The sequence below is a fragment of the Ambystoma mexicanum genome, chromosome 5q (assembly GCF_040938575.1).
Source record: "Ambystoma mexicanum isolate Mex_15411 chromosome 5q, UKY_AmexF1_1, whole genome shotgun sequence".
Classification (NCBI taxonomy): Eukaryota; Metazoa; Chordata; class Amphibia; order Caudata; family Ambystomatidae; genus Ambystoma; species Ambystoma mexicanum.
In genome coordinates, this window is record NC_090933.1 from 219,886,406 (window position 1) to 220,174,763 (window position 288,358).

General features: G+C 45.3%; 1 protein-coding gene across 1 annotated transcript; it reads left to right on the forward strand.

Annotated features, from left to right (window-relative positions):
• The first annotated feature begins 62,456 nt into the window (after positions 1-62,456).
• Positions 62,457-199,144, forward strand: TSHZ1 (teashirt zinc finger homeobox 1). Its single transcript, XM_069620740.1, has 2 exons — positions 62,457-63,590; positions 194,588-199,144. Exons 1-2 carry the CDS (start codon positions 63,506-63,508, stop codon positions 197,770-197,772), a joined length of 3,270 nt encoding a protein of 1,089 aa, XP_069476841.1. The 5' UTR covers positions 62,457-63,505; the 3' UTR covers positions 197,773-199,144.
• Positions 199,145-288,358: the final 89,214 nt, after the last annotated feature.

Here is a 288,358-nt window from a genome sequence, read left to right on the forward strand (position 1 = left end):
TTCCTTCCTACATATGAGCCTGGTGCCAAAGGCACCAGGACTGGCTCCAGGAGCCCTTTTACAGTGGTTTTAAGGCCCTCAGGGTTCTGGTGGGAGCCTGCTTGTGGCACAACTTGTGCCCCCTCACAGTGGTCATGACAGTATCAGAGACACTGGCAATCTGGCCCTCCTTCTCTTTCTAAACCTGTTGGCTGCTTTTGACTTGGACCACGACCTGCTCTGCCAAAACCTCTCCTCTAACTTCCATTTCTCCGCTGAAGCTGTAAACTGGCCAAAATCCTTCCTTAGCAACCGCACATCCAGAGTCTTTATTGAGAACCACTCTGCTAATCCCATACCTGTCCCCATTGGTGTTCTGCAAGGGAACTGTCTCTCAGCCCCCACTCTACAATACCTATACTAAACCCCTTGTTGACATACCTGATGCTCTGGGCAGCACCTGCACCAACTTTTTCAGACAACACGCAAATTCTCATCCCTATTTCGGGCAATCGCACAAGTGACACCAAAACCATCAACACAATCTTCTGCACTATCCAGAGCTGGTTTACCACCTACAATCTTTGTCTCAACAATGAGAAGACTGAGCTACTATTGTGGGCGCCACTTCTCATCTCAAATCTGTTGACTCCCTCCTACTCCTCTTTCGTCATCAATGCCACTGCTTTACCTGTCCTCACCATGCCAAAACTTTAGGAGTTTACATTGACGCTGACCTATCCATGACTAGGCACATCAATGACCTCTCCTACTCTGCAGCCCACACTGCAAAACTTATCTCACTAAGCAGGCAGTTCCTAAGCCTTCGACAACTGTCACACCCTCTCAAGAGCTATCATCCAGAGTAAACTTTACTATTGTAACGTGTTGTTCAAGGGCACACCGCTTACAACCTGGCAAAGCTCCAGTTGCTACAAAACAAAGCCCTCTGCACGGACCCCTTTTCCGCAATTCATTGTGAGGTCCACTGGCTACCAATAAGTGCGTATTGACTTTAAAACATCATCCAGTGCACACCGCTGCATCTACAATGAAGCACCACAATATCTGAACAGTCACATTGCAAGGAATCTTCACTGTCGCTCCCTCCGCTCCTCTAACCATCTCACCCTTACGGTCCCACGTTTCAAACGTGCTGGAGCACGAGGGGTTAGCTTCAGTACCTCTGCCCCTTCTCTTTGGAACTCACTTCCTGTGCACCTAAGAAATGAATTTTCCTACCCAGCATTTTAAAGACTTCTTATAACTTTGCTGTTTAATAAGTATGACTAACCTTACTCTGGATCTACTTTATACATTATGAACTGATTATTGACTATTAACTTACTATCCTGATTGTATTTCTTCTCCCTTATTGACTCCTGTACAAATGCTGTGATACCCGTGGGTCTCGGCATTACACAAATGTTAAAATAAAAAGAATAAAAAAATGTAGACACATTTCTGAAAGTCCTCCATCGTTTCCTTACTGTCAGAACTAGGAATCGATCGGCAGAGAGTGCCCTCAGAACCATCCTCCAATCATGCAGTTAAGTATAACATGAACACAGCAAGAGAATTTGGGAAGTAGTACTGCAGGCTGGGAAGTGCTCTAGAAAAAGAGAGAGCACACTCCGGCTGTAGGCAATAAAGAATCATGTAGAGTCAGCAATTAAAAAAATATATTGCAAAACCTTGATTTCAATCCCACCACTGATTAAAAATATGCTGAGAAAGGGAATTTATGTCTATGTTGGGAAGGAGCATACACATTTAAAAAAAGCAGGAGATTGAGGTAAAAAGAGGAGAGGTGTGGAAAGAGCTGGGAGGGAGTTATGAGGGGGTGAAATCTCATTTTAAAAAGAATTGTCAGCAACCTTTTCTAGAAAAAAGAAATGATGCACCAAATATAGCCCATTCTCAATAAAAGGGCTTCCCAGCGTATAATCCATTAACCATACAAAGAAATGTAAATGCAATTAAAACGTTATATAAAATATGTTAAGTGTATCAGAAAAAAATGTATCTAACTGTAGGGAATCTCTTCAGAAATGGCAACTGAATCAAGGAAGATGGAACTTCTTAACAAATTTAATTAGCATGGAATACTTGTGAACACTGTGGGAAAAGTTAGGAAAAATACTGTTTTGCAAAGCCTGTTATGCAGAAAATGTACATGACTAATGAGTTTAAATACCCAGACAGTTCAAGCCAATGAAGAAGAGCTGTATTTAGAACCACCAGGCCAAGCCAATTGAAGTAGAAAAGCATTGTACCAAACCCTCACTTGAACCCAAGGTACAACCGCTCAAGAAAACTACAATGAAATCAACACCTTTTTAATTGAAAAAATAGACAAAATCGGAAAGACTTTCGAATCAACTTCTTACAGCATTAGTATCCCCTGCACATTGGCACGCACAATGCCCCTCTGGACCAAATCCTTTCCTCTCTTTCACCACATCTCCTAAAAATGATTGCCTCCCTCAAACCTACTTCTTACTCTGACGATATCATTCTGGACTCCATTATTAAAGAATAGACGTCCCGGTGCTCAATGCGCTCCTCAGCATCATGCCTCCCTTGTAGAAGATTCATTCCTGGACACCCTCAAAACTGGTCTCATACAGCCTCTTTTTAGAAAACCAACCATAGATCCAGATGACCTAGCCAACTTATGAACAAGCCGTTTATTGGCAAAATCTTGGATAAAGTCATTGCTACACAACTACTCGCCAGACAACTCCACCTCCTAAATGACTATCAGTCAGGGTTCCACCCCAAGTGTAGCATCGAGACAGCCACCATCCAGGTGGTGGATGATGCACTCCAAATCATAGATAAGGATGACTCGTGCCTCCTCGTCCTCCTTGATCTCTCAGCTGCATTGAATGCCATCAACCACTGCATCCTTCTCTCCCTTCTTGCTGAAAATATGGGATTCTCTGGCACTGTTGTGAATTGGTTTACCACTGTGAGAAACCAGAGGGTGGTTTCACATATAGACCCCAGGGATTCTTTGTTCAGGTGGCCAGGGCACAGCCATCACCTTTGGAACCAGACTCTGAGGGTGTACCAGTGTGGGAGGATCACCTGGACAGGGGGTCCTTCGGGACTGGTGGAGGAATGCCCTCAGGTGAGATGCAGTATTCCCCCGTTTTGTCTGACACGCCCCTACCCGATATCCCCTCGGTCATTGGAGGATATTGTCAGCAGAATCCTCTCGCACCGTAACTCTTTAACTTAGAAAAGGGAGATAGAAAACACAATCGGGAATCAATCTATCTTTTGACCCTTAAATGTAACCTAGTTCCCCCTCTTCTAAACCCAGAGGACATTTAAAACATCCCTCCTTTTCTGACGTGTCTGTACATGAGCTATCTACCGCCACGACAGGAAAATACAATTCCCATAATTCCCTTACCCCACTGAGTTATCCATATACCACAACTAGAAAGAATATCTCTAGTAATATGCAGTGGCTCTGCCCCACTAAACCAAGCAGGGTCTATCACTCAATCATAATCACATCCATTCTGCCTTTAAAGGACACATTTTGCAACACAACTCCCCCTCCCCAATTTCAAAAATCACTTAGAAGAAGAGGAAGTGACTAAGAAGAATAAAGATTACTCAAAACCACACCTAGAGACAGAAGACAGGCTGTTGCATGTTAATACTGGACTGTCCCACTAATAGAGTCAGGCAAGGACAGGCAGAACCAGCCCAGAACTCAGACCTGCAGCCTGTTAAAGAAACCCAGGTGTACAAAAGGTGGAGTTCCTGGCAGAACATATAGAAGCAGTTGGGAGAACTGAAGGGAGGCGGCGTGGCTGAGTCCAGCAGGGGATCCCTTCTCAAGCCCAGCCCCACTTGCTACTTGCGCCTAGGAAAAACGAGAACCCAGAAGGCATACCCAATGTAGCCAGAGGCTTGCAGCTTGAAGAGAGAGCCAAAAAGCAAAAAGAGCTGCTTGCAGTAGGCCAGATACAGGCCAGTGCCGATTTCCCTGGGTGGATGTTGATCCCCAGGGAGACTGAGGGGCAGGTGGTGAGACCCTGACCTCAGATCTGAGAGCGGCGATTCTTTTCCCCACAGCATTGCGTGGCCGGTGAGTTCCTGAGGGAAGGGGAATCTTGCACATGTGTGAGGCTGAAGCGGGAGCTTGTCAGAAATATATGAACATTTCTTGTGAGCATGACATCCACTATTTAATGAGGAAAGGTGCATTATGCAACATGTAGTGAAAATACAAATTCAAAGACATCTGCCCCTTGCCTATAACCTGTGAACTGTGGACAGCGGCTACAGAGTAAAAGAGTGGTCCGGCATAGAGAAAGTGGCCAATCAAACATCTCTGTTTAGATGAACATTTAAGACTGTGAGAAACTGAATTGAAGGGATTGTAAGTTTAGGGGAAGGGGTCCCCTACCAGTGTTGTGATTGCAGGTCCAAGCCCGGCTGAGGGAGACCTGCGTGGAATCAAGTGCTTCTTGTTGAAAGAGGTCCAAGCCGACGGAGGGAGACCTAGAGGAACTTTGAAATCCCTTGTGAAAAGTCCGAGCCCAACTGAGGGAGACCTGTAAATGAACATTGTGTTTAAAAGGGTCAGAGCCCGACCGAGGGAGACCTATTGAGACTTTGGAGGTCATTCCGAGTATGGAGGTAGCCATGCCGCTTTTAGCTGGCTAAGAAGAATAAAGATTACTCAAAACCACACCGAGAGACAGAAGACAGGTTGTCGCATGTTAATACTGGACTGTCCCACTAATAGAGTCAGGCAAGGACAGGCAGACCCAGCCCAGAACTCACGCCTGCGGCCTTTAAAAGAAACCCAGGTGCATAAAAGGTGGAGTTGCTGGCAGAACATGGAGCAGCAGTTGGGAGAACTGAAGGGAGGCGGCGTGGCTGAGTCCAGCAAGGAATCCCTTCGCAATCCCAGCCCCACTTGCTACTTGCGCCTAGGAAAAACGAGAACCCAGAAGGCATACCCAATGTAGCCAGAGGCTTGCAGCTTGAAGAGAGAGCCAAAAAGCAAAAAGAGCTGCTTGCAGTAGGCCAGATACAGGCCAGTGCCGATTTCCCTGGGTGGATGTTGATCCCCAGGGAGACTGAGGGGCAGGTGGTGAGACCCTGACCTCAGATCTGAGAGCGGCGATTCTTTTCCCCACAGCATTGCGTGGCCGGTGAGTTCCTGAGGGAAGGGGAATCTTGCACATGTGTGAGGCTGAAGCGGGAGCTTGTCAGAAATATATGAACATTTCTTGTGAGCATGACATCCACTATTTAATGAGGAAAGGTGCATTATGCAACATGTAGTGAAAATACAAATTCAAAGACATCTGCCCCTTGCCTATAACCTGTGAACTGTGGACAGCGGCTACAGAGTAAAAGAGTGGTCCGGCATAGAGAAAGTGGCCAATCAAACATCTCTGTTTAGATGAACATTTAAGACTGTGAGAAACTGAATTGAAGGGATTGTAAGTTTAGGGGAAGGGGTCCCCTACCAGTGTTGTGATTGCAGGTCCAAGCCCGGCTGAGGGAGACCTGCGTGGAATCAAGTGCTTCTTGTTGAAAGAGGTCCAAGCCGACGGAGGGAGACCTAGAGGAACTTTGAAATCCCTTGTGAAAAGTCCGAGCCCAACTGAGGGAGACCTGTAAATGAACATTGTGTTTAAAAGGGTCAGAGCCCGACCGAGGGAGACCTATTGAGACTTTGGAGGTCATTCCGAGTATGGAGGTAGCCATGCCGCTTTTAGCTGGCTAAGAAGAATAAAGATTACTCAAAACCACACCGAGAGACAGAAGACAGGCTGTCGCATGTTAATACTGGACTGTCCCACTAATAGAGTCAGGCAAGGACAGGCCGACCCAGCCCAGAACTCACGCCTGCGGCCTTTAAAAGAAACCCAGGTGCATAAAAGGTGGAGTTGCTGGTAGAACATGGAGCAGCAGTTGGGAGAACTGAAGGGAGGCGGCGTGGCTGAGTCCAGCAGGGGATCCTTTCTCAATCCCAGCCCCACTTGCTACTTGTGCCTAGGAAAAACGAGAACCCAGAAAGCATACCCAATGTGGCTGGAGGCTTGCAGCTTGAAGAAAGAGCCAAAAAGCAAGAAGAGCTGCTTGCAGTAGGCCAGATAGAGGACAGTGCTGATTTCTCTGCGTGGATATTGATCCCCAGGGAGACAGAGGGGCAGGTGGTGAGACCCTGACCTCAGATCTGAGAGCGGCAATTCTTTTCCCCGCAGCATTGCGTGGCCGATAAGTTGCTGTGGGAGGGGAAATCTGGCACGCGTGTGAGGCTGAAGCGGGAGCCTGTCAGAAATATATTAACATTTCTTGTGAGCATGACATCCACCATTTAATGAGGAAAAGTGCATTATGGGACATGTAGTGCAAATACAACTTCAAAGACATCTGCATCTTGCCTATGACCTGTGAACTGTGGACAGATGCTACAGAGTAAAAGAGGAGTCTGGCATAGTGAAAGTGCCCAATCAAAAGTCTCTGTTTAGATGAACATTTAAGACTGTGAGAAAATATGAATAGAAGGGATTGGAAGTTTAGGGGAAGGAAACCCCTACCAGTGTTGTGATTGCGAGGTCGAAGCCCGGCTGAGGGAGACCTGCATGGAATCAAGTGCTTCTTGTTGAAATAGGTCCAAGCCGACAGAGGGAGACCTAGAGGAACTTTGAAATCCCTTGTGAAAAGTCTGAGCCCAACTGAGGGGGACTTGTAAATGAACATTGTGTTTAAAAGGGTCAGAGCCCAACCGAGGGAGACCTATTGAGACTTTGGAGGTCATTCCGAGTATGGAGGTAGCCATGCCGCTTTTAGCTGGCTAAGAAGAATAAAGATTACTCAAAACCACACCGAGAGACAGAAGACAGGCTGTCGCATGTTAATACTGGACTGTCCCACTAATAGAGTCAGGCAAGGACAGGCAGACCCAGCCCAGAACTCACGCCTGCGTCCTTTAAAAGAAACCCAGGTGCATAAAAGGTGGAGTTGCTGGCAGAACATGGAGCAGCAGTTGGGAAAACTGAAGGGAGGCGGCGTGGCTGAGTCCAGCAAGGAATCCCTTCTCAATCCCAGCCCCACTTGCTACTTGCGCCTAGGAAAAACGAGAACCCAGAAGACATACCCAATGTGGCTGGAGGCTTGCAGCTTGAAGAGAGAGCCAAAAAGCAAGAAGAGCTGCTTGAAGTAGGCCAGATACAGGCCAGTGCTGATTTCCCTGGGTGGATGTTGATCCCCAGGGAAACAGAGAGGCAGGTGGTGAGACCCTGACCTCAGATCTGAGAGCGGCGATTCTTTTCCCCACAGCATTGCGTGGCTGGTGAGTTCCTGAGGGAGGGGGAATCTAGCACGCGTGTGAGGCTGAAGCGGGAGCTTGTCAGAAATATATGAACATATATACCCTCATACCAGGTCCGGATCTGGGTCTGGGTTCCTTTAATGGGGAAATACCGGGCCATTCCAACCTTGGAGGGCCCGGTATTTCCCCATTCAGGGAACCCAGACCCTGTGCATCCCCATTCCCATTCGAGCCCCCATAGGGCTCAATGGGAATGGGGAGCTTGCTAACAACGGGCCCGTTAATGACGGGCCCGTTGTTAGCATGCTGGACCACCCGCGGGACCCGCTAAGGACCCCCGGTTTTACGAGGCGTCCTTATCGGGTCCTGTGAGCGGACCTCGTAATGAGGCGGTATGGGTTAATGGGGCTGGCAGCTCTACCGGCCTCGTTAATCTCTACTGCCAGGGTTGTAATGACCCCCTTTGTCTTTAAAAGGGATCCAAGCCTGACCGAGAGCAACCAAGTATGAACTCTGAACCTGAGCCTTGAGAACTTTGAGATCCTAAAGAGAAGGTACTTTGTTTTGTGTGTGCCCAGGTATTCTGCCAATGAGAGATTTTGTTTTGGAAAGAGACTATGAAAGGGCATGGCTTGTGCCCTGAACTGCATCCTCGAGCTGAAGAAGCCAGAGAGTGTTCCAAAGCCCGAGTGTGTCACCTTGTCCATTGCTGAAAACATGGGGAAGGGAACTCCACTGTTCAGTCATTCTGATACACACTTTCTTGAACACTGTTTTCTTTTGTATAAACCTTTTTCCCGCACACATTTGTTATAGCGTAAGGATTGGCAATAGTTTTAATTTAGTATATGCCATTTTGATTTGTCAAGACACTACTAGGACTGCGTTATTTATTATTTGATGGTCGAGCTTGCTCCCATCCTTAGATATAGTGCTAGATAGGCATTCTGACACCCAATCTTTGCTAAATAAACACCCTTGAACTGTGCCTCATTTGTGGTTGTCTTCATTCATGATACCATGCCTTCCTTACACCTCCTACCTCTCAGGCATACACCAGGCTGTTCAAATTCACTTTTTGCATTCTAACCGACTCCAGGTCTCCTGCAGAGTCCCCCAAGGCTCCATCCTCTCACCAATCCTTTTTAACCTTTACATGGAGCCTTTGGCACTCTCCTAAAAGATCCCAATGTAGCCATCCACCAAACTACTCAGTTGTACATGAGAGTAAATAGCACGCAAGACATCATTCATCTCTGCAATTACCTAGCCATCATCCAGTCCTGGATGTCGACTGCCTGCTTCCAACTAAACCAATCCAAGACTGAATTAGTCCTCATTTGTCCACCCACTAAAATCAACTTGTCCAACAATGGCTCAATGATATGTGCATAGAAGAATTTGATCCACAACTCTTAGACTCAGTAAAATCCTTGGGCTTCACCATTGACAGCTGCCTGTCTTTCCAGAAACTCATAGCCAAGAAGGCACAAATAGCCTGGCTAAGAATCTCTACTCTTCTGAAAATCAAACCCTTCATCCCACCGCAGGACTTCCTGACTCTAGTGCAGGCCCTTGTGGCCTTGTACATTGATGGGGGAAATGCTCTCCTAACAGAGCTTCATCTGCTCACTTGGCTCCCCTAAAAGCAGTCCACTTTGCTGCAGCTTGTTTTATTACAGGAGCACAGAAATTTGACAGAATTACCCCATGCTACGCAAACTACATTAGCTTCCACTCCAAGCCACAATACTATTCAACATGGTGTTAGGAAGGAGGGGCGATCATCCCATACCTGACAGGGCTTTCAGATGAAACAGAGGCCTCTGAATGTGCAGTAGCGGTGGGGGGGGTTGATAAAGGCTACAGTACGGAAAGGAGGGAGCAGGTTCCACCCAAGTATCCTTAGGGTTTCAGACGTCATCTTACATAGTAGTAGCGATATTGGAATCAAGGCCTACTTCTGTTCTGAAGCCATGCCGCAGGCCCAAGCCACACACATATAAATAATGTGTATGCAAGCAGGAATAGTTTGTAGTCCAAGCAACGGTGAGAAAGACCAGAGGCTGCAGAGATTCACAGACCCCTCATTGTCTCGTATCCCAGAAGGAACGCACCCTGCAAGGCCACAAGGGGGCTGAGAGCTCACTGTGAAAAGTGATCCCATGAGAAGGAGGGCATGAGCCTCTGACCCTTCCTGTCCCAGCTCTAAGTAATAGCACCCGAACGCCTCAGCCCCTCGACGCCCAGCATTCTAATATACCAGTCTATCACAGACCACCAATCATAAAACATTTAAACCCCCTATTGATCTGAAAACAGGGATCAGTTTCCTTCACCATAGGTTGCTTGATTTGTGCTGTGAGGGGCCAGGACGGATAAAACAACTTGACTAAAAGGAGGGTGGGGAACCTTGGTTGTGTGCCATTGTGTCTAGAATCAAGTTATAGTTTGTTAGAATCGATGGACTCGAAGTATCCTCTTAGCCCATGTCTGCAGTAACAGGTGCACAGCAGGTTAGAGATAGATCCAGTATTGTTATTTTTTTGTGCCTGATGACGTAGTAGTCCAGTATTGTTACAGTTTTGTGCCTGATGACGTGCAAGGAGGAGCCCACGTGGAAGAAGATGAACAGACAGGGATGGGACCAATGACCTGGCATCCCTTATGGAGCAGGTAGCCCATGTAAAGGGTCTCGACCAACTAGCCATGTGGGCTTGCACACTATGTCATTCATGTCACTGATTGTGCTGTATTTCTTCATGAAGTGTTGTTCGTACTGATTTCGGTAGAATTTTCTGTGGAGCTGAGTCCTAGGAGAGTGCAGGCTGTTGGTGGGACCCTGTGATGGAGGAGCTTGGGTGAACATGCAGACATAAAAGGAAAAAAGGAATGTGGGATGCTCTCTGAGTAAGGGGAGATGGTGGTGCCATTCTTTACTGTGATAAGGAGGATACAAAGGTAGGAGCTTCATATAGTTAGAGGGCTTGGCATCCTGTGCCCAATATATTCTGGGTGGGGGAAAGAAGAAAGGTGGTTGTTGTTTTGGCTTATTATTTTAGTTGATTGTTTTAGTGTATTGAACTGTTATCATTAATTCGGTGGAGGCCAAGGGAGGGCCAGTGAAAATAGTGTGAATGAGCATTGTGATAAGGGCGGGAGTGAGTGAAGAAGGGGGGGGAACAGATGGTTAAAAATAATTTGATCAAGGCGCTCCCGGGCCTTACGTCCGAAGCTGGGAAGTGTACATATGCCTTTGAAAAACAGACAGCGGGGTGGTGGTAGGAGACATGAAAAGTTGTTGCCATTGTGGGGCTCCAAGCCGGAGCCATGTGGGTCAAGCCGGGGTACCCCGGAGTAAAACTAGATCATGATGCGCACAATGGGACCCCTTTCAGCAATATTATGGCACAAGTGGGGGACGCACTGCGACAAGCATACCCTGATACACCTCACTTACAGTCCATAATGCAGTACACTATGGGGGACGATGAAGGTGCTGCTCAATACATTTTAAAAGTGCAGGAGATGTGGCGAACAGAGATGGGTGACCAGTGAGACCAATCAGTTCCTCTTTTCTATTTTTTTATCGAAAGGAGATTGCCCAAGGAAGTTGAGAAAGCGCTTGACAAGATAGTGGGCATAGAGGCGAAGGGGTGGGCCGAGATTCAGACTATAATAATACACCATTGCAAAAGAATTAAAGAATGAGAAAAGGAAACGGCTCAAAGATTGGAGGTGGAGGAAGTGAAACTAGTACAGAAAAAGTTAGCTAAAATAGCAGTAGAATGGGCGGTGACGGCAAACACTGAGGCAAATTCATCAGAGCAGCTTGCAGCCTGCACAGATGTAAGGATAGCAGCGTTATGGCCAGGCGGCGAACAGGGGCAGTGGGATGGTGGACCCCTGCATCAATATCCTGAGTGACATCAAGGAGATCAGAAGCGGGGAAGAGAAGGATTGCTGGGAAGCAGAGGTGGTAGAGGGGATTTTTTGGGATGGGACCTAGAGGTGGTATGGAACAGTTTGAGTGTTGCAGCTGTGGGGAATGGGGGCATTTTGCATGAGAATGCAGAAGAGGCAAGGGGTGGGGTATAATGCATACAATCAACCTTCCTCAGCACTAGCACAGCCGCCCAGGTTCACATCCATACCATATGAAATACATCAGGCCTACACCCAGCTGCAACCAAACCCCCTGCACATGCAGACACAAGCACTGCCTGTTGGGCAGCCGCAAACAATCCAGCAGAACACCTTATACGTAGGCCAGATGCCCACACGTAATACACATATCCTGATTAGGACAGCCCTTAGAAAGCTCTTGCATGCCCCGTCCTGTCCATGACTGCCCACTATGACGAGGAGCCCTTGGTGGGTGCTGAGATAGGTAATAAGCAATTCATCTTTATGGTTGATACAGGTGCCACCAAATCATGCATCAGTGAAGGAAACTTCTCACTATCAGGTGAAACTCTTGACATGCAAGGATTCTCTGGGGCTGTCGCAGTGGTTTCCTACATAGAAAAGGTAGCTATCAAAGTAGGAGGGAAAGTGGTGCATGCACCCTTACTATATTCAGAGGCCTCCCCCATAAATTTGTTGGAACAGGATTTATTGAGCAAGCTGAACATGACCATTTCCTTTACAGACCGCAGGGTGGTATCTGCCATCCCAGGTATGTGTGCCTTAAGGGCAATGGTCATCATTCAGGCTTGGGGAAGAGAGGTGGTGGTCCACGGCATCCCCAGACATGTTTGTAATAACAGTGTTGCTTGATGCGGTGCCCCAGATTGGCAAGGCATATTGGCGGTTACATTCAGATTTTATTTTTCAACCAGTGGTAACCCCAGCACCTGTGGCAGGCACGATACTGTACCTAGATTTGCAGGACCTGGTTGTGTCGGGCCAAAGGATTGTTGTGGTTGGGACAGATACTAATGGGTGAGAGTGGCAGAGAGTGCTGTGCATTAACCCAGCTGTGCCCATCAAGGAAGTGACAGATGCAGAGTTGTTTGAGGACAGGGATGATGATGGAGAAATTGTGTTAGCAATTTGTATCCCATGTGATATTATTGTACAATACTGGAATGTACAATGTTCCTTGATGGCCCTTGTTACTCCACCCCCATTTACTGAGAATGTCTTGGAGCAAGTACCAGAAAGGTTATGGACAGCCAGCACCGACGATGATGTAGGACTTTTACAGGGGTTAGTGCCAGTTAGGATAACACTGAAGCAAGGTGCAGTGCTGCCCTGAGTTAAAGAGAACCCGCTGTCCAAAGAACCTGAGGAGGGCACATGGGATACCATTCTGGCACTCCTGAAACAAGGAATAATAATGCCCTCAACCACCCCATGTAACACAGCGATCTATCAGATAAAAAAGGCAAAAGGGGGGAGTTGGAGGATGATCCAGGACCTTCGCCTTCTGAACGATATTGTCCAGACAGAATTTTCTGTAGTTCCAAACCCTGCAACAATACTGTGCAGCATCCCTAAGTAGGCGACCCATTTCACTATGGTAGACCTTAAAAACGCCTTCTTCTCCATACCCCTGCACCCTAATTTGCACGCATGTTTACGCATGGGGAATGCGCTTCGAGCACACAAGATTGCCTCAGGGATACTGTGTGTCCCCGAGCATCTTCAACGGGATATTACATGCTGACTTATGGAACATCCAAGAGCCCAGTACCATCATTCAGTATGCTGACGATTTGATGGTGTGTAGTGGCATGAACAGCAGTGCAGGAAGGATTCCATCAGCCTCCTGCAGCTACTGGCGTACAAAGTGTACAAGCTAGATAAGGCGAATTTGCAATATTGTCTCCAAAAAGTGCTCTACTTTGGCCAACTAATATCTGTAGATGGGAAGAGAATTATACCTGATTTTGCACTTCAGTGCGCAGCACTGCTCAGCCCAATACTGTCAAAGAGATGCAAATATTTTTGGGGTTATGTAATTACTGTAGGGCATGGATTTTAAATTATGAGGTGTACATCAGGCCCCTGATACAGGGCCTTAAAGAAGACCAAAAGAATGACCATAAGATTGTCTGGACGGAGGACATGCTCACCAATTTTATTGCTGTAAAACAAATGATCTCCACAGCCCCAGTGCTGGCCACCCCTGATTACATGTAAGAGTTCTATTTCTTTTCCACTTCAAATGGCCAATTGATGACTGCAGTACTGACACAAATGAGTATGATGGGCCACAAGCCATTGGCCTACTACAGCAGACTGCTAGATTGTGTAATACAGGTCCAATTCCCATGCAAACAGGCACATGATGCAGTTGCATTTGCAATTGAAAAGAGCGCCACAATTGTTATGGGGTGCTTTGTAACCCTGTACGTGGAGCACACAATGTTTACCATCTTGGAGTGCTCCAAATCAACTCTGAGCACGCAACAGGCATCCACGTATGAAATCATCCTATCCAGCCCTAACTTTCATATTTTGAGGTGTAAAACGGTGAATCCTGCCACCTTTCTAACAGAGCAGTGCACTGAGGAAGCTCTGGTAGCGCATGATTGTGTGTCATTTGAGTGGGAGGAGAATGATATCCCGAAGGCTATGCAGAGCCCCCTTGAAGGGGAGGGGAGTGTTTTTTGTTGATGGGTCAGCAACGATCGAGAAGAGTTCAGGGTTGAGGCATACTGGGGCAGCAGTGTTACATCTGGTGGATGGAATATATGAGGCATTGGTGCAGGAAAGATTACCAACGCACTATGCGGCCTAAGCAGCTGAACTTAAAGCACTCATTGGAGGCTCTTAGCGTCTCAAGTGTGCCATGTCACCATCTATTTTGATTCAGTTTATGTCACCACCAAAGTGCATGCAGGATTGGCACGGTGGAAGAGGAAGGGGTTTAGGAGAGCTGAGGGGTCCCCATTACAACATGCAGCACTGCTAGACAAACTATTTGACATTCTATCCCAACCATCCTTGACAGTGGTTGTGAAAGGCACTGCCCACACTAACGATACAGATGAGGTCTCACTCTGTAACAATGGCGCGACACAGCGGCCAAGTAAGCAGCATATTAACGGGTGCCAAGTGTCCTTTAGTACCCAGTAGTAGCAGAGAGCAGGGAGCAATTGCCAGGCTGCTACAAATCCTTACCGATTGTGCAACTAATAGAATTCCAGGGACGAGCTCCACAGGAAGAGAAAGAATTGTGGTTAAAAAGAGGATGTAAGCAATCCCCCACCGATTTATTGTGGCAACAAGAACAATCGGGCAAAGCATTTATGCCATATTAGTTGCTGCTGGTTGCGTTCGACCAACTGCATCACCCCTCTCATGTATCCAAGCAACACATCGCCGCAGTTATACAGGAAGACTTGTTTGTCCCCAATCTGCAGGAGGCAATAACTAAAATGGTCATCAACTGCACTGCGTATCAGAGTTACAATACTAGACTCACTTTACGAATGATCAGAGGTACCCTGCCCCACCCTACTGGGCCATTCTGCAAGTTGCATATCGACTACGCAGACATAGGCAAAAGGTGTAAAGGATCCTGCTACCTGATAGAGGTTGTGTGTCCTTTCTCACAGTGGGTGGAGGCTGTTCCTTGTGTACATCCCGATGCAAAATGTGTAGCCACATTTTTAGTGAGAGGTATTTCCTCAATGGGGCGTGTGTGAAATTTTAAGGACTGATAACGGCATGCATTTCTTCAATTAGCTTTTCAATTATGTTACCGTATTATTGGGCATCAAGCATCAGGTGTGTACAATTTACCACCCCCAGGCCAACAGAGTTGTGGAGAGGATCAATGGTCTTCTCAAGAGTAAACTTTCAAAGCTTTGCACCACCTTAAAAAATAATTGGGTGCAATACTAGCCTCTTGCTTTATTCAGCATGCGCACGCAGCCCTCTAAGGATCATCATTTATCACCCCACAGGGTGGTAACTGTGCACCGCATGCACATGCCTCTGTCTCCAATCAGGAGATCATCTGATGCTCACAGGGCTGCGTCCATTGTAGGGGACAAATTTCATAGCTACTTGAGTGATCTAAACAAAGCCATAACATTTATCTCGCAACGGATTGCGCCGCCAAAGACTGAAGAAACAACCAGCACTGCATCAGATAGTCCACCCACATTGCCTCCTCTTCAACCTTTCCCTGGCAACCACATCTTTATTAAAAATGTCAGCTGGTGGAACACACCCAGATATAAATGCCCTCTTGAGGTGGTGTAAACTACCCCTCTTGCAGTAAAGATTTGTGAATTACGCAACTGAGTGCATTTATCAGATGTTTGCAATGCACCCCAGGCTGCACCCCCCACCCATACTCAATAAAGTACTGAACTGTGTGTGTTAAGCCTGCCAAATAATACCTCACCCTTAGCTGAAAAATACTATAAAATAACAGTTAACTGCAAATTGACAGCTGGTGTCTCCCCAAACTTCCTTAAACATTTTCATTTTTAAATATACCATAACAACACTACCTATGTGATAAATAAAAATTCTACTATAAATGATTTGCACTGAGAGCACTCTCTCTCTCTCTCTCACTCTCTCTCTTTCTCTCTCGCTCTATTTTTTCCCTCTCTATTGTTTCATCTCCAGGTATTTACCTTGCAAAGGATTTTCATGCGTCCAACGCTTTCATTTTCAGCAACTGTGTTTTCCCCCACGTATATATGTGTAATGCATTCGGTAGCTAGTGTATTTGCTGTTTATATTTTTGGATTGTGAATATATTTAGGATGTAGTTTTATATGGAGTAGTGATATGAAAGGGGGATGGGAAATGCAACTAGTATTAACGGATCGCTTACTAAAGGCGCTGTGGGTAAGCAATGACATGACGATGATGCAACTGCCATTGCAAATACAACTGATACAAATAATACTGCGGCCAGAGTCCATGATAGAGAGTTTGATGAATCTCTAAATAATACTCTTGTAAACCAACAACATATGGGGAGGGTTGCAAATCTGCTAATAGTATCATTATTTCCTAATGTGTCCTCTAACATACTTGTGAATTACACTTTCATTTCTAGTGGATCAAAACATCTTAAAAGACAAATTAGAAGGGTTAAATATGATCAATACCAAGGACTTGGGTTAGATACAATAGAAGATGTGCACCACACAGAGTAAGTAATAGTTGGTTTGCAGACATAAGCTCAGTGGTGAAAGCAAAAGTTAATGGAAGCTGTAACCTGTGTTCCTTGAATGCACACACGTCGGGTGCCCCAAATGTGTTAATGCCACAGTAAATTCCGATTGCGGAGGCCCAATGCTTACTGCATCTGACATTGTGCAGGCTGCAAAGTCCTTTCCAGGCACGAAGCATATGACTAGAAGTGGTGGATACTGATCAACTGAAATGTGCCCAAAACCACAACAGTGTGCAGTGTTTGCAAAGGCCATATCTAAAACTGCAAGGTGTCAGGTACGTGGCAAATGGATGGCAAGAAACCACAATAAGCCGCATGGGAGGAGGACTATTAGGGTTCAGAGAATAAGTGATAGACAAAGTGAGCAGTGTGTGCAGCAAATACTGGAATGAATAAGTGGCAAAACACACATGGTCCAAGGCAATGGAAAACCAGGTTAAAGTGCAAAAGCAGGAAGAATATGAACTGTGCTTTTACAACGAAGGGAGCATTTTCATGGGGGGCAATTGTAGGTGAAAGAAGACTTTATACATTCCAGATCTCAAAAACGTAACAGCTGCCATCATGGATAACTACTGGGTTTTTGCACCTTCCGCCATCATAGAGAGGCACCTGCTTGCTGGCCTCATTGTACTCAGTGATCTTGGTGGTGCCTGGAAAACACTTAATAGTGGAGCCAGGGGGTTTGTTGGCTGCAACAACCACACCAAGGTCCGGCAATCCCACCACATTGCCACTGCAGAAGCCAATCTTATGTACCCTGCTAGAAAAGGAGAAAAGAGAAAAACTGCAGAGGAAGAGATGATCAAATTATCTATCACAAAATTCCTCACAATTGTTAAAAGAAATACCAGACCAATACCGGCTGTACAGCAAAGACATTTTTTTTTTGCACTGTTGCTGCTACCTTGGGTGCAGACCGCTGCGAATGACAAATGTGGCTTCAGAGGCAAATGACACAGAGCAAGGCCTAAATGCAACCAAGATGGAAATGCGTGCAATAAGGCTGATGGCGTTGCAGAATAGATACGTGCTGGACCACTTCACTGCTATGAAGGTAGGGTCTGCAAAAAGATTGGCGCTTCATGTTGTACCTACCTATCCCCTAACAATGTGGAAAATTGGTCTCTTACCAATATATTGGAGGCCCTAAATGTTCTCAGCACTCATATGCAAACAGAACCATGCATACAAGAGACTGATTGGTTTGACAAACTTTTTACATTTGCACCATCTTGGATGGAGGCGATTGTGAAGATGTTGGTTCTCATGGTTGTGTTCACATTGGTAATATCCTGCACCTGCCAGCTGGTACTTTGGTGCTGTGCTAAAGCAATGCCTAGTAGTGCAATGATCGTTTCAATTGGGGTACAAGAGGCACCTCAGGGTACAAAAGATAGCGCAGTTCAGACTAGTGATCCAAATAAACCACGCATGGTTGCGATAGAGCAGTGACCTCACCCCCCAGGCACCACCACAGTTCCCTTACCTGGCCCTGAGAACTACAGAGAATACTGGGTAGATTTAGCAGAGGATGGAGGATTTATATATATATATGAGATGTACTCTTGAACAATATGTGAAGGCGGGAGAAAATTTACAGTCCGTATGTAAAACATGGTTTCCCAAGGAAGGGACACCCCCATATTTGGAAGCTGAAAGGTTGGAAAGAGAAAGAAGGGGCAAAAAGGACAGGGGGCTTATATGGGAGTTTGATAATGTAGTTTTATTAAAAGGGGGGAATGTTAGGAAGGAGGGACAATCATCTCTTATGTTGCCAACATCTCGTATCCCAGAAGTAATGTGCCCTGTAAGGCCACGAGGGGGTTGAGAGCTCACTGTGAAAAACGATCCCATGAGAAGGTGGGCACGAGCCTCTGACCTTTCCTGTCCCAGCTCTAAGTAATAGCACCCAAAAGCCTCAGCCCCACGACCCCCAGCATTGCAAGATACCAGTTAGTCCCAGACCACCAACAATAAAACTGTTAAACCCCCAATTGATCAGAAAACATCTGAAAACAGGGAGCAGTTGCCTTCACCACAGGTCAAGTGATTTGTGCTGGGAGGTGCCAGAAGGGATAAAACAACATAGCTAAAACGAGGGTGGGGAAACATGATTGGGTACCAATGTGTCTGGAACCGAGTTATAGTTTGTTAGAAGCCATGGCCTCGAAGTATCCTCTCAGCCAATGGTGCAATACCTGGTGCACATCAGGTCAGAGATAGAGCCAGTATTGTTATTTTTCACATAATTGCCAATTAGCTGCTGTTTCTTGCCTGATGAGGTACAAGGAGGAGCCTACGTGGAACAAGATAGACAGACAGGGCTGGGACCAATGGCTTGACATCCCTTATGGAGCAAGTAGCCTTTGTATAGGGTCTCAACCAACCAGCCACGTGGGCTTGCACCCTATGTCATTCACGTCACTGATGACACTGTATGCCTCCATAAAGTGTTGTTCGTACTGATTTTGGTAGAACGTTCCATGACAGCAGAGTCCCTTGCAGATGCATTCTATTTTTGTGGAAATAAAACTTTGTTCTCCCAGCAAGAGGTGTGATGGGTCTTTTTCCCTATTGGGTTGTATTTTATCTGGTGTGAACATTGAGGGGCTTCTCTACAATGGAATGTATCATCTTCAAAGCATTCACCAGTAGCACACCAGCATACCTGGCGGCTAAGCTCTTCAAATCTGGTGGCACATCTTCTTTGCGCAGTAAATCGACAAACCGGCTTGAATCACAACTTGTCTACAAAGAGAGGACCTGCAAGCAATCCTTCTCTTGTCGTGCACCCACCCGCTGGAACTCGATTCCGGGGTCAGCTTGGAATGCCCCCACAATGCTCCAATTCCACAAATCTCTCAAAACATGGCTCTTTCAGCAACACCTGGCCAATGACTAATTCCAATAGATGCACATACCGACACACAGACGTTACAATACTGCACTACTGTTAAAAGATGTAAAAACCACACTAGTTGGTTGTATGGGTACCCTTCTGCACTTCATTCATTTAACATGATTTGTATTCTTGTCCTACCTCCTCTGAGGGAGTCCCACTTGCCCAGACCCCTAGGGAGGGTCTTGCAGAGCGGGTTCACCTCCCTAGCCTCAAAGTAGGTGGCTCCCCATTGGGGAGAAGGGACAAATACTCCTGATTCATCACATGAGATAGGAAACCAAGTGGAGCATCATCTTCCAATGTATGGGCTTACATGCCAGTAACTCAGGCTGTGTGACCATTATCAAATTCTGGGTAATTTAGTTTCCTCTGATGCAAACAACCCAGATCCCCGTAGTGGGCCAAAGACAGTGCTATACTTCTACAGACAGGAAAGGAGACCCAATCTCAGTCATGGCACTGCAATAGGGCAGTTGTGCAAAACCACTGCATGGCAACAAGCATCTGGGCACTGTCACTGCGCGGAACCCACAGAGAAAGGGGAATGCTCTGGTGGCACATGCTGTCCCACGGAGCCAACTCAAACTGGAATAGTGCAGAAGTAGTAGACCAAAATACGGAGTAGTGGGTTTGTAAAACGTGTCTAACAACTGAATCTAAAAGTAACGCTGTTAAGTTCTTCTATCTGGGTTGTGAACAGGCAAGTTTGTAGTTCCTGATAACTACATGTATGGGTAGGTTATACACATTTCAACAAACTGCATTTTATGTGCTGTGTGACAGGGTCAGGGGCTTGACCCTGTCCGGGGGAACAGGGACACCTTCCAACATGGGGTAGTCTGCCTACCAACGGTTCCATGTGTTAATATCCCCGCAGAAATATTGCCATAGAAAAATATCGCCATATTTTTCCGGCGATATTAAGGCATGGAACCTGTGGGGGACACCCCCGCAACCTCTGTATTATTTTAAAAGGAGCGGGGGTCACCCCTGCAACCTCTTCTCCTAATATTATGCCCACCAAAAATATCGCTTATGGCCGTTCCTGACGGCAATATATACTGCAATATCTTTGGTGGGGATAATATTACCTGATACCCTACCAACACATATACCAGAGCCAGTCCTACCCCAGAGGTGGTGGGAGGGAGCAGAAAGGGGCCCAGTCCCTAAACCCTCTCGGACTGCCTGGAATGCTTTTCACATTCCAATGTATCCAACTGACCGCTTGCGCCAATACCACAAACCTTATCACTCAAGCATAGTAACTCATAGTAGCTAAAAAATTAGATTTCATGAATGTGTAACTAAGTGCTATTTATTAAAGCATTTTGTACTTAGTACAGCCTACAGCCAACACGTGTTCCAACCTTGCACAGGTTTTCCTCAGGGCTAGTTGTTCTTATTCTTCTGGTTGAATTCCTATGTTTGAAAGATAGCACTATATGCTCCTGTTCCATTACAACCTCATTGTCAGAATTGTCCTTCTTCACACGTTTTTCAACATTTCACAGGTTTTCCTCAGGGCTGTATAATGATATTTTTAAAGTTGCATTGATAATTATATTACATCATCCATAACATTACATGATTGTCACATATCCCAAACATGATGTACATTTAATCAGTTTACCCAAAAAACACAAAAATAAATAAATCACCTCTTATTGACACATTTAATACAGTATTTTGTGCCAAAATGTCACCTCTCTTTTAATTGCTCAGCTCATTGTGCTATTACTTATTGTCCTTTGCCAATGAAGTCTGTGCCGTTTTACTACCATCACCAGTTTGTGTGTTACTAGCAAAATGACTACTTAATCACCTTCCCACACCATAAATGTCAAGGGAATGGTTACAATACAGTTACCTAGTTGTTCTTATTCTTCTCATTGCATTCTTATGTTTGAAAGCTAGCATTAAATGATCCTCGCCCATTACAGCCTAATTAGAGACAGGATCAATAACAAATTACATGTGGTGCAGTCTACCTCCATTTTTGATACACTTTGAAATTGTATAATTTCTTATCACTACTTTAGATAACATACCTCATTGCAACCTACTACTTTTGTGCTTTTCACATTGTTATCACTGTCTCTTACACTGTCCCTTCTGCATCTTTCCTGTCAATAGTGGTGTTTGTCTAGTTACAGGTCCACTTGTTACAGTATCCAGTCCTGCAGTACCGGAGCACACTGCGAGAGAAAGCCAGAATGCCAAACTCAATTCTCACTCTCCAGATGCCCTCCAGGCTACCAGCAGGGACACCAGCTTCTGCAGTTTGCAGGAGGAAGACGTGTAATGGGGACGCCAATCCCACGAACACCAGTGAGATGGAACGGGGCAGGCCAATCAGGGGTTTTCAAAGTTTTTTGCCAGTGCAACCCAGCTCCTGTGGAAAGCATAGCAATAGACTGGCCAGAACACAAAGGTATTGTATTGTAGTCGTCATTTATATAGCAACATTTCCCCATTTGTATGACCTCAATGTGCTTTGTGGTTGGAGCACCCTTGGGGACCGAATCCCAGGTATGTGAACATTTGAAGAGTTTACTTTAAGATGTGTGTATGCATTCTGCAGGAATTAGAACTTAGGAGGGCTGGCTAGACTCCAGTAAGCATCCCACAGATCAGGCACGTGGGCTGGTGCTGCCGGTGGTTAAGACAGAGTGCTATTGCAGGAGACTCGATGTGTGCCCAGCTAAACCGTAATTTGTCATAGCTTGTCAGTGTATACTAATGGCAGAGGTGTTGAGGCACGTCAGGGGTTTCATTGTGGACGGCCATGCGGGCAGCTGGACCGAATTTGACATAGCTGTAGCTGCATTCTAAAGTGCATGGAAGGGGAGCCATGCCTGCCGCATGTGTCCACAGACATGGTGCGATTTATACATACCTTAAGCTCGGACTGAGTTTATCTTCGATGTCGTTTTCCTAGGTCTCCCAAGGCGATAGGCTGGTCGCTCGATTGCATCTTCTGGTGGGGTTAGCATACTACCATAGGGAAGGACCTGGCTGGTCGCATTCTTTGAGTGGCAGTATGGACCAATGGGAAGGGGGAGGAAGCCAAAAGGAATGAGGGCACAGATGTAAAAGGGCCACGCTCACAAGTAGAGATGATGGGTTTTTGGGTTAGGGTGGGAGGAGAGTTTGTGGATCAAGTGACCAGGCGGAGGAAAAATGTTGAAAAAAAGTGCTGAAAATTGGATTGGTTGGAGGCTGTGGAAAATGGTGCAGGTGAGGTAGTGTGTGTGTGTGTTTGAGGGAGTGTGCAGTGACTGGATGAGAGTGTGTGTTAGGACGTTTGATAGTACAGAGAGAGGGTGTGCTGACAGGAGAGAGTGAGAGTAGAGGGATATTAGAAGGCAAGAGTGGGAGTTAAAGAGAGTGGAGGTGAAAGTGAAAGCGAGAGAGGTGTAGAGTGGGAGGTTAGGCAATATGAGGGATAGGCAGGAGGGGGAGAGAGAAAGAAGGGAGGTGAGTGTGAAAGAATGGATGGACAGAGATTCTTTACTATACTTAAGTGGCACCCATGCTTTACCACTGTTTCCTAATAATGTTTGACGTTTTGAGCATTCCATTTTCTAAAGTGTTTTTAACTTTAGCTTGGCGTGAGTGTGATTTAACACTCCTTAACCACTTGCTGTCTTGTTTAACCATTTGTATCATTTATGCTTTGTGCATGTTGGAGCACCCCCAACTTTCCATTTCCTCACTGTTTTGTGTTTATTAGCACCAAAGTTCCTTCTTACATCCAGCTGCTGTCGCATCTCCCAGACAACCAGTCTGGGACCCAAGGTGCCGCCGCTTGGCGACTCCTCCCGCGACGATGCAGCCTCATACCCCCCTATATTTCACATTTTACTTTATTATCCCCCCCCTGCCTTTTTTGGTCCTTTCTACTATCTTTTTTCTGTTTCACTTCAATTTTTTCTGTCCGTATAGGATTTCCTCTATTTCCATGTTTTATTTCCTATTTTCAATTTTTCCGTGGGTCTCCATGTTAATTCATGATATTACCTCAGGATGCCTCATAATTGTTTAGACAATCATATCTCTACCCGATACTTTCCCTAACAGAGTTTGCAGAATCTCAGCGACTCGCGCCTGCTTTAGATGCGAGACGATCACGTGGTACTTAAGAGTACCGTTACCGTAGCAACGCTCTAACGTGGCTACACGGCAGACAGAGGCTTCGCTCGTCTGCGCTTACATCGAGTCACGACCACCCGTGCAGTCCAGGGTATGTCGTCTGCTCATTCAGGATCTTTGCGATCACTACCACACGTAGAATCTTTATAACCAGTGCTTTACCTTACCTTTAGCTTTAGCTGCGCAACTACACGAACGCCATTATTGGCATCCAGCACTTCAGCAACACCGCTTTGCTTTCTATTGAAACCTGCCACACCACACAGGTAAAGGACTTTACCTGCTTCACCTTCTGCCACACACGCTGTGTGTTTACTTTAAACATTCATTTTCTTTTATTTTGTCTTTTTATTCCCTACACTTTTCGGCACTCTTCCCATTATTGTAACCTCAATTGGATGGTATGTTCTCTCCTTCTTTTATTTATTATTCACACACATTATAATGGCCTGTCACCTTTTGTAATATGTTACTTTGGTTATTGTTTTTAACAATAGACTAGCCCTGATGAAGGAAATAAGTTTCCGAAATGCATTGGCATATTAAGTCTGTTTCACTTACAAGCTGTGACAGCTGCTTCCTCACTAGGAATCTGTTATTGACAGTTCTATTTTGAGATTGTTTTAGTTAAATTACTATTTGTGCAACACAACAACGACTGATTTATTGGAAGACTTGGATCAAATTTTGATTACTTTATTTAATTTTTCTGAACTCGGATTAACTTTATAACCCAGGTTGGGAGAAACGTGGAGTGGCCGTGTGACTTGGTATTTTTACCCGGTCTTTTGCTGCACATATATTTGGAGTCAGGGTGTCTCCAGACTCTTCACAGCCAGCTCCTGCATAACTTTTTTAGAACTACATATATTTATAAAACCTGAGCATGATTGAACTTCAAATTTTATTTCTACTAAGTGGTGCCCACTCATTTTTCTCTTAGACACATGCTTATGACCCACTTAGATAGAGGACAGGCACACCCTGCTATGCAGAAACTGCAAGTTGCCCAAGAATATGTATGAACTGTTTTCTGATGCTAAACACGGCTAACATGGGTGGCCATGTAAATCAAGATGGAAGCCGGAATTACAATAAAGTGAATGGGAAGAACAGAAAGGACTCGAGAATACAGAGACAGGCTGACAGGCTGAACACGCCGAGACGTTCAGACCAGACTTCCAGTGCAGCCATTGTGCACAGCCTTGCCAAGGACACCAAGAAACGGGAAGTTTCAAGTTAACAGAGGAGATTGGACACCTGCAAGAAAACAAGCTGTAAATCCCCATAAATGCAAGCATGAGAAAACAAATTTGTGGTCATTACACACGTGATCTGAACCTGCAAGAGAGAGCATATTCATTGGAGCCAGACTAAGGTAGCTGTACTCATCCAACTGAAGGCAGGATGATACAAAATGAATACCAGGTTCAAAGCCTAATGTTCTGTTTCAAGGCCTATGAGATCGGAGATGGTAACTTGTTGAGAACACGCTGCACCTTTGGGGATGTTCTCACCACCTTGAATAGTTACACTTGGTCTGGTAACTTTCCAAAGCTCCAAGGCTGAGAAGACCCTCTTTGCCCAATTCCTATGCACCTTCCATGTTAAGTCTACACTTTGTTGCATCACTCAATCACAGAATACTAACCTGATATGTTTGTAATTGCAAAATTTAGGAGGTGGTTCAGGAGGAGCCACCAGACATATTTTATCCAATTAATGTACTAATCCCCTATGCAATTTATATGTAGTATACCTTTATTTTATTTTTATTTATTGGATATTTATAATGCACTTATACAGAAAATGGTGTTTCAAGGTGCAACAAGGCAAAAGAAAAACAAAAATGGTCCTACTAGGCCTTGTGCCATTAGGATGGTGAAAGTGCTGTAACACGAAGTGCAGGGGAGAGTGGAGGGGGGATGTGCCGTTCAGAGTTACCTTACTAACCAATCCTGATCCCCGTTTGGTTTTTATGGTGTATCTTCATTTTTGTGATGTCACACAGCATCAAAACTGATGACAGGCTCAAGGTCGATGAGAGAGTATTGGAGAATGGTGTATTGTCCATGTCTCAATACCTGTTGTTGATGTGTGAATAAAACAGTAAACCTTTTGTCGCATGGCTGGACTCTTCTGTTTTTGATGCATGGGATTTCCTCGGCCCAGTTCCTCTTGCTTGTAATTGGGGAGCTTAATAATAATTTCCCTGCCTTAATTCAGGTGGTAGCAGAGGACGGTCGCTAAAACACCCAAAAATTAATCCAGTTTGTTCCAGCCAAATGCCCGAACGAATGTATTGCAACCCGCGAGGACCAGATTGAAAACCATGGACACTGAGAAGGTCATCAGGAGCCACCTTGGAGAAATTCCTGCCTGCTCTCTGTGGGACGCCAAGCAGATCAGACGATGGAGTGGCAGATTGTGCGTGTGATTGTGCCCGAGGCCTTCAGCGGATCCACAGAGTGTAAATATAGATCAAGCCGTTTCAAAGATATTGGGGAGGGAAATTGTTGCTTTGTGATTTGTATTTGTGTTATTTATAGAAGTATGCTTCATTAGCTAGGTTACGGATGTTGAAGTTTACCTGTTTCTAGGTGCTGGCTTAGTTTACCAATGAATTATGTATGGATACCTGTTTCTAGGCGGTCAGCTTAGTTTACGGATGAAGAGATGTATACCTGTGTCTAGGTGCTAGCTTAGGTCGCGCAAAGGTGGTTTCTTAGCAAATCCTTATAGATGTATTCCTTTGCTCTGGTATAGGAGAAGGACACATGTTTTTAAGAGTTGGTTTCCCCTGTGATTTGAAAAGCAGGATGACGGCTGTGGGTTATTTGTGTTGTTGTGTCTTGGGGTATTGTGGGAATTAAGAGTCCATTCAAAGTATTGTTTTTTTCATAAGGGCTTGTGACATCACTCAAAAGGTTGCTAATAGGACATAACACATTGAGGCGAGGGTGAAGGCCTGCAGTGGGGCTTGGAATTGTTGGCAACATAAAAAGAAAAAAATGGGAAAGATGGTGGTTTATAACAAGATGTGGTGATGTTGAACTTTTAGAGGAGTGTTGTACCATTTGGGTTGGGCTCGAGGAGCACATGGAAGAATTGTGAGTTGGCCTTTGCGGGCAAAGACTAGAGTGTGGGTGGTGCTTGGGGCATGCTCCTGTTGGTGTTGGTAAGCCAGAGAGCCTGATGGAATACATTGGGAGTTGTTGTGGTTTTGAAGAAATTGATTGAGAATTGACGATAATTGTGACAGTTAATTTGACAATCTTTGAAATTTGTAAAAATTCCTGACTCGAGGTCAAGTAAGTATTGGCAGTCTAGAAGTGACTTGCCATCATGGGGGATACACCCCTTAAGCACTTGTGCAAGTCCCTTCCATGGTATCAGTACATTATAATGAAGTATTTGTGAGAAACCTTAAGGTGTCTCCCTGTCTGAAACCTGAGGACTCATTATCCAGGGGACCAGGACGCAGCCATCAATATTGGATCCAGTTCCTGAGGGTGGACCAGTGAGGGAGGATCACCTCGAGAGGGGGTCCTTGAGGGGTAGGAGTGGGCGACTGACGGGTGAGACGCGGTATCCCATTTCCTTTGACACCTTTTCTGCATTCTCTCATGTATGACATTCAAAGACACTGCCCCCCACCACTTTTGCAAGCACCAACACCTTTGCACCACACAATAGACAACGGACTAAGGTTCAGGCACAGTCAGGCAATTGACTTAAATCACATACACCTGATGGCCCTTCCTTTTCCCCACAAGGATAAAAGGTGTAGCAAGAGAGTGCAGTGTCGGGTGCATTTAAGGCCCTAAACGGATATCCCCTTCACCTGATACATTGCATTTAAACCCTGCACCCAAAAACGGCCGTGCATGAGTAGCAAGCAGTTGAACACTGCAACCCAAAACGGCCCTGCATGCTTTTGTTTTACCTAAACGGCATGAGGTTTTGCACTGCAACCCAAAAAACGACCCTGCATGCTTTTGTCTCATCTAAATAACATGAAGTTATGCACTGCATCCCAAAAAAGGCCCTGCGTTGCTTGTGTTACATCTGAATGACAAAGAGTTATGCACTGCATCCAAAAACTGCCTTGTTTTACTTTTAATTCACATGACACATCTTTTGCTTTCCATTTCATTTGAACAGCAGCCCTTGAAACACTGCAAACAACAAAAAAAATGGCTTGCACACGTGTGAAAAAGAAAAATGACTTTAAAAAGCCACTGTGATATGCTGATATGCCAATATGCTGTGGGGGGGGATTGACTAAGCAATGTACATTATGTTTCTACCCACAAGACATCAATCACCTTGGAAGAGGCTCATTATACCGAAAAAAAACAGTTTGTGGCTCAGACAGGAAACTTCTCAATTGAAAGTCACACTTTCCACTGGAAGTCACACCTATTAGTGAATCATCCCACAATGACCTGTGATGTAATGTCAGAAATCAGGGGTTGTGGTGCAGGAGAAGACGTGTATCACCTAGATAGGGGAAAACACTACAATTCCCAGCAGGAATGGGGAATGGATGTAGTTTTCTGAAGCGCACTGTTAACCAGCTGCAGGCACTTTGCATTAGGAGAATGTGCCGCCCGCCCATGCTCAGGTGCTGATGATTGATGTTGGAGAGCACGGGCGGTGGCAGCAGCAGCAGCGGAGCAGCAAAGTGAGAGGCGGAGGCGGGCAATGGAAGGACTAACGCTGACCATGCGTGGCGGCCTTCGCATCTCCCGAGTTGCGGCGGTGAACGCTGGTTAATGTGTGATTCGCTCTTTTCCGTCAGGTCCGGGGCAGCCACAGGAGGTGCCCGGACACTCACTTAAGTGTTTATGTGTATTCTGTGTCCTCCTGAGCCGGGCGGTGACATATATTGAGCAAATCTTCACTCGTTGATGTCCGGACGTTTTGAGGAAACATCCGGAACATTAGTTAAGTGTGCTTCCTTGAAGGGTGCCCTATTAATAGTATTTCTTGTGCTACTTGCTACTATGAAGCCTATGTTTTGATGCTACGCTCTGAATTACGGCATGGATATGATTGCAAACCAGAAACTACCAAACGTCTGCTAAAATCTGCTTTCCTCAGTCACCTTGTTTTCTCCACAAGGGGAAAGCGTCATGCTATGTACAAGAGTTTGTAACTAGGGCATATTGTTGTCTCAGTGTCATTGCTTATTATATGTTTGATGGAGCTTTAAGTCATTGCTTTGTAAATCATGGTCACTAACATTCGAAAGGTCATGTATATTGCCCCATGTGTTTTGTGAAAACTTATGTTATGTCCTACTAGTTTATGTAGAGAGAGTCAGGTTAGGTTTCCAGGGTGTTACAGTATCAAGTCAGGAATTGTATGTGATTTTGCTGTTTTATGTCTAGTTGTTTTCCCTTCCTTACCTTTATTAGTCCATCCCTTTTCCCTAACTCCTTCTTCCCCCCATTGGCTGCCACGTGGCTACCTGTCCTTCAAAAATCCAGGCGCCCGTGCCAACCACGGTGGGATGGTCGATCCATTCGGCTTCTGTTGTTCGGGAGAGGGGATTGATATCCTCCTCCCTTAGTTCTAATTTGTGACATGTAATGAGGGCGTTATAATTCCCTGCTCTGCCAGACTTGAAGGCAGGGGCTCAGGGATTTCCAGGAAATCAAGTGTGGTTAAAACTTGACGGGGAGTTGTGAGTTCCTCCTGAACCCACTACCAATAACAAACTGACAACTTCAAAGGGGGGCATCAAAATCTCTGGTCACCGGCTGTGCAGGATAAAGCACCCCTCCCACAGTGGGGGAAATATCCTCCCAATTGACATTAAAGGACTGATTCAATTTTTAGGCATTTTTGCAGTAAGAATGAGAAATAATTTTGTTTTATGTAATTTCCAGGTGGTTTTTAAGAGCTAAAGTTCATTTTCCTAAGACTTTGGGGACAGAAATGCCCAGTTAAGACTAGTTTCTGCCTACTCGGAAGATGTGACAATTATGTGATTTGATGGAAAGATGGAAGGTGAAATTAGGATCATGCTTGATCATTTGCAGAGTCATAACTGTTATACATTTTATGAAAATGACAAAAATGTGCCAAAGGGCCATGCTACCTCATACAGAGTTGGCGATCAGCGTACCTAATTCCCTGTGACCCACTAAACCCACATATCTAGTTCATATTGCAGGGGCTAGTACAATTATGAAGTTATGGGACATAATTGTTTTTGTCAAAAAGTGGCCAAGAGAACAAAGAAGGAAAATAAAGGCAAATAGACAGATGGTGCTCTCTTCCCTTGAACCAATCAGGTCAGGGGGTAGAGAGAGGAATGGCAAACTGCCCTATCCGAGAGGTAGGGGTAATTATAGAGTACTCCCCCTAGATTGTAAAGTGAGTAATGTCATTTGGGCTATATAAGGGGGACTGTACTAAGTCAGGGGACACACAAAAATCCAGGGAGACAGGAGAAGGAGGACGGAGAGGAGGCGACTGAACCATACCTTCTTTGAGAGTGCAGTGACCAGACCCCTTGCCTAGCTGTCCAGAGTGTGCTGAGATCCAGCTGGCTTTTAAGAATCCCAAACCAAGGCTTACTTTGTAAGTAGCAAATAACCCCAGCCCTAAATTGCATAAGCCCTTCCTTTTTGTAGTATTGCACCCATTGAAAACCTAATTGAAAACCCAATTGAAAACCCCACATTTCTTGTGTAATTCAATCACCTTCCCATAGAAGAATCTGTGTTTAGCCTGTGTATGTTAGCATATTCCCGTTGGTAAACCTCTCAGTGTCTTTGTAAATCCTTAGCATATTTTTAAGCAAATCAATTAATTTCCCCATTGAAATTCACAGTGCAAGTGGGTTAAAATTTGAAATGAACCCCCTTGTCCCTGGTGTCTTTCTTTAATAATTATAGTCATTAAAGTGTTGCCTCAAAATAATTAGTCTCCTTGTAACTTAAAACGAAATTTGCACTTGTATTGTGTGCATGACCCCACAAATTCCGATTTGCATCTGTCCTATTAAAACCCCAAACCGTAGTCCCATTGAGAGCAATCCCTTTTGCCGACAAGTCTATCTGTTATGTGTCTCTGTCCATGTCAATGAAAACAGATTTTCCTATTTTGAGCTATACCCCTTCCCTGAGCTGCCTGTCCTTGTAATCCTGTGTAAAATGAATTTCCATTTGCCATTGCATCTTTCCTTTTGCATTTGCTTCCTTCCAAAACCCGATTTTCCTACTTTATTTCTATTGTTGCCCTGGTGTGCTGAATAGTAGTCTCTAAGCTTCCCTATATCTTCAAGTGTAGCAACACAAATTTCCTTTCATTCTGTCCCATAGTAGTTGTGATTAATAATCAAAATCCCATTCTGCCATTTTGCTCCAAAAACAGATTTTCACTTTCTTTGCTGACTTCCCATATGGGGGTGGTGGGCTGTACTCCAAATCCAATTTTCTCGCTCTATCCCTACTCTTTGTCACTGCCTTCCATTCAAAGGAATCAAGTTAGCTAATGTTTGGGTGGGGGGGGTGAGTGTTGCAGGGGGGGAGTGCTAAACTGTTGGTGTTATCTCTTTCTAAAATTGTTCTTTTTCTGTTGCCTTTAAAGATTGTGAGAATTTTAATAGTATATCTTGATCTAATTGTTTTATAGAGATTAGTGCATTGTGTTACCACAACATTAGTGGCTGTGAAATTGTTTGATTTTCTTTTTTTCATTAAATAAATTAATAATTATGTTCTTGATACACACCGACCTGATTCCTGGTCCATTGTGACACCGCATGTGTTTGTGGAGGTTGTTTGCGAGACGGGTTGGAGGCCTACTGAAACAGAAAAGAACCTGTGCTTTGTTAAAAATAAAAAGCGCTTTATTGTACGCCACATTCATTGTCGAGGAAGGAGTCCATGACTGGAGTGTGCCGTGTAATAAAACCGTGACAGCAGTACGAGGAAGACGAGTACAGTAGACAGCACGATGAAACGGCTATGGCTCAGCAGTTCAAGAGAAGGAGAAAGGCAGCAGGAATCAAGAGGGTTGCAAGGAAAGAAGTAACATTGCCCTTTTCATCCCAGGCCAGTGGAACCTTCATGGAAGAGAGTCTAAGACCACAAACAATATCTCAAGCGTCCTGCAGCAGATGTCAACGGTACACAGGGTAAGCCTATGCCGATAAGCAGGAGCAAGGGAAGCTCTCGAGCTTATGGTACCTGCCTTGATTCCAAGAAAGACGAAAGCCAAGTTGTGCAACACAGCCTGTGAGTTGAGAGGAGAATCGATAAGCACCGGGCTGAGTTGAAGGAAAATAGCAGAGTGGCAAGTTTTACCATATTTCATTGAACTGTGATTAAACGATAAAAGGTGGTTAAGGGGAGACCAGCTGAAGAGGGAAACTGGCACCACGTGGCTGCCCACTCAAGAGACTCAGGTCTAGCCCCATATTGAGAAACTATAGAAACCAGAAGGCCATAGGAAGGCCACCAAAGGAATTCAAAGTGGTCATACGTGAGGGTCGAGCTAAAGCCCCGTACAATCGAAAGACTTTGATCTTGGCTAAAAGTAAGGGAAATTAATCCTGCATGGTGAATGGAAGTAAGGGATGTGAATCCTGTGAACAATTGAATTAATTTAGAAAGCCATTGTGAACCCAGAGGAGGGAGGCAAAGAACAGGGGGATCGGAGCCCAGAAGAGGGAGATCTGGGGTGAAGCTAAACTCAAACACTGGCAGTCGCAAAAGGTCCGAGCCTGACAGAGGGAGATCCAGGGGTGAAGCCGTCACCCATGCGCTGGCAGTTGATAGAGGTCTGAGCCCGAACGAGAGCGGTCCGAGGAGTTAAGCTATTCCTCAAAGTTTACTATTAAGAAAGGTTCAGCCCAGAAGCGGGAAGACCCAGGAGGTGAAGCCTCACCCTATCTGAAACTTTGGGTTACAATTGACAAGGGCCAGCCCAGAAGAGGGGCATCCAGGGGTGAAGCCATCACCCTATCTGAAACTTTGGGTTACAATTGACAAGGGTCAGCCCAGAAGAGGGGGACCCAGGGGTGAACACATCACCCATGGAATATTGGAAACAAACTTTCATTTGTTAAAGGATTTTTTTGTTGTTTGAACACATCAGGCCCCAAAGGCAAGCTACTTTCAAAAGGAAATGAAAACTGCCATTGGAACTGTCAACTCATGCTGGAGAAGCCCCGTGCTCCAAGCTCGCACCTTACCCCATGTGCTAAACGTGGGGAAGGAAGGCCCAGGCTACCGTATCCTGTCCTATCATTTGAGAACTCTTCTTTCTTTATGGAAACCCTATTCTACACTTTTTCTTTAATTAGCTTAAGGATTGGCAATAGGTTTTTTTTTTCTTAGTATAGGCCCTTTTATTTGATACAAAGCTACTAGGACTGCCTCATTTTTCATTTAATGGTTGACGCTTAGATATAGGTTTAGAATAGGCATTTTAATAACCTGCATACAACTTTAATTGTTCAATAAACACCCTTGAACTATAAGCACTTGTGTCTGACTTACTTGTTGTCACCATGAGTTTCTCACATATAGCACAGAATGGACTTGTGATACAGAGGGCAAAATGGCAATCTTTCCAAATGTGTGCTGCAACACATGACCCCGTATATACATGCTGCAAATAGAGAGAACACATTGAGTAACTATATTGGAGCTATAGAAAATGTTTGAGGACAAGGAAGAGGGCCCATCCAAGAAAGAGTGGATGCTGAGCCAGCATGATGTGGGGTGCAATGCGCCCACGGCTCCTTCTCTTCCTCCTCCTCCTCCTCAAACCACAGATCCTCTAACAGAAGGCCAGGATTTTACCCCTTGAAGGAACTAAAAGCAGCTGCCGGGTATACCAACCTTGTTTATGCACCACCGTGTATGGAAGTGAAGACACAGTCAGCGGCGTGAAGCTGGTGAATAAGAAAACGGGGACTATAACTGATGAATGCAAGGAGCACAGCAATCTGCAAGCGAAGTTGAAAGGAGGCGACATGGTGGCTCAGGGACACAGTGGGAACAATGAGATGATAATTCCACCAAACAAGTGGGTGGGAGGACAGATACTGCTCAAACTAGACAGAAGGACTACAGTAGAGCTTAGAAACGTTGAGCAGGAGGATTAGAGACAAAAGGAGAAAGAGGAAGAGGAGAGATAATGGAGGAAGTGAGGAGAAGAGAGAGGGAAGAGGAGGAGGAACAGGAACAAGAGGCAGAACGAATTAGAGGAGAAAGCAATGAGAAAGGCTGAGGAAGAAAAGGAGAGGCAGTTGCAAGTGAAGAGAGAGAAGAGAAAAATGGAAATTGAAAGTCTTGTTAAAGATCATCGACATAGAGAAGAAGAGGAAATACTTAGAAGACAGGAGCAGGAAAGAGAGAGGAGATGAGAGACGACTCAAGGAGGTAGAAGCCATTTTGACAGGACCAAAGCGTCTAAACGACGATGAGGAAGAGGGAATACGGAGGATAATAGGGATACTGTGTAGGAGTAGGAGGGATAGCGCTTCTGCCTCTAAGGCATGCAGCGGGGTCCCCAACGAGCGGAGAGAGCCACTCACCAGACAGAGCAATGGGGATAATAGGGGAAACGCATGTGTAGAGGCTAATTTTAATGGCGAAGAGGGTGAGAACACTGATGACCGCATTGGAACCCTGGGGTCAGACGAGGATCTAGGGGAAAGTGATTACGGGGGGAGGAGGCCATGCTGCCCCTCCAGGGAAGTAAGCCCAAAGCGGCAGACACTATGGGGCAGAGAGGAGGATATTGAAAGGGGAAAGCTAGAACCCAAGGGACACCTCGAGCACTCCAAAGGTCGATCACATAGTGCAGATGAACTTACTCCATATGTGCAGAGGTTGAGAGCATTACCGGGATGAAGGAGAGCCATCATGCCAAGAGCATTTACAACCACAAAAGATGCAGGGAAATATGACAGAGGTGTGGTGCTGACACAGTTTCCGTTGCTAAAAAAGGACAGCAGATGACCATAATATATACCGTGGCAACAGATAGTCAAGGACAATTTGAGGTGTAAGTTACCCTCACTGACTGAAGGAGCGGGGAAATGAATTCATGAGTTAGAAAGACTGACAGCAGGGACAACATTAGCAGTGGGTGACATGAAGAGCTTACTTTCAGTCATCCTTGGGGAGATAGCTGACGATGTTTGGAAATGGGCAGTATGTCCCGGAGTAACAGCACAGAACACAGCACATGCGGGAGTGCCGTTCAATAACTGCAGAGCGGCGTATGGCAGGCTGTGAGAGTACAGTACCCAGACACATCTGACATAAGTGTGATTTTGGCACACTTACTGAAGAGCTTACTTTCTGCCATTAGGAGGAACCACGTGTATGGGTAATCATAGGTGAGAAGACTTTCTCTTTTTTTGTGGATACAGGGGTGACCAGATGCTGTATTAGGGAGGGGAGATAGCCAATGTCAGGCATTAGCATGAATCTACACGGATTCTCTGGGGCTATGGATTTGGTTCCTTTTACTGACCAACTTCCAATATCTATAGGGGAGCATGACCTTACCATGTTGCTGTTGTATTCCCAACAGACACCAGTTAACATAATAGGAAGGGATATGATGAACAGACTTAACATGACCACTTCGTTCACTGCGCAGGGGATAGTGTGTTCTACTTCAAGAATTCACCATATGAATGTACTAGAATGTATTCATGCATTCTGTGGTCAGACCATATAGAGAGAGGGCTGCCTGTAGGCACCAAGTTATTTCAACATGGAGTGGAAGTACTATTAGCATGGCTTCCAGGATTACAGGGCAAACTGCTTCAATTGCCCAACATGTTTTTGTTCAGATCAGAGATTGCCTTTGACGAGGAGAAGGACAGGTGTTTCTACTGGAATTGAGGACAGTTTTAGTGAGAGACAACAGGATAGTGCTACACGGGACTGATCACACAGGATGAGCATGGAGAGCAGTGATTGTGGAAGGGGAGGGGCACAGACTGACTGACCTGATGGACAAAGAATTGTTTTGAGATGACTATTAGGACCTGGATACAGTGTTCTATATGAGCATTACTTATTGAGTAAGAATTCATTACAGGGAAGTACCACAGAGAGTGGCCCTACTGAAAAAGGCACCAGCATTGTTTTGTGAGGAAGTCTTAGCGTAGGTACTAAGCATTTTATGGACCAATGACCCCTATGACTTTGACTTGTTGCGAGGGGTGGGAGCTGTCAAAATTAAGCTCAAGCCAGCGGCAATTTTACAGAGGGCAAAACAATATCCTTTATCCAGGGAGGCAGACTAAGTCATTTTTGAGACAATTTCTGCGTTAGCGCAGCAAGGAATTTCGGTGCCATCAAAATCACAGTGTAACACGCTGCATTTTATACACGATTTGCACCCTTTGAACAAAATTGTTGAATCAGAGTTCCTGTTAGTTGCCAATCCAATGACAATATTGTGCAGCATTCCTCTGGAATCTTCTAATTACACGGTGATAGATTTGAAGAAAGATTTCTTCTCTATCCCACTTCATGAGGAGTCACAGGATCTGGCGTCATTTCTATATAGAAATAAAAAGTGGAAACATCCAAGTCTTCCTACAGGGTACTGCAAGTCCCCTTCCATATTCAAGAAGGTCCTTCAAATGGACCTAGGGAGCATACATTTGGACAGCACGGTCATTCAGTATGTAGACAACATTTTGATATGAAGCAGGTCAGAAGGGCAGTGTCAGAAGAACTTGATACATTTGCTGACAGTGCTAGCAGAAAAGGTTTACAAGGTGAAGATACAATATTACCAGAGTGCAGTTTTATAAATTGGACCATTAATATCGCAGAAAGGCAGGAAGGTAACCCTGAAAGAGCAGAGGCAATTTTGAAAACACCATCACCAAAGACTGAGAAAAATGCGCCTATTTTTGTCTCTGTGTAATTACTGCAGGACCTCGGTGTTTGATTACAGCACATACACTAGACCTCTATTAAGCAGGTTCACGGAGGTCCAGAGGGGGGATGTTAAATGGACATGGCCAAGGGAGATGACTGAAACATTCAAATAACTGAAAGGAGCAATATGCACAGCTCCAGTGTTTGGGATCCCAGACTACAATGCAGAATTGTACTTGTTCTCACACTCCAACAGAGTGGTGATGACAGAGATGCTCACACAGACAATGACCCTAGGGCATAAACCATGAACTTTCTATGGTGGCCATTTAGATCCAGTAATGAAAGGTCATTATTCTTGCGAACAAGCATTGGCTGCTGCTGCCTTTGCAGTACAGAAGTTAACAAATGTCACAATGGGCTGTGGCATCACTCTGTACGTGGAGCATGCCCTTTTTGCCATTCTTGAAAAGCTCACAGGCACATTTACCACGCAAAGAGTGTCTGGGTATGAGGTAATTATCTCGAATACAGTGATAAAGTTAGTAATGTTTAGAGCTGTAAACCCGGCAACAATTATAGCAGAGCCAGTAGAAGAAGGATATAATATACATGACTGCACCACGTACACAGAACATTATGACAACATCCTTAGAGCAAGGGATAATGCCCTTGGGGAGGGGAGGTACTCTTTATTGATGGGTCCTCGACCATTGACCAGACGACAGGAGAGAGGCATACTGGAACACCAATAGTAAAGCTAAAACCGAGTGGGACAGTGAAGCAGTAGCTCTAACCAAGTGGCAGAATTAGTAGCTCTAATAATGGATTTAGAAGCATATGAGGATGGGGAGATCACAGCGTACTATGATTCCGCCTACGTGGCAGGTCACAGCTCATTGTTCCTGCAGGAGTAGATGATACTAGCCCTCCAGACCCCCCATACCGGGTGTCCAGCAATCCTTGAATTTGAAATTGCGGAATTAGCAAACCCGAGGGGAAAGGGGAAGTGGATAAAATAACGAAAGACAGGTCTTGTCTTGCTTGAAGCCCTCGCTATTTGGTTTCTCTTCTGAGAACTACATCTGAAGTGACCTAAAAGGAAAGATATAGAATGTTATAAAATCACTGCTCTATGGTTCACTATTCACCAACTTGTAACCTTCCCAAGGAATTTACCATCTACCTATTTGCCTTTGCTGAATTGCTGAAAGGCTTTTTCTGTTGATGCTGAAAATGACCCTCTTCCTTTAATCACTCATGTAAAATCCTTTTCTGTCTTACTAATCATATTTTTATTTTGTTGCTGCCTTGCAGTTCATAAACAGAAAGCTATGAAGTTCAAATCAAGGTCTCTTTCCAGGCGTCTGGACATCTTCCCATTCCTTTGTTGTAGACAAAGAAAACCGCTGTGTATTTACTAAGTGAGTGAATGTGTTGAGTTCAGGAATTGCTGTGTTGCAGCCTTGTAAATATACTCATGCGTCGTTCATTTTCCTCAGATTGACTTCCTGCTTTTGGATGCTACGTGCACAGATGTCATTAGGTCCTTTCCTTGAAAGGCCTAATGAAAACCTGTATGCGCTGCTGGGAGCTGCAATGCTCCTTCTGAAAATCACTCACGCACTTGTTAAAATTCAACGTGAGAAAAATATGCATTGGTAGTACCTGCCGGCACCTCACACAAAGGCTAGCCAATATTACTTTCATTAGACTACACTGCAATTTCTTTTGAATGTGCGCATAAATCAATGAAAACACACCGGTATCACACACAGAGGTTAGTGAATATTACTGGGATCAGACTCCACTGCAACGTCTTTTGATCGCGCACATAAATTCAACACGCCGGTATCACACGCAATGGTTTAGTAGGTTAACACATTAACACGCACGTTAGTAACTGACGCACAAAAATGCTTTCTTTCAACATTAAACATGTTGCTATATTAAGATTACTTCTCCAAACATTGAAAACTGCATTTTCCTTTTAATTTAAACCAGTTTATTCTCCAACTAAGCATTTAACAACTGGTCTTCATATTAGTCAATTGACAGAAAATTGTTGTCCTTACTTCACTGAATCTTTAGCTAAAAGTTCACTTATCTCAATCTTCTGCTGAAGTGCCCTTGTCGTCTTACTGGTTCTCAAGCTTCTCTGGTTTTCAAACAGGTTTCACTGTTAATTCTTCTTTAATATTTCCTGGAGCTTTGATTGATGTGACCTGCTCTGGCTGTAGTCTGAATGAAAGGCAGTTTAGAATCTTTTTCGCAAGATTCCAAACTGCATCCCCGCAATTTCCCAGCCAATCAATGCGCATACTGCTTGCTCCATCTTGGACTGAGGAGCCACCAGCTTCCTGGACTTAGGTTAAGGAATTATACCAACCCAGAAAGATCACACTTACCACACAGACCCAAATGCCAAAACCACCCCTGTGTCTTGAGCCTGCCTTGAATCTGTTGACCCTTCTCTTACTTATAATGCATTGTGAAAACCTGACAGTACCTCCCCATAATGCCCTGTTCCAGGGTCTGGCTTCTCAGGTTGAAAGACGATGAAAACATCTTAACAATATGGGGGCACACACATCATGCACACTTTCCCAGATCTTTCTTCCGGGCCATAACCCTTCCAATCCACTAAATACTGTAAATTCCATCTGACTAATCTGGAATCAAGGATTGCCTATACCTCATATTCATTCTCCATGTTATCAGACAGCACTGGACCACAAACTCCCCACAACCTCGTGTCCCTCCTACAAGATTTCAAAAGACTCACATGGAATGTGGGGTGCACCTTTAATCCCTGCAGCAATTTCTGTTTAACAGAAACTATAGAGAGAACTTGTTCAATTTCAAAGGGTCCAATGAAATGTGGACTAAACGTATTCTTGGATTTGAGGCCGATATTCTTAGTGGACACCCAAACTAACTCCCCAACCCGATCCTCTTGTGCTTTTCTACGCTTTCGGTCTGCAAACTTGTCAGAACTCACCTTACTCTTTTGCAATACCTGAACCGCCCTGTTAAAATTCTGACCCATACCGAATAGTCTGCCTTCTATGTCTGGAACTCCCACTTCTTCTAAGATCACGCCTCTCAAAATTCAAGGATGAAAACCTTGATTAACAAAAATAGGGAAAATTAGGTGAACTCCTTAGGTATATTGCTGTAGCAGAATTCTGCCAACCAAAGTAAATCCTGCTATCCCTCACCTGACTCCAAGTAACATTGCAAGTACTTCTCCAGCTCCTGGTCAACTCTCCTGATCTGACCAATGCCCTCTGCATGATAACTTGTGGTTAAATGTATCTTCATATTCAACTCCTTGCAAAAAAGCTTGCCAAAACTTAGAAATGTACTGGGAACCCCGGTCAGAAATCACTATGCTAGGTAAATCATGACGTTTTACAACATTCCGTAGAAAAGCTTGCGCCAAAGAACTAGCAGTTGCTGCACCTTTGATTGGAATAAAATGGCCAGCTTTAGACAAAACATCCACTACCACTAATATAGTTGAGCAACCCTTGTCTGGAGGTAGTTCCGCGATAAAATCCATTGAAACCGTGGGCCACGGACGAGAAGGAATTGGCAACGGGACCAATAATTCATCCAGTTTTTGATTATCTGACTTTGCTCTGGCACACACTTCACAGGTCTTGACGTAGTTCAAAGAATCTTCCCTCATACCTTTTCACCAAAACTCCCTTCTTATAAAATCTAGGGTTTTTCTAAACCCTGGATGACCTGCCAAAGGAGAATCATGGCAGGACCTCAAAGATTTTTGACACAAATCCTCAGAGGGCAAAAATAATCTTGTATCTACATATGGCAATCCTTCTTTAATTTGGCGAACTGGATCCACCTTCCTCCATTCCAGAAGTTGCTTCAGAGACATTTGTTGCCAAATGTATTCTCGAAAATACTTAGCATTGTGTACTTCTCCAATGACAATGTTTTTCCCTCTAATAGGGGTGTGGGTATGCAAACGTCATTCTTATAACTTCCTAACGAGGCATCCGCTTTTCTGTTTTGTCTTCCTGGTTTAAAAGTGATTACGAACTCGTACTCAGCAAAAAACAAAGACCAACATAGTTGCCTTGGTGTCAAGGTCTTGGCAGAGCGTAAAAATTTTACATTTCTATGATCCCTTAGCACGGTTACTCGATGCCTAGCTTCCAGAAGATAACGGGGCCCATTACAAGTCCGGCGGTAACCATGCCAGTGATACCGGCGGGTTGCTGCCGGACCCGTAATTATTACCGGCACCCACCTTCCCGGTAACACTGAGGGATTACAACCCTGGCAGACCGGAAAGTCAGGTAATGGTAAATTGTAAGTCCCCATTCCCATAGAGTCACATAGGACACTATGGGAGTGGGTACCATGGAAGCACTGGCACCATTGTTAACGGGAAAGGTGCTTCCGTGAAGGTCTTCCTACCGTAGCCACTGTGCCCGGCAGGGGCAGAGCTGTCGGGCACATCAGCTCCAGCAGGCAGACCCGTAATATGCTGGTCCAGAAAAAACGATGCTGGTAAGCTTACCGGCACCATTGTTTCCAGACCGGCAGGCCCAGAATGAGGCCCTTTGTCTCCATTCTCCAAACACACTCTTGATCGCTAACATTTCTCTATCGCAAATGGTGTCATTCTTTTGGGCAGAAGAGAACTGTTTAGAAAAGAATACTACAGGATGAAGTTGACCTGTCTCTCTATGTCTTTGAGACAACACCGTCCCCCTGCCTACATTGGAAGCATCTGCCTCTACAAAAAATGGTTGTTCTATGTCAGGATGAAGCAACATTGGTCCACTGATGAATTTCTCCTTGAGGAAATTGAAGGCCTTCTCAGCTTCATCACTCCACACGAACTTCACTCCCTTCTTCAACAGTCTGGTGATAGGAACTACTATCTGCGAGAAGACGCGGATAAAAAGACAGTAGAAATGTGCAAATCCAATGAAACTTTGGATCTCCTTCACATTTGTCGGTGTCAGCCAATCTCTCACCACCGTAATCTTGCTCGAATCCATTTCTAGTCCTTCAGGAGAGAGAACAAATCCCAAAAACTCAACTCTAGGCATATGAAATTGCCCTTTCTCTAGTTTTGCAAACAAACAGTTTTCTCAACTTAGTTAGCACCTTCTGGACACGTTCCTTGTCTTCTCCCGTCGCCTTCGAAATCATCAAGATGTATTCACGGAGGACTTCTTTGATGAAATACTGAAAAGCTGCCGGTGCGTTGCATAGGCCAAATGTCATCACCTGATACTTGAACAACCTAAAGCAGGTCGCTGCCTTCCATTCGTCTCCCTCCCTGATCCTCACTAGATGATATGCTCCTCGAAGATCTAGTTTCGTAAACAACTTTGCCCCTTGAATTCTGTCTAGCATCACCAATATCATTGGAAGGGGATAACAATTTTTTATCATGATCTTTTTTAAGGCTCAATTATCTATGCATGTTCTTAGTAATTTATCTTTCTTGGGCACAAAAAATAAGGAAGAAGCTGCCGGGGATTGAGAGCGATGAATAAAACCTTTGGACAAGTTGTCTTCAATATATTCTTTCCAATGCTCTTTTTCTCTCTCTGTTAGTGCATAAACTTTGCCGCAAGGAATTGGTGCCCCATCCTCCAGATCTATTTTACAGTCATATCGACGATGCAGTGGAAGTTCACTACCCTCGTGCTCACTAAAGACGTCTTCAAAACCCTGATAACATTCTGGCAAAACTCCTACAATGGCTCCCACCATAAGCTCCACCACTGCCCCATCTGCCAGACACACGCCCAACTCATTAGCTTCTTGCTTAGAACATTCCCAGCCTTCTGCTTCACAAGACTCTCTAAGGAACCCTGACTTAAAATCTACTGTGCTCCACCCCCACTCCATAGTGGGATTATGTAAAGTCAACCATGGAATTCCCAGAATTATCTTTGAGGTGCATCTATCAGTTCAAAGACTATTTCCTCGCAATGCCTCTCAGCTAGCCTCATTCCCAGTTGTTTTGTAGTATGTGTGGTGGTCCAGACGGACAATGTGTGCCACCCATGGCCCTGACTTATTTGGGAATCGCCTTATCCACTACTGGAACCCCAAGACAACTAGCTATGGCTCTGTCCATAAAGTTCCCTGTTGCTCCAGAATCCAACATGCATGGCCCACCACACCTAAGCTGTCCTTCCCAATATAAGGATACATTGAGTGCTATGTGTGGCACAGCCGAATGAATCATTTTAGCCACCACTTGACTTCTTCCGGCAATAACTGGAAATCTTCTTGGCGTTCATGGACATCTACCCGCAAAGTGAGTACTATCTCCACAATATAAGCAGAGATTCTCCTTGTGTCTCCTTTCCTTTTCTTCTTTGGTGAATGGTGGCCTAGTCTGACTTTCCCTCGAGGGCCCCCTGTTTTCGTTAGAGACTCTCTCCACCTTAGGTTTCTCACTTCTACTGCAAGTCCTACTCTCTGGGAAATTCCTCTTTTTCTCAGATCTCCTTTCCAGTAACCTGGTGTCTCATCTCATTACTAAAGAAATCAATTCCTCACTCGATGTGGGTCTGTCCACCATCACCGGTAAGGCATCCTTCAGCCCTTCACATAAACCTTGATAAAACAAAGAAACTCTCTTCTCTTCCGGCCACCCACTTCCAAGAACCAAGGCTCTAAACTGAGTTATGTAAGCCACTAATTATCTGCTGCCCTGCCTCAACTCCAACAATTCTCCATCTACGCTCTGTGAATGAGAGCGTCTATCAAACATTTTGCCAAACTCAAGCTTAAACTGGTTCAAATCATGCAGCTCCAATGATCCCCAGTCTACCAATGGAATGGACCAAGAAGCTGCTTCTCCAGTTAAATAGAAAACCACAAATGCCACCCTAGATGTTCCAGAAGGGAAAGATTCTGGATGGCACATAAAATGTAATTCGCACTGCATTAAGAAGGATCTATATTTGTGTAAATCCCCAATAAATCTCTCTGGTGCTGCTAGAGGTGTCATTATTAAAGATATTCCTGGTGTTAGACTAACCCCTTTGTCAACTACTGGATCACTTTTCTCTATTCCCCCCCGCCCCCTCCAGCTCGGGATACAAGACTGGGGGTTCCTCCTCTTCCTTCTCAATCAGGGTTGACGGTCCAGTTAACTTCTCTGCACCCTGCTAGTTAGTTCTTCCATCCTAATACCCAAAGACAAGGTTTCTCTTCTTGTATTCTGCATTTCTTTTCTCATTTCTATTAACAGATTCCCCAAACTGCTCAAACTAAACTCAGTCTCTGACTCCATCATCACCCAGGCAGGACTAACAACATGGGCCTTTCATTCTGTCAGGTCCCAGCTTATTGTTCCTGCGGGAGTAGATGATGCTAGCCCTCCAGACATCCCAGACTTGCCCGTCCAACAATCCTTGAATTTAAAATTGCTGAACAAGCAAACCTGAGGGGAAAGGGGAAGTGGATGAAATAACAAAAGACAGGTTTTGTCTTGCTTGAAGCCCTCGTGTCAGGATCGGCAGGTGGAGACTTTGGAAGGGTTGGAGGCAGTGACCTTTTCAGAGTAGCGTTCTAGTCCTCATTCAAGATGGCAGCACGCACTATATCTTCCGGCTCCGCCCCCCCAGCCAGTGCGTTGTATCTGTTTACCTCTTGTTACTGCGCTCTGCTTTTCTGAATCCTACTCCCGTGATTTCTACAGTATCCGTTGATAACTGCCCTTTCTAACACTACGGCTACACGCCGCATTTTTCCTTGCTACTCTACTTCAGTTTGTCTGTTTGTTTTCCTCTTTCCGCTAGCTTAGACTCCTTTTCTCTTTTCACGGCGCCTGCCGTTCTGCACGACTTTTTCTCATCGTTTCACACGCGAGCTGCTCTCGCGACTTCATTTCTCCTTCTTACCTTCACGGCGCCTGCCGTTCCGCACTGCCTCCTTTCCTCGTTCTACACGCGAGCTGCTCTCGCGACTTCATTCTCCTTCCTACCTTCACGGCGCCTGCCGTTCCCCACTGCCTCCTTTCCTCGTTCTACACGCGAGCTGCTCTCGCGACTTCATTTTCCTTCCTACCTTCACGGCGCCTACCGTTCCGCACTGCCTCCTTTCCTCGTTCTACACACGAGCTGCTCTCGCGACTTCATTCTCCTTCCTACCTTCACGGCGCCTGCCGTTCCGCACTACTTCCTTTCCTCGTTCTACACGCGAGCTGCTCTCGCGACCCCCTTTTCTGCTCCGTACATTCGTGGAGCTTGCCTATTCTGCTTAGCAGATTTCTTCTTACATACAAGTTTACTTGTGTTTGTGTACTTTCATTGTGAATCTCAGTATAGGCTCACGGCGCCTGTCCGTTCTCTCTTATTTCTGTTTATGATCCCATCAGCATAGGTTTTCAGTATCCTTAGCGATTCCCTTTCTGGGTCTAGTGCTATCTCTCTGTATTTTTGCCCTTCTCATCCAGTTGGATAACAGTCATCTCAGGACTTGAGTCTTTGGAAACTTAACTTTCTCCACATCTACAAAACACCAGAACCAGGGTTTTTTCTGCCGTCCGGCTTTTTCCCTGGGGCGAGGCTGGCCCTCCTGGAGGTCCCTTTGAGCAGGTTCTCATCTTTGTCACGGTGGCCTCTGGAGGGGCCAGACCTTATTTACACAAAAGAAAGGGACGGAAACTAAAGGAGGGTCCGCCCAAAGAAAGAAAGAAGGCCAAGAAGAAGCCTGAAACAGCACTTAAGGAAAGTACATCAGAGTATTCAGGTGAGGAGAAGGGGGAACTGGAACCGGATCTTGACAGAATACAACGCCCTACTCACACGATGGCTTCCTTGGAGCAATACCAAGAACTGGTAGCTGCGATGCAGAATCTAACAGCGGAGGTGCAAGCCCTGAGAACGGAGAATGTTGCACTCCGACAACAGGTCGTTTTACGCCGTGATGACTATGGAGACCTGCCAACTTTGCCACTCTCTTTCGGAAAGTATGATGGGTATCCTGGTGGTCTAAAGGACTTTCTTGATGCCTGTAAGGTGTACTTTGCCTTCAGGCCCCATGCATATGATACGGCCAGATCAAGGGTCGGGTTCATCATCGCTAACCTCTCTGGAAACGCATTATCTTGGGTAACGCCGTTCGTTACAAGCAATGACCCGTCCTTAAATGATTACGACCGTTTTTTGGAGCTGTTTAAGGAAAGGTTTGACAGACCGGAAGTACTCTATTCTTCTTTGGAAGCCATTCTGGACGTTCGCCAAGGAAACACGGATTTGCAAACCTACATCTCCCGTTTCCAGAGATTAGCAGCCAAGACGGACTGGCCAGATTCGGCCCAACACACCATTTTCAGACGAGGCCTTCATGATGAAATTAAGGATGAGCTGGCTAGAGTAGCCCGACCCGCTTCTTTCAGGGATCTGATAACTCTGTCTCTCCAGATTGAATTTCATCTACAGGAAAGGCGACAAGAAAGAAGACGACCTAGAGGGACCTCTCAGGCATTAGGTTTCCCTTCCCCTTCTCCTCTCACAAGACCCTCAACCATAGCAGAAGAACCCATGCAGATCGGAGCCACCCGGGGCCCCCTGACTCCAGAGGAAAGAAAGAGAAGACGGAACTCCGGGTTATGCATGTACTGTGGTTCCTCCAAACACCTACTGAGAGACTGCCCGGAGGTACCTCCTCGACGGAAGGAAAACTTCAGCCCCCGCTCTGCTGCAAGGGAAGTGTCGGGGGAATTGACAAGCACCCTTGCATCAACACAAGCACCTTGAACAACCCGGAAGAAACCAGTCTGATGGTGTTCAAGGTTAAACTCTGGTTGTCTGGTTCTGCCCCCACTGACGTATTAGCTATGTTGGACTGTGGAGCAGCGGGAAATTTCATGGACCTAAGATGGGCAACCGAACACCAGGTGGCTGCCAGACTCAAGTCTGCTCCCATTCCAGTTGGGGGTGTAGACAGCAGATCTTTATCATCTGGACCCATTATCTCCGAAACATTCCCGCTCAAGATGATGATGGGCCACCATGAAGAGATTCTGGTATTTGACCAGATCAGAGCAGCTCATTTTCCCTTGATAATAGGGATTCCATGGTTAGGAAAGCATAACCCACACATCAACTGGACAGATAACAAGGTGAACTTTGACTCACAGTTCTGTAAGACCCACTGTATGGGACTTTCCATTGCCGGGACCACTGATGTCGGAGCTGAAACAGGAAGACCAATCCACAATCCAGTGATCGTTTCTTCTATCCCTCTACAATATCAAGCATTTGCCGAGGTGTTTATGAATGCTATACCCAAGAAGCTGCCCCCGCATAGACCTGAGGACTGCAGCATCAACTTGATACCAGAAGCCGTGGTTCCTTTCGGGCGTATGTATCCCTTATCGCTCCCTGAACGGACTGCCCTTCGAAACTATCTGGATGAAAATCTTCAGAACGGACTTATTCAAGAATCCAGATCCTCCTGTGGGGCCTCTTTGTTCTTTATCCCCAAGAAGGAGTCCAAGGAGTTACGTCCGTGTATTGATTACCGAGGCTTGAATAAGGTTACCATCCGTGACAGATATCCCATGCCATTGATTCGGGACATATTAGAAGCGGTACAAGGAGCCGTCTACTTCACGAAGCTTGACCTAAGAGGTGCCTATCACCTGCTGCGTATAAGAAAGGGGGACGAGTGGAAGACTGCATTCCGCACCCCCTTTGTCTTATATGAATACCGGGTGATGCCATTTGGCCTGGTAAACGCCCCAGCTGTATTCCAAAGGTATATGGATAAGGTGTTTTCCGACATGTTGTTCATAATGGTGGTGGTATACCTAGATGACATCTTAATCTTTTCCAAAACCCTTGCCGAGCATAGAAGACTTGTCATACAGGTATTGCAGCGTCTTCAGTCCCACCGGCTACTGATCAAACCGGAAAAGTGTCAATTTGAGGTTACGTCAGTGTCCTACTTAGGATTTATCCTGTCTAAGCAAGGGATAGAGATGGATCCGACCAAGATAAGGGCAATCAGAGACTGGAAAGAACCTGCTAATGTAAAGGAGCTACAGAGTTTCCTGGGTTTAGCAAACTTTTATCGAAGATTCATACCCAATTTTTCAAACATCGTGCTTCCTCTAACTTCCTTGTTGAAGAAGGGCGTAAGGTTCGCCTTTTGTGAAGAGCCCAGAGGAGCGTTTATCGCCCTTAAGGGATACTTTTCTAAGGCACCCATACTGGTCCAACCGGATCAGGCTAAACCATACATTCTGGAAACCGATGCTTCTTTGGGTGCAGTCGGGGCAATCCTACTACAGAAACTAGAAGATGGTGTAGAACATCCTGTGGCCTACTATTCCACGACCCTGACTACAAGTGAGCGCAATTATTCTGTAATTGAAAGGGAACTTTTAGCAATCAAGCTAGCATGCCAGGAGTGGCGTCATTTATTGCAAGGAGCCGCCCACAGCTTTGACATCAGAACCGACCATCGTAACCTTCGAGTCCTACAACAGATGGAATGCACTAACGCACACCACGCCCGGTGGGCATATTTTTTCCTGCAGTTTGATTTTAACATCACCTATATTCCCGGCACAGAGAATATGAAGGCTGATGCCTTGTCTCGCAGTCTAGGGGAATGCTCAGGTATCTACACGGGACATGAATTGGTCTTCCCAGGACGCAGGATGATTGCATCCTCTCTTTCTTTTCTTCAAGATCTAATACCTGAGTATCAAACAGGCTCTGAACTCCCTTCCTCGGTCGTTCTTGGTAAGGACGGATTGTATTATCAGGGAGAAGCACTGTTCATTCCCACCAAGAGACTCCAGACACTTGTCCTCTCTTGGTGCCACGACACCCCACTAACAGGTCATCCAGGAGTCAGAAAGACTTACAACCTACTACGCAGGGGCTTTTGGTGGCCAACTCTTCGGAATGATGTGGATCGATATGTTTCTACGTGTTCAGTTTGTGCCTCCAACAAACTTCGAACTGGAAAACCGCTAGGCTTATTGCAGCAACCCTCCTTGCCTGAACGTCCCTGGGAACATATTTCCACAGATTTTATTGTGGATCTTCCCCCATCCGAAAACATGACTGTGATCATGGTGACTGTCGATTTTTTCAGCAAGTTGGCTCACTTCTCCGCCTTCAAACACATTCCTTCAGCCTCTGAAACAGCGGCAGTATTCCTCCGAGATATAGTGCGCCTACATGGGTTACCTCGGACAGTGATTTCAGATAGAGGATCTCAATTCACTTCTAAGTTTTGGGCTTCTCTTTGCCAGACTCTGGGGATTCACAGGGCTCTCTCTTCGGGTTATCACCCTCAGAGTAATGGACAGACCGAGAGATTAAACGCCAGTCTGGAACAGTACCTAAGGTGTTTTTGTAGCCCGCAGCAGGGGAATTGGTTTCGCTTCCTTCCGCAAGCAGAGTTTGCCTACAATAATGCTCTGCATACTACCATCCAGATGAGTCCTTTTTTTTGTACTTATGGGTACAATCCCCAACATTTGCCCTGGCTCAGCACCCCTTCCACCAAGATTCCGGCTGTGGCTGAGGTACTGAAGGACTTACAAGAAGTACATGAGCTAGCTCAGAAAGCACACCTGAGCAGTCAACAAGCACAAAAGAGATGGGCAGACAAGGGCAGAAGCCTCAATCCTACATGGCAGGTTGGACAAATGGTCTGGTTGTCTACCCGTTTCTTGCCTAGGTGGGTACATTCTGGCAAATTCTCCTCACGGTTCCTGGGGCCCCATAGTACAACGGATTAACCCGATGGCCTTTAAGCTTAGACTCCCTGATTACCTCAAGAGGGTACATCCAGTCTTTCATGTCTCCTTACTCAAGGAATACAAGGAAGATCCTTTCCAAAGACCAGTCCACAGGGTACGTGCGCAAGTGAACCCAACACCAGAAGAATACGAAGTGGCCTACTTGGTTGATTCTCTGTACCGCAAGGGTAGGTTACAATACCTGGTACATTGGAAGGGTTACCCGTTGGAAGAGAGGTCTTGGGAACCGGTGAGCCATATTCATGCCCCCAGACTGATAAGGAGATTTCACCACTTTCACCCGGACAAGCCCGGGGGACCCCCGATGAGAAGGGGGTATACTGTCAGGATCGGCAGGTGGAGACTTTGGAAGGGTTGGAGGCAGTGACCTTTTCAGAGTAGCGTTCTAGTCCTCATTCAAGATGGCAGCACGCACTATATCTTCCGGCTCCGCCCCCCCAGCCAGTGCGTTGTATCTGTTTACCTCTTGTTACTGCGCTCCGCTTTTCTGAATCCTACTCCCGTGATTTCTACAGTATCCGTTGATAACTGCCCTTTCTAACTCTACAGCTACACGCCGCATTTTTCCTTGCTACTCTACTTCAGTTTGTCTGTTTGTTTTCCTCTTTCCGCTAGCTTAGACTCCTTTTCTCTTTTCACGGCGCCTGCCGTTCTGCGCGACTTTTTCTCATCGTTCTACACGCGAGCTGCTCTCGCGACTTCATTTCTCCTTCTTACCTTCACGGCGCCTGCCGTTCCGCACTGCCTCCTTTCCTCGTTCTACACGCGAGCTGCTGTCGCGACTTCATTCTCCTTCCTACCTTCACGACGCCTGCCATTCCGCACTGCCTCCTTTCCTCGTTCTACACGCGAGCTGCTCTCGCGACTTCATTCTCCTTCCTACCTTCACGGCGCCTGCCGTTCCGCACTGCCTCCTTTCCTCGTTCTACACGCGAGCTGCTCTCACGACTTCATTCTCCTTCCTATCTTCACGGCGCCTGCCGTTCCGCACTACTTCCTTTCCTCGTTCTACACGCGAGCTGCTCTCGCGACCCCCTTTTCTGCTCCGTACATTCGTGGAGCTTGCCTATTCTGCTTAGCAGATTTCTTCTTACATACAAGTTTACTTGTGTTTGTGTACTTTCATTGTGAATCTCAGTATAGGCTCACGGCGCCTGTCCGTTCTCTCTTATTTCTGTTTATGATCCCATCAGCATAGGTTTTCAGTATCCTTAGCGATTCCCTTTCTGGGTCTAGTGCTATCTCTCTGTATTTTTGCCCTTCTCATCCAGTTGGATAACAGTCATCTCAGGACTTGGGTCTTTGGAAACTCAACTTTCTCCACATCTACAAAACACCAGAACCAGGGTTTTATCTGCCGTCTGGCTTTTTCCCTGGGGCGAGGCTGGCCCTCCTGGAGGTCCCTTTGAGCAGGTTCTCATCTCTGTCACGGTGGCCTCTGGAGGGGCCAGACCTTATTTACACGAAAGAAAGGGACGGAAACTAAAGGAGGGTCCGCTCAAAGAAAGAAAGAAGGACAAGAAGAAGCCTGAAACAGCACTTAAGGAAAGTACATCAGAGTATTCAGGTGAGGAGAAGGGGGAACTGGAACTGGATCTTGACACCTAGCCATTTGATTTCTCTTCTGAAAACTGCAGCTGAAGTGACTTAAAAAGAAACATATACACTGTTATAAACTCTCTGCTCTATGGTTCACTATTCACCAGCTTGTAACCGTCCCAAGGATTTTCCCATCTACCTGTTTGCCTTTGCTGAATTCCTGAAAGGCTTTTTCTGTTGATGCTGAAAATGACTCTCTTCCTTTAATCACTCATGTTAAATCCTTTTCTGTCTTGCTAATCATATTTTAACTTGTTGCTGCCTTGCAGTTCATAAACAGAAGGCTATGAAGTTCAAATATCAAAGTCTTTTACCAGGTGTCTGGGTATATTCCCATTCCTTTGTTCTAGCCAAAGAAATCCGCTGTGTATTTACTCAGTGAGTAAACGTGGTGAGTTCAGGAAATGCTGTGTTGCATAAATAAATGCATGTGACGTTCGTTCTCCTCAGATTGACTTCATGCTTTTGGATGCTATGCACACGGATATTATTAGGTCATTTCCTTGAAAGGCCTAATGAAACTCTTTCTGCACTGCTGGGAGCAGCGATGCTCCTTCCGATAATCACTTGTGCACTTGTTAAAATTCACTGCGAAAAAAATATGTATTGGTAGTATCCGCTGGCAGCTCACGCAAAGGTTAGTGAATATTACTTGCATTAGACTCCACTGCAATTTCTTTTGAATGCGCACATAAGTAAATGAAAACACGCCGGTGTCACGCGCAGAGGTTAGTGAATATTACTGGCATCAGACTCCACTGCAAAGTCTTTTCATCTCAGGAATAAATAATTTCAACACGCCGGTAGCACACACAATGGTTTAGTAGGTTAACATGTTACAAGCGCCTTAGTATCTGACACGAAAAAATGCATTATTTCAACTTTAAACAACTTGCTATATTAAGATTACTTCTTCTGCAAAGATTGAAAAAATGCATTCTCCTTTTAACTTAAACCAGCTTCTTCTCAAACTAAGCATTTAACAACTGATCTTCCTATTAGTCAATTGACAGACAATTGTCTTCCTTACTTCACTGAATCTTTAGCTAAATGTTCACTTATCTCAATCTTCTGCTGAAGTGCCCTTGTATCCTTAATGGTTCTCAAACTTCTCTGGTTTTCAAACTGGTTTCACTGTTAATTCTTCTTTAATTTTTCCTGGAGCTTTGATTTCTGTGACCTGCTCTGGCTGTAGTCTGAAAGAAAGGCGATTTAGAATCTTTTGCAAGATTCCAAACTGCATCACAGCAATTTCCCAGCCAATCAATGCGACATACTGCTTGCACCATCTTCGACTTGGGAGAACCCACCTTCCTAGAATTAGCTTAAGGAACAATACCAGCCCAGAAAGCTCACACTAACCACTCAGGCTCAAATGACAAATCAATCCCTCTGCCTTGACCTGCCTTTAATCTGTTGACCCTTCTCTTACTTATAATGGATTGTGAAAACCTGACAGTGCCCCCACCGCTGAAGTAGTAGCAAGCGCAAGATTACCCCCGCATTTTTCACAGTACAAGTCGCAGAATTAGTAGCTCTTATAACAGCATTAAAAGCGCATAAGGACGAAGAGATCATAGCGTACTATAACTCTGCCTATGTGACATCAACAGTACATGCAGGACTGTCACATTGGAAAAAGTGGGGCTATCGGCGTGCTGGTGGCACGTCAGTGCAGCACACGCCCCTATTGGCTAGACTCATAGGTGCGCTGCAACTCCCATCAGCCATAGAGGTTATAAAGTGCCAAGATGATATGAAGTGGGGATGACGTGATCTCCCACTGCAGCAAAGCTGCAGACACGGAAGCAAAGTGACCAGCATACTTTACGGAAATAAATGAGTTTGACACCCCACCTAATAAACACATATGCACACTCAGCATGATACTGCGAGAGGGATATAGTTCATTACCTGTTACCCAAATAGTGGAATTTCAGGGGAAAATGCCAGCAAATGCCAGAGAATTGTGGATGAAGAGAGGGTGTTCAATATCTCCCACGGATGCACTGTGGCGACAGGAAAGCACCAGAAAGCCTGTGATTAATGCAGCTTACGCAGCTGCACTATCTGAACCATCTTAGTACTGATGTTCTTGCAGCACATATAGGGGAAGTCTGGTTCTGTCCCAAATTGGCAGAGTATATCGGCACTTTTATGCACAACTGTGTAATTTGCCAGAAATTCTACTCGGCTCACACGTTGCACGTAGTGCGATGAGCAATACCATGCCCTAATGACCCCTTCCAACATCTCCACATAGATTACACAGATGTGGAAGATTCCCTTCCGCTAGGCTTTCTTTCACTTTGTGGGTCCAGACCCAGGCTTCCCCTTCTCTCAGCTAGGGCATACTTGGTTCACTCTCCTGCCAAGTACTGCCATGAAAAAGAGTGTCTTTCTCTCTTGCTTTCTTTTGTCGGGGGTCCCAGACCGTTCTCTGGTGGCTGTTTCCTCAATACTACTGTGTCGAGGGAGTTTCCCTCTAAGGCTTTTGTTTTTGAACTTCTCTGGTGGCTAATGGGTTTCTCATTCCCACCCTGCTGAGAGAGATTGCCTCTAACGCTTATTTCTTGAAACTTCAGGCTCCAGGCCCCTGTTAAGTGTTTTCTTTGTGACCACTGTGCCAAGGAAGATTCTCTCTGATGCTTCCCCATTTCTGTTGTGGGTCTCTGAAGCTGTGGGACCTTTGTTTAGCCTACCCGGTGCCTTGGGTTAATGAAGGAGAGCTTGTGGTGTTCCACTGTCCTTGCCAACCTACCCGTGCTCCCCATTACTTTCTGGCACCTTCATTCATGGTTATGGCTCTTGCCAGGACTGGTGCCGGCCTTCTGCACTCCGTCGGTGTCCGTCTGCTTCCTCTGCTTCTCTTCGGCAGCTCTGCCGATGCTAGCACTCCGCAGTAGTGACACAGCTTAAAGACCACATGGTCCACCTCCCCTTGGAGGTCCTGTCACTGTGTCGCCGTGGTCTGTCTGGACTTGCTGGCCGTGGAAATCCCAGGAACGCTTCCAGATTGCGTCTCCGGTTGTTGGGTTTCCACTTGTTCAAAGCTCCCATGTCTGACAGTTTCTTCGCTTGCACTGGTTCAATAATTTCTGCAGTCCTTCTTTGGTTTTTATGTCTATCGCTGTTTTGTAACCACTAGAATGATCACCTTTAGTTCTTGCCACATTCTGCATGGTGCTGCACCTCCTCCTTGCCTCAGTACTAGTACTACCAGCCTAGTACTACCAACCTCCAGTCCGTATCCTGTACTCTTCTTCGTCTTGTGGGATATATTGACTGTTGGGTGTCTTGGCCCACGTTCAAGTTATTATGCTGCAACACTTGGTGCTGTGGGCTTAGGAAATCCAAGAGGGCGGAAAAGCCCACATTTGCGTCAGAATCCTGGAGAACCGCGCAGTTTTGCGCACAGAAAAATGGTCCCCTGCCCTGCCACCCACCAGTGCGAGCGTGAGGGGCCAGGAGTGCCATGAGTGAAATGTTTGCCTAAGGAAAAACAGCAGTGCCGGTGGCTAAAATAAAAAAGCGCGTTGAAATCACCTTTGTTTCTCTGAAATGCAAGCTAAAAATGCCTATTTTAAACATCGCAGGATATTCAAAAATCTCAATGAACACCAGCAGACATTTGGCAGAATGTATTCTTGTGTGCATACTAAATCTGGAAAGAGAAAGAGCCCAAAACAATGTTTATAACAAAATTGGCTGAGCTGTGGATGTCAGCAGGTTAAGTTAAACTGGACCCAAAGCCACTAAAATCTAAATGTTTAAAATAAATGAGTGACCTATTGTTGAGTGTCACGTAGTTTGCAACTGTGGAAATGCCATAGTTTGAACTTAGAATCAGCGTTCTAGCTGCATGTGTAAAAATTGTTAGTTTGATTTGAATGTAGAAAACTGGGTACCAAAGTGACATTTAGCTGAAGCCTGGCTTGAAGAGAGTGAATTCTGCCCGGCAACTACTCCCGACAGGAGTGAAACTTGCTCAGCCACTCTTCCCAGGCCTGGCTGTATTCTGCTGCCCCTGCCAAAAGGAGATGACACCTCTCTGATTGAATTAGGGGAGGAGCACCTGGGGACTACAGGAAACTAAACAAAGCACTGTCCTTGGCCCAGGCAAATGTTAAATTAGGGGGGGTCGTAAAGGGCTTCCTCTTGGAAACGGGGAGGGGCACTGCATCTGTGAGCAAGCTGAGCTCGGGGGGGGGGAGTGGATAAACCAGAAATTCCACCATGTGCTTTGGAAAACCACACCCCTTTGGGGCCAGAGCATAATTTTAAAAAGATGGATAATTCATAGTGCGGACTTGTAAAAATGACATAAATAACATAATCATTCTTGTGATTTTTCTGTGCACATTTTAAGAGGTGTTAGGACCCTGTGGTATGTTCTTGGGGATAGTAGCGGAAAAAAGGTTGTTACTCCAAATGTATGCATGTTAAAAATCTGACACTTTATCATCTGAAACCCATATCCCTGGTGCACATTTGTGTAAAATCTGGAAAGGTTTAGAGGTAGTTATCTGGATGAAAAGGGGAGAATTCTGTCATAAGTGGACACGACATCTTACAAAGACAGTGATCGGATGGTTTGGTGCTACAGAAAATATGCTAACTGGACGTATAATATTAGAAAAATGGTACATAGATACATATGTATTTGTATCAGAAATAGATTTGTGTGCAATTTGACAAGGGGAGGATCCTCTGACCATAAACCTACCTCATCACTCTGACTCACAACCCAGTTTCCCCAATCAAGGGAGAGAGGAGGAACTGGCCAATGATATGTTGAGAGGGTTGGGCATAGAAGATGAGCCGACCCTCCCACTTTCTAAACACATAAAAGGAGACTGTGCAGGACAGGTAGGGACATTCACTTCCCACTTCAAGCTGATTTCTTGCGGAGCGTTTTGCCAGAAGACACCAGATCCAGCACTTAGACTTCAAATCCAGACAGAGACCAGAACTTTGAATTCAGACTTCAGAATTTGTCAGCAGGCCTCAAAATCTTTTGCAAACTGATTCACCCCAGACTTCCAAGGGGCACATCAGAGTAAAACAGCCAGGCTGAGCTGTTTGATTCTGGCCTAAAACCCTGTGCCAGAAACACCCAGAAAGCAGATCTGTACCCGGAACTAGAGACCAGACCGCCGTGCAGTGCCAAGAACTTTTGCCAGAACCAGAGATCCAGACCGCTGTGCAGTGCTACTAGCAGAGCTGACCCAGATCGTTGTGAGCAGAACCAGGCAGAGACGTCCGTAGCGAGGGAACCGCAGTCCAATCCTGACCCGATCCGTGGCGAAGTCGCATTCCTGTCCAAAATATAGTGCGAGTACCGCCAGAACTGTGCAAAACCCAATCTCTTAGTTTAAAATAATCTAATTCAAACTATTTTAACCTATTGAGAACTGCATCCTAGAAATCTTGTGTTCCTTCTGTGATCTCAAACCTGAAAACTGTCATCTGTCATTCTGAGCTTGACTTTTCTTTTGAAAATCTACCTCCACAAAATCGTCCGTATCTCTTCAACCGTCTGTGATAGTTATTGTAAAGCTGAGATTCTAAGCTTTCCAACAAGCTCTAAACTGACTTGCTACTCCTTATACTTCCTCCGTAATTGCGCTCGACGCACGCGACTAAATTGCTGCGATTTGACATTTTGCTTCATTTCAGCCACGTGTAAAAATATTTGTCCTTGCTTTCCTTTGCTGAAATTCGTTTGCAACCTGACAATCATTCATAGAGCATTGCTAAAGTGATCCTGAACTAATTTAAAGTAGCTATCACTCACCCTGACCCTCCTATAGGGAATTAAAAGCAATTTGAGTATATTTTCACTTAATTGCCACCACCTTTAAAAGGATTTTGCCTGTGTTTAAAATCATCCCTGTTGATCTAAGCTTGCTACGGAGGAACTGAATTCGGATTGTACGGTAATTGTATTCCTGAAGAGTGTGTGTCACTTCCACCTCCTAACATTGCATAGAGGGGGGGGTGAATTGCCAAAAGGGGAAAAGTGATTATATTATGTGTTGCTGAAATCATATCAAGTTTATTCCTGTGTTGCTTTTATTCATCTTTGCATCTCCTTGAAACCATAAAGCATTCTCTGATACCTTATTCCCCTGTTCCTAGTCATAAATCACCAGAACTGTGCTATTGTAGGATTACCTATTGCTGATTACTGCTCATATTCACAAGTGTGATATCAGTTATTAATTTATTATAAAAGTGCGATATATATATATATATTGTTTAATTCTCAAATAAACCTTTTACATTTGCAAAACAAACTTTCTTCTTGGCTCAGTGGGGTCAGGGGGATTCTAAGAGAGGGGTGTTATATAAGGGTTGTCATCCAGAGTACACGAACTGGACATAAAAAATATATAAATAAGGGCTTCCCTTGAGCAATCCCAGACAAGGCTCTGACTTAGTGGGACTGCTTGATTGGAGTCTTTAACATGACCCACTCAACGCATTGCCCCACATCACTGAGCTGCATTTTCGCTAGAGACAGCAACTTGGCTGCACTGGATCCTGTGCGCACCAGGGCCTCAAAACTGAGTTTTGGCAGCAACAGAAAAATGGCCGCATCATAATGCCACCCACATTTCAGGCGGGGTGGAACCAGGGACACACTGCAGGAGCATGCCAGTGTGTTCTGAGACATATCTATGGAATCAAGGGAACCGGCAGCAATGCATTGCTGCAAAAGCCAAAAATTCCCCTTCAAGATGAAACATTTTCACCCTTTCAAAATGCTGCTTTGGTGCCAATTCCACCTGTCATTCTGAAACCACTGTGAGTAAAAAGGCCCAATCAAACCAACTCTCAGAGAAATCAAACGCAACTTCATGTTTCCCTCGCACAGGAACACATGTTTATTTCTTGACAAAATTATCCAGGTGCAGCAGTTCAAAGAGACTTTTTACTCTCTGAGCCAGGTCAAGGATAAATGCATCTATACTTTAGTTAAGAGTCCTGCTGCAAGGAAAATGACTAGAGCTGCCAAGACAGTGGCAATCTGAGGAGCTGTGAACCGAATTAAAGAAATAAATAATAGCAGGGTTTAATACATGTGGAAAAATGGGCTGTGCTGACTGAAGAGAAAATAAATCAACCCATTTAAAACTCAATTGTTAATGAAAGCCTGCTTACTTGGCAATGCAAAGGAATTATGTTAGTGGTGACAATATACACATAAGATATCTTCTGTCATAGGTTGGTTTAATTCAAGACCCAAAGTAAGAAATTAAACAGTTTAAAACACATAGGCTAGAGTTGCAAACTCTCAGGAAAACCTGCTACTCCAGTTGCCGGCCCTGAAACTCCTCCAAGGAAGGGAGATACACCCTAAATCCAGGACACGTAGGTGCAAAGTGCGAGCTTGAAAAACTTTGAATGGGATAGGACAATGGAAGTTCACATGCTCATCAGACATTCATCTGTGCTCCAGGCTGGGACAATAGCAGTCCTGGGACACTCACCTGTCAAGTGTGAAGGGACCATAATACCTTCAATTAAGACTAGAACCCCCCCTTGCCTGGGAGGAAATGACAGCTGCTTTCGGTTGAAGGAAGAAAAAAACCCAGGATCAAGTAACAAAGGGACTGCCTTTTGGTCGCAGAGACTATGTTATAAAGAAACTCTAAAGACTCTTATTTCTGTAGCAAGAATTAGCAGAAATGTAAATGTTTGCAGTGTTAAATCTAATTCTGCGGGTCATCTTTTAAAACTTGGTAGAACTCATTGCTGCATGGGGAACAGAAGTTATGAAATATGACCAATTCCAAGGAAAGTATTAATGTGGTAAACATAAGATTTTGTACATACATCCCTGGGGACAATTCACATTTGTGTATAAAATTGTGGTATTTTTGGCCAAGTCTTTAATGTGTAAAATTACCAAAATGTGTCAGAAAATCGAAACAAGGTCGCACAGACCTGAGGATTGGATGGAACTGCGATGCACATAATATGTAACCTGTGTGTATAATTTGCCAAGAGATTACAAGTGAAGAAATGCAGGTTTTTGGCAAAATTGGATATTAAGTAAAGTAAATGTGGGAGTGTTGGGCAATGTAAACCTCACCTCATATACCTGACATCATTCCCTTAGAAATCCAACCAGCAGAGAGCAAGGCAGAGATTACTACCCTTGCCCAATCCTATTGTTAAGGGTGTGTGTAGTAAAGCCTGCCCCTGTCACATACTGTGATGATGTCACCTGGCATTATAAATAAGAGCCCCTGACAACACACAGACACACCGATTCCTGACTTCCTACGCTAGCGTCCTGTTCCTGTCTGTTCCTGTCTTCATCTTGCATTTATCCATCTAAACTCCAGATCCCAACCGCAAGGCCAAGCATTGCTGATCTTGCATCAGCTAGGCCTCAATTCTAAATTAATTTCAATAACCAAGGGAAACAGAGTGGTGTTTTGGGAAGCATCCTGTAAGGGATTTCAATCAGGTACACACCCAAGTCTCGCCTAGCATGTAGCTCGCAAATGAGACCCTTATTTATTTTTGTCTATAAGTTCAATATTCTGAATGATGTACCACTCATATCACACCCTTCTCAAAATACCCCCAGGTTACACTGAACCAGGAATCAGGCTAGTTTGCAAAGGTAAATATTTATTTATTTATTTTAATATTCAAATCACACATAGGTTTACTATAGATATGCATATGGGGCAGCAATTTCCCAAAAGGTGACAATACAATTCAGAAACATAAGTCAAGCAATTGAATTCACTTATAAGGTGACAAAATAGAAAACACAGGGAAAAAGAACAGTCTTGTTTTGCACACAGATAGCGATAGCGTTTAGGTTAATGTTCCCCCTGAAAAGTTGTGTTTAAATACAAATGAGCAATCCTACACCAACGTGAGTAATCTACAGGTTTTCAGGGATGAAATACAATGTCTAGAGTTATAGGCAATCCTCCCTCCCACACAAGAGAGAAAACCTTATTTTGGCAAATGACACTTTGAATGACAGGTGAAATGGCGTGGGGAAATACTGCAAAATGGTCAAAATACTAATATGGAGACAAGAAAGCAACACTAATCAGGTCCTAACATGCATAGGCTATAATATGAACCACAAGATATACTTCAGATCAGGACGGGATGGAAAAATCACTTTGAAATGGGCAAAAGATACGTGTACTTTGGCTGAAAATGCAAATTCGCAGCAAAATTTTATTATGCAATATTGAAGAAAAACCGGTCAAATACACTGTTCAGCTAGGCCTAACTGCAAGTCAGGGGGCAAGCTTGTCATTTTGACTTCAGCCAATGGCCTTAGGGGACGATCAGTGACTGGCATAATGTATTGGCCCAAGATTATGTGTCCTTGTCCTTCCTGACTCTGTTTCTCTGCAAATTGTAAGAGGAGATCCCTGGTCGAGAACTCTATAGGCATTGACATTAATTCACTTCCCCTCTCTCAGCACCAGTCTGATAGCATTATTTAGGGTAACTTTGGTGGGAGGGAGTGTTGTTTTACCTTGGTGATCTAGCAACATGTTGCTGTAGCAGAGCCTCTCTGGTATGAGTGCCTGGGCGGTCACGGCAAAGGGAGGATCTCCCAGAAATGACTAAAAACCCTCTTAAGCAAAAAGGGGTGGTAGTTCTCACTGCCTGCGCCACCTTGTCGTGTGTAGGCAAAGAGAGCCTTTGAGTCGAAATTCATGTGAACAAGATTTTGACGCACTTTTCTTTGGTTCCAACTTCCACGTTTAGTTCCCCATGCCATGTAGTTTATATTTATTAGACATTCATGTTTAGGGCGGAGAATGTTTCCGGAACTGGTATCACATCCATGAGTCAGCTTGAGATGCAGGCTTTAGGTGTTTTCGCGCATAGGCCACCAGTATCTTTGTCTTTATGATGATGTAATGAGATCCTATTTAAAGAATTGAAGATAAGGTTGGCTGAGTAGGTGCTAAAAGCATCTCCTGGCCCCGGGCATCTCCCAGAAAGTAGGAGCCACCTATGGTAAGAGAGCAGTTAGTACATTTTGTGATACAAATGTATTTACCTTAACCTTAAAATGGAAACTTGCCTGTCCTTCTGTATGACCAATTCAGCTTTACATGCCTTCTGGTTGTCTTCCAAAGGTCCTAAACACATTCCTAAAACACACACAGTGAATGTCACACAGGTATGTATGTATGCCATCATTTGGTCTGTGGTTTCAAAAGTACCTCCAAGTATTTTTTGTGTCCAAGCTAGCCAGGCTTTTCTAAGTGACGAACAGGAGCTAGATCACTCCCAGAAATGTTGATCTGCTGTATGTTGGGAGTCGCTTTCCCATGTTGTTCCTGTTATAGACAGAATTACATAGAAGTTAGTTCTGACCATAGGAGTACTGAAAAACTGATATTGGGTTGGAAGGTCACAACATCTGGGCCCAAATTTACTTGTTTGATTTGTATCTGGAAGGAATGAATTAAGCCTGGTTTATGACCACAGTATGTTCAATAGCGCTCCTTCTTGATCAACATTGTTAAAAGTTATGGAGCGATCTAGGGGTGCCAGAAGTCAGGAGTGGCGCTCCCTGCTGAGAGACAGCAGACCATGAACAATTTCTGGTATAGTGAGCCCTGTGAGAGCATATCCTTTTGGGAGGAAGGATAGCTCCAGGGCAACTAGTTTCTCTTAGAAGCAAGTCAACGGAGGGCAACACAGGTTAGAATCTAGCGCTTAGAAACCACTCATTAGTATTAAGTGCTGTGCATTATAAAAGAACAATTATAATTATAGTAGATGGTGTTTAAGAATCCTCGTCTTCATGCATGACATAATGCTTTGTTAAACGCACCCCGAGTGTAATCCTAAATAGGGCAATGGGTAGGAATCCACTACCCTGGTCGTCGAGGAACTCCTTCGTATGCATACTTATAATGAGCGCCGGATTTTTGTCTGCTGCACGTTAATGGAATATAACATGCTTACTGACTAGAACATGAATAAGTATTAATGGCGTACGTGAATGATGGGCTGAATTTTGAGGTACCGCATCTCTGCAAGAAAAATGTACTTCACAGACCCCCTCGAGAGGCTAAAATCCCTATCAAATAATGTTCTTGTATAGGTTGCCCAACATGTTCTGCCAACAAGAAAACGCGCGCTTGGCTTTAAAGTTAGCTGGCACACCTGTCTGATATTTCTCTCAAAAGCGATAGCTCTCTTGTGGGAACTAAAGTTGCCCACGTCTCCTGCGTGGTTCCTCTCGGCTGCACTGTGTGCGGTGTACTGCAATAGGGCGTACACGTTTGCCCCACAGTTGAACTTTCCAGGTAGGCTTCGAGCACACAATTAAACCCACTCACACGCAGACTGCACATGCTCCTTCAAAGTGTGCCTGCAAAGACATCGAGGGAACAAAACAAAAAAAAGCCCGTGTCTGTGCCTTAAAAGTGCAATCCTGTATGAAGACCTTTTCTCTGGCACATTATTTAGCCCTGACAAGAAAAGAGAGGGGTGGGGGGGAGAAAGAAATGAAAACAAAGCAATTAAAAAGATTGACAGGCATGGGGGTTTGTGTGAGACCTATTTGTAATTGTCAGGGTGACGTTGTTAGGGGAGGAGGAGTGAGCAGGAAACGCAGCTCGATGTGTCTGTCTATCAGTTGAGGCTGTCTGAAAGCCCTGGGATCTCAGTGTGTGCATGTTATATTTCACCGAAAGCCAGGAGAGAGGAGAGACTCGTGCTTTACCTCCTCTCCCACTAGTTTCTTTCAAGCGAGGAAACAGCCCAGGTTCATCCTCGGGCAGGGGCAGCTGTATTCGCACCCACAGTCCTGGCTTTTTGTGTTATTATTCTTATTTCCGCTCGTTGTTCATTTATTTTTTTTCATTTTATTTTTTATTCTTCGTGCATTGATCCCTCAAGGTGGACAGAAGGCAGGACTCCACGGAAGAACATCCAGCGTCGTGTGCGGGTGCCTGAAGACGCTGCAGCCTCGGATGGAGGAGGGGGGTGGGAGAAGGGGAAGCAGAAGTGGCTGTGCCCAGCAGACTGTTTGATCTGTGACTAGGAGGCGGAGGAGGAGTGACTGACATTAACCATCCGGTGTGTGTGTCTCCTCACTCCCTCTCTCTCTCTTTTTTTTTTATTTGCATTCTTGCTGCCAGGCTGAGTGAAGGGAGGAGGAAGAAGAAGGCTCCGATCGACATCGTTTTTGCTACGTGGAAAAGAAGAAAAAACAACCAAAAAGAAGCAGGCTGTGATCGGTGCAATAAAGGGGCGGAAAGTTGCTGCTTTTCGAGGACTCTTTTGATCTCCGGGAGCGACTTGGGAGTGAAGCACCTCGTCACCAGCTCCGGGGAAAGGGATCAAGCGGGAGGCAGGAGAAGAGACTGGGGACATGGATCCGGCCGGACGCTGACAGCGATCGCCGCTGCTTTCCTTGAGGCGGGCGTGTGTGTGTGTGTGTGTGTGCGCGGCAGCAGGAAGGGCAGCCGCGGGAACTTGACATGCGAGGCGCCCCTCCATGCCCACAGACCCGGAGCCGAGGAGGCGCAGCGGCGGGCGGCTACTGAGCCCGCAGCCCTCGGGGGCGCCGCCACATCCAACTCGCACCGTGGACCTCGCCCGCTGAAAAGCCGAGCTTCCCGCCGCCCCCCCAAACCCCCCACCGGAGACTGCACCCCCGTTTTCTTTCATATTTTACGCCCCCCACCCGCCTTCCTGCATGAAAAGAAGAGGGATCGAAGAGGTCCTGAGGAAACTCTCCAGGATGCCGAGGAGGAAGCAGCAGGCGCCCCGGCGCTCCGCAGGTACGGTGCTGCCCCCTCCCGCCGCTGTGTGCTTGGCCTCTGTAAAATGGCCCCCGTGCCTTGTCCCCGCTCTGAACTTTACACCGGGTTGGCACCGGTGTGGGGTAAAACTCGGTCAGCGGGAGCCGTCCGGGCCCTTTCAACTTCCAAGGCTCATGCCAGCCCCCCACGTGTGAGTGCGTGCCTCCCCAAACCCCCCTCTCACACCCCTTTTCCTCCCCTTCCTTCCCGACCCGGAATTACTCGTCTGCAGCCGGTGCCAACCTCAGAAAGTTCAGCTCAGGGGCACAGGCGGGGCGGGCTCGAGGTACCTCACGCGAGTACTGTTTTTTTAGCTCTCAGCTGGCGAGAAAGGCAGGGAAACACGAAATGGTTATTCTCATTTCCAGGTTGCCATTTGCTCAAAAAGAGAGCGCCACTTGCAAAGGAATATGGGAGGTTGGGAAGGCAGGATGAGGGCACAGAGCGCCACCCGTGCCTTCCTGTTAATTTGCTTAATATATGTCTAGTGGTGTGCCAGGTGCCGATGAAAGCGGCTTGCCTTGGGGGGGTTGTGACAGTACAGGAACACAGTACTCGCAGGTACACCATGCAAATGTGCCTGATATAAATCCAACTAACGTAACATGACAACATGCCCTGCATGTGCAGGACAGCATCCCACCATGGAGTATGCTGCACCTTGTTGACATGCGTGTTCTTGATCTCTGGTATCCTTGCATGAGTCTGCCTTTTGTGGTAGCCTGAGGGCACTGATAGCGATGATGTCTTGAACCCGGAAATATAGCTCGGTTTGGATATTGTTGTGGAGAGATGAGCGTGAGCAAATCTTAGGTTTAGCGAGGCTCTGGTGTTCCTATTCGGCCACCGGCGCCAAATCAAGTTTTCCTGCATTTAGAAGTAGAGTTCGTTAATATATAAGGAGGGGTTGGCAAGCGTTTTGGGGCCCCACGTGTCTGTGCCCCCTGTAGAAGTTCCAGTTGAGCCCTTTGTCAATGGTTTCCATTGAAATCAGTGATATGACTTGCACAATAGTGCAGCTAGCTGACACATCCAACTCCAAAGACACAGGTCACTTAAAACCGTACGGACAAGCCAAAAGGCACCGATAAAAATACGCTTTGCGAACCACATTTAAGATGCAGCTGTGAGCCGTTGGGTTTCCCACCATTGAGATCAAGGTAGAGGGCTAGCTCGGTGCTTTATTGCAATCAATGCATTTTTGAGGGGGCTCGCGGCGATGAGAGGTGAGCGCATTCAACACAGGTCTGGCTGAGCGTAGTGGCTCTTGTGTTTGTGGCCTGTCTTCATTCCTTTTTGGAGGCAGAGTAAGCCACGGGTCCGCCTGCTCAGTTTACACACGGCAATTAAAAAAAATGCCCTTCCTGTACAGATTGCATGTCACGTTGAAAGGTGCTTCGTGGCCACGGCTACCTTTGATCTCGTACAGACGAAGGGGGGTGGGAGGCGTGTAGCCTGCATCCCGGGGACCATAAAAGTTCACTGCCTCCCGATCTCCTTCCCTTGAATCCAGAAGGGGGGCGAGGGGTGAAACCTGGCAGCAGTGGTTTCCTTGTTTTCTGTTTTATTAGAGGATTGCCAGCCTTGGTTTGATGCCTGATTGATCGCCTGTCATCCGGGCAGCCTTTGATCTATTCATTCCCGATAAACATCAATAAATCACTCACCATGGAAACACACATGCTCCCGACAGCTCAGCCACTAGCAAGGGAACTTTTTTCCTTTTTTTCCTCCATTTGAATTCCCCCTCTGAAGTTTTAGAGCCGCATCATCCCTCAGACCTAGAAACACCTACTAAACGGTGTTTTTTTTCTTCTGCACGTGAAATTGCTGGCCTGCCAGCTGCAGTGCCTTTCAAGGCTTTCCTTTAGCACGGTCTAGCGGTTCCTCATACTGTAAAATACCTTGCTTCTCTGAGAACTACAGCGAGCCCTCCACGTTGCCTTGCGTGCACTGCTTACGGAGGTAGGCTATGTTCAAGGGGTGGTCAGAAGAGACTTCAATGCTACATTGAATGTAGACGTACATTGAGTCCAGTGTCTCGGATTTCTCTACAGACGGCAGCGTGGTTGTTCAAAGCCAGGCTTGTTACGGCCAGTAACGCACACATAGCAAGGACATACACAATGCTGACTTTGGTTGATTTCAAAGTCCCCCTTCCCCTGCAAAGCACCCAGCCATACGCCCACACGCTCCTATCAGTTCAGACCTTCCCTTGGCTTGCGACCTCCAAATCTTTAGAAAATGCCGCATTCGACAAGCAGCTTGCCGGGCCTTCACGCACGACGTTCATTTTCTACAATATCGCAAGTGCGTACGTATTGTCGACAACTTCCGACCCTTGTAGTTAAAATGGGGTCCCTTTCGGGCAAGCATTGGCGCCGAAGAGCAGGCGTAGCACGGCTCCTTTGATGTCGAGGATTATCTACAGGGAGTGAAACCGAAGACAGCATATTTAATTCTGCTCAGGCTTTGCAATGCTGCTTTGGACTGGGGGGATCTGTGCTTTAAAAAAAAATGTTGTCACATATGGTACGGACTGTGAGGAGCAGCATGCAGTCAAAACCAAAAGGTGGATTTTGTATTGCTAAATAAAAGCACATTCATTTTGCTACATTTAGGCAGGATTCTGGGTATACTTGAGTGCCCATACATCTCTTTATGGTATGGCTTTGTTCATGCCCTGTGTTCTTTCCTCCACAGTATCATCTTATTAGGACGGTCATCGTCCCAGGCCCCCTTGCGACTTTTTGCACACCGCGTTTGCCCGCTGAACCCCCTTCAGAGGGCAGATGCGGAGTACTTGATATATACTGCATCGTGAAATGCGCCCCCCCCCCCTAAGTGAAAGGTTTCAAAGTTGACAAGGGCATGATGGCGCATGGGTAATCCATCCTGGCAGCTCTTACATAAAAACAAGCCGTCAAGGAGACTTTTTTCCAATATTGATTTAATTGTCTGTCTTTTGACAGGCACATATATCATTGGCTTTAATGGTCAATCAAAAGTTGGCAGGCTTAGTGTTTCCATTCTTTCCTCTACACGACATTTGGCATACTTAATCAAAAATGCTGCAAAGTGATGGCTCTGAAGAGTTGATGACTGAGTCATCTGCTAGCACAGGAACTCGAGAGGAGAGGAGGAGGGGGGAGGGTCTGAAAAGTGGAGCCAAATATACATTTTAGTGGAGTGGAAATTTAAAATGGCACACGCTTTGGGGGATAAGGTCTAGTGCTGTCGAAGCAAGGTCTCAAATACGGCGGTCGGGCTGGGCGTGGGCCGTCTGGGTTTTATAACTTTGCATATTAGGTGTCCTTGTGATTTGGATGGCTGTAGGGCCTGGCATTTGTTAAACACATCTTCAGCGATACCCCTACCAACCCTGTACCCCAATGGCATCCATATGTCCTCGGTAGTCCCATCTGATTGGCTCACGCCATCAGATTTTTAAGCCATTGCTTAGGATGTTGGTGGAGGGGTTAGATATGGGGACAAGTTTTACACATTTTAGACTGTTAGGGTTAAGTAACCCAAATTTCAAAACACCACTGCAATGGATGCTAGCCAAACAGCCCCTCGCAAACGTTCAGTTTTTGTATAGCCTTTATTGTTGATGTTAATTTCTTGCTAACAACGCTATGTTTTGGTAAATTTATGAGTGATCACCCCAGAAACACAGCGTTTGGTCAAGTGTTGGAGCAATGCTTGTATTTAAGGACTCCAGCTTCCACAGTCTGCAAATTAGCCACTAGACCGCCTTCAAGCTTGCCCATTGGTAAGTGGCATGACCACTGCTATGTTCCGTAAGATGTTTTTTTCTAAATCCAATGCTTTGCAAGGCTGATTTGTCGGCCCTTTTCTCCATAATCTAGTCATAACTGATGGAATTTTTCCAGAGTCTGTTTTAGTGGGACAACATTGATTGTAAGGTAGGCAGGGAGATGTGGGGGGCTGACAGGCACAAAGTACCAATACCTCATAGTGATTGGATGGGAAAGGCAACTTATCTAAATAAATACATCTTCGGACACATGCAAACAAATCGAAAATGGCTTCCTCGTGATGAAGCTTCTTGGTAATTATCAAAAAAGGTAAGGTTGTTTAGCCAGCTTCATTAGCAGGCTCCTAATTATCTGTAAACCTGATGGATTTGTGGCAGGCTTAACAATTAATGCCGACAAATTCAGTGAGGTGTCAACTTTGCAGGCAGTTTGATGTAATCAAGTTGATATTATGCAGTCCCCACAGCCTGCAGTGCAGTATTAACTCAATTTGCTGGTTCAGGTGACAAATGGACTTTGTTACCTGACTAATCATGTCAGAGAGACAATGCTTCTTAATGACCTCAGTAATCCTTGCTTTTAAACCGTGCAATAAAACCAACAGATAACCTCCCCACTCAGCAGTTTTTTTCTCATTCCTTCCAATTTGAAGATAAAGCACAGTTGTTACACTAGGGATGCTTGTGGAACAGATCAAAATTCGAATTTGAATTTAAAAAAATCTTTTGGCACACTGAAGTTGTTGAAAACTATTGTATTAATTCCTCAGACTGCAATTCGACAATGGCTCGTTACTTGAGAAGGAGGGATGAAAAAAAACCAGCTTCAGAGTGTCATGAACTGGCACAAAAGACTACCACTACCGTCTGCAAATTGTACGTCGACGACATTGGGGAATCTTAGGTCATTCTCTTTTTGACAGACCAGTCTAAGCGCTACTATAAATGCATTATCATCATACTTTGACAAGAGAAACGACTAGCTCCATTGCCGCCAGTCATACATTTACAATTTGACATTCTCCTTAGAAATTCAGCAAAAAGTGCAGATAAAATTTTACGATCAACAAAAGTAGTTTGGTTTTCTCACGGGGGGGGGGGGAATAATAGCCGTGTGATTGCAACAGATAAATTGCTGAACATCCTGATTCCTTTTGTGGATTGATAGAACAGTTGTTCAGAGATGCTGCTGGGGTCAACACATAACCGAATGTCAAAGTGACCGAATGAGTAAAGACGGTACGGGCACCCAAATGGTTGAATATTGATGAGAGCAACGGGATAAACCAGTGAGTGGTACCAAATGAGTGTATCTCGCACAGAGCAACAAACAACCCAGGGATGATTATTGAATGGTAAAACGTTGAAGAAAGCATCGAGAATATGTGAGCGGGGTCCTAAATAAGTGTATGTCATAGAGGGACAGACTATACCAGCGAGAGCCGCGAAATGGGTGATTGTCATAGAGACAGACTGAGCAAACGTGTGAGTGGGTGGTTGGACATGAGCCAGAAAAACAGAGTGAGCAAACAGTTGCAAAACTGAGAGAGTTGATAAATGTGTGAGTTAGCAAGATCTTAAGCGAGTGCGTAGAACGGAAAAGTGAGTAGCAGCGGGAGAGAACACAAGCGAGTGAGATGATAATAGTAAGCACTTAGATGGGTCAAACCACAAACACGATTGGGGCTTGCCCCTTCAGTAATATGTGGCGTTATTGCCCAACTAAATGGTACTTGTTTTATTGACCCCAAAGGACGACAAGTGGCTGAGTCGGCCCTTCTGCGATTGGGACATGTGAGCTGCAAGCTGTACCGATATCTCTGCAACAGATGCATCCACTTAGTGGGCCATCTTGGATAGGAAACGGATGGGAAATCTTTTAAGTTGGAGCCTGTGCTGAAAAGAAAGTCTGGGCCTAGAAAAGATGGAAGGGTTATTCAAACAAATCTCCTGATGACGGATTACATTGCAAAGCAAACCTTTTTGTGTCCCACAATTTCCCGCTAACCCGATCAAAGTGTGCATACCAGAGAACTGCACCTTGAAAACATGTGTAGTGCCTGCATAAACAATTATCTTGGTGCACAGCACTAATCACCGGCCTCTAACCCCATCCATGCGGGTTGAAGTCCCAGTGGGAGAGTAGATGGCATGTATTTACATGTGTTCCTTTGTTAGTGTTTTGTCAGCAGTTTAAAGCTGCAGTGCTCTGTTGAATTGAGCTTTTTTTTGGTCAGGTCCATTCAAAGAAAGGTAATCGGCCATCACCCGTCTATGTTGCTATAATTATTAGTTCTCTTTTTATAATTATTATTTATTGAAAATAAATGTTTGAATGTTACTGTGAATGGATGAAAACAGTATCACTTTTAAATAAAAGAAGCAGCGTCTAATTTCCTATTGAAATTACAAGTGTCCTTAAAAAAAATAAACAGCTCACCTCTTTAGCATAGCTGTTAGCAAACAGTGAATCATTTTCTTTCTTTGCTTGTTATGCTAATTAAATGATAATTTATTAAAAACACAGTTGTTAGGTACACTTCAAAATTATCCTTTAAAAGGGCTTAAAAAGGAATGAGCAAGCTCAAGCTGCTGTTTGTTCCCCAATTTCAGATGTTAGTGTGGAAGTGACAGAGAAATAAGATGTTGCACTATCAGGAATGTTTGCGGAGCTCTAACAGTGTCTCTTCTACGATCTTGCACCAGTTCAGCTTTTAGTGAACTCTGTCTGATTCGTGATCATATTTTCAACAAATTCAAGGGTGCCATAGTCCAGCAATTTGAGGAGCATTTATTTTTATTTACTGCCCATCTAGCAATGTGTATTTTTTAACATTTGGAATAGATATTAATAACTTCCACTGGGGCCTATTTTTTTTATTTAAAAAAAATCAATTCAATAGGTCCAATGTATCCGTGTTTTGCACAGGGGCTTGACACTTTTGATGATTTACCTGCAAGACAAATGTCCAGTGGTCGAACTGGAAATATCCAAGTTCAACTCCGTGGGAACTTTTAAGAAAAGAAGGGTGGTCTAGAATAGTACGGGCGGGGGGATGGACTTGTGGGCCACCCATTGGAGCTATAAATCACAGGATGAAATAGAAAGCCTTGTATCCAGAAATCGCTTTCCTTTATGGCCATTAGCCCTGTCATCAGAGGTGGGAAAGAGGGAAAGGGTTAATTGAGAAGGGGCCAGAAAATCGGTATGGTGTAAATTTTGATAATCTGAATGCGTCACTCCATGGTTGGCGTATCGTTGGATATAAATGTTCTTTATTTCTTCTCTGGTGTGGATCACCTTGCAAAATTGGGTCTGAATGGCACAGTTGTATTTGGTTTCCAGGAGCCGGGATGTCTACATGCCTCTGAGCCTGTCCTTGTGCATATACGAGGGTTTGTAGCATACAACAGTTTTTGTGAACACAAGAAATGGGGATAGCAGTTGTCGAATTTCAGTCCTGGACTACCCACACCCCAGTCATGCCGCCTGCCTCTATTTGTGCTAAAGAAAGATGGCTGATTAAAGCATCAGCTTGTATTCTGACCCACAACTGATTAGGACTTCCATTTGAACACTGTTCTAAAGGAGAAATGTACGTGTCTGTAGGCCTGGTCAGTTATACAATTTTATTTTCCTTTTTCGTTTGAGATTGTGTGTGTGTTTATATTTAGTTTGTCATCTTGTATACAATGAGCACTACCAATTTGGAATTCAGAAACACAGTTTAATTGAAATCTATCTTTCAAACGTGTCCCTTTATGTATGTGTACATGTATACATATACACCGTTGACCACTCACGCATCTGGAAAATACTGAACACTGTACAGAACCAACACACATACACACAAAACCTGTTTCCCTAATGCATAAGGCCACCCATACTTATGATTTACTCAGTATTGTCATGATACACACGTTTTCTTTCTCTCAAATATTAAACATAATAATAGGGACTTTTGTGAAAATATCTGACACACAACAAATCATTCACAATCGCCTTCCCATACACAATAACCTGTACACTCATTAAAACACTACACACACTTGCAACCTAGACCACAATCACATTGCGCTGGGTCGAAAGGCTGGAAACCACACATGGACCCGCAACTCCTACTTTGGAGAAAGAAAAAAAAAACATAAACCACATATACCCCCCCACCTCCCTCACACGTCTGTAAATGCTCCAAGAAATATAAACATTTAAAAAAATATATACACCAAACACATGCACGACCAAACAGGCACACTGTATGCCAATCATGCACAGCGCATCTGCACACTGACACGCATTCTTTACCACTGAAGAGTTGTTGACCACTCTAAAGGAAATGTTGATGAAAAGGTGGCATACGATGGCCGTCGGTGGTTAAACGTAAGCGTGATCAACATTAGCATGTGATGAGGAACGTCTTCACACATGTTTCGGCTTCAGCTTTTTTGTTCACGGTAATGGGCCGCATACCTCTGTATTTATAGAAAATGAGAAGACATTCCCCCGCTGTTTCAGAGGAGCTCGTGTGCTCATCCTTGACCCATGCGTTACCTGTGCAGGTGACCCATGCGCTACCTGTGCAGGTGAACCATGCAGTACCTGTGCAGGTAAGCCGAGCGCTTCTGATGAAGCACTACATAACTGCAGGAGTGGGACCTTGGACAATATGCAGATAGGTGTACAGCTAACTGTATGCATGTATGTGAGAGTCCATGTGCACTTGCATTACAGAGTAAGTGTTGGATTCACATGTGTTGCCTCTTCAAGTACAACACACAACATGTAGACATCTGAACGTTAATACCGTTTCTGTAAAAAGAAAAACAGCAAGTGGCTGTCCCTTTTCACGTCCTTCTACATACAGAACCGCACATTTCACATTTAATCAAATCTGAGAAAGATTGTTGAATCAGAAATGGGTCAGGCATTAGAAAAGGATTAGCTGCTGCCAAAAATCCAGGTTGAAACAAAAAGCAAGACAATTTAGGTAGATTAGAGCAAAGGGAAAAATATGTGCATAGGAAGGGTATTAAAGCTGACAGATGAACAGGGCGAGGGACACATTCTCTTGCAGCAGCTGTGACTGCCGCCATTATCTTGACAGGTGTCAATTAAGAATTACTGCCTGCTGGAGTCATTTTTCCAGCCCAGCTGTCTGCGTGCGAAAGAAATAACACTTTACCCTTGTCACTTTGTTAGTTCTTAGCTATAGCCTCAAAATGAGTGTTGGTGTGCTAATCGATAACTAGTGTATTAGCAATTATTTTGCACATTGATTTATGAAGGGAGCAGCTCCTCCTGTACAGTTATTAGCTGCTGATTAAATGTGCCTATGCCCAGCTCAGGGTGAATGTATGTTTCCCAGCGAGGCCAGGTCTAGAACAATCTTCCGCGAGACTATGGTTCAAAACACTTTCATCATTGTAAGTCGTTAACAAGACAAGCTCCACTTAGTCAAAGGGCAGGAACTGCACCTGTACAACATAGCGCGCTTCTTGGCTCTTGGCTCCTCTGCTTCTAGTCTAATACTCTTGTCTGGCCGTGTGTGTGTGTGTTGTGTGCATGCATGATTAGAGATGAAAAAAAAACACACACACACAGTTCTAATTTGACCACAGGGCCCACGGGCATTTTCAGCATAGAATGTTCCCAGGATTTTTGGAAGGAAAGCCATTTTGTGGGATTTGAGGGCATTACTGTGTAAGAGCTTGCACCTACTGTTTGAGGACATGCACGGGTAATTCCCCGCGTAAATTGGTCTGGGGAAGGCACAGCGTGAGGCCAGCATAAGAGCCCGGGCTAGCAAGAATGCAGTCGCGTAAAGAAAGAAGCGCTCACATTTTTGGGAATTTTACCTCTGTGAGGCCAGGAAACCTGCCCAAGTGCATGTGTTTGTCACACGCTGGCATATTTTATTCTGTGTGGGGCGCTAATAACAGCGGTAGGTGAATTATAGGGCCTTCTTACGGCTCTCCCCCATACTCCTAGATTCAATTATAAGGAATCATAGTGCAATTTCTTTCGAAAAAAATGTAATTATGACTGTAAGTCAGTAAAAACAGGAGCTTATTACGTGTAGTGCACAGTGTTTATGGTACTCGAGCATCTATTTATGTTTCTGTCATTGAGATTGTATAATACACAGGGAAAGGCCGTCTTGGAATGTTATCGCGCCTTATGCAGTTCCTAACTGACAGTCCTGTAATCGAGCTACAGCAGTACAGGAATGAACAACCAGACAAGGACATTGGTGGTGTCTAAACTCCACGGTCCCTGTCAGGTCATCCGAGGAATGCAACCCCCGAACGGGCAAATACGCAAGCCATAGGCAGCCATCTTAAAGCACAATTCTGCGGCTCTGCCAAAGATGTGCCCATACCATCAAATAATATTAACTGTTTCAAATGTGGAAATCCTTGTTTCTTTTTAATGTCATGCGGTTTGTTGCAGTGACAAACCTCCCATTGGAATGTTCACATCCTGCTAACATAGGTTGTCCTGAGACAAACTAAGCTCTGTTGATGCGCATGGGATGGACAGGAGCAAAGGTTACGTCTTCCAAGTTATTCTCTGCCCTGAAATTATTGCTTTCATTTGCACATATCCTTATGCTTTTAATGCAGCAGCCCCACCACACACAAGTACCCACAACAGCAGCCAATCTGTGTTGTTTTGGGTTTGATGGCACGTGTGGTGAATGCATTGTATTTATTTCCCACATATGATTTGAATCTATTTTCCAAATTCATATGGCTGTACCAATAGCTAGTGCATGACACACAGAGGTTCATGCCCGTGGGCCACGTTTATCCAGGAATAAACACGTGTGTAAATGTTTTGTGTATGTTTATAGATATACTGTGTATTGATTGGGCATGTTTACTATGCGTGCGTTCATTGTTACACCATGGCTGACTTGTGTGTCTTTTCATGTGCACCCACGCTGCCTTCTTTCCCTCTTCCCCCTGTTCTATTTCTTTTCTCTGGCACTCCACGCTCTCCCGCCCTGTACATATTTATCATATTTGCTTCTTTTGCTCACTTTATGTTTACAGACATGACAAACACACTTTTTGCAGATTCGGGATCTATATCTGAAGCCAACGATTTTGGAATTACACGTCAAAGATTGATTTACGCCGACACCCTTTTGTTTATCCTAAGCGAAGATGTTCCCTTAGACCAGGGCCCAGCGGCAGATCCTGGGATTGCACGAGTCCTTTCGAATTCCAGAGCAGGTGTGAAAGTCAGAGAGAGAAGATTAAAAACTCAACAGCGGGGAGTTGAAATGCACACGTTTAGGTAACGGTTGTGATAAGTGAGGATTGTGTGTTTGTAAGCAAACATGCTACTGCACATCTTGACTTCGCAAATTAAGTGCCCACACGAGCATCATTTTGTGAGGCTTCATTGTACGTAGAGGCGTGTAGGTTCAGACAGCACATTACTCTCTTCTAAAGCGTACCACAATTGATGGTAGCAGTCTTTGTCATTCATCCAGTTGTTTAATTGTCAATTGGTTGGAGTTTGTGCTCTTTGGAATAATACTCTTTTGCTTGAAAACCGGCACACCAACCAAAATTATGATGTTGTCAACATATTGTTATTCATTAAAAAGTAAGGTTGATTGGGGTAAAACCCTATTTGTGTTATTAAATAAATGCAACTTAAATTGATAGCAGGTTCCGCAGTTGCAAAAGTAAGTTGACCTGCAATCAGATTGCTTAAGGTCGACCAGGTTAGCGGTTGACTAGACAAAACCTTTTAACGTCTCTATAGGGGACAGGGTAAGCATAAGAGAAAAAGGGTAAGGGCAAACAGTCAGGAGAAATACCCTTATTAATAAATAGAAAATTAACAGAGAGAAACGAAGGGAAACCGGGTAGTAAGCAAGAAGGAAAGGAGGGTATGTGTGATCCAAAGAAGTGAACATTATCAAAGACCTCAGGAATAACACAGTTGAAAACACTAGCTGTATCCAGTGCATCATCCTATACTCACTGTGTCTCTCTATGTCTCACTCGAAAAGATCATCCAACAAAATCTTCTTCAAGAATAGCAGACCAGTTTCCCGAAAAAGATGCAGCACCAAGACCCCCATCCAAGTCATCAACGAGGCACTCCTCATCATGGACAAGGGCGACCAATGCCTCTTGGTTCTGCTCAGCCTCTCTGCGCTACCCAACACTCTTTTCTCTCACATGGGATTCGATCCCATAGTCCTTCTATGGTTTGACTCAACATATACCAGCTCATCCATATGGGCATAGACAGATTCCAACAATGCCCAGTGACTCGTGGAGCCCCACAAGGCGTTGTCCTTTTCCGTGTCATCTTCAACCTATACCTGGAGCCACTGGGGGTACTCTTTGCCAAAATCAACACCTAAATCCACCAATATGCTGATGACCACAATTAAACCTGAAAGTCAACTGCCTCAACAACATTCAACAATTGACATGCTGCTTCACCACTATTCATGCCTGGATGTCAAGTGCCTACCTAAATCTCAACCCTACCAAAACAGAGTTCCTCCTCCTTGGGGCGCCAATAAATGCGCCCAAGTTGATAACTGGCTGACATAGATGGGTCTTAATGGCTTCTCCCTCCAATTCATCACTAATGCAAAGTCCCTCAGCTTTTCCATAAGTTGTGACCTCTCCTACAATGCACACCTCCTCAAGAAGACCCAAACATTATGGTACCAGCTCGCACTACTGTGCCAAATCAAATCCTTCTTCCCTGCCTTGGACTGCAGATCCGTTGTCTAGGCCACAATGCTCTTCCACCTCGATGCTAAGAGCAGGTTTCCGAACCTTTACTCTGGCTCCTCAGAAAGCTGTCCAGCATGGGTCTATGAAGAAATTCAACCACATTTCCCTGATTCTTAAGACACAACATTAGTTACCCATCCAAGACAGCATCACCATCAAGACATCCTGCATCACCAACAGAGCTATAATGCCCGAGACACCACCATACTTTGATGAAAATATCACATTCTCAGAAGATCAACTGAACACCGGGAAACCGGAAAACAAGCCTTCTCCTGCGATGCTCCAACATTCTGGCACAACCTTCCTGTTAATATTATGCTGGCTTTCTCCCTCATGTGATCCAGGAAAGCTCTGAAGACCCGGCTCTTCAAATAACGGCTGACTGACTATTGAGGACCGTAGGCTGACAAGGCGATCCAAACTCTTTTTGTACAGTGCTGTGTTACTTTCTAGCTTGGTTCGCTCTACATAAATAGCCTAGGTCCATGCACACTTACACACGTTTCTGTTTCCTTGTGGGTGAGGCCATTTTGTCTGGTGCAAGTTTGCTAGAGCCACCCTAGCCATATCTGGCCACTGTGCAGACTGAGGGAAAAACAGATGTCTTGAGGCTGGGATTCTTTGTGTGCAAAACCAGCTGCTAAAAATAAAAAAGGACATTCTGCAATTGGTGAACATTGTAATCTAGCCCCTTTTTTAAAAAATTCACAATGTACATTTCTAAGGGTGGCTTTAGTATATGGATTTCAGTCGTAATAAGTATGATATACTGAAATCTGGGAGCCCCTTGACTGAGAACAGCCATGACTAAATAACCTGTTCTATGGGTTGGTTCCCACTCATGAGGGTCTACATCCTTGTTTTAGCACACTCTTTCACAGAGGGGAAATATCCTTTTGCCTTTCAGGCCAGCCCCGCTGATAAGGACTGAAATGCGAGGCATGTTTCCTATGAACAAGAGTAGCAACATCAATCCCAAACGTGTGTTCTAGCCTATGCTTAGAGAGGCTCTCTGTGCTTAGAGAAGCATGTCTTCACCTCACTTGTGATGCCTAACAAGGCTGCAACACGTCACTGAGGTTGTGGGTCTTTTTTCAGAGGAGAATAGCTTAGCATTTCGGTAATGATTTGTGTTGTGGGTGGTCCAAAAAACTCTCCCCCCAATACTCTTCGTTCATGATCGAAGGTATTAAAATCCCGCCTGCAGCTTCAGTGAAAACCATGGGAGTCCACTTATATTCCACTCTCTCCTTCACAAAACAAGTCAATGCAATCGACCTCTTCAGCAGCATACACGGCCAAACTACTTAACGGAGACAGACAATTTCTTACACTGTCCAGATGCCTTACCATAGCAGGTTCTATAACTGGAGCAAGACATGACTACTGCAATGCCCTCTCGGCAGGCACATCCAAGAAAAATATCTGTAAAATGCAGGTAATCCAAAATACTGCACTTCGCTCTGCACTTAACATCTCCAAAAGTGATCATAACTTCACTGCTAGAAAGAAGGTACACTGGCCCGCCAATCCAGGAATGGATTAATTTCAAAATCCTTACCATCACTCCCAAATTCCTGCTGAACACAGCACCCAAATATCTGGGCCTGAAAATCATCAGAACAAACCATATTAAGCAGGTAAGGTCTACCGACCTACGCCACATCGCACAGCCGAAGTTCACACACATCAGAGGAGGAGGTGCCAGTTTCCCGGTCATAGTAGCATCTCACTGGAATTCCCTCCCACCATCTCTAAGAGCAGTAACCCAAACTCTCATGGGGCATTCAGGAAAGCCCTTAAACCTTGTCTCTTCACCTAATCTCTGCCTGACCTCTGTCATTGGGAGAGAAGATACTGATACTTTCTTTATTTCTTTGATTGCCGTTTGTCATTTTCCACAAGATATGTTCTGTCTAACTGGTTCGCAACAGCGCCTTGATGCCTCTGGGCTTAGGCACTTTACAAATGCTTATAAATAAATAAATACAAATATTTCTCCCTGTGAAAGGTATAGTGAGCTAAAATGTGGTTGGAGACCCTCCTTAGTGGGAACCAACCCATAGAAGTTATTTGTGCAAGCTAGTTCTCAGATTAGGGGCTCCCACATTTCTGTATATAATGAGAATTGATTACTTGTTTTACTGTGTAAAGCAGATGATCAAAGCCTAGAAGCAACGTATAAATGATTTTCTGATTGTTGGTAATCATTACAAGATGGACAGTCTTTTACACTTACATTTTGGGAATATACAAATGACTACATGTCTTTACATTTAATAAATATGTTCGATGAAAGATTTATAGGCTTGAATCACTAAGTACATAATGCACACTAGACTTGATGCTTATTTAATTTATCACCGCTCTCACCTTAAAATTAAAATGTTTGAGGTCCATGGGTGGGGTCCGGTGGTAATGTTCCCTTCGCCTCTGTAGAATTTTAGCCATGTCCGTGGGTGAGGATGGCTGTGCTCATGCTTAGTTCCCAATGCTCAGTCATTCTAAGACAAATATAGAGGAAAGGAAGTTGACCTTTTCGAAGGTCAACTTTTCAAAGTCTCATTTTAGGTCGTCTTAGACTTGGAGCCCAAACTCCTTTCCTAGGGGTTCCTGCACACTTCCAGAAACAAGTGTTTGTGGTGATTCTTCAGGCAACTACTTGTTGGAGGCTCCTTTAACTTTTGCAATGAATCAACCCTTGTCCCCAGATGAACTTTAAACCAAAAACTGGCACCCAAAAATGTAATTGAGGAAAGATTTTAGTTGTAGATTTCGAATATTCTGTCTAAGCGGTTGCTCCCATTTTCTTTAAGAGGTGGAAACTCATCACGATTGTGGTAGCGGAGGAACATCTAGTCTAAATTAGGACCTTTATCAAATCGTTGTTTTGCTACTTTGGTGGTATAACATGTGTCTAGTAGTTACTTGAAATATTATGTTATCCACTGCGCCCATCACCACCATAGTGGTCTGATGGCACAACGTGGCGCAGGTCTTCAAACAAAACAGAGTCCTTAACAAATCGGCTGATAACTTAATTTATATTTTAAATTTGGCTATTATTTCACAAACCACAGCGGTATTAAAACCCTTAATTGCACAGAATTCTGTAAAATCCAGGAGCCGTGGACTGTAATTGATAAAAGTGATGCAATTCCTGTAAATTGTGAATGTTCAACCAATTGGAAGCCCAAATAAATTGCATATAACATTTTTCTTTTAAAACACAACCAACAAAGTAAGTTTGTTAGAGCACCATAATGACATGCCAAATTTTTGAATTTTTGGTCATATGACCAGAACCCCTCAACAGTGTTTTAGGACGATAATACACACATATGTATCTTCTATATTTACATGCCATCATAGTCATGCCGGCGTTTGTGTGTGTATAACATAATGTGTCTCCCAGTATATGTTCAAATATAAACAAAGTGCACTTATTAACAGCTTGTTATGCTGTTTACAATAATCCGTGCATTCAGCAGGAGACTGGGGAATATCTCATATCACTTTTACAATAAGGAGTTGTGTTAAGCGTTCATGGTTGCACCGAGGTGGCCGTCTACCTGAGCAGGTAAATCACTTCGGTAGCCCAAGCAGCTCCCTAGCAGCTACATAATTCGCTTCCATTGTCACTTCTGTGTTAAATGCAAAATTCCAGTTGGCATATCTATTTGAAATTATCACAACCTTGTCCTTTGTGGCAATCCATTTGTGTGCAGTAAATTGGGTGTTGGTTTGCCCAGTGATTTATCATTTTGAAGAGTTGATTGGCTGAAATAATTGTGGAACTCATTGATTCAGAAAAATTTGCACCAATTCCACAGATATTTCACAGGAAAATTGCCATTTGGCAAAATGGTGTGTAGAGATCGGGCTGTGTCTGAGATAATAATTTCAAAATATCATTATTTCTAAAAAGCATAGTAGCTTTTTTGCATCATTATCCCCTTTTGTATGTGCTTTTCTAAAATTCATCCACAAACCGTGAAGTGCATTATACTCAGCCTGTAAAAACCTTGCATCTTGACACCAGGATTCAAATAGCAGTCACGTAAATAGAAAATTAAGATCTTGAATTCCCCATCTCGTCAGCATGCAATGAAGACAACTGATGCACATTTTCTTCGGCAACCTTCAAAAAGATTGGGCAGGGGAAAGGTTGCAAACGTAACCTTACTCCACTTAAGAATGTATACTAGCTTCCTCTGACTTCAAATTAGGAATGTTTCAGGTATAACGCAACACATTTTGAGTCAGTGGAGAGGTTGCATTTAACAACTTGTAAATCTGATTCGCGGGATCCTTTAGGAGTTAAATAATCATGAAAGGTCCTTTAAAAATGGCACCACAGGCATTCGTTTTTCTTTGGCATAGGGACCAGTTTAGGTATTGGATTTGGGAGGAGAGAGAATTATCTCAACCATCTTGCAAGTCCTTTCTGCACAATGTAACGCTCATTACCATTCTTGCACAGTGATTTCTGCAATGAATGAAAAGTGAAGGAAGCATTCATATTTACATCATAACTATATTTCTTTTTTTCTGTGTGTGCCTGTTGCATCGAGAGAGGAAGACAGACAGGAACAGTAAAAGTTCAGGTAGGAGATGGGGAGACAGTAAAGGTAATTAGTAGGCATTGGATGGAATTTTTCATGCACTCTGCCTTTTCATTAAAATATAGCAAATTCAATGCAACTACTATTCTAATGCCATTGTTAAAGCAGTATTTCGCTTTACGTTCAGGAGTTTGGTGTGCTGTGTTGGGATGAAGACTGGCGAAAAAAAGCCTCTAGCCATAGGCCATTTTTTAATTGCAAAATTTCACTTTGCTAAACAAAAGAAAAGTATAGTTCATTAAAAAACTGCAGTTAAAGTCACATTATGTTTAAGGGCCTAATTCACAGAAGTGTTTTATAATGGCAAAACCCCATTGGAAAACGCTCCATCAATTAGAAACGATGACTGAAAAACAAACATATTCTAAAACTATGCTCAGTAAGCCATCATCACAGTGACCTTCACTTTTTTCATTCAAGTAACCACTAGATGCCAGGCATACAATCTCTGTAATTTAACAAGTTGTATATAGAATTTGGGGATTTTTTGTAGCAGTTTCAAAATGTGTGCTCATCACCAGCCATTGGCTAGTGATTATTGACTCTTGGTGCACTCTGTGTATGTGCAGATCGGTGGTGGCAAGTAACTTTTTATATCTGGCTAGTAGCTTGTATCTTGACATTTTTACCCTTGCTAGTAGTTCTTGCTCAGTCCACATCATAAGACTGGACTAAGAAAGTAGATAATAAGAGTTTGGGAAAGGAAAGGACAGGACCAAGTGTTTGCCAACTGGTATTGAGTCACTTCAGGGTGCAAAATGTACACTCGCCATTAACCTGTGGCTAGTGATATTTGACTCTTAGCGAGTAAGAAATGGTGTGCTGTGTGCATGGATAGAATTGAGGTGACCTTTATGGCTGTCTAGTGAATGTTTGCCCCGGTAATACTAATCTTTATAATATTAAACATTTACAGCATGTAAAACTATTACAAGTTGCACAGAAGTCTAGTGTACTGCAAATACAACGTGGACGTTGATTTACAGAAAGTTGGACTTGATGCACAAAGATATGCACCTGAGCAAACTGGGCAATGCCTATGAGCATCTTGCATTGGCACCTGCTGCCTTACCAGCTTCCCAAAGCCTAAAACTGGAGGACTCCTGGGGATGCGTGGTGCACCTCTAAGCTGCCCTACAGCAAATCTTTGTGAATCACATTTGTGCATGCCATGAGCATCTCAGAGATGCACCAGACATCTCGGATTTGATTCAGTTCTATGCTTTGTGACTCAGGCATAATAAAACGGGTGCAAATATGGCATGCTATTGTGCACCTGCAGGTTTGCTCTGGTGCAAATCTTTGTCAATAAGGCCCAGTGTGTGTATCCTGTTGCAGGCTGCTCTTGTGGAATCGTTATATAATGCGACATGTGAAAACGCACAATTGTCTGTGGCATTACACCCACTTTTTCGAAGGAGTTGTTTTCAGAAAAAGGTACTGAGCTAAGTTTTAACTTGCTTCTTAAGAGGCTATTTTTCAGGGAGATTTGTGTGATCGAAATTAGGATTTTATGAGCAGGAGCTAAAAGCAGCTTCTGGTTATTGGGAATTTCTAAGTAGGTAGGAGCTACCCCTGGGGTACCTGGAGCTAGTATATAGTGCACAGCAACTCCAACTTGTCTGCGAGGTGTAAACTTTTTGTCCAATTTATGTTGTCCGTTATGCTTTAAATGTTCCTTAGGTATGTTCTTTATTCTCCTTTTAGACACATTCTCAAACATATACAATTAATATCACATAGTTGTGTTTGTATGAGGTCACTTACTCTGGGGAGACACGAGTAGCTTCTGGTAGCTGTTAGTTTTAAGCTAACGATGCTCTCCTAAGATACAAGCAGGAGCTAAATAGGTCCTAGCTCCTGTCAATTTCGAACCCTGGAATTGTAAAAGAAGTGCTTATGCAGTATTGGCGAGTGCATGTTTCCCCAAGAAATTGTGCTGTTCTGCCATGATTTATTGTGCATGGAAGTGTTTTGGCAATGTAGAAATCAAGTGGAAATGGAAACCTGACCACTGTTTTTTTTCCAAAACATGTAGTGCATACAAAAAGGACGTATTTTTAGTTTTATTAATTAGTCGTTTTATTTATTAGGCCATGAAGGTACTCTCACAATTCTGACTCATGTACAGATGTTTATTAAATGTAAAAACATTGAACAAGAATTCAGTACGTAAAACATGTAGCACATTGAATAAAGTATGAGCACCAATATAGAAACTTTTGCCAGAATGTGCAATGTCACGTGCTCATTGAGAGGGAGTGCTGGGTGACTCGGCCGAAGCTGCGCCACTTGGAAGTCAGGACTTACCCTTCCCTCAGCAGTGAGATACATGAAATGGTGTAACTTTCTGGTAGTGGACATGTATAAGAATGTAGATGGGTAACTATCAACTAACTACATGGATATAGTCCACCGAGGGGTTCCAAGTAACATCTGATATACAACAAATGCTTCGCTCGGGCTGCCTAAACCAAGATGCAGTGTATTCTCTAGTAAGAAACCAACCTTCTAGAAGGGTATGCTGTTTAGGGGTCTACCCTGTGTCCTTTTACACTCTGTGTGCATTGCAGGGCACGTAGAGGGGACGCAGGATGGCAGAATATATAACATACAAAACAAATTTCTCTCTCCCTCACTCACCCCACACCAAACCAAAAAGGAGAAACAAAGGCCACACAGAGAAAATGCCTCATCCTCCTGCAGTGATGTCACAGCAGTGGACTATGAACTCCATAATCCTCGGCCATGGTAGTCACAGTAGGTGACTGCAGCATTCAGAAAAGGAAATAATCAACTGGAATGCTGTGATCACCTGTCACTAAACACTGCACACACACACATCTGTTTGAAAGTATGTGTGTAGGGTATTTGATCATTTTGTATGTGACCAGGGCCAGTTTTGAGGGCGTATACATTACTTTATGCTTTTGACCGACTAGAGAGCTTTCTCATGAGCCTTTACCCTCCTTGAAAATTCGATTTCCACATGGGGTTAAGTTTGTGTTTGGAATTTAAATATTCAAAGGGGACTCAGGAGTGCATTTTTCTCATCTCTTTGGAGTGGGTTGCTATCACATTGCACGAGGCAGACAGACCTCATTGACCACTTTTTTAAAAGCTTTTTTTCCATTTCACTGCTAGCTAGACACATGCTTTTTGTTTGTCACTTTTTTGATAATTTAGCACATTTTGTGGTTTGTCTACCTTATTTTTTTATTTAACAAGCAAGTAAGCTCTGACTAGGCCGAGGCGGCATCACAGCTGTCTGCATTTGTTTTAACAGGAATTAGAGGGAATAAATTATATCTGGAGGTGGCGATAGCGTGCACATGCTTTTACTCGCATGCACCTCATCACCACTAAAAATATCATGCCACAGCAATTTTTAATATCCATGCGTACATTTATTAGCTAGTCTGTGTGTGTGAATACCCCCAAGCTCTCTAACATTGTTCCTGGGCCACATGTCAGGACTATACAAAGCAAGTAAGAAAATACATGAAGACAGGACCATTTGAGCTGAAAAGTCAATTTGGAAAGAAAAATTGATCTGCATTTTATTTTTTATTTTTTTATTTATAGCAAATTACATGTCCAATACATTTGAGGAATAACATTAACTACAAGTCAAATAATCTCAGAACTTTTATAATACAACATTACTAAAGCTAATAAATAATAAGAATAACCAAAAAGCAGTAAGTTGACATTTTTGAACCCCAGTTCCTCAATTCAGCTATATGTATAACAAATTCCCTACGGACAGACACTATACAAACAAAGGATACACACACAAACAAAACAAAAATGGGTCTGCATTTTATATGTGTGTGTGTGTGTATGTGTGGGATTGAGCTTGTTGCAAAGTGTGCTAGTTTTTGCTGGTTTGCTCTCTATTTTTGGGTCACTGGTGAGTGAGCTATTCAATCGGCGGGGGAGTAAGTGGATCTTTCAGTTTCGTAGAATTAGCATTGGTTGACTTCTGGCTTCGTCGTCAGATATGGTTTTTGACATTGTTCCCCCACCGAGAAATAGCGAATTGCTCAAGCTGAAGTTAGCACAACAAAAAGAATGAGTTTGGCATGCACAAGTCTCGCCACTGAGGGAGGAACAATAGGAAATTAAGGGGGATGCTGGAATAGCAGAGCAGAGACTCTCAAGATCGAAGAGAACAGATGCAAGCAGAAAGGATCCGGACCGTGCATGATTTTATTTTCCCGTTATTGTTACGATTCCCAGGGCTGAGAACCCCACCATGGAACGTTAATTCAGTCATCGAACGAAAATGAGTGGAATAACCATCCTTTTCAGCACCCACTGTCTATTATACACAACCATTATGCGATTTCGAGTAGCAATAAGGGATTGATCAAGAAGGTCGGCCGGTACTGATGAGTCGTAATGATCATCTCGCCTCATTGGCAAAGCCTTTGCACATCAACAATCTGCAGTCTCTCCCACTTTCACGAATAAACGCAATGTACACTATTGGAGCTAATGTTCATGTTCCTGTTCGGTCAGTCACCTTGGTGGGATTGCTGGGTATGATTACGGTGGGCTTGCATCTCAGTGTATGGTGTGCAGATGTTGGGGCTCCTGGGTTTTTCCTCTTTCCATTGGGCGCATATACTGAGGATGTTTTTTGTTTGTTTGATCTGCCTTTTGCAGAAAGTTGTGTGAAGAGACTGGCGGAGTCAACCAACTTCCACTGGTAGGCCCACTTCCAAGGGCAGTTCCATCTAGGGCTTGAGCGGCCTACAGTAAAGCATGTAGATACCACCTGTGGTAATAGAAATTATATAGCTATATACTGCATGCTGTAAGTACATTTTCAGGGACACAGTGGCAAAGCGCTTTTTGGGGGGTTGGGGCTAAAGTGGTGGACAAACCACGAGTAGAGCGGTATGAATGCCTCAACACTACTTCTAGCATAAGAATGCAGCTACCCACCACAAAGTGTTGGCCTAGCTGCTCACATACGGAGTGCACACACACACACACACTACTTACCACCCTATTTTTCTATCGACCTGGACTACGTCCCCGAGAGGCCGTTCATCCCACCATGGCTTGGGATCATGCCACTGGTGAAAGGCGCTATACAAATGCTCAATAACATAACATAGCACTAGCATGGGGCAGGTGAATAGTTTGCTATTAGGTGGGTCGAAAGGTGTCATGAAACCTATTAACTGATATAAATTGCTACGGCTGTTTCGACCCATTCTCTTCTTCATGCCAACCAACTCATTTTACAGTTAGTTAGGACGACAGGTTCCATTTTGTGGATTTTTCAGGGATTGCCTTGCGTGCAATTATTATTGAATGGACCTTGCCACTCTCTCTTTGGGGGGAATCTCTTCCTGTTGTGTGCCAGGAAGTGTTGTGGGTTGCAACCTGTGCACATTATTCCGACACCTAGCGCTCGTGTTTGCAGGTCTGCAGATCCCACTTTCCCCATTTGGTTTGCAGGGAGCTTGCATTGTGTCTTTGCCTATCACCCACTTGTATTCTTCCCGCTCTGGTGTTTTGATGGCTGGTTCTGCTAGGTGTCGAATTCAGACGTGAAACTCAAGTACTCTCAAAATCCTTTTGTTATCATGAAGTCGTGCAGCGCCTTTGAAAAGCTGTTAGAAAAATCTTTTCCATTGTAAAAAGGATAGGATCTGGCTGGCTTTTGTGCTACAAAGCATTTCGTTTTTTATGTAGGACAGGAAAATGAAGAATAATGTGGCAATCTAGACTGATAGAGCTAAAGTTAAGTACAATTTAAAGCATGTGTTGTCCTTCTACACCGCATACCATGGAATGTACTGCCTCATTGCGCCAGTCCAGGAAGACTTCTGTTCTATGACGTATTTGATCAAAACAGTAGGAGCATGTGTGTGGCAACATTTAAAGAAGAACATGTTGGGTAACACGGAATATGTATATTTAATAGTCGTAGGCCTGCAATCACCCATACCCCTGCCACCAACGAGGCTCAAGGTGCCGAACTGTAGTATTTAGTTGAGCTCGTTGGAGGAAGGAATCTGCTCTTTCCATAACTGCCTAGTACTATAGTTCAGTGGCAACGTGCTCTTCTTGAAAGCAAGACGACTCTGAGCAACGCAGGTTCGAATCTCGTGGCCATGCTTAGAAACCTCTTTGGTATTAAGTGCGTCTTAATGGCAACACACGTTTTCTCTGCTTTTCTGAAATTGAGGACAACCTGGTAGCTTTACTTCCGGTTGAGACATTCCCCTGTAGCCTATACTAAAGTCAATTGGTCCCTTTCGCGGCTTGCAACTTCTCAAAATAAGAGCTCTGCTTGTGGGCTTTTCAAGCATGCTCTTCGTATGGTAACCAGCTTAAGCACTTAAGCACAACCCTGAACTTGTCCAATTACATGTGATGTAATGCTTTTGGGTCTGCCATATTGCGACTCTTGCCATTTGGGTGGGCATGGCCCTTATGGGCCACTGTAGGCTTGGTACTGTGTGTCTTATTTGTATTTTTTGTCCGAATTTTGCAGTGCACTCGTTTACTGGGATCCGGTTACCTCAAACATCCAACTTGTTTGGTCCCACCGCCCATCCGATCAGGCCGCCAGCAAGAGTGTCCGGGGTTCTAGCTCTGATGGTGATTTTCAGTAAACTGGTGCCACCGCCCAATGGAATTTGGTCATTGGGAAAACGGGCAGATTTCATGGCAACTGCCAGTAGGGTTTGGGAGTCTTGCTCAGTGGTAGATCCATTTCCATACTCTCCCCAATTAAACCAAAGCTAGGGATTGGCACAGGGCTTGGGTGTCTACTCTTAGTTCACAGTTCCCTTATGACCTGACTTTCCTTCTGTTTGAAAACACCTGAGGAATTGCGTGGTATTAAGTATAGGAATTAATTTAATGAAGTAACACCATGCACAAAAGTTGCCTTGATCGCATGCCCCCTTATGAAATGGACTTAAGCGTAGGTAATTTCTGATCTTGCTTGCAGTTCGTCTGGTTGAACCTCTGCTGGCTGTTCAGAGATCAAAATTAAGATTTGATAAGCGGGAGCTAAAAGCAGCTCCTGTGTATCCAGAAATAACCAGTGACCAGGAGCTACCACAGAGGAACCAGGATTTACTGCATAGCGAACTTCCACATAAGATGCAAACATATCACTTTGCCCATTAATGTTGTATAGCAGTGTCCTAATGCGTATTTGCAGATTGTCATAAATGCACAGTTAAATCCACATGGGTGTGTTTGTTCGGTATCAGTTGGCCTGGGGAGCCAAAAGTAGCTCCTCGTAGCTGATGGTGTCAAGCTAACCAGGCTGGTTTGGGCCACAAGCAGGAGCTAAATAGCTCCCAGCCCACCTCAATTTCAAACCCTGCTGTACTTGTGCTGCAATCCTTTAGGGGTAGACACGTCTGGTGGTGTGGGTAATGCCCACTTGGCTCACTCCCAAGTACTAGTTTTTGGGCCTTTTTTTTCCCATCTTTGGTCAGTTCAAAACGGTTGACACCGTTTTTTTCACAGACTGCCTTTAGAACTTTGTTGTGCAAACAGCTTGAAAGTCAACATTCCCCAGGCACCATTGATATGAAGAAGAAGCAGTTGAACAACTTAGCTAACTAGGCCATCGTGTAGCCCCTCACGCCACCTGACTGGCTAGATGCCGCCTGCCCTTCTCCCCCATGCACCTGGTACTGCTGTACCCCTCCTCATCCTACCCCCGCTGTATATTCACTGTTATGTATCGGTATTGTTGTATAGCTCTGCAAAGCGCACTGTGGCTTTTCAAAGCTAGATCCGTCCTAAATAAATACCACAATTATAATAAATAATAATTCATATTTTCGCAGTGGAATTGCATTGTGATTACTGGCCAGACCATGACACCACAAAATGGAAGGACACAAGATAGATTGTGATTGCGGTCTAGTCTAGTGGCAACTTGTGGAGGCAGGCGACTTTGGGCCCAATTCTGGCTTCACCTAGACTACATTTTGTGATTTTGGGCAGATTCATAGCCCTCAACGTATAAGGCTTGGCCGTGAGTGAGCTAATTACATGGCGGCTGACACCCACCACAAACAAGCGTGTGTGTTGAGAGGCATGGCAAATCATTCCAATAACCCTGAACTAATTTTCATATCTGCCAATCGGGAAGCGGTCATAAGTTATTTTTTTAGCACCCTAAATTGTTCTTTTCCTTTTACACCCCATCTCCTGTCTCCCTCCTTTTCTCCCGGTTTGTGTTGCTAGCCCTGCACAACTGGCACGTACAGAAAAGCAGCAAGACGGAATCCATGTTGTTGTCCCCCTCCTGGCGCAGCTCTCTCCCTCTTGTGCGTGCCTGCCTCTCGCCGGCATTTCAGGCCCTGACACGCCGCCGCAGCAGCACTGCAGCCACCGTACATGTACCGCGCAGGGGGCCATAAAAAAGGCAGCACCGATCAATCTTCCCGCTAGGAGCAATGAGCATTAGAAGGCCACTATCCTGTGACTAAACACACCCCTTTTATGGAGTGTTGGTGCTAATAAAGGACAGCTTATTACTGAGGCAGAGACCAAAGCTTGGGGTGAGGTCAACCATGACTGGCAGTCATCAGTCATTCTTAATGATACTTTTTCCTGTGCTTTCTATGGGATTTCTGAGCAGAGTGCAAATCACTCGGGGTCATCCGTAGTTCATGTACCCACAGATGGCAAGCTTTAAAAGACTTCAGTTTAAACTTGTAAAATTGTTTTTTCCCCCCTACTTTTCAGGAGATGGGAATGCAACACACACACAAACACACTGAGAGAGCCGGTGTGCCCCTCACAACCCCCCCCCCGCTCCCACCCACAACACATTTATATTTGATGTTGCCTGTCGCCTTTAATTATTACCTTTTGATGTCTGATGGGGACTGCGCAGCTTAACAGGATTTCTGTCCCCCTTCTTAAATTTCTCAGTGAAACCCAGCCGGCGCCCCTGACAGATGTCTGTTCTTCACCTTCAGGATTATTATATAAATCCCTTTCTGATGAGCGGAAGTGTCACATCAAGGACAGGCCATGAAGCAAGAGTGCAACCTTTTGAAAAGTGGTAGACCTTGGTGCCGTGAAAGACGATGCCGTGCACCATTTAAAAATCTAGGAGTGCTGGAGGAAATACTATTTTTCAAACTCAAACATGAACCCAAAAAAAGTTTCAAACATGTTTAAAGATTATTTTCCTTTTGTTCTTTTTCTGACAATGATTTTACTGTGCGTTTGCCGCAAAGAGCAGCTGACCTGTTGTGCTCAAAAGGACCATGGGCTGTCTTTCTGTGGGAAAGGGATGGAGTAATTGTACACCGCGTAGGCCTGAGCTATTCTTTTGTCATGCTCGCCTTTTTTAATTGTTCCCCTTGCTTTTGCCAACGGTGGATATGTACACGTGTAAAGCATCGGTCTCTGACATGAGAGGGCAGCCTGCACTTTGCAAGTTTGAATCTGCGGCAGGTCCGAATTAGCCGTTCACCCTTCTGAGGTCGATAAATCCAGTACCATTCCAAAGGGGGTAATAGTAACTGTTGTTGATACAGCGCTTAGAAGCTGGAGGAGTCATGCATGAACCACTATGCAAGAACCCAATCTTATTTATTTTTGACACCTAGATTGCCTTTAATGCTGTTCGACTAAAATCTTGAAGTGCAGGTTCTTATTCTGTTTTTCTCACCTTTTTAAAATGTTTCCCTTGCTTTTGCCAAGGGTGGGATATGTACACGAGTAAAGCACTGGTCCGGCACTTTGCACGTTTTAATCTGCAGAATGGCCGAATTAGCCTTTCACCCTTCTGAGGTCGATAAATCAAGTACCATTCCAAATGGGGTAATATTAACTCTTGTTATTGCAGCGCCTAGAAGCTAGAGGTGTCTGGCAGGAACCGCTATATAAGAAGACAATAATATTCTTATTCTTATTGTTCATTTTTGGCATGTTGTTGTCTTCATATTGATTAGGGGCATTCAGTTCTGCTGCCGCTCCTATACATGATATCTATGCGTGTAGTTTGAAGCAGGCGTGTGTGTATGTGCACATAGGGCCTGATTCTCGGGCGCATTTTATAATGGCGCAATCCCATAGGAAAACGTTCTGTGAATCAGTCCCATAGTTTAATTAGAAAGCCTTATCTGAAATATGCCTCAATGGTCAATGTTCCCGGCCCTGTTAGCCCAAATTACCAGTTGAATGCCCAAGGCATGCACAAATCGACCCCTCCTGCTTTGGAGAGCAGAGCGGGATGCCTGTGCCAAACCTAGACACCAATGCGACAGTAACACAACAGGCCTCGGTGCAGCAGGTGGCATTTCGCCAAAGAAGAGAGTCCTACATGTATGCCACGGTGATCCGTGCTATGGGTAATCAATTTCTGTAGGGCAACGTCTTGGTTAGAATGGGTGGTAATACCAGCAACATGGATAAACAGGTGTCTGTCCCTCCTCTCTGTCAATATCAATGGCCCAAGCGTGAACCGCGCAGGTTCCACCACCCACAAGGCCATTGTGATCCGCAATAGGGTGGCATTCATTTTGATGTTGAGCCTCTGCCCTCTAGCAGTTATGGAAACCAGCAAAGGGATGAAACCGAGTGGGGGAGGAGGGGGGTCGGAATGTCTGCCGCCACCATATTCTGCCACAAAATGAGTACTTCTGATGACTTACTAGTCACCACAGCTCACCGGATGGCTAGAAGGTCATTGTCTCATTGGAAGCCACAGGTTCTTGGGGTTGCCTCAAAAGGGCCACGTGGCCTTCCATGGTCACTGAAATGGAAATGTACGGACGTCAATGAAGGGGAAACCAAAATACAGCATCAACCTTTTTTTTGGGTCAGAAAGGCATTGTGAATGTTTTAAAGTTATGCAAGGGGATGGATTTTCATGAAGCAGATGGTGGACACGAGTGGGCATTGGCTATAGTATTGTTTGCAGTGAAACCCAACAAGGGGGCATTGCATGGAACCCCACCCGACTTGCTTATGTCCTCACAACTCTTGCAACGTCTCAAAGCATGACATGTGAAACAAGATAGCTCAAGCGTGATCGGAGATGCTTCAAGCTGTCAATCAGAAGTGAAACACCTGCATGAAGGTTCATTACAGATATGCATAGCCCCCACCCACCCCCTCCCGCCTAACCCCACGGCAGTTCCCGGACAACAGCGGCCCAACACGAATGTTTTCTTTCAGATTACTACAAATATGTTCTGCAACTTTTCAAATGTGTTGCAGGTGTTGGGTAGCATGATGCAAGAAAGTATTCCCCTCTGACCCCAGGCAAAGCAAAGGGAGGCAGCCTCGTGATGGCTTGGGAAATACATTGTGCTCGCCGTGGAAGATGTGCGTACCAATGCGGTCTAGAAAGTAGCCTGTGCCTGCGGGGGCATGTTTGCCTCTCGGTGTCACGCCGGTATGATAAACCATTTTATTCGCATTTCAGCTAGAACACGGGTGGCAGGTGTGTAGGAAATGCGGTGCAGTGTTTTATCCAGAGTACTTTGAGCGTCCCCAAGGCACCGTTTCCCGCCTCCAGGACTTCTGCATCACCCCCCCACCCCCCCTGTTTAAACCACCGGGCCTTTGATTTCTCCCCGATTGCCCTGTGCAGGGCATCTATCAAACATTGTCTTATCTGTTTGTAAGGCAGCGCAGGACTCCGATCTAAGACGCGGGCTTTGGCTGCAAGTTGCAGTGTGATTAATAATTGACTAATGTAGCTTTTATTTATCACAGGCGAGCACATTTCACCATTACCCAGTTAATTTATGTTAAGTGTAGGCTGTCGTTCAATCTGTTTTTCAACTTAAAAAAAAAAAAAAAAACTAAATCTATCTTTCGACTTTTTTTGTGTGGAAACAACATCCTTATACAGGGCACAGTCTCACTCGGCGCCAAAAAGTTGATTTCCTTTTCAGAGGAGCCGTTCATCAGCGGCCCTCCCAGCTGCAGTGTCAGGCACTGACAGAATGACATGTGTCATTTATCAAAGGGGCCAGGCCGGGCCTTGGGAAAGGCTGAAGACAAAGCCTGGGAGAGTTCATTCCGCAGTCCCCTCCTACCCTCTGCGAGCCTCTTGCCAGGAAAGGCTGTGTGTGATGTTTCTGTCTTCACTGTGTTACTGTAAGTCCTTTAACCTTCACGGCGTTAACCCTCACCGCAACGCTGGTAGCCCCCCACCCTCCGCCCAACCCCCGCCATGCCCACCGCAGCACGGATACAAGCAGCAGCCACCGAACGCACCTACAGTTTCCAGGCCGCCATGTTAACTCTCGCCGCTCGCCATGTGTTCCCCGCAGGAAAGATAACAATTTTAAAAAAACGCGCAAATTGCTTGTAGAGCCGGACTCGTGTGAGGTACTTAGTACACCGAGAGGGCGTTATCAGAGAGTGGAAGAGCGCAGCCACCTAAGGGTGGGGAGCCGGCGGGAAGGGGTGGGCGGGCACGGGCCCTCTCACAGGTGGTACATCTCATTCACAGGCGGCTCTCGCGGTATTGAAAGAGAAGGGCGTGCTGCTGCCCAGGCCCAATGATTTACCGAACCGCCCCTCGGTACTAAAACTCGCAGCTTTGGAACCAAAATATCGTAGGTTATTGCGAACGTCCAGAGGGCAGATCGAATGAATAGCTGATCGGGAGATAATATCATAGATACGTGTGTACGTAGCTTAGAGGCCGGTTAAGAGAAACAGTGTTTTGTAGTTGTAGTTTAACCTTCCTAACAAAATACAATATTACGAGAATCTGTTGTTAAAGAGAGCCAAGAGGCTTTGCCAAAATGACATGCAGTGTGCTTTTTTGATTGAAAAGCAAAAGTATGCTCAATGATTTTAGAAGTTTATAATATAATAATTGTTATTTATAACGCACTTAATATCCAGAGGTTTCTAAGCACGGACCTAGGGATCGGATCTGTGTTGCTCCATATCGCCTTGCTTCCAAGGCGAGCTCGTTGCCCCTGAGCTATCCTCCCAGTTGGGGAACTTTTCTGTCTACTATTATTTTTCTTCATAGCATTTGATTTGTATAGTATTGTATTTACATCGCACAGTTCTATGAAGTTGGTCAGCTTTTCTCTTTCATCAAAGGCAGACTGGCTTCGCGTGCTGTGGAGTCCCTTCTTACACCCCATCTCCCTCCCAGCCAACAAGGCAATTCAGATGAAGCCCGAAAAGAAGTTTGTGTCCTTTCTCGCAAATCACTGGGAAGAGATTTTCCACAGAGCAGGGACATGCGTTCGCATGCGTTGTAAAGCCCCGCCCAACTCTGGTAATATGTTGAGGCTTGGGGACACATAAAAAGTGGAGCAGAGCACAATGACATCTCTAGCACCTAACACTCAATAATTTCATGTCAGTAGCTGGGTGTCATTCATATTCCTATTCATAGGCATGTGCCAGAGAAGTTTCTGAAGGTCACCATGTTACATGCGTGTTACCTGCAGATCTGATTAGTCGCTTTATGTTGAGCCTTTTCCTGGAGGTAATGTGATCTTATGCCAGGTGAAGGACAATGGCCTAGTCGAGATTGGCATTAAAAAAAAGTCCCCACGAAAAGTGTGATCTTTTCTCGGGCCAATGGAATAAAGGGACAATGGGCGAGGGAGGCGATAGTGACAAGAGACAAACATTGAGCAGATGTAGGGAGAAACCGAACTAACAGGGTGAAAGAATATACACTTTCTTGGTTACAATAGCTGATGATTGGTCACAGTTGAAATAAGAGACAGGGTCTTAAGTAGGTCCTGGGGTGAAGGATGAACATTTCTGTCTTGGAGCTGTTAAGCTTCAAAATTCTAGAAACTAAGATTTCATTTTATAGAGGCACCGCTCAAAGCTAAGTATTGTTCTTATATGTTAATGTTTTAAGTTTGTATACTGTTCACATCACCGCCATAGTGGTCTTACCATGTTAAGGCTTGCCTGGATCGTGACAAATTGTTCCCCGAAGCCTTGGAGAACTAAATGGTGCTCTGTTGTAGAAAGAAAATGGGGAAAGACTGAGAGGATTATGGAAGCTGGAGGATGATAGAAACAAACAGACAAACACTTGCAAAAGTAGACGGGAATTGATGGGCAGGGTGTGTAAGGATTGGTTGTGGTTCAAATTAATGTTGATCAGAAAGAAAAGGAGCAAAACACTCCAGCGTTGACAAGCTATTTTCTTGTGAGGGCAGTTTCTAATACATGACAGACGTGTGCAATTAAAGACTTTTACACTGGCGTAAGAGTGATACTTTTGAGTGAGTTGTGTGCTGAAAGGACAGACATACCATGGGTACTGTCTATTAAAAGAGTACAAAAGAGATTTAGCCTCCACACGATGAGGGCCAGATTTATACCCAACTACTTATCGCTGGATGCACCAAAATGTTCACCTGCAGCCACATTGGGCCATGTGTTGAAATACTTTGCTAGTTCTTTCTGTGACCACTCCCCTTCAGCCTAGACTCCTCTGAAGATGCGAAACCTCCTCAACCTGTAGCTTTTCATGTACATGGCTGGGGCCTAGACCCAGCAATTCTGTTTTAGTCCACGTAAACTTTTGTGGTTTGCCTGGTTGCCCCTTCCTCCCCCACCTTTAACTACGATACTAAGAGGTACCTGCAATACAAGGACGGGGTTTGGAAAGGGTCGTATGTTTGCATATGATTCCCAGAAAAGCCCAGTACTGGCTTGAGTGTCCCCGTCTTCACATCACTGTTGGAGCCACACAATTGAAATTGGCAGGAGGGTAGGATGCTTGGAGAGCAGGCATTGCACTCATTTGGGAACTTCAAAATTGAAGACCGCCCTGACTTAAAGACGTCTTAGGGGCTACCCAGCCACACTGGCTAAAGAACACAGCCTTCTGTGGTTTTTGGGGTCTCCAAGGGCTTTGGGCATCCTTAGGGTAGAGCAGCTGCCCAGCACAGAGCCTGAGGTACACCAGTAGTATTTCTACTGGGAATGGCTGGAGCTTGCCTCTCTTTTTCTGCATTAGCACGTTCTGCAGCATCTCAGTGTGCTCACAACCAGGCAGTAGGGAACATGTCAATGGTATTCAAAATGACAAAACAATCAATCAAGCAAGGTTCTTGGCATTACAATTCTGTAAAATTCTTTTGTGGAAATAATCGGGGTGGCGGCAGAGCCCCAGGAATTATTTCACATTCCTCAACTGCATTATGCACATTTTGCCTAGTCCCAATTGCAAGAGATCCCCCTTCACCCATATACCTTTGCCCAATTTCTTCCCGTTGTAGTGCGTGGAGTAGGGTGTGCAGGTGCATTCACATAAAGGTGAGCAGATTTGCAGCCGCCCTATCATGCTCGCCATTTATCAGTCTCTCCATTGAGGTGCACACCACAGTCTCGCAGCAAAGTGCCATTTCAGTCCCGGTTGAACTACCATGGCTCCTTGGAATAACGAGCCTCTTAAGCGCAACCCGGCTTGTGATTCCCGACCAGCATTTTCCTAAGCCGCGGTGGATGGCTATCTGGAACAGGGTAACCAATTACCCTGCATCGGCATATTTAAAGCCAGCCAATATGGGATCATTTTCCCACCGTCAGGACCTGGAGAACTGGTGTACATTTTTGGGGGTAAGATAGTAACGGAAAAACTGCATAAAGTCTGATCTCGTTAGATAAAGCAATAGTGGGTGTGTTTGCCCTTCAGTGTAGCAATTCACTGAAAATATTTTGGTATAAGTCAATGGAATAAAGTGGAGCCAGCTACGTGTGTTGAAGAGAAAAAAAAGTTGAGGCACAACTTTGTACTTGAATCTGTTATCGGGTATCAGATTTGACCCAAAATTGTGTTCTCTGTACCAGACTACAACTTCTGGTAGCAAATCCGGCCACAAAATATGTAATCAAGTGTGCAAAACACCATAGTAAACTCCCTCTGTTATTTGCTAGCATTGCCTGCATCTACAGAACTGACCTGGGAAGGTAGTTTGCAAGATTTGACCCAAAATTGTGTTCTCTGTACCAGACTACAACTTCTGGTAGCAAATCCGGCCACAAAATATGTAATCAAGTGTGCAAAACACCATAGTAAACTCCCTCTGTTATTTGCTAGCATTGCCTGCATCTACAGAACTGACCTGGGAAGGTAGTTTGCAAGATTTGAAGACACAAACATAGCACCATGGTGCAAACTGCATGCAGGTGTGAGGCATCACCAGCCCCTATTGCCACTCTATGTCATCTTACTTTCGTGAACCTGCCAAAGACAGACAATTCTTTCATCCTTCAGCCTGGGTGCAAGATCGCAGCAGCCTTTAACTCAAAATCCAACATCCTTTCCAGACTTGCACATCAGTCCATCAACGCTTTCCTGATTCCAACACTAGAGGACCGGAAAAGCGTAATCCGTCATTTTGGGTTGGAGGAGGTAAACAGAAGTGTTTGGAGAAAATTGTCTGCTGTCATTAGATGCCTCCTCTTCTTTCGGGGTATTTTATTTGCACACAGTAAACATGGTGGTGGTCATGAGCACGTTGAAGCACAGGAACTCCGGTTTCCCTGTTACAGAATTTCACTGTGTGCCACCTGAAAAAATAAGGCACGCTCCTAAGTGCACGTGCTCTTGCGGCAGCAGGGGTTCAGGAAGCAATTTAAACACATACTCCAAATGTGATTCACCTCTTAGTGCTGCGTTCCCCTCTCACCTGCCAAGAAAAGAAATTCATAAAATGCGTTTTTGTTCCCACATCTTTGTGATTCTGTCTGCTGGTTTGTTTACCTTCTGCTAACAGGACGTGTTATGTACATGTCAAAGCGCCCCGTTTAAGAAAGGCTCTCTCATGGGTAGTAAAATGAATGCAAAAAAGACTTCTTTTAGCATGTTATGTTAACTGGGATTTATATTGCGCACCACCGCCATGTGCAGGGTGTTCAGCCGTTCTGGCAGATCTAGAAAAGGGCAGGGGAGTGTTGGTTAGGTTACGCGAGAGAGGGCAACATGCAACACAGCTTTGCGCCTGTGTTGATTGGCAAAGTTCTGGAGTACCCGGGTACTGTGGCAGGCCTTTTTCTAGATGGTCTGTGTCTCGGCCATAGAGACATTTCTTGTTCAGATAGAAGTCTTGTGTGCCCGTGGCGCTAGGGTGCATTGACCGGGGCAATTGTATATAAGTTAGATGTGGAGATGTCGAAATATGTTGTATGATGTCCGTAGAGAGGAATTTTAAATCACTGTGTGCAAGTTTCATAGTTGGTCTGCATCTAGTTTGCTTGGCCATGAAGAAGAGTGTTCGTTTTGGAGCAAAAACAGGTCATACCCAGGGCAAATCATCTCGGATGCTAATAAGTGATAAAGAGTGGATCAACAATCAAGCTAGGTCAAACAATACAACTAAAACACATGCTCAAACACTGCTACGGAGCATGAAAACACCAGAACCCGAGGGTTATAATGTCACGAAAAAGTAAGGCCTGAATAAGGTGTGAAGACATTCTTTTGAAGGAATATCATCTCAATGCAATAAAATGGAAGTTTGGAAACGGAAATTAGGGGCTGAGAAAACAGGAAATTAATTGAACAATGAACAACAATTTATTGATTGTAATCAACTGTGAAATTTGTTTAGGAGAATACAGCAAGTAGACACAAGTCCACCAAATTGAGCCTGAGTATTGTTTATATGTGTACATGTGTAATAGAATATCACAAGCCTCGAAGAAGTTCACTTAAAGGCGTGTAAAGAAAATAAGGGCTTAGTAGTGAAACACATGTAGGCTGTTGTAGAAGTGTCAAGACAGAATATTGATTGTCTAGCGGCAGGAATATATTTTCTTCTTTGGAAAATAACTTCAATGTGATGTACATTTTGTTGAATGAATTTGGACTCGTTATTTTTGAGGACTGAACTGATATTGAAATGCAGTTTTCAATAAATATTATTTAAATAATTTAAATAAAATACACTCAGCACATTTGGGCAATTCTTATTAGATGTCATAATTATAGAAACATGCAGGCGGAGTGTCTGAATATGCCCCATGCAGCAGAGTAGTTGATTTATATTCAGCAATGTACATAACTCCATCTATTTTTTGAAAGAGTGGCACCGCAAGGATTAACATAGGCACCTGTGTGATATATATATATATATACAGAAAACAGAAGTAGGGCAAACAGTTCATACAGTTTGGCAGTGGTTACTTTGTGATGCTAAGGAGCAAAATACAGGAGGCAACAATTAACTAAGCAAAACAATGTATACAAACATTAAAAAAAGATACGGTAATGACCTAAATACAGTAAATTATAAAAACTTTGAAATGGCAATGTTCAAATTTGGCCTACTGAAAACGTAAAACGCTCATAAAAAAAAGTTGAAAACAAAAAGTGCTGTTTGTATGTTGAAAAGCATGTTGGGGTAAAGATGCTGGTTTCTCGCCTTTTTTATTTTCTCCTTAAGTGTCCCTTGCTCCTATACAAATCAATAACTTCCAGGTGATCTCCCGCTATAGTGTTCACAAATGTTCCCACAAAGGGCGGTGTCACCAGCTTTGTAAAAAATGTCTGCACCTCCATTGATGGTCCACCATGTACAGTAATTGGCATACCAAGGTTTCTTTTTTCTAAGTATTCAAGTGATCTGATGCTAATTATAATGTATACCGCGTTGCATTGGGGAAGGCTATGCCCCCCAGAGGCTTGATGTGAAGTGTCTCAATGGGGATAATCGCAAGAAGAAGACACTTCATATATGATAACTGCTTGGATGTGCATTGGCAACTTAGGTAGGCACCAAAACCTCAGATGAACTGGTACATTTGACTCTGCTCCAGGTTATCCATGAAGGACAAGAACCATTAAGTGATCTGATCACAAGCTTGGGTCACTTGGAAGCACATGACCATGGTCCTAGGGCGTGGCCCGGATTGCCCATCTGAGGCCAAGTCTGATAGGAGAAATGTCCCATTTCCTACTTCTGACGCCCAGGCAGGCTGCATTATTGTTTATCTTGTGAATTTAGAAAAGACGTGTGTTAACTGGAATCCTTACACACCGAACATTATGCACGGGTATCTTCGATCTAATTGTGCCTCATAGTACTTTACATGCATGGTTTGTCTGCCGGCATATTCAGCACTGCACTATCACATTTATGCAGAAGAAAATAGATTTTTTTCACCCCACTACCATTGCTTGCTTAGACCGAATTCTTAAGCTAGTATTGTGTTTGGTCAGAGGTGAGGGTGAAATCATAGGAGCTTCATTGACGCTGAGTGAAAATGTGTTTGGACCCTGGCGAGCATGTCTCTCACTCGATGCTTGATCACTTGATGCACACGTCTCTGCTTTATTTCAGACAAGCACCACCTCTGCCGATCTCCACCTCAGCAGGGAACTAGTAGAAACCCGTCACCTGGGCACCCGCTTAGAGCTTTCTCTGGTTTTCCCTCCTGGGTTGACATTCAAAAACCTGCAGCATTGTTTGACGAGCGGAGTAGGTTAGTGCATGCTTAGGAGTCGTGAAATTCTACCAGACCATCCGCTGTTAGGCTATGAAGTCAGCATGCACTGGTATAGGCCCATGATTTTTGAAAGCCATATTGAAATGTTGATATGGCAGAAGGTTTTAAAAAGCATGTCGACCATCTAGAAAGGATCAAGGACTAAGGATGCTGTTGAGGCACTGGAAAAACACTAGTAAATTTGTAATAGGCTTCACAGACTAACAGGAACAACACTCATCGCCTATGATTCTCCTATGGCCCTTATTCTGCCACCGTCTGCAATCACAAGTTCTTCTTTACATCATCTTACCTGAAGTACGACCACATTCTTGGCACATTCAACTCTATGTCCACTACTTTTCCACTAAAGTTGTGGGCACGACATTACTCATGTATTTATTTATTTATTTTATTTGTTTATTGCATTTGTTATACGCCCAAACCCTGAGGTATCACAGCGTAGGTTACAGTAAACTTGATTCTCTGGTTACAGTGGGGAAAACGTGGCTAATATACATACATAGATAGCTCAGACATCATGGATTGCACATTTAGGTACGTAGTTAACAATGATATGGTTACACGTATGGGCAGGCCCTTTCTCCAAAGTCAAGATAGTAAAACTCAAGAAAGCATAGTTGGTTTGTTCAACTCTCTTGTTGTTAGGTCAATTTTTATGTATTCCAAACGCATAGTTTGCTTTGCTCTTTTTGTTGTCTCTGTGTGTCCACAAATTCCATTACAAATTTTGTAATTTAAAGTGATGCTCTCAGTAGCACCTAGAATATGTACCTGTACTCTTAATTCACTCTTCATCTGAGGATGGGTGCTTGTAATCACCTACTAACATCAGGGGGGATACAATAGGGCTGCATTCAGCATCTGTTCCGATGTAATGTGCCTGCAAGCATTGCCTGACAACGCGGGAAGTACGCTATAAGAATCACAAATGTGTTCTTCCACTCCAGCTTCGAGTCGTGCAATATAACAATACACATACATATACTTTTCTGAGATTTTGGCTCATCCAAGGTTGCCGTAAGCTTACACTTTTTAAAATGACCTTGATGAGCTCTTAAGTTATACATGAAATTGAAAAGCTGAACCCAGACTGGCCCGTATCCAGTTTAGGATACCCATGTCCCGCCTGTATGGTCGATTACTCTGTGCATGTATGATTGGAGAAATGTCCTGCTGTTGCCATTTACTTCGCAGTTCTTTGCTGGTATTAGTGTCTGTTGGTAAGAGGGTCGGTGAATTGCTGCTGTATTTGCAACCTCTGGGTTCCGGCATCGTGTTTTAATGATTACTGCGCTTGTTTGATTCACAGCCACCACCCTCCACAAAAAATGGCACATTAGCGCACCTCTTTAGGTGGTCAAATAATAATGTAATATTGGAAATCACAATAGGAAAAGAGTGTACTGTGTGGTGCATATCTTCTGTAACTAAGACAACCCTGCCCACCATTCTCCTTTAAATGCATTCTTTAAGTCTGCCCTGCCTTGCCACCTCAAAGGACCAGCCTTTATGGTCGTTATTGCTTTCCTGCGGCTAGTCTCAGATTTATATAGGACTCGCAGCTTTTTTTGCAGTCACACTATTCGTTTCTCTTAGTCAGACATGGGACAGAGCCAGCGCCGGCTCATGGTGCGCACAGGGGGTGCAGCCGTACAAGGGCGCCTCCGGCGCAGCAAATTAAGGGCACCTTGCCTCCAGCTCAGTGTCATGTAAACTTCAGTGTCTATTAACAAATCACGCCGCGCTGGGTCCCACAACAAACAACAGAACTGTTCCCCTTGCTGTTCTGCATTTGTGGTGGGTTGGGGCGTGAACAATCTCAACAGTGCCGACCTGGGGCCGGCACTGGACAGTGCGTACCCCTCTGCCCCTCAGTAACAGCGATTAATCACAGACTCCGGCACACCCACTTCGTGTTTGGAGGCATTCTGAGCTACGGGGTTGACTTGCGTCTTCTCCATTACTGCTATTCCTCCATGGTTGCTGAAAATGTTACAGGCACTCACACTTGAAGAGAGGCAGCAGCTGCAAGCCTGTGGTTGTCAAGTGGGCGCCCGACCACAGACTTTTGAGGGACCAAGGGTCTTCACAAACTTCTACAAAGCTCATAAATGAGACCTAGACCACTCAGCCAATACCAGTAAAATACATTTCCGTGGATTCTATTGTTTTTGGCAGATGCCCTTTGCCCTCAAAGCTCTGCAGCACCTTCTACAGTCCTGTGGAGATTGTGCAAAGGAATTAAAAATAACCTCCCATTTTTGTAATGTGTTCTAAAATTGTGCCGTGGTAAGCCCTCATTAATGCCGAGCTGTTTTAGCTTGATTTATGCGAATGAGCCTAGAGCGTACCATTTCCGTAAAACATAGTGTTAGGACACATAAGAATCAACTTCATACATGAGGATTTATTTTTTAGTTGTTCAGCCCGACTGTTGTCTTTCCTGCCAGCAGTCTCTTTGCCAGATCTTCTTGGCCTCCCTATGCCCAAACACGCTGAGCCATATTTTCTCTAAATCTGTTGTTTTTGCAGTCATAGTCAGTACAGTTTAATGCTTGCCTGTATGATTATTTTTACCCCAGGTCTCTGTAGCTGTTACTTTTTTGGTTCATTTTGTTTTTTATCCTATCTTGGGGTGATTGCAATGCCTTTTAGTTTTGGCTACATAGTGGCACGTCAGCGCAACCTTTAAGCCAAAACCATTGCGTTCAGTTATATTATTTATTTTGACATTTGTAGAGCGCACCAATCCTGGAGGCAACTGGCCGCTGAAAGTGTAAAGATGGGATGTGAGGAGTAACACACTTCCTTTGTAGTTGTTTGGGTTTCCCCCACTAACTGAATGCCCATGGGCAAGCTAACCCCTATGGCAATTCCCACCCGCTACCTACCCCTCTTGGCCCAAAACACCCCACATTGATGTCTTTGAGCTAACTCTATCTTTCAGCAACATCAAGCTTTGTTCTGTATAGAGGCTGCAGTGCTATTTTAGCAGAAAGACTTCTGATGGTTGATGGCTTTATTGCAGATGAAAACAGCCTTCAGCCACTTCCATTATATGCAAGGTGTGTGTTTTTGCACTAAAGGCCTGTTTTCACATGTCCAGGTACTGACCCTTTTTTCCTGCTGTTGTCATTTTATGGATAGGTAGTACATGATGGCAGTGCCTGGTGAATGCTTACCCGTGCCCAGTGCCTAATGTGCCAAAAAATAAGTGCCAGGGCCTAAATATTTTCGAGTGCGCCTCTGACAAATTGGAGCGGGTAGCTCTCCACCCACTGTTGACTCCACTCACGGCTGCACCCTACACTGTCAACATATTTGAGGTTAAAGCTGCAACACACAACCGCTCATTGAGGGTAACAGAAGCGCTGATTATGGCAGCTGTGCAATTTACAGATACCAATCAACACAACATAACATTCTATTTGTGTCTCGAAATAAGAGAAATGTTTTAGCGTTCCGTTGGACACATCATGTTTGTTACAGCCCTCAAGTTGCACCAATGTCATGCAGGCTGACTAGAGCAGTCTGTAGGCCTGGCCTGTATTAGTAGCAGGCATTGTTACTTTACAACTCGTTGTTCTCCACTAGTCTTGCTCTGCCCACCTTGGTCATCACAATTATATATATATAACAATTGGCCATCCCAGGATGCAGAAACCCAGGACAGTGCATACTATTGTTTCTTGCTGTGTGACTATGACTGATTGCCTACACAAAGTCTGTTGGTTTGCCCATGGCTGTTTTCGTATGTTGTACTCCCGATTCACTCCTCTACTCCAGAGCGTAGCCAATCAATGCGGTGCGCAGTTGTGCATGTAGCCGGACTGACTGAGAAACGCACCAGTACTTATCCCATATCAGCGCATTACATATTAATGCCACATGAATAAGGTGCGACCGCACTGTCTCGGTTCTTCATTCTGTTAATACAGTATGACAGCAACGCTACAACTAATGTCCATATATCCATCCACCTAATGACGTTTGAAGATATTGATTGGCTATCAAGCAGACACTTTGTGGTTTTACATGTGGCTCCTTGTGCATCAAAGGAAACCTCGTGATATTTAGCTTTGGCTGTAGTTAGCATGTTTTTAACGGTACTGTTTGCAGCCATGGACACAGAGAAAGGGGTGGGGGCGGCGGGGCTTGAGGGTACCTAAGCCACAAAGGAACTTTCCAGAAAGGCAGGCCTATAAATTAGCTGTTGCTCAGGCTCGTCTGTTTCCCAGCCAGGGCTGGCCCTTTCATTCGCCTGCATGAAGCTCGTTTATATTTTTTGCAGCCAGATGTGGTCTGACAGCCATCACTCAGGGCTTCCTTCCCCACCGTTAGGAGGTCGAGGGAAAACCAGTCACGTTCGCCATTTTACAGAATCCACATCAACATTATTGAAGATGGATGTGCCTTTAAAGCAAAGATTGATTGTGGAGATCGGAGTTATGGCGTCGTTTATCATGGTGAATATTATTTAGACTTGGATTGTACAAGGCTGTAACTTGAGACACAGCCGGGGGAGGGACAATCTCGAAACGAGGATCCATGAACTTTAATGGATGGAGGATTTTTTTTCTTTCTTGCAGAGCTCAACTCCACTATGCCATGTTTTACCTCCCTCGCCTGCAGAAGCTGAGCTGGCTGATTTAAAGGGCCAGCCTACCTGCTCTGCCCTCTCCAGAAGAGGCTGCAAATGTAGAGAGCCAGGGCCGGAGAGACCGCAAGGTAAATTTAGGAGCTTGTCTAGACTGCCACCAGGGGGAGCTGGAGGGAACCTGCAAACATCCAATCTGGCAGCACTGCAAAAGAAGTGGGGTCGACAAAATGGAACTTAAGCTGAGTGTGCACCAGCCTTGCAGGGCAAGCACTGGGACCTGGAGCCGAGGCTTACATCGATCCAATGGCTGCTTAATGTGCAGTTAAATGGCTGTTGACAATATGCAGAGACGAAGCCGTATATCAACATACTTCCATCTTTTCATAATAGGTCTGGCCAACAATTGTTTGGCTTCTGTCAACTTACTCAGTCAAATTGTTGTTTTTATAAAGAGTGCCATGATCTATAATTCACGTGAATCATGAGATTGTGGCAGTCTTGTGGAACTGGTAGAGGGTCCCTGCAGTATTCATTTGTGAACAGTTGGATCCCACCTCATTAATGTTTAAAAGGCATTATTAAAATACACACTTTGATGTAATCTCAGCACTTTAGGTCGACTGAGTCTGGACAGTGCAGCAAGCCCTTTTTTCAGGGTTCAACTCCAGGCGTTGGAACATAACGGAAAGTATATAGCAGGTGGATTTTAAAGCCTATTTGTCAACAAAATAAGATTAGAAGAATCATTTACTGGGGCATTGACAGCGTAATTCCCAGGGTTCGAATTTGAGGGTAGCTGGGAGCTATTTAGATTCTGCTTGTAGCCTAGAAGAGCATTGTTAGCTTGACATGAACAGTTAGTTACCAGGAGCTACTTTTGGCTCTCCAAGACAACCCATGACTAACCAACATACCTATGTGACATTAACTGTGTGTGTTTGGGACAATCAGTAAATAAGCTTTAGGACACATCTGTATGCCATGCGAAGCCTAAGAGGCATAAATAATGGACAACATGTTAAGATGGCAACTTCTGTTAAAGTTACATTTGCAGAATACTATGTACTAGCTCCTCGTTCCCCAGCGTTGCCTTGCTCCTGCTCACTGATTAATGCTGGCTACCCAGGAGTTGCTTTTAGATCCTGCTTATCCAATCTTAATTTCGATCCCTGCATTCCTGATGTGAAAGGATGTGTGGCAGACCCCCCAAAGCATCAGATCCAGTTTAAAACCATAGCCGTATGGCAGCTTTAGCATTGTATGGGAGATTGTTGCAAGCTCCACTCCCATTTGCTCTGAATAAGCTCTTTCCTCTGACATCTCCACCTGTCCCCTTGAATACATGGGAGTAACCCATCTTATCTGCTGGTATCCTTTTTAGGAATGGATCCTGCTAATACTGCATGGGAAGCGCTGGGCACTGTCCAGTTATTGTTTAGTCCCTGACCATACAGAGGCTGTCCAAAATACTGGGGTGCAGTGCTGTGCGTCAGAAGGGGAGTGAGCAGTCCACTCCAAGAGCCTCCGAACATACCAATACCAGCCTGATGGAAACTTAGCAACCTTTAGCAACTCAACTCTGTTGCCATGGGAGTTCCATTACAACGAGGCCAAATGTGCTCTAATGGGGTTTCGCCTATTGGGATAAATGCTGATGAGAGAGCATTTTCTATCTGGTTGTAGTTTTTTTAGAGTGAAGTGGGGCAAAATGGGTGTATCATTTTTAGACTTTGCGTGCCTCCTTCCTGCCCTTCTTTCCTGTTTCCTTTTCCTCCACACACGACAGTCTTGATGCCCCCAGCAGGGGGCACAAAACGTCAACAACCAAACAAGCCTTGGTGCTGGGAGCCAGTGGTGATCTTGCACAGTCTAAGACATTGTAACCTTACATCCTGCAACCTATACTCCCTCCATGATTTTGCTCTACATCCAGTTTTCCAGATGTGTACAGCAAGTGCTGGGATCTTCTGACTAACAACCGTGTGTGCCAGTGGCCAGGACAGAGGCTGCCGCATTGCCCCTTTCAGTAGCTACTTTAGGTTCTAGATCTATTGGCGGGATCTGAGGCATTGAGTTAGTTGTTGTGTGTGAATTATAGCATAAATATCTCTGAAACAATATTTGATGTGTCTTGTATGCTCTTTTTCTTGAAATAAACTCTGCTGCAGTTTTACAAAGGCTTTACAAATAGGGTTCGGTTTTGGTACATAACGATTCCTATTTCTCACCATGGTCAAACACCTTTTACTGCCTGTCTTTAGGACCTGGACGTTACTCACTGTGTGCTTTCTCATGCTAGCAGAGGGCACTTTTAAACGACTTGTTTAAATTCAGGCCTCAAAATGTACACTCGGCACTAGTATTTCTCCCGTGAAAATGGACTCTTGGAGATTAAGAAATGGTGTGCTGTGTCTATTTGTAGGATTCAGGGGCCGAGCAACTTGAAATATGTTTGTACCTTTTAAAATGATCTCACTATCCTTGCACAATTGCCCAAAGGGTTTTACAATTGTCTAAAGTATAAGGAAACCCTGAGCAAAATAGCAATTATGATATTTATGTCGCACAACGCACAACTGCAACCATGGTTTTAACCAAAATATGAGGAGTTTAAAAAAAAAATAAGATTGACTCTAGTTGTGCAACATTTGCGAATCATTGTGCATATTAGGAATGGAAAATAACACACACAGAAATACTGTAGCAGCTGGAATAAAGCCCATGAGAAGTAGGTCAGATAGCGCTCCCCATTATTTATGTCCTGGGCTTTGTAGGTATTAGAATGTTGTAAACTAAAGCTTTACTTCCTGCATAATGGGGAAAATGTGCACCCATGACAATAGTCTGTCTTAAAATAATGGGCATATGAATAATGTGCTGAATATTAGTAATGCGATGAATATTACTACGGCCTATCGGGACACTGTGGCAGTGCAGTATGCCTGTGTGAATACTGTGGCAGAAGTCAGTCCCAACCTGAATATTGTGCCAGAGCCTCACGCCTGCCTGCATACTATGCCCGGGAGCAATGACTGTCGGGGTGCAGTGGAATTCGTAATAGTGTGACTGAGTAATACCCCTCACTTTTGACCCAAAAGAACAGGCTTCAAATAGTGTGTTGGAGAATAGTTCCAATTGTAGTATAATATTTACTGGAATAACATGAAGGGAACTAATGAGCATCAGAATGTTGCCTCAATGCAACATGCGCGTGCAAATTGTGCACGAGAATAATGGTTGTTCTGGGTGTGTAACAGAGGTTATTGACCAGCAAAACATTGTTCCAGAAAGGGTCTTCATGAATTATGTGACATAATTGCACTAGAGATCTCCAGAGTTGTCCGCTCTATGGAAGTCTCCTCTAAACAGGTGCTCCCCTATTCCTCCAGAACCATCAAGGACACATTGCCTCTCTCACCCCAGCCTTGGCTAACATCTGCAACAACTCATTTGCCACTGGCTCCTTCCATCAACCCCTTAAGCACTCGCTTGTGCACCCTCTACTAAAAAAAGCCCTCTGCTGACCCTTCTTGCCCGGCTATCGCCCTATCCCTGTCACTGATTATTTTGGGCAATCAACCTCTGCTTGGGTCCACGCCCCTCATCCACTTGTGAGGCAAAAAAACCTTGGGATCATCTTTGACCCCTCTCCCTCCTTCTCTCCCCACTCCATGGACCTTGCCAAGAAGTCCAACTTTCAGCTGCACCGCCTCAGAGGCATTCTACCTTTCCTCACCTTCCCCCAGAAGCTCAATGTCTCCAGAGCCCTGGTTCTCTCTAGGCTGGACTACTGCAACAGCCTCTTCCTCGAGCTGCCTCTTTTCTCCCGTCGCTCCCTTCAACTAATCCAGAATAGGACTGCAAGACTTATCCTTGGCCTCAAGCCCAGCCCAGGGACCGTATCTCTGCTGACCTAAATTCTCTCTACTGGCTCCCGGTGTCTACAAGGATCAAATTCAAGACCCTTTGCATCTGGGGCCTGGGGCCTCCCTACATTCAGCTTTCTTTCCCTAAATATCTCCGAGCCAGAGTTCTTCAGTCCTCTGGCTCCAACACTTTGCAGGCCAACTGTTTCTCCAAGCAGAGAGTGGGAGGTACCTCCCTTTCCTCGGCTGGCTCCTCCCTTTGGAACAGCTTGCCTCCTCCCCTCAGACTTGAGCTGGACCTTCTTAAGTTCCAGAAACCTCTCACGACTCTCCTTTTCTCCTCTTCTTTCCCTCTGGCCCTCCCGCACAGAAAGCCAAATGGAGCCAGGAGAGAATTCAAGTGAGTTGGAGATGGGGGATTAGGGGACAAAAAAATGAGCTGTATGAGAAATTCTGGGCAATTCTGGCTCTTATAACCTGGAGATGTTACAATAGGAGAGCGCCATGAAGATTCCAAGAATCATAATTAAGCCTTCTAGACCTAGCTCAAGGGCCACACTGGCAGTTTTGAGCCCCGGAAACCAAGTTAAAGGCCAGAGTGCAGCAAGGGTGTTTTAATGAGGTGAACCGCCCATAAATCCCTACATGATCCGAGGGAGTGGTCTATAAGGCTATTAGTGCACCCATTATTGTTCACATTTTTAAAAAGTAATATTTCCACCGGCTGGTCAAAGCCTGAAATGTAGATCTTAAAAAAAATAACGATCTAATTGAGCATTGCTTTTTATTGTATTTTGGCAAGCAGGGATCACGTGCTAATGAGCATGTACTTGCTGAAGGAGGAGGAGGGGGCAAGTTTCCAACACAGCCGGGACACGTCTGCTGCGTGTGCGGCCTGACTATGTAATGGAAAATATTCTTGATAGCATGTCTACAAAAAGAAAAGGAAATGAGAACAACTCCTGCAATATCATAGTAGTCAAGAAATATTACTTGATTGGGACGACAGTTTTTTTTTGGTGTATAGGATCAAATGGTTTACCATTGGGTGGCAACTGCCAGGTACTGATTTCAAGGTGCGATGACTGGCGTTCCTCCTTTGACTAATTAGCTATGGTTTAAAATAACACGGCAGTGTGGCCCCACAATTAAAATGGGAGGAGCTAGGACATAGTGGTACAAGTCGTGTGGAGGAGCTGGACAGCGGTGTCCTTCCCAGTAAAGAAGTTAAAGCCCTGAAGGTGGGCTGGCAGGACTCCTTATTCCTGATGGCATGTACTATAGTACGATGCCCTTGATCTCATCACATCCACCCCATACTCACACACATTCATTCAAGGCTTCGGATTATATTTTGAAATAGAAGTATTGTACCCCCTATTTCTTTTAACTTTCGAGTAAAAATGTCATTCCCATTCCCAGTTTGTTTTGACAAGTAAATATATATTTTTAATCTAAAAGAAATATGTTTTTGTAACCCATACATCTTTAGACCTAGTAATTCAGGCAAAGGGCACAGTTCTGTTTTGTATCCTAAGGGTTCTTCTTCAGATCAGGCAGTAATAATATTAGGGTTCCTTTCTCTAACCATGCCATGCTGGTACCATTGAGCCAACATATCCGTGGAGCTGTGTGAATGGAACCAGGGGCTTGCTCCTACGTGCCCATTGATTCCTATATGTTGTTATGAGTATTTTTATGCTCCCTAGTTTTTGTGGAAGTGTGTATTCGCTTTCTTTAGGGAGTAAAGGTGGACACTATGCCACTAGTCTATGTTGCTGACTGAAAGTACTTGCCTTCTCCAAAATCAGGGCAATCACTGCTCTGAATTGCTGCAACTATCCAGCGTTGTACCAGCCACATTTCTGGTGTAGTGCTTAGCAATATCCTAATGCTTAATGGGGTGCTCACTTAAAGTTTTTTCACACTGGTGCAGTGTCTTCTTTAGAAATCCAGCACACATTTTGCAGCATCCTGTGGACTTTCGGGGAAGTGTGATTGCAATTGTGGTGTGACGGTGCAATAGGCCATCATAATATTTGGTTGATGTTGTTTTAATGAACCCTTCACAGTAAGTGCATTTACACATTGCTGTGCCACGCATGTTCCCGGGCGTCTGTTGCGACATCGGGCCAGTGGACATTTTGGGGAGTTGAAGCAGTTTATACTACTCACCTCTGGAAAGTTATTTTTCCATCACCTGCAGTTTGATGCAGTTTTCAATAGGAAAAGTTGCATCATTCAAGCCCACGCCTTATGTTTAATATGGGGGGAGCGGCCTGATGCTGGTCTTCAATATGGTGTCTCCGTCAGGCAACAAGTCCGAGCTGCAAATTGCTTTGCTGCCTTGAAGCTGCCAATGATTCTCAAACACCTTTGGATGGGCCCGAAAATGTGGGAGGTGCTAGAAGTTTGAATAGCTAGCTATTCTCTATATGCAGTTCTTATGTTGGCTACTAATCTGTGTGAGCCTGCTCTGTGAGCACCACAGCTCCTCCACTTTAAGGCGCAGCACAAACCATTCCTTTCTCAGAAGTTATGTTAATAACAATCCTGTCAGTTTCGTGCCTGACTGGGGGAGCCTTCAATGATTTCCTGTGAAAGTTGGGCCGAAAATATACACCCTCAGTATTAAGGGGTATGATCCAGCAGCATCAGCTCTAGCCAGAAAAGTTAATAATGAGGAGTTGTAGTCAAAAACATTTGGAGGGCCAAAGGTTGAAGACCCCTGAGGAGGTATAGGGAGAAGGTCGCCTGTGGGTTCTACCCTCGGGAACTTCGCTCTAGACATTAGACACTGCAGCAGCTGTACTAAGTTTTGGGGTGCTGAGGTCTCCTGGGTATTCAAAATTCTGAGAATTCTGCTGCTTTCTCACCACGGATAATTTGCCGATTGAGCAGTGTAATTAATCCCATTGATATTAGGGTGGGGGATACAAAATTGCTCAGGGTAACGTATTGGGCCTTAGAGTGTTTGTGATGACGTAGCAAAACCCATGTACAAATCAAACACGGGACCGCAAACGTGTATGCCGCTTCCAGACAAAGAGGCCCGCGTTGAACAGCGCCTGGGATTTATATCTCAATCTGCCACTTCATCAAAAGTAAGAAATGCTTGAAAAAAAACCAAGTAATGCCGCTTTAAAATCCATGTCAAAGCGATGTGACTGCAAAAACAGAACAGTTTATCAGACTCACGTCAATCACTGACGCCGTAATGTTGACACGGGTCGAATCATTACACTAAAATATACTGTAGCCGTTATTAATATATGCAGACCAGTGCCACGGATGTGATGTAAGACTGCTATTTCCTGATTAAAAGCTCTCGGTCTTGTCGGCATTCGACTCGGCTCTTCCCCGCCCTGGTGACTGACAGGGGGGGCCTGGTGCTATTACCCAGCACACCTTACAAAAGGGGGCTGTGGAGGGTGGCGAGGGAGCCGGCTCCGAGAAGTGCAGGTCGGCTTTGCAAAACAAGAGTGTCTAATTTCAGCAGCCACAACCGTGCATCCAGAAGGAGGGCAGATTTATCATGGCGCATTACCGAGAGCAGCAAATGTCATGAAAACCATTGTTTTTGAATCTTTCCCCCCTCTCCCTGAGAGTCTAAATGAGGTGATTTATGATAGTTATCCGTCTTTAGGGTCATCCATCAACTTTTAGTTGCTAGGCAATCAAAGCAGCAGCTGTTTGCTTTGAATCTAGCTGAAACGCTGTCAGTCATCACATGCAGGTATGACCTTTTGTGGTAAAAACATTATCTTGCCGGCAGAGTTAAAGGGGAAGGCGCCATTTTTGTGGGCCTGTACATTGTTCGTCCTGCGAAGAGGCGAACAAATTGTAAAGTAAACATTTCCTTTGCGTTTTTGACCTGCTTAGCGAAATGCCCTCGGGACTGTACTCACAGAGAGGCCTGTAAGATGATCTGTGCGGTGGTACATTTCAGAGAAATAAATCTGTGTAAGGTTAATCCGGGTAGCTAACATACGCTGCCTCGTGAACTTGTGTAATGGCGGGCCAATGTCTTCCTCACATGCTTGTGCTCCGAAATGAGAGTAAGGTGGGCGCATGGCGTCCTTTCTTCCCAGCTCCGGGAAGAAGGGAGCACTGGCAAACAAACGCACACGACCATCAGCAGGATGTGTGTGTTGGAGCATCAGAAGACGATATATGTGAAATGACACACTTGTATGTCTTCGTCAGCGTGACTTTTCCTGCACTCCGTTTGCTAATAGTCGGTGTTCCGGGCACGCACCTATTATTATTACACGAAAGTTGCGCGTGGGCCCCTTCTTGCATTATTTAAAGGTGAATGGAGGGCCAATGCATGTTCCACTCTATTGTGTAATGTCAAAAACGTGCAATAACTTGCTGCAGACTTTTCAAGGGAAGTAAAACCAAGACAAACATCCAAAGCAACCTATGGGCTTTAAGTAAAGGATGGAAGCGCACGTGCTGCATTATACACACGTGTCACGTGGGCAGCAGATCCTAAAGTGGCTACAGGAGTCAATTAGGGGAAAAGGTGATTGAAACATGTCGCTCAGTTGATGACACATAACAAAAAGCGGCTATCGAACTGAACCTGTTCGACTAACTTTCGTAAATGTATGATGAGGTGTTTTCTAATCTGCAAACCAAGTTATGATGTTGTTTCATTTCTAATTGTGTGTGGTGTTCTCGGTAAGCTTGGGCTATCTTCAAAAGAACATGGCCAGAGGGATCCTTTTTGGGAAGCTAGCCGAAGAATTGCTGTCTGCTTTTTGATTCGACCCCTTGTGGTTTAACACACCATATTTACTGATCTAATAAAAGTAGGTAAGTCTTTCGCTTTTGATAGTTTTAGTAGCTGGTTGTTTTTCCCCTGATATCGACGGCTGCCCGTTTACTTGAGGCAGCTTGCTTACAGAAAAAAGGGATAGGAACTGATCCTAGAGAGAAACGGTTGTGTGATGTCACTTCCTGTGATCTCTTCAGAGGGGTGAAGGGGGAGGGCATGAAATCGCTTGGAGCGTCACGTACATTTACGCCAGTGGACTATAGCATTGCATGTGCTGTGTAGGGGTCACATGCAATTCATTCACTGCACACATTCTTGTTAACCACAGTTTGCTCCTAAACTCTGTACGGCTTTCAAAGCCATCCACGCGTGTTAAGTAGCTTCACCAGTGTCTGTTACAGTCGTCCTTACCTCCCTTTTATAATACTGAAGTGTGCCATATAAGCTCCTCTTTCCACCTAATTAATAGCACATACATAGCACAACTATTGTTAGAGTGTATATCTAGCAAAGTACTGTTGTGTTCATTTCTTACACGTTTCCTTGCCGTTGCCCAACAATCTCTAAATGGACTTATTTAATATAGAAGAGCTGAACTAAACAAACGAACCTGGCCATTTAAAATTTGAATTATTGGAGTTTAGTTATGGATGGTGCAGATGAGGGAAATAGTGTAGGGAATCGGTCCCTGCTGTGGCTGCATTGTGATTCTGGTGCATGCATGTTTATTACCTGACCATGCAGGCATTCCCGGTCAGTAACGGCCTGCAGACCAAGTTAGAGGACCTGTGGGAAGGAAGAGCCATTGACGAGTTCCCAGGCACTCCTACTGCCTTACTGATTTGTGGACTCTAAGGCCTAAGGGCGCGTGGCGCTTTCCAAACATCAAAATAAATAAACAAATAAAGCTTGCATTGGAGGAAATCAGAGATAATAATATACAGACATTACGTCCGGAATGCTTAAAATATTGTGTTTTTTTACATTGAGAGAAGGCTCACACCGAAGGCGCCAGACGTTTCTCATGTAAACAAAAAAACAATGAAAGATGGCCACCATGAAAATGACAAAGTGAACTCGCAGAGTCCCTCCTCAGTGTTCATGAGCAGCCAGTGTGCAGTAGGGCAGTGAGGGAGATGGGCCAGGATAGCAATGAGAAGGTAAGTCCGTGTGGATGGGGAGGACCGTCGAGCAGCCGCACAGGGTGAGGTGTGGGTCATGCAGAGGCATAGCCAGGATTGGCTAACAAGTGGGGCCTGAAGCTAATGTAGTTGGGGCCACCGCAGTGACATTAACATCTGTAAATGACCACACAGCACTGCTGAGTGTGCATTTACAATTTTTGGGTGGGCCTTGCCCGCTCAGACCCCACCCTGTCTGCACGTCTGGGGTCATGTGGCGTGCCGAACGAGGCTGCGGGGCACTGCTGATGATAAAGAAGCGGCTCCTACCCTGCTAGAGTTCTGACTCTGTGTAACGGCCTTGTCTTTCGATGTCATGCTGTCTTCATTTTGCTCCGGGATATAGCTGCTGTTGCCTGATTTTGTACGGGGACGCCTCCTGTCCTATGCATGCACACATACTCTTACCAGGTCTTCTTACCACATGGTTCTCCCACCCTAATTTTGAAAGGGCCATGCTATTGGCGTGTAAACATCTAGTACGTCCATACCAAAGGGAATAAAAGCAGGCTGCAATATAACATCTATCTGTTATGTGACTATAAAGAAGGTATTTTTTTCTCCACTTTTTTATTTAATAAGATAAAAAGTTGGGCACATGTCAAAAAAGAAGTACATTTTTGAGTGCGTTAACATGTGATTAAGAGATTTTTTTTAAAACAAAGGTAGACTTGGTCAGGGTCTCCAGGTCAGACTACAGTTTCCTCTGCAGATGAATCTGGGTGCTTTAAAAAAAATGAAAATTCGAGTCTACTGGGGTGTTTGCCCACCCCCAAATCGTGTTCCTCTCCTCTGCTTTTCCCGGCAAAGCAGTAACTGTATAAGCCTCCACAGATCCTCCCACACGGTCTCTGTTATGTCTGAAAGAGACCTCCCGATCTCACCATCTCCTCGCTCGAACCTCACCCATCGCTCAATGCTTCCAGAACCATGCACCGAGGGGCTGTTCTCCTGTACAAGACCAGACTAGTTAAGATCCTGTCTTCGTCTTCCCGGCGTTGGCCCTCACAGTGCTCTCTGGTGGGACATCAGACCACCCTACCGCTTGCTCGTGTGTTCTCACGCGTTCGTGCAGTACAAATGCACAAGTTCGGAGAAAGGCAGCTTTCGTAAATAAGTAGCCTCGGCTGATGTTGTATTAACAGGGCGTCCCCCTGGAATACCAAGTAAAGGAGTAAAAACCTCATAAATGAATAAAAACCAACATAAACCCGGCCGTAAAAAAAGAATGATCATCATTCCTAGTGCCTGTAAATGGCTAAACCGGCTGAAATAAATAGCCCTGCACCGGTTTGCTGTCGACTATTGCAAAATGTCTCTCGAACACATGGAGGAGAAATAGAAAGATAATATATTATTGATGGTAATAATAATACCAATAGTAAGAGGCTTGTTGTCCCCAGGGTGCCTGCTTTGTAGCCTGCTAGTTGCAACCATGTCATGCAAAGTGTGCCGGGAACACCGGAGTGCCGGGCGGGGAGAAGCGTAAAGAATAGGTTTTCTGTGCTGTAGACCTAATGTGTGTGACTACATTAGCAACACCAGGAGAGCTGGCGGTGGCAGAGTGCCTTAACCTCTTTCTTGCGCATGATTGCCTTGTTTGTGAAGTATGAGTTGAATGGCTTTTCCCCAGGAGCCGCAGTCTGTTTTTTGCTTTTGTCACTTGTGGTAGGTTGCTAGCCTTCTGATATAGTAGTGCTCGTTTGTTAGGGGAATTGTACCCTAAAAATAGCACTTTCTCGGAATCCACTGTTGGCTTATTTGTTCTTTTGTGGCGTGTTAGGCTGCACATCCCACATGCAGGCCACTTCAGAACCTCATGTGAGATTAAAGCAAAATCTTTTGCACATTTGCATCCCCGTATTATTTAGTTTCTCATTCATAGTGGCCCTTTCTGTACTCGTGCAATGTTCCTCTTCTGACCTTTAATGTTATTTTTCTTTTCAACCTATTTCATACCATAACGGACTTTTTTTTTCTTCTTCTCGAACTTTTATCTGTATAGTAGGAGGACTAGCATGTGGGTTTTATCCCCGTGCCCCCTTTTCGCTTCTAGTTTCAGAGGCACTGATCTAACACATCTAATGTGCCATTCTCGGTAAATGCTATGGTTGAAGACTGGACTCCATGTAGTTTCAGTAGATTGGCAAGCATAAAACAATAGTTTCAATAAAGCCCACGCATCCATTTCATGGGAAAGTGACCAGTTGTAGGATTCTCAAGAAATCCAAAGTGAGCAAGTCTTGCTTGAATCCTCGGAAGGAGACCAGACCTCAATTTGCAACAGTGGAACACCATGGTCAATTGGTTGCAACACTCCAGACTTCCCTATAGAGATTTCATCAAAGGGTGTAGTTACCATGAGCCTCATCCCTCTTCGGCATCCAGGATGCTTCTCACCAAAGTGATTCCACCAATGAGGATATTCTAGGGCACGACTCCAGTTGTGTGAGGCATCCCCATTCCCAGCACAGCAGTCTTTAATTGAATGGGAAGCAATGCCAATGAAGCACCGTCCGATTTTCCCCCTAGTTAGGTTCCTTGGATTTCAAGTCTGCACTCTTAGTATAAAGTCAATGGTAAAACTGGAACGTGGTCCTCGTGGAAACCTGCATTCTTTCCCTATTAAGCTTTACCGGCTACCACCATGCTCGCTACCGGCACCGGCTCCCGCGATTGGGCAATAGCCGGCCCATTACGAGATGAACAGCAGAACTCGTAATGCGGCGGGACGGTATGAACGGTGCCGGTGCCTTACCCGTCAGCGCCAGGGTCATAATGAGGCCCATTCACTTCCTATTTGTTTTGCTTTTTTGTTTCCTGCCATACATTTTGTGCTGTGCTTCTTTTTCTTTTCTGACTGCTAAAATGTCAGAATGGAATGGGAACTGTCACAGTATGGCAGAGTCTGATTGGCTGCTTTTTATTCACTCCTTGTCAGTTGCGAGGAGACTAAGACATGTTATTGGCGGTAGAGCCGCTCAGTTTGAGAACACTGCGGTTGGATTTAGTGTGATCCGAGTCTTCAAGGTTTAAGTACATATGTGGAGAGATGGTGCTGGGCTTCGTCTGTAGGGATTTCTTGAGTGCAGTCACAGAACTTTCCTTCAGACATTTTTTATGTTTCCAGGCCTGTCAATTTTTCAGTCCTATACTAAATGAAAGTCTGTAGACTGAGAATCCTTTGCCGTAAGATCCATACGTGAATTCCAAACCTGATAAAGTAATGAGAATAGAAGGTGAAAACCCCACAAAATGCATTGGGGTTCGAATAAAAATAAAATCAGTTGTAGTTTCTAATGTCACAGTTGACATTGTTCACCTACAAGTTGTTCAAAAGGTAGGGCGAATGGTATGTCTAAGACTTTTTCTCTGCGATTTGCAGCCTTGATGACATTGATGACATCACAGTGTTTTTACGCCTGACCGTCATCATGGGACAGCATATTATTCCGGTCCATAGATGGCACTGCCCCCACACACAAGCGGAGCACCGCCATCCGAATGCTGAGATACGACCTCTCCTAATAAAGTAAGACTGCACCAGGCCCACTCATTGATATATATAAAAATAAGGTGAATGCAACTGTGCCCTAATAGGACTCTAGTAACAATAATTATTCTCCCTTTAGGAGTTATATGCATACATACAATCAAGTTATGCACCTTAGCCTGCTGCTCATAACTAAGCACTTAACATATAATGCCAATGGAAGGATATACCTCCATAATTCATATTAACTGTTTCCACCGACCCAATCCTATGCAGTATGACGAACACATGGGCAATGATAATAGGACTTGAACTGTACAGAGATGTACATGAGAATTCTCCAGGTATTAGTCAACATCATGTTTTGCATGGGTCATGTGATACTTTTCTCAGCATGCTACCAGCAGGGCACCTACCACTTCAAGGATTTCCACCCAGTTAGTTCACCCCTGTACTACTAGCTGCCTCAAAAGTTTTGACCACTTGATACGCCCAACCACTATGGGACCCATTGCTTTGTAACTAGCCAGGGGACATTGCTCACCATTATACACGGCTGAGAGACTTCCACCTACGTATAGATTGTTCACTCACGGATACTATTACTCTGAACTTGGTTGGCGAGACAATTGCTTGGTCACCACAGTACCCCCATTTAAAATCTATATCGAATATAACAAAACACTCCCCCACACTCCTCTTCATTCTTTTCTTCTTTCCTCCTCTATCTCTACTCCTACAGGATTATTTATGATGTGGCCTATGGCCAACTGTGAATGTGAACTAGAACCTATCTTATGGAATAACAACTAACTAGTGTAATAACACAACGTCAATGGGATACTAATGCATGATATTAATGCAGGAAAACGTTTGCAATGTGGCAAAGATTCTGATTAACCAAGGTTGCTAATATCGTAAAATTGTGAATTAACAGTATCAGGATACTTAGACAACTATTGGAATGTTATACACAATGTTACTAACACACGATTGCCTGTAATTTAGAACAGGGTATTTTGTAATAATTGCTGTATATTTACTACTACGCCTTGACAAAGTCCTACCAGGGTGAAACATTATCACGGGCCACCATTTGGTTAATGTTGGCTTAGGAAGTTTAGACATAACCTAGGACGTCCTAGGTTTGTACTGAAGGGCAAAACGTTTTTTTTAAATAAGAATAAAACATCTATTCAATAATATGAACTTGTTTGGATTCCATGTGTCGTGGCACAGAACCTTGCCTAACTAACTCACAATCTAATTTTTACTGACAAATTGTGACTTTTAAGGAAGGAAAAGACACATTTTTGTAACAAATCGACCAAGTGTAGGGTGAGGCAGATGGCCCTTCACACGTTAGATATCACGGAGATGTTGTTCTGTCACAGGCAAAAAGATAGGAAAGCACTATGGGCCTCATTACACGGAAGGCGGTAAGGGTTTACCGGTACCGGTAAACCCTTACCGCCTTACTACGAGGTCCCTTTGCGGGTCCTCCCTTAACGCCTGGTTTTTACAGGCGTTAAGTACGGGACCCCCAAAGGGACCTTGGTGCTAATTACGGCACCGCAATTTGCGGTACCGTAATTAGCACCTTCACCATTAACATGGAGCCCTATGGGGCTGACTGGCAATGATGAAGGGGCAATGGTGGATAGCGGAATTAGCGCCCCCACACACCTTGGAATATGGCGCTAATTCCGCCATCCACCAAGGCGGACCCGGTAAGGTACCGGCGGCAGCCATGGCGCTAATAGCGCCATGTCTTACCGCCTTCCGTGTAATGAGGCCCTATTATTTTGTGTTGACCTCAAGTCGTTTTTTTGAATGTTTCATTTGCATGGAATTACCATGTAAAATGTGGTCTATTGGTCAATGCTTGCCTAACCCTATTGTGCTAGGTCACACCTGCAACTATATAAATGGGCAGTAGAACAGTAACACACAGATAATGATGACTTGTTTCGTGGTTCTACATGAAGAAGAAAGGCTGTGTGTGCTGTTTAGGAGATCAATAATTGGTTGGTATTGACCATTTTCTTGTGGTGGTTAATTGAGTGTGATAGGTTAATCAGTGGCAAAGGGGTGTGGAAGGGTTCCAATGATGCCTAGATGTCCTGTGTGGCATTGTGGATCATTAACCTCCTATCATCATCATCTGCCATCAGCTGTGGTGCCAGATCCCCGAAAGATTATGCGTTAGCTCCCTCGTCCCTTCATTCACTAGGTGTATATTCTCATTTCTTCCACCAGCAAATGAATTTCCACTAGTATGTCATCAGAAGGTACAGTCTTAATTTCTTATTGCCTGAGACATCTTTAACATTGAAAAATAGAGATACTTGCCACTTCGGTTATAAATTGAACAACCTGCATAATTGCCGGCATGTACGGTGACCTTCTTTCGGATGAATGCGCCAAGAATGTTTGCAGGCTGAAAACATGTGCAATGCTTGGACTGAATCTCTTCTCGAATTTGTGAATATTGGGATAATATTGCTTACAGTATATCATTTTGCTTCGCATTTTTGTTATAAAGAAGTAAATAACAGTCCCCTAATTGATGTTAGATAAAATACCACAGAGTTTAGGCCATCACAACAACTCTTTTAGGGAATAGCCCAGTCTAACGTTGGGGCATCTGTAGAGGGTATTATCTTGAAAATCAAAAACCCGATTGCATTTAACATTGTTGGGCTAGCTTGGGTGGATCTTCTAGATCAGGGGTCTGCAAGTCGAGGCTCTCCAGAGGTCTTGGGCTACGACTCCCGTGGTCTCTTGCCACTGAGTATGCTGATTAGTGTAGATGGGAGGTGGTGTTCAATGGAGCCGAGCATTCAATCATTGCAATTGGGCAGGGAGGATAGCTCAGGGGCTACGCTTTTGTCTTGGAAGCAAGACAACGCATAGCAAAAGGTATGAATCCTGGTCTTGCGCTTAGAAACCGGTCTCCGGTATTAAACGTGTTATAAAAGAACAATGATAATTATAATAATCCATGCTCTCGATCACCGGCAGCACATCCAGCCTTTCATTGAGTGCAAGAAAGTGTTCTGGTTGCTTTCGGTTCCACTTTCAATTGAAATGAAACTATATATTGGGCTAAAAAACTCAGCGATAGAGTATCAGAGACATGGATTCTAGTGACCCATCCTTTAAGGTCTATATTTGTTTCAATCATTGCACTTATTAATAATATATTTTTATAGTGCAAACTTAGCTCGGGAGCAACAAAGCGCACCAACGGCCATGGAGCAAAGAATTGGTAACAAAAATGTAACAAGTTATCAAGTAATAATGATAACACTACAATATAAGGATGAGGGAGTGCACACTAGAGCCGGTATCTAGTTTACTGCATGCATTGTTGGAAGAGCCAGGTCTTCAGTTATTTTCGAAACTAAAGGAGTCTTTGAGCAGTCCAGATTGCCACCGGGATGCAGTTGCAGAGGACCGTGGAGTAGCATGTGGAGAACTGCATCCTATTTTCTCCTTGCAAGCTGGTCTAGTTCCCAGTCTCATGATGGCCATACTGCGAGATAATCGTGTGCTGCTCTTTTGTTTAGTTTGGAGTATAGGGTGGCGCTAAAGGAGCACCTAGAAGACAAAAAGATTGCATTAGAGTACAGGTAGGGAGAAATGGTTTATGAGGAGGGACACAAAGATTGCAGGTGTTGTTGGGTTAATTATCCACCCATTGACTGTTAGTTGCCATTCTAATCACTATGGCCATTCCCGTCCACTTCCTGTCCCTCCCCACCCAAAACACCCCCTCATGGGAACTCTTTGAGCTAGCTTTATCAGGCCTTACCATCAACCCTTGTACTTGAGCTGCCTGCCAGTGTTTTTTTCAAACAGTCTTCTAAGAATTAGCTGCTTATTGGAGCTGCAAATACGCATATGGTGTAATACAAATGTCTTAACCAGGTCTGCCTTCTGCCACTCAATTTATAAGCACTATGACTGTCCTTCAATGAAGTCCTGTTGAAAAAAAGAAGCAGTGGCAAAGCCAACAGCTTTATGTTGTATACATATTAGGCATTTGCCAGGCACTGCTATTATGTGCCCAGGTACTCGCACGATTTTGCAACTGCTACCATCAATGGTCCGTTAATACCACTATGGCAGTGCCTTACACATAACCTTACATAACACATGCCTTTCCTGTGCCTACACAAAATCCCAAACAGTTGGCATTGCCAGTGCTTTAAGGTTGCCCATTAGGTCGGCTGGTGTAGGTGAGGCCTGCGGATTTGAACCACATCCTAGCCGGCTTGAGGAGTCAGTGTAATTCGCATAAACTTAGGGTGATGTGGTCCCATTTCCTAGAGACAGTGATTTGTCGAACAGGTCCATGCGACGTTGAGTTTTCCAAATATACTGTGGTTTTGCCCTCATGTGTTGCGGAGCTAATGCTTTGCAAGAAGGTTAACGGGACTGCCTTTCCTCCCTTATTCTTTCGTTTGTAATCGGGCACTCGCACCTCTTTAAGCCTGCGAACAACAGTTCGCAGAGGTTTGTTTTCCAATCGGATGGATCTGAACCGGACAGTCCAGTCTTTCTATTTGTTTACATAGTTAACGTAGAAAAAACAGATAAATCCACATAACTGATATGTGAAACCTGGGGTTTAATTGAGCGAGAAAGCATTTTGGTTTTGCAGAACTTTCCGTGGTGTTTTTGCAGTTTGGATGTTTTTGGTGCCTTCACCAGGACTGCTCAAAAATGAAATGTAGTCTACAGCTCATTGTGTGCCTCCAAGCAGAATGCAACTGCAGCAAAGGTGTAACCCGTTAACCTCTACAGAATTCTCTAGAGGTCATGCATTTTAAGAACTACAGGGAGCCATTTTTAGATCGGATTTGGTATCCTGCTTTGCGTGGTCAGAGTTTAGAAAAAACAGCACCAGTTTGCAGTGTAGGTCCTTCAGAATCACACGAATACCTAACAACTTGCCCACTACCTCATTCTAATGCACGCCACAGTAATGCACCTTATAAGGGGCGTGCCGCGAGTGGCTATAAAGCATCCTGCCTGGTACGATAGTAACTCGAAAAGACCAGCATGTGTAAATAACACCATTACGTGAGTATAGCAAACCAGATCTTTATTTTCTGAAGTTCAACGTGTCACATGACCTTACATGTGTTTTCGTGTTTCAGCTAGTGAAGGCCTGCAGGGAAGAAGTCTGCCTTTCAGCAAGCATGGAGACTCTTCACTAGGGCCACAACAGCTTTTTTAATGCTATTATTCACTTATGCCAAGTGAAAGCAGGTCCCTTCCACTACTTTTCAAGTGAATGGGCTGATTTTAAATCTAGAGCTCTGTTTCTTAATCTGTTGATACAGGTTTAGAACAAAACCCACAGCAGGGTCCAAAAGTGGTTCTGGAGGATTTAAGCTTGCGGTTGCCTCTTGTAGGACACTAAAGGTGGTTGGAACAGGACTTGAGAGGTGGAATGCTGGGCTAATAAGTGAGTCCAAATTCTCTTTTGACCTCCGGGACAGTGGAACGGCGGCTAAGATGTTGCCTTCTGGGGCTGGGGTACTCTGCTCCAGCTTGGCCTCCCCACTTGACCCACCTGTTTTTTTTCTGGCATTTCGTTACCTCTGTCTGCTGCATTTCTCGTATGTGCAGATATTGAGGGCTTGTGGACCCCCTCGCCCGCCTGCTAGGTCTACCCAGAATTGAGCAGTATATGAAAGGAAACTATGCAAGACCAGAAGTAGTTGCCCACTTTCGAGTGTTGATGCTTGACGTTTAACCCGTGTCACCAGGTTCAACACATGAGTTGGCGTTAGTTTGTGCCTACTACGTTTTTGCTCTGATCCTGATGCTTGGGCATCCAGCTTGTTGGTCAGTGGCAATCTGTTTTCAAGGCAACGCAGGGCATGATGAAGCATCATCCTTCGGGCTGTTTTCATTTTAATTTTAGTACATGCTTTGTTGAGTGGGGCTAATTGTGGACCCTGTGGAGCAATGAATGCCGTCTGGCATGGTTTACTATAGATGTTGTGGAGAATCAGTCTGCTTTTGCAGAGGCAATACCACAGAGCGGTTACTACTGATAAAGGTTAGAAATAAAGTTTGACTAAGCAGCAGCGAAAAACTGCTTATGTGTATCTTGCAGCAAACAGTGGGTAGGTGCCACCAGTGGAGAATGAGTCGCTAATACGTCTGCAAATTTAATTTCCCAGTGAGATGCAAGCGATATATCTGAGTCAATTATATATGACCCATTATGCTTCAAAAGTCTTCTAGAGCTTTCCTAATGCACCTTCATGCAAAGGCCCAAAGAAGCATAATTATTGTCACATAGGTATGTTTGAATGGTACAAGCTGGGTCGGAGAGTTAAAAGCAGACCTTACTGGCAGTTTGTGTCCAGTTAACTAGGCTTGTCGAGCCTACAACCAGGAGCTTAAATAGCTGCCAGATATTTTGAGTCCTGTGATTTCTGACAGCGAATAGGGAATTCTGTTAGACAAGATATTTGAGGAATAAGGAACCATTTATTTCCCCCATATGAACTAACCGGGTTAGTGGCATTACTCTTTACACTAGTAGAAAAAACTGTAACAAAAGTTTGCTCACTTGTTTCATTCAACCTGACATTCAAAGGTAAGCAACCCCGTCTCAGTAGATAGCCGTGTGTTTCCAGCCCTCTTGATGCACTTGTGGTAACTAGAGTTGCTCAGAGATGTCAATCTATTGGTGGTAGCGCGACTGCGCATTTTTGTCTTCTGTTGATCTTTTCTGCCCTCATCGATATAGGATCAATTGATGCTGGCTAGACAGTCATAGCTCAAATTGAAAAGCTCATCAATGATTCATAACAGTAGAGAAATTCATAACAATCGAATGTTGAACTTGCTGGTGCCTGAAATGTTCTGTAACATAAATATTCTGGTTAATCGTAAATCTTGACCCAGCTTCACGGGATCGTATTCAGATGATGTCACGATTGTTCCCCAAAGGATATAATAATTGCAAACATGAATTTTGCAAGTAGTAAAGATTTTGACTTCTCGCTTCTCAGGACAGCACAAACAACAAATGACATTAGCAGCAGGGTGTGATAGTTTGATTTAGCTGAGGTTTCATCCAACTCACCATCCTGTAGTACATTCCTTACCCTGCAAGGTGGAAGTGCTTAATGTATAGGAGGCTTCCTCAATCAATTATGAGAGAGTTCCATTATGTATCTTTCCCATAGCCTCGCCTTATTGTTCTGAGGAGTGTTTTTGATTTAGCACAGCCTGTGGGATTTAAGGGTGTTCTAAACGAAATCCTGATTGACCTTGTGTATTCCACTAACACTTTTTTCCACTTATTGAAACAACAACAAAAGTATTCTCACTGTGCCCCCTGTTTACTCACCATTGGTATACATAGTGGGAACAGCGCCCTTGTGCAATGTGTACGTATTATATTGAACAAAGGTAGCAGGCACCCCTCTCTCGGAAGAACAATGCATGATAACCTGTTCAGTGGTTGTTAACCACATTGAGAGTTCGTAGCCATCTGCTTTTTGCTCACTGTACCTTTCACAGATGGGAAATATCCATTTGCATATCAGTCTTTGTCCCGCCCACATGGGCAGTCCAGCACCGAAATGCTATGGCAAGTCCAGAGGCTGAGACTGCCAACAGCACATCACTGCTATCTTGCACTTTTCCAGCTCATTCCCACTAACTCACCCCCACCGCCCCCTCTTTCAGAGCCGCCAGAGAGCCAGGGGACCACTCCGGTGGTGATAGTGCGCGGTACAAATATCCTTTAACATTAACATTAACATTCCTCTCTGAACAATAGTACCAACAGCAACCCCATACACATGTTTCAGCCTTGTTGGGCATCATCAGTGAGGTGAAGCTGAGCCTCTCTAAGCACAGTGAGCAGGGAGTCCACGTCTGGTTGCACCCAGGTAACCTAGGGTGACCAACCTCAAGTTCCTTCAAAGAATACAACAAAGGTAGCAGGCGCCCCTCTCTCGGAAGAACAAGGCATGATAACCTGTTCAGTGGTTGTTAACCACATTGAGAGTTCGCAGCCGTCTGCTTTTTGCTCACTGTACCTTTCACAGATGGGAAATATCCATTTGCATATATGTCTTTGTCCCGCCCACATGGGCAGTCCAGCACTGAAATACTATGGCAATTCCTCTCTGAACAAGAGTACCAACAGTATTTTATCCCCCCCCCCCTCCGTTAACTGACAATTTCACACTTCCCTCGAAATCTGGGCAAACTTTCATTGATAAGCGATTCTGTCAGGGCAACCTATGCATCCTCTAGAGTGTGGACAGGCTTGGGCAACTTGACCCCTGGTCATTTCCATGCCAACCTCATATAATGATAAACACTGTAGCATTTGACTTTAGGAAATGTTTTGAGTGTGTCACTTTTCATATTTTATGTTTTTATTGAGATTTTTCGATACATATAACAATCCTCATGTGCTACATGCAGCTGTTAAGGATTTGAGTTGGGTGAAGATGGCAGTCTCTAAGTTGTGCAATTTACAAATGGTCTTATGGTTTCTCCTGTGACTTTGATGTTCACCGAAAATGGAGACAGGTTATTTGTATAGCGCTTTCCTTTCTTGCGCTTGCATTTTCGACTGCCCCTGTTCTCAGCATAGCAGTTAGCATTATTGTTTACCACCCAGTTCCTAAGGAAATGGGGTTTCATTACATTTTGTAGTGGAGTAAAATTGTGTAGCTTTTCATGTATTCGAATACTGATTTTCATTTTAAAGGCTTTGCATGCAGCAGCATCCTTTTGGGGTTGGTAGTATGTGGGGGTGCAGAGAGACTTTTTTTTTCCTAGCATCAGGGGGCATTTGATGATAGAGTCGATGTTTGTTCAGGCAACCATGTTTTTAAAATGCCGGTCTGGATGTTTATCATTTCTGTAACTACCTCTATTTTTCTTAAATTACAGATTTGTATGGCAATAAACTCGACTTTTTTTTCATCTCACCTGCTGAGCCATTACCACTTAAATGGCTGCATTAAAACAAGGTGTAATGTCCGACTGTGGTGTACACGTAAAACTGTTGCTACGCAAACAGTTAGTTGCACGGTGCACCTTAAAGATGGACATTAAAAAAAGGTTAATTTTTTATCGTAAAACCATATTTTTCGAAATGGTCAACTACCAAAAAAGTGTTTAATAGCAGGTGCTAGGAGTGCTTGCAATTATCATAACATTTTTCAGGCACCCGGTCATCCGCACTGTCGCGCCACCTCTCCGAAAGTCAGTGGCTAACCTGGTCTGCAGAGCTGCCATTCAATAGATCTACAGCTCCCCTTTTGAACAAAACACATACCCAAGTATCACTGCCACAAACCACTGGCCCTCAGGACTCTGGCACTTCCAGCGTCATACACCAACCTCTCAGGTTTCATATCTGCCCCACCCTCTAGTCCACTAACACACTATCCCCTCCTCTTTTCTCGCACAGCCATGCACCACAGGACCACCACAGTGGCAGCGGTGCCTTTTACAAGACCAACTCAAAACCTACATGCTTTCACGTAATAGCACACTTCTGAACATGGTGTTGTCCTTTGGTAAGATATTTAAGGGAGAAACATCATTTTTTTGGGACTCATCAGTGTGATGATGTTCATTAAAAAGTAAGAACAGGGGTCAAGTCCTAAAAAAAAGGGGAGGAGGTCATTAACATACACAATGGGATGTGACATCACCAGAAATGATCTTCCAAGGCGAAGTATTCAAGCGTCATTCAATTTGCTTTGCATAATTATACAAATTGCACATGACAAATATTTGCCTTTCATAAAATCAACATACACAAAAATCTAAGAAAGGATATTTTCTTCTGATGGCGTTTGGAAATGATAAAACGTGTGCACGTTTTAAACCCCAAGAATCAGTGCCAATGTTTTCCCTGAAGAATGCAGTCCCAAAATGAGACATTTCACCTTTACTGGTTCGTTATTTTTCACCATATAATATGTGGTGCAGTGCTCGATCTGTGAACCTAGCTCCCCAGGTCGTGTTTCAAATTGTAATTTTGAAAAAGACAGTCAAAGTGTCCTGTTTTACACACGCCTCTAAAATACCTTGGTGGACATCGTCGGCCCTCAGAAAAAAGTAGTTGGGGGACGCCAACCACGCGCGCGCTCGACTTCGGCCCTGGCTACGAGAGACTTTGTAGTACACTTTTCAGTGGTGATGGATGTGGTCCGAGCACAGTGCCTTGAGGCCTGGTCTTGGTAGGGAGGGTTTCACTCCTCTAAGATGGCGGCATGTGATGCAGCGAGCATGCCACTGACAGGGTCCACCTTGCATGGCTCCCTTGCTGACCTTTGGGAACCGAGAAGCAGTGTCTGTGTTCTCTGTGGAGCCAACCTGGGTTAATTTTAAAGAGTGGCCTGCCTTGCTGCTGCTTCTGTAAAAGGACCCCAGAAGCCAGCAAGTGTTTAATCCCCTTCCCAAAAGAGAGGATTTTGCACTGGTTGGCATAACGCTGCAGGAACGACCCAGTCTGGCAGCTGTAAGTTTGTCATTATCAGTTGCCTGAGACAGCAGAGGCATCACGTCCGGCTCGGCATGGCCTAACAGAGGAGTGGGGCCCTAATCTGCATAGAGCAGTGACCTCTGATTGGAGGTTTACAATGCATTTCGTATTCAAAATATGGCCCTGCAAACGATGCATGCAGTTCCAAATTTGGACCGCCTGGTGACCCGTAGTTGCAGTTTAGAGATCAGTCAAGGCGCGGAGTTTAGAGCATCAACAACTTTTCGACGACCACTTTCACTGCTTTAGACTGTGGTTACTTTTTGGACGCAACAGCACCAAGGCACGTTTGGAAGATCACTTCCTCCTTCTCATTGGATGAGTTTAACAAATAGGCTCATGGTAAAGTATATTCTTAACATTACATTTTTGCATAGCACGTCATGCCATATTCCAGGTGGTGTTCTATTTGTTGTCCCCCAATGTAATGGTAGGATTCGAATAAGCAACCTGCAGGATTGCCCCATGTCTGAAGCCAGCGCTTACTTTGCCGAGCACTGCACCCGCTAAGAAGGAAGCCCATCCAGGCAGACTATGTGGGCAGGCAACTCTGAAGAGAAAAGGATGCAGGTTTTGGAATAAATTAGGATCGTAGGCATTGCTCTGGCACCCCTTCACATGTAAGTCAGGCTTTGTTCCACCCTAATCTGCTCAGTCACATCCCTTGCACAAGACTGCAAGCAACCCCAGATCTCTGAGCGTCTGTGAGGTGCGACTCGCGGCTGTAGGCCCACCAGCTCGGGACTCAACCAGTTTCTTTTTCACTTTTAAAAAATCTTTCTTACGGACACTGTCTACGATTCCAGGTTTGGCAATTGCCGTACCAAGTACATACCCTCAGTTCTTGAAGAATGTGATAGCAGGATAACATTCAGATCCAAGCGTGGGACCTTTAACTTATCGTGTGTGACTCCCCTGACAAGGGCGCTGTATTATTTTGAGTGTGATTTCTTTTTTTTTCTTTTTACACCATTATCTGGGAATTAAGCTGCTAAGAGGCTTAAGGGTAGGAATACTTAGGCTGTTCATGAAAACTGCATGTACTTTCATGGCTGGACGTTTGGTTAAAATATAAACACAAATGGCAATTTTTAAAGGTTCTGCAATTTGGAAGCTCCTACGTTACTGCCTCAAGGGACAGGGCTATGTGAAGAGTCTACTGCTAACTTTGAGCCTTAGCGATTGATGTCTCCCTGTAAATGCATCACACAAGCACTGTTACTGTTAGGAGTCAGAAAAGGCGTGCTGTGTGTATGTGGAGAATTGAATGGGCGAGTCACTTTTTATGCCTAGCTAGTAGTTTGCAACTTGCAATTGTAAGAATTGTGTCCAGTACTTGCCAACACAGTAGAGACTCAAACTGAACCCCGTTTGTGTGCATTTGTGGCCACCAGATTTTCTGTCTGCCTCGTATATTTTAAGACACTCTTTGAACCTGGGTGCAAGGTTCTTCACCCTAGGTCACGACAATGAGACTGCCAGCTTCCAATGTGATCTGCATTTTTTATTTCCAGTGTTCCTTCTAAAAGGAAGAGAAATGCAGTGGGCCAAAAGCAGGGACAGCAGAAGGAGTTCTTCAGAGCACAAACAAAAGTATGCATGGTGAGAACGTGTCTTGTCCACTGAGTGCATTGCGGTCACATTTCAGCCAACACTCAGGATGGTGTGCTGACGACACCACAGATGGATGGATAGTGCCTTACGCTAGGGGCCGCTGCACTGTGTCTTGACTTAGACACTTTTGCTAATCTCCACGGGAAAACGTGCAGCTGATCTCCTTAAGGAGACTTGTGAACGATTCAGCATTACACGGTAGAAATCAAATTCCTTTCAGTTAGATCCGCAGTAACACTATTGTGTGCTTCTCTATTGTACTATTGTGAGTACTGGGATTATAGTGTCAGTGAAAATGGGCCAACCGTGTGGTCCACAAAAGGTAGTGTGTATTGCTGAAGGGGCAATAGTTGTTGTCGTTTTTCACATGTATCAACTGCGTGTGCTTCATTAAGCACCCAATGACTCCGGGAATTGACTAATTGATCAGTAGTTGTCATTGCCATCTGCTAATATCACAGCTACTTCCTCGATCGAGCCTCCACCGCTGATAGTCTGCGGCGACATTCATGGATGCCGCCCGGAGACACCAAGATGGTGCTCGCCCCTACCAAGCGCACAGGCACAGCCAAGATCAAGACCAGTCTCTCTCCAAATGGGTCAGTTGATTCGTATACTTGCATAATGTAAATGAGTATAATCTGAATTCAATGTGAGCAGGCACACTGCTGCTGTCAAGTTTCATGCCCTGCTCTCTTGGCCAGGTGCTGGACAACATTTGCATGGACAGCCCGTTAACGTGGATGATCGCTACAGAAACCATAAAAAGCAACAGAACAAGCGTTTCATAGATGTGTCAATAGTTGTATTGAACGTTATGCAAAGCATTAAAGACACAGCAGTGTTACACTTCTGTGATCCACACATACATATCATTGGCAATTTCCGGCGCCTCATGAGGTTTGCACAAGTGGAAAGATGGTTCAATTATACATTCATCAGTGAGAGTGTACAGTCGATGGCAAAGCGGCAAGGATTGAAAAGGGGAGCCCATGGGATCCTCCTCGCAGGCGTGGTCAGCACGTGGAAGCCCAGCACACTGATTTAGCAGTGAGACACTGTTAGGATTTTGGTACACTCGCACAAAATCTCAGTCAGTAGATGAATTCTGCGGAGGCCCTGCAGCTTTATTTATTTTTTTCAGCACTCAAATGACGAGAGGCATGTCAGTCAAACCTCCACTTTTAGGTTCAAGAACCTAAAATGTAAGGATGATGTGTGTTTCCTAGCTGTGTACCGTGCAGGACAGTGGAACAGCCACTTTTGCGCACAAAATTCAGGTTTTGGGAGGAAGCGACATTAAAGCACTGCACACCCATCCAGGATTATTCTACTGTGGATTTGCTCAGCACCGTCCAGGGTGATACCGCGATTTGCCAGCAACATATGTTATGAGAGAACTCCTCATTAGACCTGTGTGTTCATATTTATGTATTGAGCACCTGTGCATGGGTCATAACAACGATAAGGATAGAGCGACCCATGGCGTTGGAAGCCAGTGGGTGGGAGAGCACGCGGCGAGTGAGGGGACAGATGAGTGTGGTACAAGATGCGTAGTCGGTGTCTGAAAGTTTCAGTTGAGCAGCCAGTGTGTGCTGTGTCACTGCTGCATGGGGGATTGGTTTTGAAGGAAGCTGGTGCAAGTCAGAGGCCATGCTGGATGATAGTCCCATGGTGGCCAAGTGGCCCCATGTCATGCGTGATGCCTTAAACCAGTCCCTGTTTTGCACACTGCAGACTCGACCCTGCAGGCCTATATTTTAAATGGGAGATCTTAAACTACAAGTCCCAGCCTGCAGTGTGTGAAATAAGCACTGGCTAAAGGAGTCACGCGGGACATGAGGCAGCTTTGGCGCGACACTCACCAAACATACAGATTTCAGAAACGTGTAATGCAGACGAAATACATTCCGACATTAGATACTTAGCTGGGGTGGGGGTCCCCTTTTAAGGTCCCATGACAAAGATGACGTACATATTTGAGGTTTTCTATGTATAACGTAATTGAGCAAGAGGAGGGTTCTTCCTGCCAAATGACTGTGATTAAATGACAATTAGTTTAGATACATTTTGTTTTCCCGCTCAGACAATTTAAGGGCACATATTTTAGATAGAGCCATCTGCCCCATCCAAGTCCTCCTTGCTGCCAATGTTCCTGTTAAAATGAACATGTTAGAACAACAACTGGTGTCAGATCAATGCAGCATGCCCCGCTTTACACTTAAGAAATACCCCAAAAGACCGACCACCCATGAGAACGCTAATCTTCTCCATGACTTCTATCCACGTTTCCTTGGTAACGTTGTTGGGAATCAATCCGTAGTTTCCTCTTTCAATCGTAATGGCAGACAAGATAACCCATTTATGGAGCTGGTGATAGGAATTTGCCAAGCAGATAATCTTCTTCCGGTGATTACCTGCACCGGAAGGTGGCAAAATGAAGTGTGCCTGATGGGGCAGTGGGTGGTGAGATGCCATCTTGTGGCTGATAAAGGCAGCCCTGCCCTTTCCTGGCCCGCAGACACATTCATCTCTCTAGGATGCCTCCTACACCACCACACATATGCAGCCATGTGGGGAAATCTCCAGCGGGTCCCTGGGGCAGCGCAGTGGCGGGGGGTGCACAGGGGTAAAATGCAGGATAGTATGGGGTTACCACCAACCCTGCGCTGCTGGTGGCATTGTTGCTGCCAGCTCCATCGACCCACCTCGACATCGCATGCCAATTGGTGCCGCTAAATATATAAGGGACACTGGGGGATTGGGGCACAGGCAAATCTGAAGGCGCTTCTGTCTCTAAATTCAAGTGTAGCCCTGGACTGCGGACACAGAAAGTAGAAGACTCCTTGCACTGCTGTATACACCCTGGCCTGAGGCTGAGGACACAGCTACACCCGGTTACGTTTCTTTCTTGCGTCATGAACCCATCAGCCAGTGTAGGTGAAAAGACAACTATGTCATCAGCAGGTGGTGGCTTGCAGGGTTCTTTGTTGTCAGAAACACATTTCATTTCGTTTATAGAAATCTGCATTATATCACATTTCGCATGACGAAAAGGGGTTTGCTGCTTTAGTGGGACGTAGATTCTTTAAACACTCCATGATGTACATCAGCCATGGCACACCATTTTACAACCAGGCTTTCCATTTTAAATACCTTTCCAAACTCATATTGTAGAAACATGGTTTCTTTAATGGAGTATCTGCTTATTCTCTGCTTCTCTGTACTTGGGAGTGAGCCAAATGGTGGCATCTGCCACAATCAGCGAGGCAGTCCCCACTGCTGCGGAAGCCACGTGCCCGGCGCCTGACCTACACAAATTACTGTGTCTGTGTGTTGAGTTGATCAAAGTTTGAGAAAGTATTGCCTGGGTTAGCATTCGAAGTCATGCACATGATTGCCCATGCAGTAGCCATGTGTAGCCAAGTCATAATTGTCAGTAAGGGTCAAATTCCAGCTGTACCCTTTTCACTTATTAAGCTTTAGCAGCAGCACAACTTTGTTGCCTAGAGAATGCTCATGACAAGAAATTCTCCGTTGTATGGGCCTACAAATATACATTCTTATGCATCTTACCATGCTTGTTTGTGGATAGCCTCAAAACTGACTGGATTTGATCATTTGGCAGGTCAGAGAGACTAGCCCTGGTAAGATGCTCTTCTCGTGTTTGTTTTTTGTTGAGCAGTGCACTGGGATGGACACCTCCCCCTTTTGGAGTGTCCCACGCGGGCAACAGCCAAAGTAACAAATTAGCGTGGTAGGCAGAGGCACCAGAGGAGCTCAATTTCTAATGCTGTCAGGTGGCGGAGGGCCCACACATGCCCGAGAGGAGGTTCTTGCATCGCCGGCCTGCAAACCTTTGCGAGAGGAGATATATCGATAGCGAGACAGTGGAAGGACACGCTGTTATCACCGGGAACGTTTGGCAGAAGCTTCTGTCGTAATTCCTGCAAGGCAGCCTCCTTTGACGCTTTCTTCAGAGGAAGCATTGGAAAGCCCTGTAATAAATTGACCGATCTTGCCTTTTTCGGTTTGTTAGAGTTTGTGTGGATTTAGCACCCACAAAAAGGTATTTTTATTAGCAGGGGGCTCGGAATACCTGCAGCTAGCTAGTTAAACTAGTTATGAACACAGTACACCAGTGGATATTAAGGCTCAGGAAGTCTACCCGGCTCCCTGAGTGCCTCTGGGTCGCCTTTGTCTAGGGGTCGTGAATTTCCTGTAGTTTCCATCCTCCATTCAGCTGTTACATGATTTCACTTATCTGGACACCTGCTCAACAAGATGGAGGCTCGAAGCTCATTTAACAAAGTAGCGGGCAATGATAGAGCCGCCAGGCAGCAGCGGCGATAGATCATGGCCCAGCCAGACCCTCCACAAATACACCGCATTTACACGGACAGCATGCAAACTGATAAGATAGCTCATTGGTGGCTCGCCCTTCAGGCCAGGGGTTTCGGAGCCCTCTCAAGAAGCACTATTTGCTCTTTTAATGGCAACACCTGTTATTTGCACTACTTGGAAAACTGCAAGGCTGGCAGTTAACACCACATCAAACACTCTCTGAGGAGGTTAAGCCATCATCTTTGAAAGGCCCTGTGCTGCTAAAACCCGTGCTGCTGTACTGATGCCCAGCCAGCGACTGTCCACGCGGGTTCAATGGCCTAATGATGCTTTCTGAGGCGGCCAATTTCAAAATGGTGCTCAAGTGCCTGTCGCCTTTCAGTTCTCCTTGGAGTAGAATGTTTTCTGCTGTGGTCTGTATATCAGGTGTAATGCGTGTTTGTTGTGCACCACGCTTCTTCCTGCCTGCAAAGGCCACAGTGTGGGAGTAAGTATCACAGCAGCAGAGTTGCGTTTGTTTTTTTAGGCATCATGGGAGTATAAAGTGGTGGTCCATTGCTTGGGGGGGGGGGATCTCTGCTCTGGTGGTGCCAGGACATAGAATTTGGAATATCTCCTGAAAAACACGTGAAAAATGCCAACTGACACCGAAGGTATATGCAGAATCAGGGGCAAAAATTAAAGTTGCGAGCTAGTCAGCCATAAAAAAAAGTCACTAGCCACCCCAATTCTACACATACACACAGCTCACCATGTCTTACTCGCCAGACCTCAAATATCACTAGCAAATGGCTAGAGATGAGTGCAAATGTTGCACCCAGGCATAATGAAAGAGCTTTTTTTCTGCACTGTGTTACAACGAACCCAGAATGCACCCTGTGCTGTATTTTTGTCATGCCTTTTCTGCTTAGAACGTAAAAAGGATGAAGTGGGCAAGCTGGTGGCAATAAATAAATACAAACTAATACCGCCCCTTGTCTTCTCATCCCTGCCATTGAAAACCACAACAATAGTGGGGGGTGACTTTAAAAATGAGCCAATCATTACGTTGCATATGCATCGCCTCTTTCTTTCATCAAATGCGTGCTGTTATAAGCAGGATTTGGTTAAATAGCTCAGTATAAGCTATGTAGGCAACCAAAGCAAACACTTGGCTGGAAGGAAATACATTGGTCTCAATTCACAAAAACAGTCTTCTTCAGCTTTCTCGGGAGAGAAAGTGCTTTTTGTGTTTGCAGCGTAATTTCAAATTTGCCCGTTTCTCGCAGGAAACTGTAAGGAATCTTAGTTTGAAGAGAGCCCACTTGAACATTTGAGAGGTTTCCCTTGCAATTTCTGCAGATTATCACAGAAGAAGGGTATTTCAAAGGAGAAAGGGTTACGGTTCAGGAATGAGAAGGTCTCCCTCGGCAGGGTTTCGCTCCTCGTTCGTGTATGAACACAGCAGGTAGAAGTCCGGGTGGCGGGGTCTTCACTATTTATCCGGTAAGTTTGCACGCCATGCAGGTAGACTAGGCAGACTTATCAACTCGTGGAAGCTAACAACCGATCTGGTAGAGGCCTCATGGAAACAGAAAGCGCATAGTTCTCTGAATTCGACCTCTATGCGTCAGTGGCATTCCTTGCTCTATAGTTTGACGCTTGTGCTAAGAAGTAGTTGTAGCAGCTAGGAAGCAGTTGTAGCAGCTGAGAAGCTGAGGCCTATGGTGTGGATGCCTTTCCATCAGACCACACAATGTGCGCAAAGGAAAATTCAACATTGGTGCCTCAGTGCCATATTCTAGAGCTCAGGTGCCCCGCTACCCGCTAGGCCATGCCTCATTTTCCCGCTCGTCCGTCTGTTGTTTGATTACAGCGTTACTGTACCCATGGTTTGTGTGAAGTGCAAGTCGTTGGTGTACTGTTAATTCCCAGATAATTGCACATTATGAGCTGCTTGCCGTTAAAGTGATCTGGCTACAATATGAAAAAGGCGTCCGTGGCCACCTCCCCCACCTCTAGACCTGTAGCGCTAATTAGAACGCGTAAGTGCTTGCCATTGTTTTTAGGTGGAAAAATAAAATAAAATTGCCAAATTAATCTCCAATCAAAAGTTCATTAATTAGGCAGCCTGCTGTACGGTTAGACAGCTCTCTGAAGGACCCACTTAAGTCAATTCCCAGTGGCCACTGTCACACAAGAAAGAAGAGCTTGATTTGTTGTTGTTGTTCCAGTACACCCTCTGCACGGTTACCTCGACTAGGTGTTCACAGTGGATGCTGAAGTCTTTCTGAAAGGATGGTTCCGGTCCCAAAGTGCTTGGCCCCCTATCCCTGCCCCTCGTCCCTGGTAGATTTAACCTTGCGGCAACATTGGAGGGAGATCAGGGCCTTGCGATACCAACAAGCCTGCTGTCAGTGTAGGGCGTTACATAAGGCGACAGCCAACCGTCTAGTGTAGTCCTGCTCTACCTATAGAGTCCTGCAGGAAATTGACCTTCGAACCCCACGCGGTCCATGATGAGATCAATACGGTGGAACAGCCTTCCCACAGCTCTACACGACGACACCAGTGGATCTCTACACATGAGTAGACTCGAATGCACCTAATACATCTATAGATTGCTGAACTGATGACTTAGCTGGCGATAAACGGACCCAGCCATCTTGCTCTATGCAGATCCAAAAGCTTTCTTGCTTTGTGCGTCCACATTTAATACACAAGGTGCAAACCCCAAATTGGCCTCCTATCCTCGGTGGTGTTTTCAGGCAATGGTTCACTGTCTAGACCTTTTTATTTTCACTTGCGCTTTATTGTGCATGAATGCATTTATTTACACCGTCCGCAAAAAGCACCCCAAGAGGAGCCTACCATTTTTTTCCTGCTGCTTCCGGCTTCCGTGTTTGTTGTGCTTGCATAAGTGATTTAATCAAATGCGTACCCTCGGATTTACCAAATAACGAAATCGCGGGCTGGTAAACATTACTCTCATTAGAATTCTTCTGAGCTCAAATGCTCGGAAGCAAAATGATTGGGCCGCTTTTTTTTTTTAATTAAAGGCATTTATTTACAAGGAGGTATTTTTTTTCCTCTTTCGACGCAAGCAATCGTGCTCATATGCATAATCTGCAGTTGCAATTGAGGACCCGAGATGAATGCAAAGGTGCTGCAAGCTGTTTGGCTGGGAGCAAAATTAAATGTTCAGTTTTAGTGGTGGGGAGTGATAATCCGACACACCCAAAGGGATCTATGTGATGATACCGAATTGAAATTTCAGAGAATACTTTTTTACCGAACCTTTTTTACAAACCCCCTGTTTTCCTGTGCTTCTAAACCCTCCCCAATCCCCTCCCTCTTTTACCCCACCCCCATATACATTTTAATAAAAAATGCGAGATTTTTTCGGTATTTCCGTTTCGGTAAAAAAAAGTTATTCTCTGTTTTCTATTCTGTATCATCAATGGATTCCAGCCGCAACCTTCCGTGGACGGTCTTGCTTAGAGTTAGAGCCCATACATTGGCCAATCGCAGCCAAACACTGATAATATGCAGCCCTTTATTGGCTGGGTATTGCACAGCATCCGCTGGATTGGTGATCCAGGCTGCCATCCATCTGCTGAGACGAAGCAATGGGAAATACTTTCCAAATGTTGTTTGTGTATGTTAATTTCACAACTGTTAGCTACGCAAGTACAATATTTATTGAATTTTATACTTGATCAGTTAAGGAACATGTAGGCTGGAGCAGTCGCATGCCAGGAGACGGTAACCTTGCCCAGTGCGGATGCATTTATTATCGCCATATTGCCAATTAAACCGTGAAGATGGTGTTTTGTGTTAGTCATGGTGTTTATATCCGCATCCGATACAGATGCCGTAATTCGCTGTGAAGGAAGATCAGTGTTTTTGTGCGCTTTATTTGCATATGCATGTCAAATCTAACCATACTGTTTTTTTAATGGTAGCTAAGAAAACAGAATGACCTTTTCCCAAGTAAAAAAAAAAAGAAGCTTGCATGCTTTTCATGTTTTCAGTTTTCAAGAATAAGGAGAGTGTGGTGGCAGGAAGGAAACTGGTTTGGATTTCTCGGATGGTCAGCCTGCACCAGTCTGGAGTAGCTAGTGCATTGCTCTAGCTACTCCAGACTAGTTCTTTTCTTGCTGTTGTTGTGGTGGTCTTTGTGCTTCAGCCTAGAGTGGCTAGGCACCATTGAACCCCTTTATTCACCCGGTTCCATTATAACATGGAACGTACAAGCTGAACCTGACCATTTCCACACATTCCTCTCTGCCGCCTGTTAAACGAAAATAATAGAATAGGATTATGGTACTTGGTGTGCCCACATGTGTGTGTGGGTATGTATGTGTGTACGAGGGAGCGATCACGCATAAAGGGTAAGGGCCTCTTATGGTAGTATACTGACCTAGTGGGGCTTTAATGAAATAATAACATGAAGCTGAAGAAACACAAGACCGCATTATTGGACCGGAATACACATAGGGCCCGATTCATGCAATTCTTTGCACGGTGCAAAGTGAGTTTGCGCTGCTGAACTGTGCAGAGTATATTTTTGCAGTGCAAAGTCCATGCCAGGTCATTTTGTACTGCAAAAATGACTATGCACTGAGTTGACTTTGCGCTGCACTTTGCACAGTTCCATGAATCGGGGTTTGTGTCGTGAGTGCAAAGTCAGTTTGAACCATGCAAAAAATTAAATGAATCGGGCCCATAGTTCTCGTTATGTATTTTCGTATTTCATATAGAAAGGCTTTTGATAGATTGAAATGGGCTATTCCCCAATATTGTGCATTTATCTCAAGTATTGAAAATAATTCCATGTGTCTGTGCTGTGTGTTTGTATCTATGTCTATAACAGACACGCACATGTAAACAGAAAATCCTCAATGATATGGCAATTAAGATAAGCGGGCAACCGCAGCACAGCCCTTTATCGAAAACGACTGCACACACAACTGCACAATGAACCTTTTCAAAAGCTACAAAAGTGGTTGTTGACTATATACATAACCGTTTCTGCTTGTGCATTGATTCTAGGGTGAAGGGGCGAAATCCTTCCATAACCCACAGGCTTGTATGTAGATTGTACAGCAGAATGTACTGTTTATACTATTCACACACATTGTCTTATTTGTTACTTTAATTGCGCACACACACACACACATCCCAAAACCCGATTTCCTCCTACAAGCAGATGTCTTTTTTTTCTAACAAGAAGAACTTGTTTTGACCCCTGCTACTTCCTGGATGTGACAGCTTACTTACTTATGTTATATCGGATCCCTTGCAAGCTTTTGGCTGTCAATGCCTACAGTATGAATGGGCCTTTGGGGTGTTTGTCAGCTAGAAGCCTATTTCCGTGCTTTTTCCACTGACATCCTAGAGAACACACTCAGCTTTGCAGAGCCCAGAGACTTTTATGTCACCTGAAATATATGTTTGTTTCTCTCCTGCACCATAGGCATGGCTGCTTACGCCTGCATCTTACGCCCTGTACTTATGGAATCCTCAGCTGTACAGCTATTCAGGAACTATCAAAGGAAGGACCAGAGGGTGGGGTGGCGGTTTTACAATAAACATGGACATAAGCCTCCTTTGTGACCGCCAGGCATGATATTCCATTAGGACCAGGGCGTTAGCTGCAACCAATCAGGTTGCTCGAAACAAGGGCTGAAACTACCGATCTAAGCCTGCGTTCCGAGCAACCTGATGGCTGCTTCTCCCAACATCTTCCCTCCACCCTCCTTCTTTTAATCCCCCACTTAAGTGATTTCTGCGGCAACAGCACCCACCGCTGGTGCCTCCTCCCATTGTCTGCGCTAACCGCCACAGAAATGAAGAGGGGCTCCGTATGGAGCCCTGTCTTCCAGCTCCGTGGCAGCCATCTTGCTAAAGTATTTTGTTTGAATGAACGCGTCTCATTCATTCAAGCAAAATACAATGCTCTCAGCACCCCCAGGTTACAAGATTGGCAACTTGTAGTGCAAATAGCATCCATGCCCTCTCCGGCGTGTCGGATCAGGTGTAATTGGCCTGGTGACCAATAATCTTGGTTGCTGCGTTCTACCTGTCATAATGAGGGATTCTGTTGTACACTATGCATAGCTGATTCACACTGCATCTTGTTTTGTTAGAGAGATCAAATATATGGATTGTTGCTTGTGGGATGGGCTGTGTGGGTGAAAGGGCTTGGAATTCCATTAATTGGAAATTTGACCGGCTCAAAAAGGTCAGATTGTTTACTTTGTTTTCCCAGATCAGGATGTGCCATGAACATGCAGTATGCTCAAGCCCCCGGATTCATATGCTAGCACTTTATTTCTCATTATAAAATGTTCAATTAAGTCTTATTTTTTTAACGGAAAATGGGAGAGGATAAAATGTGCATGTGGGAAGAAATGATTGTAAAAGGGCCGTGGTTAACCCGTTCAGTGCCCTATGAACACACTCAAATCCCAATGGGGCAGGCGGGAGGCAGAAAAATCTGTGTACGACTCCTCGAATACCAGGGCAAAGCTTTTTCTTAAAACCCGTGCCCTGGTCCCCTGGCATTGGCCAAAAGATTAAATAGTAACAGAGGAAGGGAGTCCGGTGAGGTCCCAGCATGGTATATCGCGTATCACCATCCCCACAGTGTCTGCTTGTTGCCCTGTCCAACACTGTGTTGAGGCATTCTTTTCTAGATAAACACAAAGAAAGACTTGTGGCTTTGCAACCATTTTCTTTTCAAACTTGCCGTTGTTGAGACCATGGGGCCTAATTGGAAGCAACAATATATAAAAAAGGCCATGTATTGCTTCTTGGAGGTCTTTTACATAATGGTCAGGAAATAATAATTTCTTGGGAATCAATAGCGCCTGTCATGCTGCGACTGTTGAAGTTTGGCTGTCAAAGTATGTTTCCTAAAAATTCTGGTGTTAAACTAATGATGCTCATTGGTCTTGAAACAAAAAGGTACCCTTTTTTGCGAGCTGTGTTTCATGTTAACAATCATGTTCATAGACATCAATTTGAGGTCGCTTTTGGTAATTGGCATGTCGGGTTTTACATGCCGGTTCCTCGAAATGCTTATCCATGCCCAATTTCTGCACACAATATTTATTTCTTTATAGCAAGTAAGATGGCTCAGTGGGTTAAACACTCATTGCTGTGATCTGTGTTTAATCTGCAGGTCGCAGGTTCTAATCCCGGAAAGACCAGCTCAGCCTTTCACCCTTGCAATATGTTTTATGAAAGGCGCTTGAGATGAAAGCGCTATGCAAAGAAACCCAATTATTATTATTCGCCATCCTTCCAGGAACTTCATTGCCAATTTAGTAAATATTCTTGCAGTGGGCTGCCCGAAATTCAGTTTAAAAAAATGTGCAACCGTACAATCAGCCCCCCTTCCATTCTCCTACATCATAAGGTTGGTTGTGCTCAATGCACTGCCCGACCCTTTAAGCAACCTAAATGTTGTTTTGGTCTACGGCCACCATGATACTGGGAGTTTAGGCTAAGACAACTGCAAGGCAACCCTCTGCCTACTGCTGCTGTAGGTTTTACTTGATAACACGTAGATGAGGTCTACTTTATATCCTTTTTGAAGAACATTTACCCTTTTATCATTATAGTAATTGTTTACCAGAAATAAGGGTCAGAGAACTGATTTAAAGCGCACGACATGCCAGGTAAAGTGCTTTATGACTTATTTATTGTAGGCCATAGGTAACAACCCCCAGCACAGCCTCCTCCTTCCACCACAGGCTCTTCTACAGACTTGCTGGGAACGCCGAGGTACCCTCCACCATACACATTCCATCCCATCCTTCCAAGTGGCCTCAAAAGCATAAGGTTACGTCATAACAAGAACACATAGCCTTGTTCTCCAAAAATTACAGAGAACTTTTGTCTGACTTATGAATTGTTCCTTTGCAGATGGGTTTTTTCGTCTGAGGTCGTTTTATTGACACCATGTCCATGCGTCTAGGTTCTTAATAAGCCTCACTTTGCTGTCGTTGACTTGGAGAACTGTTCATTTTCAAACGCCCTGCTTTTGTTCAGAGAGTTTCGGAAAGGTTTTGCTGTCTAGGTGAAAGTATCGTTGCTGCACTGTCTGATTCCCTTATTGCTGGTTGTCCGCTGCGGTTGTAGACATTGGGCCAATGGCTACGCCTTCTTCTTGCTTGTGAATGTAAGCAGGGACCTTGCGTGCTCTTGGTTGTTGCGTGCTGTGGACTACGTTGGAGAAGGTAGCCACAAATGTGGCCAGGCTGAAAGGAAGCAACCCATCATCGATATAACAATGTCATCTCATTTTTGTATCAACTGTATCTGTCGACAGAAGTCCTTATCTTTCATTTTTGTGCAAATACTAGGCCACCAAGTGAGATGGATATGCATGTGGAACTTGTTTCCTTAAATTTGTTGATAATGCACCATGGACCTTGCAAGCTAGTAGCCAGCCATAAAAAGTCACTTGCCACCTCACTTCTACACGTGCACTCCATTTCTTACTAGCTAAGAGCCCATTAACACTAGCCGATGGCTAGTAGCTAATGCCAATTTCGAGTCCTAAAATGCATCCATAGGCGAAGATGTGATTTTTGGAGTCGTATGCTTTGCCCACATATGTGATTTGTGGGTGCCTCTCCTGAGGCAAGTCCATTTTCTCTCATTCAGTGCAGGATCTTTTTAACCGTAAAAGGCAAATGTTCTGGTAGATTCTTTTGGTGGTTATGTGTTGGTTAGGGATGAAAAGAGAAAGAACTCTGAACCTGGAGATAGTACAAGGTTCGGGTCCAATCTGGAACTTTGAGTCCTTTTTCACTCCCGAATGACAAAGCGAGTTATCCTTGCCCATGCCCATGACTGTGCAATGTCCTTAACCTAGTTATTGTTCCCAATCCCCTCTCCCCCGATGCCTTATAAGCCTCACCAAGCGGCAGAAGAGTGTTCTTGAAGCTTTTATCGAAGCATGCCTAATGGCTGGTGGGTTCGATTGATGGCCCTGACTCAACTACTGCCTCTAGAATTCAACACAGTTCATGTATTGATACATTGAGTAATGGATTGACAATTTTTTTATCTGGCCTAAATGCTCAGGAGTATTTTCTGGCCTTCCCTCTTGGTTCTGCACTCTTTATATTGGCGAATGTTGTCCCCTCCGCATTCTTTTGCGCCTTCCAGGGAGATGACGCAGTTTGGACAGCATGCATGGTGCCCTATTGTGGATTTGTAAGCCCATCCCTTTCATTTGGTAATGTTCAGTATGACGCGAAGGCCTGCACTAACAAGAAGTCTGATTGCTCTTTGGTTGAGAAAACATGAATGCTGGTAAGGTACCCAGCCGCTTCTTGCTTAAGTCATATATAAGCGATACACAGATTTAAATAGTAGGATGGCAGGTGTAACCTATATCTTTTAAAGTTGGTAAATCGAGTGCCATTGAGTTGGTGTATAAAAACATCTATTATAAAAGCGCTTAGAAAACGGAGCCTGGTACGGACATATATACAGATGTGATATTATTGGTATTAGTCTTTAAGGAGTATCAGCCAGGCAGTAGAAACAAATCAACCCAGGCATTTAAAAGGCATCTCCACCCTTGGATGACTTTTCCGCTGTATAATGGAGAAGGCGCCCTGACCTCAGCCTGTATTTCTTAAAAATAAAAAGCAGCCAAGCTGTATTTTTAGCTTTGAACTGAATTTTGGTGAGAAAAGGAGCATTGGGTCTTTTCTCTGGGCACACCATTTCCCCGCTTGAAGCATTTTATTTACTTATTTTGCCAACAATATAACGTGGTTAAAAACACTGCTGGCTGCACCCACTACCACGTGGTAGACCTATAAAAGGCACGCGTGTAATCACCTGTAAAAAAAATAAAACATCAAAATGAGACTACCACCAATTGCCTTTTTTACTGCCAGCAAAATAACAGAGATGCCATTTAAACAGATGTCAAAATATTCAACTTCCATGGGTGGGGTGTGGCTGTTCACTGAAAATGAACGCGCATTAGTTCCTAAATTGTAAATATTTTTAATTGACCTTGCTTATAAACTGCACGCGATATTACTCCATACCTCTACCTCTCTCCCCGAGGTGTTGGAATCAAAACCCGAATAATGGAAAGCGGCCTAGGATACAAACCTTCGGAGCGGAAGTCAAGTTGAGGACCACGTGCCGCCTGTGCATCCACAATGCACATGGAATCGGGAAGACTGGAGGGTCCTGTTGACTGGCTACACAAGGAGCATAGTTGTCATCCAAGAACCCATTTGCCTATAACATTTGAAATACATTTCAAAAGAGTGCTCAGTCACGTAGAAATAATATAGGTGAGTGGTCTATTTACAAAAGTGAGCCACCCCAGTCAAGGCTTAGAGCAGCATGGACAGCGAATAAACACAGACATATTGAAGGGCCTGGGGAGGAGGGGGTGCTGTTTTTTGTTTGCAAAAGAAGCTATTAAAGAAGTTGTGTTTAATTGTACTAGCAAGATTAAAGGACTCTTCTAAAATTATACAATGTTCATTTCTAATTATCACTTCCAGTATACATTTTAGCCATAACAAAAACATTACATTTGTGCTACTGAGCAAACAATACTATCAAAACCTAGAATAAGCATATAAATAATGTTCTGATATAAGATATCATTTAAATATGATCAGTGTGGTATATTCCTATTGTACTTTTCAAATTACTCTTATGAGACAGGGTAAGGGGATACAAAGCATCAAGGAGGGGCCTTGGCTAATTTGCATAAATTAAACAGCATTTTGGGAACATAATAATGACCACAGCTCCCTATAGTTCATGAACATGGCGGTGACAAAAGGGTTGTATGCTTGAATCACTTATTAAATAATGCGCACTCTGCTTGGTGCTTATGTCATTTACCACAACACTGACCATAACAATTATGTTTGTAACCATCTGTCATTCCATTGGAGTCCTGGGCTGTCTTGCTTCTTATTTCATTCTGTAAGTCCCAATGCAGAGATAAAATTAGAGATTTGAAAAAACATACATATACATATTGATAGATAGATAGAGATGTGATGTTTAACATTGCACAGGGTGAATGGGTGTAGGCGTGCTGGAACATGACAGTGTTGCACCAGGAGAGAGAGCACTGCTGGGCATACTGAATAGTATGCCACGTGAGAAAGGACTTCTCTGTATCGTTCTGCTATTTTACATTTCTATACATTGTCTAATTGACCGTCCCATGGTAACTCAAGATGTGTCTGATATCGATAACGCCACTGACGTTATGTTAGAATACACATGGTAAATAAAAAGTATCCCATAGCTGGGCAAGGATGAGGATGCTATGTGCTGGTCCAATAGGAGCAACGAGTAAGATGGTGGGTGCAGTCCATTCCCCCCGATCTCCCAGACTTTGTTTCCGTTCAATTCAGTAAGGTAACACATCTTAGCTCTGCTTATAGCAAGAAGGAGAACTGAACTGAGATGGCAGGTGGGCTCTTCCTGAGTAATGGGCAGTAGTTGCACCACCTCGCCTTCTGGCGTAAAATGGAAGATATGCAGCATAGTGACAGCTGGGTTGAATTGAGATACTTTCTTGTGCCAAGAAGCACCATTTCCACTGAAGGCAGGGGACATTTTTTAGTAATGTAATGGGCAGGGCCAGCCTTAGTGCCATGGGCGGCAAAACAAAAATGTGGCGCTGCCCCCCCCCCCTCCCTCAAGTGCACCCCTGGCCACCAAATTTTTCAGTAAGGGCTGATGCTTTGCATCAGCTCCCTACTGTTATTGAATGCGCTCCGCTCACGTGAGCAGATCACATTTAAATTCAATAGGGCGACTGCCACGCATTCTCCCACCATGGCAGCTCGGGGGAGACCTTGAAAGACTCCCCGAAGCTGGCGTGTTGGGGGCTAATGGCAGGGCACCTCGGGCGGTCACCCGGGTGTCCCACCCCTAAGGCAGGCCCTGCTAATGGGCATTTGTATAACGCCTTTCACCATTGGTATGGTCTCGCGCTGTGATGAGTGAGGCGTTGTCCTGGCACACTTGTAAACATCCTATCCTGGATAAACTGTAGCCGTGATCAATGCTTCTAGAAACTCTGCCTGCCTTCTACAGAAGGCATGAACAGCTGATCTTTGTATATACCTCATATAAATAACCTTTACAAATATTACTGGTTTGATACTTTTGGTTCTTGTCTGTGCCCAAATTCGGTTATTAGAAGTCTTTCTTCATAAAATTGTTAATACATAACATAATGTGGTTTATAAGGTACCCCAATATCAGTGATGACCAGCCCTTTAAGGCAGGGGTAGCACTGTGCCCTACCTTATTCTAGCCCTGCCAAGAAGGTGAGAGGCCTAGAACAGTATTACTGGGTCTGCCTTACTGCTGCCATGCCGTGGGTCAGTGGGCCGGACCCATTAGGCGTATGTCGTGATTATTGTTTGCTGGTAAGTGGATTTATAATGTTTGCTGGTAAGTGGTTTTATAATGTGCAGGATGAGGGGTAGCCAGCCAGGGCAGAAGAGCTACACACTGGGATCATGAAAACGTCTTTTACAGTATAATATTGACATAGTTCTTTTGATAGCATAGAAATGTGTTTTACAGAACATAATGGGGGCTTTTTGGAGTCACTTGATCATGAAAAAGTGTTTTAAAGAGCATCACTCGCATCTTTTAGGGAAGCATTTTCAGAGCAATACTGGCATTATGTAGTTGAATCAGCATCAAAATTTCCTTGGGGATGAGTAGCATAAAAGCAGCATGTGTTTTATAGTAGCAATGCTGGCATATATTGTTGAGACCAGCCTCGTCATTGGTCACTGCAGGGTTCAAAATTGGGATTTGTTGACCAGGAGCAAAAAGCAAATGCTGGGATTCAGGTATAACCATTTAGGCAGGAGCAACCTCTGCGGAACCAGGTTCTAGTACAGAGTGTGCAGCAAATCTAACTTTGTGCAAGATACAAACTCAAACTTTTTGTCCATTTCATGTTATCCAATATGCTCTAAAAGTCCCCTAAGTGTATTCTGTAGCATCCTTTATATACATTCCAAAACATATATAGTTAAAATTTCATACCTTGATCTGTATGGCACCTCTTACCCTAGGAGTCAAAAGTAGCTCCTGGTGGGTGTTGGTTTCATTCTGACCAGGCTCCCCCTGGCTACAACCAGGAACTAAATAGCTTGCCGCCCCTGGCAATTTCGAACCTTGTCACTGCCAACATGAAGGGGAGGCAACAGTTGCATAAATTGTTGGGACAGGCCTTGTGACTTTCCTCCTAGAGAAGCCTGCATGACAATGTGTTGTAAAACTCTACTGCATACCGTTGTTGTCACATGTAGTTTTTCATGTGTTTCCCTGCAGAATCAAAAGTAAATTCCATGTTTTTTTATACGGATTGTTTCTCAAAATTGGGCCTGAGAATACATAATTTCACTCATTATTGCATGTTCTCTCGGGTGAACCTCTTCAATCCCCCCCCCCTAATTTGGTTTAGGGTCTCTCACTGCCCGCACTCGAGCCAAATTAGGAGCCGGGGGAGGGGGGGCGTTCACCCCTCCAGGTAAAAAAAATGTACCTGCTGACAATCCCTAAAACGTGCAGTGTGGATGTTGATTTAACCTTTAATTTTAAATGACTTCTGCGCTTCCTTTTAAATAGTTGTTCTATTCCAGTTGCAAAGTAATGGCTTTTGACTCTGAATATTTAAAGGCGTGTTACGAGAAGAACATATATACGTGATTGTTAAATGGGCTTCAAACCTGCCCGGGATCCTCGTCTCGTGCTTCTAAAATGCCTTCTTGAAACCAACGGGTTTAACAGTTAATCTGTCTTTTCTCTCACAAAAGCACCCATTCTGTAAATCAAAGTGCACTTGCAGAGATTGGCTTCCCAGTGCCGCGATTAGGAATTTGCATCAAGGCACACACGCTGCTTTTCTTTCTCTGTGTATCTGCATTTGACACTTAAAATTATAACCCCCTCCCCTTAACTTGTCTCTATTTTGGAAGTGCAACCATGTGAAGCGGTTTTGGAGAAGCCTCCTCAACTTTCTCAGGAAGCAATCAGCTTCGCTTCTCTGAAAGGTTTTTTCAGTTGTGTAACTGCGTGGCAACAAAAAATTTTAAAAAAACCCGGCCCTTAGCATGTTTCCTGTCCCTGTACAACTGAAGCATGCACCTCAGATGTATACTTAATACTAGCGGCCTGCTTTATAGCTCTTGCTGCCGCAGCCATTGCCGTTTCATAGCTCTGTTAATGTTGACAGTTATTATTGGCCCAGTTTAATGGTACTCAGCTTATTGACTTCGGAGGTATGAAGGTGGGACCCGAACCTGTAACCGTGGCAGTGAATGGTGATGTCAACAGTGCACACTTGATTCCCTGAGCTATTACCTCCATACCAATGGCAGACTGGGAGACCACCAGCAGCCCGGGCAGTATGGAACACAAGCCCAGTTCAAAATGGTTGAAAATAGTCTCCTCCGTGCACCACTGACAACACCCCCACGCTTAGAAGCACTGTCTTTCACACACACATAAGCCTTCTAAACCCAGAGCTAACATAGCTGTATCGCCAGGTAATGAAGTGATGCTCTCTCTCAAACACTTTGCTCTGAGACAGTATATAAAAGCAGGATGCACAGGCCAGAGTCAAAATAAACAGAGCTGATCATCGTTTGTTCAAGGGTCGAAATTGGAATTTGTGGAGCAGGAGCTGTAAGTAGGTCTGGAATGTCAGGAGTTTCCTCCAACCATACTCATCGTGGCCTAGGAGATATTCATGTCTCATAAATTCGTTTTCAGGACGAGGAAAGCTGAATTGATAACTTAGGAAGAAATAAGTGCATAAAAAGACTAAAGGAAATGCAGAGATTGAAAAAAAATGTATGTATAGCGATGTAACATTGTGATGCACAGATGCCAGAATAGCCGATACAAAACCCCTCCTACCATTGCTACGTCACTCTGTCATTTTCTGTTGCTGTTTCCGTTGATTTTCTGCCTCTTGCCATTCCTCTTTGCGTTGCTTTCTCTTTGTTTTTATTTTACATGTCTGTGCTTCTACCTCTCGTTTAGTCATTAGCTACCTTTGCAGGTGCATCCACAGCCCTGCCACTAGATCTGTTTCTGTTACTGCATCAATAACTGTTGTGGTTTCTTTATTGCCACAACGCTTTCATCTCTGGCCATTTCTTTTCTGTGACACCGCCTTGCCCATTCGTCTCTCCTTCTCTCAGCTGCTCCAACAGAATGAGGAAGGAGCTAGTACATAGCGGGCCACAAATCTAACTTTCATATGCCAACTGTAGCCCATCATGCTTCCAATGTCTTTTAGAGGTTTCCTAATTCCAGACAGAGAGTGCATGTCAGATGGGTATGGTTGTGGGGCACCAGTCACCGGGAGCCAAAGGGCGCTCCTGGTAGCTGGTTATGTCAACCTAAGCAGGCTCTCCTAGGCCATAGCCAGGAGCTAAATCGCTCCCAGCAATTTCAAACCATGTTTGTTGCATGTAGTGCTTCTTCGTATTCTTCAGAGCACTGATTTTAATACACATTGTTACTTTGCCCCTGGGATTTGATGTTATCTATACTGTGAGCAGAGAACTATTCAGCATGCACCTAACACAGTTTGCTATCTGTCCTGCAGGCACACGTGAGCTGTGTGGATGTGGTTGACTAGTGGCCAGCCCTCTGTTTACAGCAGTGACCATAGTAGGATGGTGTTGCTGCTGAAGCTCTTACAGGCCCTTTAGTTATGCCAATGTGTCTTTTAATTGGTTTGTCTCTGTTGAGGGCTGCTTTGGCTTTAGTGGCATGCATGTAGCTAACCTGAAATCATCACGGACATGGAAGAAGCCCTAGAGTCTTCGATCACATGCATGGAAGAAGCACAAAATCGTCAAGGGGCCAGGCCTGGAGTCTTCGATCACGTGCATGGAAGAAGTCGAAATCGTCAAGGGGCCAGCCCTGGAGTCTTCGATCACATGCATGGAAGAAGCCCAAAATCATTGCGTGGCCAGCCCTGGAGTCTTCGATCACATGCATGGAAGATGCATGAAACAAGGGGCCAGGCCTGGAGTATTCGATCACGTGCAAAGAAGAAGCCCAAAATCGTCAAGGGGCCAGGCCTGGAGTCTTCGATCACGTGCAAGGAAGAAGCCCAAAATCGTTGAATGGCCAGCCCTGGAGTCTTCGATTACGTGCAAGGAAGAAGCTCAAAGTCGTCAAGTGGCCAGCCAAGTGGCCGTCAAGTGGCAGCCATCACGTGCATGGGAGAAACGTGAAATCATCAAGCTGCCAGCCCTGGAGTCATTGATGCTTCTGGTACATCAGGCGAACGCGCGACCTGTTTATGTCTTGTCTAGTCTGCCCCTGCCCCTCAGTCTCCACAACTATTTGAGTGCACTACACATATTACATTGTATCTTCAGTAATAGATGACACAGTCATACTGAATTTTTCGAACCTCTGGAATGCAGATGACATGCAAGGCATGACAGCATTCACTCAACCCACTAAGCTCTCCTAGCAGCATGTGCACCTACTGACAGGATACCGGATGGTCCGCCTTGAGGGTTGTGCAGCGCACCACATTCCATATCTGGTGCAGCGGGAGGGCGGGGGGGGGGACGGCGGGCGGATGTTCGGCCCTAAACAGCCTTATTGCCGTGCTCGTGGAATTGGCAGGGCTCCTGGTAGGAATGCGAACATTGTAATCTAATCGCAGGCCAAACATGTTTGCAGTTGGGTGCTCGGAGTACCTAAACAGAATTACTTGTCCCTGTGTAGGCTGTATTTGTTTAAACAGAAACATATTTTTACGCATTACCATAATTGCTCAGAAAATGTTAAGCTCCTGCTCGGATGTGCCATCCCGCACATATTCATGATTTCCCTAGGCGCTAATTACAGCTCGGCATATAGGCACCTCCATACCCGACCTCCTCATTAGGACGGCGCAGATAACACTCAAACCTTTTACAAACAGAAGATGCAGATTCTGCAGCACTTGCTCTTAATACCGAAGTATCGGCTTCTACATTGCTCGTTAAAAAAAAAATGAATATGCAGCCCGCCCGGAAACATGCAAACCATTGGCGGGCAGAGCCCTGTTTACTTTTTCGTAAAGTGTAATTTTTCTTTCTCATTAATAACGTCTCCATTAGAACGCGTTGAATCCTTTGTGGTGCAGCAGCCCCAGGGGGGAATAGCACGCCGCGTGGCAGGCGTTCTTTCTCACTTGAGACGCCTTTGCTTTAAAGATTCCCCACAGAAATGAGGCGTCCGATGCGTTTGCGCGGAGATGCGGTGTTCCGGCGTCGCCGTAATTGTGCCCCGTCGTGCCCGGGGCCCTTCGGCTCCCGCTGCAAAGGTGCTTCCCGTGTGGCGGGTGCAAGAAATCCACCGCTTCGCTGGTGTTATTCACGTTCCCAACTTTCACAAACAGCGTCAACCGCGACGTCATTTGAGCTGCGCCTGCACGTCAAGGCGCCAGACCCCGACTGCTGCGAGAAGGGCTTGGATCATAGGAGCAGAACAGCATTTCATTCCGCTGTTTTTTTGGGCGGGTTTCGTTCATGTTGCGTCTGTCCGTCTTCTCTGAGTGCAGGGTGTCTAATGGTTGTTAGGGAGCCCCTGCACGTCTTTCTGACGTGAAATACTCCACTCATAAATAAACACTGATAAACAGGATAGTTTTGACCTCAGTTGATGGATGGAGGGGCAGCAGGAGACAACTGTTCTGCAGGGCTGGAGGACACATTAAAGGGCCTGATGCACTGAAGCGTTTAATAATGGCGCAATCCCGTTGAAAAACGTTCTGTGAATCAGGCCCAATGGCCTGATTGGCTAGATCAATGAGCTGTCCTTACCTACAACAAGTCCAGTGCTTGTTCATGAGGCAATAAATGCACAATTTAAAAAAAGACTGACCACCCTTTGGCAAATGTGCAATGAATGAATGAAAACCAGGCACGGCTTTGAGGGCATGTTCTGTAGTGTGTAATTTCCTTCAGGTGTGTATGATTTCAGCTAAGCCCCGCTAAAGGTAAATCAGGCTCAAAATACAATTCCATCTCAAGGATCCCACCAGTGCTTTGTTCCTGGTAGATCCAACGGCTGATGAGCACCCTGCTAAGCCACTCCTTCAGATTCATGCCTCCTTTGATGTACAGGTTGTTTTGAAGAGTGTTCAAGTCTTGCGCAGTCCTTTGCAATAGTTGATCAGGACTCGGGACAAAATTGCACAAAAGCGCCACCATCCTTCTTAGGAAAAAGAGGCCCAAGGAGAAGACGTAAGCTTCCTCCTGGGACCTTTAGAAACTCCTACCTTATTAATGGGACAGACTCCCTGTGTTTCTAAGATGAGAGGGGTTGCACCACTGTGCCCTCTCACTAGTACAGGGGCACAGCATTGATTCCTAGTGGAACAGGTCCCTCGGGTAACGTGAGTGGAAGACCGGTTTTGCCTCAATAGGTAGAGCTATAGTTTCTGTTATCTATTCGCAAAAAAAGTTCCCAAGGTAGCAAAGTTAAAGTTCTCTGCGAAGCTCAAGGTGAGCGGGAAGTATTGGTCTTCAAAGGACAAACACCAGGAAAATCTCGCTTTTTCCTCTGCAAGAAATATTTCTAAGAAAATGGGACCCCCCCAATCTAGTACGTTTCATATGGGTACCTTTGGGATGCATAGATTTAGGCAGCGGTCTTGGAGCCACATTGCTCTCCTTTTCTATGCGCGTCCTTATAGCCTGGTCACCACGTTCTGATGTAACTCCCCTGGAAAGGCTGCAGACCGCCCCTGTGTGCAAGGGGGAGCCCCCATCATGCACCCCTTCCATTTGCTAACAGGTGATTTCTCCCCACTCTGCGCCCCATCAGGGTTACATGAGCCTTCCAATTTTCAGCCTCCTGCTGGCAGCGAATAATGAGACCCACTGGCGGGCTGGGAGTGTTGTAGACATGGATTAAGAGCCACCCCTTTTGTTTTCACTGTACAGTTGTTCTTTGTACACTTGATCGTCATCTGCACTGGATTCCCGTTTGACCTAGAGCTCATTCTCTTTGTCTATTTTACAAGGCCACATGCATAACCCTTTTCATAAGCTCAATTTATTAATTTATTTATTTATACATTTGTATAGCGCACTTCACCCTTGGGGGTATAGGCATTGGTTACAGCTTAGTATGTTACAAACAGTTAGCAGGATAAGGGCTGCTAATGAAATTGGTAGATTTTCAGTTTCTTTCGGGAACACAGTGTAGGAGGTCTCCGATCTCATGGCAGGATTTCTTAAATGTCATTTGTGTTAGAAGAGGGAGGCAGAGCAAGAGTGAAAATGTGTGTGTGCGTGTGTGTGTGTGTGTGTGTGTGGCTTCCTCTCAATGGGTGAAGACCTCTGTTTCAAAATGTTTATTTCTGAGTGTTTGTTGGCTTCTTGCACGTAAAGAGAACCTATCCGGTGCGTCTCTTTTAGGCCTGATGCAATAAGGCAACATCACCCACATACAGAGGTGAGTGAATCTCGGTATAGCCTAAATTCAGCAGAAAAACACTTCTTATCCAGCCAAACATAGAGTCAGATCTGCAAGAACCATGAGGAAGTTTTGGTGCATGGCCTTTGCATTAAAGAGTCTGCCCAATTGGTGTCCTTATTTTCCCACCTGACTCCATCCTCAAGGGAGCCTCTGTGCAGAGAAAGATAATGGAAGTATTGCTATTGAGTACTTATTTCCTGCGCTGCCTTTCCCCCCTCCTCCCCCACAGCATAAGTGTAATTTTAGGGGGGACAAGCCCCCCTGCACACTTTTATGGCAACCATTCTGCCCCACTCAATTGGCCGTGCCCCCTTTCATTTAAATGTCGTGCCCCTCACTCCCCAACATTGTCAGCAAAGTTACTCCACTGACCCACAGCCTTCTAAGTATCACACTTTGTAAACAAATATTAGTGGGTAAAAAAATGGATCCATTTGGAGCCATTGTTTCCAAGGTCTGCCTGTAAGGTACAGCTGAAACCAACCCCCCAAATCTGATCATAAAATAAAATGAGCAGAACTGTTCCTTTGCTTTAAACTTTCTAATATCAGGATTAGCCTGTAGCCAGGGGGTGCCTCTCCATGAATTTATTCATGCACTGGCACAATCTCAGTGCCCAACCAGGTTGTGGGCTGTTTCAAAGATCCTGCAAGGGAGACAGCAGCCTGGATAGAGAGAACAGAAGAAAAATTACTGCTTCCCTGATGTCTGCGCGGGGTCCCTTTGTTTAGTGAGATGTGTACACATTGTTGCAAAAAACGACGGAAAAAATAAACAAAATCCAGACAAGTAAACATGACCTGCACATATGCTTCAAATGGAAATCCAATGCTCTATACAACCACAATGCACAAATAGAGAGCACTTATGGAATTAAATAACCATTTTTTTGCTTATCAATTATTTATTATAAATATTATTTTTATAGCACTGCAGGACTTTATACCAGCTTCCTCCAGCTTCTAAGTGCTTTACCGGGGGTTTGGACCCATGTTGCACGGCGTTGTCCTGTCACCAAGATTAGCGCATTGTCTCAGAGCGATCCTTCCGGCTGTCCATTGAGTGGGGAAGAAGTCCCATCACCAGCAGTCTGCCGGTCCTCAGACATGCTTGCAAAGTTTTAAATTGGGTCTGTTTTTTTTCCAGAAAAGGAATTGTAACGCTCCATTCCAACAGGCCACCAATGAAGGCCACTCATTTATTCCAGAAATCCACTGTCTGATGACTCTGGTTTCCACGTGCGGCCTCCTGGTGTTGTTGGAAGCTGCAACCGTTCAGGTTGATAAAGACTAGTATGAATAGGGGTGTATTGCCAAAATCAAAGTTTTAAGATCGTTCTTGAAATTCATGAAGTTAGGGTTTATTTTTAAGATTCCTGAGAGTGGAGTCCCACACATGGGGGACTATATAAATACAAGCTCTGCCTCCCATTTCTAATTTATGAGATGCTGGCTTGGCCCTGAGAATGATTGCGAGGAGGAATAATGCCTGAGCTGATCACGAATGACCATAGGGCCTCGATCAAAACGTGCCTTGTAGGCAATGCAGAGAAGCTTAAATGCTAATCGTGCTGAGAATCAGAGCCAGTGTAGGGATCTAAAGACAAGAGCCATAGATAGTCCAGCCTTTGGTTTATCATTATAAATGCCTCAACATAAAAAGGAAAAAGTCTTGATGGAAGACAGTGATCCCTTAGTTGTACTTACTCTTTGATGTACACTACCTGTATGTTAATAATAGCAAAGAGTTATAAGTCAGTTGTGTTGTTGATTTCTCCTCAGGTAAACATTTTGCTGTCTTTATAGATTAAACACATGAAAGGCTTACATGCATCCCCTTATATGTTCATTATGTAATCTAATCTGCTGCACAAACCTGGGGCAACTTGGACCTATATCAGGTTGTTAATATGCACATTGAGACTTCTAAGAATATCGACACCTCAGAACCAAACTTAGGCCAAATTGTGACTAAGAGCTATGCTGCGTCGAGGAAGAAAAGGATGCTTCATGGTACTTAAGAAATGATCAGCATCCAATCCTCACAGTCTTTGTATTGGTCATTCTGTCTATGCATTTTGAGGACTCTTGGACCCCTTTCCATGATAGACATTTACCTAATTTCACGACCATATGAGATGCCAACTACAACTCCATCTTGCAGTTTCACGCTCTGAAACACTTGTGTACGAGCGCGATACAAATCAAATATCATATCATACAAGGGTGTGGCGGTCTGAGTCTCAGATGGTCCACTTCATCCTCCTGCATATGGAAGTCCCATTTTGTTTCAGCATATCTGTGTGCAAGGTAACGCCTGCCTAACTTATTTTCCAGTTAGGCATGCTGGGACCGCAATAGCGGGGGAAGAGGCAGGAACTTTCACTGGAGAATCCTGAAAAACATTGGCTGATGAAGAGAAGACAGTTACATTTCATGGATCGATTTGACGATGGAAGAGTTCCCTTTCAATTATTTGCATGCATTCACTTGATCGATTTTTCATATAAAACTGCGGATATTAAAAATAGCCATGTGAATTGCATACATACTATAATATGTGAAGGTGTAGTTTAAACCTTCTTGTAACTATTCAGTTTGTGGTGTCTGATTACTGTTTGGTTAACAAGTAAAGCTTGTCTTGCGGGGCACTAACCATTGACAATAGGCAGCAATTCATTGGCACTCCCTTCCTGACTTTTTACCCCTAATGTTAATCTTTTGTCCCCTCTCCATACTTTTTTCCCTACTCTCACCTGCCTCTCATGGCTCATGAAATGTACAGAATCGGAGATACTGACTCCGAAGCTATGCTTAAATTGTACTCCATATCGAAAGACCACTTTTTCAGATGCCGAGAACGAGGTTAAAATGTTGTAACCTGCTAGCCAGGCATAAAATATACTCACATCAGCATGAATGAAGCAATACAACCCGAATAGGGAGTATTACCTGTCTGGAATTGCCCCTGGGGTGATAGTTACAAACCCTCTGAGGGTTCTATTGCTATTAGTACCCTGACACATCGTACCGGGATACTAATAGCATTTCTTTCTCGAGTTGTGAAAAGTCAGGGAAATGGTTTTGCAACTTGAGAAAAAAAGAAAGAAAATGGCTGACATGCCACATAGTCCCTTCTCCCTTTCCATGGCGGCCAGAGGAAGAAAGAAAAGGAACTTGGAGGGACACGGTGCTTTGAGCACCCATTGCAGGTGAGTCTTTCTCAGGCTGGTAAGGTCTAGGCCAGGGCTAATTAGATTGTTTGTAACAATCTTATTGACCCTCGCTTGGTACTAATGTCAGTTCTCCATGTGCACATAGAACACCCTTTCTTAAGACGCCAAGAATGCATTATATTTCGGCAATAGCTAGTTGCAATTGCAAATTTTGAGGCCGCTAATAACGTAGGCACGGTTGACGAAATGGCACAAAATCTTCACAAATAAAAAGTGCAACCAGCTCTCCATTTTCATGAAAAATGTAGTGAATTTGCATATCTGATGCAAACTCCAGTAGGGAATTCTTGCTCTCGCCTATTCCTGGACAGAATTACACCCTATCAGCTCGAGAAGCTGGCCTCTGGTCTAACTCGCAATGTTTTTTTGATATGGTGAATGTCCCTTCAACAGTTTTTATAAAAAGCAAATCAAGCAAAATGAAATGATAGATTTGTCGAACTTTCAGTTTAGTCCACAGATACACATGCCTCTAACGCGGATCCTGATTGGTTGAATCAAGTCCACAGATCAGTCCATGGAAACAGAGTATTCAGATTGAATTGGATTGGTTAATGAAAGCGAGGAAGCAATTCTTATTGGTTAGAGAAGCACATAATATTTTAATTGGTTGGGGAAGCACAGGATCATTTTCTATCTAGTGGCCATCTTGATCCACAGACTCTTGAGGCTATGCATATTCTGTGCTGCACAAAAAAGGGAAAAGGGGTATATTGTGGCACTTTGGGACTAGAGGGTTGAAAATCTGCTTTCTTTTAACCAAATAAGAGTGGCATATTTGTCGACAAAGGGTTTAGAATTAGCATAGGTCCTCAGGCACGCATATGATAGAAAAAGGGTAGAACAATGGCATACGCAGAATGGTAGGATATATTTTGAAGTGAAGTGAAGGGTAGGCAAGGAAATGAGTTAGAAGTGTGGAATATGGTGTGGAGTAGCCATACAAAGAAAGAGATGTCTGCATTATGGAATCCACATAAACCAACTCCAAATCCTCAGATCTTGTGTAAAAGATCTGTGAATCCAGATCTGGATTCAGCATTTCCATTGTGTCAGGCACAGTGTCCACTGGTCATGTTCACAGGCCCTGTGTGTGACTTAGATGTGCACAGCTCAAGGACAAAGGCCATGCCCTTTGCACAGCATCTACTGGGCGCCTACGGGCATAGCAAAAGGCCATGCTTAAGGCACAGTGTCAATAGACCATTTCAAGGGGGCACTGTGGATGTGTTCAATGCACCTAGAGACTCTGTGGGTCCGTATGAGGGTCCTGTGGCATGACCAAAGGCCATTCCTTGAGCATAGTGTCCATTAGGCATAGGCTGGTCCTGGGGGCATGTTCACTCGCCATGCCTAGAGGCCTTGTTCAATAGGCACGTTGGGCCTTTTTGCAGTGCCATGCCTATAGCCAAATGATACAAAAATGCTCTAAAGTGCCTGCATAGAGACTCTTAGGCACTTATACAAAACATCAAAACCATTCATGTAAAGGGACCTAAATAACTAAATGTTCAACCGTTCTATATTTAAAGCATTCTCAAATCTGCTTTAGGTCATTGACAAATGCTGCACTTATTTTGTTTTCTCTCCCCTTTACATTGAAACATATCGCCCTGTACCCTAATTGACAGAGGCAGCGAAGTTGATTAGGGAAGACAGTGTTGGCCATTTTTTGCTTTCCAATATTACACGTGGTCCCGATGCCTGGTTAGTATCCAAACTCTTTGGAGAAGAGGGAAGTTTTGTTTGCATGTTCACTGGGGTTTAGCTCTTACCCAAAACAGAGGCCTGACGCATTGCACCTGGTGTTCGCCCGCCTCTTTGTTGTGCCTCACTACAGGCAAACATTGCGTCCCGGCCAGTTTTCAAAGTTGTTTTAAAGCCCCGCATGTTCCTCATGCCAGCGTGGATATGCCGACTGCCACCCCAAAGACGGACGTGTGTCTGCTGAAGCCATGATAGCCCCGCCCCCTCTTGCTCACTCGTCACTGCTGGAGCGCCGAGGGCTTTCTTTCTGATTCAGACGTCATCTGCTGCCCTGGCTAAACCAGAGAGCGAGCGCTCATTAAACGTGTGACTTCCGGGAAGTCTGTTAGGTCCTTTCAGCTATGTTAATCACAACGTTTTCAGACCATGTATTATACTAACTGCAAATATCATACAAAGTTGCAACAACGCATGAGCTTTCACAGTCAACAAGATCTTTTTCATCTGTGGCAAAAAGCAAAAGTGATGTTAAGTTAATTATTATTTTTTTATTTTTTATTAGTACTTTGGTTTATTACAAACCTTTTACTTAATCTCATTTTCACAATTTCTTGGTTTAGTACAAAAAAAATTTCACATCATGAAAAAAACGTATCGCTCAGAAATTCTGTAAGATATAATTATTGCATTTAGAAAACGGCATGTTCCCATTGTTTCTGCAACTGCAGGGCAACAATCAACGGCATCAATCAAAAAACAACATTCCCTCCACCCTACCAACTATGTAGTTAGGGACGGTGACATTTGGGATTCGGGATTCTTGTCATCGGGCCAGCACGCGGTGCTTTGTTTTCAATTCCTTCGTGGATTCTTGATTACACTGTTCTCCAGAGAGAGAGAGGTTGTAGCAGCTGAGCAGCACCACCTAGAATCGAGTATGAAAACACTGCGCCACAAAATGCTCTGCTGCGCGGGTGGATATAATGTGCGATGGTGGTGAACAAGACGAACCTGGACAAGACTGGCGGCGCCCCAGATTCATGGGATGTGACACTTGGAGACGCGCGTCTGGGACCTGCTGTTGGTGCTGCATATCAAGGGCTCACGCCACCTGTGCCTCTTTCACACAATTCCACTGGATGCAGAACCAGGCGTTTGGGGGTGAGACGAGGACTTGCGTTCACTATCGGTGGTAGGTGGTAAGTACCCAAGCAGTCTCCACTACTTATAGGCAGCAGTCTGACCCCAATCAGACCTCTACGAAAGAGACAGCGGACTGGACAAGGAAGCAATCCTCAACTTCCAGAAGTTTTTTTTGTTTTTAATCAAGCTCATGCTTTGACTTTAGGAACTGATAATGCTGAGAAATGTTGTTGGGGTGTGTTATGTGGGATTTCGGGGACATTTCCTGTGGATTGCCCTAAGAGATGACGTGTGATGTAATGGAAATGTTACACCAGTGACACTGTATGAACTTGGTTTGACCAATGAATGTGGCCAGAATTGCCTTGACATTGCACCATTTAGCTTGGTCTGCAATAAGACTTTGACCCATTCCATCTCACGAGGTGGGTCAGAGTTCAAGTGGAACCTGTTTTGTTTTGATAAATTAACTAAGGCAATCGGATGACGATTTTTACCAGTCAGTTGTGAGGAACTCGTAAAGGTCCGTTTACAGTGTGATTTTTTTTTTGTAGCTGAAAACCTGTGGGAAAGTAGCTTTAAAGTGAATCGTACCTCTTTGGCAAAATTGTGTAGGGGAAGCACCTGGGATATTTTTCTTTTCTTCTATTTCTAAAAAACAAGTCTTGTTTTGACCAATAAGGGATTTGGAACACACTCGTGGTGCTGGGGTGGCACTAACATGGGAGCAAAGGGCGCCATATGTTTTTTTCCGAGCCCCACAAAGGACTTTCTTCTCCGTTCCCCTCCTTTAGACGCAGTCAGGATGGCGCACCCTAGCTCCTATTGCTGAAGTAGAGTATCTCGACTATGGCGTTGGACAACAATAAAAATCAAGGTCATGTTGTGCTTGTTCTGATGAGTGTTTTTGGGATCCAGGTAGAACCAATAACTTGGTTGAAAATTATGTGTATGATGGTCTTGGGCTTAAGTATTTGGTTGAATAAATAAATGCATGTGACTGAATCAGTGTCGTCAGCGAGTTCAAATTGCATGCCTGTTGCATAGTCATGGTGCATCAGTGTTCCTACATGTGCATGTTATTAGCTGCGTCTTTAACAGAGATGACATCTTTGAATGGGTCGTAGGCCACCCACTCTCACATTAAACTCAAGCCGGAATAAGCTGAGACATGCAAGTGGTAGTGTTAAACCATTCCAGCATGAGGGTGGCCTCGCTTACCAGCGAAAGACCTCAGAAGAGGAGGCATGTTACTGGGTAGAGCAATAAGAATAGGGCAAAAACATCAGCAAACCTAGGGAGCAAAGAGGCAGCTGACATTAGGAACTCACAGCAGCATTGTTAATGGAAGGGAGAATGATCGTCCCGGGGGACAGCGCAGCGGCAACGTGCTCGCCTTGGAAACAAGACACGAAGCAACACAGGTACGATCCCCGGGTCCGCACTTAGAAACCTCTGTGTATTAAGCGTGTTATAAATACGCATATTCCTGTAACAGCGCCTTGATCCCCCCGAGCAGTGTGAGCGCTTTAAGAATGCAAAAATAAAAAATAAACTAAAATTACAAAGGGTGGGGGGGAGGACCTGAAGGACTGGCAGAGGAAAATCCAATAATAGAAATGGGCCAGCTGATACATGTATACAGTCTCGAAGAAACAGATGCAATGCGCAGGGAACAAATGAATGTGGCGATTTCTCTATCACCTCCTCCTCAACGACGTTGAATGGGAAATTGTGTGGGGATAAACAATCCTACCTTCTCTCTGCGTGACCTTTGGGGATTGCTTTTCTAGTTGGAGGGGCCAAGGAATATGGCCTCAGTCTAATCATCTTTGTTTCCAACCATTTTCCTCCATCCTGAAAAACGTCAGCTGGGAAGGTGGACGATCTTTGATGGAGGACATTGCTATGGGTGAAAAGGAGTGCTCCACACAGCACACATCTACACTCTGTGCGCTGCCCCTGCCTCAACAACATCTAGGGGCTTCTCCCATCAATGCAGATGTTGCTCGGATGGAGGAGGACGCTCTCAGCAGCGGGCAAAGTTACGTACAAGCCCTGTGCCCCAACAACTGTAAATGTGAGGAGCTCCTCACCAGCCCTCAGAGAAAAAGTACACTTGCGTTTGGTTGGTAAGACGCATGGGGGTAGCGTTGTACTCGAGGTGTCTCTGGAGAATAGCTCAGGGGCAACGCGCTCACCTTGGAAACAAGTTGGCGTGGAGTGACACAGTTTCGATTCCTGGGTCCGCGCTTAGAAACCTCTGGGTATTAGGCGTGTTATAAATAACTAATTATAATGTAATAACATCTTTTCAAACAACCATTAGGTATTTCCCTTCCTGTCCTGGACGATAGGTAATATGCAACGAAATATGGAGTTGAAAATAGAGCCATGTCCTGCTGATTTCCAGGAAAGTCATGGGGATGTTATTTGTTCTGTGCTGAGATGTTTTAAGAATGGATTCAAGAAACAGGCGGAGCTAGAAGGTAGAACCTCCAGAATTCAGTAAGCTACCCAGTGAGGACCGCCTGCTCTTTCCGGTCTTAGCCCGTGCTGCCAGGAAGCACCATTTTGTGTTCTCTCAGGAGAGTGAAAAATAGTATCCAAGAGATGGCGATGGCACATGGAGAGCAGCGTGGCGATCATACGCCTTAGATCTGTTGTCTCACTGCCCAGGCCAGGTAGGCCACCTGTGCTAAAAAATGATTTGTTTATCAGAGTTGCCGGCCTCGTCACAAAGGCTAGCATTGAGGGAAATCTCAAAACCTTTCCGGCCCTTTTACACCAATTTGTGCTAACCCATATTCTCTCTGTCTTAACTTTTAATATGTAAAATAAAGAAAATGCCTTCCATTTGGCTCCACTGTTGCCTATCTAACCACTGATGCTGTTTTCGACAAGAACGTGATTTGTGAAGGCTTGCTGTTTCCTTTAGATAAAATAATAAACCTACTCCATGCATATATGTTGTCCATGTTTTGATTCGCAAATCACCTTCCAGAATGCCTCTATGCAGCGGGCATTGCTCAAAGCCCTTCTCTTGACTCCCCAGCCTGATTCAAGGCCCCCAGCGGTGCGCAGGCGCAGGGCAGCAAACCTTCTATAGGGAAAATGCGAGCTCCTTTGTCTTAATGGCTGAACCAATCTGCAGAAAAGTCATTTTGCACTGCGAACCTGCTAATTGGTTAGCCGCCAACTACACCGGGCCAGGATTGGCAAATGTTTACCAGAGTTAAGTACAGCTGTGGAAGTTAATCTATAATGCGGGTTATGTCCAAACCTGAAGCGGTGGGCTCACCAGCGAGAGCTCCCACGATCGTAAGCTCGGTTTGCTGTGTGTTATTTGGAATCATCAACTAAGAGAAAGAAAAGACGGCAGATTGACAGCTCCGAGAGCCTGTCGTTACCCAGTAATCTTCACAGCAGGTCAGACACGGAATTGCCGCAGGGCGCAAGGCCTTGCTGTTCTCCCGCGCGATCACATCTAGAGGGTCAAAAGGTCCTTCTCTCTCATTCGTTATTCAGGCTTTTTGACCCTTTCGTTCAGCCGGTTTCAGTGTGCTCCGGCTGCGAGGGTCGCTCCTGAGAGGTAAACACCTGTTCCTGGAGCCAGCCCATTTCGGAGGTCACCGATCGGTCACCGCAAGGCAGACGCCCGACCACCAGTGACCTCGCCTGGTTTTGAACTCTTGACCTTGGTTCCCCGACTACGTTCGATGTAGCTTTTTTCCAAATACACTCCCCACCTTGGTTTTAATACAGGGTTTCTTCAGAGGCGAGGGGCGTCTTATTGAAGATTTCGGTTAAAAAACCGAGAGGGTGAATACTAAGAAAGCACAATAGATTCTGGGGTAAACATCAATTCTGCAGTTCCCTTCGCAATACGCACACACATTTCAGACAACGCCACAAACAGAACATTGGGAACCCAACTCAGTTATTATTGTATTTTGACATCGAGAGTAAAATCATGTAAAAAGGGGACCAAAAAAGCAGTTTTTGCCACACACGTATCCATTCTATTGTTGCCTCTGATAGCAGTAGCAGCAGTCGTTGCCTAATGGAACCTACGCAGCAGTCGTTGCCTAATGGAACCTACGCAGCAGTCGTTGCCTAAGGGAACCTACGCAGCAGTCGTTGCCTAAGGGAACCTACGCAGCAGTCGTTGCCTAAGGGAACCTACACAGCAGTCGTTGCCTAAGGGAACAGTTAACAGAACTGCGTCACAAGACACATGCACAATTAAGAACATCAAATAACGATTCTACTTATTCAGCTGTGTATTGTCAAATCATTTTTTTCTGCTGCCTTATTTTCAGTTATATGTTCTGCTCCTTCCTGTGAGGCTAAGACCCTTGGTGTCATCTTCGACTCCACCCTCTCCTCACATCTCTGATGTCTCTAAGAAGTCACACTTTCAGCTGCACTTCCTCAGACATATTCATCCTTTCCTCTCCTTCCCCCAGAAGCTCACTGTCTGCAGAGCCCTGGTCCTCTCTAGGCTGGACTATTGCAACATCCTCTGTCTAAATCTGCCTGCTTCTACTCTCTGCCCTCTGCAACTAATCCAGAACAAGAATGCAAGACTTGTCCTTGGCCTCAAGCCCAGGGATCGTATCTCTTCAGCTCTGAAATCTCTTCACTGGCTCCCCGTGGCTGCAAGGATTAACTTCAAGAACCTCTGCATCCTCCACAACACTTTCTGGGGCCTGGGACTGCTCCACCTCCAACTTTGTCTTCCAAAACATCTTTCTTCTCGAGCTCTATGCTCATCCACCTCCGACTCCCTGAGGGTGAGACGCTTCTCCAAGCAGAGAATTGGGGGCATATTTATCTCCTTGGCTGCAGCCTCCCTCTCGAACAGCCTCCTTGCCTCTCTCAAACTTGAGCAGAACCACCTCTGGTTCCGGAAGCAACTCAAGACCTTCCTTTTTGCTTCTGCTTTCTATCTTCCTCTCCTCTACTGATGCACCTGACTGCTCTGCGCACTTGTCACCTGGTCACCCTCTGTTCTCAGGCCCAGGTTCCTGCATGTCCAGTTGCCCTTGCACTGCTTGCGGGCTCTCCAGCACATACGGGTCTGTATCTGCAACCCTACTGTCCCTTCTCTCTTCACTTATTTGCCACCCGCTGGCTGCACTTGTTAGTTAACTGCACTTCCCCCTTCCCCTACACCCTGGCACTTCTCCCCTTCCACCTTCCCCACACTTGCATGATCTGAATGACACAAGGCCTAGTAAGATAATTATTTTGTCCTCACTTTGTTTCCCCCTCCTTGTCTTGTCGCGCCTAGAAACACTTGTGTACAGGCGTGTTATAAATGCCACATCATATCATATAATTGTTCACCACTATTGGGTCTATGTCCTTCTGGGGACTGAAGATTCACTTCACCACACTCTGAACCAACACAGCAGCAAAGGCCATGCAGGTGGTAGCATATCACCCTCTAACAACACTTAAGACGTCTGCTCACTGGAGGAATTGGGCTGAGCATCGCACTGGCAAAAATCGTCTTGCTGGAGCGCTGTTACGTGTAGACCAAACTCAATAGAAGCACCACGGGTCTACTCTTTGAAAACATACAAACAACGTAACAGCACACTCCAATGAGACTCTCAAGCACACAACACTGTGCCAGAGCTCATAGGCAATGTATTGCTCTCAAACACCATTGACTTAAAAATAGACAGCGTCATTGGCATGTGTAACACAAGGTCTATCAGACCGCATGGTGCCAATCATGTCTCGTTGACCTTAACAGATTGCCCTAAACCCGGGTTAAGCAACATATTGTTCTCTAGATGTTTGGGACTACAACTCCAATCAGCCATAGTCTGCATAGTGAATGGTGTGGGATCATTGGGGCTGTAGTTCAAAATATCTGTAGAGATGCAGGTTGACTACAAAGCACACTTCATAGTACCAGCATCACCCCAGGAATTATGGACGCCTCATAACATATATTGGGCACTAAAAAGCAACTTACTATCAAAGAACATGGAACCAACCTGACCCATGCGCTGGCTGCTTCTCTGATAATGCACAATTTATCCCAGTTTTTACTTATCGGGCAGTCAAAATACAACAGTGCACCACAAACACCTAGTGGACAGCAAGCCTATGAAAGCAGACAAACTTCACACTTTTCACCACTCGTGGGCCACATTTATTTTGTCTCATGTTAGGAATCTTTTATACTGTGCCCCATCACCATCATCGTGGTCTCAAAGCACTGGGTTCCTGAAACACAGAACACCAAACATCTGCCAACAGCACTCATCGAACTGCACATCTCTTTCCAGGCCTTAGACTTCTGTGAAGAGCCAAAACCCTGCACAAATGCATTTTCCAAACAGCCCCCAACTCTTTGAAGCCATGCCAGTTGCAGATGTGTGCTTCGGAAGTGATGCTGGTGGTCACCTAGGATAATATTGAGTGGAGCGGGCCCTGCAACCTTTTATACAATTGTATGTAAATGTGTTCACGCATAAAACAACAGCCCGCCTCGAGCACACCCTTATGTCATGTAACTCAATTCCTGCACCCTTGAATTTCATTCTCTTGCTAGTGAAATATTATCTCACTGCTAACTCCTGCTCTTCTCCCAAATAGTTAATTTATCATGGCTTTCTATTTTTGGTTCTAAGTGTTTTTTCCAACTTGATATCCAGAGCATTCCCTGAGTTGGTTAGATTTCTGCTCTTACAGATGAAGAACTCCTGACATATTTTAGTTGTCACGTTTTCTGTTGTTACTTGAGGTCAAACCATAGAGCCCGGAACCCTGTGAAGCTGATGCCTCCATTTTCATTAGACTTTCAAAATGGCTGCCTGAATTGCCAGTGGGCTAATTGCACGTCCATACCCCTCCTTCTGAATCGTTATTGCATATGGTATCTAGCATGCATTACCCATGAGGGTGTGCGGCAGCTGTAACACCCAGGCACACCAGCCCTCTGTTAATGTTTGCCTCGTTATCTTATTGAGGACGGGATAATGGAAATAATGAGATGGCCAGTGGTAGTCTGTGTCTGCTGAACCCCTTATCAAAACGAATGTGCTACCTCCACCTGTCCAAGATTGCAAAGGGGATGGACGCGGCTACTGGCCTGTAGATGTACAATGGCCGCTCTCCTCTGTCCTTACCTCAGGCCTCTGCCTCTATACTCAGCCCTAGAACAAAAAGGTGGGTTTGGGCACCAGGAGAGGTTAGCTTACCAAAAGACAGTTTGCAATCTCTGGAGCCATTCGGAGGCTGTCTGCAAAGTGGCAGAAAAAAAGAGAGGGAGAATACACTTGCTAAAAGAGTGGGAGAAAACACTTGCTAAAAAAACAATGTGAATACATCTTTTCTTGAAATCGTTCTTGCAACTCTGCTAAAACCTTGCAATTCGGTTTGACTAAGATTGCTTCTCTGTGGCGCAGAAACCACCAGGTTTTCACGCCTAGCCTCTGCATGTGTGAAGCATAGTGATATACAAAAAAACAACTTACAACCCCCCCACCCACCCCCGCCCTGCTGTGCTCAGCCCCCCAACCCTCCACAGTAGTAGGTTTAAAGAGTGAGCCCTTGATCATGTTTAGTAGGAAAATCCAAATGGGGATATCAAAATACCGACAGGAAACATCATCAGAAACACCAGTTCTCTATTCTATGGCCCAGTGGAGAGAGTTAATTGAAAAATATGATGGGGTTCAGACCAAACATCGAGTAAGGTCTTTCTGCGGGGTACATTAGATGCATTGTGCTTTATATACGCAGGCCAGCATCCCGTAGCCGGCCATTATCCACGTGGAAACCCAAGCACGTCCGCTCCACACAGGCCCACGTCAGCCGGGTGGCGGCAGAGCGCACAGGCACGGCTCTCTCCCACCCAGGAATACATTCCCGGAGAAATGTCACCTTTCTGACTGTGCGGAACTTTTAAGTGGCTTTCAGGCACAAGGTCAAGATCGCCGCTCTCTTGCACGAAGCCTGCTTTTTTTTTCTTGTGAGCTGAAAAAAAAATGCAGTGGGTACTAAAGCGTTAGTAGGACTATAAATTGTCTTTGTGTCTGTCAAACACAGAGGATCGCAGGACACGATACAGCCTCCCAGCAATAGATTATAAATCATTCAAGATTAAATTACGAGATAATTTGGAAATTTAACAGTTTGCATTTTGCACTTCCATTTGTTTTGCTGACTTGCACTTTTTATGCCCTGCCCTGGATTTTTTTTTGTATTAACTGTCTCCGAGGCATCCATCACCTCTTCCCTCTCTCTGTTTTCCAGTGGGCACATTTTCACAGGAAGCATAGCTGCAACACTGAGGCCTGCATTAGCTGCTCCAAAGAGATTGCTGTATTCCCATTGACATGCAGCGCATTACCATAATTGGCTTTTCTACATGATAGGACAGAGGAAATAATAATGTCATTTTATTTACAGCCCAGAGTGTCCCTTTATGAGACTTCTCCAAGTTTCTGCCATGCTGTGTAGGTCAAATGACATCTTTTGATCAGGCCTGTCCAAAGGCATCAAAGCTGAGTGGCATGTAATGGAGACCCAGTGACAAACCAAATCTAGGAAAGAAATAAGACTGCCAGTTTCCCATTAAACAGCCTGCTAAACAGCACAGCATCCCTATGTCGGCGGCGGAACTCTCTGACCACCTAAATCAGGAGAATGAAGGGAGGCTGAATTGGACATTAGTACCGCAAATGACTGCCGTGATTGCCACGATTTCTCACCTCCCCAAATAAAAAATAAAGGGAAGGTGGGGAGGCGAGAAGGAAAGAAAATCAGCAAGCCAGCCATGCGGTTTGCACTGAGGCTCGTCTCTCCCTGGCCGCTTGCGCTCTGCCACTTGCTGGTTTTTCGGTTCGGGTTTACTTAGGTTTGACATCGGCCAAGTGGCACGGCAGGATATCTCTGACAGATATTCTTACTGATTTAACAAGGAGCAGACCCCAGGAAGGAGGCGGGATCCTACGGCGGCGGGCCGGTAATCAGTGCGCATGAAAACTTTTGGCACCCTCGGGTGGTGCATAGTTGCAATAGCGATGGGTAATACATATGGTATGCCGCTTCCGGTGGACTAGGGGAGTGCTTAGTGTCCAAACAATCTTTTTTGCCCGTCTGTCACAGCATGATGAAATAGAATAGGGACATAACACATACACACCAAAGGCGAAATCCACAGCACACCAATTTCCATTCTGCCTATCCTTTCTTTGCCCAGCACTATGCCTCCTAGGCTTTTCCCGCCTTCCTCTGGGTAAGGCCAGGATATGGACTTTGCCTTTGCCTGAAAATCCTTTGTTTCATCAGCTGTGCGTGCGGCCTTGACTCATCAAATTCCGCCCCTTGGTGATCTGATTTATTTCCTAGAAGCCGAGGCTGAGGCCTGCTGACCAAAGGGAAGATTCGCAGATTTGTGGGGGCGCAGAGACTTGACTCGTGAATGCTTCTCGCCAAGGCAGCTGATCAGGCAATTACTGCGACTGGAAAACTCATTGCTGGCGAAATGATTAACCAGGGTCATGCAAATAGGTAGCAAAGCGCTACACAGTTGCACTTTGGTAATTGATTACCTTAGATGATTGCCAGCAGTGAAAGGACACAATAAACGAGGGGTACACATGCTCTAAAGCCCAGGATTGCAGGGCAGATTGTGGCGCTCCCCTTCGGACGCTTGCTTGCAGCTTTCTTGCTTTGCGGGATTCAAGGGGAGGAGAGGAGGAGGGCCAAACATCTGTGGAACCCCTGCCTGCACCCCAGTGCTCTTCGCCACATACCACATTAGCATGGAATTTCAAGGTCCATTTTCCTTTTGTTTAGAGGATGAAACTGCTGTTATAGCCTCCCGAAAGCGTCGCATTTGGACGAGTGTAAATGCAAACTGATCGAGTAGTTATAGCCGAGGTGTGAGAAACCGGGTTTTTATTTGGGGGATGGAGGCAGTTGCAGGAAACATTTTCCTTTGAGTGATTTTCGGGAATATTAATTAAGTTGTGCACACTATTCAGGTGCTGCTGCATTTTCCAGAATGAACCTTTTAGTTTGATAACAGAAATGTGACAAAGGTACAGGAGCCTGGGAAGAGCCATGTTTACAGGCAATTATTTTCCTACACATAAGTGCTTTGTAGCTAGTATGGTGATATAGTACATTCTCTACTGCTCACCATTAGTTTATGAGCATGTTTTTTCACCTTCTAGTATTTTACGTGTGTGTATGTGTGGGTGGGGAACCGGGGGGGGGGGGGCGGGGGAGGGGTGAGAGGTGGCCCCACAGCGGATTGAATTATAGCAAACTGCTGGAGGTAGCAAACCTCTACTGCCCTTTGTCTTCTGCAAAGTTTGGCACAAGGGTCAGTGGTGAGTGAAGAGCATAGTGTTGAGTGCCCCTCCGACGCAAGCTTGCATACCACTGTGGTACCCTCAGTAGCATGGCAACTCGAATGCATCATTGCCTGAACCATGCACATGCTGTGCCCCAGATCAGGTGACACGCTTTGCCAGAGGATGGAGCTAGTGGAAGCTTATCACCATCCTTGGGGCCAGCCACACACTGAGATTAAATCTGGTGCAGTCCTGTGGCCGTCTGTGCTATTCCAATGTGCCTGGGGTTAGCCGGCACTATCGGTGCAGGCCACACCAGCCATCACCATGCGGAAGCAAGCGGAGCACTACAGTTGTAAAACGGGCTCATTATGAAGTGTTTTTCCATTCAGGAATACCATTCAGGGGGTTATTCCCTTGACATTTTTCCGGCAACTACAGAACCCAGCATGTTCTGTAATGGCTCTAGGCAAGAGTCCAAGGAGTGTGAAATGACCATACTTTTCAGAAAGGTTCTAAAAATATGATTCTTGTTCATCGCTTTGACCTTCCTTCCGCTCAATCCAGAATTTCTCAAACATTACACGTTGAGTCTTTTCCTCTCGGAGTTCCGCTCTTTTTCACCTGCAGATCTCTGTGTTAAGTTACGTTAAAGGTTCTTGTACTTCCCACTGTGGCCACCTGCATGGTCTCTTGACACTCTGGATCTGTAATGCAAGGACGGTGGCAGGGTTGGACTGAGCGGGAGAAGAGCAAGAAAGCTGTGATGTGCGGTTGGCAGCTAGAGTTCGGAGAAACCGGAAGGTGCGTTTTTTGGTTGGTAGGCGTCATGTGATGTTGGGGTGAGATTGTATAAGGTTTGTTTCGTTGTCAAAGTTCTGAAGTGTGTGCGGTTTGTGGTGCTGTAGAGGTATGTTTGTGTTTAGTTCAGAGTTTCAGAAGGTGTGTGTGCACCACTTGATAACAAAGAGGCTGATTCAGTGACATCCCGCCACCTGGCACTGCTGCTCATGCCTGCGTTCTCACCACGGAGAGCTCGGCATAGGGTGTACACCTTTTTTGCCTGTCTCCTGTTAAAAAGATGACCTTGGAAAGTGCTCTGGCCATTGCTTTCAGTTCACCAAAACACAATGGTGCTTTCCTTTGGCAGTAAAAATGTGGTCAGTTCAACTGCAGGGTAAACAAGAGAAGGATGCCAGACTGCGGCCGTGTTAGGGAGCTGTTGGAGGGGGCGGAGTACGGGGGTGGGGGGCATTCTTCATTAACATGTTGAAGTCCTCATTTAACAGGCAGCTATTTTTATCCTGTTGTAATGAGTTTCCATGTTTTTTCAAAGTGTTTTGTTTCGACTTTGCTCCGACTAATGCATTCTTCGTACCCCATTTCCTGCTATTGTTGGTGGTATTTTGGGCTTCATATTTTGGCAACTCCCCTTTCTCCCAATGTAGTGATGAACTGTTGAGCGATCCCCCTGCCTTCGATTACAGTCATAGATGCACCAATAATCTCCTCTGTTTCTGTGGACTTCACTATCCCAGGACTGGGCCCGTTTACACGTTAGTTCAGATTTACACATGAGAGCGCGTGCATCCATTCCATTCTGGGGCTCGCTTCACTTCACTCCCCCCTCACATCCAGGGTGTGACTGAGCAATACAATTGCCTCGGACACCAATGAAAAAGTGGCTCACAGTTGCAAATGGCAATTCATTCCTTTTGTGACGGACTGTTTGAATAGTATCAAAGGGGGAGTTTTTAGATAAAATGTGATGCAAATTCTGCAATTTAAAGAATATGTATTCAGCACCACGGGTCAAAACTACCAGCCGCAGAGTGAAGTAACTCATCAAACTGGCCCACACTGACCCAAAATGTGGCTCGCTTTGACCCAAAAAACAGACCCACACCAGCATTTTGCGCTTTTGGTTCTGGCATTGCACTGTTGCACTCTAGACCACTCGGAGCATGCAGATCATCCCTCAACGTCAGCATTAGAGAACGTATTCATTACAGCCAGGTGAACCCCAGATCAATAGGTCCATTACAAAAATAATCATTGAGCAGAGGAAGGAAGATGGAGGAGGGAGGCAGACAATTGCTTGCTGCATGCTGCACAGTTATGATATGATATAAGTCATTAATAACGCGACTGTACACAAGTGTTTCTAAGCGCGACAAGACAAGGGAGGGAAGACAAAGGGATGACAAGACAAACTATCTTACTAGGCCTTGTGTCATTCAGATTGTGCAAGTGCGAGAATGAGTAGTGCAAGGGGAAAGGGAGGGGGGAGTGCAAGGGAGAGGAGAGGGGAGAACCGGGCAGCAATGCTCTGAGTAAGTGCAGCCAGGGCAGCACGGCTCTGGCCAGTGCAAGGAGGACAAGGGACTGTAGGGTTACAGTTACAGCCCCTAAGTGCGTGGTAGGCCCGGAGGCAGTGCAAGGGTGTCTGATCAAGAAAGAGACTGGTATGCAGTGAGACTCTGAAGGTAGCCAAGCAACCAGTCAGTACAGCAGGTAGGTCAGCAGGGGAGGGAGAGAGAAAGCAGAGGAGAAGAGGAAACTTCAGGTGGTTAGTTCAAGTTTTAGAAGTGCAGGGAGTCCATTACAGAGGGAGGCACCTGCAGAGGGGAGAGATCTACCCCCCTCCCCACTCTGCCTGCAGAAGTGGCTAACCCTTAGAGAGTTGGAGGTAACTGATCGAAGGGTTTGAGAAGGAAGGTATTTTGGAAGAGAGCGTTGGATGTAGTGCGGGCTCTGGCCCCAGAAAGCCTTGTGGAAAATACAAAGGGTCTTGGACTTGATCCTTGCAGCCACCAGGAGCCCATGGAGAGATTTCCAGGCTGGAGAGATAGGGGCCCTGGCCTAGAGGCCAAGGATAAATCGCACAAGGGTAACTTCAGCTTTTTACATCAATTAATGATGCGTTTAACATGGCAATTAATCTATTCATATATGGCACAATAATTCACATCCCTGCTCATTCCATGACATTGGGTACCCTCAGGGCTGTAAGTGAGATGGAGCTCAGCCCTGACAGTGCCCAAAAAAACACATACATGATCTCCAACTGGAGATCTGCCAGGGCTGCCTGAATGGACTTTGCCAACTTGATTTCCTAGCACCCTTAAGTAAAGGTAAAGATGATGAGTGGCAATACTTTCCATACGAGATGTCACTAGCAGCATATTTGAAAATACATGATTTTTTCTACACAGGCGAAAGGAAAGGTATAGTATAGCGAACAGTTGTTTGATCTTTTCAATGCATTATACTGACGTCTTGTCATTAGATGAATTTAATCAAATTAATATGTAAGAATCTTGAGTTTCCATCTAAATAACCGAGGGAATGGAACTTGACTTATTTTGATTTTATTTCGATTTCATATTTGAACATCTTTATCCTAGTCAATTGTGATGCACATTATATTTTAAATCCCTTTTACGAACAGATTTTACTCCCTTTGATTCCATGTACAAAAACTTGACTGCTTCTGCGCGTGGCTACTCCTTTAAGTAGGGAGCCCGTGTCTTTTAGGGTTTCCTTGCCTCCTCAGGATTCGGGGGCCGCACTGTTCGCTTCTTAGGCCTGCATACAAATACTGCTCTTCAGTGCCTTAGGGCCCCCGTGATTTCTTAGTGCACTTAAAGTGCTGGGTACTCCACAGAGAAATACTGTGGGGCGCACGGCCCAAGGCACGGGGCGCTCCTGCTTAATCTGTAATTCCAACCCGTTGAAAAGGAATGTTACGGCCTCTGCACTGTGCTTTGGTGTTCACTGCATGCTGCAACACGGGGCACATTGCAGATTAGGCCAAGGCACACACGAATCTGTGCACTGAATACTATCTTTACCACTTTGCAGCTCATTCGGAGTATGTTGGTAATAGTAAAAGCAAGTGGCACTTTAAATACCACTTTTTTAAAATAACATCTAGTTTTCAGTTGACATCATATAGATATTTACCATATGATTTAAACACACAATACAGTGTGGGCTAAATCTGGGTTATTTGCCCCAAGCACTGTTTGCTCTGTAACTCACACAGCAAGAATCGCAGTCGAAAGTGAAGATTAGGTGGTAGATTTTCATAATGAGGCCCTTTATACCACTGGGTCATGCTTAAGTGTTGTTTGGTGCTTAGGGACCTGTAAGTAAAAAGGTGAGGCAATGGGTGGGCTATTGGAGCAAAGCAGAGGTTTCTGTCACGTCTAATACACGTGGCAAGCCATTTTGTACCATTGCCTACACGTTGATGTGTGCATGCTCTGTGTGTGAGCCTGCAATTGGGCCCAGCACTGTTGGGGCATTACAATGGTGGCTGGCGAAGTATAAAAACATGGTAACGTAACATACGTGTAAAGAATTGTTTGTGATGCTGTTCAGCAGGCTGGAGCCAATCACTTGGGAGCGTTTTACTGGAGGGCTATGGTGAGGTGGCAAGAGTAGGTGATAGAGTTGGGAACTCCAGCGAGTGCTTTGTGTGGTACATGCTGTGTGAAGACAGACATTCAGATGGAGGGTGCTATTGTGCCATTGCATGGTGATTGGTGTAGATAGCAGATGGTGTTGATGTAGAGAGTGGATGGTGTTGGTGTAGACAATAGATGGTGTTGGTGTAGACAGTGGATGGTGTTGGTGTAGACAGCAGATGGTGTTGGTGTAGACAGTGGATGGTTTTGGTGTAGACAGTAGATGGTGTAGACAGTGGATGGTATTGGTGTAGACAGTGGATGGTGTTGGTGTAGAGTAGACAGTGGATGGTGTTGGTGTAGACAGTAGATGGTGTTGGTGAAGCAAAGCAGAGGTTTCTGTCACGTCTAATACACGTGGCAAGCCATTTTGTACCATTGCCTACACGTTGATGTGTGCATGCTCTGTGTGTGAGCCTGCAATTGGGCCCAGCAATGTTGGGGCATTACAATGGTGGCTGGCGAAGTATAAAAACATGGTAACGTAACATACGTGTAAAGAATTGTTTGTGATGCTGTTCAGCAGGCTGGAGCCAATCACTTGGGAGCGTTTTACTGGAGGGCTATGGTGAGGTGACAAGAGTAGGTGATAGAGTTGGGAACTCCAGCGAGTGCTTTGTGTGGTACATGCTGTGTGAAGACAGACATTCAGATGGAGGGTGCTATTGTGCCATTGCATGGTGATTGGTGTAGATAGCAGATGGTGTTGATGTAGAGAGTGGATGGTGTTGGTGTAGACAGTAGATGGTGTTGGTGTAGACAGTGGATGGTGTTGGTGTAGACAGCAGATGGTGTTGGTGTAGACAGTGGATGGTTTTGATGTAGACAGTAGATGGTGTTGGTGTAGACAGTGGATGGTATTGGTGTAGACAGTGGATGGTGTTGGTGTAGAGTAGACAGTGGATGGTGTTGGTGTAGACAGTAGATGGTGTTGGTGAAGACAGTGGATTGTGTTGGTGTAGAGTAGACAGTGGATGGTGTTGGTGTAGACAGTAGATGGTGTTGGTGAAGACAATGGATGGTGTTGGTGTAGACAGGGGGTGTTAGTTGCAGATTACAGTTGCTCATCGCTCCTAACACAGCATGGATTGCTTCCATTGTGCCAATCCTCAATGTTGAGTCTCTTCAGGTTTCGAAATGACCTGCAGCTGGGAGATACTTGGCTCCTTTTTAGCGCCTAGAAGATCCTGAGTATCTTGACACCAGAAGCTACAGGGGGCTACATTTGACACCACTGACGAACTGGTGCCACAGAAACCTTTGTGAGATTGACTGTGGGTGTTTAGGAGTGTATCTAGTGGAGCACTTGGACTCCAATGACACCGTAATGGACGAAAGGTTATAGCTTGCCTCTCACGTGGAAGTTGGATCTGCAAATCTATATGTACTAGACCCTTGTTCTTGAAAGATAGAGCCCTCTTATGGGGCAATGCCTGAGACACAGGAGCTGCATTTAGCTCTTGTCCAACAAACCCTTCTTTTAATCCCTGGAGCGCTCACTTCCGCAACAAACATGTTAATTGCAGCATAGCATGACGCAGCACATACATGTGGAATGCGACATAGCACTTTTATGGCATCGTGGCATGAATTAGAGTGTGGAACAGCATTGTCGGGCATATCATGATGAGGAAAGTGACGGGGATCATGTTGGCACAACCTCACAGCTGTATAGAGGATCATACCGCAACACGGGCATCTAAAATCGCATTGAATTGCGAGACATGGTTCCCCTTTCACAGCGGGTCGCAGTACAGTAGTTGCAGAAGGACAGTTTGGGTTCTTGCCGGCATGGCCTTTATCGGGTGTTGGCACACCATGATATGGTGTTTGAAAAGCGTCATGCCTGATCTTGCCGAAGCCTAATATTGAATGAAGCAGAGGACGCTATAGAAATGCTCTGTCTGCTTGTATAAGCGAGTACTGAGTGCAGGGTGGACTTGGCGCTTTTGGGACAGGTGAGTGGTGACGAAGCGGCAGTTTTATCACTTGAGGAATTTAGTCCACTCCACAAACTCTTATACCTTGCATGGTAGGTCTTCGTAGTTCTAGACATAACTTAATATTTTATATTGCTCTGAAGAATGTGGGGCAGGGTTGAACCTACTGTGCCTTGAACCTTTGACTTGTAGTCTGCTCGCTGGTCTATGCATATCCCCCTCCCCCCAGCCCCCCTCGACCACAACCCTGCAGACCTTTTAATAGCAGCTCGCACGCCCCCTAGGCAAGTCCTAAAACTAAGTGAGACCTCAGTCATGCCGGAATGTTATGCTGCTGCGGCTGCAGCTGCAGCAGCGCAGGTTGCTGCCACACTGCCTTGTCTAGCGCACACATGCAGTCCTTGCAGTTCTGCGTGCACTCACTTAGTGACCCCCCCTGCTGAATCTAATAGGGTTACCCCCCCTCCCCCCCACTGGTCGATAATCGAGCACCATGACATTGGTTAATAATAACTTGCTCTGTACTTCTCCTAGAAGCGGTGGAGGGGACCTGGCAAGCAGCTTGACACAAGCGGATATCATTGTGCTTATTTTAAAGGTCGTTTTAGTGAAATGGACCCCAGCAATTAGCCTCGGAAATCTTGTTTTAGGAGCCGGATCTGAAAAGGCGGCCTGGAGGCCAAATGGTGCTCCAGTGGTTTACATCACTAGCCCGGAATCCAGTCCGATTTTCTAGCTCAACAGCATCGAGCGAATGCGAACTTCGCTTTTCTCTTCCAAGGAGCCACTGGGGGGTTTAATCTCTGGCACACAGGGCCCTGGATGCATGGCTATTGTTCCCTGAGGAGACCGCCCTGGCCAACCTGTTCTCCTGCTTTCCTTGTGTGATCCAGTTGGATCCGGGAGGTCATCCGACGAGCATATCCTCACCAGCGACCCATCAGAGTAAACCTTTCAAAGAGTTCAATGGCTTCCATTTATGAGATTGCAGAACACGATATGCACATTAAAAACCTCCTAAAAATACCAGCTAATATGCAGCAGCTGTTTTGAGAGAATTGACTGAAGGAAGTTACAGGTCATTTTACGGGTTATTTCCGAAGCACTTGACAGAGAAGTCACACTGGGAGGAGTAAATTATGCATTTTTTTTACAGCTTGTGGAGTTAACCAATACCATTTAAATATTTTAAAGGGACGATTTTGTAAACTAGAGTTACATCCCCAGGGCATCCTGATAACTGCCCCAATATCCCTATCGGGTTATCGACTTAACAAACTCCAAAGAGTCCAAAACCTTTTTTGGTGCCGCATAGCATTTGCCACGGCTACCCCAGACATCCCTGGAGAAGCTCACCCACGGGAAAGCCACGCGGCAAAGAAGAGTGGCAGGGTTGACAGTCACATTTGTAGCAATTATCTTGCTTGAGATGAGGAAAAAATATTGCCGATAAGGGGTATGTTGGAATTTTTTGGGGATGGCATCTGGTAGGAAACAAAAAATGCTGACAGTGGTGCACACCTGGTAACATTTGATATAGAAATTCAAATCGTCATTATACGTACAGAAGAGCTGATTTAAGAATTTTAAGGTGCAGGGGAGGAAACAAGGCCTTGGCACAAAGCCTAAATCAGAAAAGAGAAAATAGAAGAGGGCCCAAAAGGTGGGGCCCTCCCGTCCCCTGCACACTATTTACTGATGCCACATAGGGCCTTCAAATATATAGATATAAATCTATCAATGTATAAATATATAACAGCAGTTTTGTTAGTTGAGCATATAACGATTTATTTGGCAAAGAAGAAAACAAAATAAAATTTGCCAAAAAGCACAATCTGTTATACAAAGTAATTCATGACGTATGACATATTAAAACAAATTGCGATGAAGCAATAAATGATGAAGAGATGATGCTGTCCAATTGTGGGGTGGCCGACGCGTTTCGAGGGTAACCTCTTCTTCATAAGGGCCCAATTGAAAGGTCTGGTCATTCCATAATCCAGTCATATGTTACGTAAACCAGTTTGGAAGTTCTTTTAAAATTGAGCAACCATTTGCCATCAGTCAGAAGATGCTTGAGCACGGGATATATGGGGAGCGACTCCCTGAACCACAGCCGCCTCTGGTCCCCGGGCCCAGCCGGCGTCCTTCCCGGGCTCCTCTATTACTACGGGCAACTCCTCCTGCCGATGCAGCTCGGCTCCATCACTGGCATCTGGTAGGGGCATTCCTCCATGAACTCCTTTTTCCCAGACGGTCGTGGGGAGAATGTGGGGTGAACTTAAACTCCCCGATCCTTCACATGCTGTTGAAGGCTTTGCAATACCCTTTTCCTTTCAAACCATAATGGCTGAATGCAATGATATGCTCTCTGACCATCTTCTCCAAATATACTCCCGCCCAGGCTAGGCAAATTACAGTCTGTGATTGGATTGTGGATTCAATGTCCAAGAATGCTGTGAGGAATGGGGAGAAGCAAACAGCTTGGGTTTGTTCAGTGCCTTTGATTAGCTGAGCCTTATACATTGTCAGGAGGCATGGTTGCTTTTGTGATGGAAACCAATCAGTGACGGTTGATGCTCCTCAAACCACCAGGCGAGGGAGGTTTCGCAAATTGAGATAAGACTGGGGGGAGGAGGAAGCAAACAGGTAGGCAGGCAGTGTCTTGCTCAGGTGAACTGTGCATGTAATCCATACTGCTTTAGAGTGGTTATGTGTTGAACCTTCAAGCACTTGAAAAGTCTATCATTTACATGGCCACTGTATATGAAAGTAACTTCCACTGATCGCAAACAGTTTCTTACTTTCACAGTAGAACCCTGGCCACAGTCTGACATGAACTATTCCACGAGCTATCCAATTATCGAGGGTGATCACACAGTTTGCATTCCATAGCACATTATAGTTTTCAGTTTATTCCAGTCGATAAGTGTTGGCCTGGGCGCAATGTTGTGCCTGGCACTACTGGTATCCTTAAACCCGCTCGTTGCCCACTGCTCCCCTTGCTGTCTCGTGCCTACATACATTTTATAGTCATGCTCTTTTCAAGTAATTACTCTGCTCCTTGTCTACCTCTCTGGTCCAGCGTGTCTCCCGGCTTTTTGAACATTATTGCTTTGTCCTTCCACTTTAAAAAAACATTACCTAAGCCCCAATCCTGGCCCCTTTCAGCAGTCTCCCTACTCTAGCAGCCTTCAGCCTGACTGAGGAGAGATTATGTGGGATCTGGAGTTTCTGGTGGGAGGAGCCTCAACTGGTCTTTAGGACCATGAATGCTCAATAAACTCAGAGCACTTTGTATCCTTTTTTTAAATTTGTTTTGTTGGTTTTCTGGTGCATAGTAAAATAGATTACATTATGATGTAAGTTGAAGTTCTTTAGATACCCTTACCCGCCCTTCCCTCAATACCTCCGTAACCCCAACTTTTTAACAAAACTTGGTCACAGGGTATTGCCGTGCACTTTGTATCCTTAATACAGGTTGAGGTTGACCAAAATGACCCAAAGTGTCTGCAAAATGGGTGCACATTATAAAGTATAGATTGTCAATGTATAAGACGCCCTATTAACACGGACCACTTAAGCTCCACATACAAGGGCCCTCTGAGAGAATTTCTGTTCCCATTTGAGGGCACTTGGGTAAAAGACAGAGTGAGGACTTCTGGTCTTTTGATCTGTGCCCTGCGTTCCCACACCAATGTCTGCAGCAAGTGTGCATCCCTTTGAGGTCTACCACTGCAAACACGCCTGCCCTGCCCCGCAGCAGAGAACTGTGCCAGAAAAGATACCCAAGAAGTGCCTGAAATGAAATTACACGTGGAAGCAACAATAATGAAAACAACCTTCCTTCTCTCAACCACCAGGGGGCGTTTTGTTCAAGTTTCCGAGAGCCTCTGGTGAAGGCGCTTGCTGCCGTAGTTCTCCTTGCAGCCACGTATCCTCACAGACGCCCACCCTCCATCCTGAGTGGCATAGTTCCGGATTCAGGAAACGGCCCAGTGCAGAAAGGGGCAGGCAGAGGCCAGCCCAAACTGGAAAGTGGGGCCATCTTCCCCGGCCACTTCTCCTGGAATCTTGGGCTAATCTAGTGTCCTCCAGAATAGTGGAGTGTCTGGTTGCTGGACATACTCAAATGGTAACTGTATTCCTTGCTTTTTTGCTGAAAGTACCGCATCCTCGGCACTTTTAAAACAGAAGCAAAGTGTCCTGTGCAGGGAGAACTGTGTGGACGAGGCAGGGACCCTTTTTAAGGGAATTCCCCTTTTTAAGATCAGAAAACAAAGTGCATATTGTGTAGATTTGCAATTCTTTAAAAATGTTACTGTAGATTACCGATGTTATTACTAACTCCCTGTTACGAGGATGATTGGTGATAATAGGAGACGATTTTCGTCTTCCCCTCGTACTATTTTTGAGCAGGCCCGGCCTTGCTCCGGCAGCCCTCACATGTTGCTGTGCTTCACTCCCTGGGTGATGGAAACGGAGGCTGAAATGCACGCGCCTTCTCGGCTCCCCCCTCCAGCAGCCCCAGGCCGGCTGGGCCCCCCACAGTCATTGTCAGCGTGATCTCTGGTGCGGTCAATAATGTGGCAAGTCCGAGCTCCACCAAATAGTCACCCGTCTCGGCGACTCGTGCCAGTCCACATTCGAAGTGACAAGCACCTTCGAAGACCAGCTTGCGCGCCGCCCTCGCCCTCATCACCCACATTAGAAAGATAACATTTTCGACAAGGAGATGTACGTTTTGCCCTCCCCCTCCTCACTTCCTCTGTTCCCATCCGCGTAGCACCTTGTGGCCGTGACCTTCCTGCCCAGTAGGAGAGGAGCGTTTCTGTGTGCAACATGACATCGTTATGAAAAGCAATATGTCTGGATGCAGAAGAAATGGAATTGATCAGGCTCGGCTCTTCACTCCTCTTCATCATCACCACCTGATAGCCCACCCTTAAGGTGCAAAGGCCTTTCGGTGCCGTGCGCTTTCAGACTGCACCACTCCCTTCTCGTCGGTATTAATAAACAAAGCAAGCATGTGTGCACTTACTTGCACTGTGTCAGAATATACTACAGCGGGTCAACTCGGATTTAGAGACGGTGGAATTCTAGAAGAAACATGGGAGGGAGGAAGGATGGGGAAAGCGAATCGCCACTAGCAAGTTCGGCACTTATACAAGAACAGCAAAGGGACATAATATTTATAGGTCATGGAAGCACCTTACCAACCCATGTCCAGGAGAGAAGAGGGAGGAGAGCGCTCAGCAACCGCGCTGTGATGATGCAAGTGCCTTACTATGAATTATTTGCATCAAGGTTCACACATACAACGGAAACCAGAGGGTCGTTTTTAGTCGCCTACGATGCTTTGTGTTTGGGGCAATAGTATTTAACTTCTCAAATTTCTTGCAGAGTAATGAAGAAGAGGTGATCAATGCAGTGGTTAATATTGAGTTTCACACTCATCCCTTGTACTCACTGCTCACTTGCGCAAGTAATTCCTAGGGCTGCGCAAAATTGTTAAATTCCGTTCAGCCAGCCGCGGAAGCGAAATCTGTAAGATTTTTGATCAGTTTCGCCTTAATCTGCGTATCAAAGAGCGGTGCAAGGTTTCTTGTGTCATAGCGTGAATCGAAAGGAACCGCTCAAAGTATCTTGTGCTGCTGCTTGAATCTAGCCCGGATCAAAAAACGTGGCACTACGTTTCTCGTGCTGCTATGTGAAACTAGCATGATTCGGACAAAAAGCTACGTGAAGCTTCTCCTGCCGCCGCACACATCTAGCACAAATCAAAAAGAGCGGCACGATATTTCTCGTGTCGCTGTGCAAACCTAGCACAAATCGAACAAAAAGCTATGCAAAGTTTCTCGTGCCGCTGCGCGAACCTAGCATGGTTAAAAATAAAGCATGCAAAATTTGTCACTCCACAATGCTAAACTAGTACAGATCCAAAACAGTGTCTCGTGTTGCTGTGCAAATCTAGCCTGGATCCGAAAAAACTGAGCAAAGTTTCTCGTGGCAATGCACGTAACTAGCATGGATCGAAAAAAAAAAAAAATGTGTGATGTTTCTCGTCATGACACATGAAACCAGCATGGGAACAAAACACCACCCTCCGCTTGAAACCGGGTGAAATTTCAGTGGCACCATAATGCTGATTTCACCATAATGCTGATTTCTCAGAACTGGCCTAAGCGGATTTCAGTGCAAATTCAGTTTGCGGGCAGAATTTTCACTCACCCTTAGTAATTCGTGCTAGTGAGGTGATGGTATCCGTGGCAGATGCCAAAGAGAACTTACAGAAAGGATTGACTCCCCACTGTGGTACAATACAGCACACGTGCACTTCACCCGGTGGATTGTAGGGGGCGTGGGACCCATTCATCCTTTGCCGTTTGATCCCTCCTGCCTCTGGTTGGACCAGACATTGGCAGTGTACTGCAGACCCCCACATTAGTGTTACCAATTGAAAAGCAGTCTACTTTAGAAGGATCGTAACATCATCCCTCAAGGGTTCCTTTGGGCTTTGGTAAGCAGTGCAAGCCGGCTTTTTGCCTGCCAAGGGGAGAGCATCATTCCTGGTGTTCATTCTGGAGGAAGTCAAGTCATGCCACTCATAATATTAGGATACTGTCAAAAACAGCATCCTCCTGACTCAGCCCACCCACGCAGAGTTGGCTTGAAGTGGACTCGGTGGTCTCTAAGATCATACCTGTGCCCCCACTCGTCCGTCTTTTCTGTTCACAGAGGTTGACAGTAACATGCCCCATTCCACAGGGTTTCTTGCTACGCCTCTCGTTTTGACGTCTACCAGTGTACAGTGCCCTTGTACACGGGACACAGTGCAGGTTTTCCTTCACACAGGAATTATGCAATTTGTCCACAGCTTCCGGCATTGCTGATGTTGATATCGGTTGCATTTGAAATGTTTCTACAAATAATTTTCACTCGAGCCAACAGTACACAAAACTGTGATTCTTCTTTATTCTTTGCTTGCAGGATCCAAGTTCACATGTAAGACAATTCCTAAGTACCTGAGAGACACACACACACATACATTGGGGCGCCCAGCAGACCATGTGCTCTTCATCAGGCATCTCCTAACTGAGATCGTGAGGACAGGCATCCATAACATGCATGCAGCATTCCCGTGACCTGCAAATACAGGCTAGCATGTGTTCAACATTCATCCAACCAAGAACCACAACACCATACTAACCCTTTCTTCTGGCATCATAATGTGGACTAGCCACTGGCGAGTGGTCAGTGAAATGGTGCGTGTGTGATAACCGTGGGGCAATTAACTAGGTATGCCAGGCTAGAAGCTTGAAACGTGAAAATGAGACTCCTGCCTTCTTTATAATACAACAACAGACACATTACACAGCACAAGATAGGACGCGCCTCCCAACTTTACAATATTACTCACAGCTCAATAAACATCTTCCACTACAGATATTGGTGCCGGCAAAGGAAATGCACCCACTTATTTTACAACCTCAGACATACAAATATACCACAACTAGCACAGGAACTGGACTAGGACATACACACCAGCTTCACATCACAAACATAACACAACCAGTTCAATAAATGGTGTGGAAAATACACCAATCTACTCTGCTATGCAGTCTTCTGTGCACCCCACAATAACCCAACCAGCACAGGAATTGGCAGAGGGCGTACACACCAGCTTCACATCACAAACATAACACAACCAGTCCAATACCTGGTGTGGAAAAGGCACCAATCTGCTATGCAGCGTTCCATACACACAAAATAACCCAACGAGCACAGGAACTGGAAGAGGACATGCACATCAGCTTCTCATCACAAACATAATACAATCAGTCCAATACCTGGTGTGGAAAATGCACCAATCTGCTATACAGCCTTCCATGCACCCCCACAATAATCCAACCAGCATAGGAACTGTCAGAGGACAGAGACGCCAGCTTCTCATCACAACCAGTCCAATACCTGGTGTGGAAAATGCACCAATCTGCTATGTAGCGTTGCATAATCCCCACAATAACCCAACCAGCACAGGAACTGGCAGAAGACATACACGCCAGATTCTCATCACAACCAGTCCAATACTTGGTGTGGACAATGCACCAAAGTGTTATGCACCCTTTCATGCACCCCACAATAACCCAACCAGCACAGGAACTGGCAGAGGACATACACACCAGCTTCTCATCACAAACATAACACAGCCAGTCCAATACCTGGTGTGGAAAATGACCAAAGTCCTATGCAGCCTTCCATGCACCCCACAATAACCCAACCAGCACAGGAACTGGCAGACGGCATACACACCAAATTCTCATCACAACCAGTCCAATACCTGGTGTGGAACATGCACCAATCTGCCATGCAGCCTTTCATGCACCCCACAGTACCCCAACCAGCACAGGAACTGGCAGAGGACATACCTGTCAGATTCTCATAACAACCAGTCCAATACCTGGTGTGGACAATGCATTAAAGTGTTATGCAGCCTTCCATGCACCACACAATAACCTAACCAGCACAGGAACTGGCAGAGGGCATACACACCAGCTTCTCGTCACAAACATAACACAACCAGTCCAATACCTGGTGTGGAAAATGCACCAAAGTGTTATGCAGCCTTCTATGCACCCCACAATAACCCAACCAGAACAGGAACTGGCAGATAGCATAACACCAGCTTCTCATCACAAACATAACACAACCAGTCCAATACCTGGTGTGGAAAATACACCAGCCTGCTAAGCATCCTTCCATACACCCCACAATAACCCAACCTACACAGGAACTGGCACAGGACATACAAACCAGCTTCACATCACAAACATAACACAACCAGTTCAATAAATGGTGTGGAAAATGCACCAATCTACTCTGCTATGCAGTCTTCTGTGCACCCCACAATAACCCAACCAGCACAGGAACTGACAGAGGGCGTACACACCAGCTTCTCATTACAAACATAACACAACCAGTCGAATACCTGGTGTGGAAAAGGCACCAATCTGCTATGCAGCCTTCCATACACACAAAATAACCCAACGAGCACAGGAACTGGCACAGGACATGCACACCAGCTTCTCATCACAAACATAACACAATCAGTCCAATACCTTGTGTGGAAAATACACCAATCTGCTATACAACCTTCCATGCACCCCCACAATAACCCAACAAGCACAAGAACTGTCAGAGGACATACACGCCAGCTTCTCATCACAAACATAACACAATCAGTCCAATACCTTGTGTGGAAAATGCACCAAAGTGCTATGCAGCGTTCCATGCACCCCACAATAACCCAACCAGCACAGGAACTGGCAGAGGACATACACACCAGATTCTCATCACAACCAGTCCAATACCTGGTGTGGAAAATGCACCAATCTGCTATGCAGCGTTGGATATGCCCCACAATAACCCAGCCAGCACAGGAACTGGCAGAGGACATACACGCCAGATTCTCATCACAACCAGTCCAATACTTCTTGTGGACAATGCACCAAAGTGTTATGCAGCCTTCCATGCACCCCACAATAACCGAACCAGCACAGGAACTGGCAGAGGGCATACACACCAGCTTCTCATCACAAACATAACACAGCCAGTCCAATACCTGGTGTGGAAAATGCACCAAAGTGCTATGCAGCATTCCATGCACCCCACAATAACCCAACCAGCACAGGAACTGGCATAGGACATACACACCAGCTTCACGTCACAAACATAACACAACCAGTCCAATACCTGGTGTGGAAAATGCACCAATCTGCTATGCAGCCTCCCATGCACCCCACAATAACCCAACCAGCACAGGAACTGGCAGAGGGCATACACACCAGCTTCTCGTCACAAACATAACACAGCCAGTCCAATACCTGGTGTGGAACATGCACCAAAGTGCCATGCAGCCTTCCATGCACCCCACAATAACCCAGCCAGCACAGCAACTGGCAGACGGCATCCACACCACCTTCTCATCACAAACATAACACAGCCAGTCCAATACCTGGTGTGGAACATGCACCAATCTGCCATGCAGCCTTCCATGCACCCCACAATAACCCAACCAGCACAGGAACTGGCATAGGACATACACACCAGCTTCACGTCACAAACATAACACAACCAGTCCAATACCTGGTGTGGAAAATGCACCAATCTGCTATGCAGCCTCCCATGCACCCCACAATAACCCAACCAGCACAGGAACTGGCAGAGGGCATACACACCAGCTTCTCGTCACAAACATAACACAGCCAGTCCAATACCTGGTGTGGAACATGCACCAAAGTGCCATGCAGCCTTCCATGCACCCCACAATAACCCAGCCAGCACAGCAACTGGCAGACGGCATCCACACCAGCTTCTCATCACAAACATAACACAGCCAGTCCAATACCTGGTGTGGAACATGCACCAATCTGCCATGCAGCCTTCCATGCACCCCACAATAACCCAACCAGCACAGGAACTGGCAGACGGCATGCAGTTTTCTAGGCAGCTTTTCAGTTTTCACATGGAAACATTGAGGGCCACAGAACTGTGAGATTGTGCATATCTTAGAATTCTGACAGACTATGCATATTTACATATGTGAGAACACAAAATTAACTTTAGTTTTCGAAGAAACTAATTAGAAACCCCGTTGTTCATTTTATATACAGTTTATTTGATTTCCATGGTAAAATTAAAAACGGCGTTTTTCTATTCAGTTTAAAATAATATCTCAGGATATCATTTTTTCCTTGGAAATTATATTTTACAATGACAGAGTTTCATATGAGATACAAAGGCAGACATAAAATACATTGAGCTCCTACTTAATAGTGGACGATATTTATTTGTTTATACCAGTACGGAAATTGCAATACATTAGCTGAGTGCCTTTTCTTCAGGCTCCCCAAAGTCTAAATACACTGGGAGCCTTTTCCCTTTAAGTCCGTAACACGCATTGCCGCAAACTTAAATAGAGTGCCCGATGCCCACTTAAATTAGAATAAACAGTATTTAAGATTGTTCAGAGATGACAGCACATCTGTCTCATCAGAACAGAGTCTCCTTGGCACCCAGGAGGCACATCGTGTGGGCAAATATACAGCAAGGCTTTGGAAAAACATGACTCTATAACCCCCCCCCCTTCTCTCTCTCTCTCTCTCTCTCTCTCTCCCTCTCACTCTCTCCCCCTATCTCTTTCTTTCTCTCTACCCCTCTCCCTCTTTCTCTCTCTCTCTCTCTCTGTCTACCCCCCCTCTCTCTCTCTCTGTCTCTCTCTCTATCTCTTTGTCTCTCTCTACCTCTCCCTCTCGCTCTATCGCTCTCTACCCCTCTCTTTCTTCCTCTCTCTCTACCCCTCTCTCTCTCTTTCTCTCTTTCTCTACCCTTCTCTCTCTCTTTCACTCGTTCTCTCTCTCTCTCTCTCTCTCTCTCTCTCTCTCTGTGTCTGTCTCTCTACCTCTCCCTCTCTCTATCTCTCTACCCCCTTCTCCCCCTCTCTTTCTTTCTCTCGCTTTCTCTCTCTCTCTCTCTCTCTCTCTCTATCACTCTCCCTCTATCTCTCGCGCTCTCTCTCTACCTCTCCCTCTCTATCGCTCTCTAGCCTTCTCTTTCTTTCTCTCTCTCTATCCCTCTCTCTTCTCTCTCTTTCTCTACCTCTCTCTCTCTTTCTCTACCCTTCTCTCTCTCTTTCTCTCTTTCACTCTTGCTCTCTCTTTCTCTCTCTCTCTGTCTCTCTCTCTACCTCTCCCTCTCTGTCTATCTCTCTCTACCCCCTCTCTCTCTCTTTCTCTCTCTCCCTCTCTCTCTCTCTCACCCACCCTCTATCTCTCTCTCTCTGTCTCTCTCTCTCTACCTCTCCCTCTCTATCTCTCTCTAGCCCTCTCTGTCTTTCTTTCTCTCTACCCCTCTCTCTTCTCTCTTTCTCTACCTCTCTCATTCTCTACCCTTCTCTCTCTTTCTCTCTCTCTATCTCTCTCTCTCTCTCTCTCTCTCTCTCCATTTTGTTGTGAAGCGGACCCTGTGTGCCGACTTCTGAATGTATGTGGCGACGTGTCTGTCCCCTTCTGAAGCGTCTTGTTAAGATCATCTCCGTGTACGGGGGAGGCAATGGGAGCTGTTTTGACACAGGGGGAAACAGGAGAACTCATGATTGGAGTCTTTGTTTGATTTGATGAAGGGAAATGTCATTTATCTATTTAAATAATCGGAGGGTGGGGGAGGCTGTGTTGGGCTGCATTTAAAATTCCACAGCTCAATCATTCATCAGATTTCCCTGAGGGAGAATGCTTCAACGAATAATGAAAACGAAAATGTCTTTAACCTTTTCTGGATAGTTTCTCCCAACAACGAAAACAGCCGATGCTCTGAATTGCATCTAACCTTGTAAAATAAATAGAATAATAATAAAACAAGGCAGCATTGATGCAGCCGGCTAATAACTCCGGGGCCGTAATTCTGCTGAGCATTTGCCCAAACAATAGCCAGGCTCTCTGTCCATAAAGGAATCATGACACATTGTTGATGACATAGTTATAAAACTGTTCTCCAGGAAGTTGTGCTGTTGTTGCAAACTGTGCATTGATTGAACTTGGACAGAGTCATCTGGGCTGAAAGCAGCACAAACTAAAAGCATTTGGTGCTCTGCAATTAATTTGTAAGCTCCATGAAAGACCTTACTAGAAGTGGTCTTGTCTTTTCAAGTTGTGCGCTTTTGTCATTTGTTCATTTGCTTTGGTATGCTTTCCATCCAGAGCCTGTTACCTCACCACCGATGTATGTGGAGATAGCGATAGCTTTGGTGACGTGGTGTGAGTGTGTCATTATGTTTCATAGGGGGGAGGACACAGTAAAGGGAGCAGGGAGTTACCAACAATGGGGGTTGGGGCAGGGAAGCAATTTGACATCAAGGCTTCTCTAAGCCAGTGATCGGAGTGAGCGGGAACGGTCGGGAGCAGAGTTCCAGTACTTTTATTTATTTTTCTGTTTACCATTCCTCTACTTTTTACGACCATATTCAACATTCTCTATAGAGGATTTGGCCAGTCATGCCCCTGTGCAAGTGTAAAGTTGTAATAGGAGCCTAAATTACTAATCACTTAGACTATTGCAATGCCCCGGCTGCAACACCTTGTCATATGTTGCAGTACGCCTCCACTAACCCTCTCCTCTGCCGAGACCACAGTTCCACTACTTTTTCCAGTACACTTCTACTACTGCTCTAAGAAACCTGAGGAGGAAACAGCGGGGATAATAAGGTCACCCAGTCTCAGGTGTTGTGGCGAGAGGAGGGGCGTGTGGTCCTCGGTGTTAGGGAGGGTCTTATTTCTGTCTTTATTTCCGTTGGTGTTCAAAGTTTCCCACGTTTCCACTCTTAAGGTGACGGCATTTCCACCAGTGGCATTCTCATATCACTCAACTGGCAAGATAGTGACATCACTGCTCTGTAAATGAGTGGGAAGCTATACAGGGTCCTCCAAGTCCAGAACATGAAAGAAATTGCTTGATTTTTGTAATACACCTAAATAACACTTTCTTCTGCATCTATTTCATGCAAAGAAATGGGGGAGGGAGTTGCTAATTCTCCCACTGGCATCCAAAAAGAAAACAGAGGGGTTCTTATCGAGTTGAAGAGTGTATTTTCAGTAAAGACTGGATTTTTGTATTGGATCCAACGAGTGCTTCAGGTGACACAAGAACTCCAAGGGAGGACCTAATGAGTCGTGAAACAATCTGTGGGGGCGGGCCCTAGGCGTGCCTTGACACAGCCCAAAAATCGCAAGAAACCGTTAAAAGACACGTGGCCTGCGGAACTACAGGAATGGCCTGGCGGATGTGGTGCATTTTTCATACCTGCTATGAAAGGGAGTACAATCTGAAAGGTGTAACAATATAATGAATCATTAGTCAAAAAGTCACTGAAATAACAAAATTCAAATGTAAAAACAAGATCAAACCAAAATAGATCAATGCAGGGTTCAACCCCTCAGCTCTTTGGAATGAAATCCAAGATGTATATGTGTTCATTAATGCTAATCATTCTAATATTAAGACTTCCATATGATATGTTTATTCTGTGTATCCTTTCCCTTGAGAGTATTACAAAACAAATAGGTGAACTCGAAAAATCTGAACCTGAAGATGTGATTCTAAGCAAGCGTCATACTGACACCTATCAGGAAGTAGCTGTATTGTTTGCCATCGTCTTTGTTACCGACCTTTCACACTGAAAAATCAGGCCAGGGCACCCCGTCAGAGCCCTGGGTGGAGGGGGGCTGTAGAGGGCTTCCTGGGACACTAAAAACCCCAAAGCCAAGACTAAATTGTACCACTGATTATAAACAACACCTGTGGGCCGAGGTCAGGGCTCTTTCCATGTCTCTAAAAAGTCTGATAAAGTGGTGTAGGTCTCACTGGCAATCTCCTGGGGATCTAAGGAAGGGGTCCACCACATCTAACTCTCCAGATGTTTTAGACTACGACTCCCATGAATCCCCCACCATTGAATATGCTGGCTAGGATTGGTGGGACTTGTAGTAGATATCACCTGGAGAGCCAAAGGTTTCAGACCCCTGATCAAAGGCATCAAGGGACAATCGTTAGTTACCATGGCCTTACCCAAAGCCAGCGCGGCAGGGCATTCATTCATTCATTCATTCATTCATTCATTCATTCATTCATTCATATAACATGCATGGAATTAGACTGCTGAAGCGCTTTTGCATTCTTCACCTCTTGAAACTAGGTGACATGAAAGCACTATTTTAATTCAATATCCGCTTCAAAATCCGTGTGTGTTCACGGTAAAAGAATATGCTTTTTGACTGGCAGATGGAACAAATGAAGGCTCACCAATACAATTTTTACCGAACTTCTTAGGCAAATTTTCAACGTTGACCATGATCTAGAGTAATAGTGCCTGAGCCGGTTCCCATTAAGAAATCGTGCAAGCCTAGTTTACTCGCAGTTTGTCTTGTTCGAATGAAATGTATCTGGGGGGTCCCACGCATGACCAATGTTCGCTTCTACTATGGGGAATAGGACAGCTCTTTCCCTTAATGACTGCCCTTGTATACGCACATGGCAGGTGCTCTGTCCCATAGACAAGGGGCCTGATTCATGGAATATTTTGCACCATGCAAAGTACTTTTTACTGGTGCAAAGTGACTTGGCACTGCCAACAAAGACCCTGATTCATGGAACAGTGCAAGTGTATTTTTGCCGTGCAAAGTCACTTTGCACGGCAAAAAGACACTTTGCACTGTTTCATGAATCAGGGTGGAGCAGTGCAAAGTGTATTTTTGCCGTGCAAACTGACATTGCACAGCAAAAAGACACTGCACTGTTTCATGAATCAGGGTGGAGCAGTGCAAAGTGTATTTTTGCCGTGCAAACTGACATTGCACAGCAAAAAGACACTTTGCACTGTTTCATGAATCAGGGTGGAGCAGTGCAAAGTGTATTTTTGCCGTGCAAACTGACATTGCACAGCAAAAAGATACTTTGCACTGTTCCATGAATCAGGGTGTTTGTCACTTTGCACCAGTGAAAAGTACGTTGCACCGTGCAAAATATTCCATGAACCAGGCCCAATATGTATTTGTTTGGAAGATATCCGTCTGACTGGCCGAAGGCTACTCCAGTAGCTCCTAAACCATGAGCTCTGTGAGCATTGAGGATACTGCGAAAAAGTGATGCAGCAGAATGGGAAATAAACAGTTCTGATATAAGTCCTTTTGCTGATGTTGACCGTCTTTCTGCTTCCATCATTTCTACTGCTCCCCAGCGCTGGTGGAAACCAATCTGGCATTCTGTTGCTGGCCTTGGTCCCCATACCGTGTGCAGTAATCCATGCACGGACAAGGTCCACTTTACCTTCGCTGGAAATACCTTCCCAAGTTCTCCAATGGATGCACATTTCACGCACCATCCTTTATAACACACTGGGCCTCAATACGAGGAGGGCAGTAAGGGGTTAACGGCACCGGTAAATGTGCCGGAGCTGTTAACCCCCGTACTGCCCTATTTCGAGGGCCCCTCGTGGGACCCGCTCTGGACGTCTGGTTTTACCAGACGTCCTTTGCGGGTCCCGCGAGGCGACAAGCATGCTAACAACGGGCCCGTCATTAACGGGCCCGTTGTTAGCATGCTCCCCATTCCCATTGAGCCCTATGGAGGCTCAAATGGAAATGGGGATGGTCTGGGTCTGGGTTCCCTTAATGGGGAAATACCGGGCCCTCCAAAGTCGGAATGGCCCAGTATTTCCCCATTCAGGGACACGGACCCGAGATTGGAGGCAGCCATGCCCTTATTAAGGGCATGGCTGCCTCCAAACTCGTAATGAGGCCCACTACCTTCGTATGGCAAATTAGGAAGACCTGTTTTTTGTGGTGGCAATAGTGGGGCTGATGGGAGCAAAATCGATTGACAATAGCCACTTCTCAAACATTGCCTTAATTGGGATCATAGCTGAAATGCTGTAATTTAAACTTTTATGGAAAACAAAAATCAATGGACCTCATGCCAAGTTTACCGGTCCGGAAATAAGGGTGCCGGTAAGCTCTGCCGCACCCTTGTTTCCGGACCGGCAAACTACGGGTTTGCCTGCCGGAGCTGCTGTGCCCTACAGGGCTGACCGTGCCAGGCACAGCGGTCATGGTAAGTGAAACCGTCACGGAAGCACCGGCACCGTTAACAATGGTGCCAGTGCTTCCGTGTCCCCACTCCCATGGGAGTGGGGACACGGAATTACCGGCGCCTGACTTCCCAGCCGCTGGACTTGTAATAGCCCAGTGGCACCGGGAAGTCAGGCGCCAGTAATCTTTTACGTGTCCGGCAGCAACCCGCCCAATGTCTTTCAAATTCCTTGAATTTTCTGAACCCCCCCCCCACCCGCTTTTGAATGAGATGGAGAGCCTTTAACATGGATTAGCCTAGCTCCCAAACTCTTTTTGATCGTCTCCTTGAGATTTCTCATAATCCCGTTCAACATGTTTAGCACTGTTGGAATAAAGGCGCGTGCTCCTCGAGCAGGCCTGCATGCGCCTGATGTCACCCAGGGGAGCACAATTGGTGGACAGTGAGCCGGCTGTGGGGAGCTTCCCTTCACCAACAAACATGGCTGCCGCTCAGCCGTGCTTGACGGGGATTCCAAACCTGCTTGTCTTTTTCCCCAGTAGCTCTGGCATTTCAGCAATAGTTCCTTACTTGTCTGTGTGTGGGAAAGACGTGTGTTTTTCGCTTTAAAGTGTGCCCTTATGACTTGTCCATCTTTTCATGTGATGTTTTCTAAAATATTCACGAGAAGGAAAAGATATTCAGAATGGTTTTACACAAATATGGATTTCTAAAGCTCTGTTGCACTTTTGGTGTGGGAGTCCATGGAGAGCTTATCTACAAAAATACTGCACCAGAGTTGATCGTAATATTTAATGAATAGACTATGCCGTGCCTTTTACTGTTTACAAAAAAAAAAAAAATAAGAACGCTCTCATTAACATACGTTTGTAATTTCTTTTCAGCGTATGTCCCGGAGGAAGAATTGAAGGCGGCAGAATTGGATGAAGACCCTGTGGAAGACGACGGGCTGTCCCTGGATGTCCAGGAAAATGAATATTTGTGCAATGAAGAACCGGAGAGCAAAGAGGCTCAGAGCTACCAGAACTCTCCGGGCAGCACTGCGACAAACCAGGATGCCGGCTACGGATCGCCATTCAGTGAGAACAGCGACCAGCTGGCTGACTTCAAAAGTACCTCGTCCAAGGACGGCCAAGAGAAAGAGGATGCTCCTTGTGCAGACCATGCTTCCTATCCGCAGGACAGCTTGGCACAAATCAAAGCTGTCTATGCAAACTTGCTGTCCGAATCCTGCTGGTCAACTCTTGCATTGGACTTAAAGAAGTGCGGCCCTAGCACCAGAAACAGCGAAAGCAGCCAGAATGAGCATTCAGAAACAAATTCCCATGCCAACGCCACAACTAACGCCCACATTGCCACAAGTAACAGTAATCACATTAGTCACAGTACCAGTAGCAACAGCACCAGTAACAGCTGTGGCTCGGGTTATGACTGGCATCAAGCTGCACTGGCAAAAACTCTGCAACAGACTTCTTACGGGCTCCTACCAGAGCCAAGTCTCTTTAGCACTGTGCAGCTTTACCGGCAAAACAATAAGCTTTACGGGTCCGTGTTCACTGGTGCAAGCAAGTTTCGCTGCAAAGACTGTAGTGCGGCATATGACACCCTGGTTGAGCTTACCGTGCACATGAACGAGACTGGACATTATAGGGATGACAACCGTGATCGAGAATCTGAGCGAACCAAGCGGTGGTCAAAGCCGAGAAAGCGCTCCCTCATGGAAATGGAAGGCAAGGAGGACGCACAGAAAGTGTTAAAGTGCATGTACTGTGGACATTCCTTTGAATCTTTGCAGGATCTGAGTGTGCATATGATAAAAACAAAGCATTACCAGAAAGTGCCTCTGAAGGAGCCGGTGCCAGCCATCACCAAGCTTGTCCCTTCCACCAAAAAGCGGGCACTTCAGGACTTGGTCTCTCCTTGTTCACCCGAGCCAGCAGGGGCCACACCAGGAACACCAACAAGCGACTCCTCAAAGGATCCGAAGTCTGCTAACCCATATGTCACTCCAAACAACCGGTATGGGTATCAGAACGGTGCTAGCTACACTTGGCAGTTTGAGGCCAGAAAAGCTCAAATATTGAAATGCATGGAGTGTGGCAGTTCCCATGACACATTACAGCAGCTGACTGCGCATATGATGGTCACCGGACATTTTCTGAAAGTGACAAACTCTGCCTCCAAAAAGGGAAAGCAGTTAGTGTTAGATGCAGTGGTGGAGGAAAAGATTCAGTCCATACCTTTGCCTCCCACGACCCATTCCCGGCTACCGGCATCTAATATTAAAAAGCAGCCAGACTCTCCCACCGGATCCACACATTCTGAAGAGAAGAGGGAGCCTGAAAGGGAAAAGGTTTTAGTACCCGAGCCAGAAAAAAAGATCAAAGAAGAGGTTGAGGACTCCACCGAAAAGTTTGAACCAACAACTGTGTATCAGTACCTCAGAGAAGAGGATCTGGATGACAGCCCTAAAGGAGGACTAGATATTTTAAAATCTCTAGAAAATACAGTCACAAGTGCAATCAGCAAGGCTCAGAATGGGGCTCCTTCCTGGGGTGGTTATCCCAGCATCCATGCAGCCTATCAGTTGCCAGGGTCACTGAAATGCCTTCAGTCCACCGTGCAGAGTGTTCAGATGCAGCCCTCGTACGCCAGCAGCGTCAAGTCACTGTCTTCCGACCATAATGCACTAATCCATTCTCCCGGCAGCCCAACACCCCCACCTCACAAAAGCAATGTCTCAGCTATGGAAGAGCTGGTGGAAAAGGTCACTGGCAAAATAAATGTGAAGAAAGAAGAGAAATCTGTGGAGAAGGAAAGGAGTGTTCCAGTCAAAGTAATGTCTCCAGAAGCTAAAGAGAATAAAGACTTTCCAAAATCCGACCAAGGTAACAGCCAACCAATAGTTACAAAAATCCCTGATGTTGAAGCTCAGAAGGCTAAGAAGGACAGTCAAGCAGAGCTTCTCCATACACCAAATGGCACAGAACCCCTCAGAATTAAAGTCACCAATGGCTGCAATAATTTAGGGATCATCACTGACCATTCACCAGAGCCCCCGTTCATTAATCCATTGAGTGCTTTGCAATCGATTATGAACACCCATCTAGGCAAAGTCTCAAAGCCAATAAGTCCCTCCTTGGACCCTTTAGCCATGTTGTACAAGATAAGCAATAGCATGCTGGATAAGCCCATTTATCCCACGACACCTGTCAAGCAGGCGGATGCCATTGATCGGTACTACTATGAGAACAGTGATCAGCCAATTGATTTAACCAAATCCAAAAACAAGCCTCTCATTTCCAGCATGACAGATTCAGTATCCTCTCCTCTGAGAGAAAGTGCACTGATGGATATTTCTGATATGGTCAAAAACCTGACTGGACGTTTGACGCCCAAGTCTTCGACTCCCTCTACTGTGTCAGAGAAATCTGATGCTGATGGAAGCAGCTTCGAGGAAGCTTTGGATGAGCTTTCACCAGTACACAAAAGGAAAGGCAGGCAATCCAACTGGAACCCACAGCATCTACTTATCCTTCAGGCCCAGTTTGCCTCCAGCTTGCGCGAAACGGCTGAAGGCAAGTATATAATGTCGGACCTTGGCCCTCAGGAGCGGGTGCATATCTCTAAGTTTACTGGTCTTTCCATGACCACCATTAGCCATTGGCTGGCCAATGTGAAGTACCAGTTGAGGCGGACAGGTGGAACAAAGTTTTTAAAGAACTTGGACACGGGACACCCTGTGTTCTTTTGCAATGATTGTGCCTCTCAGTTTAGGACTGCGTCTACTTACATTGGGCACTTAGAGACGCATTTAGGCTTCTGTCTGAAGGATCTTTCTAAGCTATCTCTGAACCAGATGCAAGAGCAGAATGTTTCCAAAGTCCTTGCCAATAAGACGTTAAGCTCGCTGGGACTTCCCGAGGAGGACTCGGGCTCCACATTCCAGTGTAAGCTGTGTAACCGAACTTTTGCAAGCAAGCACGCAGTCAAACTGCACCTTAGTAAAACACACGGCAAGTCCCCGGAGGACCACCTGATCTATGTGACCGAGTTAGAAAAACAATAGTGTCCAGGTATGCAGTCAGGCATGCAAGTGACCACAGGAACATTGCACTAAACGTATTCATAGTACTGCACTAGGCCTGACCTGAGCCTCTGAAATCAGTCTTACTTTTGTTGCTGAACTGCCTAGCTGGACCTGTTTTTTTCTTACATATATTTTATAGTTCTATTTATATGCTCTGTCTGATCTGTGCATGTTCTTTTTTTTTTGTGAGTCCAAGTCTGACCTTTTATTTTCAACATCTTTCTTGATGTCAAGCTATCTTTTGTAGAAAATAGTGGGAGACACTATTGAGAGACATTATTTTAGCTGCAAAGAGGAAAAAAAAGACACCAAGAACAATGACAAACAGAACATCGTAAAATTGCAATGTTGCCATGACAATAAAGGTCAGAGACAGTAGCGTCAGGTTAACCCTTTGAGAACTGTAAAAGCATTAATGTGCCTTTCCCCTAAAAAAAGGCTGAAGGCATTTCACTCAAAGCAAGTCTGTGTCAGACAAAAAACATATTTTAAAACAAAATATAATAACATGCTTTTTTTTTTAATAAAGAACTGGTTTGTAACATGCATGCATCTCCGTGAAGGATGGAGATCTGTCTAGTACTCAATGGGTTCTGAAGTCCACAAATGTTAATATTTATATCGATTTTATATCTGTCAAAATAGAGATGGGTATAGAACCATACAGACATCAAATTAACTCGCCACTATGCCCATACCCTCTGGATGCTAAAAGAAATGCCATTTTTGGCAAAAAGTATGCAAGCTTCTATTTAAATACATGTACAATTTTATTTCTTTCTTTTTCTGTACAGTAAGTGCTGGAGTTTATAGTTATTTACAAATGCAAGCTTTGGTATAAGCTTATCTTTCTATTGTGTGAAACATTGGTTAATTAAAATACAAATCAAACATGGAGCAAATACTGAACTATGTTCCTTGTAAATGGCCAGCATCAGCTTAAATTCTATTCTACATATCTTAACATGTTAAAGTGTTCTAACTTTCTTTATACCTTCTGGCTGTATGCTTTCTCTTTGAACTTTTTTATAATGTCATTTTATATTCGATCTCTGTGTACATAGTGTAAAACCACAATTTTTGGAAAAGAAATCTAGTTCCTGCAACTTGATTTAAATAGGGAATCATTTTACTGGCACCTGCATCAGTTCAGATGCATGTACTAAAGGAACTAACAGACATTAAAAAAAAAACCTGAATTAAAATAAAGTCAAAATAAAGCAAGCAATGCACTACGAATTATACATTTTAATGTTCTATCATTAATATTGTACAGTACATTTTTGGTTCACACAATTAAACCCACTGTTTTCTCAAGTGTAAAATAAACCCACAAGCAGTTCTTGATTTATGTGCCCTGTCATGTCGTCATTACTTTGCCTTTGAGGCGCTATTTCAGCAGCAAGTGGCATCACCAATGCAATCATCCAAGAAATCTCTATTCAGGATCATCTATCCAGGATCTGTAGCCTGGCGTGCTTCATTCAAACCCATAGGCATTCGCGTCACGAGAAGGAGTCACCATAATCTTAATCAGCGACGCGTTTAGGATCGCTGCCGCTTCAATAATTAGTGTTGGGTGTATCATTTCTAGATCTTACGGTGTAAGATGGGCTTAGACGTTTGGTCAAAGGATTCTTCCTGCACTGTGTGAATGTACGCATACTGTTGCGTGTATGCATCAACTCACTTCTAGTATTTATGATGTTTCAACTATCTTTTATATTGTATATAGTTTAGCCTAAGAGGAAAGTTCCACTCCAGGGCTTCTTAAGATCCGCCCAATTGTAGCAAACAAAACATGCTGAATTCTGCACAGAGCATGGGTGCCAGGCCCCTACGTGGCTCTTTACTACAAGGGTGAAAATAAACCACATGACTGGCACCATGCAGCAGAGATCCAGTTCCATTCATCTAGGACATTCACTTCTACAATTCCAATAGATGTTCTTGTGGAGTGAATGGAGGTACCTCTTGGAAATGGAACATTGTTTGTGGTAGGCATTGTTCTGCACAATGTAGGGATTTCATAACTTAATGTGTTGAAGAAGCCGTGATTTCATTAGAAGTAAACTCCATCTCTGCTGAAGAGATGGAAGAAAAATAATGTTCATCATATATCAGCCAATCACAGTATAGAACCTAAAAGTGTGAGCTGCAACCGTAATCTTTCCTTCCTGTGTCTGCTGTAAACTCAAACATAAACCTCTGGATAGAATGAAGAAACAAGAAACCGCATGCAGCTGAAGATGCGAGTGACCAAGAAAGAGCTCCATGGAACTGAGGCCTGGATCTCTCCAACTGGGCACCCAAAACCAGAATTCAAGAATGGATTTCTAGCAGGGATGTGGCATATCTAGCAGGAAAGATTCCGGCCTAAGTGGACCTTACCTCTTTTGTAGAGACAATGTTGGGTACAGACGCTCGAGAGTATGAAATGGAACACACCTCTTTATATTGGAGCCGGTACTTCACAGATCAGGGGATACATGGATGGTTACCTGCAGAGCCAAGACTCTCTTGACCTGGCATCTCTTAGATAAAGCACTATTCTTTCACAAATAGACAAGGCACTGTGATTATTAACCTATTAACATTTATTATGTCGCAAAAGAGAAACAAAACTAACGTGACATGGGTGCCAATAAATATGAGCTAAGGATAAAAAGGTTGCATAAACACACTGGCTAGATTGAAGCACAACCTCCCCCTCCCGAGAGTGCACTTAGTCACAAAGGCGAGTTGGCTCAAGACCAGTCAGATTTTTTAGCAAAAGATAATTGAGACTTTTATTTTGGGAATTCAACTAAGGGGTTAGGTTCATCACACACTTTCTATATTCTTTACCCTTGCCTGCGCTTTTGCCTTAAATAACAACTTAGAAATTTAACAATGGCTATCGTTTTCCAAAACTCCAGCAAAAAAAGTCTAAACTCTGGTTTCAATTCAGTCTCTAAATTCAACAAAGTCGTTTGGGTTTCCAGTTCTCAGTCTTAAAATGTGAGCAAGGGCACTCTTTCCCAGCAAGTCTGTCAGATGCTCGATGGGGCACCAGTGTTGCCCCCAAAGATGAACGGTGAACAGTACACAGGAGACATGAATGAAAGCGGTTTTGTAGACAAAAAAAAAGATAGACTATAACTATAGGCAAGCAACAAAGACAATGAGCAGAAAAGGGCAGGGAATACAACTAAGACAAGCATTCTTGGTTCCCAATGCGGTGTTCACAGAATGGGGCCAGGATTTCCTACAGTCTTGGGAGACAATAGCCTTCTAGGTGATTGTTGTTACAGTGCTCCCACTCTGAATGCTCATGGAAAGGAGCGGCAGGAGTGGGCTTCTGTGTCTGGACCCTAGTCCACACATATGGAAACAATGCTCAGAAGACCAAACCTGCATAAGTCCTGCAGGAATAGAACAGTTGCTGCTTTCTCTAACAGGAACCAGCGCACAGTTAACAAATACAGCACGAAAGACAATACTGAGGCTCAAAAAAGGAAAGGTACAGAGACAGCGTGCTGGAAATCCCACCACCCAAACCCTGGACAAAGGAATTAAGTGAGGGCAAGAACAGTAACACAAACCTTCAAAGAAATATCCAGGGAAGAACAGGAAGTCAAAGTAAGCACGTTTTAAGACTGAGAACAGGACATAAGAGCATAAGAAAAATAAAACAGGACAAAAAGCACAAGAATACAGAAAACTCGAAAAGTCAGACTGGAAACTATGAACTGGTATTAAGGAACTGGAGACAAACTGCAGACTAGGAACAAGATAAATCAAATAGAAACTGTGAGCTAAGATAACAGGGAAATGAGCAGCAGCAGAGTGGTACTAGGTATTAGCAACTAAGCACTATCTGTGTACTTGAATCTAGGATTGAACTGCAGACTGGAAACAAGGAAACTACAAACTGTAACTCTGTAATGAAACTTCGGGCAAATATCAAGGAGTAAGGGCACCAAGAAAAGAACAGCAGGCAAGAAACAAGGGAACGGTGGCAGAGAGCAAGGTCCTGAAGGCACGGTAATAGGGAGATTGCAGACAGAGGAGGGGGAAAGCTTTAGGGCAGAGGAAAATGGGCTGCAGGCCAGAGCAAAAGGCACTGGAGCAGGAGCAGGTTCTAGCAACTGCATAGACAGCAAAACAGCTGTGTTGGCAGTAATAGTTGAAAGCAAGAAGGTCTGGAAACATGCTCAATGCAAGAACAATGTGCTCCTGCTGGCATCTGCCTAAATACTGGCACACCCTAAACAGAAGCAGGCATGTTAGCAGCACCTGGAGGTATCCTGCCTCCTGTACCTGGGAAAGTGAAAGTAGTACTGATCTATAGGCCCTCAGGGGATTGTAGTTCTCAGACTGCCAACGCGTGCATTATGTGTAAGGCATTTTCGTCTGTATCCAGATTTATTTTTTGGTGCATTTAGCAGTATTTATTGTGACATGGCCCATAAAACGGCCTTGTCAAATGAGAAATGGACCCCTTTTTACAGGAGGTTGGAAGGGTAGGAAGGAATCCAGAGCCATCCCTAGCCTTGAGAGCAAGCTCAGCAAAGAGGGCCCCAATTCCAGTACCCCACCTGCTGTCGAAATAGTTGCCCACAGGCCACTGCTAACTCATGCCATGACTCTGCAAGAAACATTGCGCCTGTATTAGAATGTGAGAGAAACCAGCAAGATGTATTCTAGGGAAAAGAGACAGAGAGTCCTAGGAGGCAGCAGAGGGTGAGAACAGTGCTTTGGGGAGAAACTAAAACTAAGGCCCTACCGGCACACCCCCCAAACTCACCAGAGGAAGGGAGAGATAGAGAGAGAGAGAGAGAGAGAGAGAGAGAGAGAGAGAGAGAGAGAGAGAGAGAGACTCCGGAACCATACACAGCACCGCTAGGAAGCTCCCTAACACTGAAGAGGTACACCAATCCAGAGGTCCCCTAGACCACCAAGAGACATGTAGGGGAGAAGGGGAGAAGGACCAACCCTCCCTGAATGGATAAATGGGGCAACCCCCTGGAAACGGGTTCCAGAACACTAACATAAACATTGGTCTGCCAGGGCCTCAATCTTTCATAGACTGCAACCCTGCGTGACAACAATGAGCAGGTTTAGCCCACTTCTTATGACTTTTTGATACACATTTCTCCTGGGCCATCCAATCCTGAGAGAGACGGGGAATCTAACTTGGAACAGAAAGCAAGAAGTGTTGGTTTTTCAAGTGAGGTCAGAGGGGTAGGACGGCCAAGAGACCAGCAGGAGGGAGGAAGTAGCGGTAGACTGCACATGGATTGTGTTGCAGTTGAGGTATTGGTTAAGGAGTGAAAGTGGTTCTGCAGTGTGAGTGTGTGTAGTTGTGTGGCAAATGGGTAGACAAGGTAGTGTAGAGAGTGATTGGGGAGTGCATATGTAGCTGTTTGGAGGGTGGAGTAGTGGTTTGGAGCGAGGAGAAGTAGTTTGCAGGGAAAAGCAGTATTATTGTAGGAGTAGTGTGGAGGAGGCTGCAGAGCAGAGAAGGGAGTGGTAGTAGTGTAAGGAGGAGTGTAACATCGAAGGTACAGAAGAACAGTGGGAGGAGTTAAAGGGTGGGGACAAGAGGAAATAGTAGTAAACCCAAAGGTGAGAGTGAGCATGTTAGACAAAGCCTGAATCAAGCCGACTACTCTTAAGGCCCCCATCCGAAACCCCATTAGATCACTATCAAATGGATGGAGTACAGACAGTTTGTAAATCGCTGATAGAGCCTAGACAGATGATTTTTACATCATCACATTTAGTTCAAGTCAGTTGCAGGCAGCAGGGGTCAACCTTCAGTAGCACTAAGTGTCGTTACAGACGCTTTGCTTAGGGCAGAGGTTTGATATTAGAGGAGAGAGCGAGGGACAGCCATAGTCCCCACAAAAGTTCTAAAAAAATCCCTTGAACTGCCTCTGAGACTGAGAAGGATTATTGAGCTGTCTGTTACATAATCTGCATTTATTTTTGCATTTATTTACATGAAAAAGAAGCATTAGCATTTCTATGCCTTAATGGGAAGCTCATGGAGTGGGGTCCTTGCGCAATAAGTGAAGGTCTACGTATCTGCAGCCAAATGTAGCAACTTAAAAGGGAATTGCACTCCTTTTGCAACCTCTCTATTATACTTTGCACAGCCAGCCTAAGGAACCAAGACTCAAGTATGTCCGTTTTCTTTCTCCCTTTTTTTACAAATAAATACTGAAAGGAAAAAGAGTGATGGTAATCTGTATTTATGTGTAACAATCAGTAAAAATTAAAAACAGGGAGCCTTAAATATGCAATATCTATCCTGTGCAAAGTAATAGTGAATTTCAATAATTTCCAAAGGGTAGGTAAAGTCAGAAATGTGATAAATCTAGTTCAGGATGAATTTTAATAATGGATTTTGAGACCCAGCTAGTCCACAGAGGGCTCCCGCCTGGTGTTCAGGTGGCAGAACCGTGACATTTACCCATCCGCAAGCCATGTGTATGTATAGCAAATAAAAACCACGCTCAAGGCTTTCCTCTTAACAGTATGCTCTCATGCCATAATAGCACCACAAGATAGTCCAAAACCTGTTCAAGGCTTCGAGTGACAGTCTTAAGCAGAGGTAAGCCTGACATATTTTATAACCTGGGTGTCTGAATTTATTAAGGCAGGATCAACCATAATAGAGTAGTGCTGTTTCATAATGACCACTTGATTATAAAGATTTTCCAGAATGACTTTTTAGAAAGTCTTCATTCTATTAAAGACAAGGAGGCAAGCATTATGCTTCTCTTTCTTTATTAAATTCAAATAGAAAGAGCTCAGCAGCAAGTTTTAATGCACCCAAACTGATGGTATTTTCTATACATAACAAGGGTGCAGAAAAAATATTCATGAAATAACTTTAAACCCGAAGAAAAGATAACTTCCAGTCCGTAATAAACAGTCACTGAAGATAGGGAACTCCGTTTCCCAGAAGGCTTAGCCCAAGTTCATGACAGGTCACTGAACATGTGACTGTAATTCTCCAATAACGTAGACAAACGCTTCCAAATAGGGACCAATAGTGCATCACTCCCTCTTTCGAGGCTGCCAATCATGGAAAAAACCAAAATGAAGAAATAGATGTAGCTGGGGTTGTAAGGCTGCGGACGTCCGTGGAAATCCAGAGCAGGTCTGGATTGCTTGTCCGAAGTCACTATGAGAAGAAAGAAAAAATCAAGGGTTACCTGATGTATATAATAACCCTATTCAGTGTGCAAGGGCGGGTAGAGAAATTAGCACTTTATTATGCAATCTTGAACAGGACATTGATCAACTGTACGTAAGCGTGATAAGCGCCCTTTATTCCTCTAGTCGGGCAGGATAATGCTTGCCTCCGTGTCTTTAATAGAATTAAGACTTTCTAAAAAGTTATTCTGGAAAATCTTTATTGTATGTCAAGACCAGAGGCTCACATTATGCTGGTTTAAAGCTTACTTAGCACTAAGGATGCGGGTTGCTCTACCGGCTTCAGGTAGAATTGTTTAAAAATAGACTTGCCTATCCAGTCGGCCATCCTCATGATCTCCTCTAAACGGACTCCAACCTGAACGGCTTTGGAGGCCACAGCACCTCTCACTGAGTGAGCACAGAAGAGATTAGTATTGATTCCTGCTTGGGAGAGAGTCCAGTGTACTCAGCGTGCCAATGTTGGTGGGGAAACCACCTTACGTGGGTTGCAAAGTGCTATTAACTGTTGCCCCTTAGGAGAGGTCCTAAGTGGCGCGGTCACCTCTTCGTAGACCTTTAAGCACTTGGCTAGACATAGCTTTGGCTGTTCTCTAAAGGCAGGATATGATATAACTCTCGAGTTGCATTTGGTTCTCCTGGATATCTGGAATACTATGCCATCTGGAGAAAAGGACCTGCCTGCTAAATCGACCGCTCTGACATCTGAGACTCTCCTGCCGGAGACCAAGCATAACAGTGTAGTGAGCTTAACGGAGAGGGCTGTGCGAGATAACTCCTCATTATGAGGTCAGGAGAGGAAAAGATTAAGCACCCTGTTAACGTCCCATAGTTTGTTGTATGGGGATGAGAAGGTACTGTTAGGCGAATGCCCTTAAGTAATTGCATACCAGGTGATGTTCTCCTGCTGGGAGGCCCTCCACACGATCGTGGCCGGCTGAAATTGCAGAGCGTTAACCGTCCTGTAAGTGAGACCTCGCTCTACTAACGAGGCTAGAAAGTTCAAAATGTCCTCTATAGGTGCTGAAACTGGATGGAGCCCTCGATCCAAACACCAGCGTGTCCAGGCGCTCCAAGAGTTAGAGTACCTCTTGTAGGTAGCAGGGGCCCAGCTTTGCTCGATAAGACTGACCGCTTTGAGTGAGATGCCTGGGACCCTCCATCTTGACCTGAAATCCACCAGGCCGCCAGAGTCAATGACTCGCTGAGGAGAAGGGGGTGGCGTTAACCTGACAGACCCGTTAGCAGATCTGGAGATTGGGGTAGAAGGATTGGAAAATCCAAGGAAAATTCCAGAAGAACCAGATACCAGGTCTGAGATGTCCAGACCAGAGCTATGAGGACAAGCTTTGTTTGTTCCTGACGGACCTTCGCCAGGGTCCTCGCTATCATGGTGAAGGGGGGAAAGGCATGATAATTCCCCCGGTCCACTGCTGCAGAAATGCATCCGTCGCTGCGGCTGCTGGATCCGGTCTCCAGCTGTAAAACTCTGGGAGCTGGGTGTTGAGGTGGGTGGCAAACAGATCCCTGGTCATGGGGCCCCATACCTGTTGGAGGTGGCAGAAAATCTCTCAGTTGAGCAACCAATCGCTGTAGTCGGAATGGCGGGAGTGCCAGTCCGTGATTACGTTTCTGAGCCCTGGGAGATATTCTGCCGTGACCGAGATGTGGTGTTCCAGGCAGATATGCCAAAAGTCCTTGCTAAGTTCCGCTAGGGGTCTTGATCTGGTGCCACCCAGATGATTGATGTATCTCACTGCTGAAATGTTGTCCATTTTCAGTAAAATACAACAGCTCACTCTGCCTCTGGCAAATGATCGCACAGCGAAAGAACCAGCTAGGAGCTCCAGGCAATCTATGTGCATCTCCAGTTCCTGAGGAGACCAAGTTCCCCCCGCATCTTGCTCCCCAACCTGAGCGGCAGGCGTCCGACTCGTCCGGGCTGACCCAAAAATTGCCCTGCCGTTCCAGGCTTCCATATGCATGATCCACCAGATGAGCTCCATCCTTGCCTGAGATGATAGAGTTAGATGTTGAGAGTAGGAAAGACTGTGTCTCAGATGTTGCCCTTTCAGTCCCTGCAATTCCCAGTAGTGAAGGGGGCCAGGAAATATTGCTTGAATGGATGAGGACAATATACCTATTACCCTCGCTAACTCCCGGAAGGAGATGGCATTCCTCAGTAGAAGCGTGCAAATCTCCAAACTCGCGGAGTGTATCTTGGAAGTAGGCTGGCAGAGTTGCGAGTTTTGTGTGTCCACAAGGAATCCCAGGAATTCTAGGTTTGTGGAGGGGCAAAGAACTGATTTCTCCCAATTGATGAGAAAGCTGAGACCGTTTAAGAGATCTATGGCGAGTCGGGCTTGTTGTTCTACCAGAGCCTGGGATTGAGCCATGAAAATGATGTAATCCAAGTATATAATGAGTGTGACGCCTTTTTCTCTGAGATGAGCCATGACTGGCTTCAGGAGCTTGGTGACGGGCCGCTTGTGGATGTATTCTCCATGCAATAAACAAATTCCTGTTAGGGACCTGCTTCCTGCCACCACTTACCTGCGGTCTGGCGGTTAGGAGACTCACTCCAGACCCGATAATACCTCATGACCTTCTGGACCCATTAGGACCCAACCAGAGACTACACGTTGAATATATTTTGAAACATGAGCACATCCAGTCCTGAAGATGGATTAATGTAATCCGAAACGCGTTGACACCCAACACCACCTAGGAGTGCTTATTCTATGTTGAAAACTTGAAAAGATTGATGTGGGAAGTTCTAAAAGTTATCATCAATGATGTAATTGTGATACAACTTGTAACACCCATTGGATTGACCTGACCTTATTTTGGTTTACACAATCTTTTACAGCTCAAACTGTACCATTGTTGTTGTTTTTTGAATCACTGTCTTGTGACAATTTTTTACTATATTCTACTGTTTATACACTGCACTGTGGAAATTAACAGTGCAACGCACAGAGACTTTTAAATATAAACATTTGAAGCTTTCTGTTGAACCTGCCTTGAGTTAGTCTGGTTGTATTCCTTTCTCTACTCTAGCAGACAGACAGAAATATTGAAAGAAGTGTATACTTGAATGGCTATAAGATTTTGTTAAATTGTGGAGGACCTTGACATGGTACTCGCCACGAAAATTGCAACTTTATCGCCTCAACTATTGTGGATAACTGACTCAGTTGAGTCTTCTTTCCTGCTCTAGTTGAGCTAACTGACCTGGGATACTATCCCGTTAGGAGTGTGGCATTGAGCACCTGGGCAGCAACGTCCAGGGTGTGTTTTGTGCCTTTGTATTTTGGATCTCGAGTGGCCTCGAGATTTTCCCGGCTGCACCTGAAATACTATTTTACTTTATTAAACACATCAGTGTACCACTCCATACATCCACACAGTTGTTCCATTGAACATGTATTTGTAACAAATAGCAGTGCCTCCATTCCCCCCCTATTTTCACCCTTCCAAGAAAACCCTCAGGTAGCTTACGTGTGCCTGATGAATGGGCACTGCCAGATAGGCGTCCTTGAGGTCCAGGCAATAAGCCAGTCGCCTAGTCTTAGAAAGTCTCTGAGTATGTGTATCCCCTCCATCTTGACATGGCGGTATATTATGAGTCGTTCAAAGCTCTGAGATTTATTACTGGACGTACCTTTTGTTTCCTGCGAACCAAAAATATAGGTCTGAAAAAACCACCCTGACTCGAGCACGGGCGCATGACCTACTTTTAGTGAAGATAGTGTACCTCGCTGTCTAGCGCTGCTGCGTTTGCCTCAGACATGACTATCTGTGTGGGGCGATTCGCTTGGAAAGGCTGAGCAAAGAACTCTAGACGCAAGCCTCGAGTTGTTTTCCGGATCCAGGCATCCCCTGATAAGGAGTCCCAGGCTTGCACAAATAGAGCTATCCCACCTCCTATGGGTGTTTGCGGCGCAGGCACTGGTATGGTTACACTGACCTGTTGCCTATTGTTCTGGATATTTTGCCGCTCTTCTCCAGCAGCGTCCTCTTCCTCACCCTCTGGATGGGAAGAAGGTGTCTGAACGGTCTTGCCAGGAATTGTGCTGGTCCCTTGAATGTTGAGGTCTTCTGCCAAAAGAGTATCGGCTGGAGGAGCGACCCCTACCTCGTCCGGTCCGGTAAAAAATCTTTGAGGAAAATACTCTTTTAATAGAGGCTTGAGCCTTGTCCAAGGCAGTGAAGGTGCCAATGAACTTAGGCATTTCTTTCACAAAGGGGTCTCTGAATAAAAGACATTGAGCTGCTGCTCCAGACTCAGTGTCTGCCAATTGTCTCAATTTGGGGTCCATTTTTAAAAGAATGCCCTTGCTGTGTTCTGTACAGATGGCACAGTTGGTGTTCCCGAGCAAGCAGAGTGCTCTTTGGGACCAACCCGATCGGATAGCAGGGTCAATTGGTTTGCCCGCGTCAACGGCCTCTTCGGCCAGGTCCATTATCTTTACCAGGGGCCCTGTGATGTCAAGTACCGTATCTTGACAGGATCTCCAGGCACGGTCAATGCCTTTCTTGGGATCCGTAATGTTCTTCCTTAGGAAGGTGCTCATCTTTGTATCGAGTTCAGGGGTCAGAGCTACCTTCCCTGGAATCTCTGGGGAGGACATTCCAATCGGAGCTTGCCCCTGACTTCTTTTTCCCGGCGCTGGCGCAGTCTGGCTTTAATATACTCTGCTGCTCTTGGTGACGGTTCCCAGTCTGTCGACCTGGGATGGATCAGATCTTCCGGTGTGAAGGGTAAAATGTTTTCCGGATGTTTGCCTGGGAATGGGGGCTGCCACATTTCCCGAGGTAGAGGGCTTCGACCCTACAGTTTGCTCGTCCTCCTTTGAGGATAGGGGGGTCTGGTCGTCATTCTGGCACTCCCCCTTATCACAGTCGTCATCTGTGCCCTGCTGGTACTCCGGGCTGGAGGGTCCAACACCGCATTGTCTTCCTCTGGGTGAGAGGGTCTGTTGTCGGAAAGGGGTCTCCTTCCTAGTCAGAAAGGCTTTCTTAAGCCTGGAGGAGGCGTCTGAAATGGCAGTTGTGGCTTGTTCTGGCTGGCTAGCATGGGGTCAAAGAGTACTTACTCTTGCGAGCCGGTGTACTTCCCCCATCAGAAAGTTGTTTTCTTTTCTGTGCTCTCTTTTTTCCCAGTGGAGGCGCTGTATGCATGTGTTCCTCCATGCTGTCCAAACGCTGTTGGATGGGGAAAAGTATTTCAGTGACAGCCTTTTTAATGGTGGTTTCCTCTGAGGATCCCAACACCCTCTTAAGACTGTCTGCCATGGCCACCTCGTCAATCTCATATGCTCCCTCCTCATCCTCTGACCGTTCTTGATCAGCTTGAGGGGAGTATTGAGCTGCCTTACTAGTGAATGAAAATTTCTGCACACATCTTTTTATTTTGTTTTTTTTTTTGTTCCGTGGGTAATCAGACTTCTCCTTCTCTCCAACCCACTGTTTGTTGATAGGAAATAATCCTTCTTTTCTTTTTCTTTTTAAAATGTAATGTAACCAAATATACACTTGATTAGCTGTAGAATCTTGACTCCAGCGCTCGCGCTCGTAAAATTTGTTGGAAAAGCAGCAGAAATACGCAACGCGAGTGCGTGATTAGAGAACAGCACCAAAAGAAAGACAAGGGCCCTCATTACAAGTCAGGCGTTAAGGGTTTAACGGCGCCGTCGGCGCCGTTAACCCTTAACGCCTGATTCACACTTTAACACCTGCTTTTTGCAGGCGTTTAAGTCCAAGGCGCTAAGCGACCTTGGTGCTAATTACGGCACCATAATTTACGGTGCCGTAATTAGCGCCTTCCCCATCCCCATTATGCCCTATGGGGCAAAAATGGGAATGGTGAAGGGCAAATGGTGAATGGGGAATTACCACCCACTCACCTTGGAATGGGGCGGTAATTCCGCCATCCACCATGCCGGACTCTGGCATGGACCATGGTGCTAATAGCTAATAGCACCATGGTCCAGCGCCGGAGTCGTAATGAGGCCCAATGTCTCCCCTAGCGGTGTCAGGCATCACCGCGCCTGAAGAAATATGCTCTGTGAGGCCTGCCTGTTCCTAACGGAACGTTGTGATAAGACAGGGGAGACACGCTCGAACGTTCAGAGGGGAACGAGAAGGGAAACAGGTAAGGGGGCGATCGCGGAATGCGAGGCTCCGATGCTGCCAATGTTCTCAGATGCCAGCGAGGAACAGCTGGCGTCGCAGACAAGCAGAATGACAATGCCAATAGGCGCGGTCTACGCGACCGGCGCTTCACTAATGTAAACAATTAAGAAAACAAATGACAAACGTAACGCAACGTTGCAGACGAGTGCGTGGCAGCACTTGATATTATAGGAACAGCAGAATTAAATATTAAGTATGCTGATTTGATCAAAATGTGAGCAGCAAAGAAAGAGGGGGTGATGCATTATTGGTCCCTATTTGGAGGGGTTTGCCTACTGTTATTGGAGGATTACAGTCACATGTTCGGTGACCTGTCATGAAAATGGGCTAACCCTTCTGGGAAATGGAGTTCCCTGTCTTCAGTGACTGTTTATTACAGACTGGAAGTTATCTTTACTTCAGGTTTAATGTTATTTCATGAATATTTTTTCTGCACCCTTGTTATGTATAGAAAATACCATCAGTTTGGGTGCATCAAAATGTGCTGCTGAGCTCTTTCTATTTGAATTTAATAAAAAAAGAGAAGCATAATGTGAGCCTCCGGTCTTGACATAGAATCTGAAGTTGTCAAAAGGCTGAGAGTTTGGCCAGGCGTCCCAATGTCTGGGGACCACTCTGGTGCAAAACCTCAAAGTGTGCTCTTCAACTGCAACACTCTGAAATGTTATTGCATCCTCCACTGGCTCTACTTTATAGAAGGCAGGTGTTTTCTGTATAACTGGAAATGCCCCATTACTGGATGGTAGGATACAGGCCTTGGCAGCATGGGTACAGAAAGAGCTTTGAAATTCTCAACAGTATCGGTAGTTTGTGCAGGTTTGTCATTGGAAAACCAGTCAGGCAAGGTAGGAATTGCATCATAGAGTAGGTATGCCTACAGAAGAAACCGGTATCAAAGTTTCATAGTTAATTGGTTCATCTTTACTCACATACACATATTCATCTTTGAACCCCTCAAGGCCAGCAAGTTTCAGAGATATCAGAGTAGCCTGACATCGTAGATTCGTGCTGGCCTTAAGAGGTTCATTAAAGCAGCAGAATTAACTATGCTGTCACTTGCCTTGGTAGATGCAACATGAACTACCTCCAGTAATTGCTTTAAGCGATGCATATCAGGATCCGTGTGAACAACGTAGGTCATGGACAACTTGGCTCAGGTTTGCATCTTCCCTGTTGGCTAGGTAATTATCAGACAAAATCAGGTTTGCAGGTTGCTGGACTTCTGTAATTTGGTCACATAGGGGAAATTGACTAGAGTTAAATCTGAACTGCATGCTGACGCTGGGTTCAGTTCATGTTTGAACTCAATGCCGGACTCATTTGCTGTTGCTGGAACATCTTCAGAGGAAGAAGGAATGTCATGTTTGGTAACATCAGCAGAAGCACTGTGTGTTTGAGAGAAAAACTGGCATCCTGGGCAGGAACAGGAGTATCCGCGGAAGAGGCATCATCTGGACTCTGATCAGGAATAAGGTCAGTCATTGTTTCTGGCAGAACATCAGCTTGGACACTATTGCCAATAGAAGGAGTGAATTCTACACTCCAGGCTGAGCTAACTTCGCTAGTATGAGAAGTTGTATGAGAAGCTGGGTCTGTTTTAAGCTTTAACTGGTAAACATATTCTAAGAAGCCTGCTATTGTATCTGGGTTTCTAATCCAGGCAGTATGGTGCTATTGTTTATTAAAATAATGTCAGGTTCTGGGGACATTGAGACATGGCCTAGGGAAATACCACCTTTTGCAAGAATGTTGTCAATGCAAGTAGGCTTACTCATACAGATCTTCAGTTTGTTTTCTCATGCAGAATAACCATTCCTGTTTCTCTGTTGCCATACTAGTTCCCTTGCCCAACAGGTCAGTCCCTGGTTTAGCCTAGGTACAGGATGTTGCAATAAGGAAGCAAACCTTTGAATTAACATGGGCAATAGGAATTGGGGTGGAGCAATTAAATCCTGAAGTCAGTTTTGGTTCTAGGAACAGCCACATTAACCTCAGGTTTGTACTGTAGTTGAAGCATCAGTAGCAAACTTGGGGGACTGTGCAGACAGCCAAGCAGAATTATATCAATTTTCCGACCACCCCAAACCAGGTACCCACAATTCAGCTATTTTGAATAAAGTTCTTTTAATGAATTGGGACCCCCAATTTAATAGAAATTATTCCTTACAGCTTCCCTCCCCTTTCGGGACAAGAAACACACAGGTTTGCACAGAAGTTCTATATATTAGCAAAACAGAAATGATCAAATCAGATTAAAGCAAACCAAGAGTTTCAAAGGCCAATGATGAAAAAAAAATAATGAACACACTAGTCAATTCAATTTTCAATGCCACTGATATGGAAATAGATACTTTAATAACACATGCTTCACCATCGGTATCTAGGCATTTAATTCACCCTGAGCACACAGGCACCATGGATTAAATGCTGGAGAGCCCAGGAGGAATCTGTCATTTGTGCAAAACAACACATTTGTTAAAAGATCCCTGCCTGTGCATTTCTCGCTACTTCCCCTTTATTCAAAATACCACCCCGTTACTCGATAAACATGTCAGATTTTCCACAGCTTTTTAAACTTCATGGCAACAAACTACTGGACCTTTGGGTATGTGAATGGCATATAGAAAAGAAAATGCCTGTTTAGCAGAAGTTTGGCAAATGTCCCTTCATTGATGTTGCTATTCAATTACTGTGTAAAACGTACATTTCTCTCTTTAAATGGGCACTTTGAACAGGGGAAAGAAATGCAGAGCAAATAATCACCCTCTCCCATTTATCTTGAGCAACTTAGCTTTAACAACAGTATTCTACTCGATGTTGTATCCAGAAAGTGACTTTAATTACCTTATATGTCTAGGTATGCACACAGTGAGATGACCTATGCTCTTCTGGGATTGTGCAATTCCCAGAGAAGAAATCAGGGGATCGCACTATGTACACACCATGGATCTAGGCTATAAATGATATATGTTTTCACAGAAGCACATACACTTCTGAACTGTTACCTAACTTCACAGGATGCACAATTAATGTACCTATTCCGACTCCTCTGAACACAAGGTCCTTAATCAGTAACATGCCATGCAAAGGATGGGATGCAGAATAACCTTTACACCAAAAAATCAGAACGACTCAGGAAGTTGGCAAAGTCCCACTCGACTGTTTTAATATCGATTGTCTAAAACAGGGAGTTACAATCGACATAAACAGACATTCGTTCTAGCTCTCAAAACATTTATCATAAAAACACACTTATATACAAAAAATTCATCATAAGTGACGGATTGTGGTTGGCTCAAGGGGAACATCCAAGTATGCTTTCTATACGGGGTCGGGTTGTGATAGGACATCTACTGTCAGGTGGACAACTTAAGCCTGCCTCTAGTGCAAGTCATCCTCAACACTTATTAAGTAGACAAAATACTATTGGCTCTTAAACTACAAGGCCCTTCGTTAATACGGCCTGCTATCCCATCTCTGGAACATTCAGCTCCTTAGCAGCACGTAAGCTGCAGGTGCTGGGAGGTTGACATGACTTTGCTTTCCCACCTAATTAGCCCAACATCTGTCATCGCCAATACCTTCTGCCATGAAGATTTACCTTTGAACTTCGCCTTGCAATATATTCTCGTCTCTGGGAATATAAGGGAGTACGGGCACACGCTTATCACCGTTCTGGTCTGCATGCCCAACTCATATTTCCATCCTTGGCTCACGTGACATGAGACCGCAATTTGGCCCATTTTGCGGCAATTAATTGTCTTAAATTAATAAACTTGCCACTCATGGTGTTCTTTCTCTGCACCTTAACAAGGGATGATTCCGCGTCTCACAGTTTCTGTTCTTCATGGATAGATAACCGGCCTTGGCTTGCTCCAACTTTGCTACCAGGCCAAACAGCTTCACCCATCAAGTCTGTGATCTCCAGCTACTTCTTTGGTGCGACACACACAGCTCTCACTTCTTCTTTCTACGTGGGTTTGAACTTATTAAAATGTATGACACCAATGTCCAGACACTATACAATAGTGGCTTCGCCTGCAGCCTATTCACTACATATAGCTAGCTTTTATGATCACTTAGCCTGCTTGCCTTGCTGCATCTGTACATTCATTGAATTGTTTTGCATTTTCTGCAGTGCTTCACAAACATGCGATCTTCTTTTTCGCATAGGAATGTTCACTCGATTCCTTATTTCATCATCATTTTCTATAACGTCCATACATCTTCTTTTTCTTCTTAGTGCATCACTCTCACTTCTTGTGACATCACCAGCTTTTCTTTCTCTCATTTTCATATTCCTTCGGGGGCCTCTTCAAGGAGATTGTCATTTCTTTGTGCGTACATCTGGCATGGCTTTCTTAACTTTTACCTTTTCTCAAACACTCATCGCGGTATGATTACAACTACTTGTGTCAAGCATGGTGCATTTTCAGGCTTCCAATATACAGGTAGTAGAGGGGTGGGACTTCCTGCAGATGCATTAGGCCTTGGTCAAGTCCCTTTGCTCAAGTCATCAACCACACCTTCATTAGTCTCCACATCTTGGTACCTTCTTTTGAAGAAGTGCTTCTTCGGGGACCAAATCTTCATTAATCCCTTCAGGAAACTGGCTGATTTGACATGTTCATCCACACTCCAGGTCATGTAACTGCACTGTCCTTTTGGGTTACAATAGACCCATCGTCCCACATACTTCTGTGATTTCTTTGGATACAGGAAATTCATTCCCTCAGGTACTATGATGCTGGCCTTTATGTATCCTCTGATTTCTTCATCATTCAATTCCTTGGGTCCAAATCCTGATTCAACATCAATCACAATCCTCATTCTCACTGCTTTCTTGGCTGTTTTCTTACAATGGAAAATGATCCTGATCACACAGAATCCAAACATCACGATCACCAATATTGCCCCACAAAGCTTGAAGATATTTCCCATCCACTGTGGAACCCATGAGAAGATAAATGCAAACCAACTGTCGTCTGCTACATCCTCTGTCTGTTACTCCTGCAATTGTTATACTTGTTCAATAATTGCGATTAGCAATCTTCTAATCACTGGCCAATTTTTAGGATCCTGTAAAAAAGTGCAAACATCAATGTCTCTTCTGACAAGAGCAGGATAAGCTTGAAGGATAAATACAAAAACAGCAAGCACAAGATGATGTACATCCCCGTCGGTTAGAACCATAAGGCTAACCGAATAGATACTCAGTGAGAAACGAGTCGGGTATTGCTCTTGTTTCCAATCTTCGAACTTGAAATCAAGATCAGGCTATTTGTGATACATCAGTATTTTCTATCGTTCATTTTCAGAATTCCTGTGACTAATATCAAAGAATTGCATGCCTGCTATAATATCTATAAGGAGTGGCCAAGGTGAGTCACAGTCCAAATGCAAATCTGCATTAATCAGCTAGTTGATGTATTGTCCTTCTTCTTCATCATCGATCGAGTCTGCACATGCTGAAATTCTTCTTTTTGCCTTGCTTCTGGATTGGCAACGGTGGGAGGTATGGTCTGGCCACTGTATGGTTTAGTGTCACTTAAATGAAGCCAAGCTCGCCTGCCTTGAACTTTTACTACTGAGGGGATTATGTTTTCAATGATAAAAGGGCCATAGAAATGTGGCTCGTGCCACTTACAGCTGAAATTTCTAATTAATTCGGCGTCGCCAATAAATAGCTTAGGTGTCGATAATAGTTCGATTGATCTGGTTGCGAAATGGTTTTCATCTGTATTCTGAGACTGACCCCATTGGCCCTTGAGTTGATCTGCAACGAGAGAGATGTCAAACATTCATGTAATTCATTTCCTAACATTTTTGCTGTGCTCTGGGCATCCTTCTACTCCTCGATGGAGGTATAAGAGGCATTCTCATTTGCCTCCCTGTTTTTAGTTCGTGGGGGGTGAGGTGGTGGTCTGAACCAGGCTGATTGTGAAGGGCATATAAAGCTAAGGGCAGACAATATAGCCATCCCCTTTTCAGTGTCAGTCTTATCTTGGCTATCCTTTCCTTAAGTAGTCCATTGAGTCTCACATATCCCATTTGCTTGTGGGTGATAAGCAGAAGAAAACGTATGCTTAATGTTCAATAAAAGCGCTATCTGGTCAAATACTTCATTGACAAAATGTGTTCCATTATCAGAAGTCAGCGCTTCACACACTGGCCATCTTGGAAAGACTTTGCGCACTAGAAACTTCACTGCGCAAGTGGCATCAGGGTGTGTACACAGACCTGCCTCGATCCAACTGGAGAAGGGACACACCCCCACTATCACTACACACCTGCAGCATATCAACATAGTCAATGGGCCTCATTACGAGGTAGGAGGTATTAGCACCATGGCTACTCCCTTACCACATTCCGGGTTCTCGAAATAGGGACTTACCGGGTCATTCCAACCTTGGAGGACCCGGTAAATCCCCATTCCGAGAACCATTCCCCATTCCCATTCGAGCCCCCATAGGGCTCAATGGGAATGGGGATGAAGCTAATAGCGGGCCCGCTAATAGCGGGCCCGTTATTAGCTCCCTGGTCCCTTAGCGGCTCCCGCTAAGGGACCCCGGAATAGGGCAGTAAGGGTTTACCAGCACCGGTCTCCTCACCGGTGCCCGTCAACCCTTACCGCCCACCTCGTAATGAGGCCCAATATGTAAATGCTGAAAAGGACCATTCGGTCGTGGAATTACTCCTCTAATCATTCTCAGTGTATGCCCAGCAGTAAACCTTTACCATACAATGCAGTTTACTATATAAAATGTGACGTGTTCTAACAAATTTGGAATAAACCAGTCTTCGTTGCAGCAAGACTTTCCTTAGTTACATTTGCGGGGTAATGCAGCTGTTCAAGTGCGACCTTTAATAATGCTACTGGCATCACCAGCTTTCCAGTGCTGTCCTGTTGCCATAATGCTTCTGTGGGGGATAAAGAACACCCCCTTCACTTCCATAATTCCTGCTCTTCCTGTGGTGCACTCCCTTTAATTTCCATTAGTTGAGTCAATTGAGATTTATTAAACCCTTCTTGCATCACCATAACTGTGACTACTTTCTCTTTGACATTTGGTGTAAACTTTAAATATCTGGTAAATATGCAACCCTCTTAGCTTCTATGTCTGTGGCTTCGTTCCCACAAGAAATAAAGTCTGTTTGCTTAGTGTGAGCTGTGCACTTAACAACCACTATGGCTACTGGGAGTTGTAGTGCTTTAATAAGCTTGTCCAATAAAGTTGCCTGCAACACTGGAGTGCCATCCGCACGGAGGTAGCCCCTCCTTTTCCAATGCACTAACCCTGCATGTACAGTTGACCTCATGTAGGCGGAGTCACTGTACACGTCACTTCCTGCCCCTCGTGTTTCTCAAGAGCGACAATGAGTGCTACCAATTCTGCTGCTTGCGCCGAAAAGTGAGACGGTAGTCTTGCACTTGCTACCACTTCAAATCCCCCATTCAGTCTATCGCAGATTTAGGGTGTCGAGCCAATGTAGGACGTGACGGTGTGGTTCAGATGTAGGATGTCGAGCGGATGTAAGGTGCGGTGGCGGGAGAAATAATAACCAGCAGACTCAAACAAAAGATCCAAATGACACCTGCCCAACATGTGCGCACCCCCTGTATGGTGTTGAGCGGATGTAAAGTATGGTGCGGGCGTGGAGCAGGTGTAGAGTGCGGAGCGGGTGTAGAGAGCAGAGCGGGTGCAGAGTGCGGAGCGGGCGTAGAGTCCGGAGTAGTTGTAGAACATGGAGCGGGTGTCGAGTTGTGGAGCAATCGGGTGATGTATGTGCGGCATGGAATGTTTGGAATGCATGGAATGTTTGAAAAAACATGGAAGTGATCGGTTTTGAATGCGTGAAACTGTCGTAATGCATGGAACAGTCAGAGTACATCGAACAGATGGAGTACATGGAACTACTGGAATGGGCCCGATCTCAAACACCTAGGCTAAACCACCATATCACATCTCCATGCTTACTCTCTTCTTTACACTACCACTCAACTAGAACACAGCGATACTATGGCACCATTCGGTATAGCTGTTATCATACCATTGTCTGCCTCATACTCCTATCACCCTTATTACACACTGCTGACTACACACCCTCCAGCCTAGGCATTTCTCCTCAGGCCTAACACAGCCAGAATTGGTCTGGATAAAACCTGCCAGAACAAACACATTCAAGGGGATTGGGTCCTCCGATGTATTCCATATCTATGACAGTAATCACCACAGCTGTGCTGCTTCGGAAAATCTTTGGCGTCTGCGTCCTGTGTCGATGACGTCAATACGCCGCCCTCGAGGACCTCCTCTGATGGCCGACGCCACTGGATGTTATAAGTAGGACGCACAACGCCCGTAGCCTCAGTTCTGTTTTTTCCGCGAACGTGTTCGCTTCGGGAATCTCGGCGCACCTCGACTCTTTGGAGTGTCTGTTGTTTCTCGGTTCTTCGAACCTGTTTGGTGTTTGTGAAGTATTTCTTCGTGAAGATGTCTACCTCTTCTTCCACACCGCGTCCGGGCTTTAAGAAGTGCGGGGACTGTTGGTCCAAGATGTCGGTTATGGACTCGCACGATGCCTGCCTCTGGTGCCTTGGGGAGTCCCATGACACGGATGACTGTGTCAACTGCCAGTCGCTCACGTCGAAAGCCTTGCGGGAGCGCAAGAAGTTATCGGTAGGTAAGGTGTCCAACCCCTGGAAGTCGAGGTCTGCGGGGCTTTCGACGGGTGACTCGAGGGGCGACTCTCTGCGTTGTTGTCGGAAGTCCAGTGGGTCTCGGTCCCGGAGTCAGTCTCGCCACTCCTCTGCCTCTTCGAGGCACTCCCAGAAGCGCCGTCATCGGTTGCCTTCCACGTCCTCATCCGAGGACTCCGCCCGTCAGCGGGTCGTTTACCCCACCAAGCATGCAACACCGGAGGAATGGGCTTCCTTCGCGAAGAAAATGTTGGCGATTCTCGAATCGCAGGGCACTGGTCTGTCCGCGCCTCAGAGTGGGGTCGGTCGTGATCAGCCGAGAGACACCGCTCGCATGCCTTCGGGCTCGGGTGGTCGTCACGATTCGCGGGAAAGGTCCCACTCGGACAAGGGGAATCGTTCTCGGCATGCCCGGTCCAGGTCCCGGTCCTCGACACGCTCGAGACCGTGTGAACCTGTAGTGTAGTGTCTTCACGGAAGACGTCGACACCGGTTGCGCCAAGGTTATCGACAGACTCTTTCGAGGGCTTGCCTTCGAAGAAGTCGTCGACGCCATCGGCGTCCCGGCCGTCAAGGGACACGCTCGGGGCCCCGGCCTCGAGGACTGTGTCGGCGCCGTTGATGCTGTGGACGCCGCGCTGGGCATCAATGCCGATTCACTCGATGCCCTAGACGCCTTTCGAGGCTGTGTCGACGGGGGTACCTCTTGGCTCAGGGGAACCACCTAGAAAGGCTCTGGCCAAGGTCAAGCATGGCTTTGGTTCAAGTTCTGTGCCTTCTTACCACCATCTGGAGTTCATTTCAGAGGTGGATGAGGGCTCTGATGATGGCATGGTGACTGACACGGTGCCAGACGAGATTCTCTCGGGCCATAGCCAGTTTGAGGTCTTGAGGCAGACCTTGCATGATGCTAGTGGGCTGGACCCCTCTCCGGAGGTGGAGTTTTGTAGGCCTGAGCCTGGCACCTATGCCGATTCTTCGTACAGGTGCCTTATGTCAAGGGTCACCGAGTACTTAGGATGGTCTGCTCCCCCGAGGGAGTTTGTTCAGGATGACCTTACGGATATCCTCGACATTGGTCCACCAACTGACCTGGTACTGCCGTTTCATATGGCTCTACAGAGGAGGGTGGCGGCGGCGGGCAAGTCTTTGCCACGAAAATACCGCCAAGCCATTAGTGACCCCTGCTTCTTGTCCAAGCACCCTACTCCAGAGAGCTTGGTGGTGCAGGCGGCTACTGCCCCGGCAAAGCAGGCGTCATACCCTACCATCCCTCCTGATAGGGACGACAAGTGTTTTGACGGCTGGGCGAAGAAAGTGTTTTCTGCAGGGGGTATGGCGCTTCAGGCGGCCAACTCCATATGTGCCTTGTCACGTTTCACGCACACTCTGTGGAACTGTGTTTCCTTGGCGGCTGAACATATTCCCGGAGGGGACGAATGGGATGGTTTCCTTGCCATGGTTCAGGATGGCAAGGATGCCATGTGTGAGGCCGTTCAGTCGGGTTTGGACATGGCAGATTGCGTCAGCCGGTCCATGGCGGCGAGCACCGTGATATGTAGGTTTGCGTGGTTGCGGAAGTTGGGGTTTGCTCCTGATGTGCAGGCCTGGCTCCTCAACATGCCCTTTGACGGGGAACATCTTTTTGGCAGCAAGGCTGACAAGAGCTTTGAGAGGTTGCAGACCTCAAAGGCTGCAGCGAAGTCGTTGGGCGCTGCAGTTCGACAACCTACGCCTTTTCGTCCTAGGGGACAGCAATGGAGGGGAGGTTCCTTTCGTTATTACTCATCCTTTAGTAAAGCGAGAGGAGCTGCCAGTCAAAGGAGCCACAGTAGGAGTGCCATAGGTGGAAAACAAGGTACTCGAGGTGCCAAGGCCGCTCGGGCTGTTGCCTCTTTGCCCTCAGGTAACGCCGCAGCCGCTTCAGCTCAGTCATGAGGCCATGTCCCATGGTTCGCCGGTTGGGGGAAGGCTCGTGCAGCATCTTGCAGAGTGGCACACCATTACTTCAGATGTGTGGGTTCTGGAGATCATAACCCACGGCTACTGTCTTCCTTTCCGGCATAGGCCTCAAGACAATCCACCGGGAATCTCTCTTTGAAGAGTCCAGATCCGCTCCTTGCACAGGAAATTCAATCCCTGCTGGAGAAAGGCGCCATAGAACTGGTGCCTGTAGCGGAGAGGGATGGTATTCCCCTTATTTTTTTATTTCCAAGAAAGATGGGGGATTGAGACCCATCATGGACTTGCGCGGTTTGAACCGACTCCTCAGGAAGGACAAGTTCAAGATGGTTCCTCTCTCAAGTCCTCCAGGCCCTTCAACTTCAGGACTGGTTGGTGTCTGTCGACTGCAAGGATGCTTATTTTCATGTGCCGATACATCCAAAGCACAAGAAGTACCTGAGGTTCGCGGTTGGCGACTCGCACTTTCAGTTTTGGGTCCTGCCGTTCGGATTGACCTCCGCCCAGAGGGTTTTCAACAAGCTCATGGTAGTGGTGGCAGCGTACCTCAGGAAAGGGGGGATTCACGTCTACCCCTACTTGGACGATAGTTGATCAGGGAGCACTCTCCCGAGCAAGTCCTGGATCATCTGTCAGTCACCTGCCACTCCCTCCACAATCTGGGCTTCTCCCTCAACTTAAAGCAGTCCCATTTGACACCAACTCAGAGGCTCCAGTACATCAGAGCAGTGCTCGACACGTCCCTAGGGCAGTGTTTTCCTCCCCAGGTGAGGGCTCATCACATTCAGCAGATGGTGCACAAGTTTCAGCTTGCCCAGAGCCTCCCAGCATTCGAGTTCTTGAGATTGCTCGGCCTCATGGCATCCTGCATTCTTCTGGTGCCAGAGGCCAGGTTGCGGATGAGATCTTTGCAATGGGTACTCAAGCTCCAGTGGTCTCAGTCCTCCGGCAGGATGTTGGTCCCTGTTCAGGTGCCATCCTCGGTCACCCAGGACCTTCTGTGGTGGGCCGTCGAAGACAATCTGATGAAGGGGCTCCATTTTGGCTACCCTGGCCGGAGGTGACGATCGTGACGGACGCATCCCTCACGGGATGGGGAGCTCATGCCAACGAGTTCATAGTCAGTGGTCGTTGGTCTCCAGACTCCATATCAATCTGTTGGAGCTGAGGGCCGTCAGGCTAGCCCTGAAGGCATTTCTGCTGGCTGTGCGAGGGAAGAATGTCCTGATCCTGACGGACAACACGGTGACCATGCACTACCTCAACAAAAAGGGGGGGCAGGGTCACTTCCTCTCTGCAGGGAGGCGATGCAGCTCTGGTTCTGGGCGATCCAGCAGGAAGTTTCAATCTCGGCAGTTCATCTGGCTGTAGACGGAAACGAGACGGCGGATGCTCTGAGCAGGCAGAGCGCGATCTCTCACGAGTGGGAGTTGGCTCAGGAGATTCTCCTGGAGATCCTCGCCCTTTGGAGGACCCCTCAAGTGGATCTATTCACGTCCAGTGTCAACCGGAAGTGCGAGAGGTTTGCTCGCGGGAATTTCCTCCAAAAGCAGCCTTAGGAGACGCGTTTGTGGTGGAGTGGTCATTCCCACGCGTTTCCTTCAGTCCTCGTCATCCCGCAAGTACTGCAGAGGTTACGGATGTTCGGTTCCCGGATGATCCTCATTGCTCCGGCGTGGGCCCGGAGGACGTGGTACCTGAACCTTCTCGTCTTGTCCATCTGCCCTCTACGTCATCTTCCCTACCGAGATGATCTGCTCTCACGGGAGGGGGGTCAGGTTCTCCATCCAGAGGTCAGATCCCTCAACCTTCACGCTTGGTTTCTGAAAGGTTGAGGTGTAAGGATTGGGGCCTCCCTAAAGACGTGATGGAGGTGTTGCTTTCGGCCAGAAGGCCCGCAACAAAGTCCCTGTACCGTTGCCATTGGAGAAAGTTCTGCGACTGGTGCAGGGTTAAGAATGTGGATCCTTTTGCATGTGAAATTCCCATGGTTCTTGTCTTTTTTGCTTTCCTTGGCCCACAGGGGCCTTAAAGTGGGTACCATTAAAGGTTACCTGGTGGCGCTGTCCATATTTAAGCGCTCATCGGAAGAGTGTTCCTATTTTAAAACTCCTTTAATTTCTCAGTTTTTGAAAGGGCTCACTAATGTGTTCCCTCCGTCACCTTTCCAGGTGCCCGGTTGGGATTTGAACCTTGTTCTCAGGTTTTTGATGGGTGCTCCGTTTGAGCCTTTGCATTCATGCCCTTTGAGACTGTTAACTCTTAAAACTGTATTTTTAGTTGCGGTCACTTCCGCTCGCAGAGTGAGTGAGTTACAGGCACTTTCAGTTAAGCCACCCTTCACTGTGTTTCATAAGGACATGGTTGTCCTTAGAGTTCGTCCTTCTTTTCTTCCGAAGGTGGTGTCGGAATTTAATTTAGGCCAGAAGGTTATTGTTCCGGCATTTTATCCTCCTCCACATCCTGGTAAGGAAGAGGAGAGGCTCCATAGGCTTGATCCTAGGAGAGCGTTAAGCTTTTATATTTCACGCATGTACCGGGTCAGAGTGGATGATCAGCTCTTCATTGGTTACGCTGGAAAGCGTTTGGGACAAGCTGTGACGAACAGACTTTGTCTCGCTGGATTATTTTGGCTATCTCTGAGTGTTACCGCTTGTCAGGTATGGATCCACCGGTCGGCTTACGGGCCCATTCTACCAGGGTTATGGCTGCCTCTACTGCCCTGCAGAGGGGTGTTCCTATTCGTAATATCTGTGATGCAGCCACCTGGGCTTCGGTACATACTTTTGTATGTCACTATTCCCTCGATTCCATCCGGGGCAGGATCTGGCCTTTGGCAAGGCGGTCCTTTACTCCGCAATTTGATTGGGCATGCTAAATTTCTGTTTTCTAAATTATTTTCCCACCTCCTTGCATTGGTACTGCTTTGGGAGTCTGTCATAGATATGGAATCCGTCGGAGGACCCAATCCCCTCGAAGAACAAGTTACTCTCTTACCTGGTAACGTTCTTTCGATGGGATGGTCCAACAACGTATTCCATATCGCTCCCTCCCTGCCTTCCCCACTACAGAATTTCTTATGTGATTGCAGCTTACGTTTCCGCAAGGCTTTGTGTGTCAGAATGGCAGAAGACTGGTGGCACACGTTCTGGGGAAAAAACTACAACTGAGGCTACGGGCGTTGTGCGTCCTACTTATAACATCCAGTGACGTCAGCCGTCGGAGGAGGTCCTCGAGGGCGGCGTATCAACGTCATCGACGCAGGACGCAGATGCCAAAGATTTTCCGAAGCAGCACAGCTGTGGTGATTACTGTCATAGAAATGGAATACGTCGTCGGACCATCCCATCGAAAGAACGTTACCAGGTAAGAGAGTAACTTGTTCTACTCCTGATCTCTCAACCACTACACCTACCGCTAAGAAGCAGCTATCATACGAATGCCACACCAGCTGCACACATATCAGGTGCTCACACGCACTTTTGACTCTCACTATCTCTCTCCACTGACTTGAACTTCGGTTCCCAAGGGCGTTCAACCTACCAGCGCCTTGAAACTATACCAATGGTACATAAGGCGCTATATAAATACAAAATGACATAACATAACATAAATAAAAAGAATTTCCCCTCCAGGCAAAGCATTTTCTTTTACACAAGGTATATCATCCTAAAATTCAATGTCATTTGCACAATCATGTACATGGTCACCCTCTGTCACTGGCTCGGCTAAAAACATGGCAGGATTCACTATTTTACAACTGACAGTTTTGATTGTTGGGTTCAAAATCATTACTTCATAGGCAGAAGCTCTCTGAGATGTCAATGTGGCCTTAGGTTTCTCTAAAAAGGCAACCAGAACATGCTCCACAGAGAGGCTCATAGAGTAGCCCATCACAATGCTTGTAGACTTGTCAATTTGCGAACGTGGCAGCTGCCAATGACCTTGCAAGGAAAGTGTCCTTTCATAACTGACCCACTGTAATATGCCAAAGGTTTATACCCCAATGTGGTCCTCTGTGTAAGCACTGCAGTCATGACTGTCCCATTTGTGTCCCATTTGTGTGCGAGAATAAATGAAATTGCTCAGAATAGTTGGGAATTCCCAAAACAGGAGCTGTACAAATTGCTTTTTTCAACTCCTCAAATCCTTCCTCAATCTCCTCAGTCCATTCTAATGTAACTTTGTCTACTTGTGCCTTTTCTAAAGCATACAAAAGGGTCTTGTGTATGAACTGTCATCAAACACTCAGGCTCTAACATAATTACATAGTTCTAAAAATGGTTGCATCTGTTTTACGGCATGTGGTTTTGCAGTTTTCATAATCGCCTCAGCCCTTTCAGGTGTCACCTTCTTTCCCTCATGCAAAATCAACAGACTTATGTATAACACCTCTTCTTGGCAATACTGTAATTTTTCCTTGTCTACCTTGAATCCCTTATCTGCTGGGATTAGTCATCATCTAAATCGAGTCTTGTCTGCACACATCTTCTGTAGGGCTACAAATTAAAATGTCATCTACGTAATGTATCACCGTACTTTTCAAATCAACATTGCCCAGGTCCATTTGTAGGACCCTGTTAAAGATCGATGGAGACTCGCAGTACCCTTGAGGCAGCCTAGTGTGTTTCAGTCGAGTTTGGTGGAAAGTAGATGAAGACAAGTTTTGTGTGTCCTTATGCAACGGGATTGAGAAAAACGCATTTTTCAAATCAATCACCGTGAAATATCGAGCTTCCACTGGGATACAGCATAGCATCGTCGCTGGGTTAGGAACTAAAGGAAACTCTGCATCTACAATCTGGTTAATCAGTCTCATATCTTGTATAAATCTCCACGACCATCCCTTCGATTTTTTGATAGGATACAATTCGGTGTTACACAACGATTCTGATGGTACCAGAATACCTTGTTTCATTAGTGCCGAAATGGTCTTAAATATACCCTCATCAGCCTCTCGAGACATGGGGTACTGTCTTGCTCGAGGTAAAATCGCCCATGGCTTCATCTGTATTTTGACTTACCCTATCCCTTTTAATAGACCTACGTCAGAGGGGCCTGTGGTCCAAAGGATGCTTGGCACCTTGTCCAGGTCTTCTTAAAAAAAGGCTAGACGCTGTTGCATTATTGCCATTCGATTGTGGGGCTTCCCTTTTCTCTATTCTTATCCAGTATGTGATGCTCATAAAGAACACTATTTCATCCTCTGTTGGGTCATCTCTAAACAAGTCATTGTCAGTAATATCAGTCAACCTGTACCTTTCTTTGATAGCTATCACTGTCCTCCATGGTCTACCCTCATCATCCGTTTCTTCGAGCATTGTCATTTCCCCTCATACATTGGCTGTTTCTAGCTCTAGAGGGATAGTCTGTCCCCCCTCTTTATCCATAGGTATCTGTGGTCTGAACAAGAATTTGTCAGGGATTCTCACAGTCTTTCCCGCTAAGCCAGGTAACCATGTTAATAGAATGCTCAGCCCATAATGGAAAACGTCTGGCTCTACTGGAACGCCTCGCAGAGCCACTTGCCCTGTGAACGCCAGTATAAATTCGTCCAAATTCATGTAGTGTTTTCCAGGAGTGGAACACACTATTTCTTTGTTTGTAAATTAAATCATCATATAAAGTTTTGTCATCAAATCTCTTCCCAGAATGTTAACTGGTCTCTGTCGTGAATACAACAATGGAACAGACATGTCACACTCTCCTATAGAGACTGGTAATTCATCAGTAAAAGGAACTTGACTTGCAGCTCCAGAGAACTCTTGAACATTCATGGCAATTCCCAACATTGGATACTTTCGCTCTCGTATACACAAACGAGTAGCCTCAGTGTGTACTAAAAAAGAAAAAGATTTGCCTCATATCATCACATTGACCCTCCGTTCTTCTTGGGGCTCTGGTGTCATTGATAGTACTTAACACGTCAAGTCACCCTGTGAGCTGTCCTATTGTGGGTACATAAATACCCCCATACCTGTGAAGGGATTCCCTCTCACCACAGTGGCACCTCCTATTCTAGGTGTCAATAATTGTCCCGGGTTTGCATATTGCTGTGTCTGCATAGGGTGTGTTGTGATTGCCCTTGAAGTGGATTCACTTGCACTTGCTCTGGGTGTGGTGTCTGTTGTATCCACAGTGCTTATGTCTGATACACTGGGCCTGATTCACAAGTGTTTTATAATGGCACAATCTCATAGGAAAACCTTCTGTGAATCAGGCTCACTGTCTGATCTTGGGCAAACCCTTACCTAGTTTGTGTGATATATGGTGGAGGATAAGCTGTCCCCCTCTTGTGAATTGTGATTCTGTACATTCCCTTGGCTCCCACATAAGCAGTCATTGAGTCCTGTCATCCTACAAGTCCAACATACGGGAGGAGACCACCTGACTAGTCCCCCTTCGGTGAATCCTCCTTGCATATTGCGATTCTCATTTTGTGCATTTTGAAACCCACCTTGATTGTTTTAAAATCCCCCTCCTCCGCTATATCCCATACCTCTGCCTCATGATAGGAACCCATTCTCTCCTTGGTCCATCAGGCTCTGATTATTTGCCTTCGATGCACCCACTATTTGCTGCATCCCCAATCCTTCTCCGCTTGTCAATACCGCCCCTTCTATGGCGTATTTTGACAATTTCTTCAGAACTAATGTGTCTTCCTCAGCTTTCCTAGCCTCATATTTCTTCTTGTTTTTCTCCTGCAATAGCCAACATTGATGCACTATTGTAAACTGTATCTCAGCCCACGGTTTGGCTTCCATTCCCACTTGTATCTTCATTTGTCTCTGGCTAGGGCAAGCCCTGACATAAAATGTTGTAAAATAATGCCACTGTTTTTTCCCACGGCTCCTTCATTTCAAGTTGCCACCACTCGTGAATATCCTGAATATAAGCAATAGGGTCTTCATCTTCCTTCATTTTACGTGTCATAATTGGACCCATATCTGATGTGCCCGGATACTGCACCCTGAGAGCCCTCCACACGTCTGCTCTGCAATTATTAAACAGTGTCCCATCATGCGCTGTGTTTTGTGTTGTCACACCTTCATATCGTGCTCTGCTCCATATGTCATCAGCTTTCTCTCCAATAATAGCTGCCAAGAGACCATAATGTCCCCTATGGCCAATGTGTTTCCTCCTGTCATCTTTTCTAACTCATATATCCTTTTCCAAGTGCCCAATGTCAAGCTCGGGGAGCTACACCTTAAATTATCCTTGTCTATCTGCAGCCATGGAATATACTGTGGTCTTGTTCCCCCTTTTACCAATAAGGGAAACTGTGTAAACCCTAACTTGCAGTCGGCTCCATCGTCTGTCTATCCATGGTGGGGACAACCATTCCTGACCGTCTCTTCGCTGGTAACGATCTTAGCCTGCTCACATATGGCGGTGATTCACCCTTCTCACTATACGATTGTCCACGGGGATGTTCTAAATATGGCATGGGATCAGGCATACTATCTTTCGGTTGTTTCAGATCCGACCATCTTACTTCCTTGTCTGTCTGTAGGCTGCCTTCGGGGGCACATGTGCTCCCCCCCCAAGGAAAGATTCTCTTCTATTCTGTCCCATTGTATTGCTGGACTCGGCCCTACTGGCTCCCTTTGAGCAACGTTAGATTCAAAATCCTTCTGTCTCCCTTTTCATTCTAATTCTTCATCTAATTCCCTTTGTTTTCTCACCTCCCTTCTGATTCTCTCCTCTTGTCTTATCTGTTCTCTCCTCACTCCCGCTCTCCTTTCTTCCTCTTCTCTTCATCTCTGTATTCTTTGGTCCCTTCATTTCTGTGCTTCTTCCTCTTCTCTCTTCCATTCTCGTCTATCCTTATCTTCCATCGCTCTCTGTCTATTATCATATTTTCTTTGCTCTTCTGCCCTTTCTTCTTTCTTTTTTGCTCCTCCTGATACATATGTTCTTGCTGCTCTCTGCTCTTTCTTTTGTGTTCGTCTTCCTTCAATCTTTTTCCACGTTCCCTGTCTTTTCTATCCTGTTCATCTTTATTTTCTCTTTGCCTTACTTCCCCAATGCTTTTCCCATCTAACTTGAGTAATATCTGTCCTCCCATCCATTCTGCACAAGTGTTATCTTGTTAGCTTTATCTTTTTCTCCTTTCCATATCTTAATCTCTCTTTCTAAGTCGGTTGACACATTTGATCACTCACTCTTCTCTTCTTTATCTTGTATGATTCTAAAGATCTCCTCTTTTCGCTTACTCTCCTCTGGACTATCATCACAGCTAAACGCGGGTGGTTCATATATCGGATTACTATACTCTCCCGCTGCCTTCAGTTCCTTTAATGGATCAACCCTACGTCTTCCATATCAATGCCTTTCACTTCAGGTGAGGAAAGGGGAGCCGAAGGCTCGACACCTTCCTCCTTACGCTGGCTTAGCATCCACTCCTCGGGTGGTGGATCTTCACTCTCTCCCTGGTACATTTTCTAAAGCTCAAAAATAGCTAACCCTTTCTCTAATTTCTTCCCCTTGTACGCAGCGTGCAACTATGTGATCATGTGTTGCAATACCGCTTTTGACAGTGATCCCCAGTGCGGCCATGGCATGAACATCTTATCTGCCGTGCCCTTCACCCATTCCGCACTATACTGTTTGAGCTTGGGCATGTGTTTTGGCAGTGTCTTACATAAATGCATAAGACATGATATCTCCCAATGTGACGAGTCCCAATTGACTGTCAATACTTACCAGATTTTATAAAACGGCTTTCATCGTTTTTCAATACTTTTAAAACAGCAAATATGAGCACGTTCCAACAATCATCACTAAAACCTCTACCCTTTTCAATTATCTCTGTCCGTCTCTGGATTGGTACCATTTTCTCCACTACGATATCTACTTATAGCTTCTCAATTCTTCTCAACAATAATTTCACAGCTTCTACTGTCTCCTTAATATTTCTACTTCAACAGAAAAATGAGACAAACTAGTTGACTTTACACATATACTAAAAATATCCAGTGATCACCATTTTGTCTTTTTGCCTCTAATCAATTACTCTGTTACAGAGTTTAAATCGTCTCCTTATGTAAAGCTGTTTACACATAGCCTAAAAGACTCAAACTGGAGTGTGAGACGACTTCTTCTGAAACTCCCTTGAGCCAGGACCAGTTAGGCGCTATCTCTATCTCTTCAAACAATATTTCCCATTACTTTAAAATGTCCACAATCCCATCCCCTTAATTTGCCATTCCCCTCAATCTACTCACCATTCGGTCATTTGACTCAAGGCCCTCGGTTATCATCTCCTCCTCCAACTGACCACTTTCGCCTTCCATCCGCAAAGCACCTGCGGAAACCAGGTAGGGATTTCGTCAAAGTGGGACCCTGCCCACCGTCTTGATTTTCTTGCAAGATTTCTGTTTGGCCGCTCTCCACAGGAAACCACGTGATCTTCCAGCTAAATGACGGAAGGTGTCCTATCATCCGAAAATCTGGAGTTAACAGGTCAATGGGTGAGAACCATTCAACATTGCTACCACGTGAACATAAGGTCCTTAATCAGTAACATGTCATGCAAAGGATGGGATGCAGAATAACTCTTATTCCAAATAATCAGACCGACTCAGGAAGTTGGAAAAGTCCCATTAGACTGTTTTAATATCAATTGTCTAAAAGAGGGAGTTACAACGGACATCGACAGATGTTCGCTGGAGCTCTCAATACATTTAGCATAAAAGCACACTTACATACTAAACATTTGTCAAAAGTGAAGTCACACTACGTGGCAAATAAAGAAAAACTACGTGGGATTGTGGTTGGCTTAAGGGGAACATCCAAGTATACTTTCAATACGGGTTTGGGTTGTGATAGGATATGTACTGTCAGGTGGACAACTTAAGCCTGCCTCTAGGGCAAGTCATCCTCAACACTTATTAAGTAAACAAAATACTATTGGCTCTTAAACTATAAGGCCCTTTGTTAATATGGCTCGCTATAATGGGTTGGCACACTTGTGCCTTGTCTGGAAGATTCAGCTCCTTAGCAGCACGTAAGCTCCTGGTGCCGGGAAGTGGACATGACTTTGCTTTCCCACCCAATTAGCCCAACACCTCTCATCCCCAATGCCTTCTGCCATGAAAATGTGCCTTTGAACTTGGCCTTGCAATGTATTCTCATCTCTGGGAATATAAGGGAGTACGGGCACACACTTATCACAGTTCTGGTCTTCATGCCAACTCCTATTTCCATCCTTGGCTCATGTGACATGAGACCGCAATTTGGCCCATTTTGCAGCAATTAATTGTCTTGAATTAATAAACATGGCACTCATGGTGTTCTTTCGCTGCACCTTCACAAGGGATGATTACGCGTCTCACGGTTTCTGTTCTTCAAGGATAGATAACTGGCCTTGGCTTGCTCCAACTTTGATACCAGGCCAAACAGCTTCACCCTTCAAGTCTGCAATCTCCAGCTAATTGTTTGCTGCAACACACACTGCTCTCAGTCCATCTTTCTCCGTGGGTTTGAACTTACTAAAATATATGACACCAATTTCCAGACACTATACAATGGTGGCTTTGCCTGCAGTCTATTCTCTACGTATAGCTAGCATCTATGATCACTTAGTCTACTTGCGTTGCTGCATCTGTACATTCATTGAATGGTTTGCATTTTCTGCAGTGCGTCACACAAATATGAAATCTTCTTTTTCGCATAGGAATGTTCACTCGATTCCTTATTTCGTCATCAGTTTCTATAAGGTCCATACATCTTCTTCTTATCTTCTTAGTGTGTCACTCTCACTTCTTGTGATGTCACCAGCTTCTCTTTCTTTCGTTTTCATATTCCTTCGGGGACCTCTTAAATTAAATTATCAATTCTTCATGCATACATCTGGTATGGCTTTCTAAATGGATACCTTTTCTCGAACACTCATCGCAGTATGGTCAACACTACTGGTGTCATGCATGGTACAGTTTCAGGCTTCCAACATACAGGCACTAGAGGGGCGGGACATCTTCCTGCAGAGGCATTTGGCTGCTCCTCTACACCTCAGTACTAACAAATTATAGGGCCCGGGATTTAATCTAATTCTCTTGATAGGATCACTCTCCACATGATTACTTCCCTTTTAGATAATACTCACATCAGTATTGATTTCTTTTGGCTGAATTACAGACAGCATCAGCCATTAAGACAGGATCAGATTTTCTCCACAGCCTGTCTGCTTTCTATTCCTCTGAAAAACGCCTAGGACTTTAACTCCTTCTATGGCCTCACTTTCAGTCTCTGCTAATAATCCATCAACAGGTCCAAAAAGAGATCAACCTATCACTTCTCCTTCCTTTTGTTATCAATTCTTTTTTCTCTCGACCAGTGAGCGAGTGAGTCTCTTAGTAAGTGTACATGAGTGAGTGCCTGAGTCTCCTGTGTTTGACCTTTTACATAACAGAAAACCCCACCCTTTTGAGGTGTGTATGATTTCCCCAATCTAATTGGTCAATGTATTTGATTGCACAATGTTCTCAAAATTACATCACAGTAGACCTTCCCCTTGGTAGCCATTGGGCATATTAATGAAGGGGGCAGCCAACAGGAGTAACGTCTGGACCCAGTTTCCCTCCCATTTAATTTGAAGTAATCTCTGAGGTTTCTGGCTTTCATTTCTCCAGCATGGGGTCTTGCATGGCTTCACATGCTCATGAATATTTCCCATCTTCAGGCTAGTAATCCCTGGTAAAATTAAAGCAGTTTTGCTTTAAGGTAACAAATGCTCGTCTCCTCTATAGCTTATCAGTGTCACTTTTGGTCATACTGCCCCAACCAATGACACTCATCCTCATAAGCTCCACCCTGGGTGGGCATCTTCAGATTTCTACCGCATGCTTCTTGGGTTGGGAGTTCCTGTGTTTCGGTTTTTGAAATCTGACAACTTTGTGGAGTTTTTTGTTTATTTTTGCAAGAATTCAGCGATTCTTTGTTTTTCCTGTCATATTATTACTACCGGTGATGGGGACTCATTGCCGGAGGAGATCCTCTTATCTATCATCGTATCTCCAACTCATGGCGCCACAGGACCAGGCTTGGGCATTCACTTCGACACCATGGTGCATTCCAAGGTGAGTGGGGCGGTAAATCCCCATTTCCCATTTACCCTTCCCCTTTTCCATTTTTGCCCCACAGGGCATAATGGGAGTGGGGAAGGCGCTAATTACGCCACCATAAATTAAGGTGGCGTAATTAGCACCATGGTCCCTTAGCGCCATGGATTTTAACGCCTGCAAAAAGCAGGCGTTAAACTCACCATGGCGCAAAGGGACCTCGGAATCAGGCGTTAAGGGTCGGTGCCGTTTAGAGCGCCGTTAACCCCTTAATGCCTGACTCGTAATGAGGCCCTTTGTCTAAAAGCAAGTCTTTCAAGGGCGAATCGCTGGCTCCACTGTCATCGACTCCATGATCAATGCGAGCCTCGTTGATGACTTCATCCACCAAGACCGTTGCCCATCGACGACCGCCCGTCAAGGAGTACCTCACTGATGACCCCAACTATGAGACTGTTCTACCTTCAATGGCTGCAAGACCGCGGTGCTTGTTTCCTTGCCATCTAGACCTCCGTCAGGGGTTCTGACATGTGGTCCCATTGACTATGGCTCCTTTTCCTGCTCTGCAGGCTCCAGTCATCGCTTCTTTCTCAAAGGGCTCTGGTTTGGTGAAAGATATGCCTGCAGCTCAGGAATTCTGCCTCAACCCACCAAGACTGCATCTCTCTTCACTCTGGCACCTCTGGTAATAATAATAATAATAATAATAATAATAATAATAATAATAATAATAATAATAATAATAATAATAATAATAATTAGGCTTTTGTATAGCGCTACAAACCCTCAGGTATCCGAGCGCTGCTTATTATTACCCACGGTGTGTGGTATACCCTAGGATGTCTCCAGCGATCTACACCAGTTCTGAGGAGGACCTGCTGGAGGGGTTTTACTCTGATCAGGAAGGGGGTTGAGGGGAACCTGACCCCATTCTGCCAATGCCTCATCAAAGGTTACCGGTCCACCAGCTTTCCCAAACATTGAGCATTCCATGGGACCCAACTCCGGCTCCTGCACCTGCACAGAGGGATATGTCCTTTGACATTTTAACCACATTACACACTCTGGTGGCTGAAATCCAGCAGCGACTATACCTGCTGCTCCTAACCTCCTTCCGGCAAGAAGCCCTCTGAGACCTCCTCAGGCTCAGCCACCGCTGCCTCATAAGACCTCTGTTGCTCCCAGGCCAGTGCCGGTGGCTCTATTCCCTGTGGTGGAGGAAGCAGCTCAGACGGACACTGACACAGGTGCCATCACCAATGGTACTCACACAGATGAGTTTGATGACTACGTTCTCACATTTGGGGAACCCCCTGATGCTGATGTACCCCCCCGAGCCTCTTCGCCAGATGAGATCAGCTCATTCCACTCCATGATTGCTAAGGCTGCCAAGAGGTTCAATCTAGTGCCAGAGGAAAAGAAAAAAAAAAGGAAGTTTTCCTTTTTGAAAGATGGTAGTTCTCCAAGAAGACCATTGTCTCAGTTACCCTGTTGGATGACATATGGGAGGATGGCCTGGCTGTCATGAAGGCCCCTAATTCCACCCCTGCATCAAGGGAACAGTTGGGGAAGAAGTACAGTGTTCCATCCTCAGCCCCTGGCTGCCTTAGGTCCCAGCTCTCGATAGAATCAGTGGTCTCGGCCACCGCTAGGAAGAGGTCTTTCAACCCCTCTTCTTCGTCTATGGTTCCGCCTGACCAGGAGGGGAAAACGACTGATACAGCAGGAAAGCACATCATTATAATGGTATCTTCCACAGTGAGGGCTGCCAGTGCCCTCGCCATCCTGACAAGGTACGACAGGGAGTTGTGGTATATGTCGAGGCCCATCCTTGTCTTCCTCCCTGAGGATAAGAAGGCCAAAAAGCCCTAATCCTGTACTAGGAGGTGGCTTCCAACCATGCTATCACTATTGCCCTCGACATTGCCGACTGTGGCTTTCGCCAGATGGGCAATGGTGTGGCCCTCTGTCACCAGGGTTGGCTTAAGGACACCAACCTCCACACAGATGTGCAGACCAAGATGATCGACATGCTGTTCGATGGAGACAACTTCTTTGGGAAGGTAGTCGACAAGACCCTGCAGGCCATCAAGACTGACAATGAGACAGCGTGTTCGCTGGGCATCCTTCAGCAGAGAAGACCGTCCTTTTACTCCTCTAAAGACATAGGGCCTCATCACGAGTTGGGCAGTTGCCCTTAAATGCGGCCATAAAGCTATTACCGCCAGATTTAAGGGTCTGCCCAAACATGAGTCTGGCAGCATTTACCTCCAGCTCCAAGCTGTGGGTTAATGCACTGGAAAAATTCCCATTTTCGGGCGCAATTAGCACGCGCTGATTGCGGCGATAATACCCCATTGGGTCCAATGGACCTAATGGGGAATGGGGAATACCCATTACCGCCCAACCCTTGATCCGGTGCTAATAGCGCCAGACCGGGTGGCGGTAACACTGTTAGTATGGGCGGTTTCCCAGCGGTAATACCGCTGGGATACCACCCAACTCGTGATGAGGCCCAGAGTCTCCAGGTCATCTAAGGGTTTCAGCCCCCCTTTATCATCTGCCCTCTATGAAGGCATCATGAAGCAGGACATAGACAAAAGATTCAGAATTCAAGAAAACACTTTTATTAACTTAAATGTCAGGATGGAAAAAGGCCTAAGTTGCCCTATGCTAAGGTGGGATTTCCCTACCTAAATGAAACTAAGGAAAGTCAAAGAATTCAGCTTATGAATCTGTCTAAAACCTATACTTGCCCTCACAACCTATCTATACAATGTGGAGGGATGTCAGCAACCAAAAGAAACGGTGTCCAACATAAAGTTCTGAGCTTCTTCCAGCTCTTAGCTTCCTTTTGGATCCCTTCCCAAAGTATAAAATAGTTCCAACAAAAAGTCTTAAAGTTACCTTTCTTAAGTTCAAGGTGATGCAGTTTGAACCAATATTCGGTTCTCCCTTCCCCAGGTTTCAAAGAATATAGTTCCAAACCCAACAGTGCCTTGAGGCTCCGGCCTCAAGTAAGTAAATACTTAAGATCTTAGGGTTCCCTTTACCAAGACTCAGCTTCAGTATCACAAAATTGTCCTTGATATTTGTTCAGGGTCCTTTATTACACTTGCACCCTCTTTTATTTGTTGGTTTTCATCTATTGTAGTTTCCACACAAGTTAGTATTCAATATGCCTTTCTTTGGTTCAAAGTTGAAGTTTCATTGATTTTTGAATTCATTTTATGATGGTTTTACTTGAATTTGAAGTTTCCTTCATTTTAAATGTTAAAGCTCCAATGATTTCAAAGTTTCATTTGTTTTTAGGATGCAGCACACGGTTGGTTTTCACTTTAGAGTTTAACATATAATGGTCTTAAAGTTTACTTCATTTCTGGATTCAAGATATAACAGTCTGCTTATCGCTTATCGGTAGTGTTTTCATTCAGTTCAGTGTTCAATAAAGTTGGGTTGTAATCATAACACACTTGTAAGTCAACCCATAGTTTATTGATGAGAGTTTACATTCCATTGTAAGAGCCCAGCCCCCAGTGACTTTTGAAAACGTGTTTACGTCAACATGCGACCGCTATGATGCAAAGTATTCCGGGTAATTCATTAGATAACAATGGTTCATACCGGAGACCTTCGAAAATGTGTTTCCTCAAGCGCACAACCACTCAGATACAAAGTATTCCACCAGAATGAAAAGAGTTTAAACGCTCACACACCAGGTTCCTTACTTGTTAGAAACTCACTGCTCACGTTCACCGCTTTCCCCAGCAGCATGGCTCGTACAGCTTTCTGTGTGTGATTGTTACACTCACCTGGTATCCACGGGGACGCCACCCAGCGCTGGTTGGATGATTTGCACTCTCGAACCCTCTCCTGGCCCCTTGGTAAGGCCTCTGGTTGAAGATGGGTCTGCAATATAGGAGAGCTGGATTCAATACCAGATTGTCTTTATGTTTTCTCACCTCCATTACGCACAGGATCCAAGGGGTCTAGGAGTGAGAATAACCTCAGGTTTCCAACATCTCCCACTCTACCACCAAGAAGTTGTACAGGGGACGCTCCCAGGCCTATGACAGTGGCACCCAGCATCGTCGCCCCCCAACCAGGGTACAGGAGCCGAAGCAGGCCCAAACTAGCCCAGGACCCATGCCCCCAGCTCTGCACCCCAGTCGGAGGCTGGTTGTCACAATTGCTTGATCAGTGGCAGAAGATCTCCAATGACAAATGGGTGCTCAATGTCCTTCATGCAACAAGAACTACATGCGGCACAACTACTAAATGAGGTTCAGGCCATGCTGAGAAAAGGGGCAATAGAACCAGTCCCTCAGCACCTCCGAGGCTCTGGAGTGTACTCCAGATTCATTCTGGTAAGGAAGAAGTCAGGACGGTGGTTACCAATTCTAGACTTGCAATGCCTCAACAAGTTCCTAAAATCCCAGAAGTTCAGGGTGGTCACATTGCAACATGTACTCCACCAGCTGAAAGAAGAGGTTTTTCTGGTAACCCTCAACTTGAAGGATGCTTACTTCCACATCCCCATTCATCTCAAACACTGGAAGTTCCTGCGTTTTGTTGTTCAAGGGAGGCATTACCAGTTCAAGGCCCTGCCCTTTAGCTTGAAATCAGCCCCAAGGGTGTTCACCAAATTCTTGGCCCCTGAGGCAGCCAATCTGCACCGCAAAGTGATCCACGTCTACCTGTAACTGGATGATTGGCTCATCCGATCCCAGTCTCACATGCTGGAATTCCAGGACACCGCAGAGACCATCCAGATCCTGACTTCGTTAGGATTGTCAATCAACTTTCAGATGTTCTGCATAGTGCCATGTTAGAACGCACTATTCACGGGTGCCCGGCTCAACACAATCTTGCGTCTAGTGACTACCTCAGAAGAGAGGGTGAAGGCCATGCTCGGAAAGTTTCAATGACTATCAACAGCTTCCATTGCAACAATACGGTCAATTAAGTCTGTGCTGGGGATGATGTCCTCCTGCATCCACCTAGTCCCCTTTTGCAGGCTGCAAATGAGACCCTTAAGGAGTTTCGGAATGCCGGGTGGCAGCAAGTCACTGGCATGTGGACTGACAAGCTTGCCCTCAATCGGGCATTCTGCCAAGCCCTGTAATGGTGGTCAATTCGCCTGCATCTCTCGCAGGTTGCTCCTTTTCAAATCCTGGTGTATCGGGCTACTGTCATGACTGAAGCCTCCATAGAGAGTTGGGGAGCCCACACAGGACATTCGCACACCAGGGGACTCTGGCTCTCAGAGGAGAAGGAGCTCTAAATCAACGTCCTGGAACTGCGGGCAGTCTTCTGGGCCCTCAAGTCTTTTCAGCCTCAGCTTCAGCAGAAGGTGGTGCGAGTCTTCACGGACAACACCACCACCATGTTCTACATCAAGAAACAAGGTTGGATGCACTCCTTGAGGCACAGAATCTATGGCACTGGGCCATTGTTCAATGCATGTTCCTTGTCTCTTTTTACCTGGCCGGCATGCAACACACCAATGCGGACTCTCTCAGCAGGGAGCTGTGATCCTGCCATGAATGGGAGCTTCAGCAAGCTCAAGTTCCTCATCTCTTCAGTGAGTGGGGTCTCCATCAGATCAACCTCTTTGTGACAAGCTACCAACGCCAAGTGCCAGAATGTTTGCCAGCAGGTATGCCTTGTCATTCCGTTGGCAGGGCCTCTTCCTGTACGCTTTCCCACAGATTCCACCATTGCTGCGAGTAATCAACGCACTCAGATCCTGCCAATGCAAAATGATCCTGATTGCACCGGCGTGGCCCAGGCAGATTTGGTACACAGCTCTTCTCCATCTGTCAGTGGTTCTAGCCATCAGACTGCCTCCTCTTCCAGACCTCATCTCGGGAGAATCAGGGTCAATCCACCATGACCCAGTGTCCTTGATCCTCACTTCCTGGCTCCTGGCTCCTGCAGCCATATAATTTGCTATTCACTGCCGTTGGAATACAAGAGAATTCTAGCCAGGACACCCTCTACGCTTGCTTACTACAAGCACAAGTGGAACCGTTTTACAGTGTGGTGCAGAAAGCAGAAGAATTATCTGATGTGCTTAATGGCTACGCAGCTTCTCCTGTACCTGGCCAAGTTGGCCAAGGCTGGCCTTGCCCATGCATCTATCAAGGTCCACCTGTCTGCCATATCCCGCTACACCTGGGCTCCGAGCAAGCTCTCACTGTGTTTGCACAGGCTCATTATGGAGTTGCTTAAAGGTCTCTACAGGATATTCCCTCCGGTGAAGGCTCCTGCCCCAGCATGGGAGTTAAACGTAGTACTGTCCAGACTGAGGGGGCCTCTATTGAACCACTGTGAACCTTTGAGGTTTTTATCATGGAAGACCCATGTTGGAGAACAAGAGTTACAGGTAAGTAACTTGTTCTGTCACATTCTGATCATTAATTATTTTCTCACCAGATTCCTCTCTCTGGAACGAATCAATTGATTCTCTTTTTATCATTATAACATGAATAATATCTGAGTTATGTATTTTCCCATTTAACTCACTTTTACATTTATGTTCAAATTATTTTTCCATCACAACATCATGGGCTTGTCACGGCAAACGCTAGTCTGCATGGCACACTGTGCATCATTTCTATGTGACAAAATACAAATTTGCCCAATTTGCATACTAAAACTACAAAATGTTTTGGTCCGTCTAATAGAGGATTTTTTAGCTGAATGTTTCAACATCTCTAAGAGGTTTGGTCCCTGAGATACAGGCGATATAAACAATTCAAAGTACATTTTAAGAGGCATTTTCCTTTATACAAAAATATTGCCTTACAATTACAGTTCTGCCTAGACACAAAGACTATAAACATGGTAAATTTCTGTCTCTTGAACCAGGGCTGTAAATCTGCTCTTATTGATTCAGGCCTGGCCTGTATAGCCATTATGGCTCAGGGCCTGGTTGAGGAAAGAGCTGTTGTAGTTATTGGGGGTTATATGGTGTTGCTTCTGTCTCCTCTTGAGCAGTTTCCAGACTTGCAGTCCTGTCAAGTGTTGCATTCTTACATTCAGGAAGGCCTGCAAGATGGTGTAAATAGATTTCACTGAGCAGGACCACGGATTCATCTGAATAAATATATTTATTTTAATGTTCAGCCCTAACACACCCACAGGGCAAGTAATACAACTCAAGGCTTAAACTTTATAGTGTGGTCTGGTTTGCTTTGTCTGTTGGCAGTATGATGCTTATCTGAAGTAATCAGGATTCAAAGAGTTTATTAGCTTGATAAGGGAACCTATGCCCCTCCCATCCTGTATGCTTTGATGGGGGACGTCTTTGTGAGTTGAAAGGATTCCCATATGTCAAAAGTCAGCGCTGGCTCCATTTAAGTTGGGTTCAGCATATCTCCTCAATGTAACAAAAGTTGCAGGTTATTTTCTTGTACTTGAAATGTTAATCTCAGGTCTTGTCAGCTTTGGTCTTGGGGGACTTGAAAGTATTACATATTTTGCTTGCAAGTGTGTTTTCTCAAACTGCTGTGCGCAAGCCTTAGTGTAAATAGTATTTTTTAAATGGCGCATTGCGCTGCATCTTTGTTTATGAATTACATTTTGCTACAATGCAATATGTCAATATTACAAATAATGTTATCTCTAAGGCTTAGGGTATCCTTAGTTATTTGTAGTGAACCTAAAGTTTTATCATCACCTTCCTTTTATTGTTTAAAGATGTCTTAGTGTCATGCCCTCCATCCGACCCACCAGTGATCCCAGTTCCCCCTCGGCCCGGATTCACCCCCCACTTACCCTCCGGGGGTCACTTTGGCGGTCCAGACCGGCTCGCACACAGCTACAGCAGCAGCTTCACGCTACTACTCCACAGTCACGACTGCAACCGTTTCTTCATTGGCAGCTACCGTGGAGATTAAGCCATCAAAAGTTCAGGTTCGCTTCTTTGCATCGTGCTGCTGGCTCTATCCGATCGCGTGACCTAAACTCGCAGTCACGTGACCGGAACTCGCGATCACGTGACCTGGACTCACGATCACGTGATCAGGAATCAAACGGTACTTAAGCAGTGGAGTACTTCAGTACCGCGCTTCACAGACTGTTGTAACTTGAATGTCGTGCGGATATGTGAGACCTCCGTCCCCAAGTGCCGCACAGGGAGAATGATAAATTCACTCCCTATACAACCTTTGAGGCCACAGGTGGAGAAGAATCTGGGACCGCGAAGTACTGGAAGCCCCACGGAAGCTGTAAAGGAAAGCAGTGTTAAGTACCAAGCAAGCAGGATAAAGCACGGGTAACCAATAAACAGGAAGGATCTTACCAGGAATTGATAGCAGAAGGGATTCCGGGGCTCAAGATGGCAAATGGTCCCCGGTAGGAGGCACTTACTGGTAGTCACACCAGACCCCACCTGAAGAAGACCTGCAAGCCGGACTGAACCAAATTGCAGGTAAGGGTGATGATGAGTCGTAGTTCATACAATGTTCCAGATTCTTTGGAGAGGGATAATCCACAAGAAGTCTGTGACAACAATCCAGGGTCTAGAGCCAAGTGTAGCAGTCCAAGCTGACGAAACAATGAAGAGCGGGATCCAAAGAGAAGTCCGTGACAACGGTCCGAGGTCAAGAGCCAAGAGTATCAGTCCAAGCCAAAAGCACAGATATAACGTGATCCAAAAGAGTTCCTAGAAGAGTTAGCCGGGTCCAAGATCAAACAAAACACAAGGTGACAAAATGCAGGCCAAACAGGGTCTCCGAGAAAACAGCTGTGAAGCGCGGTACTGAAGTACTCCACTGCTTAAGTATCGTTTGATTCCTGATCACGTGATCGCGAGTCCAGGTCACGTGATCGCGAGTTCCGGTCATGTGACCGCGAGTTTAGGTCACGCGATCGGATAGAGCCAGCAGCACGATGCAAAGAAGCGAACCTGATCTTTTGATGGCTTAATCTCCACGGTAACTGCCAATGAAGAAACGGTCGCAGTCGTGACTGTGGAGTAGTAGCGTGAAGCTGCTGCTGTGTGCGAGCCGGTCTGGACCGCCAAAGTGAGCCCCGGAGGGTAAGTGGGGGGTGAATCCGGGCCGAGGGGGAACTGGGATCACTGGTGGGTCAGATGGAGGGCATGACAGAGCCCCCCCGCAAAGGCCCACGACCGCGTGGGCAGGAAGGATGCTCCCGATGGAACTGAGCAACCAACCGGGGGGCCTGGACATCCGAAGCCGAGACCCAAGACCGCTCCTCTGGACCGTAGCCCAACAAGTCTACCAGGTACTGTAGCTTGCCCCTAAGGAGGCGGGAACCTAGAATAGCGGAAACCTCAAAGACATCAGGGGCATCCAGGGAAACAGGGGCAACCGGGGAACGGAGGCGGGAGGAGGCAGGACAAGGCTTGAGAAGAGACGTGTGGAAAACAGGGTGAATCCGCCAAGAAGACGGGAGCACAAGGCGGTAGGCCACTGGACTGATGACTCGGGAAACCACATAAGGGCCCACAAAACGAGGCAGAAGCTTCTGACAACCCGCCAAACGGAGATGTCGGGTGGACAGCCAGACCCGGGAACCTACCGCATATGGTGGGGCAGGACTACGTTTCAAGTCAGCGAAAGCTTTCATGGATGACTGGGCCTCCTGGAGGTGAACCACGGTCTGGGCATGGATAGAGGACATATCTCTAACACAGGCAGCTGCGGCTGGGTTGACAGAGGAAGAAGAATCAGGAACCGGGAGGACACGGGGGTGTTGACCATACAAAGTGAAAAAAGGGGAAGAACCAGTGGAGGAATGTACAGCATTATTATAGGCAAATTCGGCAAAGTGAACGACCTGCAACCAGGTTGCTTGTTGTTGCAGCGTCAAACAACGCAGGTATTGTTCCATGGATTGGTTTGTTCTCTCAGTTTGACCGTCGGTCTCGGGATGGTACGCCGAGGAAAACCGTATATCAATACCAAGCAACCTGGTTAAGGCACGCCAGAACCGGGATGTAAACTGGGACCCCCTATCAGAAATGAGCACAGAAGGCAGACCAAAGAGACAGAAGACACCTTCAAAGAACAGCTTAGCCAACATCGGTGCAGACGGAATACCCCGGCAGGGAATGAAACGGGCCATTTTAGTGAAGGTATCAAGCACCACCCAGATTGTGTCGTAACCCTGGACCCTAGGTAAATCAGTCACAAAATCCATGGTCAATGTATGCCAGGGCTTGGGTGGTTAAGGTAATGGTTGCAAGAGGCCAAGTGGACGACCCCTGCGGTGTTTACTTTGGGCACATACTACGCATGTGTTTACATAGCAGACAACGTCACGTTTCATGGATGGCCACCAACACCAGCGTTTCAATAGATCCAGGGTACGGGCCTGGCCTGGATGGCCGTTGAAGGGTGCGTGATGAGACCACTCCAAAGCCAGGTTTCTGGTATCAGTGGTGGGTAGAACTAGGCGGTTCTGTACATATGGCAACCCGTCATAGTACACTGGGTCCCATTCGGACAACTGCTCGGGATGCTGCTGGACCCAAGTACGGATTGCGTCCAGCAATGCTAACGGAGGTGTACATGTGCATACAACGTTCTCATGAGACAAGAGAGTGTCGGGAAAGATAGGTAACGAAACCCCCCCAGGGGAACGAGACAAGGCATCGGCTTTACCGTGCGTCAGACCAGAACAGTGTTTAATTTGAAAGTCGAAGGCTGCAAAAAACAAGTGCCACCTGATCTGCCTGCTGTTCACACATTTCAGGGAGGCCAGGTCCTGTAGATTCCGGTGATCTGTAAACACAGTGATCTTGTGTTTGGCCCCCAACAGATGGTGATGCCAAGTGCGAAAAGCGTCCATCACTGCCAGAAGCTCCTTCTCAGTAACAGTATAGTGGGCTTCTGCAGAGTTGAATTTGCGGGAATGGAAGGCCACAGGGTGTAGATGTCCTGTAGCGGAGCATACTTGTGACAAAACTGCCCCTAACGCAAAAGAGGAGGCATCCGCCTCAACAATAAAAGGTAGGTCAGGGTCAGGATGCTGGAGTACAGGGGCGGTGGTGAAGGCGTTTTATAGATTCTCAAAAGCCTGCTGATGTACCTCCAGCCATTTGAAAGGAACATGTGGACTAGTGAGGGAAGTGAGGGGTGATACTATGGAGGAGAAGCCAGAGATAAAACGCCGGTAGAAGTTGGCGAAACCAAGAAACAACTGTAATGCCTTCAGGGTCTGCGGGGTCGGCCATTCTAGAATCGCTCTAACCTTGGAATAATTCATCGCCAAGCCACCGGGTGTGATGTTGAACCCCAGGAACTCGATATTGGTCACACGAAATTGGCATTTCTCAGGTTTCGCATAGAGCGAGTGTTTTTGCAGCCGGGACAATACTTCTCAAACATGCTGCACATGTTCTTCTAGGGTATGGGAAAAGATGAGGATATCGTCAAGATACACAACCACGTATATGTCCAAGATGTCATAGAACACATCATTCATAAAGTGTTGGAAGGTGGCTGGGGCGTTGCATAATCCGAAAGGCATTACCATATATTCAAAAAGGCCGTAACGTGTACAGAATGCAGTCTTCCATTCGTCCCCCTTACGAATGCGGACAAGGTTGTAGGCACCTCTCAAGTCCAACTTGGAGTAGATAGAGGCGTGGGTCAATCGGTCCAATAGCGGAGTGATAAGAGGTATCGGGTACCGATTCTTAGTGGTAACGGCATTGAGCCTGCGGTAGTCCACACACGGACGTAGATCGCCTTCTTTTTTGGGCACGAAAAAGATCGGGCTGGCAGCTGAAGACGTTGAGGGGCGTATGTGACCTAGGCGCAAAGACTTTTCTATGTACTCTTTGAGGGCTTGATCTTCAGACTGTGACAGGGAATAGATACGACCTGAGGGTATGGAAGCCCCGGGGGTCAGATCAATCGGGCAATCATAGGGACGGTGTGGAGGTAGGGTTTCAGAAGAGCCTTGATCGAATACCGGAGCATAGTCCTGGTACTCCGCAGGGATGTTTGCGGTGACTAAACCCACCACATGCGGATCAGAGGACGCCCTGTTTTCTGTGATACTGAGTCGGGCAATAGCGCCCAGCGCTGATGCAGGCGTGTTCTCCTCTCCATTCATGGGGAGACAAAAGTTCTGGCACAGTTCGGATTCAAAATGCAAGTGACCCAAACCCCAATCAATGTGTGGATTGTGATCCCGCAACCATGGCATTCCTAGTATAACACCGAACTGGGGCATGGCTATCAAGTCGAAGTGTATGGTTTCCTTGTGAACGGACTGGATCGTCAGTATGAGTGGTGCTGTTTGTTGTCTGATGGGTCCAGACGCGAGTTCCGTCCCATCAACTGCTTGTACCAGTTCGGGGCGATTTTTGTTAACCAGGGGCAGGTTTAATGCTCGGGCTAAAGTAATATCAATGTAGTTCCCGGAGGCCCCTGAATCAAGGGTGATAACTACGGGATGGGTGATGCCAGGTGTGGGCTGCAAAGTGGCTTGTACTCGGATGGGTCTTATTCTACCGAACATCAGGATTGGATCCGGGGAGGAACATAAGGAGCTCGACCCTCCCCCCGTGTCTAGGGTCGAGCTGTGTGAAAAACCTGGTTCTTGGGTTTCGGTCTTCGGGGACATTCTTTCACGAAGTGGCCACCCAACCCGCAGTAAAAACAGGCATTCTCTGCTCTTCTACGTTCCCTCTCCCTAGACGTGATGGGGCTCCTGATACCTCCAATCTGCATAGGCTCCCCGATGGTGTCTGAGGTGGACGAAGATATGGCAGGACCTGTGGATTGGGGAAACCCAGCTTCAGCTCTCCGTTCAGAGCGTCGTGCGTCCACTTGAAGGGTCAGATCCACAAGGGCCGGGAATTGGACGGGCAGGGACAGGACCACAGCTAATGCATCCTTCATGGGATTACTTAATCCTCTGTAGAAGACCACTGCCTTCTTACTTTCTGGCCATGATGTTTCGGCCGCCAGTTGGTTAAATCGAGTGATGTAATCAATGAGTGACCCCCTAACCTGGGTAAGCTCGAGTAACTCTAAATCATGAGACTGCGCCTTATACCTGGTGTCAAATACTCGTGACATCTCTGATACCAGTTGGTCGAAATCATAGAGAGCGGGGTGGTCATTTTCTAATAGGGGGTTTGCCCATTCCGCAGCTGTACTTGCTAGGTGTGACAGGGTGAAGGCCGCCAAAGTGGTGGGATCTGGGAAAGAAAGAGGCCGGCATAGAAAATGTAGTTTGCATTGATTAAGGAAAGTCCTGAACTTTCTGGGGTCTCCATGGAACCTTTCTGGGGCTGCCAATGGAAAAGGAGATGGCAGAACAACGGGAACGGTCGTGGAGGCAGTCAGAGCCGGGGTTACAGGAGGAGGTGGCACAGGAACCGGAGCGGCGTCTCCAAGCTCCGGGTCCGCGGGCAAGGGATGTTGGGCACTCTGCAACAAATCAAGGCGTTGGTGGAGTTCTTCTTGCTGCAACCTAAGGTACTTATTTTTGGAATACATTACAGTCTTTGATTTAAGACTTAGCTTACTAAGTGTAACTTGATTGCGCTGCTATGGCCAACTTTTGTTTCTAAAATTATGTTTCTTTTTCTTCTTTTTTTTTGTTTGTCTGTCAACAGACTACTACGAATGAAATTGGTTAATTTGTGGTAGCTTAATTTCTACTTTTTTACTCTTCCTACATGTGATGTACATGTGTTATATTTTTTGTGGTTGCATCGCGTCCTGGACTGCTTGCTCACAACTTGTGCCTATGTTCTTTATGTAACAATTCTTTGCACAAAACAATCATGTGTATGTTTTATTTTTAACTTTACCCAATTTGTATGGAAATGATGTACTATGCAATTTAAGCCTCTGATGAAAAGCTGTACACAGCTTGAAACACGTGTCAGGCTTCTCTTCGCACAAACAATAAAGGCTTCTCTTTGCACAAACAACTAATTATAATTTCTTGTCGCAGTGAGACTGGGAACATCTTTGTTTTTCTTACTCTATGTAATAGCTTAGCCAACTTTAATGCCCATGCCGAGATGACATCGCCATATAGCGTCTTTACTGAATTGTTGATGCTAACCTATAACTCTGTATAGAGTCACCCGGCCTGCATCAACCTATTGTATGACTACAATGTAGCATATGCTTCATTGCTGCAATACCCTACAATGCTCACAGAAGTGCTCACCACTCTCTACATTGATTACTTTCACCACGTATGGTCATAGCACGACCTACATCACGCCTCACCACATTCCTATTGTCCAAAAGACCTGCCTTTACCGCCAGAGATCACCTTGCTATACCAGTGACTTGCTATAATTAGTGCACCAGCTATTGCTCCTACTTAGCCATCCAATTGCCCAGCACCCATAAATTCCAAAATGCTCATCGATAACCCTAATATGCACAAGACTGGTCTCGACGACGTCATCCGGTGATCATCCCCAATCACACCCTTCTCTACCCGTTACCGTGCCTGTGCTGATAAACCTTACTTACTCGCAAGGTCTCCAGACCAAACCCGGATGAACCACCAAGTCCACAGCATCGCTGACCTATGGAAAGTTACCTTAACTATGGCCACACTACTACCTCCATCTCACAATATAATATCTACCAATTTCCTACCTGCCCTGCAGGCTAACCTACTCACAACCAATGGCATACAAGAATCTATGCCAAGAAGCCTTTGCTCGCTGTCACCGCAACAATGGATCCAGATATATGCAACTAGGCCTACACCTTATCAATCATGCCCAGTAAGCTTTAGAAATGGTAGACTTGGTTCCAGACTAAAAAACAGATTACAGTGCATTCTGCACCACATAACCTATGTAAGCACAAAGATCTCCCCTCTGAAGTCAACTAGGGACAGTCAAGTCCTCTTGAAAAATAACAGTAATCTACCTTTGCTTGCTAAAATGCCTCCTACCCTAAAAACGACTAGATCATTTGTACCACCTATCACAGGCGCTCTCATAAACGCGAGATCACTCCTCATACACGCGTTAGACATAGCTGACCTCATAGTATCTAACAACATTAACTTCCTAGCTATAATAGAAACTTGGCTACATGCTGCAGCAGGCTGCATGCTATCACTAGCCATACCTAAAAACTATATAATCCTCAGAGCAGAAAGAGAAACCAATAGAGGAGGTGGAGTAGCCTTTATTGCTAAAAAACAGCTTGGCCTCAAGGAACTACCCACTCAACGGATCCCTTCAGGCAAACTCCTATCGGTCAAACTCCCCTTATTAAAAAACATACCATACTAATACTTCTAATATACAGACCCCCAGGCCCAATTTCATCTTTTGAGGAGGACATCTCAATTTTCCTAACCAAGAATACTAAACAGGGGTCTCAAATTATGTTACTAGGTGATCTAAACGTAGCCTTAACGACACTGTGATGATAATGCAACTTCTCTAGCCAACCTGATCACTGAACTAGGCTTCTCCCACAACACCAAATTCTACCTCCAGATTTCGGGCACATCATTGGGCTCCTCAGTGGCCTCTGCGTATGCAAATATTTTTATGTACCATTTTGAGAAAAGATTTATTCTAAACAAAAACCTTGGAAACGATTTATTGATGACATTTTTGGCATCTGGAATGGGACACAGGATGAATTGCAACAATTATTTGTCTACCTCAATGGGTGTCACAGAAAGATTCAGTTTACATTGGAAATAGGCAATCCACAAATACATTTCCTGGATGTTGACATCGCCAGACTAGACAACACATTTATCACAAAAATCTATAGAAAACCTACGGATGCCAATAGTACCCTGCATTACGCAAGTTTTCACCCATCACATTTGAAACAGAATCTACCGTACAGCCAATGCCTAAGGGCTAAAAGAATCACTTCATCTGCAACCCAATTGACACATGAATTTGAAAAAATGTGAACAAGGTTTAAGACAAGAGGATTCCCGGAACATACTATCAATAAGGCTATTGAACGTACTGCAACCTTGGAGAGAAAAGAACTGTTGAAAGAGAAGCGACGAAATGAAAACATGAGTGAAGTGGGAGAATGGGAGAAAAGACTCCCCCCAATCTCCTCGCACCCCTGTCCTAGAGGATCGCGGCCCAGACACCCGCCACGAGATGAATTTGTCTATCTACCAGATGACCAAATACCTTGGTACAAGAACATACGGATGTGCCCACCAGCCTGCCCGCCAGCCTGCCCTACTCAAGCCGACACCTGCGGCATGGATGAACTCGACTAAGCCTTTCAACAATAAGGACCTACATCGTTAGAGATGCCATGACGACCTAGCCAACTGTCAGAACGCACGTGCAACCATGCACACTGGACACCCCCACACCAATCCACACGAAGAATATACTCAGTGCTATGACGTAGGTGACGGACACACCCACTGACGCGCATCTTTATTATTTTTCACATAGGTTCTCCGAAATGCAGAAACGCAAGACGCACAAAGCACTCGTTTACATGTTTGCTGACGCTTCTCCCTACCCTTGCATCGTGATGAAAATACAACGAAGACATGATACTGCCTATGAAGCAATGTGACACCACAACTTAAGTGCCGTGCATTACACATCCCCAGCTATGAACCAGGCCCAAGTAGGCCGCAAGCAAGAGCCTCCATGAACACTGGGCGAGCAAGAGTACAAATGCTGACCCTGCAGAACGAGCCCAGCGAGAACTGACAGCCAAGGGAGCGATGTTGCAACTCGTATGCTTCCAGCCGACGCCAAGGTCACACCTGTAAGCAAAACCAGGCACGCAAAGGCAAATACAACTTTAAATGTGCAGAATTCTGTCTCAACCACGGTCTCTCCTCACGTGACCAAGCCAAACCTGACAGGGTGCCAGACCCACGAGGGAGAAGGCGCCTGGGTCCCACGTTTGGGACACAGGCTGCAACAATGAAATGACCCAATGGACACCTACAGCGATGGGAATGGTCTGCTCTCAGGCATATGAGCAAATCCACGCATTGTCTGCACAAACACATAGTTACATATTGTTCCAAATGACAGGTACACCGCAAGCTGGGAACAGCGATGGTCCCAGGCTGGGGGGCTTGCGAGTGGAGCAATCAGAACATGGGGCACTCATCACTGATGCCACTAACATTAGCCAATCATTAGGGGTCTTCGTGTAACAATTTTCAAGTATCTAATAGAAGGGACAACCCGAGTATACCACCTGACTGACCCTTAACCACTAACAACGTTCCCTATACGTATGCTATACTAACCCTACCACTCGAGGAACCAATCCAGAGTGGCGATAGGTTTTTTGCTAACTTTCCCAGGTGACACAAGTAGCGCGTCATACTGAGGCAAAAAGGGGCCTGCGAGCCCCACGAATTTCGAGAGTCTGGACAGACGGGTACGATCCTAGACCCATACCTGCCGTTGTTCAATAAACAGCAGAACCACCTTGCTTCTTGTGTGTGTCTCATACTCATTTTTGGGATATGCGGGAGGAGTTGGGGCCTCCCAGCCCGGAGGTCCGCGGAAGGCCCAGCCGACCCCGGGAGAAACTCCCCGACAAGTTGGAGGCACTGCTGAGATCTGGTTACCATCTACCTTTTATTTTATTTTTCCGAGTACTCTCGTTGCAAGGAGGCCCAGCGGCGCGGCCCCCTCTGCCGCTGCCCCCTTTTTTGAGGACTACAGGACCATCGCGGAACTGCGAGAGGACCGGACAGCGCAATCCGGATATTGGCCCTCGGGAGCCGGTTGAGAAGTATCCCGCCCGCGGTTGGCGAGTGTCCAGACGTGGTCCAGACGAGGGGTGGTGGCAAGCTGCTTGGAGGGGTGCACGCAGTCGAGCGGCCCCGCATCAAGAGAACTTGGTGAGTATGCCACACCCAACAAGCAATGTGAAATTGTGAGGGAGGGGGGAGGAATGGAATAAGGGAGGTGGGAGGTGTTACCAAGGTGTGCGGCGAAGATTTGATAAATTAGTGTTGATGGTGAAGTGATTGGTAGCTGGACAAGTGCAAGGAGCAGTCCGCTAGGCTACGAAGAAGAGTGGGCGGAGCACAAAAACATCACGTGGGACCACTTGTAGACACTGATTGGCCTAGGTCGCGACCACCTGTAAGGGTGTGTGCGGTTTCCTACGAATTGGCGATTATTGTTCAATGAGTAGATGAGGATCCCTATTGATCGAGCAGCAAAACTCGATAGATAGATGACGTTTTCCTGTAGGCGGTAGCTAACTGGTTGCCTAAATACGGAAGATAATTGGCTGGTTAAGCCCTCCTGTTGAGGGGCGTATCACACACGAGGCGACGCAGCGTGCACTGTCTGATTATATTATTGGTTACCTTGTTCCAGGCGTGACAAGAGAACAGCTGTGGGGTTAACAGGGATAAATAGCAAAAACTTATTTCGAGCATTCAGAAGTATGAAAAGAACTTACCGGTAGTTTCGAAAGAGGTCGGTGATGTCACCCATAGGGCTTTCATAGGATACCTTGACCACACAGCGTTGTTGAAGAGTGGTGGGGAATCGAATAGTGGTAAGGGGGAGAGCACAGAGGTAAACGGCAATGATTAAATCGGGGCCAGGTGGAGAGGGGGACGTGACCACGCACGGAGAACGCCGGCCACAACGAGTGAGGAAGGAGGAGGAGGGGTGAAGAAAAGTGGGACGGCTGTATAAGCACATCACACAAGGCACGCAGCCGCAGGGGGCTACGTGCACCGTGGCGTAGGGGGCCGTAACGGTATTAGGTGAGAGAAACAAAGACAGAGAAAATAATACATACTTGCAAGCGTTATATTTCACTGCTTTCTTTTTAGCAGACGATCGCAAGTCCCCAAAACTACGTGGCCAGGTAAAACGTCTCAAATTGTATAGAGTTTATTATTAGCCAGATAACAACTACCATATCGAGGGGAGCTAACAACATAGTGCTACCATGTCATACGGGATAGGATCGGGAGGGTGGGGGAACACCCTCACTACCCCGCTACAGCATATATGTAAAACACTGTCACCCCATAGGGAGAAACTGATTAAATACAGCATAGAATGGACACAGGGGACGGACAACAAAATGACGACACCCTGGCCGCCTAACGGCAGTTTCGACCCATATGTCCAGCACTCACTACTGACCCATCTACATAACACATACAAGGGGAAGAAGTTGACGCACCATGTGGAGGTGTTTAACTTATGGAGGATGTTCCAGGGGTCCCGACCAGGACCGACCGGAATGTTCGCTGTGGGGGAAACAAAGGAGGAGAAGAAGGTTAAGGAGGAAGAAGAGAATGGGGAAAAAGAGAGTGAAAGCACACAGTGCACGGGAAAAGGACAAGAGGGAGGAGAAAAGCCTAGCAACGTAAATGAAACAGAAATAAAAAAGGAGCAGGCCAACGACATGCCCTTAGCGAAAGTAGTGAAAAAGGAGGAAGGGGGTTATATCCTATAACGGAACTACGAGAAGTGGTAAGGCAACAATTAAGGGCGGCTGAGGGGTATTTGAACCCAGCATACAGCCCACCACCATATACAGCTACAGGTGGCTACACGGGCGGGAGGCGACAAGTGCGGTAGGGCCAACTTATACGAAGATGCCCGCAAGGGAAGGGAAGACTAGTGAAGAACAAATTGCAGCCATAGGACACGACGAGTGGGTAGCTGTGCAGGTGTTATTAAAATTGCGAGGTTCATTAACTGGAGAAGAGAAGGAGGTAGTAAGAAAAATGAACGAGGACGATGAGAGTAAGAGCGAGATAAAAGCGGAAGGGTGGAAAAGGAAGGAAGGGGAGCTGTTACGAGAAGAGGAGGAGATTTTGGAGGAACGATTGGCGGAGTTAAGGAATGAGCAAAACGCCCTGATCAAACAGCTTGAGACGGAGGAAAGAGAGAGAAGGAGAGAAAGGAAAGAAAGTAAGAATGAGTTAGAAAAAATGAGGGAACGAACTGAAGAATGAAAGAGGGAAGCTGAAAGGGTGAAGGCGGCAGCAGAAAGGGTATCTCGAGCAGCACAGCGCGACAAGAAAAGGGAGGAAGAAGAGAAAGAAAAGGAAATGGAAATATGGAAGAGGAAAATACTATCAGAAACCACAAAGAAATACGAGGAAGGGAGGGTAATAGAAAGCATATTAGAACGGGAAAGAGAGAGATGGGAAAGGAGGAGAGAGGAAGAAAGGATATTAGAAAAGATGAGTAGTGAAGTAATGGAGGAATTAAAAAAGAAAAGAGAGGAAATAGGTGGAGAAATAGTAGAGAAAAAAGAAGGGGAAAGAGGAGATAGGAGAGGGGAGAGTGGGATAAGGAAATATGTACGCAGGGACACAGAAGTAGCAACAACATCAGCACAAAGGGGAGCAATTGGTAAAGAAGAAGTGGGAGGAACGGATTTAATACATTTAAAAACAGTGACGATTCGGGGGAAAAAGACAGATTGGGGTTGTCGCTCTTGGATGATTTTTGCAGCGAGGAAGAAGAAGGAATGGGGAGAGAAAGAAGAAACGGGGAAAGGGGAAGCTTAGATAAATTGTACATCACCCGAACCAACAGGGAATCACCATGGGCTTGCAGAAGGAAGGAAGAACTGGGGGGAAGTGAGGAAGAAGAGCAAGAAATGGCGGGAAGGCAAACATGTGCAGCTACACCCTCATCATCCCGTCCAACATGTCCACCTACACCCGCACCCGCCCCTCACAAACACACACCCTACGCCGGCAGGCTTAGAGATCTCATTGGACGCAGGCAGGAAGAACGAACACACACGCCCACATCAAATAAAGGAAATAATAAACGAAGGGGAAGAGATGAAGGGGAAACAGCTATGAGCGGGGGAAATATGGACATAACAGACGACGTAGACGACACAGAAGAAGAGGAAGGGTATACAGACTCAACACCGCGACACCCGGGGGGTCAGATAGGACACAACCTAATGCCACTTTTGGAGAGAGGAGGGGTTAGACCACAATACGTCCCTTGGAAGCATGCAGACAAGGAAAATATAAAGTGTAGGCTCCCATCACTAAGTGGAGGAGCGGGGAAATGGATATATGAGATGGAAAAACACACTGCAGGACAGAAACTGGCAGTAGGAGACGTGAAGGGCCTACTAATATCAATATTAGGGGATGCAGCAGATGACATCTGGAAGAGAGCGGGCTTCCCCGGGGTCACAATAATGAACACATCACAGGACGGGGCGCCATTTGCAAACTGCAGACATGCATTATGGCAAGCACTAAGGGTACAATACCCAGACACCTCAGACATAGGAGCAATTACATCACGCAAGATGCGTAAGAACGAAGATCCTGTTGATTATATCCAGGAAATTCAGGAGAAGTGGCGTATGGAAACTAGAGAGCAGTGGGACAAGACACCGGCAATATTTTATCATATACTAATACAAGGGCTCCCGGAGGCAGTGCAGAAACAATTGAAGAAAGTAGTGGGGATGGAAGCAAAGGCTTGGCCGGAAATACAACTGACGATAGTACATCATTGTAGGACATGGCAAGAAAAGATGAAACAAAAGGAAGAAGATAGAAAAGCGGAAGAGGCTAAATTAGTGCAGAAAAAACTGACTAAGTACACGATGGAAGGTGCACTAATAACTACACCTACAACAATGACACCAAACCCCACGCAAGTAGTGGCCGCACAAGATCCCTCCCAAATACAATCACCACAAATTATGACACAACAGCTGCCACCACCCCCACCATACACGGCTAACATGGGAGGAGGATACTTGACATCAGGTACTGGATATTATAATAACAACAGGGGAAGGGGAGGAATGATGAGGGGGAGGGGATATGGCTATAATGCACAACAGCCAGGGGGAGGATTCAGAAGCTTCTACCCCACTGGGCAACCAGTATACCAGGATAATTCAGGAAGTTTCCCATGGCAGACCAGGGAACCACCTGTATGTTGGATTTGTGGAATTTTAGGACACATGTCACGCACATGTAGAATGAGACCCTCCACACCAGCGTGGGGGGAACAAGGACAACAAGGGCCTACAAGGGAACAGCAGCGTTACCAACAACAGCAGGGGCTGCCACAGGGCAGCACGCAGCAACAGTTAGTAACACAACAACAGCCACAGACATATTCACTACCGCAACAACAGGTAGCGATATCACAACAACACCAAGTGCAGCAAGTACAGCAGCCCACTAAATACAGGACCATAAGGTAACCTCCGCCAATACACAGCTACAGCAAACACAACTGGGAAGGATGACTGTCCTGGGACACAACCCTTACACAGGAAGTGGTCAAACATTATACCCACAATAGGACAGCCCACAGATGTCCTTGGTGTGTCCCATCCTGTCGGTAACACCTAATAGTGCGGAGGAACCACGCATTGAGGTAACGATAGGTGACAAAAAATTATCATTCCTTGTTGATACTGGGGCAACCCGGTCTTGCATAAGGGAAGGTAAATTTAAGATGTCAGGTGAGGCCATGAACACACAAGGATTCTCTGGGGTTAGGGGTTGGTTCCCTTTACTGATAACATCTCCTTATCAATAGGGGATTATGACATGTCCGTCCCGCTCCTGTATTCAAGGGAGTCGCCAGTAAACATACTTGGGAGAGACATAATGAGCAGGTTAAATATGACAATCTCCTTCACTGAGGACGGCATAATTAGTTCCACTCAAGGAATAAACATGCTCACTGCACGACAAATTATGCAAGCATACTGTGGGCAGACAGTGACTCGGGCTGAGCTAGTAGATGGCGAACTGTTCCAGTACGGAACAGACATGGCATTCGCATGGATGCCAGGAATAGAAGGGAAGATCTGGAGGAGGCCAGCAGCATATTTGTTCAGACCTGAGACACCAGCCAATGAACCGGAAGGGAAGGTGATTTCAGTGAGCATCGAGAGTATTATAGCGACTGCTGATTATATTGCAGTACATGCCCAAGACCGGGAAGGGAGAGCATGGAGGGCAATGATAGCGCTGGCTGAGGGATGCAGGCTCACCCAGGTGTCCGATGAGGAGCTCTTTTCAGAAGACAAGGAAGAGGGTGAAATGGTATTTATGATGAGTGTAGATATATGGCTAAGAGTGACATACAAGCAAGTGGCACAGAAAATTGCCATGGCACTTGAAGCTCCCGCATCTACCCCAGTTCCCTTTTACGAGGAAGATATGGCAAAAGTTCCAACATCACTGTGGACCACTAGTCCCTATGACGTGGGTTTCATAAAGAGTATAGGGGGAGTAAGAATACAGCTGAAAAAGGGTGCAATACTCCCTAGAGTGAAGCAACACCCACTATCAAAAGAGGCAGATGAGGGCATATACGAAACAATAACGGCCCTAATAAATAATGGCATACTGGTACCATCAGAATCACCATGTAACACGGCCGTGTACCCAGTGCGCAAAGCTAAAGGAGGGTCTTGGCGTTTTATCCAGGACCTCAGGCCCTTGAACAACATTGTGGAAGCAGAATACCCCATAGCAGCAAACCCGGCCACAATATTATGTGGAATTCCAGCAGAGGCCTCACGGTTCACAGTGATTGACCTCAAAAATGCCTTTTTCTCAATACCCCTGCATCCAGATTCACAAGACTTGACAAGCTTCACATACAGAAACACAAAATGGAAACACACCAGGTTACCACAAGGGTACTGCGAATCACCCTCAATTTTCAACAGAGTAATGCAGATGGACTTGGGAAACGTTGAATTGGAAAGTACGGTGCTGCAATATGTTGACGACATAATAATTTGCAGCACAAGCAAGAAAAGGTGCAGGGAGGACTTATTGAAAATGCTGACAATATTGGCTGAAAAAGGTTACAAGGTAGACAAAGAAAAGTTACAGTACTGTCAGGAACAGGTATTATACATTGGTCAACTAATATCCCAACACGGAAGAAAGATTGCACCACAAAGAGCACAGGCTATATCAAACACGCCACTGCCACAAACAGTGAGGGAGCTGCAGCAGATCCTGGGATTGTGCAACTACTGTAGAGCATGGGTTTTTGATTACAGCTCATACATAGGACCCCTACTTGAAGCATTGAGAGAAGCAAACAAAGGGGAGAAAAAATTGGGGTGGACAAGGGAAATGAAGGAAGCATTTGACGAGTTAAAAAACGCGATATCAACTGCTCCGGTACTGGCCACCCCAGATTATGAACGACAGTTCCTTATCTTTTCACATTGCGACTCAGCAGTAATGAAAGCAGTATTGGCTCAGAAAACAAGCATGGGATACAAGCCAATAGCGTTCTACAGCGGTCACTTGGACCCTGTTATGTTAGGTCATTTCCCTTGTGAACAAGGTCTTGCCGCAGCTGCCTTCGCGGTAGAGAAATCATCATCTATTATAATGGGGTGCCCAACCACACTATTCGTGGAGCATGCACTATTTGCAATATTGAACAAGCCTAAGTCCACAATAACCGCGCAGAGGGCGTCAGGTTATGAGATCATCTTATCTAGACCAGAACTATCTATTGTTAGATGCAGTACAGTTAACCCTGCAAGGTTTATAGCGGAAGTTATTGAGGAAGGTGATTATGCTCACGACTGTACGCAGACTACCGAAATGTACTCATGTACTAGAAAAGTTGAAGAGGATGCGCTCAATGGAGGAGAGCTCTTGTTCATTGATGGGTCATCAACAATAGACCAGAGTGATGGGATAAGGAGAACTGGGGCAGCAGTTGTAAAAATGACAGAAGATTTGCTGTGTGTCCCGGTGAAATGTGTACAGTTACCACAGCATTATTCGGCTCAAGCAGCAGAATTGGTTGCACTGATCCTGGCGTTGAAGGAAAGCTTTGACAAAACAGTTACTATATATTCTGATAGCGCATATGTCACGTCAACTGTCCACTTGGGGTGGATAAAATGGCAGAGAAGGGGGTTTAGGAGAGCTGACGGCACCCCAGTGCAACATGCTCTCTTGTTAGCTGAATTAATTGAAGTAATCAATAATCCCCAAGAAATAGCTTTGGTCAAATGTCCCGCACACACTAATGGAGAAGATCATATCACAAAAGGGAATGAAACAGCAGACGCACATGCCAAACATGCGGCGTATTTTGGTGAAATATGGAACCCCCCAGAGTCAGAGAGAGGGAGAGGGAGGGGGATAGCTAAACAGATGTTGATGAAAGAAGGGTACACCCATCTCCCAGCCACACAGATAATGGAATTACAGGCGGTCGCACCAATGGCAGAAAAGGAACTATGTGTAAAAAGAGGATGTACAATGTCGCCAACTGACGCACTATGGCGTCAGGGTAACACTGGAAAGCTGGTCATGCCGTTGGCACTATTGAACACGCCTCTGGCCCAGCTCCATCACCCAGCTCATACAGGAAAGGAAGTTATTGCAGCACGAATTAGGGAAGACTGGTTCTGCCCCGAGTTGAATTCTCATGTAACAAATTTTATCAGCAATTGCCTTACATGCCAACAGTTTATGGCGGTCACACGCTGCAAGTGATAAAAGGTACTATACCCCGGCCAGAGGTACCCTTGCTGCACATTCATATTGATTACGTTGATATGATCAATGTATGTCAAGGAAATAGGTATATGATTGTAGTGGTATGCCCATTCTCCAGGTGGATTGAGGCAGGACCCTGCTCACATGCAGATGCGTTCAGAGCAGCTACATTTCTAGTGAGGGAGGTTTTCCCCAGGTGGGGTGTGTGTGAAGTGCTGCGGTCAGATAACGGCCCACACTTCGCTAATGAAATGTTTCAGCACATCACGTCTTTGCTGGGCAATAAGCATAAATTTGCATGTGCATATCACCCGCAGGCCAACGGTATATGTGAACGCCTGAACGGCCTATTGAAAGAAGAAATAGCAAAGATACAGCAAACAACAAAGAAGAGCTGGTTATATTGTCTTCCGCTAGCTCTATTTGAGCTAAGGAATAGGCCAGGGTCTGACCACCACCTCACTCCTCACGAGGTGGTGACAGGACGTCAAATGCGCCTTCCTCTAACGCTTACATCAAGAGCATTCACAGATTATGAAAACACTGCAACTGTTCTTGGTGATGAAATGTACCAATATGTGTCTTCTTTGATTACTAGTGTAGCGTTTGTATCTCAACAGCTCGAGCGCACGCGGGGCGGGTCTAAGAGTTATCAACAAGAAGACGCCGACAAAGAATTGGAAAAGGAAGGACTCAGCAAAATTGCTAAAGGTGACCACGTGCTACTCCGCAACTTCAATAGAAAGTGGAACAGCCCACGCTTTACTGGTCCTCATTTGGTAGAGGAGGTATCTACGAGAGCGGTGAAGGTGCAGGATAAGCGTGCTTGGAATCACCTACACGACGTGAAGATATGCAAACTCCAGACCCGCCCTAGCGTTACCGACAGGGCCATTACAAGAACAACGACAGCATCACCTACAGAGAAGGAGACGTCGACCACAGCTGACGACATTAGTGTCACTACACCCGATCACCCCACAGAGTCCCCAGAGACAAGTTCTGAAATAGACACTGGACACTTGCCCACGGCCCATCCCATGGTCAGGAGATCGAAAAATAAACAGACCTCCGCCAATTGAGCCCCAAACCCCCTGCCCGCTAAGGTCACCCCCAATTGAAGGACATTGTTTTGTGCACACTCACATATACTTGTATGTTTTCTCTTTTTCTTCTCTCGCACATGCAGGTACCGTGTGTAATTGTATTGTCAAGAAAATAAGTAACTAACAGTGTACATTGCCCAGGAGTAGATGCTACCCGCGGACGATAACTACCCTGAAGCCCTATCACACCAATTTGTATATCATATAAAAAGGCCAAAGTACCTAAAAATAAGGAGGGTACGCGTCTATTACACCGCATTTGTTTTGGACATAGAACAATCATTTCCCCATCTTCACCAGCACTTACCTGCTCTAAGAGATAGATCACTTAGGTTGGCGTGGGAACAGCTCTTCGTCTGGGCACTGAACAACTACTTGATAGGGAGGGCTTGATAACAACAACTAACCATAATAACAAGCGTATTGAGAATTTTCAGGTGGGCACCTTTAACGTCGCAAGAATAAGCTGCTGGACTGCAGCAAGGTAAGAGCAAATGCCGGAGAGACTAGCTTTTGTAATACAAATGATAGGAGTGTTGGTCATCACTGGTCTATTGGCTGCCTCTGTATGGCAGAAAAGTTATGCTATCAATATTATGGCTGCACCCAAACCTAACGTACCCCCTCCCACGGCTGCAACAGGTGTTACGTCAGGTGGTACTAGCAACCCTCCGCATAAGGGAAGTAGAGTTAAACGCAGCACATACTCAGATAATAAGGGTATTGATAATTACATAACAGATTCAGCACACGTCTCGAACAACATGTGGTACCAGCACATGACCCAAATAGGTAAGCAGACAACAGAAGACAGCTGTTATGTTTGCTCATTGATCCCATACGCCATGAGCGCTTCTCGAACATTCGTAGCCACAGAAATAGAAGAGAAGACGGCACAATGTATAGTATATCTGGCACTATTCCAAACGAGAGGGCGATTTCAAGGAACGGTGATGAGAATGGAGTGGAAAACGCGAGACACATATCCGTACGAAAACAATTTCCTCAAGTCATATTTGAGTTACCACAAGAGCAGTTTGCATGCTGAAGCGTTCAGATACATGACAAGTGGCCCTGAAAAGGGAGAAACGAAGAAAGTAACACTACAATACCTACCATGTGATTGGTACGCCACTCAAGTTCCTGGTACACAAGGCTGTTGGGAAAGGCCACTGATAACAATAACAGGGAAGGTATACATGAACAATGAATGGGACATAGGAGTGGTCGGTAGCAACATGGTAACAAGAGAAAATATTACCACCATAAAGGAACACAATGACAGATGTTGGACGATATGGGGCAAGTACGTACCCATGCTGACATGGACGGAGAAGGATGAAGACCCAATGAGCATACTACCGCTGACCGCGCCCAAGTTATGCTACCAACACAGAGGAGATGTGGAGGTGGGATACAACACCAACTGTGCAAGCGTGTTAGAGTTACCAGAGGGGGGTGCAGGAACAGCAGTGCTAATGGATCACTACTGGGCCTGCGGAAATAAGGCATATCACACCCTGCCCCCGTTGTGGAATGGTATATGCACAATGGTACACATCAATGTACCATCACTAGTGGTGCCCCAAAAACATGTGAACATGGCAAACTTCCCCAAAATGGATGAAGGGAACTAGAGGAATAAGAGATCGGTACATTCAGAGAGGGGTTCGGACAACGACAACAACAACAATAATGCCCTGAACAGGAAAAAGAGACAAGGAGAACCTCGGACAGGAAACTACCTGTGGGGAAGGTCGGAAACAGCACTCACTTCTATCCCACCAGAACACAGATTATTTAGCAGAGCCGCAATGTTCTTCTCATCAATAATACACCCTGGACTACAAGCTTATGCAAACGCTAAATGGCTCCAGATAACCCGATGGGAACTGATGATGACCATTAATTCAACAGTAAACGGATTCAACGCAATAAAAGAGGAACTACGAGCGGTGAGGATGGTAGCACTACAGAACAGATATGTATTGGATCTCCTCACAGCGATGGAGGGAGGAGTTTGCGCAAAGATAGGACAATCATGCTGCACATTTATTCCTGCTAACGATGCCGACAATGATACACTCACCGAAGCAGTATCACAACTGGCCCAGATGCACTCCAAAATGATGGAAGAAAGTAAAGGAGTGAAGAAGGATGATAGCTGGTTTTCATTGTTATGGTCATGGATGCCATCATGGCTGTCGGACGGGCTGATGATTATAGTTGGATGCATAATTCTGGCTGGGGCTGCATTGATTATAATAAGGTTTTGGAAGGTCAGGAAGGCACGCACTACAGACAAAATGATCAAAATGGTTGGTATGCACCCCTTGATGCCAACTGATGATGACCAGCACACAAACACCATAATAAAGGAAAGAGAGAAACTGCGCAGACAGATCATCACCAACCACCTGGACTCACCATCCGTAAAGCTCGAAAACCCAAGAAACCCGAGTGGCTACATCGGAAGATGGGTATACTGCAAACCAGGAGGAAGTTGTGTATATATGTATTGGTCATTTGAGGACCATGTCAACCACTATGGGCACCTGGGAGGAGTAACTAAAATATGGAGAGTAAGAGGAGATAGAGAAAAGGATATGTTTGTGGTCGACAAGTCGACCAGAGGGGGGACTGAAGTGGGAGAATGGGAGAAAAGACTCCCCCCAATCTCCTCGCGCCCCTGGCCTAGAGGATCGCGGCCCAGGCACCCGCCACGAGATGAATTTGTCTATCTACCAGACGACCAAATACCTTGGTACAAGAACATACGGATGTGCCCACCAGCCTGCCCGCCAGCCTGCCCTACTCAAGCCGACTCCTGCGGCATGGATGAACTCGACTAAGCCCTTCAACAATAAGGACCTACATCGTTAGAGATGCCATGACGACCTAGCCAACTGTCAGAACGCACGTGCAACCATGCACACTGGACACCCCCACACCAATCCACACGAAGAATATACTCAGTGCTATGATGTAGGTGGCAGACACACCCACTGGCGCGCATCTTTATTATTTTTCACATAGGTTCTCCGAAATGCAGAAACGCAAGACGCACAAAGCACTCGTTTACATGCTTGCTGACGCTTCTCCCTACCCTTGCATCGTGATGAAAATACAACGAAGACATGATACTGCCTATGAAGCAAAGTGACACCGCAACTTAAGTGCTGTGCATTACACATCCCCACCTATGAACCAGGCCCACGTAGGCCGCAAGCAAGAGCCTCCATGAACACTGGGCGAGCAAGGGTACAATTGCTGACCCTGCAGAACGAGCCCAGCGAGAACTGACAGCCAAGGGAGCGATGTTGCAACTCGTATGCTACCAGCCGATGCCAAGGTCACACCTGTAAGCAAAACCAGGCACGCAAAGGCAAATACAACTTTAAATGTGCAGAATTCTGTCTCAACCACGGTCTCTCCTCACGTGACCAAGCCAAACCTGACAGGGTGCCAGACCCACGAGGGAGAAGGCGCCTGGGTCCCACATTTGGGACACAGGCTGCAACAATGAAATGACCCAATGGACACCTACAGCGATGGGAATGGTCTGCTCTCAGGCATATGAGCAAATCCACGCATTGTCTGCACGAACACATAGTTACATATTGTTCCAAATGACAGGTACACCGCGAGCTGGGAACAACGACGGTCCCAGGCTGGGGGGCTTGCGAGTGGAGCAATCAGAACATGGGGCACTCATCACTGACGCCACTAACATTAGCCAAACATTAGGGGTCTTTGTGTAACAATTTTCAAGTATCTAATAGAAGGGACAACCCAAGTATACCACCTGACTGACCCTTAACCACTAACAACGTTCCCTATACGTATGCTATACTAACCCTCCCACTCGAGGAACCAATCCAGAGTGGCGATAGGTTTTTTGCTAACTTTCCCAGGTGACGCAAGTAGCGCGTCATACAGAGGCAAAAAGGGGCCTGCGAGCCCAACGAACTTTGAGAGTCTGGACGGACGTGTTCGATCCTAGACCCATCCCTGCCGTTGTTCAATAAACAGCAGAACCACCTTGCTTCTTGTGTGTGTCTCATACTCATTTTTGGGATACGCGGGAGGAGTTGGGGCCTCCCAGCCCGGAGGTCCGCGGAAGGCCCAGCCGACCCCGGGAGAAACTCCCCGACATGAGATTGATACACACACTCAAATTTTCAAGTCAAAGCTTTCAGATCAAAAAGATTATTCTAAAGAATTGGGACATCATAAAGTCTAATAGCAATCTCAACAAACTATTTCCGGAACCTCCAATGTTGGCCTTTAAAAGGGGCAAGAACTTCAGAGAACCACTGATCAGAGCTGAAAAACAAAAAGTCAACAGCAAATGTTCCTGGCTAAACCAAAACACGGCACATTTGCCTGTCTTAATTGCCAACATTGTTCTAATATTTTGAAAGGAGATCACATCCGACATCCCAACAGCGGCAAGAAAATTCTTCTAAAAGATTTTGCAACTTGTGACAACAAAAATCTAATTTACGCCTTGAAATGCCCCTGTGCCAAATACTATGTAGGCAAAACCACGAGAAAAATAAAGGAAAGACTTACTGAGCACAAATCTAATATAAGAACAGGCAATCAAAAGTCACCAGTATTTAGGCATTTCAATGAGAACCGACATAACATCTCACAGATCCGATGGGTGGTCCTGGAAATCATGAAATACTTACCCAGGGGAGGAGATAATGCAAAAAGACTTACACAAAGAGAATTATATTGGATCCACAAACTTGATGCATTAGCCCCATTGGGTCTAAACGAAAACTTCTATATGTGTCCTTTCTTATAAATATTACCAGAGATAAGATGAATCTAGATGATAATTAACCTCCAAAATATTACTTACAATTATATTACTTTCAGCAGACCCTTTTTTTCAACCCCCCAGGTCTATGATTCTTGTTCCCGTTATTCAGAGTCTTTAACTCCAATTTAAATAACCCCACTGTTCCTGTTGATGTTTTCCTCATGATGTTTTCCTCATGATATGTTTCTGAGATTGTGAGCTTGCATAAAGACAGTCTCACTGTTACTAATGGTCTTTTTTCCATTTCATCTCTCTGTATACAATTGTAAACACCTTACAAAACTGAACGATTCTGATTATGTTGTGATTTTTATATTATTGTCATTTTTACCATTTATCACAAATTAGATAGATTTAGCATTAGGGACATGTGAATTCAAACCATGACGACGACTGATCTTTTGAGATATATCCCACACAACATGACTTTTTTTTACATTTTTTACACTATTTTCTTAATTTTTCTATTTTTACCATCTCCTCCCTTTTTTTATTACTCTTACGATGTTGACCACACTTATTATTTCATACTATTATCCCATAATACTTCTTTATACGCATCATTCGATTTTATTGGCTCTTACTTTGCTTTAGATTCTTTTACTCGTTAAACAGCAGATGTTTTCTGCGAGTCGAGTTTGCTTTCAGCATCCATTAAATATTCTTTTTGTGTTTACCGAAACACTTTACATCGGAATATACATGTTTCTGCTTTAACACACAACTATGCATGCACGTGATGACGTCACTGTGTTTACACCGTGACGTCACACGTTCTCTCGACGCAGTATGTTGATTTGCATCGCTATACTTCTGAGTATTTAAGGACCGCTTCCAGTCACCTCCTTTGTAGCGGATCCTGCCAGCAACAGCCCCCCCCCCCGGAAGACTGTGTTCTTCTTCTTTTCTTCTACACTATTTCATCCAACATGAGTGTACTTCGACTCTTGATACTTGTTTGACTTTAAGCCCACTAGGGTCATTTAACCCTTCCTTTTTTTCGGATTTCTTTTTAGAACAAGGGGTTTTCCCTGGCCCATTCATTGCTGAACAAAATGGCTGATCACCCTACTAAACTGGATCCCGCTTCAGTATTTACTTGTTAACTGTGTTGAGACCCTTGCTGGTAAGATACAGCTATGCCTTTACTATCTTTACTTTTTCTTACCTGCCTATCCATTCTAATTATGTTTTACAATATTTTTTTTGCATATTTTTCAAATAGGACCTCAGCATATTCTGACGTGAATAGACAGAGGATCTACTTCCCACCTTCTCTATGATGTAAAACTATCTTTTTGCTGACTGATATAATCTAAACCATAGGTAAATGTTCTCTTGGAATATTGACACGCCCTATTTTTGACAGCAATTACTTTATTGACTATTGGGTTTAACACAACACACTAAATAGATATTATATGTGATTCACTTTGTGATGAACTTTTTTGTACAGATAGGACACAGTATGTCTATGACTAATAGTAAGGAACAAATGAATGAGCCTGATATGGGTTTCTTTTTGGATCTTTATCCACAAAATTAGGCGTTATGATATGACTAATTTGATTACCTTTGTAATAATATATAAGATACTCTGCATTGAGATGATTTGTTCTAATGTGGATTTATTTGAATGTTATGTTTTTCAGAGATTGTTTGAAAAGTTTGAAAATTTTGAAAATTATGAAAATTGCCCCTGAAGAAGTGAACCAATTCACGAAACGCGTTGGGCTCCTAAATAAATCATTGGATTTAAACTAATATACGTTTTGTCATTGTGTATATTTGTACATATGCAATTGAACAATTATTATTGATCATTCTACTGTTAATCTCAATCTAATATATTACCCAATCTTCTATTTAATAGAAAAATTAATAATAGGACTCATCATTGAGCCACCCATAGAGTACAGAGGACTTGAGTTCCCAGATTTGGGAACTCGACTTTTGTTTTATGTCTTTGCAGCCCATATGCCAGGGCTGTCATCTTTCTCCTCCGCACCTTAAAATGCATTATTCCCTTGTATAAAATCCACTTACTATATACACACAAAAATCAGGTGTGTCGATTGATCTACTCATATTGTTTCTCCCACCACATCACCATCCCAACGCATAACAAAGGCAGAACTCAGGACTGGCTTGCTGACTTAAACTGCGACACCAGGATCACCTCCATTTTATCCTGTGTATGGTCTGACCACTACATCATCTCATTCTTTATTCAGGATAGACAGTGCACCAACACCAACAACTTAACAACTTACAAGCACCACCCACACCAAAAATAATCGCAACATCACAGTCGAGAAATTACTGCCCCTATTACACCCCATCACTAATCAACCTAAGATCTTGAGTAGGGACCCATCCTCTCTTGTCAAGTTGCATAATCATATTCTACTCCAGGCCCTAGACAAAGTAGCTCCTTTAAAAATCTGCAAAGCCAAAACACGTTCTCACCTCAATAAATGGTTCCCACCTGACCTAAAAGCCCTATGCAACATAAAAAGAACCACTGAAGCAGACTGGAAAAAATACCCCACAGACCTGAACAAAGAAACATTCATAGTGGCTGCCAATAATTAGACAAAGGCCATTTTAAAAACTAAAAGTGACACCTATAACGATAGGATTATGAATGCTAAATCCTGACCCAAGGAGCTGTTCTCCATCCTTAGAGAATTAGAATCCCCGGCTCAACCAATTGAATCCCTCATCAAATACAAAATCTGGTGCGCAAACATACAAAAAGCGCTACTTGATAACATTTCTCTCCTACAAACTAAAATAGAATCTAAGAAGCTTACTGTGCCAACTGGCATACATATCGTTAAGTCTGATGATCCCCCGGCTAAACCTTGCAAGCCTTTTGAGTTTGCTCCGGTCACTATGAATGAAGTTCAAGGCATTATATTAAGCCTTAAACCGTCAAGATATCAAGGTGACTCATGTCTGGCCACAATCATCAAAAAAGCTGCGAAAGACCTAGCACTGTTCATCACTTCTTTAATAAATGCCTCTTTTAAGACATGCACAGTGCCAACCAACTTAAAAGATACCTGGGTCTCACTGCTTCTTAAAAAACCTAACCTAGTCCCAAACATTCCCACGAAATATAGGCCGATAATTACTGTACCCTTCCTATTGAAAATCCATCCGGGACAGGGCGGCATATCAACAAATACAAAGCCATCTAGAAACCAACAATCGTTTAGGTCTTCGTCAATCAAGCTTCAGACCTGGTCATGGTACAGAATCAGCCCTTATAGATTTAAAAATCCAAATGGAAGAATTAAAGGACAATGGTAAGATCGCCCTCCTCCTGCTAGACCTGTCAGCAGCCTTCGACTTGGTCGATCACAAAGTCCTCAACAAACACCTTATCGCAGCAGCCTCTTTCTCAGAACATGGTGCTGCTTGGATACAGTAATGCTTAGCCGACAGTACTACTAGGGTCTTTGAACTGACCGCTTCAGCGAAACCAGCCCCAGTCTCCTGTGGAGCACCACAGGGCTCTTGTGTTTCCCCTAACTTATATAATATTTTCACTAAGCTACTATTTGACCGCCTAGATGATTTGGGTGTCATCTACACAAACTATGCGGATGACACCCAAATCCTCATCCCCATTACAGGTTCCTATGACACAGACTCCAAACTTCTCAACAAAATCTACTTAAACATTTAGGCATGGATGGCCACCCATGGCCTTTGTCTGAATGATGACAAGACCGAGTTACTCCTTATTGGATCTCAGACCACCATAATAAGCTTGACAATTTATTCAAAAATGTGAACATTGATGGTAACATCATCAAAGTATCAAAAGAATTAAAAACTCTCGGCATCTATCTCGACTCCACCAACTCCCTCACTAAGCAAGTTAATGCAAAGGCCTCAACAACAACCTACACTTCCAAATTGATTAATGCCTGAAGACCATTTCTCTCCCCTGACAGTTGCATTACCCTGGCGAGAGTACTTATATTATCAAAATTCGATTACTGCAATGCATTATACCTAGGCACTAATAAACGCAATGTAAAAAAATGACAAGTTCTTCAAAACAACGCTCTCAGAGCAGCACTGAACATCCCGAAAGCTAACCATATTTCTGCAGCAAGACGTATATTTCTCCATCACCCATAAATGCCTCTCTAGCTCTGCTCCCAAATACTTAGTGGATACATTCACTAGAACTCAAACTGTCAGGCCGACTCGTTCCTTCTATACAAACTGTTTAAATATTCCCAGCTTTAAGTTGCAAAAAGCAGGTGGAAACAGTTCCCCAGTACTTGCAGGGAAACTTTTGAACTCATTGCCCACAACTATTAGAGCAGAACCTTCCTTTTGAATCTTCAGGAAAAAAAAGTGAAAACTTGGCTCTTTGTACAAGATCATTAAGGGGCCTTGAGGCTCCCCTCTTGTTGTTCCTCACAAAGGACATGCCAATGTTTAAACTCACTTTTGATGTTATGTTATCAATTTCTGTCATTATCTGATTGTAACCAGTTTCATTGTAACTATGATGTACACGTCAAGTAATGCCCCAGATACCCTAGGGTTAGGTGTGGTATATAAATAAATAAAGGTGTGTTGCATGCTAGGTCATGATCATGGCACTATTCTTGGTTGGTTAACAGTAGGTAGAGATGCCAAATCCACCAACAGACAGTTGGTTAACATGGCTTTCCATCCTGCTGGTACAGGCTGGGGTTTGTGATGTAGGTAGCCCCAAAACTTTGATAGGCTAGTGAAACAAACTCATCTGTAGCTGGATACAGACTGGTGCCTTTTCTTTGTTTCTGACCTGGGCTCCAGGTTATAGTCCACAGCACTATGTCTCTATCTGTGTCCCCTAGCAGAATCACAATGGCCTCGTTTCTAAGGGGACCACCCCCTGCAACTTCTGTTCTCTTCTCTTCACTGTCACTCTCTTCGGACTTTTATTTCTTCCTTGTCACTTTGTCACATGCTTATAGCTGTACACCTTCTGTATTCTGGCTCCAGAGGCTGAAAGTATTCCTACGCCTGTTCCTCCAGTCCTTCAATCGCCTTCTTACCATCTGCAATCCTCTCTTCGCCCCTTCACTCTGTTCCACATGCTTTGCTTTCAGCTCCCTCCAGGGCCACTTCCTCTTCACTGCTCTCCACATCCTTCCACCGGATGTTGGTGCCAGCCTCCTCTTTAGGGACATCCTCCACACCTTTGATTCTTGCCTTTTCCACCTCCCTTCCTCAGCCATTCCCACTTACCTGCTCCTCCTTTTTCCTTTTACTGCTCTTCCTATTCACCCTTCTCGTATTCCCCACCTCGCCACTCGTCTCTCTTCTCCTAACCACCTGTCTCTAGCCTGCTTCTCCACCCTCCACATCTCGAGCATCTTCTCTGTTGCTTCAATCACTCACATCCTTCTCTTCCCACGCTTCTATTACGACTTGGCCACATAACCGGGAACCACCTCTGCCTAATGGAATTCAAGTGTAGGCAATAATTAAAGTGAAACTTTGATTGGTTGTCTCATGAAGGTTTGCAGCCTTTCTGTTGCTGGTTTTACAGCACCCCAGCCCCTGACTGTAGACCTGAGCCTTTATTAACAACGGCAACCATCTTGAATCTGCAATAGTCTAGAGGGCAGCAGGATTGTTTGCATAGAGTTTCATGGCTTAGCTCGATACTTGGCAGTGCTCCATGGTTGAATTAAATGTAAGATTCAAAGTGTGCGTTGCTTTCAGCTGCAGTGTGGTGAGAGAGTTGACCTGGATCAGGAATTTGTCTCATTCTAGAGTGCACATGTGCATATTTCTTATGCAACCTGCAAAGGCTAATCCTTCCCTGCTTGGCTCCTCTAATAGTGTACTCTTGGTGCTAGACACTTCCCAGCCCTCGTATCTCATGGGAGGTGAAGGTCCCCTAGCCACGTTAAAGGGCAGACTTTGAGGACAACCAGGACACAGGTTGTCATGTTAGGGTGAGAGCCTAGCTATATTTGGGTGTGGTTAAAGGGGTTTGAGAAAACTACACCAATGGGACAAGCCCCTGACAGATCGCCTGGACATGGTAGGGCCCCTCCTTATAGCACCCCCAAGTCCAGCATTATGGAGCTGGTAGTAGCCCATGGCCACTTCACCCTCTGCCCTAAGAACCATGCAGAGGACGTTGTCACAACTCTCAGTTCCCATATGTTAGACCTGTTGACAAGCTTCAAATGTTGGTGTCCCCTGCTTCTGCTGAGACAGAATCTGTAGGGCTATGGGGAATTGCTTTTTTTAAAAAAATGGAATTGCAAAATCTCCAGTACATGTAGCCTTCCAGATATTACTGAGGTACACATACCGAAAATGCAGAAATTAAACTGGGAAGAACTGAAATAGATTGGACAAACCACCACCAGCTGAAATGATAATGCAGGAGTGTTGGATCAGTGTCTGCTACATAATCACCTGCACATGAGCTGGCAATACAGGCTATGAAGAAGGATGTTTATGTAGAGCATTTACTGAAAATAGGCGTTTGGCGGAATATTCTCTCATAAATCCCGCCCTCTGGATTGACATTAAAACACAGTGCCAAGAATTCTGAGCAGGGAACAAATAAAGCCTCAATCTCTGTGGGAATTGTATGCAGTGACAGGCGAGCATCCACCCTGTATGCCTTCCACGTTCCCAGGAAGTAACTAATCTCTGTGCATGGAACAAATCGTGTCATCTCCTCAAACTTCATTGTCCCCCAAATTCCTTTCCCCTCAGGATGATGGTACTCTCTATAAATGACTGTCTTCCTGGCTCTAGGTGGTAGGTAAATACATGAGTTTCTGGTACATAAACCTCTTCAAGTGTCTCCTTCTGTCCGATGAGTGCTGGGGGTAGCCTTCCTCTGGGGGGGGTGGGCAATGATTGCATGGGGAACTCCTTGAGGGAGAGAAAAGAAGTCCCCTCTCCACCCCTCAGGAGCAGGGACTCTCTTCAGCCACTTAACAGGCCCTGAGGAAGAAACCCAACATCTTTCTCCTCTCAAGGTCTCGGGAACTTCCATCCTCCCACCCAGGATGGTGTCAGTCAGGGATTTGGAGGCTAAGGCAACACATTTGTCTCAGGATTACCTCAGGAAAGCTCCTTCCAACTTGCTAATCGATTGGTCGGTGTCAGAGACCACCAGGCATGGCTGACCAATGGAAACAATATCTGTCTGTGCTCGTTTTTGACAGTCCCTCCCATCCCTACGGTAGCCTCCATTTTAATGTACGAACTGACTAGGCTAAGTCACCAGGGCATTGGTGTCTTAGAGGTCCCTGGGAGGTCCCTGGGTGGAGCTAGTGTCAAAACATGTTACCTCCTCTGCTTGTAATGAGCAGGGAAAGCATAAGGCACTGTAGATACGTCATACACAAGGATATTTCCCCCTTATCTGATTCTGATCTGCCCAGGTCATTAGCATGTCCTGGGCTGGCGGGCTTTAAATTGTGGGCCATTTTAAGTCAGAGCTGGACCTAGAAGTAGAGGATCTTCACTTTCCACACTGGCCTGACCGTAACAAGCAGGGAACATCATAACCCTACAGTGTTGCACAGGGTTGTGGGGGGGGGGCATTTCCGGTATATATTTACACATAGAATGCCCATGAAAATTGGAATGGGTGGAGCTTGCTAACTGTGCCCAACCCATCCACCTGCAACCAAGAGAGTTGGCATGTGTGCAGGGCCCTCTACCACTGTACTGCTGCAGCCTGGTGCCTGCATGGACTCAAGTCTCAGCCTTGGCTGTGCTCATTTTGCTGCTGCCTTTGTCACCTGCCAGTGGGAGGAAAAAAGAAAGGAAATGCCACAGTAACCTAAGAATGCAAGCCACGGAAGCAATTCAGGTACGCCATAGGGGCGCACTCCTACAGCGCCTCAGAGTGAAACACAAATAACATAGGGGGCATGTACTGCCATTTGTGACTTAAAAAATGATTGCATGCAAGCTATGTATCGCAGTGTGCCGGTCTGGAAACAACAGTACTGCTAACGTTGTTTCCGGGACCGAAACACTATAGCTCTGTGAGTGGGTGCTATCCCGCCCGCCAGGGTCAGACCTGCCGGGCGGGACCACCACCGCTTACACAGGAGCACTGGCACCGTTGCTAACAGTGTCGCTGCTCCCGTGTCCCCATTTTCATGGAGTCCTCTGGGACTCCATGGAAATGGGGACTAACAAAATTGCCGGGGCCTGACTTCCCGGCTGCTGGGCTTGGAATAGACCGGTGGCACCGGGAAGTCAGGCGCCAGTAATTTTTTACAGGTCTGGTGGCTAGTACCGGCAGGGTTACCGCCGGACCCATAATAAGGCCCAATGCCTTCAATGAGATTTATGAATGTTCATGCTTCTCAGCGCTCTTCATTGGTCACACATGCAGTTGCAAGCCCCCCCACCCCTTTTTAAGTTTTACACCCTCCCTTAGCATCTTCTCTTTTTGTGTCTTCTATTTGTAGTCATCAATAGAGGAAAGGGTGCACATTTTCTAATATGCTAATACATTTGCACATCGACACACCAGAATGAGAATGCAGCTCAAAACATGCTTCTAGCACTCTTTCTTTATGATGTTGGAAAGCAATGCAGTCTCATCCAGCCATTGCAATTCTTTTCTTCCATTAAGCGTGTTTATTAAAAGAAGAAATGTTCATACAGCATTGGTTACACAAGTTCATATAAAGCAATAAATCATCACTAAAAACCAACAAACATTAAACACGCTCGGAGCAGTCCATGTACGACCCACCAACCCATCGTTTGCCGTGCTCCTCAAATAAGGACCAAATCTTGCAGAACTTACCCACCTCCCACTTAAACCTCTATACTGTGGAAGTGGGAAGCAGGCCAAAATGAAGGAGACCCCAGATAGGGCCACATTCTTTTGACCAGGAGTTCAAAAGATATGCTAGGGGTGCGTTGTGTACGCAGACTGATTTGGCCCCATCTGGCAATATCAAGCAGGCTACACTGAAAAGTGGGAACACAATGAAGGCACCAAAGTCTTTGTAGAAACCAGGAATAGATTTTTTACAGAAAGAGCAGTAAACTCATTGCCTGCAGGATACATTAGGCGCAGTGGATTAGCTAGGCACACCTACTGGCATGGCAAATGAGGTAGAAGAGAGGCACAGGGAAAGACACACACAGAAAGAGCTACACACGGGCAGAGGGAGACAGCCACAGGGGCACATGGAGTGGAAGACAGGCACAGAGACACAGGGAGAGTGAGACAGACAGGGGGCCAAGCAAAGCGACACAGGGATAGGGAGAGACACACAGAGACACAGGGAGAGAGAGACAGGGAAAGAGACACACAGAGAGGGAGACACACAGAGAGACCGACACACATGGAACCCAGGGTCTGGGGGTACCCTTGGATGCAGGGGGGGAAAAGACCCCAAGGGAGAAAGGGACGGGTTAGAGAGGGAGTTGGGTGGAGGAGAGAGCTGATAAAGATGGTGCAGGGGAAAAGAGCAAAATAAAGAGAGAGAGAAACAAAGGGAGAAGAAGAAAGGGAGCATAAGAAAGGGAGCTAGCAGAGAGGCACAGTGTAAGGCACACATGGGGAGAGACACAGGGAGAGGGACACAGGTACACAGGGAGAAGGAGACAGGAGCAGTGACACAGGGAGAGAGAGACAGGCAAAGAGACCCAGGGAGAGGGAGACACATACAGAGAGACAGGGAAAGAAACAGGGAGAGTAACACATACACAGAGAGGGATACAGAGAGAGGGAGACACACACAGAGACACAGGTAGAGAGACAGAGGAGAGGGAGACAGGAACAGAGACACATGGAGAGGGACAGAGACACAGGGAGAGAGAGAGAGAGACAGACAGACACACTGGGAGAGAGACGTGGCAAGGAAGACAGGCCAGGAACCCCACTGGTGGAAAAATAGAGCAAATCGAGGAGGAAAGGAGGGGAAGGGTGGAGAGGGAAGACAAGGGTACCTGTGAAAGGGTCCTCCTTATCTCTGCTACTCCCATCAGCACACCACCGCCAGCAACCAAAAAGAGAGCAAGCCAGTCCTCTCTCCACAGGCTTTTATAAGGCTGTCGCTCACACCCACTCCAGGGTGGATTCCAGGGGACGGGAGATGGGATGCAGGGCTGGGCACACATTTTCAGGTAATTACAGGGTAGAGGACAAGTGTACTTCTAGAGCCCTTCCCACCCATTCCCACAATAGGGGAAACTCAATTCTGTGTGACTCCCGGGTCAAGGGAGAGGAACATTATACAGTGTAGTGCAGTTGGGGCCCCAAGGGGGGATTAATTGCAGGACTAGGTAATGGAGGTGGATCCCAGAAAAGGTGCAAGAGGTCAGGCAATAGCTTCTCTTGTCTGATGTTGACAGCAAAGCAGAAGGTGGCAACAGAACAGTCTCACTCACACTGGCCAACACTAAATCATCCTCTGTACCCATCTAGTAAATACCCCTTTCAGATGTTGTGTGGAGAAGGCCACCCCACTTCTCCAAACTCTCTTGTAGAACTTCTATGTTTAGTCTTGCTAGTCCGCCAACAGTTGCCTGTGCCCAGATACCAAAGTACCTTTGATACATAACTTAGATATGGAGAGGACCTCAGATTAATCCCAGTTTCTGTGAAAGGTGCAAAGACTTCCAAAGACCTTGGTCACCTACAGGGCTGCTCTCAAAGAGGTGGTTATATTTTTCACTTTGTTTTTCCTCAGTGAAATACCTATTATCGTATATCAGAGATTAATAGGCAGCGCACAAACAGAGATTGAGTTCATCAGCATCGCATGCAGAAGATCAGTTGCTGATTCACCCAGAATCTTGTAGAGATCAGCCTGTAGATCATCAGGACAAGGTGTCTTGCAGCTATTTAAACCCACAAAATCTGCTAGAACTTCCTCCTTGAAAATAGGTTCCTTCAGCATCGCAACCTCTTCATCATTCAGAGGATGGAGTGGGAGCCGTTGAAAATAAATGTTAAAGACTGACTTGTTCAATTCAACCTCAGCTTGCTGTAGAACACCACAAATTCAGGGTTTATGTTGTTCTGTTATTGCATTTTGTAAAGTGCACATCAGCAAGATCAGACAAAAAGGTCTGTTTCCTAGAAAGCTTGGGAAAAGAGCCAGGTCTTAAAGTTTTCAATGAAGGACAGCTAGATAAGAGGAAGATCTTACATACAAACGAAGGTAGTTCCATAAAGAAGAAAGAACAGAGAAGGCACATCTACCCTTTCTGGCAGGCCAGATACTAGGAACAATAAGAAGTCTACACAGAGCAGAGGGGAGATGATGCGAAGGAGTATAGAACTTCAATCTAGAAGAGACAAAACTAGGGCAGAGTTGGAAAGGCAAAAATCACACCAACATGGTCTTGAAGTGGTGTGTCCTACAGAAAGTCAACACCACCAAAAGAGGTGGAGACATTGACAAAACCCTGACCAGGCTAGAACAGAAATGTGTCCACAAACTCCACACTGTCAAGGAGGGTTTGAACATAACTGTTGAGTGGAAGCACTTCAAGTAAAGTAATGTGACACCCACCTACAGTATTATGTTGTTGTCAAATGCTATATGTTCTTCTTGAGAGACTTTATGCACCATGCTCCTGCCCATAGTAGCATACAGATGGTTCCTCTCCACTCTACATCTCTGATGGGAATCTGCTGTATACATTAATCACTTCTGTGTTTTTCTGCCTGGCCTTGGTAACGTAATGTAAACCATTTATGTCAAAGAGCAGTATAACTGTCAACAACATGTTGTTTGCAACGTAACGTGTGTACATGGCACTTTCACGCAAATTTCAAGTAATGTAAACCATTTATGTCAAGGAGCAGTATAACTGTCAATAACATGGTGTTGCAACATAACGCGTGCCCACGGCATTTTCACTCAAATTTCGAGTAAGACTGACAGTGGCTGACATCATTGTCAAGCACCTCTCCGACATGGCACATGCACCAGATCAATGCATGACTTGCAGGTTAGCCCAACTAACTGCCTGCATGACCTACACACAGTAGCCACCATGTTCATTCACTACATGATGGTTCACACCCTGAACACAATGGGCATCCACGCCCACCCTCCCTAGATAGTGTGCTGCACATCTCTGTTACCACATCCGATCAGGCACTTAGATAGTCAACCCGCCGCAGGGCCCCTGCCTTTAAAACGTCACACACCCGTGCATGTCACACACTTGCATCCTGAGCCTCGAAGACACTGCACCGCCGCAAGAATCATCTCGGCAGGACTACATGCTCGCGAGAGGTAAGTTTCTACTAGACACAAGATCCCGAGATGTGAATATGTCACGCCCGCCTCGGGTTGTTTTAACAGTGTGATTTAGCGCACCTACCAGCTCCTCTTACGAAAGATGGTACCAATTGCTTGTTGGCTCATTAACTTAGACCTTTCACAGCCCACACCAACCACGGGCTGCACATGACTACAATTTATGTTTCACAGTCCTGAGAGACACCCGCACCTCCTCTAAGAATTCCTATAGCTTGGTATTCACCAACCGCATCTGCAATATTGTTGTCACCAATGAATTTGTTATATGGCACTTTAATTATCCTGTGTAAGTGCACGGCACCACTCTAGTACACCGCAGTCGGTACGCCAGTAGGTCATTTCTCATCACAGCTCCAGGACCTACACTCTCACCTCTTTCAGCCCCTCACTCACCGCTGGCTAGAGAGGCTCCGTGCCAATTAGTAATCGTACCTTCCTCATCCTCCCACAGACACGATCGCACTTTTCACACAAGATGACGAATCCATCCTGTGGAAGTGGACCCTTCCACTTCAAAGTCTGAGCCATTGAGCTCCTCGGATTCGGTAAGTACCTGCATCCGACCCGCATAGTAATCATATCCTCTCTCTGCTAGACCTGTCGACTGTCTACATCCTGACACGCTCTTTGTCTGCTTCATTCTTACAGACCACATAGGACACTTCATCCGAAAAGACACTCCTGTCCTGATGAAGGCCTACACCACTAGAGCTCACCTAGCTCCACCCAAAATGGCCGAAACACTGTCGTGTTGACATGTATGATATGTTGTTATTGTTCAACTCTTGATTGTGCCCACACCCGCCAGACCACCCTCCTGTCTATGATTCCACTGAAGTCTCTAAGCTTCCTTCCCAACGAACCTATAGAGAATGAACAAACTGAAGTATTAGAAATCTCAAATATTGACTACTTGATTGTTCCAACTCAGGTACTACACTCTGTACGTCCTCATTGTTGAATGTCCTATGTGTTTGAAAATACCAGTGTATTGATACACTCACTGCACTTCAAATAAAACCTTTTTGCAGAAGAACAGTTTTATGATAATTCTGTGTCCACCCACTCAGGGGCTGACTCCCTCAGGATTGTAGCAGTGGTTGCTCCACAGCAGACAGATCCACCTGACCGTGCTCATTTGTTTGTTGATTGCTACTACTAGCTGCATGCCTGCAAACTCGCCATCCCACTGATCTCTAGTCTCCAGTAACCAGAGGGCCAGTCCAGTGCAGTCCAGTGACCAGAACGGCCTAGAATATCCTGTCCTGCCCGATTTGCCCAGCTGTCCTTCGTTAGACCCGATCCGTGTGATGGCCAGAACCCTTGGTGGTCCAAAATCCTAAATTAAAGTGTACTGTAAGTATTAATAGGAAGTTAATAGGAATCATAAAAACCATAGCATACCTTGCCTTGCCTTGTCTCATACTAATCTCTAAACCATCCTATCCTTACCTTAAATAACTTGTAACATTATCAAAATCCTTATTGCAAACCTGTCTTTGATTTATCTTGCTAAGCGCCATTTCTTTAGTCATTTTTATCTTGTGTAAATCTTAAACTATCAATCCTACTTCGAGTGATCCGACTGGTTCCGCCGGAGAGGACACTGGGGATCTGGTGTTGAAGTCATGAATCAACTCTAGAGCTTACTGTGTCCCTCCTTGGTATTCTAGCCAGAATGCTCTAGCATAGAGTAAAATTATAGTAAACCTTTTGTTGTCCAAACTGAGTTTCTGTTTTCTGTTTTCACTACCCGATTTTTCTAAAAACACCTCTCATTCAATCTTGCATATCTTCCTCAGTTTTATAGCTAGAGACTTCATTTCAACTCTGAATTATACCTAAGACCTATAGCTACATCCTAACCAAAAATCGCACTCCAAATCCGCCGTTTCTTAAAAACCGTTTGGTTAATTTTAAGCAGGAATCCACAATTCTGCAAAGTTTTACGTGTGATTTTTATTTTAAATTAGTTTCAACCTTCCATTCAGATTCAAAGTGTTTACTTTTGCTCAAACTATAGCTCATGATTGTTAGTATCTTTCCACTGTTGCTCCCATAGAGATTTGAACTGATTTAAGAATTTCGCACACATTCATTGTTTTACACAGCCATTTCCGAAATGTCATTTTAAAGTGTAAGATTTCAAATCCGGTTTTCTCTCTTGTTTGGGGAGGGAAGGTTATAGTTGAATTCTGTTTTCTCTTCCTTTTTCCCGATTACCTGCTGCTTCCTTATATCTATTTAAAATTGTTTGTTTGTGGGTTGAGGAAGTTTACAGGGGGAAATCCTTACTTAAGTGCTATCTTTCCAAACAAGCCAAAAGTGTTCATTTCTCTGGTGTTTTCCTTCTGTGTTGCTAAAGAGTGAATTTAAGTGCATTACATACCTTCTTATCTGTTATTGTCACCACATTGGTGATTTCTGCTCTATATATTAAAAAGCATATGTCTGATTTGCGTTTTAAATGAATGAATAAATATTACCTCTACCAACCAGCCTGATTCCTGGTCCATTGTGACCTGGGATATTTGAAACGGGGTGTGATATGAGTGGTATATCACTCAGAATATTGAACCTATAGATATAATAAAATAAGCATTTCAGATGTGCCTTGCATACTAGGCTGACACCAGGGTGTATCGCCTGATTGAAATACTTAACATTATTCCTCAGGATAGCGTCCAATAGAATCCTGCGCATGTTGACAGAAGGAACAGGTTAACGTACTTCAAATTGTAAAAGGGATGGAGTAGAATACTCAAATGGTGGATCCTGAATGTGCAGAGAAACACCAGAACATAGTCAGTGCAGCTGCAACACATGAGTATTGAAACCACAGCCCTGATAATAGTTTTTGCCCTTGCTGTATCTTGAAACAAAATGGAACAGTCTGCTGTGAAAACTGAAGTCGTAGGAATGCGAACATAAGTGGTCCGTAAACCAGACCCAGAGGTACCGTGTAGACAGAAGTCCTAAGCGGAGGCTGGAACAATCCAGAGAGCAGGCCGAAGTCGGGTACCGGGTAAACAGGTCTCCATAGACGGAGACGGAAGCAATCCATTAAGCAAGCCGAAGTCGGGTACCAGGAAAACAGGATTCCGTGGATGGATACAGGTACTGTAATGAAACCAAAGGATGTCCATGGGATACAAAGTAGCGAGGACCCAAATAGAACAAATTAACAGAGCTTCAGGAGCAACGCTAATCAGACGCACCACACAGCTGTCTAATCACGTTTAAATAACATCGATGGAAGATGTAAGCTTATCACAAGACAGTTTTCTCCTCGTCACGTGATCGTTTAGAGCAACACTGTGCAGAAGCAATGAACGATGACCTTGAAACGCGAATTGAATGGCCTGGCTGAAGTTCTATGAGCAAACTGCCTGTGTTTACATTGCAGAAAGGCAGAAAAACCGGCCTTCAGACTACTAGGTGTAGAAACGTAGGATGGAGCAGATGCAGGCATGATAATCATGGCAGCTAATGTGAAACACACCAAGAATAATTTTTGTTTTTCAAGAACAAATTTTGCTCATGCAAAAGAGTTTTTGTATTCATGCCGTCACATTGCATGAACAACATACAGACTTATACAAATAATATGTTTAATATTCTACAAGGGGGTCATAAACAGAATGTTTATTGTAAGTTATCTTTTTTGTTGAGTTAAATTTGTTGATAGGTGTACACTTTATTAAAATTCCATTTCATTTAATTTCAGCAGCTTTATTTCGGCAAACTGCTCCTGTCCTCTATTAGGTCAAATGACCACCTACGCAAATATAAAGAGGCAGTCTTGGATGTCCTATCTCAGCAAGGGAACAGCTGTCTGAAGTGGGATGACCACGTGAAAAGCTATTTGGGACAGCTGGGTTTGGGGGAGTATTGGTCTAACCCCTCTGTAATCGCATCTGTGTCTAAGGAAGTGATCAAGAGCGAAGCAGGGGCTAAGGTCCAGCGTGATATCCTGCCAAAATCCAGGGTCTCAGAGCAACTAGCACAATACTTTGCTATTAAGAAATGGGGCAGTTGTGAAGAGTATCTGAATGATGTCACCTCCCGGAGGGAAAGAGCGCTGTACCTAAAGCTTTGCATGGGCTTCTTGCCCACAGCTGCACTCTGACAAAAATGGAATGATGCTGTTTCCACGACATGTATTCTCTGCGGTGGGGTGGTCGACACTGTGCAACTTTACCTACTCCTCTGCCCGGTGGATAAACTCATGAGGAAGCTTTTTTTTAAAGCCCTTGTTTTTAAAACACGGCTGCAGGACACTAAGCAAAGCAATGGCTAAGTGCTTGGATTCTGCAGACGTTCTGGCTGTTTTTGCTACCTGCAACTGCCTGAGCTGGACAGGAAAAATTCACATGAGAAAGGGTAAGGTATCAGCTCGGCCTCGTTTGATCACCCATTGATTGATTTGATGTTTTGATTAGGAGGAATCTCCTTCCTTTTAAACTGCTTTTAACATATGATATGATGAATTTGCTCTTTATGGTAAGTTACTCATGTGATAAGTGATAATGATGTTGATGTAATTATTTATTGTGTGCCACATTTATGACGTTTTTGTTGAAATAAAGCTGATGAAATGAAATGAATTGTCATTACTAGAATAAATTACACAAAAAGCATTTCTCATTTGTACATGTTACCTAATAATGATCAACTTAGTTTAAAATCTGGTTGAACCTAAATTATATGTTTTTGCAGGCTCAGATCTCTTAAGACCAGGAATGTAAGTGCCAGCTTTCTGTAAAATAGACCCCGCTACCAATCAGTGAGTAAGCCATTAAAAAATGCCAATAGGCACAGCTGCTTGGACAGAGACCTTTTTTTTTAAATATCAACAAAATAGAGATAAAAGCGAGCTGCATATTGGATTCAACTCAATCGGTTGGACTTGTATTTTAAAGATGACAGAAATGTGAACATTTTCAGAAGTCTGGTGAATCAGTAATGACAACTTCAGAGGGGCAGATGTCTACACAAACCTGACCTCTGACGTGACAGAGCAATACAATTGTTTGTAAAATGTGTATCTATCCATTAAGGAGCCCATTAAGAAAGGTGTTTTGAAGAAAGCAGATGTGTTATTATATACTACGACCCTAGAAACATACCTCATTTTAACTTATTGTTACAGTAAAATATGCACTAAACAAATGGATTTAAAGTGACAAACAATGAAATATATTACAGGTTCTAATTTGTAAAGCATTGGTTCAGTTTGAAAACACTAAAATAGATTTGCATTCAAGAGAGTGGTCCCAGTCAAAACAAACCATATAAGGAGGTAAAATAAAAGTATGAGAACTATTAATAAACTTGCATATTTTAATAATCTTGTTATGCCTCCAGTCACATGAAGTATGTCTCTGAATTCAGAATGTTCTTGCAATTCTGATCATGTATATTGGTACTCAACGGTGTCACACAGGTGCGAAGACCCAAGAAGACGACGGACAATCAAGAACCGGTCCACTGCTTGAGCTCTTGACAACCTGGGTCAGTCTGTAACCCAGGTCTCCTCAACATGAGCAAGTTTCTTCTCTTGATACACCCCTCTGCTGTTGGCTGATACAGACCGGAGGAGTGGATCAAGTGAAAGAGCGGGGGGAACACACCGCCACGGTAACCATGCTGTAAGGGAAAAGACAATGGTTACTCACAGGCAAGGAGACAGGACGTATTGATAGAGCTGGTGTGATTGATCTACCTGTGAATAAGCATAGGTTCTCTAGCGGTGTGAGAGCGAGGAACGGCTCTATCGGCTCAGTATCTATGGTGATGAAAGGAAATTTAAACTAAATAGGCAGAACACAGACAGAGAGAACTGTACTAATTGATAGGGTGATATTTGATTCCTTACCAGTATTCAGAAGTATGCAGGAAAATAAAGGAGGTTATTGAACAAGAGCTAATTCCACTGCAGGAAAAACGAGGGGAAGTGGGGAAAGGTTAGTAAGGTGTTAAGCTCATATGGCAAGAGGGACGCGTTAGAGTCAGGATGGTGTACCTGGTGGAGTCTGCAGAGCACCCTGAAGTGCGCATGTGCTGTCTGCGAAGCAGGGACAAGGAGGTGTTCCTGTGCAGTAGAGTAAAGGATCTATTACTAGTCTGTGAGATCAAGGGTGAATGATTATGAAAGCAGAATTGCTAAGTGTTTCCTTACCGGTGCCCTGACAGGCATGGAGAAGCAGTTCTGTAGAACTCACCAAGTGTTACAAGTTCAGGCAGGAGATGTTAATTTTGCGGCAGCTGAAGACTGAATCGGAAGGCAAGGGAGTCCGGTTTACAGAAGGTGTTTCAGTATCGTGTCGGGCGGCAGTAGACAAAATCAGGAGGCAAAGGGAGTCCGGTATCCAGAAGGTAGGTCGGTGATAGAACGGGAATAACAAGGTACCAAATCTAGATTCAAGGGGCAGTCCGTATGGCAGGCAAGGAGGTCAGATAACTGAAGGATCAGATCAGGATACAATTACCAAGAGTTCGCAAAGCAATCAACTTCAATCAGAAGCAGCGTCTGTTCTGTTGAGCAGGATTTTATGAGAATGAGACGTACCAGGTACAGAGTAGCGATTCCCGCCGGCGTCACCTGATTAGGCGACTATGCACACCGCATTGCCTTGGAACACAGTGCTATGGGAGGACGCACACAGCATCTCCATGGTAATCACCAGCGCTGGTAGAGAGGGGCGGCCCTTGCGCCTAACGTTTGAAAAGGCAGACTGGAGAGAAAGGTGATTTGTAGAGTGTGCGTGAAGACGGGGCTGTGGAAACATAACCATGTAGGTCTTATTAATAGCACAGGAGTATACAAGATGGTATATGGGAAAGGCATATTGTGTCCAATTTGATCATAATTCCTGTGGGGGATGGCCTTCTGACAGTTAAATACACCCCTTTATGACAAAGTAAAATAAATTGAGTCAATCAAAACAAAGAGAAGGATTCTAGTGGGTGTGAGTCAGCAAAGGGCACATATCAGATGCTCAGTCCTATCTAAAATGGCTTTGCCAAATTATCCACATGTGTGGAGATTATTGGGTATTTAAAGTGAAACACATAAGATGAGGGGGGGGGGTTCTTGGGAAAGTAGCAAAGTAGGAGTTCCTGCCCAGGTAGGAGAAAAACAGATCAGGGTTTTACCTGGAAGTAGCTGATAGAAATTGTCCTTAACAGGGGATTTCCTAGCTGTAGCTGGATGCAGAAGCCGACCCCATCACAGAAACAGTTTACATTAGGAAAGCAGGAGGGAAACTCCCTTGACCTTTCCGGCGAGAAACTGTTACTTTCCAACTCCTACATTGTGTGTCTGAGACACCCAGGGCCCTCCTGCATGACTACGCCAGTCGTGGAGGAGCAGCAGCCGCTGTAGAACTGTCCTTGGCTCCAGGATCAAAGTAGCACAGCACCAGAGAAATGAACACAGCCGGTGCGTTGGGGAGACTGATGCAAGACTGGCCTGAGTTGAAGCCAAGGTTGCAATCGGCAACATTGTATGAAGAGCGCAAGAGCAAAGAATATTAATGCCTGTGATGAAAGACACGAGTAAAGCTCAATTGCAGATGGATGTTTGAACTTTAATGTGAATCATAGAAGGTACGTGACAACGTAAAAAAGAGTGGTCTGGGACCGCAGGTGTGCTCAATTGAAGGTCTCTGTGTGAAGTACCCAGCCAAGAAAGGGCAGAAATTAAAGTAGTAAATGGTGAAAATTATGGATGAAGTGAATCGAAGAGGTCCTGTGATGGTTTAAGAAAAATCCATCACACAGTTGAAAGTCTTCGAATTTTGGTAATAAAAAGAATGCAAGATTAATAAGGTCTGAGGCGAACTGAGGGAGACCGTGGTCTGAGTCTGATTGAGGGAGACCAATTGTGAACTTTTGTTTAAGGGGGTCCAAGTCCGATCGGGGAGAGCAATTGTGAACTTGTATTTAAGGTGGTACGAGTCCGACCGAGGGAGACCCATGATGAACAGTAAATCTGAGAATGTGAAAATCCTGATGAGAAAGGAACTTTGATACTTGTTTGTTACACCAGGCACTATGCAATAAGAGACTTTAATTGGGAAAGAGACTTTGGTGCAGAAGCCGAGATACCTATGTTTTGAACCGCATCCTCGTGGCAGAGAAGCCAGAATTTGTGTGAAGCTCGAGTGTGTCACCTTGTCCCGTGCTGAAAACGTGGGGAAGGGAAGCAAACTGCTCAACTATCCTGACACATTGTTTCTTGAACAATTTTCTTTTGCATACATCGTTTTCCCACGCCATTTGTATTTAGAAGTCAGGATTGCCAATTTGTGCATTAGTATAGGCCCCTTTATTTTGACAGAGACCACATTAAGACTGTGTTATTATTATTTGATGGTTGTAGCTTGCTCCCATCCTTAGATTTAGGGTTAGACAGACGTTCTACAAACCCATTGAAGTTCAATAAACACCCTTGAACTATGATCACTTGTGTCTGTCTTCACTGTTTGATACCATGCCTTCCTTACATTAGGCCACAAAACATTACGAGCCATAACTGTAAGGAAAATATACTTGAATACTTTGTTGGACCGTGGCACATCCACATTTGTCCATGAGCAGAAAGAGTTGCGAAGGGAAGGGCGAGGGAGGAAAAGGGAGGGAGCAGATAACTATATTAAGGCCGGCTTCCAAAGTTCACATTTCCTCTGCATTTAGGGAAGAGACTAGCTAAAAGCTGCCGAATGAACATTTTCTCCTGGCTTGTATGTGCACATGGTTACCTGTCCCAGAAATCCATGAGCCATACAGAACAGTGGCAACACCCATTACCTGATAGGCCTCTAGGTTAGGCACCTAGGCATTCCCAACATAACACTGGCTGACACATGAGTACTTTGTACTAGACGAATGGTTGCTTTGGACACTTGATGTTACCATGTTCGCAAATGGAAGAATCTCAGGCCTAAATAGTTGCACATGTCAACAATAATATCAAGTGTGCCCAAGCCTATCTTGGGAATGCACTTAAAGATATATCTGCACTCTGAGACCATCATTTTAGACTTTGACACATGCTGATCCTTCCTGACACAAAGTAAATAAAACCCTCCCAAAAATGTGGTTTTCCATAAATTGCCAGTAAAACCACATTTTTTGCAAAGAGCAGGACGAGCGTTTTATTAGCTGCAATCTTTGGCACATCAGCCTCTGTACTTTGAAGTACAGATACAAAATCAGTAAAATAAATATTTAAATAACAGTGGTAAGGCCCACCACATCGGTGATTGGGAAAGATTCAGGAAGCGTCTACCCTCAAGGCCAAAATGTTCATGTTTGAGTTCTCTGAGCATAGTTCTTAAAATGTGTCCACCAAGTGAGGAATTACCTCAAGGCTCAAAAAGATGTGCAAACATGTTTCTTGGTGCATTGTATCATGTGTCGACTTAAAGTCAATAAAGCTCATCAAAAGTATTTGTTTCTTTATTTCAATCAGCTTAAAAATAATGTTTTATTTATTTTGCATTTTTAAAGGGCTCACACAGCCCGTGGGCATCAAGGCGCTGTTACAGGGATTGTTTTTTTTTTTAGTCGTGTAATTGTTGTTTTTTGTTGGTCTTAGTTGCTTATTTATAACGCGCTTAAACACCCAGAGGTTTCTAAGCACGGACACGGGATCGAACCTGTGTTGTTTCATGTCGTCTCGCTTCCAAGGCGCGCACGTTGCCGCTAAGCTATCACATACATAACATAACATAAAGGTCTGGTCTACAATGACGCTAAAATAACATGATGAGATTGAGTTTTAGGAGTATATATTGGTGTTCTAAATTGAGCCTCGATGCCAATGCCTTACATAAATTAAGGGAAGCTATAAAACAAGGTTTGCAGTCAATTGATGTCTAAATTGAAAAAGATACCAAGATGGCCACAGCGTAAAGGACATTGCGGCTCCCGAGCTCCCGAACCCGCTCCTACCCTGAACGAGCCAAGGCACATCTGACACCGATCTTTGCCCTCCCCGGCATCTCTTCTCGCCGTCGGCACCCTCCGGTACCCCGTTCGCCTGGAGGCAGCGCGTGGGGACTTCATGGGAGCTCCTCATCACACCGGCCCCAGGAGGAGATCTGTGCCGCGCTGACATTTCGGCACACCTGCAGCAGCCAAGGCCGGGCCAAGCTGATGGTGGAACAAGCCCTGGTGGGGCTTGACGGGGGAGCCCCCCCATCGGAGACTGCATCAGAAGGACCCCGGGGGAGCAGCGATACACAGCACAGTGCGACCCTGGGTGCTCCCCTGCAGACGCGGATCCTTCGGGTCCGCGGGGTGCGTGGGTGTCGGCGAGCACGGGGAGGCAGACCCGGAGGCCTGACCCGACCGGAGTCGACCTTGCACACAGCACCCTGAGCGGATGCAGTAAGTGGGGAGCAGAGGGGGCATATTGTAAGAAGATTCAATTCAACACTACAGCTAAGTCAATGCCTAGTCTGGGATACTGAATGGAAACCCTTATTGATATATCTTTATGTCCAGTTCATGAGTTCTGGATGATTACCCCTATATAACACCCCTCTCTTAGAATCCCCCTGATCCCACTGAGCAAAGAAGTAGTTCTGTTTTGCAAGTTTAAAAGGTTTATTTGAGAAATAAAACAAAATATAGATACCACACTTTTATAATAAATTAATAATCAATATCACCCTTATAAATATAATGTTAATCAA

Coding starts and splice junctions, on each gene's coding strand:
- TSHZ1 (XM_069620740.1), top strand. CDS start 63,506: ATGAAAAGAAGAGGGATCGAAGAGGTCCTGAGGAAACTCTCCAGGATG. Junction 63,591..194,587: donor GGCGCCCCGGCGCTCCGCAG/GTACGGTGCTGC, acceptor ATTTCTTTTCAG/CGTATGTCCCGGAGGAAGAA.